Raw genomic sequence first — 288,358 nt, 5'->3', positions numbered from 1 at the left:
TATTCCGCCCAAATGTATACGCAAAGAAAGAAGGCGTGGCTTCATTTGTAGTATTTGGGTATGTTTACACGACAACTATATGCTTAAAACAAAGTTTTTCGTTTGAGTTTTCCGCGTACAGACTACACCAGTGTCAAAACGATCCCCATTCACTCGGATCGGCAAAAACAACTAAAAACGCTGTATTCTGCTGCCAGGCCATTAGATGGTGATGAAACACTATAGACTGAACACGTAATACGCATGTGCATGACGTCATCATCTTCAGAGATTTGGGTTTTTGTTGTTTACACGGAGACATTAAAATCACTTTTTCTGTGCCAGCGCTTTGGATGTACAGTATGTGCAGCACAGAAAAGCGTGCTGGACTTCTTGCGCTTGAATGTTTAAAGTCATATTACAATGCACACAAAGGAATCGATAAGAGGAATCGAAATTTTAATTATAACAAGTATCCGATTCCAGAACTGGAATCGATTTTCCATGGATGGATGGATGGATGGACCGATGCTGAAGTCCAGGCACTTCTCAACCTTTATGTTAATGAAGACGGAGAATGGGAATGCTCTGACATTCTCAGTGCCGTCAAAATCCTGCACAACAACCAGAGCGACTGGTTGTAAGTGACAGCTTATGTCACCTCATAGTTCTTACTGGTAGTGTGAACGCAACCAGGAAAATGGACCTAGGGAAAACATCTAGCCCTGAGAAAGGGAACGAGACGCTGCATTGTCAGTCGACACTATGGAAACGCATCCATCACCTTAAAAATATCTGAAGGAAGACACACAGGCATACGGAAGTATGGCAACGCGTCAGCTTCTCGTTCCTGTAGCGGCTGGACACACAATTATTCGTTATATTTAATGAATAATCCAACAACACCCCTCGCAACAAATCTAGGTGACAAGGTGTGAACAACCTCCCCAAAAGGCAGAACAGACCCCTGGTTACCAAGGCAACAAAGATAAACCAGCAAAGATAAGGTGGTTTACAACCCAAAGAATGTGGAGGAAGTGTTCGCTCTCAACGGCATTCCCTATTGAAACAGACACATACATTTCCACATAACATTGTGTGTATTATTACTGTTTAGTAAATTGTCTTTAGTATTGAATACTGTTTACGCATGCACTGTAAAAAATGATTCCGCATTTTAGTTGTTTCAATGTAATTTTGTAAGTTGATACAACTTGTGGTTTCTGAATTTGTTAATTCAACTTAACATGTTAAGTTTTCACTGTCTCAACTAGTCTGCAAGTTGACATAACTAGAGTATTTGCCGCCTCAACTTAAAAACATATGCTGAACCAGTAAGGTTAGTTCTCATTTTTTATCGCGAGATGAGATCACGTGAAGCGCGAAACAAACAGGTCTCTCGCCTTGACTCCTTCATCGGCCATTGCTGGAGAGTTTATCGGCAGATGATTTAATTCTTCCACTATCATCAAATATGGTAAGTAAATATTCGTTAATATGATGTAATAACTTGTAAAATGACATATGAAGTAATCATCCATGTATTGTTCAATATCAACGTTTCTAGATCACATTGGACCGTTGCTAATCCAGTTTTACCAGTTTAACGTTACATAGGCTAATATATATATATATATATATATATATATATATATATATATATATATATATTATGTGAGAGAGACTGATATATGGATGAATGCTAAAATAGCCTAGAGAGCGGGAAATGCATGTCGTGAAAAATAACGCATTTCTACCATGTTTGTTCACTCTCATGTTCAAGTTATTTGCGCCAAAATCAGCAAGTCTAATCACCATTCAGGCAAAGCAGCGTCGACGCGTGAGTACGACAACAACGAGCTGACAAATAATGTAACGTTAATTTAATGTAAAACTGTGTGAGTGGTGCGGCAGGATTATCAGAATCCTCCGGTGTTCGAGATGGACGCTCCATAACTGAAAAGTTGTTGTACAACTGTCTAGTTTTACTTATTAAATGTCGAACTTAAAAGACTGTGGTCAGTTATGTTTAGTTTATTGTGGGAGATTATGTAACTATAGCAACCGCTTAACCATCGCAGTGTTTTCCCCAGAACTAGTGAAATGCTTAGCAGCTAATACTGTCCTAATAAGGTCTTAATAGTAATGTCAATAAATATATATCCACAAATTTGGTGATAAACTATTATTGATCTAGTCTTGATCTTGATTGTGTATGTGTACTCGGTTTATTAAATGTTAGTTGACTTAATTGTTCTTTTCTTTTGCCCTTGACCAATAAAGTGGAGCAGCAAGTTCTGTTTATTCAAGACAACCAATGAACGCATTGACAGAAGGCACTACACACTGCCATCATGTAAGTAACTGTCTGCTTCCCTGCATCTATAAAGACTGTGTGTGTTCATTTAGAACTGAGTTTGCTCTAAAAAATACATTTGTCCAGGGACCATACACAATCTGTCCGGCTCTGTGCTGCAGCTTTTACGTTGAACTGTGATCTTTATGCTTTCTCAGAGACCTGTGGCATTACAGGCAGACAGGAGAGTTAAAAAAGGATCCTCCAGTATCTGATATGGAAAAAGAGGTGGCCGGTTCTTTTTTTGTGAGAGACAGGTAAAGTCCTACACTGCTGAAAATGGTGTTTAGATGAATATGTAGATATATTATTTTGCAGTGTTGTTTAACATGCTGCTGTTATGTTTGTGTCATTTAATATTAGTTTAGATCAGTGCAGAATTCAACATGCTAATTTCACTGGACCTGAGCAAGTTCCTTTTATGAGGGTCTTGACTGGCATCTACCAAAACTGTTGTGTCTACCGTTCAAGCGCTTTGCTGACATTGCTGAAATGAGGACCATAATGGACAGCCTAGATAAAAATGTAAGTACATATATTTCTACTGTACTTTTTTCATAAACATTATGGGCACTTCCTTTCTTGCCATTTCTGTTGTCGTGCATATTTTTTATTAGTGCTGCAAAATATTGAAGAAAAAAGTAATATGTCATTTGTTAATGCGTATTTAAAATAAATTAAAATTAGTCACCTTCTAGTCAATCATTTTATAATGACATATTAAAGGTGGTATCAGCGATTTCAGGCCCAAACATAAATGATCACATTCATCTAATATTTCCTAACGATCCGCTAGCTGCCCGCCCCATAAGCATGCTGTCAAAAAAACGCGTCTCTCTAGGTAGCCTAGGCTCTGAGATCTGCACACAAAAACAGTTGGTATCAACATCACTCAAAACCAAAATAAATAGTGTTCCAACCAATCACCGACAGGGGTGGGTGTTGTGAGGTTTTGCGCTCGTGCACGGCTGCCTATGACGGCTGCACGCGAAAACCTCACAACACCCGCCCCTGTCGATGATTGGTTGGAACACTATTTATTTTGGATTTGAGTGATGTTGATACCAACTGTTTTTGTGTGCAGATCTCAGAGCCTAGGCTACCTAGAGAGACGCGTTTTTTTGACAGCATGCTTATGGGGCGGGCAGCTAGCGGATCGTTAGGAAATATTAGATGAATGTGATCATTTATGTTTGGGCCTGAAATTGCTGATACCACCTTTAAGTTTTATCTTTGATAATCAAAATTACATTTTGGAAGAAAAAAGTCCCCTGTGAAATCAATTTCTTTAGGCCTTAAAATATTGTAGCTTGATTGTAACATTTTATAATGCTTCATTTAGTGTACAGATGCAAAATGCCTCCGTTTATTCACAGTGTATAGTATTTGACCTAAGTCTCTCAGTTTAAAGGTTTTTTACAGGATAGTTAATTCAAAAATGAAAGTTCTCTCATCAATTACTCGCCCTCATATTGTTCCAAGCCTGTAAGACCTTTAATCTTCTTTGGAACACTAAATAAGACTTGGTGTACTCATGTTGTGTTTAAGTGGTTGAGCTTCAGTGTTGTATGTGTGAAAGCACATTTTGAAGTTTGTCATTTTTTAATACCGCACACAGATTCCGAAGAAGACATGATCGGGGCATGACTCTAGGAATCATTGCAGTGGTGGTAGATGTGATAGACCCAATTCCATGCAACTCTAGTGATGTGGCCCTTGTAATCGAGGAAGCAGTTGTTCTGCGAGGATTTGGTGACATACAAATGACATTGCTTTATGCTCTCAACATAAACTACCCCAGAAAACACCTCAGATACACTTTCGAGGTGATTCATGAACATTGGAGCTGATACCTGCAGTGCAAGAGTGCACTCTCTTAAAAATACATTGTTGAATTAAAGATGTTGTTGAGGTAAGGTATGTATTTCTACAAAGAGCCTGTGTTTTCATCTGTAATTTTTTGTTTACCCATGTTTTTACAAGTTCTCTGCATCAAGGGCCTGACATCATTTTCATTGTTTAACTTTGTTTAATTTTACTTGGCTAAAACATGTATTAAGATTTCATGTGGTTTAAAGTTATTTCACAGTTAAAGAGGTATTATTAATGTGAAAAATCTTAAAGTGTTAGTTTAACCTAAATTCAAATTATTTTGTTAGATGTTAGATCTCATGTTGCTCCAAACCTAAAAGACCTTTGTTTATCTTTGAAACATAAATTAAGATATTTTTAAAACATAAAATAAATGAAATCTTTGATCTTTCTGTCCCTTCTTTGACATCCTATTCAACTAATACTTTCAAGGTCCAGAAAAGACATCCTTAAAGTAATCCAAGTGACGTCAGTGGTTTATATATTTGTTTACATGCAGCAGTGTCAGCTTTCGCGTCGACACAAGAATCATGTGCTGCTATGTTCTTGTAAACATTTGATGGAGAAAACTATTTAATAAATAAAATGGAATGAAACACTGACAATGCTTCATAAAACGTAGGTTAAACCACTGGAGTCACTTGGATTACTTTAAGGATGTCTTTTCTGGACCTTGAAAGTGCTAGTTGCTTAGGCTGTCAAAGGAGGGACAGAAAGCTCACCGATTTTATTAAAAAGATCTTCATTTGTCTACCAACAATGGAAAGTATTAACAGGTATTAACAGGTGAGCAACTTTTTTTGTGTGAACTGAGACTTTAAGATTTTTCACATAAATATACCCCCTTGTGAAATAACTTTAAAACACATGAAATCTTAATATATGTTTTAGCCAAGTAAAATTTAAAAAAATTAAGCAATGAGAATGCATGTCAGCTCATCAATGCTGAAAACTTGTACAAACATGAAAAAAATCCCACATGAATACACTTTCTATGCATTTTTCAAATACATTTTTATCTTTAAACTTCATGCAATTGTGATATAATTGTATTCCTTTGAATATGTTAACAGTTTGTTCTTAACATTTATTGATTTGTAAGGAACAATAAAACCATTTGTATGGAAAAATCTGTTATTTATTTGGTTGAGTGTGCTATATTGCAAGTTGAGAAAATATGCTAAATTAAGTTCAATGAACATACACTTTAGTACAGATAACTTGAAAATGTAAGTTATCGTATTTCAACTAATATTTAGAAGTCCAGGTAACTTGAACATGTAAGTTATTGTATTTCAACTAATCTTTACAAGTCCAGGTAACTTGAAAATGTAAGTTATCGTATTTCAACTAATCTTTACAAGTCCAGGTAACTTGAAAATGTAAGTTATCGTATTTCAACTAATCTTTACAAATCCAGGTAACTTGAAAATGTAAGTTATTGTATTTCAACTAATCTTTACAAGTCCAGGTAACTTGAAATAAGTTGTTGGCTCAACTATTTTAACTATGTCAACTAAACTTTTTAAGTTGAACATACTTAGTAGATTAAGTCAATAAAACTTAACTGAGTCAAAGCAAAAAAATAACTAAAAAATGTAAGTTGAGTGAACAAATTTTTTTTTACAGTGTGCTTCATGCTTCACGTGTTCTTCAGAAACTTGTTTAGGCGAAGCGTTCAATAGTGTCGACTAACGATGCAGAGAAGTTCCACATGGAAAGGGAAATTTTGTTCTCAGGGGAATGCCCAGGTGTCTAGTTCCTATATTTTGATGTAATCTCAGTGCTTTTTATCAGGCATTGGGATGCCTTTCATTCCACCCTGGTAGAGTCGCTCCTGCGAACACCACATTGCTGCCTCCATATTATTATCTAACATATTAAAGGATAATTCCGGTATTTAGCACTTTGAGTCTCTTTTCTGGTTTGTTTTGGATGAACTAGAGTGATGGACACAGAAATTTTGACGATGGGTTCTGTCTCGACTCGTTTAGAATCGCCTTTGAACGTTAAGGGTTGTTTTAAGGACATGTTCGAGCATGCCCGTAGCCAGCCACTCTGAAGCGGTCAAAGGCGATTCTAAACAAGTCAAAAAGTCGAGACAGGACCCATCGTCAAAATTTCTGTGTCCACCACTCTAGTTCATCCAAAACAAACCAGAAAAGAGACTCAAAGTGCTAAATACCGGAATTATCCTTTAATATTGTGTGTTCTAATTAAGCTTTGATTTCATTAAAAAAAATTCTAAAATTAAAATATTGTGATAATATTGTGTCTAGAATGTAAGTAACTCAATATTACGTACTTAAACTCCAATCAGAAGATATTTAATGAAACGTGATATGGAGCAGGATTTTGGACCAATAAGATTGCACTGTGTGCCGTACTAACCAGCTTGTAAGACATAAGATCCATCAGTGCATTTGTGGCTCTGATTTGTACAACATATTGTCTTTATTTGCACTTTTATGCACTGCCGAGTGGAGCCTTTTGCAGTTGTACAGTGATTACATATATATTTCCATTCTTCTGTCTGACTTACATTTCAGTTGAAACCTCAGGCAGTCCTCTCTAAAGGAATAATTTGCTTTGGCAGCAGAGGAAACACTGGCCTATACATGGTGTACAGTAATGAATAAGTTAAGTTGAAGGGCTGGCTCTGACTCAGCCACAGATGGTGACCTCCTTCCCAGGCAAAAAAAGAAAGACTAATGGCTAAACATATTACCCATTAATAAGAGTCCTCAAAGACGTACAAGTCTCCCGCCTCTATTGTGTTTGAAACACTCTTCTCTCTTACAGATTGGCAGCCATTTTACTGGGCTGTTTACAATTCCAGAAGCCAAATGATGAATGATGCCATTTTTCCTATTATTGGTTTTTTGTATGACAGTATGAGAAACCAAAATAAATAAATAAACAAAAAAGGCTGTGGCAAAGCAGTGAGGCAGGTAATTGCTGCGAAACTAATTAGCTAACTACTCAAGGACAGCTTGGAATGGGAAAACAAGGAGGAGGTGCTGTGTCACCAAAAGTAATTGGATGGAAAATACTCGGGAAAGTGTTGTGTAAACAACTGAAGTGGGGAAGTTCAGAGAAGGACCTGGCAAGGTTGAAGATTAAACGAATTAATGAGTGTGAAGGGGCGCCATCAACAACCTGGGTGCTGTTCTCTCTTACAGCATGAGAATCGACGGAGGCAAGCCCCAATTACCGTTCCTCTCAAAGAGCTCATGCGGCCCTCTGTTTCAAAGATGAGTAGGGTAAGAATCTGTGTCAACCGAACAGAATGAAGAACAAAGATGTGTTGTGTGTCAGATCCTAAGAAGCCATTTGAAAATGCTCCCCATTTCTCCATGTACTGTATCCACAGGCCAATTATTCAGTCCTCAGGGTTTGAGTTTGGTTAAAACTTAAAAAAAAAAAAAAAAAAAAAAACGTTTAAGAACTGTTCTCTGAAAGGTTATTTTGGAAACCAAAAATGGTCCCAAATTGGCATCCCTACAAAAACTCCTTTTTGAAATCTTTATTTTTAAGAGTGTATAATGATCTTTGCTCATTTAAAATAGTTCCTGGCAACATTAAAGTAGTTCATTTTGTACAAATTTGTATTACAGAAGAAAATCTTAAATTGATTTAGGATTCTTATCCTATCTTACAAAATCTCATTTTATCTGTAGTTTGGAAATCTTAAACCCCTCCTAGAGTTCGGTAATCAACTCTCAGGTCTGTTACCAAGCAACCAACAACACGCAAACAGCTGCTGTGAAGTCAAATGGAAAAAAACTAGTGATTAAAATGGAGAAACAAAAGTGGTGCTTTTCATTAAGTGAACTTTTGATAACCTTGGTATAAAAGGCAAAGCCTAATCCTTTTATTTCATAGGACCAAATTATTTGTCAGAGTTTTGTCGTCAATGAGCAGGACATCATTTGGGTGTTCACATAGTCTTTCCATCATCAAACATCACTGTTCTTGATCTTGTATCATTAATAAATGTGACGTCATTCTCAGACAGGGCTATTATTATGTGATTTTTACAGTAATAATTAATTTCACAAATAATTTTGAAAGTAGGACACCATTAAAAAAAACTTTTTTAAAAGTTACGACAGTTTTTAGGATTTTTTTGTGGAGTTAGGGTGCTTCTGTAATACCCTTTTCCTATCCATAGTTAAAATGAGATTATGCACTTAAGAAATGTCATTTTGTAATAGCTTTTGTCCTAAATGAGGCCTAACTGAAATTGCCATGGTTACCAAACAGATAAGATAGGATTCTAAAGTTAGGATCTTTCTGTAATGTGCCAAATCTTTCATTTGAAAGCCACATTTCTAACATCCATCTTAAAAATATCTCTAAATTGTGACATGTGCTCTCAATGTAAAATGCAAAAAGGTTCATTCATGCTTACATGACCTCAAGGCTAGATTATTGTAATGCTTTACTGGGTGGTTGCCCTGCATGCTTAATAAACAAAACTCCTTGGTTGCATTGGCTGCATTGCAATTCTGCATTGGCTCCCTATTAAACATCGCATACATTTTAAAATCTTGCTGTCTACTTATAAAGCCTTGAATTGTTTAGCTCCTCTGCACTTGAGTGAACTCCTATCGCATTATAGTCCTTCATGTCCACTGCGATCATGGCCAGTTGATAATAGATCGGGCAGTAGATCATTTTCCTATATAGCACCCAAACTCTGGAACAGTCTCTTAGCATTGTTTAGGAGGCAGACATAATTTGTCAGTTTAAATATTGATTAAAGACCCATCTCTTTTACCTGGCAGACACATAACACACTATCACATTTCAATAATGCAAATCCCTTAAAGGATTGTTAGGCTACATAAATTAGGTCAACCAGAACCAGGAACACTTCCTATAACCAGATAGCATGTAATCAATGAAACAATGTTGACTCAAGTGTTGATGCGTCAACGCTAATGGCATTGAATTAACGTTACAAAGTGATGTTGCTTTAGTGTCACTCTTGCACCCTCAGTTAATGGTGAAGCAATGTTGAGATGTCAACCAAAAATCAACGGTAATAGTATTGATTCAACATTACAAAGTGATATTTTATCAGCATCACGTTTGCACACTCAGTTAATGTTGAAACTATGTTGAACAAAAAAATCAATGGTAATGCTATTGAATCAACATTACACTATGATTACATCACTATGATTTCATCACATACACATTACATCACCGATGCTGAATCAATATTGAAATTAACAAAAATAATAAATGGTAATATTGTTGAATCAACGTTACACTATGATGTTGAATCTACATCACTGCTGTTGAATCAACTCTGAAATTAACAAAAATAATCAATGGTAATATTGTTGGATCAACATCACTGCTGTTGAATTAACACTGAAATTAACAAAAATAATCCTTGATAATATGGTTTGATCAATGTTACAATGTGATGTTGATTCTAAATACATTTTGTTGAAACACTGAAAATACAACTGAAAAGGAATGTCAAACAATGTTGCCATCTGATGTACAATATTTCAACTACACTTCAATGGTGCGTCAACAAATTCCTGACCAGTTAAAAATTTGGCGAAAACCTTTACAAATTTAAATGACACCTTTCCAGCAGTTGAGTCAATTTATTGTATTCAATCAATGACAGACATATATTAAAAGATCATTCTTTAAAAAAGAAAAGGAGAGAAATAGGACAAAAGCATTTTAACCTTTAAAAATAAAATTGGCTTCAGAAGTCTGTCATAACTACAGGTGGTCCAACGGTTCAGGTTTTTAAAAATCTGTCTTACATCAGACTACTGCCTCATTTCCTTTGGGTTCTCTGAAATCTGAAAAAGAAAGCATGATGTTACTCAAGAGCGAGTCAATTCAGTTGTCATACATACATTCACATTCAAGAATGTTAATATACTAAACACAATATGATTCACTTTAAAAGAAAAAGTTGCTGAACACAAAATATTCTAACTATGATTATAGTATCGTTAAATTCTGTTTATTTAATTTATTTTTCTAAAATCTATTAATGCTTCAATATCAAAAGAAAGCACTATGGCAGGGGTGTCCGATTTTATCTCCAGCCCTAATTAAACACACCTGAGAAAGCTAATCAATGTCATTAGGATCAATGAAAACTTCCAGGCAGGTGTTGGAGCTAAACTCTTCATGAAGAGGAACAAACACCGCAGAGCTATAGCCATTAACTATATCTCAGTTCATTTTCTTTGAAAATACATAGCATTCAAGTAACAAGTTTATATTGTAGAATAAAAGAGCTTAGGTTTTTTCAATGAAAATTTCTTTAAAGGGATAGTTTGAAAATTTTGTCATCATTTACTCACGCTCAAGTTGTTCCAAGCCTGTATGAGTTTCTTTCTTCTGTTGAACACAAAATAAGATATTTTAAAGAATGTTGGTAACCAGAAGTTGACGATGGCCATTGATTTCCATAGTAGGAAATAAATACCATGGAAGTCAACTACCATCAACTGTTTGGTTACCAACATTCTTACAAACATTCTACCAGCAAGATGCATTTTTTTAAGAATGTAGAAAAATAGATGCTTTATTCAAACACTTTAATCTATCTCATTTAATTTATTTATTTTTTTAATCTATCTAATTACAGTGAGTAACAACAAAAATCAAACGCAAATAAGCACGCAAAACAAAGGAACAGAGAAAGAAGGTAGATGCACCATTGTTTGAAACCGTGCTAGAGAAGTCATGTAAGTATGTCAGGTGCTTTAACAAACAAGACTTCTGTTTTCTCTCTAATGAGGAAGCATTAGACTACTGAGAAGTGCACATGCAAAACCAAAATGGGCGTTTACATCAATTTCAAACTACAATAAATGTTTTTCAACCATTTTCAACAGACTTGCTAAAATCATGAAGGCCCACCCTTAAACCAAGCAGTGGATTAGAGCAAATCGGGTAAAGCGGTTGAAAATGCCCATTGTGGTTTGAAAACGCCCGACTGATTGAGAAACACCCACTAGTGTTCTGCAGAGATACATGACTGAATGATCTTGTGCTCATCAACAACAAATCACTGTTAGTTCAATGTCACTGTCTCCACCCATGTGTGCTGTTGGCTTTCATCAAAATTTCAATGCTGATCCCAACACACTTTAAACATTGAAATGTCAACCTCAACCAAAATGATGGTATCATGCTATCTGTGATAACATCCAATGTACTTGTTACATCGTAAGAGGAATGGCATCTACGCTAATATTAGTCTATCTCATTCTTATCCTGAGGTTACTGTAGTCAGCTAGATCCGGTCCATATCCAGAGCAGATGGTGGACCTGCATCCTGAGACAACCACAACACCCCTAAATGTCAGCAGAGACCATAACAACTATATAAGCCCTAGAGAAAGATCCCCTGTGAAGGCCTCGTCAACATGACAACCCTACATGTGTTGTACATGTAATGTGCAATATCTACATGTAAACCGGACAGAATGATTTGTTTTTGAGTCGGCCTGATTCGGTTCTTGAGTTCAACTGACTCTTCCAATCCAATTGCAGCAGTTAATCTAACTTAGATTTTGATCTTTGCACACAAAGTTTAGAAGACCTGGAATGTAACACAAAAAGTCATATGGACCTTTTTTTTTTTACTTTAAAGCTCCAGTAATCATTCATTGTAGCTACATCTACCGGTATACTATTCAAAACTTCTTCTTTTGTATTCTGCAGAAGAAAGGAAGTCTTATTGGTTAGGAACAACATAAGGGCGAGTAGCCTACATGATGACAGAATTTTCATCTTTGGCTGAACTAATCCTTTAAAAATGAAAGACTTTGATGATTTTGAGAAAAGCCTCAGGGTTTCTCTCAGAACACTCAGTTAAGCAGCCAACATGAAGGCTAAGAACGTTTTTATTTTATAAAAAAATTTAAGAAAAAGCTATCTTTTTATTTTAACCCCTATAGTTTATGTATTTCAATGTGTTCCCACCTGACCTCTTAAAAAGCTTGTTGGCAGGGACAAAATCCCAGTCACCTCTCTTTCCAGTTAAATGTTTTGACAGTTTTTTTTGTTTTTTTGTTTTTTTCATTGTCTTTGAGAAACCTTTATTGCATGATCACATCACATTTAGTTAAACTGATCCGAAGGGGCTGCTCTGTCTTTCCCCCTTTCATCTTGCTTCCCAGACCCTGACACTTTAATGTCAACATCCATTTCATAGCATCTTATCCTTAACATTGAATCAGGCTTTCACACTGGAAATCTTTACACTCAAACCACAATCATGGTCAAAACCAAGAGGAAGCAGTGTAGACAAGTACTTCAGTCATGGATACAGATGAGCAATCAATCTACAGTGAGGAAAATAAGTATTTGAACACCCTGCTATTTTGCAAGTTCTCCCACTTAGAAATCATGGAGGGGTCTGAAATTGTCATCGTAGGTGCATGTCCACTGTGAGAGACATAATCTAAAAAAAAAAATCCAGAAATCACAATGTATGATTTTTTAACTATTTATTTGTATGATACAGCTGCAAATAAGTATTTGAACACCTGAGAAAATCAATGTTAATATTTGGTAGCCTTTGTTTGCAATTACAGAGGTCAAACGTTTACTGTAGTTTTTCACCAGGTTTGCACACACTGCAGGAGGGATTTTGGCCCACTCCTCCACACAGATCTTCTCTAGATCAGTCAGGTTTCTGGGCTGTCGCTGAGAAACACGGAGTTTGAGCTCCCTCCAAAGATTCTCTATTGGGTTTAGGTCTGGAGACTGGCTAGGCCACGCCAGAACCTTGATATGCTTCTTACAGAGCCACTCCTTGGTTATCCTGGCTGTGTGCTTCGGGTCATTGTCATGTTGGAAGACCCAGCCTCGACCCATCTTCAATGCTCTAACTGAGGGAAGGAGGTTGTTCCCCAAAATCTCGCAATACATGGCCCCGGTCATCCTCTCCTTAATACAGTGCAGTCGCCCTGTCCCATGTGCAGAAAATCACCCCCAAAGCATGATGCTACCACCCCCATGCTTCACAGTAGGGATGGTGTTCTTGGGATGGTACTCATCATTCTTCTTCCTCCAAACACGTTTAGTGGAATTATGACCAAAAAGTTCTATTTTGGTCTCATCTGACCACATGACTTTCTCCCATGACTCCTCTGGATCATCCAAATGGTCATTGGCAAACTTAAGACGGGCCTTGACATGTGCTGGTTTAGGCAGGGGAACCTTCCGTGCCATGCATGATTTCAAACCATGACGTCTTATTGTATTACCAACAGTAACCTTGGAAACGGTGGTCCCAGCTCTTTTCAGGTCATTGACCAGCTCCTCCCGTGTAGTTCTGGGCTGATTTCTCACCTTTCTTAGGATCATTGAGACCCCACGAGGTGAGATCTTGCATGGAGCCCCAGTCCAAGGGAGATTGACAGTCATGTTTAGCTTCTTCCATTTTCTAATGATTGCTCCAACAGTGGACCTTTTTTCACCAAGCTGCTTGGCAATTTCCCCGTAGCCCTTTCCAGCCTTGTGGAGGTGTACAATTTTGTCTCTAGTGTCTTTGGATAGCTCTTTGGTCTTGGCCATGTTAGTAGTTGGATTCTTACTGATTGTATGGGGTGGACAGGTGTCTTTATGCAGCTAACGACCTCAAACAGGTGCATCTAATTTAGGATAATAAATGGAGTGGAGGTGGACATTTTAAAGGCAGACTAACAGGTCTTTGAGGGTCAGAATTCTAGCTGATAGACAGGTGTTCAAATACTTATTTGCAGCTGTATCATACAAATAAATAGTTAAAAAATCATATTGTGATTTCTGGATTTTTTTTTTTAGATTATGTCTCTCACAGTGGACATGCACCTACGATGACAATTTCAGACCCCTCCATGATTTCCAAGTGGGAGAACTTGCAAAATAGCAGGGTGTTCAAATACTTATTTTCCTCACTGTATATATATGTCACATAAGTAACATTTTACAATGCAGTTTACAAATATATATATATATATATATATATACACAGATACACTATTGTATGTATTGCTATATTTATGTGTTAATCCCAATTTGCATACTATCCATACTACTATGGATTAGGAAGGACAGCAATGTGATACTGTAATATGAATAAAAATGCATGCCACTACAAGTATTAAATAAAATATTCCAAAACTAAAATAGTTTTAAAAATGTCAGGGTATTTTATACATTCTTTTCAGGACTGAATGAATGTATGTTTACACATATAATAAATAATATAATTTTAATTATTTTAAACTGCAGGAGGATGCGGGCAAATTAAAAGTACTGTGCCATCAATTGTAGAAGCATGTACAATGATTATGATTACAATTATTACAGCAGTGATTATGTACTTTTGTAGGCCAACTCGTAAGTTAGCATCACCTTGGTTCCCATTCAGTCTTTCATGTTCGACGTTATGTCGGACTGACGTCATGGGGTCTTGCCTGGGAGCCCAATCACCTCCAAGTGGTAACAGAATGAGCCAGTGAACATTGCCCAGTGAGATTTGCATGCTGAGTCACACCTACAGAGTCACACCTAGTCACAGAGCCAAGCGGTTGCACAGCGATCGCTCTTTCCAATTCACCTCTACTGAAATTTCTAAAGAGTAAACAACAGCAATTTTAATCAATATTAGGAGAAAATTTAGAAAACAGCTATTTTATTGCTACTTTGCCTGCAGCTCGTCGTGGGATCTCTCTGCCGGTGTGAAGGCGCATTCCAGGGGTGTTTGCTTTCAGCTTGCTGGCGTGGGTCCCTCATGGGAAGCACCTTGAGTCTCATTTCGGCGCTCCGGATGACAATCGGATGACGATCGCGGCTTTTGTCCTATGGAGAGGATGCGGAAACTGAGCTGCCCCCCCCAGGGTGGTTGTTTACACTGAATCGGATTCAGAGTTGACGGCCATTTTTTCCTGAGCCGCAGCGGGAATCAGGCTCGAGTGGAACCCTCCACCGTGTCCTGAGAGCTTGCGGTTGGATGACTGGTTCCTGGGTGCACTCCGTGCGCTCTGTGTGACCATCTCACTGAGCTGTCGCCAAACATTGAGCCTGTGGTCGGAATGGAGACTCCATCCCCAGGCGGTCCAGCTGATTTGGATCCGATTCAGGAATACACAGGTAGGTGATCACTGGGAAAGCACGACGTGGTAATCAGGTTCCTGGGAGGCCCAGGAGGTTAAATCCTCCCAGACAGCGTCTTATCCCCTCCTGGGACCAATCTGTCATCCTTTCGGGTCTACAGAGAGCTCTATTCGAGCCCCTAGAGTCAGTTGAGCTTAAAATCCTGTCTTTAAAAACAGCGCTCCTGACCAACCTCGCTTCCTTCAAGAGGGTGGGGCACCTAGAGTTCGGGCCAGCCCCAGATACGTACCCAAAGGAGGTAGGGCAGCACGAAAGAGCGGTGACCGCCTGTGGCTGCGGTGCTGGAGCGATGGAACAACAGGTGGGACAGAGAGCTCGCTGCCATGCTCCTGGGTCGAGGTGGGGTGGCTGCTGTTCCATGAGGGGACCGGAGACCCGCTGCCATCCGCCATGATGGGGAGGAGCAGGCAGACAGAGGGAAGGGGGAGCTTGCTGTCGGGCCACCATAGCGGAGGAGCCATTGCCAGCTGCCAGGAGGCAGAGGAGTGTCGAGCCGTCCACTGAGGATGTCCAAAACCATTGCATGGCACCGCGAGTGAGAGCCTCTCAGCTGGTTAAGGACTGAGCGCCAGTGTGTCCGGGAACCGGACCAAGTTTTTCCGTGCTCAGCCAACTCAGATTCCATTTAGTCAGATAGATGATGGGGTCTAACTACAACCTAATACAGCCTTCCAACTCAAGTAGAACCAAAATCGGGGAGCATAGTAAGAGTGCTTTTTTCAGATATGGGCTTAACTTGACCTTGCTTCCAGGGCTATCTCCAGTAGGGTTGAATTAAGTCCCCATCCCCTGTAAGGGGTACGTTTAGTGTTTGTTTCAGATACAAGTTCAATTTAACCTTCATTGTAGGACTATCTGAATTAGGGTTGGATTATGCTGCGTGATATTGCAAACTGATATTTGTTATCATGTTAATTTCATTTATTATCATAATCATAAACACACTGATTTGTAGAACAAATAGTTTTACATTTTATTGCACTTTTTTATCCTTTTTATTTATTTACCTATAGGGACGAATAAATCGGAAGTCTCGCACATTCACAGAAAATGTATCTGTGATGCAAAACAAAGGAATATATTAGGGGTCCCAGGGTTGGCTGAGAGACTTGGTGGGGGGTCCTGCGGAAAAGGTTGACAACCACTGGGTTAATTGATTGTGTCATACTGTAGCTACAGTATATACAGCTGGGAAAATAAGTATTGAACACGTCATCATTTTTCTCAGTAAATATATTTCCAAAGGTGCTATTGACATGACATTTTCACCAGATGTTGGTAACAACCCAAGTAAGCCATACATACAAAGAAACAAACAAAAATAAGTTCAGAAATTAAGTTATGTGTAATAATGTGAAATGACACAGGGAAAAAGTATTGAACACATGAAGAAAGGGAGGTGCAAAAAGGCATGGAAAGCCAAGACAACTGCTGAAAACTTACAGTAATTAAAAAGCAATCCAGCCCCCTGTCAGTGGAAATTAATAACAGCTGGTTCAGTCCCAAATGATGGCCTACAAAAAGGTCTCATTGCCAAGGTGTCACACAAGACACATCTCATGATGGGTAAAAGCAAAGAGCTGTCTCAAGACCTTCGCAACCTAATTGTTCCAACACATAATGATGGCATTGGTTATAGGCGCCATTCTAAGCTTCTGAATGGTCCAGTGAGCACTGTTGGGGCCATAATACGGAAGTGGAAAGACAATCATTTCACCATAAATTTGCCTCGACCAGTGCTCCTCGCAAGATTTCTGATAGAGGAGTGAAAAGAATAATCAGAAGAGTTGTCCAAGAGCCAACACCAAGTTGTATGGTGTTTTTAGGGTAATGTGCACTGCCATTTCTCCTCCAAATATGGTGTGTATTATGGCATCCAAACAGTTCAATTTTGCTCTCATGTGACCACACTATATTCTCCCAGTATTTCACTGGCTTTTCCAAATGTTGTGCAGCAAACTTTAAATGAGCTTCAACATGCTTTTTTTTCAGTAATGGAGTCTTGCGTGGTGAGCGTGCATACAGGCCATGGTGGTGGAGTGCATTACTTACTGTTTTCTTTGAGACAACAGTACCTGCTATCTGCAGGTCTTTTTGAAGCTCTCCACAAGTGATCCTTGGCTCTTGGACAACTCTTCTGATTATTCTTTTCACTCCTCTATCAGAAATCTAGCGAGGAGCACTGGTCGAGGCAAATTTATGGTGAAATTATTGTTTTTCCACAGTTTTCAGCAGTTGTCTTGGCTTTCCATGCCTTTTTGCGCCTCCCTTTCTTCATGTGTTCAATACTTTTTCCCTGTGTCATTTCACATTATTACACATAACTTAATTGCTGAACTTATTTTTGTTTGTTTCTTTGTATGTATGGCTTACTTGGGTTGTTACCAACATCTGGTGAAAATTTCATGTCAATAGCACCTTTGGAAATATATTTACTGAGAAAAATGATGACGTGTTCAATACTTATTTTCCCCGCTGTATTAAATGCACTCTGACTTTTGAGGTTACTGAAATGCTCTTAGAAACATGGAAGCGTAATTATGCTTATGTAAAATAATATATAGTGATAAGATCCAAATCTTTTATTTTAACTTTAATTTGGAGATGGGGTCACCCTTATTTTTTTAGCATTTAGTGATTTTGTATTAGCACTAATTTCTAAGCACACACTGCTTCTCTCTTTGTGTATTAATGGATTAAAGCTAACAAGCCATTTATGGAAAAAAATATATATTTCAAATGCTTTTGAACTGCATATGGACATCCATTAATGTGATCTTTTACATATTTAGGTCACAGCTCAGACAAATAACAATGTCATCACTCTGAATGCCTAATGAATGAATGAGACCTAATGCATCAATGAATGCCATTATAACATACAACCGACTGTAGCCCTTCTCAAATTTTCCTGCCCTTTTTGTTCCACTAATGTCCTGTCACAGGATGTGTTGTGGCATCTGTGGCAGTTTGTCTTGGCAAGCCATCACTGTGCAGGTGGAGCAAAAGATTAAAGAGTCAGATGTTACACACTCAGAACACATGAGCTTCAAGGCCACAACAAGGACATAAATACTTTTCTAAACCTGTTCGTGAAACTACTTCAAATCTAGTTTTGGGTCTATATTATTTTCCCAGTGGGGAAATAAGTGATTAAAAACAGTATAGGTTTTCACACACATTCCAATTTATTCAACGTATTCTGCAAAACGTAACACAAAAATCTAACTATGTTCTTATTCAGGAGACACAAGTACAGAATATAATTAACTAAAGCCGTCACAATGTGAACTCCAATAACACATTTATCCATGTGTAAACATTATGTAACAGAACTGATGAAACACTAATCAGAATCTCAGGATAATACAAATAGGGGCAAAAACACAACACCAGGTATGTATTTGATACAGTGGCTAAATTAGACCACCCACCACCAACACATTTGCAGACACACATTTAATCAGTTGTTTTTTATTAATAAATGCAACAACAGCAGAAACATTAAAATAATAGTATTAACAACTGCAGCCAGATTTGACCTACAACATAATGTTATCCACTAACATGTACTAGTACTAGTTAAATATTGACCAAAATGTTTTATACAATTATAAACCTAATATTCCTGTCATAATACAGAAGGAGACAACACAGGTAAGTAGCGAAACACTGGTGTTTATTTGGCAGGAACCGGAAGCATGAGAAGGAAAGAGTCAAAACTGTAGTTAGATAGTTTGTGGATAACTTAGCTTGATGATAACTGGTATCTTCTTAATGTGTTTGAAGAAGCCAAGTGTAGACAAGTGTAGACACTTGGCTATAGTGTAGCCTATAGTGTAGACAAGTGTAGCCTATAGTGTAGACAAGACCAGACAACTGACGTGAGGATGGTGACTGCAGATATAGTGCAAGTGATGATTGGGTGCAGGTACTGTGTGTCAGTAATCGGGTGATTGTGATCGGATTGGCGGAGCTGGGTGATCTGGTGTTGACGGTGTGGCTGTTGGTGTGACTGATCCTGTGACAATTCCAGCCTTTAAACCATTTTTTAAAAACAGGATGAGTCAAAATGATTATAGGTATTTTATCAGCTCAATGAATAGTTCTAAGATACCTTATCCAAATTCTTTAGAAAGCACATCTGCTTATTTTACATTAACTAGTTAAAATGTACAAATGTACATCAGTGTATAAAAATGTGGTCTGAGTTTCACAAAGAAAAACTGCAGACAGACAGGCTGAATGAAAATGGAAATGGAACAGTAGAAATAGAGCGGTTTCCCCGGTAACCTCTGTAAACATAGCAGTGCTGTGCTGATAAACACTACGCATTACATGGAGGGAAGATGAAAAGAAAATGCCATCAAAACTTCTCAAGGCAGTCAGTTCCCTTCAGAGATACATTCATATAATCATTCATACTTTAATTCATATAATTTCCCTCAACTCTCTTGGTTTCAACATTTTTTCAAATAAAACGAAACCTACACTGCATGCTGTGTGAGACTGTTGCTTTGCTTAATACTGGACAGTATTTCTACCAGAAGGGCAGGTTAACGTTTGCATGGTATTTATTCCGTTAAGTATGAACAGATGGTAGTGAGCTACAATGATTTGTGTTTAGCAGTATAGAAAAGTTCTTTGGCTTAGGCCCCGTCCTTAGTCAGAATCCTGCATGCAGATTCGGTTAATCCTGCCTGAAGTCAGGGGTGGAGTCTACCTGCTATGGATGGACAGGGGACAACCTGGTGGTGGTGGAGAGGATGGAGGGGAACGTCAGCATCATCAACTGCGAACATGAAACAGAGAGTTCAGTGCTTATATACTCCAGTTGTCAAGCAGTGAGTGGCCAGACCTATTAGTATGAATGAATGATGTTGCATTAGAGTCTTACACTAACCCCTGGTTTCACAGACATGGCTTAAGCCTAGTCCCAGACTAAAATACATGTTTGAGCTGTCTTAACTGAAAGCAACTTGCACAGACACATTTTAAAATATGTCAGTGCAATTCTTTTGTCTCAAGATGCACACAGTAATGTATTTTTCTAGGGCACGTTTATAAAAGCTACTTGAATGCCCTAATTGATCTAAGAACTAATCCTGGCTTAATCTAAACCCTGTCTGTGAAACCAGGCCTAAAAGCTTTATTTACCGTGAGTTTTTCAAATCCTGGCAGTCATGATGATTAAAATATTTAACTGTAATACTAACCGCTGTAAATTGCATTGTGGTTTATTGTCAAACTGGTTACTGTTTCATCCCTAACCCTCAAACACCTTGGCAACCTCTCGTAAATCTTTAGCGACCCCTAGTTGGGGTCGCTACCACCAGGTTGGGAAACACTGTGTTAGACTCCATACCAACTAAACTACTGAAAGAGATGCTTCCAGAAGCCAGATATCCTCCTTTTAATATTATTAATTTATCATTGTCATTAGGATATGTACCAAAAACCTTTGAGCTGGCTGTTATTAAACCACTTAATAAAAAAAAACGCAACTTGATCTTAGAGAACTATAGACCGATCTCAAATCTCCCTTTTCTGTTAAAAATACTAGAAAATGCTAGCCTGGAAATCCAGACCTAAATTTGAAAGATTAAGGGTCTGGCATCGACTAATGAAAATCGGCCAGCTCGAGGGGCGGCACCAAGCATGCATTTGAAAATCTCACTGCACGCAATTGGATAACACTACGACCAATCACAACAAGCCCCATACGCTTAGCTACCAGCGGAGCTAACTGGTAGATTAGACTCTTGCCGTATACGGTCGGCAAAACAGCAAAAACGTCCTTCTTGCAAAGGAACGATTTGAGCGCCATCTTCTGTTCCTGTTTTAGATAAAAAGCCAAGTTTAACTCGTTCATTGTAGCGGCCAAAGCCGTTTCAAACAACTGGTGTTCATCCATAGCCATCTTGCAATGTTTACTAATGACTTCGACATCACAGCGCTGTCGTCATCTGTTTAGCTCGCCTCTGGCCCGCCTATATCAGATAACCCGATGTGATTGGTGCAGCTCGGATACAAGGGCATATTTAATGAGCATCATTACTCCACACCAGAGTAACTCGCTGAGCAAATTCAATTTGTGCTCTCACGAGAACTCTGGATTTCCAGGGTAAGAAAATGCAGTATCCTCACATAAAAGTTTGGTCATGAAATTTTTTATCATGCCACAATCTTTTATCAAGATCCTGCTACTTGTCTACAAATCATTAATAAATCTTGTTCCTACCTATTTGACAAACTTAATCCACCCCTACACTCCCACAAGAGGTCTAAGATGGGAGGGTAAATTCCTCCTCCAGATCCCTAGAACCTGCCTAAAGACCAGAGGAAGTAGAACTTTTAAAGTGGCTGGCCCCACTCTTAGGAATAACCTACCTAATCATATTAGAATGGCTTCCACTTTATCTAAGTTTAAATCCTGTCTTAAAACTCATCTTTTTTCTTGGCTTTATAGTTCTGTTTGGTTCTTATGGTGATTCTAACTGTATGTTTCTCATTTACTGTGTACCCTTATGCTTTTATTGTACAGCACTTTGGTCGGCCTGTGGCTGTTTTTAAATGTGCTTTAGAAATAAACCGAACTTGAAGTTGAACTTGGGTATATAAGGCGTCCAGCATGCAAGAGAACAAGAGATGCACTGCTTCGGCTCAGAAGAACAAAGCTGAAATGTACATTGTATGCTGGCCGCCTTATATACCTGTATGGGGTTTGGCCTTGCATGCAAAATTTGCATACCATTTTCATTGGCCATTTCTGATACTCTTAGAGGTGATTAGGGCTCCCAAAAGTGACCCCCAACCTGCCGGTTCAACACAATGTCAAACGTGACAGACAGAAAGGGAACTGTAAAATTACTGTATAAATGTAGCAAATTGCTACCTTATTCATTTTTGTATTAGGTTAGGTTTTGAACTTACAGTAAGTTTAACAATTTTGAAAATCGTATGTAATGGTGCAAATTGGTGATACATAGTGTTTTGGTAGTGTTTGTGTCTGAATGAGAAAATAATTAATGTTATTTGAAAGATGAAGTCATTGAATGTGTGAAGAGTTTAGAAAAAAATGACCTAATGATTATAAAAATAAAAAAAAAACTTTAGGAGACTCCTGCACTACTACAGTACATATACAACTTGGATGTTAGCCACAACAAAATAAATCCAATCATCCAGAGAGTTACATTCCAAGTATTTGATTTAGGTTGTAATAGGCTTGTCATTGAACAAGGTAAACAAACTCTATATTTTCTAGAAAGTGAGATCGATTATGCCATGAGAAGTTGTTGTGTTCATGGTATGCTACTCAGAATATAGATAACAGGAATTTGCATGTCTGTCCAGATGTTGGGAAAAGTTTATTTGATTTATAGACAATGGAGTTGTCAGCACGAGCCGTTTAAAAAAAAAAGCCGTTTATTTACTGCCGTGAGCAGATGCCGAGATTCTGGCAGTTTGAATAGTGATGATCAGACAAAGTTTTGCGCCGCAGCTCAATGTGAGCTATGGTATGGAAACTAGAGATGAGGACATACTTTATTTTATGCAAGTCTGAATAACATGGGAGTTCCTAATAAATAAAAAAAGGCATAAAATGGTAACATTACTTTTGAAAAATATGTTTCATGTACACTCACATGAGATAAAGACTAAAAGTATATATATAAAGTATAATAAAATTGTCATGTGCAGGCAGACTAAGAAATCCAGGAGAGACGGATATAAATGCAGGTTTACTAATAATATAAATGAAGGTAACAACCAAGTAACACAAGGAAACATGGAGATAAAACTGAAAACAACTACACACAACATGCATGGAAGGACAACAACCGACAATGAACATAGGAAACACTGGAGTAACAAGCTAGAAACTGTCAGGGTTCTGTCACTTCTGTCTAGTCTACAGTATTTCTTGGGTTTTGTGACAGAGCCCTGAAACTCCTGTTTTGTCTTGTCTGTGCCTTTTTTCATGTGCTTTCATGTCATGTTTTGTCTTGTGCTGTGTTGCATGCAGCTTGTGTTTATCACTGGCTGCGTGCTTTCATGTTGTCATGTTTTGTGTGAACACGTGGCTTATGAGTATTCTCATTAGCTGTGTGTTCATGTCTTGTTTTGTTGGGGCACATGGCTGGTGATTGTGTTTGCTGGCCATGTGCTCATGTGTTTGTTGCATTTGGTGTGAGCACATGGATTGTCATGTGTTTCCTTGTGCCATGTGCTCTCCTGTTGATTGTCTAACCCCGCCCATCTTGTTACCTGATTATGCCCCACCTGTCCTCCCTTGTTTGCTCCCTATTTATTCTGATTTGCCCCACCTGTCCTCCCTTGTTTGCTCCCTATTTATTCTCCCTGTGTTTTCAGTCCTTTGCTGGATTGTTGTTTAATGTTACCTGTTGAGTCAAAGTCAAAGTCAAAGTCAAAGTCAAAGTCAAAGTCAAAGTCAAAGTCAAAGTTTAATGTTACCTGTTAAGTCAAAGTCTAGTCTCTTGTTTTCCCCCTCGGGGTAGTTTTTGTTTTGTGTGTTTTTTCTTGTTTTTTCTTAAATAAAAGCCCATCAGCTCTGTACCTGAGTCCTCGCTCCTTTCACCACCCCCACACCTGACAGAAACACTAGAAACAGCCAGGAAATAAAACAAAAGTCCTGATAAGACATGGGGACCATATAATAATTTTTTTTTAAAAAAAGCTTTCTTATTCTACGTGGAGGCTGCCATTTAGAGATCACATGACCGGTCAAAAAATTATTTACAGCTTCATTTTAAGAAATTATCCAAAAGGCTTTAGCTCACATCATATGAGCCATGATTTTTAATTATTCTAATAACCTCTGATAATAAAGCTTGAAATTTGACCTATTTTGTCCATTTGAATTTCTAAAAATCGGATTTTTATTTCTTTTTCGTTTCTTTTTCATCTGAACATTTTAAGATGTAATTTTATAATTACATAATTTCACCTCTAAAAACTTAAGAACTGCCGCTTACAAAAACACATCTATAAAAAACAAATGTAAAAAAATAAATAAATATATATATATATATATATATATATATATATATATATATATATATATATATATATATAGGCCTATATATATGTCACATGTCTGGAATTTAACTACAAAATGAAAACCTAAAACTACAAAATACACCACAAAAACTATAGTCACTTCAATTTACATTTTTTGTCATTTTTCTAGCTCAATTGTTATTGCTAAAAAATAGTTGATTGTATTAGAGGTGTCGCTCCATGTAATCTAAATCCAAGAATGTGTAAGAGTGAATGGGATAAAGAGACTTTTAATGAAAACCAAGAACAAGAAAATCTACACACATTAACCATTAACAACACCGAACAGAGACCTGAGAAAACTGAGGGCTTCAATACACAAGGATGATAATCAACAGAGCAGGGAACAGGTGCAAAACGTATAAACCATGGTAACAAACGTTTTATTACCTGATGGGTCACAGTTATAGTGTTGTAAAAAATGCAAGCATTTACAGAGCTTTATTTTGAATTTCAATACTCATTTCAATACAATATGCATTTTGAAATAAACTTCTAAATGTCTGTTCAGTAGTCTCTATGTAACAGAAGACACAATTGAGTAATTGTGGTGCTACTAATTAGGTGATAAAAAGAAGTTGCAAATGTTGTATACACTCATCTTTGCACCAATAAAATGTGCATCACTTTATGTTTTACTACCAACCTCTATGTAATATTTAATGAATTAAAAATGACAGTAGAATGTTTTCCAGAACATCTCACGATTTCGGGGCACGTGAGTTCCTGAACATGATGCATCGAACATGAAAGGTAGTCAGTGGAGGGACAGTGATGTGTCAGAACTTATAAGTATTACAGTGACAGCTCTATATACAAGCAAAACATGAAGGCTTGTATCATAAATGTTTAAACACTCTTTTTTTATATTTCCTCTGCATAAATTCGCTGGCTCCAGCTGAACGGATCTGACTCGCAGTGTGAACGTAGCCTTAGAGATAGTTTGGGTTTAGTGTACAGTAAGGGCACAGAGCTTTGACTTGGGACAGTCTTTCGCACTTACTTCCTGTTTCGTGCAGGCACTCTCAAGTGGCCAAGACTGCAAGTAGGGGTATTTGGACAGGCCCTAAACAGAACATGACAATGAAACCATCAAACCAAACAAGAGAAGATCATGACAAGAGGGTGGGACATTCTCATTCTAGAGGGCATTTAATTGGACAAAAATGTGGGTATGTTCTGAATACAGAAATGTGTCATCAATATATTTTTTTCACAGAAGATAAAGACTGTAGAATTTAAAACCTTGAGAAAATATATGCTAAATGTAAAAAAAATTTAAAAAAATAACTTTTTTTAAAAGTGTTTACGCTGCCTTAAAAGTTTAAGTTTAGTCAGCTTGAAATTGTGAAGTTGTATTAAGTGACAACACATATAAACATTGATCAGTAAATGCACATAGAGCACTCAAATTTGGTAAATGGATGCTCATGCTTGCTTGCTTGACAAGAGATAACCAATCAGGTTAATTCTTGCATGTCACTCCAGGGCTGCATTTCCCAGAAGCATCATAAGCCTAAGTTGATCGTAGATACCATTGGTTGCAATTGTTCTACGATCAACTTAGGCTTACTATGCTTTTGGGAAACACAGCCCAGCACTTTGAGCTTCTGCAAGAGTCATTGAGGTTTGTTCTCGTGCATCAAACCCGAGGTTCTGTTTACCATATTTGAGTGCTTTGTGTATGTTCGCTGATCAATTGTTACAATGAGTCATAGTTTTAGATTCATTATCAACACTGTAAAAAATTTGTTTTAATTTTAACGGTAAAAAACTGTAAGAAAAAGTAACGGAAGAGACATGTTAATTGCTTAACAGTATGTACCGTTACTATATACAGTGAAAAACTGTAATAGCTCTCACAGGACATTTCATGTAATTTTACAGTAAAATACTGTTAAATGTACAGATTTTGGAAGTATACTGTAAAAAAAAAACTTACCGTTGCATTTACCGTACCTTACCGTAAAAAATAAACTAAAAGTTACAGTAAAAAACTGGCAGCTGTGGTTGCCAGTACTTTACCGTTAAAAATAGAGTAGAAATATTTTAGTTTTTATGGCACTGAACTAAAGTTTAAGGTAAAAAACTGGCAGCTGGTTGCAAGTGCTTTACCGTAAAAAAAGTACGGTAGTAATAGTTTAGGTTTTATGGCATTGAACTTCAGTTTATGGTTAAAAAAAAAGAAAGAAAAAAGAAAACTGCCTGCTGTGGTTGTAATTTAAAAATATTGTATTACAAACCAATTTGTCATTAAAGTTATAATTGAGAATTACCAGAGGTTAATGAAAATCAGAAAGAAAATGTGATCAGGTGTTGCTGGCTATTTATTGAGAATGACATAGTCATCACGTAGTGGCCTGATTCACTGATCTCATAAAGAGTCTTATCTTTCATTGTGAGGAATGTTTAATACTAATATATTTCACGTTTTTGAGTATAATAGCTCTGTGACCCTACCGCATGCGAGCCAGCAGTGACAAACAGGTAATCTGATTAACTTTAAATTGTGAAATAAAGTCTATCTGGTCAGTAATAAGTGAGGCTGGTAATACTCTTTGTGGAGTTGTTTAATCCTCTGATGAGATAGATCTTGAGAGATTTAAGGGTTTTTTTTTTTTTTCTTTCTTTTTTTTTTCTTCAGTTGATCTAAGGCTGTGTCTGAAGTCAGTTGTAATTATTGTGTTTCTGCTCATCTCTTCTCTTTTTCTGTTCTTGTTGTTTCTCTAAATTGACATTCCCAGAATTCCCTGCGTGACACTTCACATTTGATGTTATTTCATTTAAATAAGTATGTTTCTTCTTAGTTTTTGTATCAGTTATGTACATTTGGGGTTTATTTTACATCATATATTGTTTAATGAATGTGTATAGCATTATTTGGAGCCATGTGTGTCACCATGATGGAGTTTTGTATTTGTGTGTATGACACTGTGCACCTTCTTTATATTAATATGTGCCTCAATTTGTGGAAAACTAATAGTGGAAAACTTTTAATCATCATGTGGTTTTCTTTTTTACCACCTGTGTTATTATGGTGGTTATTGATTTATTACAAAGGTATAAAGCAGATTTTAATACTTAAGTGAAATTGAATGATAACATTTATCGGTTAATGAAATATAAGGGTTTTCCCGTAAAAACTAAAAGGTTACTACTGTATTTTTTATGGTAAAGTACTGGGAAACGCAGCCGATGTTTTTTTACCACACATTTAAATCCTGCTGATGTTTTTTTTTTTGCCGTAAATTAAATTATTACTTTTGTCCAAAGTAAGGTTGCTACCATTTATTTTACGGTAAAATACTGGCAACCAAGCTGACATTTTTTTGCCGTAAATTTCACAGGTTTTTTTTACATTGTGTTTTTTTTTTTTTTGCCCGTAAATTTAAGTCCCGTAAAAAACATAAAAGGTTGCCACCATATTTTTATGGTAAAATACTGGCAACCACAGCTGCCGTTTTTTTACTGTAAATTTCACAGTTTTTTTTTTAACAGTGAAGGATTTTTAGTTTGCTTCTCTTTGTTTTCCTGTTTCCGTTGTTCTATGTTCCCTTTTGTCATAAGTTGCCATGGTTATTCATTATATGATTAATTAAATCACACCTGTTTGCATTTGAGTTTGTTATCTTGTGTTTATAAGCCCTTCAGTTCGTTTAGTTCTTTGTCTGGTGTTGGATGTTTTTTTAGTACACACTGTTGCGTTGTATACTCTCATTGGATTACTGCTGTTGTTTTGTTATATTAAAGAAAAAGAGATCGAGCTACATCTTCTTCTTTGTCATCCTTTGAGGACCTACCCACGGCAATGTTTATATGTGAATAAAAGCTTAACTTAAATCTGTTCATCAAATACAGTGATCTGTTCTCTTCAGAAGACTTGGATTAAACTTATTGATTTAAATGGATTTATTTTACTATTTCTTTATGAACGTTTTGAACTATTAGAGTTTTGGGTGAATAGACTTTCAATGGAGGCATTGGATTGTATTAAAAATATCTTCATATGTGTTTCAAAGATAAATTAAAGTCTTATGGTTTCCTAATGGCAGGAGAGTGAGTAAATTATGACAGAACTTTTTTTTTTTTTTTATTGGGGGAGGAGGGGTTGGGGGTAGACATGATAGACATCAAGATTGGGCGACTAATTATATCGCTCTCTGTCTGAAGGTGATGGAGAGAGGGAGGTGGCCCTGATTAAGATAGACCAATCTGTAATTCCCCAGGATGTTAATGAGGCCACTGGGCTGGTGATGAATGCTGAGGCTAAGACCAATGATGAGCTCTTGCCTTTATCTCCCGCCCTTGTCGCACAAAATACAGCATGATCCTTGCCTTCTCGGCCCTTCGTAGATCCTTCAAGGCCTTTGATTATTGATTGACTGTCGGCAGGAAACGCCAGGGCATCGAGAGGTCGTGCCCTTCTCATCTGCCACCACGCTGGCTCCATCAAGATAAGCTTCATTCTTCACCATTCACCTCCCATTGTGGGGCCTGCAGTCGAGCGATCGTACCCTCCCACCCTCTGGATAACCTTGCGGGCCGGCTGTTATTCTTGATGTCACGGCACTGGAAAAAGGTGATATTTCAATTCGATTGAGTGGTTTTAATGAGAATGTGTTGGGAGAAACTGGGTGGATCAATTTGTTTTGTCTTTGGTTCGCCCTGTTTCTTTTACTGAATGAGGCACGTAAATGGACAGCACAACAGAAGCATTAGGTGAATAAATTATAGATTATGATGAAAAGGGAAGAAAAATAGTTGTAAGAAAATATGAGGTTGAACATTTTATGGCACGCAGGAATAAATATTTGAGCAAATCAGAAAACATTAATGTCACATGGAACACTATTTAAACTTTTACATTCATTACCTACTCATAAATGATCCAGAATGAAGGTTTGTAGTGGTACAAATTTATGTTACTTGACATTTATGGCCCTCTAAATAAGATCTTTATGACTAACTATTTGCTGGGTTTATGGTATATACAAAGCTTGTAGCTATAATCAACATGCTGCCACATGCGTTCATGTGGAGCAAGGCTATTTAACTAGTTTATTGTGTGTTATATTTTAGCTTTCAGTTCAGCTTAAGTTTGTATGTTTTGAAAATGACTATTTTGTTCATTTAACATAATACCACAAATTATTCAGTCTGCTCATGATGACATTTGATCCTCACATGCTTTATTTTGTAATAAGGACCGACTGAAATTTATAGCATTACTCCATTTTTTTCACAAAAGTTTGATGTCAGTAAGATTTTTTTTAAAGAAATTAATACTTTTATTTACCAAGGATGCATTAAATTGATCAAAAGTGACACAAAATAAAATTGTTATGAAAAAATGTTTCAAATAAATGCTTTTCTTTTTGACTTTCTATTCATCAAAAAATCCTAAAAAACAAGGTTTCCACAAAAATATTAAGCAGAGAAACGGTTGATAAATAATAAGAAATGTTTCTTGAGCAGCAAATCAGCAATTTCTGAAGGATCGTGTGAAAATGTTTTTGTTAAAATTATCGTATCTTACTTCTGGAGAGGTAGAACATAGATACAGTTGGAAACAGATTTCCCAAATGAGCAGTCAGTTATGCAGACTGTCCTTCATTGTGTTTTTTAGACTTACGGTAGAACATGTCGGCTCTCCCAATTTCAGATTAATCTCTGCACAGGTTTGCGGCAGAAGGAGCACTCTCATGATACAATCTTTCATACAGTCTCCTAAGGCACTGGTGCTTCTCTGTGCCGCCTGCAGCCAAGGAACATGATCATAGGAAGGGGCCGCTGTCAATTTCCTGTTTTATGGCTTCAACAACGCAACCTACACATCTCCAGCGACATCTGAGATGAGCTTAACCAACCCATGCAGAAAAATGTCAGCCGCCTCCCTGTCTCAAACAGATTTCCAACCCCTCTCGTTCCTCAGAACACCCCACTCCTGCTTATTTACACACTAATGGCAGGTTGGCGGAGTGAAGAAAGAACACCTACAGTCAGTGGTGTGACCCGGTGAAATGCAATAGCAGAGTGTAATATCCTCCCAGTGTGCCATTCACCCAAATGGAGCTTGATGCGGGTCGCAGTATCCACAGGAAGGTTCTCAGTGAGTAGTAATGCTGGGCCAGATTAATAGCATCCTGGAGGAGCAATAAAAAGATGCTGACTGAACGCCATCACATCTCTGAGTCGGCGTTCATTCAGGACTCCTGAGGAAGTCAAGTGTGATTCGACACCCCCCACCAAAGCCAATGGAACTGACTGCATTGTGACTTACAGTAATTTAGTAAAATTGCATCCCAATAATTGGCAGGCTACAACAATTTAACTATGGCTATGTCTACATTCATCTAGATTCATAAAAAAATGGTGTTTTCATTTCAAAATGATTTCCATGTTTTCACGCATTTTCCAAAAGTTACTAGTTCACACTGAAACGTGTGAAAATGCTTAAATCATGCATGCGTTAAACACGATAAAAGCTCCCTGAGATGATACATGGAGACCATACATAATGAATGTCTCATGCTATTCTTCTGACATGATCAGCAAAATATCCCACTACTTACTGATGCATCCAGGACACACTCAATCGCCATTCCATGTATGCTATAAAAATGCAATTACCCTCATTTTTTTAGGCAAAATTGAGATACTCGTAACTGCAAGTGAAAATGTTCAGTCATCTTTGCAGGAATGTAATGGAAAGATTGTACAAAGTAACATTTATCTTTAGCAACACTGTGAATGTAAATAGCACATAAGGCACATGCTGGTATAACCATTGTTTTATATGGGCACAATATGAGTCACATGACTAAACATGCCTCGTCATTTTCAAATACTACTGTTTTCACATTCCACACTACAACATGAAAACTAGGTTTTCAGATTCATCCACAGATGTATCCAGCTCTTTAAATAAAGTTATAAGTATGTCCAACTTTATCCGCACACAGTATATAGTAAACATTAACACCATGAAACAATGTGTATTGTTAAAAAGTGCTACACATGAAATTGACTTGACTTTACTTGGCAAAAGATTTGTACTCAAAAGAATTGTGTGTCTTTGTTTAGTCAGGAAACAGGCCTGATAAGAGCCAAACACCATAATTCTACTGCAGGCACATGGTCATATTTCACTCCAGACACACACCATGGAATTTCCTCTTCTCTTTATTGACTCGGTTATTTGTCATTCTCTTTGCAAAGGTGCCTGGCAATATTTCAGCAGACGTGTTGTTACTTTTTTTAATAAAAATTCTAGGTGCGAGGACACAGAGGCACATGAATACATATAAAGCAGGACTTGATGTTCTTTGATCCGCTGATAATTTTACTTGGGCTTGAAAAGAGCTCATAAAGCGTAAAAATATTCTTAGCAGGCCCTAACGGTGCGTTAACACTCCTAAAATTGAGAAAAAACACGGCCATATAACAAAGACGAAAGCTCTTACAACAGCAACAAACCCTCAATATGCTTTAATGTGCTTGAGTTAAGACCGAAATGCAAAACGTTTTTCATTTCGGTGTGAAGAAAATGCTGCCTCTACGAATTCTGGAGCCATTCTTCACTCTGCCTTATCATTTTGATGCCCGCCATCTGTTCCTCTTTCCCTTCACATCTCTCACCATGTTTGTTCCACCAGAGCACCATAAGGCGAGAGAGGTAGGGAGCAGGTGAGACTGTGGAGGATACGTGGAAATAATGAGAGCTTAGGTGAAGAGGTGGAAATTTGCTTGTGTGGGATGCTTCGCTCCACAACCTTTTTATTATTGGTATGTTGTGTTTGGATTACTTACAGCGCTTTGTCAGACATGAGCGTTCGTCTGGTTATACATATAATTTGAGCAAAGGATTAATATTTAGCACTTATTTCTACATACATAAATTCTTCTGTAATTCTTGCATTATTTTAGTCCAACATCTTAAAGGAGCTGGAAGCGATGCTTTCTGTTTTGCTAATTCAACCACATGTGCTCTTTCCAAAACACTAATAGGGCAATAATGTCAGCAATCCTGAACTGCAAGTAAAAACTTTGGTTTTAAACTGTAATCATATACTTAAAGGGTTAGTTCACCCAAAAAAAATTAAAAAAAAATGTATCCCATAATTTACACCACCTCAAGTCGAGTTCTGGTGGAAGAGTGACCTCTGACCCGACATACATGTTTTAAATTCATATTTTAAAAAACTGTGATACATTTTCAGCAATTTTTTTGCAGTGAATTTCTGGCGAACAGAATAGTATAGAGAAGTATACATTTTAAACTGGCATGAAGAATTTGATAATATTTTCTAAATATATAAGTATATATAGTTAATTCAATACATAGTTAATTCAGTGATGCCGTCTTTCTCCCATGGTTAAACTAAACATCAATATTTTCAGCCTCAGAGCGGGAACATTAATTATGTGTAGGAAACTACAGTAGTGTTTCATTCGGTTCAGCTCCTCCAGCTGACTCGTATTCTTCACAACAGCTATAATCTAATGAGACTGGCTTGTTACACTTTTCTAACTAGATCTCGCTGTTTCCTGCTAGTGGCTAGATTTTGATGTTGATCATATAAGATGTAATGCGGCTATCCTGTTGTTCATAATTGTCACCTTGTTTGTTTGTTTTTCTCACTTTCATCCTTTTTTATGGATATGTTTATGCACTAGACTTTTTTATAGTGAAGGAAAGCAAATATTGTCATGTCTAACAATCATATGGTGATTTTTTCGCATGCTAATAATCTGCCTTAATAAGGTTAAATCAAAGAAGTGAAATATGACAAGACATAATTTCATTGTAGCAACTACAGGCAGAGAAAAAAGCTTTTTTTTTTTTTTTTTTCGATAGTCCACTTTAGACATTCTACTAACTACTGTATAAGTAACTTTGCAACTACATCTCAACTAACTCTCATTAAACGTACAGTATGTAATTTTTTCGCCGCTAGGGGTCGCTAACCTCTTTACAATAACAAAGGCGTAGTTTGATGACGCAACATTTGCTAAGAATTATGGATCTTGTCGTCAATGTCAAGCCGACCGATCTAATAATGTTTATGGATGACTGAATACATTGATGTTTTTATCATGACTGTGATATGAAGCAGTTCGGGATTGCTAAGAGACAGCTATCAGCTCCACACGCGGCACGAGTCCCGCGGATATAAAAGGAATATGGACATTTCATTCTACCGAACTACACCCAAGTGCAGAATTACAACTCACAGGTCAGTTTATTAGACAAATTAAACTTGTGAGGTAACGCAGCGCTGATTCACTTGGTCTAACATTACACTAGCACACTAAACTGCATTTGAATGTGTTGAAATGTATGTGTTAGTTTGTCTGTATGAGACTAGCAGTAAGCTAGATCAACATTAGAATAACATACAGATCATTTCTAACATTTTATCATTGTTGAACTATATAACATTGATTAGTTTTATGTAAATGTGCTCACCTGTTTAATAAAGTACATGTAGGAGCGGTCGAAGTCTCGGACGTGGAGCTCTCGTTTATATACTGTCTATGGGAGCTCTCGGCATCTTGAAAACACCGCGCTGATATTGATTCTCGTTTTAGTTCTCCTTTTTTATCCAAAATCTGCTTGCCATGGTCCATAATGTTTGAACGAAACAACAACAGCGTGCAAATAGACATTGCAAACTACACAGTTGGTTCATAGCTCTGGTTGCCATGGCAGCACGAGCGGAAACCAGGGACAACGCGGATATGACGCCATTGACGGCGACAAAACGGAAATAAAGAAAAGGGACGTGTCTTCGAATTAAATTACAAATTTCTCCTGGTTTGAAAGTTGTTGGAAACAGTCGGGATAATGTAAGTACGCAACTAAAAAAAATACATAACATAGATATAGTGATTTTTGCTATTATTAAAGCAAAAAAGTTACATATTGTGCCTTTAAAGTATTAGTATTACTAATACTCTAATGAGAGTTTGACATGTATTTGCAAAGTTACTTATAGTTAGTAGAATGTCTAAAGTGGACTATCGAAATAAAGTGTTACCAAAAAAAATAACTCACTTCTGTGTTTTGCTTCATTCAAACACAAGTTAACATCTAAAGTTTGCAGAGGCTTTGGCGGAATCCTCCAAACACAGTAACTTTTTAATGGCGCAGGATAAAAGTCTCCAATTCAGCGTTTCTCTAGTGAAACTGCCCTGGATGAACAATCCTTAAAAACATTATTTTAAAAGTCTTTATCTATAAAATTCTGATGAAATCTGTGATCGAGACTGAAATAAACTTTCCCCGTCATTTCCTCTCCAAAAATGAAACTCCATGACCCTTGTGAACTCATCCAGACAGAAGAAAAGCTCTCCCAGCCCCTGGGATTCACATTCCCCCCACTTGTTTTATCCATAAGCAGTAGGTTAATTTAATTACTTTTTGATAGAGAGCAGTCAATTTCACAGTCAGGCACCTAGCAGAACCTAAAAATTGTGGCCCCATAGGTATGATGTATGAGGCAATAACCTATAATGTAATGAAGTCACCTTCAGAGCAGGACCTCTGTCAGTGAAGTAATAATGAATTATAACAAGCATAATAGTATTTGGGTTTGACATGGCAGGCGCTGGGTAAAATGAAATAAAAAAAAGAGTGAGTTACACTCTCTGGAAACCGAAAGTTCACCGGCAAATCCATCAGGTTGGCACTTTCATTGTGGATCACACAGAAAGACATATGCTAGGGCAATGGATCAGTCGTGATCCTCAAGGTGGTGTTATTTGAATGTATAGAACCATTAGCATAATACGTTTAAGGGTTTCTTGCATTATCTCTCTTCACCCAGGTGCCAAACAGGGCCTTTTATAGAAGCATACATACATACATACTGTAATTTAACTACAATATCTTTTGAAGAACTTCTTTATTATTGTATTATATTATTTCACATTAGATATAATTGGGCTTTTAGCAAACAAGTGATGTATATTTTGGAGATACAAGCTGTATTTTAGTCCTACTTTATTCTACTATTGATGTATAGATTTACCTTTCTGTTGGCTGTTTGTTTAAGCTTGAGATATTGAGCTTAAATTATACAATACACTCAAAGCTCTTGTGAGAGAAAAAGAGGAACCTCTTGTCCAGATGATGTTAGAGGTGTATCTATTTGATATTCATTGGCATGCTGGTGGCCAAATTACCCTCACCCATCACTAATTAGACTCTGCATGTCTCAACAACCATATGTTAAATATTTCTGGTGTCTCCAGGCTTCTATGTCTCTCCCTCCCTTTCTTCCTGTCACAAAATTGTGGTGTCCATATCATATTTTATTCCACCTTGATCTGCTCTTGGCCTTGGCATCACCATCCAATCATTTGTGTGTAAATTATGAATGGCGGGAGGGGCTTTGTAGGTTCCAGTTCCACCCACACCTGGTGTGGTGCAAAGAAGCAATTCCGTGAATTTTCTGAGAACAAATGGCTTACTGATAAAAACCAATCATTAGCGCATTTCTTTTTCCTGTTTACAACATGACAGCAACTGCAAGTTAAACAAAAATGAGTGATATGTCTTGGTAAAATGGGCTGAATAAATTCAGACAGTTCTCTAATCTATTCAAACTAATAAAAGAAAGTAGCAAACAGCATCTAAATAGGCATATTTTGACATTTCTTCTTTCATTATACATCTGCCGACTAATCTAATAACAATTCTGCAAATATTTGTGTCAGCTAATGTCTCTCACTTTTCTGCTAATAAATAATGCAATGTATTTACATGTTTTGAAGGCAATTAGTTTGCAGAACTAGAAAGGCCTTCATTCAAAAACAGCACAGCGGTAATTATTGTGCTCCGACTCCAAATCAAGAAACACTTTTCCTTCTGAATGGAATAACAAAATGGAAAGCATATAGATGTGACGGTCATATAACAAAGCGGGGAGAGTGTTGTTTTGAGCTGAGAGGGCGTCAGATGAAGGACCAGTGGCTGCTTGAGCTGATAATGAGTCTCTCAGCTGTCTGAGTGGACCCTTGTTGGGTTCACAGAGACTTATTACAATGTCACCTCACTCTCATCTGTATGGAGGACAGGTTAGGACATCAGTGTAGCCAGTTAAAAAACAATATTCAGTGCCTCTGAGTGGAAAGTACAATGGTTTTCATTTAAATGTTAAACAAATATTGGCTATCAGATATGATAAATAGCTTCGAAATAAAATAATTGGCCTGTTGATGACACCCAGAATCGCATGCTCCCTCCTATTTACATTTATGCACTGCATTTGGCAGACACTTTTATCTAAAATTACTTGCTTTCATTTACAGTGTGTTGATGAAATGATTTGATACCGCTACTGTCACACGGTGTGGCTGTAGTAATTGCTCGAAGATGAAGAATTATTTAAATAACACAGTTTTTATTAATCATTCCACAAGGAACACACAGGAGTAATAAACAGAGACACTGGTGTTGGGAAAAGTTACTTAAAAGAAATGCATTACAATATTGCATAATTCCCTAAAAAAGTAACTAATTGCATTACTTAGTTACTTTTAATGAAAAGTAATGTTTTACATTACTTTGAGTTAATCGGTTATTGGCTAGGTTTTATGTGGTTGTGTCTCTCAGTGTTGGGGATAATGCATTACAAGTAACGGGAGTTACGTAATCAGATTACTTTTTTCAGGTAATGAGTAAAGTAAATGTTTTACATTACTTTTGCATTACTATTTCTCCCTTGGGCTGGACTTTCTCATTTGCTTTATAACAACAAATATGTATATTTTTTGGCAAATTTAAAGGTCTTTTCACACCAAAAGTATTATGAATAAGCCTCAGGCTGCAGTAAATGCAAATGCACGTCTGCACAGTAGAGGGCGCAGCTAAAACAAACCTTTCAGTTGTGCTGCCATTCTGGATTGTAGAACGAGAGGGTGCAAAAGTAAAGCATTAAAAAGTAAAACATTACTTTACTCGTTACCTGAAAAAAGTAATCTGATTACGTAACTCACGTTACTTGTAATGCATTATCCCCAACACTGAGAGACACAACCACATAAAACCTAGCCGATAACCGATTAACTCAAAGTAAGTGCAAACTAAGGGCTATAAATGCAGGGAACAAACAAAGGAAAATAAACAAGACGCAGGTGCAAATAATAAGTAACCACGGTAACAAACAAGGACATACAGTAATCAGAAACCAAGGAAACAAAAACTAAACAGAGATGGCAAACAGTAGCTGACAACAAAGGGCGGGGTTCTTGGTGGTTGGATGTGGTCGAGCTGACGGAGGACGAAACCCTTGGGAAACCAGCGGAGGAAGACAGAGGGAAGAGCCAGAGTGGAGCCTTGGTGAACAGTGCAGACAGAACCTGGGGACCGACTGAGGCGGAGGCCAGCGAGGTGAACTTGGTGACTTTTATGGCACACACAAACATACACACACACTTACAGGTATACACAAACACACCAATGAATTGGTGTGACTGTAATAGAAAAAATATGTCAAATAAAATCAATAATTCAACCACAATGCAGTAAAAAAGTGGACAGCAAGGAAGGGGTTACACTCTAAAACATCAATAGTGCAAAACAGACCCACCCACTCACACACAAACACACACACACACACACACACACACACACACACAATTATACACACAAATGAACTGGTAGGGCAATTACTATACAGCATAAATGAGTCAGAAGACTGAAATAAGAGGTTGAAATGAGATCAGATCCAGATGGATTAAGCTGTGATAAAGCATTCCTGTTTATTTTTTTCATTTTTTTTTTTTATTGAATTTGAATGTGTAACAAAATGCTTTCTCTGTATTCAGGTTTGACTGTAGTAATAATAATGCAAAAATGTGTACACTTAAAAAAAAAAAATAAATAAATAAATAAATTTGTATAAACCTTGACAAAAAGTATTATTTGAGAATTTCTTTTTTAAAAAAAAACATAAATCCACAACTTAAAAGTAAGTAATTTTGTCCAAAAACTACTACAGAGTTCACAAGCCTCTCCATATAGAGCTATACAGGCATCTAGTGGTAACACCATGAAATTACATGTTTTATTTTATTTTCTCTCAACAGATGGCGCTAATCTGACTTAAAAAATTGGATTTAAAAGGCCTAGTCTCTATATTAATCTGAAATACTGCATTTATTGAAATTTATTGATTTTTTTATTATTATTATTTTCAGTGGCAAAAATTAACCATAATTATTGCATAAATATTAGTAAGTACCATCAAATCCTCTCAAAATAAAAAATAAAAAATATTATTGAACAAAAATATATTACATTGGTTTTACTGGGGGGGGAGGAAGTTTCATTTTCAGGTGTCCGGTCACTTTTGACCGCTAAGATAACAAGTGTGACTCCCAAATGAGGAGCACCAGAGGGTTAAAAATACCAGTCCCTTTATATTTCATTTTTGTTGTTCTGAATACCGTTAAATTTAAAGGATTTGTTGTAAAGTGAGGGGAAATAAAATAGCGAGGTTAATGGTTGTTTTTTAAGTAAGATATATTTCTCTTTCATGAGATTACTTCCTCTTCTTGGCCTGGTTACGTTTCTCCATGTCATATAATCTATGGGCAAGGCTTCTAAAATATGGGGGGTGATATTTAAATGATGATTGTTTTTTAGCCCCCACATTTATCAACATACGATCATTCGTGGGATTGGCAGCATACGAATGTTTCATGAATCACACATGAACCCTGTCGTAAGATGATTTCATGCGCTCGGATCTGCGCTTGTTTCTCTGTTAGATCAGTGTTCTTCAACCCTGCTCCTGAAGGACCCCCAACACTGCACGTTTTCTTTGTCTCCCTAATCAAACACACCTGATTCAATTCATCAGCTCATTATCACATGTGATAATGAGCTGATGAGTTGAATCAGGTGTGTTTGATTAGGGAGACAAAGAAAACATGCAGTGTTGGGTGTACTCCAGGAGCAGGGTTGAAGAACACTGTGTTAGATTGATAAATGAGGCCCCAAGTGTGTGCCTGTTAGTTACCATAGCAACCAATTATGTCTACCTGTCCTTTGTTAATTCTCTCATTTAGTCTGTGGCTGTGTCGGAAATCGCCCCCATATACCTTCATTCACTATTCCCTACATTAGTCCACTAATATAGTTTACTTGAAGGAGTGAATGAAAATAAGAGAGCGAATTCGGACACTGAGTGTGCCGGAAGGGCTGCAGCTTTTGCATAGTTTTTTGAAGTTTTTTTTTTTTTACTTAACAAACTGGCGGCTCCAGTAGTAAGATGAAAATATTTATCTTGAACTCTGTCATGGAAAATACGTATGAACCTTAAAGGTGCTGTATGTGTGTGAAGGGGTTGTAATCTCACATTAAAATGATCCACTTTGTGGGTTTTGCTATTACCTCGGAAAGCAAGTATTCTTTTTTTTATGTGAAGGTGCCAGGTCGGATTTACCGCAAAATCCAGTGACGTGACCTGCACTCGCGCTCCCGAGCCTCTCGCCTTGTCTAGCCTACTGACTTTGCACTCAACAGCGACGACACTGCAAACTTATGACATGGACTTATGACTTATGCAACTTATGACATGTCTGATAACACTAACGGCGCTGATCCACTTGTCCGACACGACTGTCGCATGGTGTCGCGACGCCTCCCCACATTGGTACGTTGATGGGCGTTTACTGCTATGGGCGTGGTTTTGACCGAGCGGGAAATGTAGCGTATTAAAACAGAGGACCTGCGAGAGACTTCCCTCCGTCTCCATATGCTCTACTTCTATTGGATAGACGCGCTGCGTTTAACGGAATTCATTTGCATAAAGATGGGTATCGGCCAGCTTTTTGACGCGCAGCATTTTTTCAAATGCCTTCCCGGAATGCTTTGCGGGCGCGTCAAAGTCGCTTGAGGTCACCCATAGGAATATAGTGGAGCGCGGCGCGACAGAAGTGTCGCACGGACAAGTGGATCAGCGCCGTAAGAAACGACCTGCTCCCAGCACAACACAGACTCCAACACAAACTCCACATATTGATAAAAAACAAAAAAGTTTTTTCTGCTGAAACTCGTAAGGCCAGACGTGAATCGGATGAACTTCGGGTGAAAAAACACGGCTCAACATCTGCAGGGCATTTGAATCATGGAGAAACCTTATCTACAAACCTAGAATGTACATTTCCTGAAGAAAATGTGAAGTGGTGCTTGCAGTGGCAAAATTCGGCATGGTTGATAGGGTTCCATACTTATCATGGTACGAGCATGGAGCATTAGTTCAACGTCAAGCTGATAAAAGTAGCCTATTATTGTAACGTTGCAGTGGGAGTTTACCTTAGTTTCCAGCATGCTGTGTGATGCTTTCTCCGGTGTGTTGCGTCTCAGTCTGGAAGGTACCCTACCCACACAGTGCTCGCTCATAAATTCGAGCACACGCAAGAGCACGCGCTTGAAAAATTATTGGTTGCAATCTGAAACATCACCGCTAGAGGTCGCTGAAAACTACATACAGCACCTTTAATTAAACAATTTAATAAGCAATTAAAAAGGAATTTATACCTGTATGATATTACGCTGTGGCCACATTGGACCAGCGGTTTGGAAAATGGATGGATGATTCAGCTGTAGACGCCATCTTCTGGCCAGATAAAGAAATTCATATGGCGCACGACTCTCACATTGCATTATGTGTATTCTCCAGCCGTTGAGCGTTTATTGATTGTACACTCGTAATTGCGGTGCATTGTGGGACTGAATGAGTGCACTCGATAATGTCCACTATGGTTTCGGACACCACTACAAATAGCTGTCCCCTCCAAAAGTGCCCTATTTAGGGGTATGGGACAATTTTGGACACAGCCTGTGTGTATATACTCCCTGTTCAGTTCAGCTCATTGTACGCTCTTACATCTATGTTAATGGTTAGTGGTTGTTTCTCTCCTGCTTTTTAAATTCTCCTGTTATCCTGAGTGTTTGTTATTTTCATCCATTGATAATTAAAGTTGACTGCTGCATCTGCCTCAACTAATCCTTGCTGCAACCATACGTGACATTAACACAGCACTGGAAAATTTCTAATCTTAATGAATATTGTGAAGTTTTCCTGGGTTTGGTAATTTAAAACCTAAACTAACCTTGCCATGTTCTTAAAAAACTGTCAAAATATTACATATTTTTAAGAAATGTTCAGACTTGGGGGTTTACAAAGATCCTTTCTTTAATATAATTCATGTTTTATGATAACAATATAAAAAAAATGAAATTTCAGCCTTTTAATTTACTGCAGCCTCAGTCATTACCACCTTGACTTTTTTTTTTTTTAAGCTCTATTAAAATTTAGAATTTTCTAACCTTTTCATCGTATAAGAGGTGTACTCAAGTTGTTGTCTATATGCATTTTACTTCATAGAGGTCTGGTTAAAAAAAGTGTTCTTGAATCTGTTTGTACATGTAAATATGTGTATAGGAAAGATAGAAGAACTAGTACATTCTTTCTGTAGGCCTGATGTGTGAGATTTAGGGTTTTACTTCTCCCCCAAAAGTAAAACCCTAAATCTCACACATTATATTTAATCTACTGTATATGGGACCCATCCCACCCTCCAGTTGCACTGAACGTCATCATTAAACTCCTGGGATCTACTATCTCTCTCACCCCTGCGGTTCCTGTGGGCTTAAACCAATTAGCGAATCCTCTTTATCTCAAATGACCAATAAATCAGTCGGCCGGTGGACTGTGAATTGGCCGCACACCCAAATCTATAGAGCATGTACGAAGGACCCCAGAGCTCATGATTAATACCAACCGAGCAGCCTCCATAATGGCACAGAATATATGAATAGGATGCGTATGTATATATTCCATTTATATGAGCCCATGCTTCATAAATCACCAGTAATATGTGGTAATTTGTGGCCAGGAGGACGCAAATAATACAGAACCATTCAATGGTATTGATGTTTTTGTGCAGCTGATTGCATTGTCTACATGCCATATGAAATCTGGTTGTTTTTCATCAGCACAAAAGCTTGTAATTCACGGTTCCATTTTATGTTTGAGTGGCATGCAAAACTTCAAGGGGTATTAGCGAAAGCCCCCACATCTTTCATTTTACAACTCAATTAAACGAGACGAGAACTGCGGCGGTGTATGTGATTAACTTTTTAATCTGGCCACAAACTATGAGATGCATTTTTGGAGAGCAAATTAAAGTGACAAGAATTTGCCCCGAGTAATTCCTGTTGATAATCTACAAAGTGAGTGCAACCCAATCAGACAGTTTAACAATGGTTCATTTTTCTCATAAAAGGGAGATAAATCAAGCTTTGATGACTGAAAATGATCATGAATGTGCTATTTGCAGCTGCAAAAAAACCCGGCTCAGATATACTGTCGCATATTCTGAGGATATCTCGTCATACGCCAAAGATAGAATTATTTTATGTCACTGTCCAGATGTCAGGTCTCTAAAACTTAACAAACCATTTCTTTCCAGAGAAAAGAGGGTGTTGGGCACTTCTCAGAATTGCTGCCATTGATGAAACTTCATAAATGCTTGAATACAGCTTTTAGATCTTTTCTGTCTACTCTGAATGCATCCAGCCTTGCCACACAGGGTCAAACACTTTTACAAGCAGCTGGAGGGAAGGACGTTACTGAGTGGCACTTTTCTTGAGGAGTTATTGGGTTATCGCCTAGATGTTTCTTCTACATTCATGCCAACAATAAGCCATTAGCTGCCACTCTGCAAAGAGAGACACTTTGATTTTATTGAAATGTTTTGGAGTATGACAGCTGACCTCTTGGTATTGAATCAAGTGGACATTGTTTGAAAGCACTGAAAGTCCTTACTTTCCTTCATTGAAAGTTTATTCTAGGACTATTAAACATTTAAAAGTGATGTACAACTGGTGTCATAATAAAAGCATAAAACCTGGCATGGTGATCAGAATCTTATTTCACCTGAAAAGAGGTTTACGGTATTTAGAAAAAAATGACTTGATGTCAAACAGATTTGTATAGCACTTTTCACAATACACATTGTTTCAAAGCTGCTTTTCAGAAAATTGTGATGTTAATGTTTATATCTGCATGCCTTCTAGTCACATTCAACAGATTAGAGCTGTTATTATAGTGTTACTGATGTATATACTGATTTCAGGTGCAAGCTGATTGTGGTTTATTATGATATTGTTAGTTATTAATAGCAATCGTGTTTAATTTGAACAGGAAGTCCATTTGTGCATGCATATTATTTTGCCACTGGTGACAATTATGTACACAAAAGAATATTCTTATCAATAGATGCATGAAATGAACAAAATTTTTGAGATAATGCCTAACCACAAGACTGTATGAATTTAAGACTGTATGATGTTCTAATCATGCTCATCCAACTTTATAATTTACAAATGATTATAGTCGCATTCCATATTTGTTTCTTCCCAAGAACATTTCCCTCTAATTGTCTTATGCAATTACCCATAACTTCAGGGTGAGAAATATCATTTTTTTAATTGTATTGTTTTCTCTGGGGAAACTAGTTGAGCATGATGTTTTATATAATTACAAGATTCAAGCCAAAAACCTCTTATGAAATATACTCTTCAGGGCTGCACGATATATCGGAATTATCGAAATATCACAAATGTAGGCTATATTGCGATATGCATAGCAAAGGCTTGTGATAACTGTATGATTTTAATACTTCAAAAGATTACAAAAAGTCCTTAGGTCGCCGCAGACAGCAGAGACTAGACTGGGCACAATGACTGTTACATACGTGTGACATGCTTAATGTTATTACTAGCAGGCTTAAATGCAATAATCGAAGTACTCATACGCACAGAAAGCCGCCTCTCGGACAGCATGTGATCCCGAATTCAGTTATCTTCCGCAGATTATATGGCCAAATGCACACAAAAATGATGTCAAAATGACTGTCTTGGTGAGTATTCACATAAACACAGTCAGTTATGTCTTAAGTGGAGTAAAACGTTGAGAAAGGAAGTGTGCGTGTTGGGTCCGTGCAGCTCTTTAAGTGACGGCGGCCTAATAAACCTGCTTCCGTCTGTGTGCTTAATGTCATCAAACAACAAAAGACAAAGAGAAAATCACTCACTGCTCTTGACTGAATAACTTTTGTAGCTTTAATAAGAATCAGAATATATTTAATTCATACATGAGTTGTATACTAATATATTTTGGAGTTTGCATCACTTAACCAGCTCCATATGTTCAGTTTTAGTGATGTATAAGCTTGTTCAGTAGCTCAGCTGGTACAGAATTGTACTTATGAAGCGGAGAGCTCGGGTACGAATCCCGTGAATGACAAATCACAATAAAAGAGCTCAAAGACAAGAGTTCAAAAACAAGTTAAAATGCCATGGTTACAATTGTGTTATTATGTTGCATTTGCTTTTGTTAACACTATCGGGTAGGTTTAGGGTTTAGTGTATGTGTACGATATTTTAAAACATGATGGAGCATTAATCTTCTAGCGCCACTCACCTAACATTTCAATTCAGAACTGTGGTGATACGTACAAACACCAACATAGTAAAACGTTGCCATATTCACATTCATCTGTTCAAAAGTAAACATGCTTTTAGTGCCACTCACTTTGAAACTGTCGCGAAACATGCATTACATAAAAAGTAAGTGTAATTTTAACATCAGTGTAAACCAGGAGGGGTTTAGGGTTTCAGGTTATTATTATCTTAAGGTTATTTAACAACAGAAATTGAAGTCAAATGTAAAAATAAAACACTGCTTAGTCTTCACTGTACATGTACTATGGTAAAAAGTGTTTTGAGGTCATAACATAATTGAGTAAGGAGATGTGAAAATAAGTCTTTATTAATCTAAAATCTGCACCTGTAATAATAATAATAATAGATTTTATTAATAACGCACATTTCATTCCGAAGAATCTCAAAGTGTTACACAGGAGAACGACAGTAACTACAAAATAATAAAAACAATCAGCACATAAAAGCCTTTCTGAATAAAAAGTCTTCAGTTCTGCTTTGAAAGTGTCCAGGCTCTGTACTGCTCTCAGCTCACTCAGGAGGTGGTTCCAAAGCTGCAGTGCAGCTGAACAAAAAGCTCGGTCCCCCATGGTATGAAGCCTGGTGGTGGGGACCTGAAGAAGCAAGTGGCCTGATGATCTGAGGGTGCGGGGGGAGGATTTCAAAGGTGATACATTTTTGTGTGAGCAGAAGGATTTTGTAGTCAATCCGGAATGAAACAGGGAGCCAGTGCAGTGAGTGAAGAATGGGAGTTATGTGATCATATTTTTGGACTCTCATAAGGACTCTGGCAGCGCTATTCTGGATGTATTGTAGCTTCTGGATATTTCTGCCAGAAATCCAAATGAAGAGTCCGTTGCAGTAGTCCAGCCTGGTGGAAATAAAGGCATGAACAAGTTTCTCTGCATCTGGAAGAGTTAGAAGTGGACGGAGTTTTGAGATGTTTCGAAGATGGTGGAAGGAGGTTTTGAAAATGTGTTTAATGTGGTCATTGAAGGTCAGCTGCGGGTCAATCCGAACCCCCAGGTTTACGACTGAGGAGGATAAAGTGATGACCTGGCCGTCAAAGATGAACTGAGATATGGGAGAGGAGTGGATCTGATGAGGGGTGCCAACAAGTAGTGCCTCAGTTTTACTAGAGTTCAGCTGGAGGAAGTTGCTTTTCATCCATGCCTTTATCTCCTCAAGACATGTGATGAGTCGTGACAGGGCTATGGAGGGGCTTGGGGCAGTTTTGATATGAAGTTGCATGTCGTCAGCATAACAATGGAAGGATAGTCCATGTCTGCTGATGATAGAACCGAGGTGAAGCATGTAAAGAACGAATAAGATTGGACCGAGAACCGACCCCTGCGGAACACCACATGTAACAGGGAGCAGCCTGGACTCACATTATCATCATAATCATACAGTATTGTGTGTGAAAACGATTAAAAAGTGCTTGCTGTTTTACTGCCTCAAGTGTTCATTTCTGTTAGAAACTGTAGTGATGTATTGATATGTTTTTTGCGTTTTGTAAAAATGTTGCCACAGGTACGTTTGGCACAATGAGCCTGTGTTGAGTAAAACACTGCTGTTCACTTTCAGAAGTTGTAGGGATGCTTTCCTTTAACAAAAAGAATGTGAAACATGTATGTTGGTTATATCATTTTCAGTTTTTAAATATGTTTTAGATTTTTTATATAATTTAATTATATTAAATTGAAAATGTACATTTTTGATATAATTAACATTTATTTTATACACTTAAAGCATTATCGTACCGCATAGCGAATATCGCATTATTTAACGAGTTATCGCATATCGCATTTTTCTTCAGTAACGTGCAGCCGAACACTTATCAGGAGGTTAGTGAGTCATTATTATATGCTTTACATCCATCTTCTCAGAAAAAAAATCCCTGAAATGAATCCTGGATTACCACTGAAATGATGAAATTTCCTTCTTATTTTAATATCTCTAGTATCTCTAATATTTAGTATCTCTAGACAAAATCCTAATGGATAGGGATCCAAAAATAAAATGCCTGTTTATTTTAGTCTATTTTATTTCATTTACAAAGCTATTCAACACCCACATCTCCTATCCACTTAAAACACAATAACACTTACTGTAACCTCAGGTTGTAGTGACTGGAACCAAATTGCCCAACTATACTTAAATTCCCATGCAAAAAAAGCAAAAAAATGAGCACCAGTTTTTGGATTTATAAAGTATGATATGTTCAAGCCAATGAGCATATATAGGAATTACAAATATACTGTATATATATATATATATATTAATTTAATTTTAATTTGTTTTTATTTCACCCAAAATCACTTCATAAATTCATGACATAATAATTTAAAACCATTCACAAAAAGGCTTTGTTCCAAAACCTAGTGAGCTGCTGCTTTGTCCTCCATCTTGTCTAATTGCAGTCCATTATGGGATAGCTCTCAACAAAATTGGTAGTACTGCCGTCAAATGAAAAGTTTGAGACTAAAAGCAAATGATTGCTAACTGAAGCAGTGAAGCAGAAGATACTTTCAGAAAACATGCAGCATTGCAAAAAAGTTTTGTCATTCTTTTGGTTTTTAGGCACATTTATTCAATCTTATGTGTTACATTATTAAAGCTAATGCATAAGAATTGGGATCTCAGTAAATGAATGTGACACTGTTTGTGTAAACATGTCGTGCCTGTAATATTTAGCTGTATTTTTAGCCCTCTGTACGTCCTCTAAGGGGACCATGGAGGTCGTGCTGACAGGGTCCCCTGTACCGCCTGGTCCATCTGGGACGTCTGAACAGCCATCTCCGCCATGGCCGCCTGAAGGGTCATCTCCGCCATGGCCGGAAATTATGTATAAACCTTAAGTAAGCAATTTAATAATCAATTAAAAATGAATGTATACCTGAATGATGTTATGCTGTAACCACATTGGACCAGTTTAAAAAATGCATGGATGGATGATTCAGCTGTGGCCGCTATATTCTTCCAGTGAGACGCTGGAATTAGGTCGGCGTGTGACTTTCACAGTGCATTATGGGTATTGAGCATACATCAAAGACTATAGATATAGGACTATGGCGTACATCAGTTGTACACTCATTATTGCGGTGCATTGTGGGATTGAATGAGTGCACTCGATAACGTCCACTGTGCTTTCAAACACCACAACAAATGGCTGTCCCCTTAAATAGTGCTCTATTTAATGGTATGGTAATGGATAAAGCGTGCGGTGGGTTTGGTGGGGGGTAACTGAGAATGAATGGGGGAAAGTCACATGAGAGGAGGCAATGCCTCCATCGCGCTATGATTGGTTATGGTTTGATATGACTGGTTAGAGTGATAAATCCTGCCTCTTGTTTCTGTGTGCGCTCGCGAATCAGTCCGAATGAAAAAATGATGATGCTAATGGGAAGACTAATTAAAAAGTAAGTAAACAACTCACCCACTTAGATATCACCCCTTTATCACATCAAAATCAAACTTTAATTGGCCTAAAAACAGGATGACTGTGGGGTTTTTTTTAGTGAACAGTCAGCTTGGTAAAAAAAAAGGTACACCTTTGTGTCTGTGACCAGTGTTTACCAAACTTGATGAAAATAAATTGACTATTAAAAAGAACAGCTGTCAGTTCACAAATAAAATAGGCCAGGCCTATTGTCACAAATATGTTCTGCTAGTTTCATTTTCATGGACTTTTAGTTTGTAGTCATTATTTCCTGTTGTCTTTGTTTAAGTTTCCCGCCAATCTTTAGTTTCCATGGACACTAATTATCATCACAGTTCTTTGTCATTATCTCATTATCACTGTGTAGTTAAGTTCCTCATTGTTCACTCTTTATTTGTCGGTTGTTGTTTGTGTTTGGCACACACTGTTACGCTTTCATGGATTATCAGAGTTTCTTTTATTATTAAAGTCATTCGTATTGGAAACTTTCGACTCATCTTCATCTTTGGACTCCTTAATCTGTGACACCTATATTTTTGCTTGTTACTGACTTTATTTATTCGTTTAGAAAAAATGTAAAAATGTATAAAAAGATTTATACTTGTTTTAATAAATAGAACATTAATTACATTGTTAAAGGGGTGGTATAATGCCCTTTTCACAGGATGTAAAATAAATCTCTGATGTCCCCAGAGCGTGTATGTGAAGTTTTAGCTCAAAATACCCAACAGATATTTTTATATAGCATGTTAAAGTTGTCACTTTTTGAGGGTGAGCAAAAACGCACCGTTTTTATGTCTGTCCCTTTAAATGCAAATGAGCTGCTGCTCCCAGCACACTTGTGTCCTTTTACCTCACACAGACATGCACTGAACATGTCAAAAACTTTTAGCCTTTTATGTTCAAACCGAAGTCAGAAAGATGGAGAGACTCAAGAAGAAGTGACAACATGTAGACAACATTCCTGAATGGTTAGTTGATGAATTTATGTAGCTTATGTGTAGTTATCTTCTAGTCATTGATTATCATATTCTGTCTTGATAATCTATAAATCGTGTTTCAGGGGCGGGGTTTATGTAAATTTTAGGGTTGGTGATGTCACTAACCCGGGAGGAAGCTCATGTAGTCTACCAGCCGTTTGTTGTAGTCCTTAAAAAGCAATTTCTTTAAAAGAAAATATCTCCCTTTGCTTTGAACTTTGAGCGTCGTAATTTTGCAGATGTTGTTTATGCTCAAACAGCAACATTACACACTAACTAAAGTTAGAAAAGTGAAATCATAATCAATCACCCCTTTAATGTAAAATACAAAATAGAATTGTATTTGCTTTTTTATTTTTTATTATTTTTTGCTGTTATTTAAAGTAATGTTTATTTAACCAGGAAAATGTGACAACATTAAGTGTAACTGGGACAATACATTTGATTTTTAAAAAACAAAACTGTGAGGACCTTGCCTCCTCATTTCAGAACACAACTGCACGCCACTGGTGGAAATACAGCCAGGCAGCAGCATGTAGCATGACTCCTCACCTAGAACCAAGGCTGTTTTCTGCTCCAGCACAACCGTTGCCTGCTATTGTCATTATGAATAATGTCGCATTGATCTCAGTGGGCTCTTGAAGTGCGCTCCACGCATTAATGAAATTCGCAGCTCCATGTCAGGATCCAATACAAACAGCTCGGTGATGAAAGTCGTGGTATCACTCAAAGCAAATTCTCTTTGGTTTTCAACATGCGTCTACGTTTAAAACATCAGCACCAGAGTGTAAAGGCATGGAGAACCGTGCCAAGACAATCGCTTTACAAATTTATTTTTGATAACTTGCAGGATCAGACAAATATTACCATTGCAATCATGAAAAACAACATAATTTACTTTGAAACCTCTGTAGATCTTCACAACAGTGTGGACCTCTGTGAAGGTGTTTTTTCAATTTTTAGCATATTTTTATGTCCCAGGGGGTTGATTTTAAAAGGAACCGCTTTTTATCTTGTCATTTGATTAGACCATCATTTAGCTTTGCTACTTTTCAGTAACTTTTTTTGTTACATATGATATGTGAAGAAAAAGAAAAATCCAACCTGGTCTCATTAGAAACTATTTTTACGATTTGGTACATTTATTGGTAAATTCCTATGAATTTGTATGATTTGATTCATTCAAAAACATACATGCATACATAAAATAAAAAACGTAAGCATGAATTTTATCATATTAATATTTGTGAGATTTACTTAGCCGAAATAGTTTTGAGGTTAATTAATCTAATTTTGTGTCTCTGGAAAATACATTTTATTATGATGAATATTTTTTTGTGTCTTTTGTTAATGAGGGATTTGTGGACACGTTTTTGGATTTGTGGAGTAAAAGTTAGTAATCACGTATTGGGTTATGACTGTAAATGAAAGCTTTAGCGCAAGTTCTGCCAGGAAGACTCAATCAGCGCGTCATGTATTACCTCACTTCTAACCAATCATATTCTAACACTCGCAGTATAAAAGATTGGTACTTACATTTGTCTGAGTTCGCAGATGCTGACGCTGCCAATTACCTCCATCCTCCCCACCACCACCAGGATGGTCCCTTCCTTTACCTCCAGGGGGTCGGCTGCGCCCCTGCCTTCGTCTTCAGGCAGGATATGCAGCTTTTCCTCTACCCTCGCATTGCGCGCTAAGGATGGGGCCTATGCCAAAGAACTTTATAAATGTATGCTTGCTGGGCTGTTAATAAATATACGCTTGTTATATCAGTTTATCTCCCGAGTCTTTCTGGTAGAACCCTTGTTGCCTGAGAAGGGAACGAGACACTGCGTTGATGACGACACTATGGGGAACGAAATACCCACTATGCCACAGCGAAACCTGCCTGTCCCAGTGTGAAGCTGTCTCATGCACATCTAGGTGTGCTGGGTGTAGAGGGGAGGTCTAGACTATAAAATCTCATGAATGTGAGCGGAGTGGCCCAGGCAGCCACATCACATACCTCATGAATAGGTGCCCCTGAAAGGAGGGCTCTAGAGGACGCCATGCCTCTGGTAGAGTGAGCCCTCATGAAAAAAGGTGAAGGCAAATTGCGCACCTGATGCCAGGGAAATAGCCTGAACAATCCAGTTACTGATGGTCTGTTTGGATGCGGGAAGCCCCTTCTTGGGCGACCCGAAACACACCAGCAACTGGTCAGCCTTCTTCCACTGAGAAGACCTCTGAACATACTGTACATGTTCAGTGCTCTGACAGGGCAGAGTAAATGAAGTCTCCCATCTTCTGCCATCACATGAGGTGGGGGATGAAATGCCTGCAGAACCGTCAACCTCGCCATATTAGACGGCACCTTAGGGACATAGCCCGGTCTAGGATGCAAGATCAAAACTCCAGGCACTGCAGAGATATGGAGAGCGCCTGGATATCTCCTACTCTCTAAAGAGAGGTGATGGCAAGGAGAAAGACCACCTTAAGCGATAGGTTCTTGGCCTCAGCCGACTCCAGAGGTTCGAAGGGTGCCTCAACCAGCCCTTCAAGAACCACTGCCAGGTCCCATGTGGGAACTCTGGTCCGAGTTGCAGGTCTCATCCTCCAGTCTTCCAGGAGGCCCATCACTCAGAGGAGAGTGGAAAGCCGCAATGGCAGCCACGTACACCTCGAGTGTGGAAGCAGAGAAGCAGTCTTGGAGGAACTCCAGCACCGAAGCCACCGGACAGTTAACTGGGTCTATGCCGTGCTCTCTACACCAGTGTTCACCAGTCTCGGTCCTGGAGGGCCGCTGTCCTGCAGAGTTTAGCTCCAACCCCAATTAAAAACACCTGAACCAGCTAATCAAGGTCTCACTAGGCATACTAGAAACTTTCAAACAGGTGTGTTGGAGCTGGTTGGAGCTAAACTCTGCAGGGACAGCGGCCCTCCAGGACCGAGATTGGTGAACCCTGCTCTACACCAAGTGGTGAAAAGCTTCCACTTTAGGCCGTACAGCTTCCTAGTGGACGGAGCCTCGGACACGCCTGCACCATGGCATCCAAACCCAGAGGGGCTGAATGCGTGAGAGAAAACCACAGTGGACAGTGTGTCGTCTCTCGAGACGCAAACAGATCCACTTCCACTGGGCCGAACCTCTCGCATATCGACTCCACCACCTCTGGGTGAAGCCCTCAGAGGTCTCATATGAGTTAGGACCTCTTTCCCTTTGCCTTCGCGTGAAGGCTGTGATCGGTGCTGCAGGAAACGCTCAGCATCACAACCTCCACGAGCTCCTCATACACGGGTGCAGTTTGAAATGGCACGTGTGTTTCGTTTAGATCCCCGCCACGATGCTGAGCACGTCTACATCTGAGTCAGATAGCTGCAGCACCGGGCTCTCAACCGGAGCAGAAGAAGCCGGGGGCGGGCTTCCGCACGGGGAGTGAAGGGATCTGAGCTATCAGATGAGGACAGAGAAAGTGCCGAAGCAGTCTCAATCCCCTCTGCGAGCCCCACGATCTGAGCCGAATCGCAGGACCCGAACCGCGGGGAGCGCGAGCCTGGCCGGCTTCATCAAAAGGGAACTTTGAATTTAAGTCATTAATTATTTTGAAGTAATAAAAACTCAAACTTTTGAGTTAGAGTGCCAGAATTGGCACAGAAGGCCACAAGTGGCATGTTATTATTTTTTAAATCTAATACTTGTTGTTATTAATGGGGTTATTAATAGAATGAGAAGTACATTTCAGACATCTTCACTTTCATCAAAACCAAAAGGTTAATTGAGTGAAATCATTTTGATTTCACTGCGTACATCTAATTCATGTCAAATCTTCTACTAAAATATGGGCAATTAAATATGTAAATATTTATATGCCTGTACATAAGTCATAGAATAATTTTCACTTTCACATAAATCCCTGTTACTAAGATTCTGATTTGTCATTGGTTATTTAATCATTCAACTAAATTGTGAAAAATGTAATTAAATAGAATACCTGATTTAGTATTTTACATTAATGACACTTTAAAAAAAATATAAATATAAATAAGAATTATATCAAAATTAATTTATACATTCTATAAAAGTTTATCAAGGGTTGGGGGGCTCTATTACCCCTATTTTCATATTTTACATTTTGTGTTATAACAACTATCAGCAAATGTTTATATTTATTTCCTGTAATAACACATTAGCTGATGCATTATCATCCTGCACATGCTAAATTTATATCTAAATATGTTACAGTTTAAAAGTAAATCCACATTCTTCTTAAGGGGGGCATCTTGCCCTAACCCCACCCTTATAAACCTAACTATCAGTGATGGTGAGCAGAGTATACAAAAACGTACAAATAAACATGAATTTTATGAAATAATTACGAATTTCCAAGGGATTGTGTTGGAAAAAATCAAGGTAAATATCACTTGACAGCAGAATTTTTTTGTGTGTTATTTCCAATCTAATTTGTATAAAATTATAGAGAGAGATATTGACTCAAGTGCAGGAGTTTATTCATTAAACAGATAAAAAACTAACAGATTCGATGCACTTAACATACAGATCCACTCTTGAGTCTGTGAAAATCATAAATTCAGATAATTATAGACAGATAAACATAAATAAGGTTTCTGGGGGGTATTCCAGAAAGCCGGTTCGGTATGTAGGCGGATAACCTCAACTTTCGGTTCCAAAAACAGAGGTAACTTTCAGGGTATGTAAGTTACTCTCTGAACATAACCTGCTCCAGGGTTAGTTTCCTTCAGAGGTGTTCACCGCATGTGTGACCTATTGATGAGACTCCAGTGGGCGTGACAGATTGCGCACAATATTATATATATAGTTATATCAATTTTAATTGTCACACCTACAAATTTATTTCTATAATGAAAAAACATGATTTATCTTACCTTTAAAGTGTTAGTTCACCCAAAAATGAAATTTCTTTCATTAATTACTCACCCTCATGCTGTTCCAAACCCGTAAGATCTTCATTCATCTTCAGAACACAAATTAATATATTTTTTTATGAAATCCGAGAGGTTTCTGAACCAGCCATACGCAGCAACGACATTGCAATTTCAAGGCCAAGAAAGACATTGTTAAAATAGTCCATGTGACTACAGTGGTTCATCCTTAATGTTATGAAGATACGAATACTTTTTGTGTGTAAAAAACTAACAAAAATAACAACTTTATTCAACAATTTCTTCTCTTCGGTGTCATTCTCCTGCGCTGTTGATGTAGTGTACTCAGTGCAGAGCTTCTGGGTTCTATGCCAGAACGCCGGTTCATTATTGGCCCACGCTGTTCACATGAGAACCATGACATATGCATGTGATGCTGATGCAGACCCATCACCTAAACTTCATATTTCAAGCTGCTGCGGATTCTGTCTCCTCTTCCTGGCGGTGGAGGGGGTGAAGAAGTGAGCGGACAGCTTATCTGTTTCCATCATATAAGAGATGTAATACTCACCAGAACACTGCAGGGGACGGTAATCCAGGCACCGTCCGCTGAAGAGTGTACCTCAAAGGTGAACTATAGGTGGCTTCTCGAAGCATAGCTGCGAAAGAGGAGAAAGATTCTGAAGCAATTGGCGCCCAGCGCTGGCTATGTAGAAGCTAGGCCCGCCCACCGCCAGAACGCTCGGACGCCATTAGCTATTGCAAGTGCAATAGCTTGATTCTATCAGGCTTCAGGAATTTTGGAGAAAGGAGATTCCCCAAAGCGTAAGCAATTACAGTATGCAATGTCTCGTTCCCTCCTCTCAGGGAACTACGGTTAAGTTGAGTAACCCAAGACTTTTTCACTTTGTGTAATTTTTGAAGCCAACTTTGGAGGTCCCATCCACTTGCACTGAATAAACTCACTGAGATGGATTATTTTTCCAAAAATCTCAATTTGTGTTCCACAGAAGAAATTAAGTCATATACATCTGGGACGGCATGTGGGAGTAAATGATAAGAGAACTTTAATTTTTGGGTGGAGTATCCCTTTAAGAAAGTAAATAGGGTTAATTTTGATTTCATGTTGACTTTCACATGGGTCACCTTAAACTCTGGGCCCACCTAAACCTCTAAGCCTACCTACGCCCATGTACACTGAGTGTTTTCTCACCTATCACTGAAGGGCTTTCTTTCACACTACCATCTGTAACATGACATGCTGGAGAGAAGCTCTCCACTGCCATCCTTCCCAGGGGGACTGTCTCATTTGCTTGATGCTGCTGCCGCTGAGGTTCTCTGATAATAAAGGACAATGTCACAGCCCACACAGCTCCACTACCCCCCAACCCCAAACACACACACACACACACTTAAACTCCTTCTTCGCAGCCGGACCCGCCACTCAAATTAATCAGCCTGAAACGGCATCATCCCCGGCAACTCTGTCACCACACGAGTCGAGAGAGATGTTCCAGACGCTTCTCTGCTGCCCGTCCGGCTCGAGTCATCATTAGTCCCAGCAGCCACAGCTGCAGCCGAGAGCTCCACCTGCCAATTAGGGACACCTGTCCAAACACCACTGCCAGTCACTCACTGCTCACAGTGCGAACACACCCCCGCAGTTCACATTGAGCTGGGGCACTTTGACATTCTCTGCCGTTTTGGTCTGAGATTTTGCAGAGGAGGACAAAGTAATGGCTGAATAAATAAACGACTGTAAAGTGACAGATAAAACAGTTATTTATGAGTAATATGCATTCAGAGGTTTTTAAAATGCCTTGCATAAAGGTCATTAAATATCATGTTGCACTTTGTCATATGTTTACACCGTGGTTCCATCTGTAAATCATGTTCTGTACCAATAGGTGTGTCATGTAGATGACACTGAGCTGTAATAGTTGAGTTTTTGGTAAATCCTGTGACACCTGACTCTGTTACAGTGTTTTCATGAATGCTTGGAGCAGAGGCAATTGTGACCGACCATAAAATCACCATGAAATCAAAATGGACAATTCTTGTAAAAAAAATGTTGTGTCGACCTTTGGGGTCCAACTCTCTAACCATTAGGCCACAACTGCCCCCAACATGAAGTGGAGGAACAACAAAGTTGAGTATTCAGGTAGGATACCTGACCCTTATCTTAACCTTGTGCACATTTTTAGAATTTATGCGCATCTTGGCGTTTCCATCCAGCAAAATTCACTTAAAAATAAGTGGATGGCAATATAGCAAGTGACTGAGTGTGACAGGAATACATCACACATGAACACTCACACAAACATACACAGCAGTTGTTTTCGTGCAAAATTTTAAGTCCTAAAATAAATATAATATAACGTTTTTTTTTTGTCACTTTAAATTGTTCACTTTATTCAAAAGTGATTATTCTTTGTTCTTCAATTTTTTTGTCACTTTAAATAGTTCACTTTATTCAAAAGTGATTATTCTTTGTTCTTCAATTAAGTTCTTGCATAAATTATTTCAATCTTATTTATCAAATTACCTCTCATTGTTACATCTCTGCCCAACTAGCGTTGCAACTCACCCCAGGAGTGGGATAGGTTGAAACAACAGAACTCTTTGTATTTAAAATTAACACACATAATCTGTGATTGTGTCGTAGGCCTACATGTCCAAGTGAGTTTTATTTGTAGTAGACAAAGGTGGTGTCAGTAACAGTAGGAGACAACACAGAGAATTCAAACTAGTAAGTATATTCATTAGTAGGTTTCATCAGCTCAGTCTGGCCGTTGGTCTAAGGGTGATAACCGTATGATAGGCTAAGAAAGAAGGACTGCCAGACTCGATATGAATTGGGGTCCGCGGTCCAATACAATATCTTCGGGAAGGCCGAAATGACAGAACACATGATGGAATAATAGTTCTGCTGTCACCATGGCTGTTGGAAGACCTTTTAGAGGGATTAATTTATAGGCCTTGGAGAATCTGTCTACCACGACGAGGATGCAGGTGTGGGAAGGTCAGTCATAAAATCGACTCCTATATGGGACCATGGTCTGTGAGGAATGAGTAGTGGAACCAGTTTGCCTTCCGGGAGTTTGTGTTTGGAGATGGCACGGACTGAGCAACCCTTCACATATCGGGAGACATCTTGGGTCATGGTGGGCAACTAGTAGCGATTGTGGAGGAGTGAGAGGGTTCGCTGGCTGCCTGGGTGTCCAGATCCCGGAGATGTATGTGATGAGTCCATGAGGGACAGTCGTAGGGTGGATGGTACATAGATATGCCCCTCAGGACCTCCCGGGGGTCAGGTTCAGGATGATTCAGTTGGGAGAGAGCATCGGCTTTGCAGTTCTTGTGTCCAGGTTGATAAGTGACAATAAAATTAAACTGGGTGAAAAAGAGGGCCCAACGGGCCTGACGTGTGTTCAGTCTTTTGACATCGAGAAGGTAATCGAGGTTACGGTGATCTGTGATTACCTCAAACTGGTGGTTGGGTCCCTCCAGCCAATGTCTCCATTCCTCCAAAGCCATCTTTATTGCCAGCAGCTCCCGGTTGCCGATGTCGTAGTTGCGCTCTGCCAAGGACAGCTTTTTGGAGTAGAAGGCGCATGGATGGAGTCTCACCCTGCCGCTGAGACAGTACAGCTCCTACCCCGGTCGTGGACTCGTCAAACTCAACGACGAAGGGAAGTTCCGGGTTAGGATGTACCATGGATAGGAGCCATACAGAAGACCTCTTTCAGCCGTTGGAAGGCGTGGATGGACTGCTGGTTCCAGGACAGAGACTTGGGCTGGTCTTTGAGTAGAGTCGTGAGTGGTGAGCTGATGAGACTGAAGTTGTGGATCAATAGAAGTTAGCTAACCCAAGAAAGTGTTGAAGTTCTTTCACGGAAGAGGGTTGGGCCAGTTCTGGATGGTTTCCACCTTCCTCTGGTCCATCTGAATACCTTGATGATCGATGACATATCCTAGGAAATGGATGGTGCTTCGGTGGAACTCGTATTTCTCAAGTTTCAGGGAGATATGTTGTTCCTAAAGCCTCTGGAGGACCTGCGTCATGTGGAGTATATCGTCGATGTAAATGATGACGAACCGCTGAAGGAACTCCCGGAAGATCTAATTCATATACCCCTGGAATACGGAGGGTGAGTTGGAGAGTCCATAAGGCAACACAAGGTATTCATAGTGAATAGTTCACCTGTGACAGGTGGCTACCATGTATCAAAGTTTGAGAGATCTAGCACAGACAACCTTACTGATGCTCAAACAAAAATTGTTACTACCATCCTGTCTCCCCATAAATATTTTTCTTCATACAGCGTTTTTTCTTTCTTTTTTTTTCTGTGTTCTGATATTTTACTGAGTTACAATTAAGTACATGATTCATTGAACAGTTCATGATTCATACTGAATCAACTGAAGCCGTTTCACTATTCCATGTAGCCTACCGATTCATTGAAAATAACTGACTCAAAAGAGAGATTCATTGGTTAAGCGGACAATTCTGTCTTTCAATTGTTCTGATTCTAAACAACCGAAAATAATGGACACACAACTTGTGAGCTGAAATATTGACAGGAAAATTATAAACCTGTTGCATTTGGCAACATTACCCTTCTATGTAATCTATAAAATACTACTAATAAAAAACAACAAACAAACCATTCAAATCATTCTGTGTTTCTATTTAATTTTACATAAGTTTACATATTATGTCATTAAACTCTAAAAATTATTTATTTTTTGCTAGTGCCAGGTCCAACAAGTGATGTGAACACATCAGGTAGTTTCAAACTCAGAACATTGTGTATATAAACGTAATCTATAGAAGATTATGAGAGAGTCATTGAACAGAGTGTTCAATTTATTCTTGGTTATCCTCAAAGCTCAAGGCTGTCATGACCTGTTTCTCTGTTTATCTCTCTAAACAGGGGCTACAAACCTGCCATTAGAAGGTGATTGAGTGAGACCCCCAGCCTCCCACCCATCACCTTGTGTATTCATGCTGTGGTGTGCAGAGGTCACCATCCTAACCTGAAATCATCTTTATGGCCTCCTGCACGCTGTGGCTGTCAATAAAGTGCACTCTGAGTCCACTGTATTGGGACACTTTCATGCTCTGTGAATTTAACCCCTAAAATGGCTCTTGGTGACCACTAGTGTAATGGATAACTTGTATAGCGTTATAAACTAAATCCTGGTTAGATATGCTTTTAATAGGTCAGAAGCTTTCCTGTGATGCAAAGTATATATTATAGACAGGCACTCAAATCTAGAATCTTTTCTGCAGATTTTTCCCTTTTATTTACATCATTGTCAAATTTATAATTGGTCCAAAACCCTATTTTCAGAAAATGTTCTTTTTAAATTGTTTCAAGTTATTGAATGGAAGAAAATTCAATATGAATTGGATTGTCCAGTGTTACATATGAGAGAAGTATTGCTTCAGCTTGCTTGGCTGTAAAGCTGACGAAAATAAAAATGTACAGTTTGTCATGCTACACCATTGTTTTTTGAACAAAGTGTATTGTTAAAAGCTACACTATTGTGAAAGCAGCTGAGCTACTGGCATGCTAGCATCACTACTTTTAGTCATATAAGGAAGGCTAAAATTCCCAGTGCATGACATCAGAGACATTTTTGAGCCATGACTTATTACTGATATAATTCACAGGACAGTGATTTGACTCTATATAGTGTGTAATGCAAAATACATTTTCAAATAAAACATTAATTTTATATTTAAATGTTTGTTTGTTTGTTTGTTGTTAGTTTTACCTGGCCATTTTATAATCATAACTATTTAAAAAAAATTATAGCCTATAGAACTTAAATGTAATTTGACCTAAATCTTTAATTTTAGTTCAATTTAAGTATGTTTATGAAAGAAGTCTCTTATGCTCACCCAGGCTGCATTTATTTGATCAGAAATACAGTAAGAACAGTATATTGGGAAATTAATATATTTTAAAATGTAATTTATTAATTTGATGGCAAAGCTGAATTTACAGCAGTTATTATTCTAGTCTTCAGTGTCACATGATCCTTCAGAAATCATTCCTTTATGCTGATTGGTAGATGTATGTTTAGTTTGTTTGAGTTTAGTTTCAAAATATTTAAAAGATTTAGTTTTGGCGTTTTTGACAGTAGCTAGATAGGAAGTGAGGTGGGAGACAGGATCGGGAAGGGTCCACGAGCCGGGACTCGAACTCGGGTCGCCCAAAGCACAACGGCGCTACATGTCGGCACACTTGCCCACGAGGCTATCGGCGCCAACTTTAGTTTAGCTTTGAGGTGCGGCTTGTAGTCGGGGAGGAGCTGAAAACAGAGACGTGACAGAGATGTTTGCCTACTTAATCACAGATGTAAATGCAATATTTTTGTCAAATACACAGATGATTCAGAGACCTTTTATATTCAGTAGTTTATGTACTGCTTAATACAGCATCTGTTTGTACAAGAATAAAGTTCAACATGAGCCTATACAATTTAAAAACCATAGAAGTGGGGTTTTATTTTGATAAACATGACAGAATATAACATCACGATCACATGAAAAGAAATACTGATTTGTGGGCATTAGTGGGATTGAAGGTGTGAGAATAAACATGAAACACGTGATCGTTGTCATGTGGTGAATCCGGCCAATCGTGGAACAGCTGTGTCGTCATCAGCAAGCAAGCAAGCAAGCAACTTTATTTATATAGCACATTTTTTTTAAACAACAGACGTTGCCCCAAAGTGCTTTACAAAATAATAACATGAAAGTCATACAACAAAACAAACGTACTTTATTCAAAAGCTAAAGAAAATAAATACGTTTTTAAATAAGACTTAAAAGTTGTAATCGATGGAGCTGACCTCACACTGAATGGGAGACTATTCCAGAGTTTGGGACCTACCACGGAAAAAGCACGATCTCCTTTTGATTTTAAATTACAACGAGGTACCTTTAAAAGTCATTGATCGGAGGACCTGAGAACTCTAAAAGGAGAGTAAGGAACTATAAGATCACTGATGTACTGGGGGGCAAGGCCTGACAATGCCTTGTAAACAAACAAGAGAATTTTAAAATCAATCCTAAATTTGACCGGAAGCCAATGTAGGGATTGCAGTAACATAGTAATATGTTCTCTCTTTCGCACCCCCGTTAAAAGCCTTGCCGCTGCATTCTGCACTAACTGTAGGCGGACAAGCAGAATCTGGGGGAGACCGATATATAAAGAATTGCAGTAATCAAGTTTAGATGTAATAAAAGAATGAACTACAATTTCTAAATCCTTACTGGATAAAAAATGCTTTACTTTAGCAATTGATCTCAGGTTAAAAAAGCTTCCTTTGACAACGGCACCAATCTGTTTCTTAAAGTTAAGCGATGAGTCCATGATTACCCCTAAACTCTTTACATGATTCTCAGTCTTTAGGGATAAAGAACCCAAATGATCAGGAAAGCTAGATGAGACGGGAGAGCCTACAATCAAAACCTCAGTTTTACTCTCATTTAATTGGAGAAAGCTGCTAGATAGCCAGAGTTTAATGTCACTGTAACATTCTTGTGCTTTGTCCAACAAACAGGTTTTATCTAGCCTCACAGGAAAGTAGAATTGGAGATCGTCTGCATAGCAATGATATGAAATACTATACTTTCGAAAAACACTGCTTAAAGGAGGCATGTAGAGTGAAAACAGCAACGGTCCCAAAATCGACCCCTAAGGGACACCACAAACTAAAGGGGCCAATGTGGAAGAGAAGTCTCCCAGATTCACAGCAACTGTCCTGCCTTTTAAATACGAAGCAAACCACTGAAGAGCTATACCCTGCACACCAACCCAACACTCCAGACGATTGAGAAGAATTTCATGATCTATTGTATCAAAGGCAGCGCTCAGATCCAATAAAACCAGAACAACATGTGATCCAGAGTCCAACGATAATAATATATCATTAGTGACCCTGAGCAGTGCCGATTCTGTACTATGACAGTTCCTAAAACCTGACTGGAATGTATCTAAAATATTCTAAGTATTCAGATATGAATATAGCTGTGAATAGACCACTTTCTCTAAAATTTTCGAAATAAAAGGCAATTTAGAAATTGGCCTATAGTTGTGATATACTGTATGATCCAAGTTAGGTTTTTTTAACAAGGGATGAAGAATTGCATGTTTAAAACTATTAGGTACCACTCCGTTCATTAGAGAACTGTTAATTATAGCTGTTAGGCTAGAACTCAAAGTAGGAAAAACATCTTTAAAAAGATGAGTAGGTAGAACATCCAGTCTGCAGCTACCTCCGTTCATTTTAGAGACAATATCTGCCAGCTGCGCTGATGAAACTGGTTCAAAGTTAGAAAAAATATTAGACAGCGCAGGATTAATTAATGAACAGGAATGTACAGGTACTATTTCACTTCTGATCTTCTCAATTTTTTGAGTAAAAAACAATAAAAAATCTTCACAAGTCTCTTGTGTGGCATCTCTCATAGCATTCCTTGAGGGATTTAAAATAGAATCAATTGTGTCAAATAGTACTTTTGGCTGATTTGCATTATCTGAAATTACCTTAGAGTAAAATTTCATTTTTTCCTCCTTTCTGATAGTTAGCCAAAGAATTTTTCAATATCTCAGAGGAAACTTGAAGTTTATCTCTCTTCCACTTCCGTTCAGCTTTTCTACATTCTTGTCTAAGAGTGCGAGTTACAGTACATTATTTAGCCAAGGTTGAGAGGTTCCCTTGTGTTTTTTTAGTTTAAGAGGGGCAACACAATCTAAAACAGAAGTACATGACTTCGTAAAAACCTCAACCTGCACTTCAATGTCCTCTCCAAAGGCTTTGTCTGTAACATGCGATAAATACAATTCTGAAAAAGGTTTGCAGTTGTAGAATTAATGGACCTAGCATAATGTAAAGGCTGAGAAGAGATTGGATGGATATAAGAACAAACAGCATCAAATACCACTGAATAATGGTCAGAAATGCCCACATCTGAAACTTCCAGGTTTGAAACAGAAATACCAAATGATAACACAAGATCTAATGTATGACCTTTCTTATGAGTAGGACCAGTAACATGTTGTGTGAAATTAAAAGATTCAATAAGAGAAAGAAATTCATTAACCAATGGCTTTGATGGGCAGCATAAATTAATATTAAAATCCCCAAGGACCAGAAGTTTATCACAGCTAGACACCAAACCAGAGAGAAAATCAGAAAATTGCTGGATGAAATCCTTATTCAGTTTGGGAGGTCTATATACCAAAGCACAGAAAAAAGAATCCACAGTATCAATCTTCAATAACTGTACCTCGAAACTCGGATATGTTTGTGTGGATAGTAGTCTGCATTTAAAAGTGTCTCGGAAAACAGTGGCAAGCCCACCTCCTCGTCCTGAGGTCCGTGGAGAGTTCAAAAAGTCATAGCCTGGTGGTGTCAGCTCACCCAGAGCCATCTGATCGCCAGGATTCAACCAGGTCTCAGTAATAAACAGAAAGTCCAGCGAACGTGACATTATAAAATCATTCAAAACAAAAGCCTTGTTTGATACTGTCACGGTGTGGGTTTTGTGTTTTGTTATTGTCTGTCATGTGTTCCCCTGTCTTTTCATGTTTAGCTATCTCCCGTTATGTTGATTAGTCTTCCCAGGTGTTTCTGTTTAGCCACGCCCCCTTGTTATCTTGTTTAGCTTGTCTGTCTGTGTATTTAAGCCCTGTGTTTAGTTCAGTCTTTGTCAGTTCTTGTATATGGTTGTACCATGTTGGTTGTACCATGTTGGTTGTACCATGTTGGTTGTACCATGTTGGTTGTACCATGTTGGTTGTACCATGTTGGTTGTACCATGTTGGTTGTACCATGTTGGTTGTACCATGTTGGTTGTACCATGTTGGTTGTACCATGTTGGTTGTACCATGTTGGTTGTACCATGTTGGTTGTACCATGTTGGTTGTTCTGTTCCCTGAGTCTCAGTCCTGAGTTTGTGCTTGTATATGTGAAGTTTTGAGTTTATTTAATAAAAGACTACTGCACGTGGATCCTGCTTCCTCCTCTGCTTCAACCAATACGTAACAGAAGAACTGACCCCACAATGGATCCAGCAGTATGCCTCATTCGACTCCGTCAAGGTAACCGACCACTCAAGGACCACACCCGAGATTTTCTAGACCTTTCACAACTCATTGACTTTCCAGATTACGCCCTCATTGATTTTAAATATTACCAGTCAAAACTGGTTAGTGATGGTCCTCGAGCCTCGCTAGCAGGATTTATTAACTTTGCCCTTCTTTGGAGTGGTTCGTCAGTTACTGTGGGCTTTACGAATGAGGAGCCACGCAAGCTCACAGTATTAACTGAAACCGAGCCTGAAACTGAGAGCGTCATGCCCACGTTAATATTGGCAACTCCAGTGCTCACACCGCTCGCCAGTGCATTCACGCCAGAGCCTGAGCTTCACGTCAGTCCTGCCGAGCCTCAGCCTCTTCACGTCAGCCCTGCAGTGCCTGAGCTACTTCATGTCACGTCTGCCAATCCAGAGAGTGTTCACGTCACGTCTGCCGATCCAGAGACTGTTCACGTCACGTCTGCCGATCCGTGACGATCCAGAGACTGTTCACGTCACGTCTGCCGATCCAGAGACTGTTCACGTCACGTCTGCCGATCCAGAGACTGTTCACGTCACGCCCCGCCGAGCCAGTGTTTCCGGACAAGATGGCCGCCGCCACCGAGACAATGTCTCCGGACAAGATGGCCGTCGCCGAGCCAGTGTCTCTGGACAAGATGGCCACCGCCGAGCCAGAGTCTGTGATGGTCCCGCCCAGCTCAAAGCCCTCTTCGGCGCTGGTCCTGCCCAGCTCAAAGCCCTCTTCGCCGCTGGTCCTGCCCAGCTCAAAGCCCTCTTCGCCGCTGGTCCTGCCCAGCTCAAAGCCCTCTTCGCCGCTGGTCCTGCCCAGCTCAAAGCCCTCTTCGCCACTGGTCTTGTCCAGCCCAGAGCCTCCTTCGCCGCTGGTCCCGTCCAGCACAGAGACTTTTCCGCCGCTGGTTCTGCCCAGTCCTGAGCCTGTCTCCATCCCAGAACCTCAGCCCTCACCAGAGGTAGCCGCCGGCATGCCAGAACCTCAGCCTTCACCAGAGATGGCTGCCGACGTGCTTGTTCTTGAGCCGGTGTCTGTTCCTGAGCCGGTGCCTGCTCCAGCCTATGTCTCCGTAGCTGTCCCCAAGAAAATTTTGGGAGGGGGCAGTAGGTCCCGCGATTGGACCATGGAGGCCGTGCCGCCATGGTCGCCTCTTCAGCCAGCTCCGCCCTGGCCGCCCGAAGGGTCGTCTCCGCCCTGGCCGCCCGAAGGGTCGTCTCCTCCTGCACTGCCTGCTCCGCCCTGGCCGCCTGCAAAGCCTGGTCCGCCCTGGACGCCTGCAAAGCCTGGTCCGCCCTGGTCGCCTGCACAGCCTGATCCGCCCTGGTCGCCTGCACAGCTGATCCGCCCTGGTCGCCTGCACAGCCTGATCTGCCCTGGTCTTCCATCCTGCCGCAGTCTCCAGGTCCTCTGCCGCCCCACGGGCCTGGCCCTCCATCCCGCCCCCAGGTCCGCCTCCGCTCCACCACCCTCCTGAACTATTGTTTATTGTTTTGATGGGCGTCAGGAGCCGCCCATAGAGGGGGGGCTATGTCACGGTGTGGGTTTTGTGTTTTGTTATTGTTTGTCATGTGTTCCCCTGTCTTTTCATGTTTAGCTGTCTCCCGTTATGTTGATTAGTCTTCCCAGGTGTTTCTGTTTAGCCACGCCCCCTTGTTATCTTGTTTAGCTTGTCTGTCTGTGTATTTAAGCCCTGTGTTTAGTTCAGTCTTTGTCAGTTCTTGTATATGGTTGGTTGTTCTGTTCCCTGAGTCTCAGTCCTGAGTTTGTGCTTGTATATGTGAAGTTTTGAGTTTATTTAATAAAAGACTACTGCACGTGGATCCTGCTTCCTCCTCTGCTTCAACCAATACGTAACAGATACAGAATGTGCATTTAAGAGACCCATTTTTATGGAGGTGATTTCTGTCTTTTCCAACGAGACACTGGGAGTATATTTTAACACGCTAAGACTGTTTACATTAACTCCCCATTTTTCGTCATTTTGACCATTCAGTTGATGGCGGTGAGAAGACCAAATGACTGGAATATGACTGTCAGAGGAAGCCATCTGAAAACTGCTATAACAGCGGCGTGATCCACGATGCACATACCGTGGTCGGCGCGTAATTCCCAGGGCAGCACATCGATTATAAACTCCGGCTGGCAAGCGGGGCGAGAATTTTAAACGTAGCAAGTCGGATGATTAATAAAGCCATATCGAATGATACGATTGAAATTGACGATGATTAGCAGGGAGAGTCAAACAAACCAAGAAAGTTAACAGGGATAGCATTATCAGCTTCTGCTTATAATCCAGAGTTAGAAGACGCTCAATCCTACCATGGATGGATGAACAAAAGACAGGAATCAGGTGGTATCACCCTTGTGCGCGTCCTTCACCGCAGATCTTGACAAGAACGGTAGAAAAAACAGTTGCATAGTTTCCAAACCATGAACCGAAGACAGGGACCGAGTGATATCGGCCTGTTGCACGTCGATCGTTTGCAGAAAAACAGCAGAGCAAACAGAAGCGTAGTCTCCAAACCTGTGAGGACAGTCCTTTTCCCAACTCCTTCTAAATCCTTTTAAATCCTTTAAAATCGCTTAAAGTTCGTTTAAAAACTTTTAAAAAATCAGAGCTCGTGCAGCTGCTCTGGAGAAGCTGCTCTCGCAGTACTTTGATGCCATACATCACAGTGACGTGGCGTCGGCGTTGCCTCAAGTCGGACAAAATTTCTTACCGGCATGCATTGCTTTAAGTCAGACGTAGATCAGTTTGCGCAGCGCTGCATGAAGTTGAACAAGCCTTTGGTTTTCCCTGTCTGCCTGCCCGCCTGTGTCATTGTTAGTTTCCATGGTCACTGATTATGTTACACACCTGTTTCAGTTTCTATTGATTTAGCCTATACCCCAGAGAAAAAGTTGTGATTCTCAAATATCTCTCATTTTAGTATCAACAGTGTTTCAGATGTGTCTCCTAAAATTCCTTAGGAGAAATAAGAGTAGACAGAACTAATACATGAGAAATATGAGAGAAAAGGAGTTAAAACTGAGAAAACATAGAACATCTCTTTATTGTCTTGCTGCAATCTCTTTCAAGACTCCATTATTGGAATATTTTATTGCTGAGAGGTTGAGCTTTTTAAGCTCAGGAGATTTCTCTTTTTAGTATCAACGGTGTCTCAGATGCAAAATAACTTCACTCTTATATAGGCTTAAACTCTAAAGAAAAACAAATATGAGCACAGTGTGTGATGTTGTTGAGCTCTTTATTATTCAGAGAAGACAAATGTGAGAGATCCAGAGTCTCTAGCTAAGGAGAAAAATCTGAGCACCGTGTGTGATGTTTTTAAAATCTCTTCTAAAACTCTAAAGGAGACAAATGTGAGAGTGTTAGAGTTTTTGTCTCAGGAGACAAGTGTGAGAAGCAGGAGACTTAAGCAAAAGTCTCCATTTGATGTTAAAATAACCTTATTTCTGTCTAGGAGAAACGTTTGAGATGTGAAAGAGATCTCATTTTTTATTAGTATTTCTTCTGGGATTCCCTGTGTATAGGCCTAAGCCTTTAAGCCTCATTCAGACTATCAGTCCAAATCTGATTTTTGGCCATATCCGATTTCTACACATTGTCATGTTGTAACATGTTGCTGTTGTTTTTTGCACGTGCCTACCAGCACCACGTTATTGCCATAGAAACCAATGCAGATATTCAGGAAAATGAATATTAAATGCTGTCTCTGGTGGTTACAGCACTGGGATTTTGGAAAAATATAATTTCTTGAAAATTCAGCAGTAACCTTTTCAAATGAAATGATAAGGGTGTGACTGAGCACCATTTCCTATAAATGACCTGTCACTACAAATGGCCAGAGTCCATCTTGGGTTTCTTTGGGGATTGCCATACAAAACTGAACTTGAATCAATCATGACAGTGGTTCTAAATGAAACTTGTTATATCTACTCAAATACTTCATGAAGGATGAACTTCATTGAATCAAGTTATTTGGACACATGCAAGTTTAGTTGAGATTACTCTATTCAGTTTAGTTCATCCTACAGTATGTTTCCATCAAACTCTTTTAAATACCTGATAGAACATTAACAAGTCTCCCCATTTTGTCATCTTACTAAAAATAAAATAGTACTTTATTTCAACATTTACTCTCCCTATCCAGCCCTGTGCAAAGTATGATGGGAAGAAACCCAGTTTCATATTTGATAGAGATAATAAATGTTATTTTAACGTGAAAACATTGAGTTTTGAGTACAAAGAGTAAAGGTCCTTGCACACTGAGTCTGAAATTCTCATCCCAATATAATGGACCCAATATTTCCTCTTTCTTTTTCTCTTTTTAAAAAGAGAGAGGACAACAAATTCATCCTCACTGCTTGAAGACTCCATTTTGTATTGTCGAATTTTTAGGATGACGAATACAAAAAAACTCATAAGAACATTTCAGACTCAGTGTTCAAGGACCTAAACTGTTTCAAGTCAGCTTACCATGATGCAATCATGTTTGAATAAGAAAACTGATACAATGGTGTTAAAATCAAAATTAATTATTTCTATAAAGTGAACAGTATTTGAATGAGTATTGTCTGAATCTCTAATATATCCTTGATTTTGTGTGTTTTAATGAGGAATGACATCGATTGAACTTACTATAGAGTATATTTTCTCATCTTATTTTCTGTTGATTGTGTGATACTCCTCATCGTCTTTTTAATAACACAGCAAATCAGCACAGTATGTCTGCACAGACTGTAAGAACAAAGGTTTTTTTTTCTATTTGACCAAATTCTCAAAGAGAAATCTCCTCTACTTTTCTTTTCTCTTTGTCTATAAGACATCCCTCAGCTGAATAATATCTCAACAGTTATGACAGCGAGGGTCATCTCATGTCAGTACGCTCTGAGAGGCCTTTTTGTTTTCATTTCAAACAGACGAACAGCTCAAATTAGTGTATTTCATCTTGCTGGAGTTTGAAGCCTTTGATGAATATCTAAGCGGTGTCTGGAGCCACAGGGCTTTTGACCAACCAACAGCTCCATTGATATCCATCTTGCTGCCAGTAGCTGTACAGGGATAGAAAGAGAAGCACTCTGCCATGGAGAGCTGGAAAATGGCAGTCACTTATCCCCTCACTTCATTATTCAACACGGTACGAGTTAAGTCTAGTGAGACATGAGACATGAACCTCACAGGTGAGGTGCCTTTGTCCTGTTAAAGTACTTCAGAAGAACCGTGAGCTGGCGAGTAATTACAACTGAAATGGATGTATTTAACCCAGAAGTGAATAATCCGTGCTGCTGAGAACGCAAGGAAAATTTGAATGCTCTTGACTCTTTGTACTTGGCTCTCCCAGGGACTGTTTTGCTTCCTGAGATCATGTCCGTCATTGCCCGGGGCAGCTGTGGCATCTGCAACCGCCGGAATGTCTTTTTCACAGGCAATGAAACTTTGGCCCTCTCCCGAAAGATATCGGAAGTGAAAGAGTTCAAAGACGAGCCTTTGTGTTCTTATACTTTTCTTCCACCAGAAGTCACAGCCAAATCTCCCACTGAAAAAACGAAAAGCGTGATTATGCAATTTCATCAGTTGCCTGCAGTTCCAAATCATTGAATTTCTGATGATCTCTTCCTGGAATAAGTAATTCCTACTTTACTCCTTGCTGGGTAGTCAGCGGAGTACTCCATCAAGGTCTTCTCTCTGTCTCTCTTATTACACTTCTGTACCAAATCACGGAGGATTCCGTGTAGGTCACTAGGGTCTCCACATTACAGTCGGTGTAATTGAAATTACTGTGATGAGAACCGTATGCCTGGTGCAGAACTTCACTCATGCCTGACCACACCTTTTCTTCAGAAAAGGTAAGAAAAGACACTATTAAGAGCGTTCAGGCCAATGTCAAGTGTATTTCACATGTTCACTTGAGTATTGAATACTCACAAGTTGGTCTACAAATGAAAACACTGCTGTTTTCAAACACGGCGAGTGCTAACCTCTAACATCTCAAGTTACTTATATCGCTATTTTCTAAGCATTGAAGATTTATGTTTCATAACATAAACAAGTCTTCTTGCCATAGAGATAAATCACTCTAAAAAAAAATTATCCACTTGAGTGTTGTCCTTAATACACAAAAAGAAAGTCAGATTCATAAATAGAAGATTATAGACCTGGAAATAAAATATAAAACAAAATAAAATATTGTCTGGAACAGGTTTGTGCTTCATTCCAATTTGAGAACGGCATTTAAATTCCAATTCAATTCCTGAATTTGAATTGAGGTAGAAAATGGGATGGATGGATGGATGGATGGATGGATGGATGGATGGATGGATGGATGGATGGATGGAGCTGGTTCACCATAGTAGCCACTAGTTAAACAGTCTGGCAGGGACACCAGCATCCAAAAGCCAACATATGCTGTGTTTTTTTTTTATCAGAGTCAATATTCATGGTCCAGCTGTCAATGATTCTGTTGGATCTCAGTAAGCCGAGCTGTAACTCCCTGTGATAGCTGTTAGAGGGTGGTTTCATTTGATGATAGTGTCATCCAACACTCATAATGCAGGGAACATGTCAAAATTATAGAGCGTAACGAATAAGTGACCGAGACTGAGAATTTTCCTCCTAATGGGGTTGCCTAAAATGTGATCCAGATGCACATGCACATTAATTTTTGAAGGGCAATAAAAGGAGGATTCTTGATGGTACTCTCAGGCAAGGAGAGAACATTATTAGTCTCAGTTCCTGCAGATGTAAAGAGAGTTTGTTCCTTATTTATCTCCTGTCGGCTGCAACTGGATCTCCAGCAAGTTGACTTCTTGAGATAATACATTTCCAACATTCGTAATGCCACCTTAAGTGCCTCTAGAGGAGTACAGTAAATTCATAGGCTGCATACCTCGATCTCAGGCAATTACATTACCCACTGATTTATGAAAAAACAGTCACAAATGGGACAGTAACCTTGAGCCTGTGAAATGCAAAGTGAATTGAGTTTTCGTGGAATTCAAGTCCCCGCAAGAGAAACTTCTGGGCGGGCAAACTTTTAAGAGTATGGAATACTTATCAATACACCCCACGTAACTGATGGCATAGTCAGTCTGCACAGAAGTAAAGGCTGGTATACACTGCACAACTTTTAAAACAGGAACAGATTTTAAAACACTAGGCAGTCATACACTTGCTGACTTTGTAAATGGTTAGAAAGTAAAAACTGGGCATCATGCACAAAACGACTGAGGATCATACACCACCAGACTTTCAAGCGGTTCCAAAAAAACAAACTCATGCAGAACCTTGCGCCTCATTGCTAGGAGACGCATGACAAATGAAAACAATGTGTGTTCTAAAATCAGCTTAAATATCAGACACATTTGTTTTCGTTCAAATGGACAGATTCATAATTTGAAGCTTAAAAATTGGTTTCACTTTATTTTGATGGTCCCTTTAACATTCTGTTGACTACTAACTCTCATTAGAGTGTAAGTAGAGTATTAGTAAACTGGTAGGGTTAGGGTTTGAACTAGTTGACGTACTTGGATTGCAAAGTTACTTATAGTCAGTAGAATGTTTGTTGGCGGACCATCACAATAAAGAGTTTGCAGATATTAAGCAGACAGTCTACTAATACTCTAATGACAGTTAGTGAACATTTAGTTGCAAAGTTACTTATAGCCAACATAATGTTCAAAAGGGACCATCAAAATAAAGGGTTACCAAAAAATTTAGTCTGAGTCCATCAAAATCCCTATGTCATTTTCTGTCAACTGCAGACTGGCTCTGACTTTCGGCAACTGACGTCAACTTCTCCAGACTGCAAATCGGGGCAAAAGTCATGGCTTATTTTTGTCCATTAGTTTATATTTAAAATATTAAGTTCAGTTACAAAACTACAAAACTTTTAAGCTCAATGAAATATGCTATATACTCTGCGTGCAGCATTATAAAATAACTTGCGGGTGGTAGGTTTTGCATACCGACTGTTATGTCCCTGATGATCTGTTAGACAACAGCAACCTTGTTTCTAAATTGTATTGTCTCTTCATTAAATTCTTTCACCTCTTGAACACAAACCTGCTGGTGGCATTCATAGGCCACTTCCATTGTCGATATTTAATCAGCTATATGACTTCTTGTGATCAGCACACTTGCCTTACGGCTCTGGGGATCTGAAATGGAGGAACAACAAATGCATCTGATGGACACTTTGCATGATTTGCTTGTCAGTTGCATGAATTTGCCACAAGCTGGCGGGCCCCCAATAACAGATTAAAGCAAGGCCTGTTATTGTCCGAGGCCTAAACAGCTAGTGACAGCTTATTATCTCAAGAGGCTGAAAAGAACCGTCCAAGTTACAGCCGCTGGACTTGTCACCACGGCGTGTCAATATTCTGACAAATCGGCCGTGCTGCTTTCATCGTAAACATTATCTTTAGCTCTTGCACACATTTGTGCATGGCGGGGCAAGGGGCCGGCAAATCTTGGACTAGCTAGTTCTGTGCTGTTTCTATTACAAAAGGTAATGAGGAGAGGCTGGAGGTGAGAGTTCTCATCCACCCGCAGTAATTCCCGGGAGCGTGTTGTGCTGCATTTGGAATCTCACAGTGGATGACTGCACACCTCCTGTATTCGGCAGCTGTTAAGTCCTTGCTCTTTTTCAGCAAGTGCTGGGAGAGTATACTGCAAAAACTCATCAGGACAAACAAACCCGAATGCATGCGGCATTATAATGAATATTACAACATTAAGGTGCAGGTGAACCATTTAGCCTTTGAGAAACTCAGTCCAGACTTTTGTGAAGGGGATGGGAAGGGGAGAAGTCGTTTTAGCTAGTCACTTTGGCATCAGGATCCCTGTTGAGTGACAAAACACTTAAATTCTCTGCTAGAGTATACACTAAAATGCTGTTGCCATTAGACAAGGGCAAGATCAATCTGGGGGTGTCAAAATGGGCCTTTTGAGGTAAAGTGCTATTCTGAAATGCTTGACACCGCTCAATTTGGCAGCTATAAGGTAAGGTCTTGTTTTTATGAGACTAAAGATTGCTGACTCCATAAAGATCAGTACCAGAGAGTCTCGGTTTCCAGAATCTATTTCCTCACGCTACATACAACACATAGAGTGTGGCGCATGATGTGATGCTTCTAGGGACACGACTGATGCATTTGTTCCTATTCAGAATCTTCTGTTCCAAGCAAATCTCATTTATGCTGGCAAAAGCATTTCTCTAGGTTTCCGTTCCTGCTGTTGTTGAAAAATTTGCCCAGTTGTGACAAGAAATCGTTAGAGTATATCAGCCAAATCCTGCACAGACAACAAAATGCAGCCTTACTTTACTGTAGCGTTTACGCGACGTGGCGGGGAGGGAAGACAGACACAGGGGGATTATGGACACGTGATTTTAACAAGCTTTTATATGACAAAACACAATGCATATAAAAGGAACTGAAAGGGAGTAAGGAGTCAGGCAGGGGGTTGTGTAAGTCACTGCTTCAATGGGATAGTTCACCCAGATATGAAAATTCTGTCATCATTTACTCACCCAAATATCATTCCAAAGCCGTACATTGACCAAAAAAAAAAAAAAAAAAAACTTTATGATGTCATACAGGGCCATACTTGAAAATAAAACTTTCCGAAACTTTTACGAACCCTGAAAGGAATAGTTCACTTAAAAATGAAAATTCTGTCATTATTTACTCACCCTCAAGTTGTTCCAAACCTGTATGAATTTCTTCCTTCTGCTTAACACAAAAGAAGATATTTTGAAGAATGTCGGTAACCAAACAGTTGATGGACCCCATTGATAAAATGCTATGGAAGTCATTTGGGTCCATCAACTGTTTGGTTACTGACATTGATTGTTCATCAAATTAGATGACCATGCACAAAAACAAAGAGAGCAATACAATGAAACAGCATATGGAAATGAAAGAAAATGTAGTGAGTGCAAACATTACATATTTCTGTAAGGAAACAACAATTGAATCGACATTAAATCTTTGGTTTGCTAATCTGCTTCGGGTTCTAACACAGCTGCACTTGGAGAGCAGCATAATTCAATGTCCTAAGATATAAGATCATACATCGCCACTTTGACACAAAGCAATTAATATCTTGGAATGTCCTGCAATGGATGATGACAAAGAAGGACAAAGACAGTTGGCAAATATCCTGTTATAGTCACAGAGATTAGCATATGTGCACAAGTAAATTGCAGTCCACCCATAGAGCCGAGCTGTTTGTGATGAACTTGATAAATGACCATTAGCACATACACAGGGGTCAAGTGTGCGGGGGTCACAGATTAATTCTCACCGACAGGATAAAAGGGGATGCAACCGTCTGGCTAAATAATTGTTGTTTTTCTTACTGTATATACTTGATTTGCAGGGTCACTGAATGTAAGCTAAAGGCTACATTCATGATTAACTCATTCACTTTAGTCATGCGGAAAGTGTCCTTTGACCTACCCTCTGTATTGATTTATGAAAATATATAGGGGCGGTTACACTGAGTGCTTATAATTAATTAGCATGTCATCCTCATATCTATGCAGTGAAATATGAGAGGGCTTAAAGAGTTTATTCAAAAATGAAACATTCTTAAAAATATCTTGATTTTTGTGTTAAAGAAGAAATAAAGTAATACAGGTTTGGAACAACTAATACTTTTTTGGGTAGCAACCCTGCTGAAAACAAACAAACAAACAGCTAAAACCAGCCTAAGCTGGGGTGCATATATGGTGCTTTTCACGGCACTCAAAGCGCTTTATGTAGAAGGGGGGAATCTCCTCAACCACCACCAATACTGCAGCATCCACCTGGATGATGCAACGGCAGCCATATTGCGCCAGAACACCCACCACACACCAGCAACGCAATATGGCTGCCGTTACATCAATGGGAAAATTGAGCCAGGATGCCGGGCTTTTTCGAAGGACATCCTAGGACTTTTAATGACCACAGAGAGTCAGGACCTCAGTTTAATGTCTCATCCGATCTTTTTTGACAGTATATTGTCCCCATCACTATACTGGGGCGTTAGGACCAACACAGGCCCCAGGATGAGCAGCACCCCCTACTGGCATCACTAACACCTCTTCCAGCAGAAACCTAGATTTCCCAGGAGGTCTCCCATCCAGGTATACTGACCAGGCTCAACCCTGCTTAGCTTCAGTGAGAAATCAGTCTTGGGCTACAGGGTGATAACGTGCGACCATAGTCGGCTGGTCATAACTGATGTTCAGCATGGTTTCCATGGTTTCTACCAAATGACCATATGACACAATGACACAGACCATGTCACTGGTTAAAACTGGTTAAGTTTTAAAATTTTAAATTTTAAAACTTAAACATTGTTGAAAACATTTGGGATAGTGTAAGTATAGAAGTCAACAAAATATATAACAATGTTCTAGTGGTTTTTGGATATCTGGTACTGTAGCACTTTATTTTACAGTCCTGTTCCCCATGTATATACTATGTACATATTGTAGTTATTACAATACCTGAGAATTAACTAGGGACTAACCTTGAACCTACCCCTAAGCCTACCCTTAACCCATGTAGTTACCTAATTATATTTAACCAGTGCTTTCTTAGGTGAGTACACTGTAAGTACACATAAGTGCACATACTGTAAAATAAAGTGCAACCGGATATTTTAATGCCAAAAAAAAAAAAAAAAATCGCACATATTGTACCTTTTACCCAAGGGCACAATGATCGAAGTCCAACAGACTAGCTGGGCGAAATCTCTGAGATGATATCTCTATATCACGCTTGTAAACATTTACGACTAGGCCTCAGCATTTTGAAAAAGTGCTCATCATAAATGTCCTCGTTGTATATAACCGATGGTGTCTCCCGTGTGTTTGTGCACCCTGCCCCATATGTCATTTTGATCAAAGGGAGAGTGTGTGTCAGAGAGGGGAGCTGGATCAATCTGAGTGTTTCACTCAGGGCTTTCTTCAACCCTGAGCTCTGTAATCACCTGCTTTAATGATGCCCAAGAGTCGCCATCATGCAGCCTTGACTCCGTCCTGGCACTTGGCAAGTCAGCAGCTGTGTCCTTACTGCTCCATGAGCAATCATGTCCATGAAATTCTCACCTTGTGTTGCTCGTTCCTGCATAGGGAATAGAAGTTTTATATGCAAGAATACTCAATTAAAGGTATGCTTAAAGGGATAGTTCACACAAAAATTAAAATTCTGTCATTAATTACTCACCTTCATGATGTTCCAAACCTGTAAGACTTTCGTTAATTTTTGAAGCACAAATGAAGATCTTTTTGATGAAATCTGAGAGATTTCTGTCCCTCCATTGACAGCTTCGCAACTAACACTTTGACACTTCAAAACATTCATAAAGAGATTGTAAAACTAATCCATATGAATTGAGAGGTTTAGTTTAAATATTCCGAAGAGACTCAATCTCTTTATATGATTAACAGATTGAATTTAGGCTTTTATTCACATATAAACATTGATCTGTGAACATGAACAGAAGCTCAACCTAACCTGCTTGATGCTTGAGAACCTCATTGGTTCTTGCAGAAGCTCAAACGTGCTGCGTAACACAAGAATGAACCTCATTGGTTCTTGCAGAAGCTCAAACGTGCTGCGTAACACAAGAGAATGAACCTCATTGGTTCTTGCTGAAGCTCAAACGTGCTGCGTAACACAAGAGAATGAACCTCATTGGTTCTTGCTGAAGCTCAAACGTGCTGCGTAACACAAGAGAATGAACCTCATTGGTTCTTGCTGAAGCTCAAACGTGCTGCGTAACACAAGAGAATGAACCTCATTGGTTCTTGCTGAAGCTCAGATGTGCTGCGTAACACAAGAGAATGAACCTCATTGGTTCTTGCTGAAGCTCAGATGTGCTGCGTAACACAAGAGAATGAACCTCATTGGTTCTTGCATGTCAAGCACATGCTTGAGCTTCTGTTTATCACTGAGTTGATGAAAGTTTATATGTGAATAAAAGTCTACATTAACCACAAACTATCCCTTTAAGTAAACTTTTAAAAGTGCACTGTAAAAATGTCAAATTAAATGTTTTACTGTAAAGCATTTTAAATCAAATTTAGTTGTTTTAATAATATTTTGTTGTGATTTAAGGAAGTACACAAATTTTGATGTGTTGAACTTAACCCATGTAAAGTACTTGATTTTAATTTTACTGCTGTGTGTTATTTGAGAAATGACAGAAGTAATTATAGAACAGTAGAAGTAATTATGAAATTACATATAAAGATGTAATTCCAAAATAACTTCTATTTAGTCCTACTTAAACTTCAAAAGTTCAACTTGCATCTTAATTGCATTTCATGTAAATTTAAACCAGAATACATGAAAATGTGGGGGAAAAAAACATGCAATTAAGTGTCTGAAAACATTACATTCAGTTTGTACTTAGTTAGCATGAAACGGAAGTTGCAATAGTATTTTCGTCCCTATGTGACGTATATATCCAAGTGAAACAGCTTCTCGAACAAGAAAAAACGTAGGCCCGGGACTTGATTTTGAATGGTGTGCTATTGCTGCGATCTCATGTGAGTGACAGATTGCCCCACCTTCACGCCGAAAAAACATGCAGGTGGGAGGGGAAGTTATTTTGATTAAAGATTATGAGGGCACATGTATAAAAAAAAGAATGATGTGCACGGATACAAAGTCTTAACTTGGAAACACGCAGGAGAATACAGTAATCAAACTCCTAAAATACTACCACACAAACATAAACGAGACTGAACAATGAACAGAGGAAACTAAGGGATTAAATACACAGAGACTGATTAACAGAACTAAGAACAGGTGCGTATTATAATCAGTGACCGTGGAAACTAACTAGCAAACAGAACTCAGGCAAACCAGAACATGGCAAAGTATAAAAAAACAAAATAGAAATAGAAAGTAAGAGCAATATTCCATTAAAAAAAAAATAGGATTGTCAATTTTGATTTCTTGTTGACTTTAAGTATTTGATATTTGTATTGTTTAAAGTAGCCTATATTATTCCCATGAGAAGTACTCTTTTTAAAAGTATGCTAAAGTGTACTTTTTCACAAGGGTATAGCTGTCAGCGCAAAGTTTGTTCCAAAAGACAGGCACATTATGTTGCCTTCTAAAATATCTTATGTTGGTCAAATCTCATGTATTCTCCTTGGAGAATGCAATCCCAGAATGCATTGTGCACAGTAAAAAAAATTGTTCAAGATGACAGCCAGGCAAGAGACATGTTGATTATACATTTATTTAATTTAATATACAAAAGAAACATGTTAATTAAAACCAATTCATGTATTTATTTGCTTGCAGTATAACATTGCTAGCTTAGCAACATGTTACCTTCAAACTCTTCAAAAAATTAATTGAAATCAATTGTGAGTTGAGTCTCCCATGCAAGTGTTACTTGTGTGGCAGATAAATTAGGGCCTATTCATAGGTGTCTATTCAGTAATGAACACCTTAGAATACTAATAAGATTAGAAGGTGGCTGTGGTCTAGATAACAAGGCAGCTCACTTGGTTTTGGAACCGAGATATAATGTAATGTAATTTAAAGACAAGAAAATGAGAATCTGAATGAGAATAGGATTTTATTGGCAAGTAAAATTGCTCTTACAAATAATCTGACTTGTCAGTCACTGACATGGGACATGGCATTTAATAAGAAATGGTCTGCAGTCTTCATATGCTTAAATACAAGTGAAATAAAATTCCATTAGAATCTTCTCAGAACTTGATAACTTAAAAACAAATTATCTGGAAGATATATTGATTTCATACCATAGCGTATCATTCATAACCAAGTGTTGTTCAGTTTTAGGAAGACTGCGTTTTAAAAAAAAACATAACTTTAAAAAAAAAAAAAGAAGAGGAGGAAGAAGAAAAAAGCAATAAATTAATTTATCCTATTGGGGCTAAGAGCAATTAGCATCAGTTCCTTGTGATCCCATTGCCACCTCTCTTGCCAAGCTGTGAGAAATTTTCAAAGCGATTATGATTTTAGTCATTGTGAAGGAACACCTGTAGAGAGCAACCCCCTCGGGACAGTGAGAAATGTCAGCACTGAAATTAATTAAGTAAAAGCTTTTTTCCAATTATTCATGACCAGTCTGCAGTGAATCCGTTTGCTTAAGTGATGATGGTATCGTCGCAATAGGGTGAGAATCTTAAGGCTCTCGAGACGGCACACTCAAATGACTCGAGGCCATCATCTTTTGTTTTTGCCATCAGTTTTTTCATTGTTGTTGTAAAACTAAGCCTGTGTTGATTTAAAGAAAACTTGATAACTGAAACGTTGAAGCTTCGAACCCCACAAGAAGTTCAATTAAATAGTGAATTGCTTAAAGTATCTGTGGACAAAACTGTCTGTTAACTATTATGTGTGTAGTAGCCTACGTTATATGACAATATTGTATATGATCTTGCATATTAAACATCCCTAACATATTTTGTAATCTACAAGAAAAATATATAAAAACAGTTTATATATATATATATATATATATATATATATATATAAAAAAAAGTGTCCATAAAAATAATTTCATGTACAGTAGTCAACATTTAAAGTGGATCAAAACCTTTCAAAGTTATACATGAATTTTGAACAATACCCGATCTTGTCTTAGGACAACTTTGATTCACTTTGAATGTTTATGCTTATTGCAATTATGCATTGTTAGCTTAGCAACATGTTAATGTAAAACTAGACAAGAAACATATCTGCTAACTAAACATAGCTTTAAAGTTTGCATATTAAACTTAAATTCGAACTTTAACATAACATCATCTAACATCGTCTAAAACTTTTAAAGTGTCACTTCAGCTAAGAGATCAAACTTACAAACTTACATTATCAATAATGAATCTTTTAAATAGCCTTTTTGTGTTCTGCAAATAGCTTGAGGTAATTATTGTACAATAGCCCTAAAATACCTCCAGCCGAGGAACATTATAACTCACAGAAGAACGTAATAGAGGATCAAAATGGCTCCCGGGCTAAAGCACTAACCGCTTTAAAAACTTCCATGGCTTACAATACATTCTCAAATCAATATTTCATTAACGGGATAGAGGCGAAATGTTAATATAAAAACTTTTGCAGCACTTACACTGAAAGTTTAGCTGAAATGAAACACTGAGGGTGATGAAATGTTCATACTTTGTTTCGCCGCAAGTTCAATACTGCGATACACAGGACAGTAAGACGCACTGAGGTGACAAAAAACAGTTACATTATCAAATAAGCCTTTTGTTAAAAATGTAGTAAATGGAAGAAATTGGGACATTTGAGCCATTCCACATAGAAGTAATGCTAAAACTGTAATGTCCTCAGCAGTAAAAACATGGTCTTTAAAAAGTAATGAAATGAAAAAACAACTGATTTAAGACAAGAGAGTGACAAGATAAATATATTGGTTAATGAAACAAAATCAACTTTATTTAAAACCTAAAAATCTGAAACTGACAGCCTATTTTGCCAACTAAACAGCCAGTCTTCTATTCACCTGTTTCAACGTGACATTGCAGTGACATTTATTAAAACATATATGTTATTAGTGTTATTAGTGTATTAAATAAAATAAAATAAAAAAATAATAGGCTTTCTTACTTGCTAATGGATGTTGTTGAGAGAATTTAATCGAATTCCAACAGCGACACCTAGAGACTGGCATGAGGAGGAAGCGTCTCACAGTCAGATCGTTGCTCTGCATGTTTTATTCCTCTAATTAGAGTTTGAGAGAGAGTACGGAGTTTTCAAATTTAACAAATGAAAAACGACAATAGAATCAGGAACCCTGAAATGCAGTAATAACACTTTGTTCATACTGGTTATTACCTGAATAAATTGCTTTTCCTCTCATACACATTTTTAAGCTTGTAAACTAGTGACTAAACTGATTGCAATTTTATCTTTGCGTCTGATGCAAATTATTCATTTGCATAACTTGGAATGTAACAAAACAAACGCTAACAGTTACCATAACGAGATAGTTATGTCTCGTTACATAAGAGACATAATTATGACATTATGGTACATGTTTGGAACAACATGATAAGAGTATATGATGAAATCATTTTCATTTTTAAGTTAACTATTTCTTTAACGTATAGGTTTAAATGATTTGATGGTTTAAACTCTCTCTCTCTCTCTCTCTCTCTCTCTCTCTCTCTCTCTCTCTCTCTCTCTCTCTCTCTCTCTCTCAAAAGTTTGGTGGATGGTCTAAGCAGGAACACTTAGGTGGAAAAAAAGTGAAACAGTGGTGTGGCTTTTACTTTTGGCCTCAAGGGCAAAATATCCCATAGTGTCTTGTGGTTTGGGCCAAGTGGTTTCTGCCACAGATTTTATTAGTAAGCCGAAATCATTTGTTACCCCCACAGGCTGATAAATGAAGTTCTCTAGGCACTCCCTGAAAACAGAGGACAGCTCAAAGTGTTTTTTCCTCAGCAAAGTGTTTCTTTTTTCCTGTGTCAACCTTAAATCTGTACATTACAAAGAATTTAGTTTTTTTTTTCTAAAGAAGTTAAGGAGGAATATTATTTTTTTAAACACCCAGTAGGCTTTAGTTTACTTGCTGTTGCTAGTCAGGCAGTTGGCCTGCAGCAACAGCGGACATGCTAGTTCTAGAGAGGTTTTCATTGGACAAAATATCTGTATATGTAAGGTAAGTCATCAATATTTTTTGATTTGTTAGTTTATAGATGACCTGAAAGCTAACATAAATGGACTGAAAGCCACTGGAATGCCTCGGATGCACATTTCACATTGAACCATATGCTATATGTATTAGGTGCTTAGGTGAAATGCTATATGCACATAGCAACTAAATTGCTTAAATATTGGTTTTGGGTCTAAAAAAATGGCTCAGCTGAGTGCCATTTGCTCATCTTTGCGCATGTCTTATTTATCATCATTTCTCTGTCTTGACATTTAAATTTCATGTTTCATGTTAGGCGAGTCTCCAAAACCAATGACGAAATCCCTGCAAACCAACTGTATTTTAGTGTAAGAAACACTGAGCCTATGATATTTAGTTTTACAAGAAAGCTGTTAACAGATTAATCATTTTTTATAGACTTACATAAATTAACTCGAGGTCAACACAACATTAATCTGCACCTGATTATTATGTTTTCTACATTTTCCCCTCTTTCATTCGTGTTTATGTGCTATGTGAGTGCCCATGCTAAACCTGTAGCTATGATGCTACTCTGAGTGGTAGTTAGCGCACAAAATGCATTTGCTATTTGGTTACTTATACAGATATTTTACGGTATGACTTGTGTCTGTCCTGTAGTGTAAGATTATTGGATTTATTTATGTTTAATACACACCATAAAAATTGTGTTTCGGGAACACTTAGAAAGTAATAGCACTCGTAAATAGCCACATAATACAGTGCAGCAGTCAGCTTCCAGAAGTAAAAAACCCCATTGATTTTCTACAAAGGGGAATAGAGTGCAAAATAGACCTATTAGTGATGCAAACATACTAGTCAATTATTATTTGAAACAACACACATCAAAGTTGCACACTCAGGTTAAATATAGGATACAAAATGCATTATGTGTTTTGAAGGGGTTTCCAACTACACTCAGAGAAATGTGAAGATAACCAGTATTGGTAGTGCTACGTGTTGAGCAGTCGAAGTGAAGGTGTAGACCAGGGCTCTAACTTGAAATTGAGGGCACTTGTCTGCTGAAATTGGGGCCAGGAGATAGCATTTCATTTGAGCCCACACCAGATGCCTCAGGAGCAGAGCTGTCTAACAAGAGCTACATGGAACTATGGGGACATTAGTGACAACACTGAGCGCCTCAGCACTGAAATCTTGCTCTTACACTGATCCAGGTTTGGGTTCCTCTAGTGATGGTTGGGGTTTTAATGTATTAATGTCAAGCCTGATACCAGACCAGTGTAAAAGGGCATGGTATGCCTACAGCATCAAACCTCAAAGTTCCAGTGGTGGAAATTTAACAACATTTGCAGTAAACAGTATACAGCCAGGATACAGCGCGACTAGTCTCAGCCTCAGACGTCACACCCACAGACCGTTGTGAAAATGTGCCGTGTTGGAGGTCCTCCAGGACCAGGATTGGAATGGGAAATGCTTCGGGAGTTTCGGAGTCGGGAAATGCTTCGGGAGTTTCGGAATTCGGAGTCGAATTCTTTAACGATCAGTCTGGAAACAAAGCCAAACCCCCTCATGGAAGAAGGAAACTTAGGGGTGGTTTAAACTAAAAACTTAAAACTTTTTATGCTGTTTGGCCAATCATTTACACGACAACGACAATTTGGGGGCCTGAAAATGCAAAAATTTTGAAAATCGGATTTCAAAGTGCACGTTTTTGAAAACAATATCTTTATTGTCTCTGTGTAACTGCAAAAACACGAATTTGTGAATATTTTCTTTTCCTTTAATCCTCTCTTGTCAGGCTTATGCTACTCTAAGCAATGCCTGAACTTTGTATTTTGAGTACTTCTTGTTATTTTTACCTCTTCATGATGACTCGCTTGCTGTATTCCTCATTTGTAAGTTGCTTTGGACAAAGGCGTCTGCTAAATGACTAAATGTAAATGTATAACGAACAGTGAACTTTAAAGACGAAGCAGAGTAGGATCCAATTGCCTTTTACACAAGGCAACAACAAACAACCAACAAGGAAACTATAAAATGTAGTTTTCAAACACTTACATGTTACTTACAATTAAATGAAAAAGTATAAAAGTTTAAACTTATATTAAATGCAATTGAATTTAAGAGTGCTTTTTTGACCTACTTTAATGGGACTTAACTACATGTAATTTCATAATTACTTCTATTGTCTTTGAAAAATACAGGACTTGCTACTGCCAAATGCCAATACATACACGTCACGCTGCTGTGAGCAAGTAATTGTGCTGCTGCTGTACAATATAGCATGCATGAATTACTCGTAGCAGATCTATACTGGAGCTGGGGAAGGTGGAGGGTTTCTGAAAGAGTGCTGCAAATGCTGACCAGTATTTGAAGGTTGAGCAGCGAGCTCATTGGCTACTGATACAGCAGGAACCAATCAGCTGTGCCCTATAGAGAACGATGTGATTGCAAGCAGATTAAGTTAAGGTTCTATCAGTCTGCGCTATACTTAGAGTTTCATGACAGAACTTTGTATTTCTATTGAAACTTGCATGTCATGTATTCAAATATATTTGTAATTGCAATTTAGTATAAGTAAAATATATTAACTTTAAATATAATATCAAATAACACTGCCGTTAAAATTATAATCAAGTACTTTAGCAACACATTAGAAGCCTGAAAAAAGAAGATTAAAACATGAATTAAAATGTACTTTAAAGTTAAACTTTTAGTTTGACATTATTGCAAAGTGCACTTTTCAAAAAAAGTGTACTTAAGTGTGAATATTACCTGCAAGTATAGTTTTTTGAACATTTACATTTAAGCATTTGGCAGATGCTTTCATCCAAAGCGACTAAAACATTTTATCAGTTCTTTCTTTCCATGGGAAGCAAACCCATGACTTGGCATCGCTAGTGCCATGGTTTACTGTTTGAGATAAAGAGGAAGATACTGTATTTTAACAGTATATTTTAAATACTTGTACACTATGTGCATATTCAATCCAAGGCACATTTCTTTTTCACAAGGGATACTTTTCAAACAGTTCATATTTTGTTAGTTAATCTGGTGGGATGTCAAACATTAAGGCCTTGCTGGTTTTGGAAGGGTGGAACACTCTTTTACGATCAGATTCAAGGTTTACAAGGTCTCGGCTGATAGATGAGGGAAATGCACAAAGCAACACTATTCCCTCAAATTATAAGCCATTAAGGAGCTACTTCAATTTCACCCTCCTAATTTAATGAGGGGGACTAATGACACTGCATAATAGGATAGAGGACCGTGCCTATTTCAGATAGAACAACCAGAGCTGGAAGGGTTTCAGGTAATTTGGCATTGAATATTTTTGGGTGAGTAAAATCCATTTTCTACAAATAAAAAATTCATTGCATTCCTCCGTGCACATGAAACAGTTTTATAAATTCAAATAATTTATAGGCCTACCTGATATACAGCCGAATCCAAGCATCAGTGATTCATTTCTAGTTTTACCTTCTTTTCTGAATTAGTACAAAAGTTTCTTCACAATCCAAGTTTAATTGAAACATATGAATTACAAAATGTCTTAGTAGGCCTATTTGGTTTATTGTTTTTGCTGAAATAACAGCAGCACTTAAGCTGCTCTTGAAGCTTGTGTAAAACATGATAGTCATGTTCACCAGCATGATTTGAGAATGCTCTAGAAAACATCTGCCAAGACTTGCCTAATAATAAATATAATAAAGATAGAATTAGTCCATATGATGGTTTGCATTTTATATGTTCAAATCTAACCACTTCATAGCTGTGTATGGTCTACATTGTGACAAATTGATTGTTATTTGACAAAATTGAAACCATTCATTTGAATGGGAATCTCCAAGTGCAGGTGTGTGTGTGTTTATTTGTGTGTGTTTCTGGGGATGTTATAGTCTCATGCCTTCATTTGTGTGTTTCTGCTCTGGACTGTGCCAGGTCTTGTTTTATTAATGAAAAAAAACAAAAAAAACATTGCCCCATTTCCCATTCATTTCAATGACAGGTCAAATTGACCCACGGAGACATGGGATTAGGGAGTTTTTGTTCTTCAACCACAAAAACACCTTGACTGTAATTTTTTTGTGCATGTTCCCCAATTTCAGGTGGATGAAAATGAAGCAAGGTCTTGTACCATCTAATTGAGCACTCATTTGAGAAAGAAAAAAATCTATTTAAAGCCATTTTGGGTCAAAATGACCCAGACATTTTTTTCCTTGAGAAAATTTGCCATGTTCTGTTCCTGATTTATCTGCAAATTAATCGATATTGAATCGAATCACAAGCTTGTGAATCACAATCGAATCGTTACTTCAACCCCAACATATTCATACTGTATATATATATATATATAATATAATATAATATGTGTATATATATATATACATACATACATATACACACACATATACATACATATGTATATACACACACACACACACACACACATGTGTATATATATATATATATATATACTGTATATACATACACACACATATATATACATATACATTATATATATATATATACACACACAAACACACACATATACATATATACATTATATATATATATATATATATATATATATTCATACACATTGAACAACAAGCTTAAACAAAAGCTGTGCTTGGCATGATTTCTTTATTCTTCAATTATTATTTACATGAACACAATAACCAAAAAAAGATCAATGTTAATTTTACACTACAGTGAGTGAATAATTGTTCGGTTCCTCAGTTGCTGCACATACTCCTTGGCCTGGTCGAATCCGGTCTTCTGCTCGACGTTGGGCGGCGCCCCCTCAACAAGCTTTACGAAGTAGTGGCAGTGCACTTTATCCATGATGCCGAACATGCCACGTCCATGATAACGAATGCGCTTCAGGTATTTTCCTTTGCCAGAGAACGACTCGGCTGTAGAAGTCAATATAATTCAACTGTTAGAATGACTGGTTTACTTTGAAATCCAACAGCCATGTTTACAAATATATGACTCAAAATATATTACAAAAGTCAGAAGCATACATAACGGATAAAACATAAAACATTGGAATTAAACTAAAATAATAATGCCTTTTCATGCAAAATATGGATTTATTTTGTCTTTATCCAACAAAATATTGGTAACACTTTACAATAAGGGTTTATTTTATTACATTAGTTAATGAACATGAACATTACTTCTACAGCATTTACGTAACTTAGTTAACGTAAATCTCAACATTTACTAAATTATATTGAAGGTCCAAAGCTGTATCTGTTATCATTAGTTAATGCACTGAGAACTGACTGAGAACATTAATAACGATTAATAAATGCTTATATTTCGCACTTAGTTCATGTTAGTTAATGCATTAACTAATGTTAACAGAGACCTTATTGTAAAGTGTTACCAAAATATTTTGCAAGAAAAAACACCCATTATTTTTTCTCAAATTTGTTTTTTCAACAAAATGATTTTCACCAATTGTTTTTTCTCTTTTGATTGAGTCACATATTTTTTCTCAAAACTTTGAGTTTCATTAGAGCATAAAACTGGTTAGCTTGAAACCATTTTTATGCAAGCACGTCAAAGCACTTCATTTCTTCTTCTTTCTTTTTTTTGCCAGCGTGTCAAGGCGTTCACTTGTGAGTTATTTTATTGGTTTAATGAAAAGTTTAAGATCAATGGATTGTATCGCTGATGAATGACAGATGCTTATGAAAGCAGGGTAATGTTTACAGAATATTTAAGATAAACTTGTACATTTAAAAGTATACAAAAAAAATTCAAAAAGGATGCACAAAAAAGACAAAAATAACTCCATAGGAAAAAATAAAGTGCTAATAGCTTTGATGTTAATGTTTGGCATGTTTGTGACTTACCAATATATAGATTTGATTTGTATTCCACATTGTGATTCTTGACCGCCATCTCCTGAGCTTCCAGAAGAACCTTTAACACAAACATTTAAAACCTTATGGCTTCTAAAACAGATTTTGAAGTGTGACATTGTATGATCACATTGTTTTTGCAGCAAAAACATATTTTAATCGATATTATTTGAGCAGTTTCAAGTCATATCACTGTATTTTTACCTCTTTGATTATTTTAGCTCCCTTCTTGTCGTTGAACTCGAGCTGAGTTAATGCCTGGTCAATGGTCATACCTCTGAGCTGTAAAACACATTCATCACTAAAATAATGCAACAAACTCTATATCATCATCATTACTCCATATGCCATATTATGTAATTATCAACATTAGGAGTATAACGGTTCTCGGTTAATAAAATAAATAAATTAATAAAAATAAAATAAAACACTTGCATCGCGGTTCATCTCAAATCTGACGACGCATCTATAATTTGGTTTGTTGAAAATAACGACGCGTAAAACAGACAGAGAGAGTTCAACTTTGTTCAATGCGTGTGCCGTATGCTTGAACACGACCAGTCATTTACGCCGTCGTCACCCGGGTGTTGATAGCGCGAGCGCAGGTGAGACCTGAACAGCACATGTTGTCATCTGGGTGTAAACTAAACTCATTTAATTTAAGCCTTGCCAATTTAAACAGCCGTCTCAGAGAACATGCAAATATTGAGTTCTCTTTCAAGTCTTGCGCTTGAACGGACAAATTCACAAGAAAATTGTCAACATGCCTGTCTTGGCAAGTATCCTAGCAAACGTAGTAGGTTATGTCTTAAGTGAACGTAAACAGTCGAGAAAGACAAAGCATGTGTACAGCATCAAAGTATTGGATCAGTGCATTATGTCTTAAAGTGACGGCAGCCTAAATATTCCTGTAAATTAAACAACAAAAGACAAGGAAATCACTTACTGCTCTTGACTGATTAGCTTTTGTATCTTTATTAATTATTGATTGATCTTTATTTAATTTATACAGTGAAGATTAAATGCTGTTATTTTACATTTGATAACTTTATTCATTTTCTGCACCAGAAAAACCTGAAAAGCAGTGCTTATTTTATTTGTATCTTTGCTCTATTGTATTTATTTGTGCTGTTGCTTGTAGTTTGATTATTTGTTCTTATTTTCTTTTCTTTTATTTGACAGTAGTCCTATTTTCCGTGAACATAGCACATACCGATCACTCACCAATTTAGCCAAGTACCACATCTTGTCTTTGCTGTATTTAATCTGACGTCTGCAGTGATGGATCTCCTATTTCTCACACACACACACACACACACACACACACACACACACACACACAAAACACAAGTCAAACCCAGCATAATTTAATGAACTTCATTCATTCACATATTTTAGAAGGGAATTAAATGTATTACTAACAGCTGGTCTGCGTTGTTCATCTTTCTTTTGTGGTGGATATACAATCAGATTTCTCCTTTCCCAGTGTTTGCTGTTTAACTCTGGGCTTGTGTGAAGGCATGATACTTGTGATAATGTAGAGGAAGATCCAAGCAACCTGATGAAAAGAGCAAGACAGACCGAAAAACATTAGAGAATGCATAGGCTGTGTCTCAAAACCTAGCGATCTATTTTGATGCCCAGAAATACTATTTATCTAGATAACTATTTGAGACACATTCGGTGTCCTTTCCTTTGCACAGCAACTGCATGGGATTTTCTTACCTAGAGCGAATATGTCCACAAGCACGACCAATGGAGGCTAAACCTGTCGATAATGTTCATATAATTCCCAGTTAAACCAAAAGCAAATGAAATGCCAATATAAATATAAACACAACGTAAGTATATTTGATTTGACTTACCAGACCATGTCACTGCGGAGGCCGCCATATTGATTGTTAGAGATGTCCGATTCATGAGGGAATCGTCCTTTTGATTCGGATCTTTTAGATGAGTCGGTTGAATACAGTCAGTCAAAAAATAATATTTTAAGTGAATTTTTGTATTTTTTGAGTTATCAAGCTTACTCAAATAAGTACTGAGTAATATTAATTAACCACATGTACCTACTTACTATAGAGGGTTTGGTTTAGGGTTATAGTTACTTGTAATATGCATCACTTACTGTTATTATGCTATACAAGTAGTAAAAGTGTTACCTTTTTAATAAGGTAAGTTAGGTTCTTAATGATTTTGCATTTTATGAGCCAACTGAACAACAACTGAACATTAAATTACAACATACACCAAATGTAATAAAAAAAATAAAACGTCAGTATGTACCTACATGCTAGTTTTACTGGGACGTTTTAGATTAGGTACTAGGATGTCACGGACTGACTCGTGTAATAGAATCACTAAAATGGTGTTTCGAACCGGTTCTTTGAAACGAACTATCCGAAAGAACCGATTCTCGGAAATTATAGGTGAATACGTTACGACGCTTTGCTTTACGGCAAGTGTCACTGCAAAAGTTATACTTTTTATTATTAATGGAAGGATTGTTTCCTACTAAAATATTCAAATGACAAATAAGGCCCACTAAAATATTTTCCAGCCAACATGTTTATTGAATGTTGGTCTTAAAAAAAGATTTGACTGTGTCTGTGGTCCCTTCTCGCGTTCCGTATAATTTTTTACAACACACGCTGTCGTTATCCGGCAGCTGGTGTGTTTTCGGCAGCATGAGTACATGTGAGAAGTGAATTCACTGTCTGTCACCATCCGTAGATTTGTTTTCTGATCTTGATGCAGCGATCACTTGCTCTTTATAATGCACCAAAGACATCTGCCAGCCTCTCCAAACTGGTACTGTTCCCGCTGCAGTGACATAAATGGAAAGGGAGTGCTGGGTTTTGGAGCAAAGAATAACATCTATCTGCTAAATGTGACCGCAGCTTCTCCAGCAGTCACAGGTAAGAGCCGGTGCTTTCATTCAGTGCTTTGCGTTTGCAAAATCACATCGATCTGATCAGATCAGTCCTTCTTTCTGCAGGTGAACTCAGTGGACACACGGAACGAGTTTCTGGTTTTGCATTTTGCTCCTATGATGGACAAGAACACATTTGTGCCAGCACTTCAGACGATAAGACAGTCAAAATCTGGGATTCTGAGCAGAAAATTCTGCTGAAAGAACATAATGTCCACCAAGTGAGTGAATATTTTTATTTTATGGAGTTGTGACTGACTCACAAGTTGTTCTAGATTGTTCTAGATTGCAGCTCTCTGTCTGCACTTTTCACTTTTACCAGATATCCCAAAAGTATAACGATTTTTAATTGCCTTGCCTACATTTACACTGTCGCCACATCCAACTAAATAACTCAATAAAAACATGTTATTTTTTATCAGTATATATCTAATGTGTAAATATAAATGTAAATAATTATTATACATATATAAATATAGAGTAACTATAATGTAATATTTATTTATATTTTTCATTAAACACTTTTTCTTTACAAAAGTTTGAAATTTTAGATTTTTTTTTTTTATAGATTTAGATTTTTAATTTTCAGTAATATCAAGAAATTTTACATTTATAACGTAACTCCATGACAACCACAATATCAATATCAAAACTACTTTTGCTGAAATATTTTCTACCCATTTTAAGACTATCACAAGTATTTTTAACAACTGTATGTCAGTCAGCTAGAAAATTTCACACTGGTGACATTTAAATAAGCAGACCTTTTGGGCTTTATTTTTGTTAAAAATTTAGATTTCTAATTTGCAGCAATACTATAGTATATCTATAATGTACTCCATGAAAACCATAAAATCATAACTACTGTTGCTACATATTTAAATAAGCAAAATATGTGTGGTGGAGTTAAATTTCTGTGACCTATATATATATATAAAATGACTATATATATTTTTTTATATTTTTATATTATTATAATATATATATTTTAAATAAACACAATATTCCATAAAAATAAGAATTGTCAATTCTGATTTCATGGTGACAAAATACTAACTTTTTAAAACACATGTTCACAGGGCCTAAAATTAACACTTGGCAAGCGCTAAATTCGAGTAAAAATCAGAATTGGCGAGTATATGAAATGCCAAGTTGTCTGGTAATATATTTTTATGAATACTTGCAATGTTGTGAGAACATGAACAAACGCGAACGACGCTCGGTACAGTTGGCGGGCCACTGCTGCATCATCACGAAAGTTTAAGTCTTGCCAATTGAAATACTCAAGCGCAAACAGACGCGAAAGGGAACTCAATTAGTTACTCTCTGTGTGGGAAATTTTCTGTATTGCCAACATCTTCGCGCCCATAAATCCACGTCTCGGACAGCGCGCGGATACTGAATTGAACTTTCTTTCACGTCTTCTTGCGCTTGAAAATGCCCGTATTGGTGAGTATCCTCGTGAACAGTCAGTTATGTCTTAAGTGAACATAAACAGTTGAGAAAGAAAACGCATGTGTATCAGTATTACGTTCATGCATTAGCTTTTAAAGTGACAGCAGCCTATATTTATAGACTACCTGTTAATCAAAAGACACAGACAAATCACTCACTGCCCTTGACTGAATAACTATTGTAACTTTAATAAGGATTAATCTATGTTTAATTTATACAGTGAAGACTGTGTTGTTTTACATTTGATTACTTTATTACATTTCTGTAACTGCAAAAATGGTGAATTTTAACTGGTATCTAACATTTTGGTGTCATAACTACCCGTTTTTGCAAAAACAGTGTCATAAAAAGTAGTTATGCCGGACATTATCTTAAGTCACCGGCCATTGGCAGGTGTGGCAAAAAGTTAGTTTTAGCCCCTGCATGTACATGATCAACAAATGTAAATGGTGTGTTTGTGTTTGAACAGAGCACCATCACTGCGGTCCACTGGTCTCCAGTGCAGAAACTTCTGCTGGTCACAGGAGATGAGAAGGGCATCGTGGTGTGCTATTGGCTCAGCAGTAATGACACCCAGAGCTTCTTCCCTGAACCTCGAACAATCTTCTGCGTGTCCTGCTCTCCACATGAAGAAAACTACATCGCAGTGGGGTAGAGGCTTGTTATATTATTATTTAATTGTGATCCTAGAGAGACCCTGACTCTTAAGTGATGCTTGCTAATTGTATATGCTTCCTCCTAAAGGTATAAGGATGGAATGATAGTAGTAATAGACATCAGTAAGAAAGGGGAGGTGATTCATCGACTGAGGGGGCATGATGATGAGATTCATGCGTTGGCATGGTGCCCTCGTCCCAGAGAAGAGCCTCTATACGGACGGTCAGAAGAAAACGCAGGTAAGCAACTTCAAGATCCGTCTTGCCTCAGTCAGTAAGTTATTACTATTAAAGGTAGGGTTGGTAATTTCAGAGCCGCTAGCAATAGCAACCAAATGCAATGATTGGATGAACATTTTTTGGTCCTGAGACTTCCACAGAAGATATATGTAATTAAATATAATACATAAAAAAAGATAACTTAACATCATGTGATGTAAATTTTTTTAATTTTAATGTCTTTTATATAAATGAATAAAGGGTTTCTCAAATGGAGGGAACTGCATGGGGTTTGTGATTTGATGAAAAGCTGGTTAATTCAATCGAATGTAACATTAAAGGGACTGTGTGTAGGAATTTCTCCCATCTAGTGGTGAAATTGTATTTTGCATTCAAACGAATAATGCTCTACAGCACCTCACTTTTTCAAATGCGCGTTGCATCTACGGTAGCCGTTATGTACCAAAAAGCTATGACAGGATGTCTTATAATAACACTTGGAGTTTTTCTTCGGGTGAACAGGTTTGTTATTTAAAACAAACTGAAACTTGAAACAACGAAAAAAAAGAATGCTACAGTATGAATTACTGACTGTGAAAACATTAACTATGGTAATTAGTAGTAATGCCTTCTTTACTCGTTATATTTTTTGAAGTACGTGCATTGTTAGATATCATCATCATCATCAGCGCCTTCTCTAACGTTACTTTACTCAATAGCTGCTATTCATCAAAGAGCCTGTTTAGCTTTTAACTATAAATGTTCTTCTGTCTATATAATAAAGTACACAACCAAGCAATGAAAAAAAAGCTTGTAATTAAGACCGTAACATTGACTTACCTGTCGAGAAGAAAGCAGGCAACTTCAGCGTCTCTTTTGAAAGCTTTCTCCTGCATTAGCTATCCCGACGTTAACCCTTGTTTTTGTAATCTCCGGTCACGTTTCCTTTTACGGTCTATTTTGGACTTTTTCGACGACGAGGACTCCTTATCCTGTGACTCAGCATATGTATGAATGAACGGTGTATAATAACCGTACAGTGCATCCTTTTAAACTTGCCGCGGCAGTGACAAGCGCCTCTCTCTGCTCTGCTCCTCCGCTTCTGCTGGCTTCAGTCACGTGACGCTGGTTCTGAACGAAAACGCGTTGTGGAAATGCGTTGGCCTAGTACTTTTTGTCCCTCTCTGCTATTATAGTTTTTCAAGATGGCGGAACTACATGGAAGCCTCCGTAGACCTACCCGTCCCATGTATATAAAGATAACAAATTCTTCGTTTACGAGGATTAGTCTGATCATTGGCATAGGTATTTGTACACCATTGAGGGCATATTTATTAATAAAAATATTGATTTTAGATAATAAAATACCTAAAAAGCTACACATAGTCCCTTTAAAATAAACAAATGCGGCTGTGCAATTAATCAAAATAAAACCCAAGTGGTGATAAAATTGCAATGACAAAAACAGACAACAAAATTATTAAAACATCAAAACAGAAAAGATGAAAATAAAAATGTATTCAAAATATTAAAAACTAAAATAGTATCTCAATGAATCTAAAATATCACCTTGTTCATTTACATGAATTACATGAGCTTATAATGGCGTGTTTTCAGAGCTAATCTGTTCACAGTAAATGCTGCCTCTCATAAATTACATTTCTACTTTGCGCTGTGAGTTTAATATGTATTTGGGAACAAAATGTGCACTAGGTTCACATAAGTTCCAACATTTTTGTGGACATACTTGGCAGGTTTGGTTAAATTAAAATGAACTCTGCCATCCAAACCCTGTTGCGCACCAAACAGTTCATATTTTATTCAAAGCGCACTTAAGTTTCTTTGGAAGCGGACCGAGACCTATCTTATCAGCGGTCTCAGTCCGCTTCCAAATTAACTCTGGTGCGGTTCTGAACGCAACACTGACAAAAACTTGTAAACAAACCAAAAATGGGACATGTCACAAGATGCCACCCTAAAAAGGATAGAATGCTCAAGCATACCTCAAGCATATCGTCACAGTTGCGATGTTGCCCATCACAGTTCGGTACAGGCGTCAGAAACGCTGCCAGATTTTTGTGTGTGTGTGTGTGTGTGTGACGGAGGGATTTCTGCCACTGTTTTGACTCCTTTACACATTTTATAATCAATTCACGAGTTCTCAGCTGGCCGAAATACCATCATATGCAGGCTACACACAAACAACGAGCGCATTTATCCATTGTTTTGGTAAGTTCCGTCGCGAAATATGCGTAATAAAATCCGACCAATCAGGTTGTGAACATATACCTATGCCTTTAGGTTTGGTATCTTTAGGTTCGCTGTTAAAATGCAAATGTGAACGCCAAACAGACCAGGGCTAAATGTTTTTTGTTTCGGTCCGGACCAAACGAACCAAGCAAATCGAACTACAAGTGCGAACACACACAGTTTACATGATTTCCTCAATATTCCCAGTAAAAGCTTGAGAATTTGACACGTTCAAACCGTTTATATGTTTGAAAATGAAGAATTTAAGACATACATACAGTATTTCTGTTGTAACTAGTGTCAGTTGGTTCCTGTAAAGAGTGAACCCAAATATGAACCATGTGACCTGACATTTGAGAACCATGAACATGCGAATGTGTCATTAAATTATTGAAAGATTAACTTAAAATACTATATTATTTAAATTAAATATTTGATGTCTAAGGAGTTTGGCTGTCAAAAAAGTTTTGGACAAAAATAGATTGGACAAAAAAAAACTAGTGACATGTCCTTGACTCTTTCCGTAGATGGAAGCAATTTGGCGACAGAAGGAGCAGAAGTGGGGTGTTACCTGGCGTCGGGTAGTCGAGATCAGACTGTGCGGATATGGAGCACAGCCAGAGGCAAAGGTGACAAAGAAAGATTCATAACCCAAAGATTGCACAGACTGGTTTATTGTAGCTTTCAGGTGCAGTGTCACTGAGGTCACCGTGTGTCTCTTTTCAGGTGTAATGACGCTGAAACTTCCCTTCCTGAAGAGACGAGGAGTGGGAGTTGATCCAGCGTTGAAGGAAAGACTTTGGCTGACGGTCCACTGGCCTAAAGGGAGACCTTCACAGATTGTGTCCAGCTGTTTTGGGTATGTTGTGTTTGGTTATTGTGTGTTGGAGGATGTTTTGTAGTAAACGAACATGAGTCGACTCACTGCGGGTGTTGTCGTGCAGCGGTGAGATCGTAATGTGGGATCTCGTGAAGTCAGGCAAGCAGAAGTGGAGTCTGTTGGGCAGTTCCCCAGATGGAGAGAATCACAGCCGGATCGTCTTCAACATGAGCTCGTTTCGCTCAGGGGACAGAGAGCTTCTGCTCAGCACCTCAATGGACCGAGAGGTGAGATCTTCCTCCATTAGTATGTGCTTGTAAACCATTTTCAGCAAACTCGGCTGACACAAAACAGAATAAATAACCTTTATTTCTAAAACTGAGGTATGATATGACCATGGAATTTAAATGTGATAATCTTTCAATATCATGGTATATGAGTATCATCAGTGTATTGTGACACCACCACAATACTTTTTGTTAGTAACATTCTCCAAAAATGTGTGAGAAGTAAATATATATAATGCATAATTATTTGGGTTGCACATTATTTTACAGTATGTTCACATATGTGTACTTGCAGTGTACTTACCTAAGAAAGAACTGGTTAATATAAGGTAACTACAGGGGTTATCATTCAGAGGTTAGTGAGAAGTTTAGGGTTATTTTCAGGGTTAGTATCTAGTTATTACCCAGTTATTGTAATTACTATAATAAGTACATAGTATGTACATGGGGAACAGGACTGTAAAATAAAGTGCTACCATTATTTGTCTATTTGTTAAACAAATTGCTATTACAATAATAAGGTGGAGTAAGTTGTGAGTGAATCTAGGGTATTTTCACTCCAAATTCAGAAATAAATGCTAAACTAGAATGTATATTTCCTGAAGAAAATGTGAAGTGGTGCTTGCAGTGGCAAAATTCGGCACAGTTGCTAGGGTGTTTTTAGTGGGTTGCTAAGGTGTTCTGGGTGGTTGCTAGGTGGTTGCTAAGGTGTTCTGGGTGGTTGCTAGGTGGTTGCTAGGGTGTTCTGGGTAGTTGCTATGCTTTTGCTAGGTGGTTGTTTGGGTATTTTGGATGGTTGCTAGGGTGTTCTGGGGGTTGCTATGGTGTTGCTAGATGGTTGCTAGGGCATGTTGGGTGGTTGCTATGGGGTTGCTAGGCGGTTATTAGGGTGTTCTGGGTAGTTGCTAGGCTAGGTGGTTGCTATGGTATTTTGGATGGTTGCTAGGGCATTGCTAGGCGGTTGCTAGGGTGTTCTGGGTGGTTGCTAGGTGGTTGCTAGAGTATTTTGGGTGATTGCTATGGTGTTGCTAGGCGGTTGCTAGGGTGTTCTGGGTGGTAAAAAATATTCAATTATATTTTGCATGCAGAAAACGTATTCGTTGTACAATTGAGATACATTTAGCTTAAAATAAAGAAACAAAAAAGTTTATATACATATTTCAGTCATGAAACACTTCAGAGCAACTGAATGGTTCCCCTAAAGCCAGCTGCATGGCCAATCAGTCTAACATAAAATATTTATTTCCAACACGAGCTGGCTCAACTCCATGAGAATTTTCCTATCCCCCTACTTCCCCAGCACCACCTGCCTAGTTCTGCCAAGGGGTTCTCCCTACTTTCCTTGCAGCAGCTTGTATCCTATTCCCTATATTTATGTGCATGTTTCTGCAATAGCCTTCACTCTTCACTAGTCTGCCTAGGACAAAGCCTGTGTACATTCCAATCTTATTAATGGTAAAAATGATGTTTAATTCTATTCTGAGATTTGTGATGATTTATATGTATCTATTTATTCTGTATGGATGTCTCATTTCAGATTAAGTGTTGGGACCTGGCGTCTCTGGAGTGCTGTTGGACTCTGCCCACTCTGGGTGGGTTTGTGTACTGCCTCAGCTTCTCTCCGGTGGGCACCGGCTGTCTGGCTCTAGGGGTCGGAGACAGCATGATTCGGGTCTGGAACACCATGTCTATTCAGAACCAATATGACATCAAGACATTCTGGCAAGGGATCAAATCTAAAGTCACAGCTGTGAGTCAGATGGGTTTAATTCACAGTTATATTTCCCACAGTGCCATTCAGTTAGTTTAAAATCAAGCCCACTTTTTTTGCTCACTTCTCTTACAGTTGGCATGGCATCCACTAAAAGAGGGCTCTCTGGCGTTTGGTACCGATGATGGTAAAGTGGGCATATATGAAGTTTACTCTAACAAGTAAGAGCAACAGCCGTGCATTTTTGAACTGTATTTATGCATATGAAATATGAAACCTTGCGATTCCTTAGGTTCGTTTTGATGCAAGATTCAATCATAGAAAAAAACAACTTTTACAGTTATGGCAGCGTAATTCAATTAAACTTTCAAATACATTTAAAAAAAATGGAAAATTACACATTACACATTTCACTTCATTATTTGTTTTCACGCACAGACCTCCTCAAATCTCAAGCACTTACCACCGCAGAACCATCTACTCTCTTTCATGGGGTCCTCCTGTGCCGCCCATGTCTTTCGGTAAGTCAATTCATTAAACACACCCGCATGACCCAGTAAACATTGAACTTGAAATGGCGTCAAGAACAATCCATCAGCAATAAGTGATGCCCAGTTCCTCTTTAACGCGCTCTGTAATTGAGCGAGGGTGAACAAAATGCTTGCTTTCCCTCCGTGGAGTTTGTTGGGTAATCAAGGAATGAAAACATAATTTCACCCCGCTGCTGACAAATGACACGTTCATCACCGTATCCATCTCCGATGCTCGAGGGGCTGGAGATAATTGCTTTTGTTTGTTTAGAGGGGTTTGTTGAAGGGATGAGCAATAGTGATGGTGATGTTCCCGCTAATAATTGTGTACGTGTGCGTGGCTCAGGGGGATCAGGAGACAAGCCGTCCTACAGCTTATACAGCTGTGCCGGAGAGGGGGTCATCTTCCAGCACGACCCCTGGAAACTCTCAGGGGAGGCCAGTAACATTGACAAACTCATCCGAGACACTAACAGCATCAAAGTAAGATGAGAAATCGCCCGTTCATATTTGTCTTTATTAAATTTGTTCATATTGAAAAAGTTATTCTGTTCTTCAGCACAAGATCCCCCCACACACAGACCTTAGCTGGAAGCCGGATGGCAGCGTTTTGGCCATTGGAAATGAAGATGGGTAATAATGTTAATCATTTTCTCTTTGAAGTTACCTTAATTGGTAATGCTTTACATTAAGTTTTAATTTGTTAACATTAGTAATGAATTAATATTAATTGTATTAATCTGTTAATCATTTATTAATTACTATACTATTTGTTCTTTATGTATTTTTGTTTTATTCATAATACATTGATGTTAATTTATAAAACATGAAATCTTTCAAATATAGTACTATATAGTATCATTTAAAAATATGGGGTCATATTTCTTTTTGAAAGAAATTAATACTATTAAGCAGGAATGTGTTAAATTGGTCAGTAAATTAGTGACAGTAAATACATTTATACAAAAGATTTAGATTTCAAATAAATGTTCTTTTGAGCTTTCTATTCATCAATGAATCCTGAAAGAAATTATCACTTTTCAAAAAAAAAAAAGCTAAGTATCACAACTGACATTCAAAATTTGTTAATAATAAGAAATGTTTCTTGAGCAGCAAATTAGCATGTTAGAATGATATCTGAAGGATCATGTGACACTGAAGACTGGGGTAATGATGCTGAAAATTCAGCTTTTTAAAATATATTAAAATTGAAAAGTTATTTTAAATTGTGATAATATTTCGCAATGTATTTTTATTCATTTATTCAATTTGCAGAAGCTTTTATTCAAAGCGATTTACAAATGAGGAATACAGCAAGCGATTCATTGTGAAAAGGCAAACAAACACAAGTGCTCAAAAAAGGACGTTTCAGACATTGCTTAGAGTTGCATGAGCTAGAATAGGGAGTGAAATCATAGAATTGTTTTTAATACATTTTTTATTTAAATTTTATATGTCTTTATGAAACATAAAAAAATCTTACCAACCCCAAACTTTTGAACGATAGCGTCTACAAATTGTATTTACTTTTAAGCTAGAATAATCAATGCTGTAATGGTATTGTTTATTTTTTTAGTTCATTATATCATTAACTAATGTTAACAAATTGAACCTACTTCTAAAGTGTTGTTTTGGTTCATTTTCAAATGAGGAGACAGAGAAAATTGTACATTCAGTAGGAAATGATGTAGGACGGGGCTTGAGTGTATCCATCTGGATTTAATTGGGTCATGAGGCTGAGATATTTCTTGTTAAGATCATTTTTCTCATTCCACATGGATTTAGTTACAACATCAGAAAACATCAGAGAAATGTAAGATTAAAAATGACACATAAATTGTGCACAATAAGACCAGAATCTATTTTGATTTAATTTAGTCTTTAAATATTAAATATATCATATGCAACAATATTTTAGAGTATTATGCATCAAATAAAGCTCATTATCGGAGGTTATATTAAGTGTCTCACTCCGTAAGGGTTTTTTTTGTAGGTCTATAGAGGTGTTGAAGGCTCCCATGCTGAAGATCTTGTGCACAGTGCAGCAGCATCATAAGATCATAAATTCACTTTGCTGGCACCATGAACACTCTCAGAAGGAGCTGCAGTATCTGCTGGCGTCTGGCTCCAGTAATGCCACAGTCTACGTCCATGACCTCAGGAACGCCATTGGTGAGAATCGGCTGTTGGATTTTTCTTGTTAGCTATTCTATGCATACAAAATAAAAAAATGTACATACTGTGCACAGTATACATAATATGTACTACTGGCAGTGTTGGGCAAAGTTACTTTTAAAAGTAATGCGTTACTATAATACCCTACTCCCTAAAAAGTGACTAGTTGCATTACTTTTTATGGAAGGAAATGTGTTACCTTACTTTTTTGTAATGTTTACTGACCGGGTCTGGGCTTGCTTGTTTGTATTTTAATTAAATTGAGAACTAGTTAATTTTTTTTATTTTTGGAAAATGTAAAGATCCTTTCACACCAAAAGTGAAATGAAAAATGCTCAGGCTGAAGAGATTTCACACCTGTATAGTAGAGGGAGTTCAACAGTTTCGTGCCTCTTTGGGATGGTACCACAAGGCACCGTTCACTTGCAGAACGCAAGGTTTAGGGGTGCAGAGCAAACATCTGTAGGCAAACATCAGTACCTTGAATGGTGTGGGTGGCAATTGGCAACCAGTGCAATTTTATGAGGAGAGGTGTGACGTGTGTTGGCTTGTTAAAGACCACTCTATCTGCAGCATTCTGGATCAGTTGCAGAGGTTTGACAGTTGATGCTGGATGGCCTGCCAAGAGAGCATTACAATACAAGAGCTTGGACAGAGAGTTTTGTAGCATGCTCTGATAGGAAGGGCCTGATCTTCCTAATGTTGCATAAGGCAAATATGCAGGACTGGGCAGTTCTGAATGTGGTCTGTGAAGTATAACTGATCATCAATCACAACTTCAAGGTTCCTGGCTGACCTTGATGGAGTTATGGTTGACGAACCCAGCTGAATGGAGAATTTGTAGTGTAGTGTTGGGTTGGCCGGGACCACAATCAGCTCTGTCTTTGCAAGATTGAGTTGAAGGTGGTTGTCCTTCATCCAGCCAGGAATGTCTGTCAGGCAGGCTGAGATGCGAGCAGCTACTGTTGGATCCTCTGGCTGTAATGACAGGTAGAGTTGTGTGTCATCAGCATAGCAGTGATAGGAATAAACATTTTTCTGAATGACAGATCCTTGCAATGACATGTAGATGGAGAAGTGAAGTGGTCCAAGCACTGAGCCCTGAGGCACCCCTGTAGCTAGATGTTTCAACTTAGACTCTCCTTGACACCCTGGAGGACATAACTGAGCGGTAAGACTTGAACCACTGGAGTGCAGTTCCTGAGATGCCCTTCATCATGAGGGTTGACAGGAGGATCTGGTGGTTAACTGTGTCAAAAGCAGCAGACAGATCCAGCAAGATGAGTACTGAGGATTTGGAAGCTGCTCTTGCCAATCTCAGAGCTTGGGAGAAAAAAATCGATTCACCTAGCTATCTTGATTTTTTTTATTTTTTTATTCTAAAATCGATTTTTTTTTATTCCAGAATCGATATTAATTCAAATTCAATTGCTTTATTTTTTGTCCTTGCTTGTAGATGAGGTTGACAGAAGTTAGCCACTTTCGTTCCAACAGAGGATGAATTGTGTCGTTATCTATGAGTGTTGAGTGACGTAATATCCCAAGTGGACGCATGGAAGAGATATGAGACTGAAAGCACTGAAAAGCCCTCGCGCTACTCATATGCTGAGAGAGATAAGACAATAGAGCTGCACGATTCATCTTTAAAAGACTGTGATCTTGATTCAAACACCCACGCGATCTTTCAATTCTGTCTATTAAACTTTGACAAAATCATATCGCAACATTCAAAGCTGTGTTGGCGCTGCCGCTGACCCGGAGAGAGTTGTCATGAAACAGCTTCACAAACAGTCTTTTCAACCCACTTTATATTTCTAATTTGTTTAAGATAAAATTATATTACATATTAATAAATGGTATTTAAAAAAAGTTTGATTTACAATTGTCATGTTTGTGAGTTGAGCTGCTGACCATGAAATCAGACTCGTGATTTTATGACATTAATTACTGCTTTATTTATTCATATACAGAAGTAACATATTACTTGTGTATTTTACTTTTCTTTTTGTCAGCCTTCAGAACGGCCTTCATTTGACAAGCTGGAGAGATTTTCAAGATCCATTTGAATCGAAACTTTATTATACATTATTAAATTATATATAAACTACTTTTTATTAACAAGTGCCATGTTTTTTTTTGTACTTCATTATTTAGGCTATTCAGATCAATACTTGCAATATTCAGAAACAGATAGAGGTTTGTATTATTTTTCTGTTTAGTTTATTGGCCTATTAGACTGTAGATTGAAAAGAAGGCTTGGTAATAGGCCTATAATTTAAAAAATGGGAGAAACAACGACCTATTCTGAATTTAAACACTGTACTAAATTGCGTTACTATCAGTTATAATGGTAACCATTTTAAAGAACTAAACCTTTTTCCGCAAAAAAATCCTTAAATGGAAACCTGGCTAGTGTTGCTTTCAATTAGAATTATAACTTAAATTTCTACTGTAAAGTAGCTCTCCGGTGTGTTCATGTTTGACCTCGATGGATTGAACAGAAGAAATTAACCAGAGAGAAGATTTCCTTGTAAAAGAAGGCAATGCCTTAGAGCCACACTCACCTATTATGTAATCGCCACTGACCAATGGTAGTTCAAAGGTGTTTTTGGAAAGTTCGCTTTGGCAAGCTTCAGAAACAACTCCAAATGAACTTTGTTTTGGCCTGATTTTGCTCGAAATGACGTCACACTAGTTCGTTCTTCGATTTAGCTTGAAGTATATCAGGGCTTTGAATTTGCTTGTTTTTCTTATTAAGGTTTTTCACTTACAGAAACCCCATCAGAGAATCCAGTGCTGGTGACTGAACCTTTCAGAACTCTCTCTGGTCACACTAACAAAATCACCGGCCTAGCCTGGAGTCCCCATCACGATGGGCGTCTGGTGACGGCATGTTATGACGGAACCTCTCAGGCAAGTTACACTTTTATTTATTATTTTGAAAAAATTTCAGAAGGTTTAAAAACAGTTTATGTCGCAGTAATATAATCGAATTCAAGGTTATTTTATCTGGAATTTTTATGAAAATATGGTTTATATTAAAGGGGTCATGATATTGTTTTGTTGTTTTGTATTTTGTATATGTTCCTTGAGGTTCACTTATATAAAAATATTAATTTTAACCTTTATTCTGAACCTCGTCAGTAAATGGCCACTGTTATGATTGGCTAACATCATTGCATAGGAAACCGTATAAACACCCACTCACTATTGCACATGAGTAAGTGTTTTGAAAACATTATCGATATAAACATGTCATTTATAGACAAAGAATTCTAAAATCATTTACTTTGCTAACTCTCCATTACACTGTGCTTCGTTTACAAAACAAAATGCTCCGAACAAACATATAACCCTTCAACGCAATCCGGGACGCCATTAAACATCCACTTGTTTCTGATGCTGGGATCCTTCTGAAGTCTGTACAGAGCCACAAACAAGCCATTTAAATTCAAAGCAAACGCTATTTCACTCTTCAATTTTGTCGACAGACTCAAGCGTGTGGAGTGTCAGAAATTGAATGCGAATCTGTATTGTATACTATATCCAGTGTAAACTGCGTCAGTGATTTATAATGTGTTCACATCCGGTATTAAATAAGTGTTTTGTTTATAATGAAGAGGATGTTTAAAGCTATGAAACTTGCAGAATGTACAAAGACCTCTTATATGTCAAAGGTTTCTTATGTAATGACCCCTTTAAATAGTCATGGTTTTTGGATAATCCATTGTCTAGAAAAAATACAAATTTAATTTTATTACTGTGTAAAAACTCATTGTTCACAGGTGTGGGATGTGCTGAAAGAGCAGCCGGTGTGTAACTACAGGGGTCACTCAGGCCGACTGATGTGCGTCCAGTGGTCCGCTGTTCACCCAGATCTGATCTGGACTGGTGGAGATGACTTCACCCTCCAGGAATGGGCCATATCCAAGCAGGAACACGTCACACCTCCCAAGAGTATGTATATCGTTATATTCAACTAGTGATGCACCGAAACGTCGCCAAACAAACATATTCAACGGAAACAAATTTTTGGTTTGGTCTGAAACCATTGTCATTGTCACCAAGTCATTTACTGAAACGTTGGTTTAATTAACACTACTTTAATGGCACATTGTGACTGTCAGTGTCTATTTTGTGCACAAAACATGGTTAAGCTACAACAGGTAAACATGTCAGCTGTGTCTGAGTTGACCATATCGATTTCTCGTTTTAATCTTTATTTTGATGAACCAACATCTTTTAGTCTATGCTGTTTTCAGTTGACGCAAGAACAAAACTTCACTAAACTTTATTTATAGCGCGCATACCATCCAATAATTATGAAAGCTTGTTTCTGCCACAGAATAAAACATTTTAAAAGATAATTGCGACTTTTCATCTCACAATTGCGAGTTTACATCTCACAATTCTGACTTTATAACACGCAATTGCGATTTTATATTAGGGATGGGCATTTCATGCAAAAATAATATTCAAAGATTGCTGGGTATTATTAGATTCGAAAATCGCGCCCCTCCCCCACATGCACGCACGCATGTATAGGCCACACACCAGAGCATGTGAGTGGAGCGAAGCTGAGCGGTGTGATGCCTAAATATAACTTCAAAACAAGTTTCATATTTATGTTTAAATAATATAAAGTTATTTTTTAATTTCATCTATGTCGATTATTTGAAAAGTGAAAAGCATGAGTAAGATAGGATCATAAGATGCGCAGTATATCGGGAGACATATGGAGTGGGTCAGACATGACTTTGACCACTTCGTTAAGTTCTGTTTTGTCGAAAGCCTTTTTTTAAAGTGAATGTCGTTTTGTATAAATTGTACCTTAATTTTAATCAATGTTTCATCAACCAATTGCCTGGATTTAATAAATAATATAATAATATAGCAGACAATATAATCAGGACATGGAGGCGCCGGCGCGATCACTTGCATTGTTCGTGAACTGGAGCTCGTCTCATAGATGAACCGAAACTCAGTGTATACTTTCCTCACAGACCTGAGAAATATATCTATAGAAAGCTTGAAATGTCTACTTTTAAAACTTTGGACTGCTCTCTGCTTATGTAAGCTAATCCGTATGAAGTGTGCATTTCTGTGTTCACTGTGAAGATCGTGAGTCAGCATCGTCAACTTTATCTTTGCAGCCGACACTGACACAGAAAACATTAGTTTATTAATAAACAATTAAATGTCTCATGCACAATCATTCATTTTGCCGGTTCTTTGTGGTGCGGAATAGGCAATATATTACGAAAATGCTCATTATGGTTTAGTATTCTCTCCCATATATATTTCAGTAATTAAATTAATATAAATATGCGATTAGACTATTGCACGGGCAGCCCTTTCACATATTTTCGAACCAGCATGTCACATAGGACTTTCTGGGTTGAGCGAGCGGCGCTGATCAGAATGAACGAGCGGAGCGGAATCTTCATAAAGGCGCTCTCCGCTCTGGAGGAAATATTACCACTCCGCTCACATGCTCTGGTGTGAGAAAATGTGTAGGCATATCTTATTCTGTCGTCTGAGAGTTGATTGACAGCTTTTAAATGCGTTATTGACAGCGTCACCCTCTGGTTACTTGAACGCGTCACCACCGCATCAGCACCGAAAACATGGGGATTTTTTAAAAGACAATAATCACACAACCTATTCGATATTCTATAATAAAATCAACTATTCGAATATTCGAAAATCGTGACTCATCCCTATTTTATATCACGCAATTCTGAGATAAAAAGTCGCAATTACCTTTTTTATTCTGTGGCGGAAACAAGCTAAATAATTGCAGTAAGCTTTGTTACTTTTGAAATGAAAGTCTGAGCTTTCAAATTCTGTCAGGTTTAATCACAAAATTCAAACCATAAATGTAATTTTGTCACTCTTTAATGTGGCATCGCTGTAGTGCCTAAGTTCAAGCATGTGAACCAATCATTTCTTCCACTTTACTACTAGACCATGACATGAACATGAATAAACGTCAAAATACGCATACTTTGATGTTTTCATCAACAGGTAAAAAACGTGTTGAGATAGAGAAAAAGAGAGGACCTCAGAAAAAGCCCAAGAAGAAAAAGAAGGCGCCAGGAAAAGGAGGGATGAAGGCGGAAGAAAGTGAATTAGCTTTAGGTGAAGAAATGAAAGGGACAGCAGGCAGCGGAGCAGAAGAGGGCCAGTCTGACAATGACGAAGAGGAAGAGAAGGAGAACACAGACGCTCCTTCCGTCACGGGTAACGGCCCGTCTTTCTCTCTTTCATCTCTCGCTGTCTCTTCCGCTTCCTCTCGCTTTTGTGATTCCAGCGCCGTCTTTGAAATGTCACTCCGGCTGTCTGGGTGTTGTGTGATGAATAACCTTTATCATTGGGGTCACAGGCTGGTCCAGAGAGAGCAGTGTGGACACGCGTGGCACTGAGAGGGTTCAGAATGGAGAAAAGTTCATCCATGCAGTTAGAAGGGAGGTCAAAGAGGAGAAGAAAAGAGAGAAATCAGGTCGGTCTCTGCCTTAATGTGTGCAGTCAATATTTTCTTCTTTCCCACTTGGATGTCTTTAACTACTGTGTACTTGCGTCAAAAAACAATTGTTGGGTACAATGTACTCATAGTTTAGCTGTTATTGATGTGGGATAAAGATTCTTTTTGAACGTATCATGCAAAAAAAAAAACATTATTAGTTACAAAATGCTCCAAAATGAATGACCTCTCATTCCATAATAATTGCGGCTGGATGCTCTATTGCTTGGCAACTGTAATAGCAATTATTATTAACAGTAAAAAGTTGATTTTTCTCATATGACTTAGTATTATTTATTATTATTAATTAACAAGTTAATCAATTAATACATTTAAATGAATAAATAATGAAATAACTTGGGTCTTTAAAAACCTATGGTGTTTGTTTGTCGTCATCGACATCAAACCTGCTTTGAGAAAACAGAAACATTGTAAAAGCTCTTACGTTATATCATTTGTTGTTCATTTTAGATCTGTCTTTAAAAAAGAGAAAGCCTCGCTCCATTCTCCCGCTCAGTACTTCTATGGATCACCGACCCAAAGAGGAACTTCAGCAAGACTGTCTGACGCTCGCTGCTGTGAGACACTCGCATGGTAAGTCAGGAGCTTAAAAACATGTAGAAACATTAAAGGCTCATTCACAACAAGAACGATAACGGTCAAGATACCTACACGGCTCCAGACTGCGACCAAATGGTCAAATTTGGGACCTTTTTTCTCGCTGGTGTGACTAAATTTTGTTAGAGTTTGCACTGGTGCGACCACCACGATGCCCAACTAATAAAAGCTGCCATTTCTGTTGCATATGAGAAACATCAAATAGCAAACGAAAGCATAAAGAAACCGTGCTTCATGTTTGAGCTGCGCAGCGTGGAGAGTTTATCAGCTTTTCGTAGTTTATACTAGACAGCGCATCGCGAGCTCACAACAGTTTTACTCGTGGACCGATCTCAATCACATGACACCGTTACTACACAGCGCTGGGTGATCCAGTGAGAAAGTGTTTGGATTCACAGCAGTATTAATAACATTACTGCAAGATCTAAAGAGAAACATTCAAATTCAGTGCAGAATTCTCTGTTATTAACCATATCAGGTCAAATAGTGCTGACCTGGAAACCAGGAGAAACATTGTACCATAAACTTATGAGTTATGAAAGGCTTTTCAGTCCACAAATGTAGTAACGCTAACTGTAACCATGGTATATTGTGGCAGAAATAGTCGAATGTTTTTACTGTATTCATTCAGGGTTCGTACAACCTTTTAAGAGTGAAATTCAAGCACTTTTCAAGGACTTTCAAGTGCTTCACACTTTTTCCAGCACTTCAAGGCTCTAAATATTATCCAATTTAAGTGTTCATTTTTATTTTTAGTCATCACATTAAAAATATCTATAAAAAATCAGTTTTTTACATGTTACTTCTGTTAATAAAAGTTAATTTGATCAGCATCTCAACTCAAGCTCAGTGCTTTACTGTCAAATGTGCATTTCTGAGAAATAGACATGTAATATTATTAGTTACTGCACTTGTGTATGTAAAACAGTAGTCATTTTATGATTAATTACCTTTATGATTGAAAATCTCACCGCACTACCAAATCAGGTGCTGGTGCCACCATCTGTAGAACTTAGTGGCACCGGTGCTACTGCTCTTAAATGTTAGTCAGGGGCCCTGAACTATAACTATATTAGCATCCACACCAGCGGATGAAATTGTTCTGTTTATTATAAGCGCGCTGCACTTGTGTCATTTGCCACTTTAAATGCTCCAGCTCTCAAAGCAGGATGGATTCTGATTTCTTTCTGGCTGTTAATGTTGTTAAAAAAATCATTCTGGAAGCGATTCCAATGATATTGTTCCTCTTTGCTGTTATTGTTATAGTTGTGGTGTGGACTCTGCTATTCTTTTATATTTAGAATGATGTTTATATATATTTATATTTGTCATTTCAGTATCATTATAATTATCGTCCTTGGTGTGAGCGGGCCTTAAGAAACTAGGTCTGCTAAATCAATAATTAAAAAATAAATCTCTGAAATGTTTACTATGGTATAATGATGCAGTTGTCCTGCTGAGATGCTTTCTGTCGCAGAAAAGGCAGATGAAATGGAACAAGAGTAATTGGATGATATATGTGAACTTTCTGAAACATCATTAACAAAAATTGTAAATGTTGTTTTGGTCATGTACCAAAGTAATACCATGGGATTCTATTATTTACTTTGGACTTTCATGTTCTGTTAAAAAAATGTGTGGTCTGTATGAAAAGCATTAAGTCTTTCTTACCCCAAACATTTGAATGGTAGAATGGTAGGTTTATGAATATGGAAATTACATTTATGGTATCAGATGGTATTATCGCTGCAGTACAAGCTTTTCTTCTCATGTAGATCAATGAGGAATTTAAAGATTTAAACTTCTGCAATGACAAAATGAGAGTAAATATGTGGTCATCAATAGCGCATTTCCTTTCCCTTCTGCTCCTCAGGGCAAAGCGGAGCTTGTGTTCCAGGATCTGGAGATCATATTCAGCTCGGCCTGTTCACGGACAGGGATGCCCTCTACAGGATGTTTCAGGAGGAAGGTGAGTCGGGCCCAGTGCGGTGTCAATATCTGCTCGGATGCTGAAGATCTGAGGTGAATCGGGCATCACTGATTTGGAAGCAGTGTTAAGTTCATTGTGGTGTTTTGAACAGAGGAGAGCCACATGGAGGCTGGTCATTATGACTCAATGGTGTATCTGAGGCTGTGGAAAGGAGACGTGATTGGAGCAATAAATGTTGCTGTGGAGAAAGGAGAGCTGACTGACCACCTCCTCAGTTTAGCTCCAATGGGTGAGACGTTTTCTGGTATTATGACTGCTGAACACATTTTTAGTTCAAAATTGTATAATTTAATTATACTAGTATTATGATTATTTTTGTATATTATTGTTTTACTTCAAAATACTTACTAATACTTACTAAGAAAAATATAAATGTTATGAAATTATTTTATAATTATTTTTTTTAATTATTTTTTTAATATATTTATATAAATGGGTTTTTTTTTTTTTTTTTTTTTAACGTCATGCAGAAAATGTTGTGGGGTAAAAAAATTCAAGGTGGTGTTACTGTCCAGAGATTGTAAAAAAAGAAAAAAGTTCTGAAGGAACATTTTCTTGGAAAAATGCTTAAAGTCCCCCTGTGGTGAAAGTCAAGCTTTTACTGTTGATGATATGTCTATGTGGTGTTTTTAATATGCCAACACCAATAAGCCAAAGACAGTCTCAAAAACGTGGTTTGAAATCGCTGGTGTTCCTGATGTCACAAACTACCTTGTAACCAATCAGGTCAACCTGTGATCATCAACTAGTGGATCTCTGAGCTAGTGCGAGTGAGTGGATGCGGGCCTAATTTGCATATTCATAGAACTGTGTATACTAAATGAGTAGGTGTAGTTACATCCAAGCTATTTTAAGGCATGAAGAAATGTTTCTTTCAAGGAAAAAACGCTTAAATATGTCATTTTGGTGATCAAATATGAGTTTTAGGGGATACAATTATTTAATCTTTTATAATTTCATATTGGCCAGTCAGTGTGGTGTATTGTCTTGCATGTGACAGGAAAATCATAGAAAAACAAGTTTTGTGTAGGTTTTTAAATGTCTAGTAGAAAAACCCCAAAAAGATTTCTCCTTTTCTCCTGGACATCTTTATTTGTCATTGACCCTCTCTCTCAGCGGGCTACCAGGTGTGGGCCAGGACTGTAGAGGCGTATGTGAAGCAGCTCTGCCACCAAGAGCAGTTCCTCAAAGCAGCGTCACATCTCGTCTCCATCCATAAACTCTATGAGGCCATCAACCTTCTGAAGGGCCACCAGTTCTACCGGTTAGAAACATCACAATAAGCGGTTGTTTGTCATGTTAATGGTGTTTGGCCTGAGTTGAAGGTTCACGTTTGTTTTTGCAATAAATCTTCAGCGAGGCCATCGCTTTAGCCAGAGCCAGACTCCAGCCAGAGGACCCTGTGCTGAAGGATCTGTACATGAGCTGGGCTGCAGTGCTGGAGAAGGATGGCCATTATGCTACTGCAGCAAAATGGTGAGTGAAAACACATTAGCATATATATAGTGTATATGTATACTGTGACCTCTTACATGTCAAAAGATCAAGGAAAATTTGATTTCTCAATTCATGATCCCTTTAAATGGTCTGGGGGTTTTTTTTATAGGGCGAAATGAATTATGCATGCAAAATGTTGGGCTGCTTAATATTACATTTTTGGTAATAAAGTTAATGATTTAAAATGTACTTTCTACAATTAAAGGGATAGTTCACCCAAAAATGAAAATTCTGTCAACCCTTACTCATGTCATTCCAAACCTGTATGCATTTCTTTCTTCTAACCACAAAAGAAGATATTTTGACTAATGTTATAACTAATGCCGAGTTCACACTGCACGATTTTCAAAGTAGTCGGGTCACTGTTCTTTTCACACCGCACGACTATCTGGGGTAGCATTCAGTTCACACTGTGTTCACACTGCACGATGGATCGGCGACTGGAGGTTTCACACTGCATGACTTTACAAAAGAAAGAATATAAATAAACAGTTTATGCTGGAGGAAATGGTTGGGGAGACGAGGGGAGCAAGGATCGTGTGTTCTGCAAAGAGAGTTGGGGGTAAATAAATCATTTTGCAATGTACTGCTGGTCAAGCTAATGTTTGTGCTTTGTTTCTGTTTGATATAATTGTAAATGTATCTATTAAAATACTGATATTCTGGTCTATAACTCCTCCCCGAACTTCTCGCTGTCCTGTATCTTGCTCTCTCATTGGCTGTAGGTCATCGCCGTTGTAGTTTTCAGTCAGAACACATTCACACCGCAGGATTTAGATTCTCTCAGATCGCGTCTTTGATTATTCACACTGCGTGATTCTCACTCGCTTTGAACGAGCACCGATTTGCCTTTGATTTCGGGGATTTGTCGGCGATCTCACAAAACTTGGCGGCGAGCGAAAATCGGGCCTCGGCATTAACAGGTTCAGTTCCCATTGACTTCCACTGTATGCACAAAAAAATCCAATGGAAGTCAATGAGAACCGAAACTGTTTAGTTACTAACATTCTTCAAAATATATTCTTTTGTGTTCAGCAGAAGAAAGAAATACATACAGTTTGGAACGATATGAGGGTGAGAAAATGATGACAGAACATTTATTTTTGGCTGAACTATCCCTTTAACTGGATCTCAGTCAACATGTATATACCATATCATAATATTGTATGTATAATATTGTGGTATTGCTATATACAGTCAATGGGGTAATATAATTGAAACTGACTAAAGATTATTTTTTTTATTTTTTTTGACTGACCAAAGTATTTTCTTCCTTCACCTGCCAGTTACCTCGCCGCAGACTCGAGCTTTGATGCAGCTAAAGTCATTGCCAAGAAAGGGGATGTGATGTCGCTGAAGACAGCGGCTAATCTGGCGTGGGTATCAGGAGAAAGTGAGCTCGCACATTCTCTCTCTCTGAGGTGCGCCAAAGACTTGATGCTTTCCCAGGACTGGGCCACAGCACAGGAAGTCCTGAGGACGCAAGACTCGCTTTTGGTTTGTTTCCAGCTGTTGGTTTTTAGATATACATGTATATTCAATAAATTAGTAAGCTAAACTGGCACTGATATAAATTCTTTTACGGTTTTATAAGGGAAGAAAAATATATTTTCAAGTGTTGTCTTTTAGTGGATTTTGTAGATCACCAATAAACTTTTTTTTTTTTAGGCAAGAACAATATAAAAGACAATAAAATATCTAATATATGATGAATTATTAATATTATTATTACTATGAATATTGTGTTGTCTAACCAACAATTAGCCATTATTAAATCTACTTTATTCTAAGGTTGCCTTTTGCTCCCTATAGCATATTCATTGTAAGTATAGAAACATTATCAGTGTTCAGTGTACCGAAAGCATCTTTCTCTCCTCTTCTTCACAGGGTCACAGACTGATGTTCTGTGTTAATGAGATCCTCACTCAAAGACTGGCAGATACAGATGTGGTCACCTGGACCGCGGCTTCTTCGCACACCTGGTCTAAGCCCTGTGAGGAGAACGTTCTCTCCGCGGTGCACAGAGTGTGGCAGAGCGAGTTTGGAGTGGCGGCTGTTGACCTGGTCAAAGTGAAAACACTTCATCAACAGCTGAGAGCCGTCGAGAATCCTCCTGCCACCACTAGTGTTCCCATGAAGCAAGTATGTGTGAAATTAAGATGCCAACGGATCTACTTGACACTGTTGACAGATGAATAATATAATATAATATAATATAATATAATATAATATAATATAATATATTTAATGAAATACATAGACAAAATGGATGATAATATTGAGCTGAGCAACATCTGTATATAATACAGATGTGCCATATCATACCTGCAATATGGCTCTATATAAGCACTGCTGTGATTTATGGCTCTATATAAGCACGGCTGTGATTTATGGCTCTATATAAGCACGGCTGGGATTTATGGCTTTATATAAGCACTGTGATTTATGGCTCTATATAAGCACTGCTGTTATTTATGGCTCTATATAAGCACTGCTGTTATTTATGGCTCTATATAAGCACTGCTGTTATTTATGGCTCTATATAAGCACTGCTGTGATTTATGGCTTTATATAAGCACTGCTGTGATTTATGGCTCTATATAAGCACTGCTGTTATACAAGCACTGCTGTGATTTATGGCTTTATATAAGCACTGTGATTTATGGCTCTATATAAGCACTGCTGTGATTTATGGCTCTATATAAGCACTGTGATTTATGGCTCTATATAAGCACTGCTGTGATTTATGGCTCTATATAAGCACTGCTGTGATTTATGGCTCTATATAAGCACTGCTGGGATGTATGGCTCTATATAAGCACTGCTGTGATTTATGGCTTTATATAAGCAATGCTGTGATTTATGGCTCTATATAAGCACTGCTGTGATTTATGGCTCTATATAAGCATGGCTGTTATTTATGGCTCTATATAAGCATGGCTGTTATTTATGGCTCTATATAAGCACTGCTGTGATTTATGGCTCTATATAAGCACTGCTGGGATGTATGGCTCTATATAAGCACTGCTGTGATTTATGGCTTTATATAAGCAATGCTGTGATTTATGGCTCTATATAAGCAATGCTGTGATTTATGGCTCTATATAAGCAATGCTGTGATTTATGGCTCTATATAAGCATGGCTGTTATTTATGGCTCTATAAAAGCACTGCTGTGATTTATGGCTCTATATAAGCATGGCTGTTATTTATGGCTCTATATAAGCACTGCTGTTATTTATGGCTTTATATAAGCACTGCTGTGATTTATGGCTTTATATAAGCACTGCTGGGATTTGTGGATCTAAGCACTGCTGGGATTTATGGCTCTATATAAGCACTGCTGTGATTTATGGCTCTATATAAGCACGGCTGTGATTTATGGCTCTATATAAGCACGGCTGTGATTTATGGCTCTATATAAGCACGGCTGTGATTTATGGCTCTATATAAGCACTGCTGTGATTTATGGCTCTATATAAGCATGGCTGTTATTTATGGCTCTATATAAGCACTGCTGTGATTTATGGCTTTATATAAGCACTGCTGGGATTTGTGGATCTATATAAGCACTGCTGGGATTTATGGCTCTATATAAGCACTGCTGGGATTTATGGCTCTATATAAGCACGGCTGTGATTTATGGCTCTATATAAGCACTGCTGGGATTTATGGATCTATATAAACACTGCTGGGATCTATGGCTCTATATAAGCACTGCTTAATCTTTGAATCACGATGCAGTAATAGACCATAATCCAATATAGTCTATTGACATTTCTCTGACATCATTCATCACATACGCGCTTCTCGCACTAGTGTAAAATTGTGGAGGGAGGCGAAACACAAAAGCGAGTAATAAAAAACTGCACCCACTATTTTAACATTTACAGTATGTGAGCTTGAGCGTGCGCATGAGTGTGTGTGCACGCGTGCTCTTTTATGAGAAGTTTGTTTGCTGTCATCGTCAAATTTACAAATCTTCCGCTCATTTTGTTATTCCTCAGCTCTTATCTCACATTTCATTGGACGTGACACTGTGTGCTTTGAGTCAGCTGTTGTGCGATTGGCCGTCTACTCTAGAGGAGCTACTGCAAGCTCTGAGTCGAGGCTCAGAGGCGGGACACTTCACGCTGATGGCGGAGATGTGCCAGCTGCTTTTACCACAAGGTGAGGTACACGACCCACATGTACACTGAACACCAAAATATAATCAATCCAAGTGAACTTTTAAGTCGGCATGAACCGGAATTCGTGATCGTTTTTTTTTTCCCTATCATGACTACACTTCCCTATCCCTAACCTTACACTTCTATTGAAAGTAACCTAAATTGAACAGAAAATATATTAATATTGAATATCAGTATATTATTCTTAATTAAGTTCTATACAACAGTATCAGATTTAACAGGTTTATTTTTTAACCAATTATCCAAATAATGTATAGTCCTACGGTGGCCGAAATTTTGGTACATCCCTAATTCAAATCTTTCATGTCCTTTTTGTTGCAGGTTTGGAGTCGGTGGCACTTTACAAACAGAAACTAAACCCAAGTGATGAGAGGAGCTTGATGATTTGTCAAAGCGTGGAGGCTTTTGTCTGTTATCAGCTCATGTATCAGAAATGGTGGAACTGCAGTGATGAGACTTCAGCTTTGACCAATAACACCATCAGCAACGGTCACCGTTTAACGGAGAACAACCACAACGAAGATGAAGCAGACTGTAACGGAGAAGCTCAATCTGAAGGCGCTTTCTCTGAGGGCTTCTGGAACGTTCTTCTCTCTGAACCTCATGCCAATCTTCAGGCCACCCAGAGAGCCATAGCAGAGATTCAGAAGAGAGTGACGAGCCTGATTCAGCAGCACAGCCAGTGTAAAGAGACTTCTCAATCTGAAACTTCAGAGGAACACGCTAGTGGAAACAGGTATTTCTGATGCTGTATCTTTGATTCAGGTGCTTCAAAGAAACGTCTAACAGCTCTTTTTTTGTCTCTCTTTAGCAGTGAATCGCTCTCTACACTGACTGCCCAGGTTGCTGAACACCATAAAGTGCTCACTGCCATTCCTGAGCAGCTCAGAGTAAGTTACTCAGTTTTCTTAAAGGGACAGTTCACCCAAAAAATGAAAGTTCTATCATCATTTACTCAAAATCAAGTCGTTCTAAACCTGTATGAGTTTCTTTCTTCTGCTGAACACAAAAGAAGATATTTTGAAGAATATAGGTAACCAGACAGTTGATGGACCCCATTGACTTCCATAGTATGGGAAAAATGCTATGGAAGTCAATGGGGAGCATGAACTGTCTGGTAACTGACATTCCTTTGTGTTCAACAGAAGAAAGAAAATCATACAGGTTTGGAACGACTTGATTTAGAGTAAATGATGACAGAACTTTTATTTTTGGGTGAACTGTCCCTTTAACCCCGTAATGCCTGACATATAAAATGATAGTCAGAAAAAGTTTGCATATGTGTTTTTTGTTGAGTATCAAATTTGATACAGCAGGCTTTTATGGCTCATTAAGTATGATATAGGAGAAAATGGAGATCATACGAGTAGAAAAACAACACCTCAAATTTATTAAACGGAGCAAAAATATGCAATTTGGAGCAGTTGCTGATATACAGTAGTCAAATCAAATTATTCAAATAATTTTGAATACCTGGTCTTGTCTTAGGACAACTTTGATGGACTTTTTTTGATCCACTTCAAATGTTGACTACTGTATGTCCAAAAAGTAAGAAAGATGAAATTCTGATAGCTTGAAATGTAAATCTGATGCACAAAAATAAACATTCCTCAAATGCCTTATGTATTATATATGATACTCACATATGATGAATAATCAAGTAAACCTAAGTTGCTGCAGTGTAACTGTTCATCTTGAAATATTACTAACAATATAAAACAATATTCTTACTTTTACTTTATAAAAATCGGTAAGGATTTCACAACAAAATACTAAAAGACCTTCTACTTGAATTATAAACTATGAATCAGATGATAGAAGGTATGTAGTAAATTGCGTACAAGTTTTTTTCAGAAATGTTTTAAACATTTTGACAATTTGGAGGCCTTAGAAATTTGTGTCTCAAATATGATTGAGGCTAAGTTTCCTATTGTTCAGAGTTTGGCTGTTTAGCTTAAATTATGGGGGCAAAAAGGATCTTTCTCTATTGACAGCCATTCAAGAGCAGCCTTGTATTCTGAGCAAATTGATTTCATTTCGTGATCGATTTTTTTCTTTTTTCTCTCTTATTTTAGAAATACCCATTTCCGGATGTCATGGAATGTTGCATCGTCTTTCTGCACATGGAAAAACAGTTTACTCTGTTTCCACAGCACATCTGTGCCGAAGCCACGACTTTGTTGCGCAAATACGGAACTACAGAATCGCTCTGTAAAGCCTGGCAGAGACTGACACTGTCCAAATAGCACTATGCAGTTACTTTTGTTTGATATGTAAAATGCAATTAGTTGTTTGATATGTAAAATTCACTTGACTTATGTCTGTAATAAAACAAATTCTCCCAGTTTACTTTTTTTATTGAAGCAATCGATTCTATTTGACCAAACGACCCCCGTTGACTTAAAATGTTTATTTGAAGCACCCCCTAATATTTTAAATTAATATTTCAATAATTTAAAACATTTGCATGTTCACAGATCTTTGATGTCAGTTGTCACATGACATGCTTTTTTATTTTAAAATTCTTTTGACACTTTTGTGATGCATTGATTTATATAAAAAAGATATATATTTTAATCAATATTAAGTCAAGTTTAAAAAGTGTAAATGTTAAATCATAACGAAACAAGTAGCAACAAACGAAAAAGGAAAAAATAGTAGTTTGGGACTTGGTTTTATCCTTCAGTTGTTGATTGGCTGGAGGCAGATCTGAATGCGAGCTTGTAAGAAAGGGGCGGGGTTTAATTAGACTAAGTGATTGAAGTTTAGCAAACATGATACATCATCATAGAGAAGTCTGATGCTCAAAAAAAAAAAAAAACATGCATGGATGAATCATAAAAAAAAAAGCATGTAGGGCTATTTTATCAATAATCGCCTTAAGAATATCACAATATCTGATTATATTGTCTACCTGATAGCAACGTTAACATAGGAATAAAGAAATAATATACATTTTAGGCAAATTTACAAAAGGATAAATGATGTTTGATAGGGAACACATCTCCAAAGCATTTAAATATAGTCGCATTACAGAGACACAAGTTGCCATTTAAGGCAAATAAAACACAGATTAGGCTAATTAAAGTTACAAAAGTTATTCTGTCAAGTTCAGTGAGTGATTTTCTTAGGTTAACATTAATGCTGGCAGCAGGTATAGCTGTCAATGTACGGATACAATAGGCCTATACTGTTTTTCTTTCTCAAATGTTTACATTTACAAAACTATTTACGAGGATATTTTGACATAATTGTATTTGTCTGTGCACTATATGAGGCGCAGCACTATATGAGGCGCAGCACAGAAAACAGCTCGCATGCAGAACTCTTTGGCGCTTGAATATCAAGATTTGGAATTGATTTTCTATTCCCAATCCTACTAACGAACTAGCGAACCTGCTTACGGTCCTGTGGGATTGTGGGAAAACACCCACCAAAAATAAGCCTTCCAACTTTAAAGGAATGTTTCACCCAAAAATGATCTGGTTATTTACTTACCTCAAGACCATGCATGTGACTTTCTTTTCTCACCCGAAGAGAAATTAAGGTTTCGAAATTAATGTTTTCATGTAATGTAAGTGAATGGTGCCGAACAGACAATTTTTGACGGTCCACAATTTAATATTTATACGGCTTCAAAGGGCTCCACCCGACGAATAAAGGTCTTTAACGCAACCATCAGTCATTTTCAAAAAAAAATTAACTAGTAATTTATTTATTTATAATAAAGTATATGAATAATGCTGTGCTAATTGATGATCGTAAACGTGCTTCGCAGAGCTGGACCAAAGGTGAGCGTTTGTAGAATACATATTTTTTTTTAAAATGACTGATCGTTTTGCTAGAGAACACCCTTATTTGTCAGCTGGGGTAGTGAAGACCCCTTTGAAGCTGCCGAAATAAGGATTTTGGACTGTCAAAAACGGTCTACGTTGGGCACCATTCACCGGCGTTAAATGGACAAAAAATCCTCCAATGTTTTCCTCTAAAATCTTAATTTCTCTTCAGCTGAAGAAAGAAATCTTAATTTAAAATTTTGGGTTAATTATTCCTTTACAAGGCTGTAAACAAAGGGTCAGTTTTCAGTACACATGCCTTGTAATTGGACATGACACCACTGTGGCGATAGAAAACATTTTAATACACAACTGCCTCGAACAACAGATACAATAAAAACACGTACCACAAACAGTCGAGATCGTGTGACGAACAAATTTAAAACGGTTACATAGGACCAGTGGACTCGTGTTCTCAAAGATTGCCCCAAACCTCAATCTAAAATGTATTTATTACAAGAAAAATGCTTAAAGATAGCAATTTCTTTTGAAAGTTTTGATTTTAATATACATACATGCTGGCTTATTTTAAAAACACAACCCCAAAGTCACGTGTTCCAACGTTGAGAAGGCATTTCCTCTTATCTCAGTGATGATTAAATCTCGAGCCTTTCCAGAAAATATCAAAACATTTCTAAAAAGGACTGAGCATATTAAAATGCCTGGAGTCTCGTAAGCAGTAAGATACACAAGCGCTGGTCCCATGCTTAAAACGATGGTGTTTTTAATACTGTAAAACAAAAGATAAAATTTTCAAAAAAGCAGCCGATGGGAAGAACAGGAGCACATCTAGAGTCCTGGAACGTCGTGGTGTGATGGACTACAGAGCAGAACAGAATCGGAGATTAGCTTGTTTGCATTTCCCAAAGTCCCTTTAGAATGCATGAATCATTTGAAATCATCTTTGTAAAGAACAATGCTGGGATTAAAACAAGTGCGTCATCCACTTGAGTTTAGTCAGTGCTTGTTGTTGGCTTCCTCCTGCGAGGAATTGGAGATTCCGTTCTGACTTTGAGTGGAACCGGATCCCAGGCCATAGAGTCGCCCACAGTACTTGGCATCGTCGATGTTGTCTTCAAAAAACAGCTGAGGAAATAAAACACCACAGCAGAATTAATGATCGGCTAAGATTCCCAGCATCCTCTATGGTCTCGTTTAGAAAATATGAACCTCTTTCATGCGGAAGAAAGCCATTCCAGTGAGCAGCGAGTCTGAGCCGGCCTGATGCTGCCTGCCGATCCTTTTTAGCTCCAGCTGGTCCGCAACCTCCTGAAGTCCACCCTAAACGGAGCAAAACTCACTGATCATCTTTACCAATGACAATCGCAACACGGGTTACAGCGCTTGACATACCTTAAGGTTTTTGCAGCTCTTCATAAGATATTTGACGTCGTAAATGGCCGGGAAGAAAAGGTTTAAGATCTGAAAGAACTCGTGTTCCTCTTCTGGCAGCCGGGTGTCTGTGAGGAGCTTCACCAGGTATCCGAAATCATAGCCACTAATGAGGACAGAGAGAACATAAAAAACCTTTAGATGTCACTAGGGACCAGATTTACCAAACAGGGCAAATTAGCGTGAGAACGAATTCCCCAAAAAGCACAGATGTCTACTGATCTGCTGATGAGCAAATTAAAGAACACAGACGCAGCCGGATCGTTTCCATAATGAGCGACGCAATCTAACAAGAGCAGCGCAAATTAGCGTCTGGTTTAAGACATGCTTAAATAATGGCGAAAATACCAGTAAATTGACTATCGTAAATCACCTTGCGTGATTCATTTAAATACTCTCCTCCCATAAATGTTGCGTCTGAAAGGGAAACTCCTATAAACGCATATGCAATATGGTCAGCTGCAAAAATAACCCTTTATGTGTCTTTAGTATCCGGACAGTAGTTTAACGCCAAAAGAGGGTTTGCGCTGGAAAGCTGTTAGTAAATCTGTCCCTAGATGTGCCATTCAACAAGTCATGTTTTTTTAATCATCTGAAACGCGCTGTGACGTATTCCAAAGCAATTTGTACAATGCAATTAATGTCAAGTGTGCAAATTTGCTGAATGAGCAGTTTATTTTACAGCACATTTTCAACACGCCGGTAGTTTTGGTTTAAATTAATTAATTTAGACTTGGTGTTTTTAATACACAGGGTTCCCACAACTTGGTTAACTTCAAATTCAAGGACCTTTCAAGGACTTTCCAGGTCCAATACCCTCAAATTCAAGGACTTAATGTGGGGACACGTTTGCTGTTGTTGAGGTACCATTATAGTAGTTTTGTGCTCTTGATTGTCATGGCAACGTACAACACAAAGTACCTCACGCGGAAAACACTAAACGTAACGCGTAAATGAGCGTAACTAATGTAAATCAAGCAAGCTAGTATGCATAGGCCACAAAGTATTGGTGAAATAACACATTAGCGGACCGGAGGGAATAATATGGAATTTTTTCCAGAAAACTTCTTGCACAAAATAAATTCAAGCACTTTCAAGGACCTGTATGTATGTATGTTTATTTTCAAAAACTTTCCAGGGCCTTGAATTTTTGTTTTCAGATTCACAAACTTTCAAGGATTTCAAGGACCCGTGGGAACCCTGAATACAAGTTTATGATGAATATCACTCTAATTTGTTTTGCACTTGTATTTCTGTTCTGAATACCATTAAATTTCAAGGATTTGTTTTGGTGTGAGGGAAAGTAAAATACATGTTTGTTTTATTTACTGGTTTATTACATTATTTCTGTATGTAATAAAAAAAAGTGTCACTTGTACACCGATGTGACTGTTTTTTTCTCTCAGTAATGCAATATTGACATGGTTCGTATTATTTTTCGTCAGTCTTCTGATCTCACTGACTCTCCTACTACAAGTGTGCTCATCTTAATATTTTCAAAAATATTTTTAAATAATTTACCTTAAAGTTTTTACATAAATATTATGAATTATTCATTCATTCATCTTTCGTCCTTTGAACGCAATCTAACCTGCTGCCATCTGTCATTGGTGTTGGTCACTTTAAGACCAAATGCACAGATCTAATAAACTGATACGCATCCAGCCCATTTACATTCACTGAAGACATAAACAACTGTTTATGAAAACCTTGTGTGTATTTGACAGTTTAAGCGCAATAAGACAACACAACTCGCGCTCCCGTCACAGGCTTTTAGTGTGCACGTGCTACGGCTGTTCAGCTTATGTCAGAACAACGTGCGAAGAAACAGTTTAACTCTTGACACATAAGAGGTCATTGTGCTAAAACAATGTCCTGTAAGTTTTAGAACTCAAAACTTCCTCGGTTAGTACAAAAACAGCTTTTATTGCTCAAAAAACGACTCAATTTTAATTATTAATAATTTTAATAATTCCCGCAGGTCTCGCGCTTATATACGGGAAATTCCCTCAAACGTTTATTTTTGCTTCAGCATTTATGGGGTTAATGCGTTGGATTATCGGAAGAAAGCACTTAGATCAAAACCATAACAAAAGCAGCATTCTCTAAACCATTCACTGAAATCCTGAATACAAGCTTCAGTGAGCGACATCTTCTGTTTTGTCATCAGTAAGACAAGTTTCATTTTATTTAAAACACTAAAACACTTTTAAATGACAATGTAGGCTATATGTTTTTCACTTTATTGAATAGGATGAACTATGAATAGCCTTCAAGAACGACAGTATTACAAACAATGGCACATTCATTCATAATTACACAAATCACCGCAAGTCATTTTTCAATTATAACTGTGGTAACTCAGTACTTAAGCTTTATAAGTCTTGGTTGTGGCAAATAAAATTTATGTAAAATGCATAAATGTTACACACTATTAGCAAATGTTTCAACTATGTAACAAGAGCTTTTTCAACATCAAACACGTGTAATTGTACTGAGAAAATTATTTCTAATATGCAAAACTGTTACCCAATCATAGCAGTGGGCGTTTACTTCCAAGTCTTGAATGTCTCAAAATCAGGATAGAAAATAGCTTATTCTAAATTAGGATGTTTTTTGACATAAAAATCTTGATAACATAAGTGGAGTAGGGCTGCAACTAACGATTATTTTGATAATCGGCTAATCTGTCGATTATTTTCCCGATTAATCGGATGAAAACAAAGATTATTATACATTAAAATTTATTTTAATCCATTATTTTAAACAATATTATTCCACATCCTGCACAATGCTGTCCTCCAAACAAAAATGCCAGTGGTGAAAATGTGCCTATATAAGCTATGCTGACATTATAAGCAAAAAAGGTTAAAATATAAACATTGCATTCCAAACCTAAAAACAACATTGCTTACTATTTACAATCAGATATTAAAGCGACTAAATGAAAAATGACACTAAACAAAAACAAAATGTTAACTTCTATGAGGCATGAAGAACACACACATTCACTCGTCTGAACAGTTATATTACATTAATGTGCTATTTGAAAAAAGGTGCCTTTGCTGTTACTGCTCTCATAAATATGATTACTTGTGTTACATGCAGAATTTTAAACCTACACTTAATTTCTAACAAAAAAAAAAATTAGAATTTATTCTGTTTGACGCGACTAATCGATAATCAAATTCGTTGACGATTATTTTCATTACCTATAACAATCAATTTTATCAATTAGTTGTTGCAGCCCTGAGCGGACCCCAGAGAACATTATAAAAAAAGAAAAAAAAAGAAATGCAGTTCATTACCCCTTTAACTTTTGTGATGGCAAAGAACGTCAATGTCACGTGTGTTGCTAAACATGTGATGTGAATGTTGGACAGTACGTTGGGACGGCGGCGCCAGAACTGCAACTGAGAGAATGTGTGCTGTAGCACGATAGCTACAATGTTGACAATGGACTTTTTTGCACCTCAAATTTGACCCAAAAAAGCAGTGAAGCATTTTTGTTAAGAAATAATACAGGTGAAACTCAAAAAATTTGAATATCGTGCAAAAGTTATAATTTTGATGATTATGGCTTACAGCTTATGAAAACGCCAAATTCAAAATCTCAGAAAATGTGAATATTACATGAAATCAATTTAAAAAAAAAAGATTTTAAATACAGAAATGTCAGCCCTCTGAAAAGTATAAATCATGCATATGTGTATATAGTTTATATACTATATCGTTTATATAATATATACTATTACTAAATATATTAGTTTCACCTTTTAATTTGAATTACTGAAATACATGAACTTTTGCACGATATTCAAATTTTTCGAGTTTCACCTGTAATTGTCATTATATGTTTAATAAATCGATAGATTGGAGTCCGGCAGAGATTGATGGATTTCTCTATTACCTGTGAAAGGAGAGCCACTTGACATTTTCACACAGCACCAGGCCTGACGTCATCAGGAGCTCTGCGAAGTAGAGTGTGTCGATGCCCTCCTCCTCGTGCTTCTTAAACTGCAGCCCAGAGTTCTGGAGGAGATCTATGGAGTCCTGGGAGTACATGTCCTCTCTGCAAAACACAGGACCAAACATTACTGGCTCAGGCTAAATCTGTAAAACACTCTGGCCTTGTTTACACCTGGTATTAAGATGTGTTTTGGTCGTTCTTATCACAACCAGACGAGGGAGACACGTTCCTGTTCACACCTGGTGTTTTAATCTGTCTCTTGTCCACTTTCAACCGTTTCTGTCCTGATTTCTTCAAGGGGAGGGTTTATGAGTGGGAAATTTGTGTTTTTTCAGATCTTTTGATCAAATAAGCTTGCGCAATTTATATGTGAACACAAACATACGGAGAGCAGCAGCTTTCATTTCTGTTCTGACAGCCGCAAGACCAGCCGAACACTGAGTGTGTGTTAGAAATCAGGAGTGGTGAGAGAACATTGAGCTTGGTATGTTTTTCGTCTTCAAACCAAGGTTGGGTCTCCATCCGACAAAGTTTAAATCCCATCTGGCTAGAGCGCTTCCCATTATGTTTACGCATTAGGTCAACATGCAGAGAGGAGGTCTTTTGAGGCTGTGTGAACACATTCGACGACATGAGCGTTTACACTACGAAAGCAATCCAGTCGAATTTGTTTTCGACTCCCTCTGGAAGTGTCCGAAAGTGGACAAGCTCAAAGTTTTAGACCAGTATTTAGCATCGTCCACTTGTGATCTGATCGACCAAAATGCATCTTAATACCAGGTGTAAACAAGGCCTCTGACACAAATATCAACATAAGAGATGAGAAGGGTTAAGCAAGTAATGCTGGACACCTACGTCAGATTGAACTTGAAGTTGAACTGCCACGTTGTGGTTCCAGGCGGGTAGTCTCCCTCTTCATTCATAAACGTCAAACCCAGCTGGATGATTTTTAAAAGGTCCACGTTGCACCTCAGGAGCTGGTACTGATAGTCAACCGTACTGCGAAACTCTCCAATGGGACGAACCACAACACCAGGGAACTCTGTGTCCTGAGGATCCAAAGCACAAATATGGTAAAGCTGAATTTCCAGCATCATTACTCCAGTCTTCAGTGTCACATGATCCTTCAGAAATCATTCTAATATGCTGATGTGATGCTCAAGAAACATTTCCGTTTTTGCTGCTATATATTTTATCTAGGATGCATTAAATTAATCAAACGTTTTAAATCAAAGCATTTATAATATTACAAAAGATTTCTATTGCAAATACATGCTGTTCTTTTGAACTTTTTTTCATCAAAGAATCCTGAAAAAATATTTTTTTTATCATGGTTTCCACAAAAATATTAAGCAACAAACGGTTTTCAAATCTGAAAATAAGAACTATTATTAATAATTGAGCACCAGTAATAATAATTGAGCATCAAATCATCATATTAGAATGATTTCTGAAGGATCGTGTGACTGAAGACTGGAGCAATGATGCTGAAAACTCAGCTTTGCATCACAGGAATAAATCACATTTAAATAGTTATTTTAAATTGTAATAATATCTTACAATATTACTGTTTTTTATATTTTTGATTGATACATAAATGTAACATTGGTGAGCAGAAGAAACCAAGAATCTTACCAACTCCAAGCTGTTAAATAGTAGTGTATAATATTAACAAAAATGTGCTATTTGACCGGTAACGTTGTCTCAATTATCATTTTAAAGTTATTATAGGACATTTTCCCACATCATTAGTAGAATAGCAACACAGGCACACAGGCGCGCGCGCGCACACACACACACACACACACACACACCATGGCGATGTAGTTGTAGTTTTGAATGATCTGTCGGATCTTCCTCATCTCCTCCTCCACATTGCTGGCCCAGACCTCACAGATAATTTGACTGGTATCTGCAAGTGCGGCTGGCATGATGATGATGATGATGAAGGCCGAGGAACTGATCGAGTATCCCAGCGATCCTGAAGCTCTCACACGCAAAAGAAACTCTGCCAGGAAGAGCAATTGAGTTATCATGGCATTAATTATGATGATTCATCACTCATGAGCAAGGAAATATTTAAAAAAGTACATGAATATTAATGAAAGACTGATGAATATTAATAAGTGTTTGTTAACTCAATCAAATGACTAGCAACTAGAATCTTCAATTTGAATCTTATCAGGGAATGTATAGTTAATTGACTTTCAAAGTTGACATAAGACTGAAGTAAGTTAGGTGAATATTAAATGAAATGTATTAGTGAATATTAATCTCATGCACAACGTTTCCAGACCCAAACAAACTACTAGCAAACTCGGTTATCATTTATTCAAAATGTAAGGCTCGTCATAGGCGTGGAAATACTAAAATAACCATATAACAATATATTAATTAAATGTTCACTAACATTAACGTTTTAAGTCTAATCTAGATAACTTAACTCTAACCATTCACAGGGCTAGTATGTAATAGCAATTTTTTTATTAAATAATTTGATTATACATCTTATTTGTTCATTAAAGAAGTAAAAAAAAAAATAACCATGATTTTGGTGCAAGGGTTTGATATTAGCTTAAAACGCTAGCTTCTGTTAGTCTGCTGCCGCCAAACACGCTGACAAACAACATCTCCATTCCAGCCAGAGTATGAGACGCTACTAAACAAATACCATACGGAGTAACACAACGTTTCAGACGACTATTTACCTGGCAGGTTGTTAGGTGTTCTTCCGTAGATGTAGAAGCCGCTGTGCAGCTAGCAGTAGCAGCGACTCTAAACACACAGCGCGCTGCTTCCGGTCCAGCGGGATTGTGGGAAAATACCCGCCAAAACTATAGCCTTTCAGTCGTTGGCAGTAGAAAAAAAAACAGTCACAAAATTATTTATATTAAATATTTTGTATATCCTAAATACACAGACGCACGATAGATATAAAGTTTTGATTTTTTTTTTTTTTTTACATAATAATAGTAATATATTGTATTCTTTACATTTACATAGTTAAAATGTTTTAAAGCGACAGTTCACCCAAAAACGAAAATTCGATCAATTACTCGCGCTCAAGTTGTTTCAAGCCTGTATGAGTTTCTTTCTTCTGTTGACCACAAAATATATTTTAAAGAATGACGGTAACCAGACATTTCATGGCATTGACTTCCATGGTATTTGTCTGGTTACCAACATTCTTTAATATCTTCTTTTGTAGCCTGGTTAAAACCAGACCATTCTCAGCAGTAACAGAGTTATGGTCTGGCAAAGCTCCATAGACAAATCATTTCCAAAGGGGCGTCACCAACAGACGTCGCTCAAATGCCTCTGGGCGCAGTTGGATAGACCTAAAACCAATCAGAGCGATCGTCATCGTGTAAAGCCATATGCTGCGTCCCAAAGTTACACTACGCCATAAAAGTATGTACTCTTTTTGTGAAGAAAAGGTATTTACTTTTGAATGTGTAGCAAAAAAGTAGGCAAGCTTTGGGACATACTACTTCGTCATCTTTATCGGACGGATCTGTCGCGTGCATCCTGTCACTTAAACTGCCCTGTCAATCATCGTGTCACAGTTAAAATCCTCTATTAAATCTAATTTAATTTCCTACCGTTTCGGAGAGAAATGTAGAAGCACGTTCATCTGCCAGTGGGTCTTTTATGGAGACTGTCCTCATGTGTTTGCAATTTGAATATAATAATGCATTTAAAAGTTGAACGACGTCGCTCAAATGCCTCTGGGCGCAATTGGATAGACCTAAAACCAATCAGAGTGATCGTCATTGTGTAAGCCCGCCTCAACGTTTCTGATTGGTGCCGCGATTTCGACGGCATGGAAATGGGCTTGAATGAGCTCTTTGCCAGACCACTTCTCGAGCAAATCTGAATTTGCCGGAAGTTGTCTGGGTTTTCCCAGGCTGCTACTTTTGTGTTCAACAGAAGAAATTGGGTTGGAGTAAATTATGACAGATTTTTCATTTTTGGGTGAACTGTCCCTTTAAATTAAACTTGGATATAATGCAAGAGGTTGTGTGAGTGTTTGTCATTCATCTATGAGCAAGTTGGACCAACTATTATGCTTATATATATATATATATATATATAGACCATTCTTGAGAATCAGTGTCATTTGTGTCCTGTGTTTTTATAGCATAAATTGAATCATTTGCTGAAAATGCCCCATATGTAGTCTTCTTTCTGATATTTTATTGTTAGTAACTGCACATAATAGTTGGAATGAGAAGAAAACTGATTGGCCTCGATCTCAATACAGATAAATCTTTTAGGAATGTGAGAGTAAAAACACAAACACACACAAAACATTATAAAGATTAGAAGAAAGGAACTTTTTATATTTGTTGTGAAACTACAAAACATACTCTTGTGCTGGTGATATATTTACAATTCTGGTTGACAGTACAGTGTCGATGATAAAATTCACAGCTTTCAAAAGTCTCACAAGAAAAAGAAAGACAGCACACCCAAATCACAAAAGTGCAATAAATACAAGCTGTACTTCTCCAACCATCGCTGTGATCAGATCAGGTTTTTTTTCATCATTAATACAAGAAAAAAAAAAAAAAAAAAAATTAAATGCACTGGAGTTTTCAGAATAAAAGTCCTACTGTGTACAATAAACAAATGAATCATTCATGACTACCAGCATACTGACAGCGTTTTTTTTTTGTTTTGATTATTTTAAGCAAGTATTACATGATTTAGGCATGATTGGACCAAGTGTCCAAATAAAAAAGCCAAATATTATGTCCTTATGAACCTCAGATTTGATAGTCGAAGAGCACCTAATCAATCAAGACAATTCTCTCTCCAACACATACTGTGAACGGTAAGCATACTGTACGACCAGTGAAAACATAAGACAATTTCTCTTGTTCGACTACTCTCAGAATCAGCTCAGCTGTAGTGTTTCCAGGTAAACAGTACACATTTAAAGGGGATATACTGTTTCCCTCACATTCAAATAACCATAAATTGGTAAAAACTGTAAATCTGAAAAACTCTGGTAAAAATAATGATAAAAAAGTACCTTGATTAAAAATGCCAATGTGAGAAATATACATCACGCAGCAGCAGCGTATTAAACTGAGCTGGGATGTATACGTTTGGCAGTGTACTGTCTTAAATGGGTCAAAATAATAACATTAAAAGAGCTGAAACACAGACAAAGGAATGGTTGTGCTCTAATAAACTAGGTTTAACTACAGGATCTACGAGAAAACGAGCTGCACAAGACAAAACAACCGAGTACAATGGCTTTAAGGTGAAAGCTATATGACGCTTCTACTTGAATTGGAAATGTGGCTAAAAGCTTTTGGGCCAGCACTTCAGTTGGGTTTGTCTGGTGTCAAAATAAATATGGGAACTCCATCTCCTAAACCAATTTTAGGTGAAATCACAATGGAGAGGAAATTACGGTTTCAGAATGAGTGCTACAAGTAAATACAAGTTCAGTTCTGTCTGTACGCCGCTGGGTGGAGCAAGAGACTAGGCCACATGCGCATGAGCATTGCAGATGAAGGATGGCTTCTGGATCATCCGTAACAGATTCCACACTAGTTTCGGACATTGTGGTATCATTTTGCCGCATATCAAAGCCTATACGTGTTATGAATGCTACTACAATTCAAACGACATTATTAGTTGATGATCTGGGGTTGAGCAAATGACAGTACATTCAATGTTTCCTTGAGAAACAAAGGCATAATGAAGCACAGGAAGATCTGCATGGAAAAACATGAGGAGTTCCAGGAGGGAAATGCAAGACAAAAATGTCGAGGGCACAACTGTAAGATTGATTTCACGTAACATTTTAAATGTGAGCAAAATCAATGGAATTGGGCTGGTAATGCCATCCATAACTGGTTAAATTGAGACAAAATTATGTAAAAATACTGTAAATCAGTATCAAATAAGGGGTCACAAGAATTGGGGCTTTTTGTTTTTAAAGTGCTACATTAATTCAGACTAACATCTTGGCCTGTGATGCAAAGCTATCGTTACGTTGAAAAGGGATTTTTATGACATGGCAGTAACATTCACAGTCACATACTATCATGATACTGTAGATGAAGAGTTTAGTGAAAATCAATATTAGATGAGCAAATAGCTCATTTACATAACGCAAATCACCAGTGACTCCCTCCGTGTGAGTAAATGTTACACACAAACTGTGCAGTGGCGTGCGATACATTATTAAGTGTTTACAGGGAGAGCTGGGAATTATCAACTGTGTGCCTTCACAGCTTTCAGTGCCCTAGATGTGTTCCAGTTTCTTTACCTCGGTAAAGATACGGTTCCAGATTTCGATCGTTTTCTTCATAAACGTGCGAATCTCACGAAATTGTCCAGGTCATATTTTTGGAGATAATAATAATAATAAATAAAAATAAATAAAATAAGAGATTACAGAAATTTGTAATTTTATTTTTGGATTTTGATTGGATTTTCATGACAATTCTCCCCAAATCTAATGTACTGTAATGCAAAAAAAATAATAATTATATTTTATAATATTATATAAAATATTATTTTTAATATAATTATAGGCCTATATAACAATAAAATACATTTCATTCTTTTCTTTTACATTACAGTCATAAGAATTTGGGGGGAATCTGTCATCAAATTAATCTCACACTGCAAGGAATTTGAATGGTTTTAGGTAAATCTTATGCAAAATATAATTCCTTATTTTTTTCTATCATTTATGGTGTGAAATATGAAACATTTTTGTGAGATTCAACACACTAAAGGCTCCTTACTGGTATGTAGCAATAAAAATAATTTTATTTTTGGATTTTGACTGAATTTTCATGGCAATTCTCCACAAATCTAGTGTACTGTAAAGAAAAGAAAAAGAAAAAAGTATATATATATATATATATATATATATATATATATATATATATATATATAATAAATTACATTATTTTCCTTCACATTATAGTCATAAGAATTTGGAGGAAAATACACTTAACTGTCAACAAATTAATACTAGATTGCAAGTAATTTTAATGGTTTTGATTCAATTTTAATGGTTATGTAAATCTTATGCAAAATAGAATTCCTTTTTTTTTTTTCTCCTTTGTTTATAGTGTGTCAATAAAAATATATTTGGTGTATCAATAAAAATATATCAAGGTTTGACATAAATGAAATGATGCTACCGCTTTAGTTTTGAAGCTTATTAGTCACACACACAGCTAACGTGTTGAAAAACGCGAGGGGTATTTTTAGATTAGAAGAGGTCCGAACCAGTAGAAATGATATACTATTACAACAGGCAACTGTAGAAACTAACATGGGAAATTGATAAAACCGAAAAAGTCGCTTGAAAGTTTCCAAAGATGTAACAAGAGCTGGGAAACAGGGTTTCACTTCAATGGGATAGTATGATCTTTGCGTTCACACAATGTGCTTATTTGCTTTATTCTCTATATCAATGCCTTTTTCTATTAAAGTGCATGAACTATCTGATATTCTACCTGAGAGTCTGTGGAACTAAGTGCAGTTTCTACATCATTTTACGAACATTTGCACTAAACGTGTCTTTGTTTGCATGTGCAATTAACAAAACGAACACAGAGCTGTTAGCAATCGATTTAGTCTAGTAACCGGTCTAGTTAACTCGTCATGCTTTAGTTTCATGCTTCCTAACATCTGTAACCATTTACACAATTGCAAAAATCTTGAGACTGTCGAACATAAATGTGGACAAATGTGCTTGTTTCTAAAGGGACGTGACTGGAATAGCAGGATTTATGCCCATTCATTTTGTCATAAAGTTTGAGTCCTGAACCCTTGTGCTATGAACAGAAGTAGTACCGTAAGTATCTGTATTCACATCTTCAAGAGTTACAGTAAGCAGTCCTGCCCAATAGCAGAGCAGCATGTTTCACACTCGTTTCAAAGACGCACTGTTGTGTTTGAAAGACCACTCAAATACCTAGAACAGATACTGACATACTCTTATTAGTAACAGAACATGGTGAAATTTTAAAAATAAATCTATCTATTAAAAAAAAACAAAAAAAACAAAAAAAAAACACGGATCTATACAATTTCAGTTTTGAGAGTTACAACCCAGTGTTTTAAAATGACATTTTTCCTACCCAACATACATATTCCTGTCACACCATTCTTCATTATTCATAATACTGCCAGATGTCAGTTTTGTCTCCATGGAAACAAAAGCAGTCGAGAAGAATATCTTCTACACGTCGTCGGCTGGTAGGTCAGGAACGTTTATCTTCGCTCTGGTGAAGAAGGCCATCTTTTCTCTAAGAGAGGTTACAGCAGACAATAAGCAGAGCTTGAAACAGGATGGTGTCAGATATGAAACAATAGAAGAGTTATTACTTGGCATTAGCTCCGTTCCAAATGCCTATGAAAGCATTTTAAAGATGCGCTCCAAATGTGTTCCAAGACACCTAATTTTGGCAAATTTTAAGGTAGCATTGCATATACCCTTCAAATGGAAGGCATTTCCATAATGCATTGCAATGAAGTTGGTGAAGTAAATCATAAATAATCGAAAAATGGTTCAACGTCTTTGAAAACTACGATCTCTTTGTGAACATTTTGAAGCGTCAAAATGGTAGTTGGACTGTCAATGGAGGGACAGAAATCTCTCAGATCTAATTTGTGTTTCGAAGATGAACGAAAGTGTTACGGGTTTGGAACGACATGAGGGTTTTTGAGGGCATTTTCATATGAACTAACCCTTCATCACAGTCTGTAAAAATCGTTCATTAGCAACTTCAGACTATTGGAATCAACTGCGAGTTGAAGATCAGGTGAAGAGGGCTATTTGAGTGTCACATGGAGTTGCTCCAGATCAGTCTATTATGGGCTTTCATTTCAGTTTAACATGCTGACTTAGAAGGTAGTTGCCTATGTAGGCAGTTAGACAACAAGGCAGCCCCCAATGACCTAAGATAATGTTTAGGATCAGTTCAGAAACAGTGGTTTGGATGCATACAGAGAAGTTCTGCACACGCAGTGGGTTAAAACATCACTGTATTCGTTCTGTACACGTGCATAACGAACCAAAACACCCCTATTAGCAACAGATGCCCACCTAAAGGACTGGACTCCAGGGACCTCCTTGAGGCTCTGTCCACGGATCTTGTGCACATCCTTGGCCGCCGCTCGCATCATCTTCTCTACCCTCTGTTCCTGTAGCTGCTCTTCCTGGGTCTGAGGAGAGAATGGCGAATCAAAATCAGAAGCTGGACCGGATGACGTGCCGTTTGTGGATTTGTTGGTTCTGGAAATCTACTGGGACTGACCTGTCTCTCTGCACGTTTGAGCAGCAGACGAAAGCGCTCGTCCTCCTGTACCCATGCGGGGAGGACGTGCTGGCCCTGCAGACGGGCGCTCTCCAACTGCTGCTTTAGCTCCCGCAGCACATGCAGTTCCTCGTTCAGTCGGCTTTGCCGTGTGCGGGTCACCTGCAAGTCTAGCTCCAGATCCAGAGAGGTGCGCAGAAGCCCGTCCAGACCTTTGACCTGCATCGGTGGCTATGAGTGCGAGAGAACAGAGAGGTGAAAACTCATTCAATAGCTCTGTTGTGTCATCAAGGGCCAGTTCCTTTAGGTGTCAGCAATTAAGACTTTACTTTTCTGATTCAAATTAGAACAGTCTACCTTTTTATGTAACTGACTTTAAAAAGTTAGGATCAGTCTTGGAAAAAAATGGGATGACTAACTTTTAAGACTACTCTATGCAACCAATCACAAGTCAAAAATCACTGGTCCATACACAGCATTTAACATACTTTGAAATGTCTAGTAAAATATATATGTAGATAAACATTGTTTGTTGTTGTTAGGACCCAAACATCTGTGAGCACTAATGCAAATTCTTCTTCAAAATCATAGTTTTTCTCAATCGCTTTGGCTCAATTCACAAGTTTTTTCTCTTGAGTTCAGATCTCTGATCAGTCAGAGTTTTCATGTTCACATCAGATTTGAATTCCTTATTGATTTAAGCGATAACTAAATGAACATGGTTTGTTGATCAAAACTGATGAGTTGATTCTCAGTGAAATTGTCAAACTCCCCAACTAAATGTTCTTTCCTCGTGTGAGCCTTCACATGCAAAATGATCTATTCAATTATTAAAATCTGCCAGACATGCATGTATACTCCATAAATATCTATGACATTGAATGTTTGTGACGTCTACTAAATTGGCAAATGGCCTGCCATTGTAATGAAGTAGGAATCAAAATCTTACCAATCAAACAATCAAGTTTGGAGGAGACATAATAGAGTGTTCATTTTTTGTGTGTACTACAGTATTGACTTTTCCCAGTAAATTTTGACCTACTGTAGAAATCTGTATCTAAAAAGCTCAGTGTGAGACACGAGAGCATTCAGCTAGACAAAACTGATATTGTATAGACAGAAAGCAATAAATGCCAACAAAAAAAGCATAACTTTTTGTATTTTTTGTAAATAACAAATATTTCCATGAGTGACTGCATGGTTTGAAAAACATCTAAACATTCTGACCAGTGTGGCTCACATGATGAAAAAAAATGTCATTGGCCAATTTACTGACACCAGTGTTAATTTCGTTGACGAATAATTTTCGTCATTATTTTCGTCAACGGCATTTATTCACAGACGAAACCGAGACGATAACTAAATAAAAACTAGTTTTGAATGACAAAAACTATGGCGAAAATCTATTGACATTTTCGTCAATGAATAAAAACTAGACGAAAATGTTAGATAGTGACGATTTGGAAAGCGATCCAGTCTGATGTCCTGCATTTGTGGTAGATGCGCACATTTGTACTGTGACGTGCTGATCTACCCAGCGACACACGAGTTGGCATGCGCTGCATGTCTCATAAAACGTTAAAACATGTAAACGTCTGGGAGAATGAGTAGAGCAGACATGTAGATCTGAATAAGAGTGACGACGCAAAAAAGAGCTCTATTCGGTACGGTTTTCTGTGCGCACACACCCGACCCGATGCAGCCATTCACATAGACACCTATACAGCGCGCGAGTACGGAATTGAGCTCTCTTTCGTGTCTGAATGGACAAATACACACAACATTATGTCTAAATGTCAGTTTTGGAGAGTATTCACGTAAATTATGTCGGTTATGTCTTAAACAGTTGTGAGTGTATCGCATGTGCATCAGTGCAATTGTATCCGCATGTCATTGGACATGATTCGATGTCTTAAAGTGACAGTGAGTAATAAACCTGATGTGTCCTGTGTCCTTAATATTGATCAAGCAACAAAAGAAAAAGAGAAAAGCATTCATTGCTCATTAATAGCTTTAATAAGGATTAATTATATTTAATTCATACAAATAAGTATGTCTGCTTGAAAGAATAGAGAATGATGTATGCAAGTAGTTATAAAGAATGCATATATCATTCATTGAAAAGAAGACTGTGTTCTACTTTAGGAAAAGTGGTTTTATTTAATTTTAAGATATTTTTTTAAGTTACAGTAGTTAAATCTGTATCTGTATTGCATGTTCAAACTTTAAAATCATTCATATTAGCAGGTTAATATATGTTTTCTCCGGGAGTATATGGGTTTGGGAATTTTAGAGAAATTCTAAATTAATGCATTTCAATTTAAACCCATTATATTTTAGTCGACTAAATCTACTGTAGATTTAGTCGACTAAAATCTTATTGTATTTCGTCGACTAAAACTAGACTAAAACTAAAACAATTCAGATGACTAAAATATGACTAAAACTAAATGGCATTTTAGTCAAAAGACTATGACTAAAACTAAAACTAAATCAAAATTTGCTGTCAAAATGAACACTGACTGACACAATAACTGGGTTTAGAAGCATGAACTGTTGAATGTTTTGAGTGAGTTACTGCATTTTGCAGACATCCAATAGAGTGATATGATGTTCCATTATGATAATTGCACATTAAAAACAAAACAGCAGACAATACACACATATATATGTAGGGCTTGACATTAACTTTTTCACTCATCAGCCACGGTGGCTAGTGGTTTTCCAAAGTTACTACTAGTCGTGCTTTTGTCATCGATACCATGGGGGAAAACTGCCATATAGATATTTTTAATATTATCTCATAATTTGGCAGCAGGTACATTAGGCTGCTGTCACTTTAAGACCTGACTAACACTACATTGCACATAGTTTATTATTTCAGATTAAAAGACTACAGTAGAAAAATGTACATATTATATATAAAATTCAAATTATATGTAATATATAAAATATACAATTATGTATAATTATTTTTATTTTTTTATTGAAGAGTCTGTGGAACTAAATGCAGTTTCTACTTAATTCGTCATGCTTTAGTTTCATGCTTGCTAACACCATTTACCTCACATTTTTAAGATGGGATGTGTGATATTTTATATTACTGCTTTAAAGGGAGGTGGTACTTTATCCCCTTTTATGGGTTAAAAGCCTGTACTATAAATCACTGAAGCGCTCTGTACAGTCCTCATTAGGCAAATAAATTCAAAGTTACACTCTCACTATGACACTGCTTTGAAAGACTCAATATAATGTGTTCTCCTAAGGCACAGTGAGAGCAAGCCTGACCTTTCTAGAGTATTTAAGACCCTCTGGAGGGGCTCAGCAAACCCATTTCCTCACTCTGAGACTGTACTTCATTAACACTGACCTCAGGTCAGCACAGAAATGTCAGTATTAAATATTAAACTGCTGCTAATAATCTTAAACTCCCCTTTCTAAGGAAAGTGTTTAGCTTTAGGGTTAGTGAAATGCATGCAATTTCCTAAGAAAAATCCAATGGGATCCCTTAATGGAATTTAATTCTATTTCTGATGTTCTGTTGAGATTAACTGCACGATTTATATGTTTGGGGCCCAATTTGAGTTGGTTGAAGTGTGTTTATCAATTTGAATTTTTGGATTTAATGGGATTATTATTTCATTAGGACAATTCTCATAGGATTAGCAGAAGAAATGAAGCATCAACCTGAATGTAAAGCGGGTTTTTTTTAGCTATTAAAGGACCATGGGGTCTCTGAACTGGTTTTAAATCATAAGAATCGTACGTTTTTTACCCAAACGCGTGGATGTAAATGTGAAATATTTTCATCTGTTACCTTCTTCATTCGAACACTGCGTCTCTCAGAAGCGTTCCGGACGAATGGAGATTTCTTAGAAAGGGTGGAGCTGTCACTGTCGCTGCGGTTGATCTGGTGATTTGATGAATGTGGGCATAGGTTAAAATTTTTTTAAAATATTGAGCTCTAATAATAATTTCAATATCTAAATACATTTGTGTGTGACTCTATGTTCTCACCCTGCAGATATACTGGCTCTGAGGTCCAGGTGAAAATGTCTTGGACCGGATGATGGTGTTTCCTCGCATGAAAGGGTTTTGCTGATGAACATCGTGTCGTCGCTCCTTGGGCCGAACTACATTAGCAGAATGGGGGAGTCCGTCCACACTTGTCTCCTTATTCACCTTATGAGGCAAAGAGAGGATGTCAGCAAGTTTCATTGGAAAGGTACAACAAAAACGTCTATAAAAGCTTTTATAGAGAAAGTTTTTGCTGTGTAAATGAATCATGGCGGTCACCTTTTCCGTTATGACTGCTGTTGGTCCAAGTTTAACCGGCTCTTCCTCCTGTTCCCACTGGCATTCATCGGGGTAGAACTCCTCACCCTCCTCAACATCACTACCTTCTCCATCCACAAACACGTCACCATCTAATGCCTCTGTGGGCCTATAAGATCACAAATATGCCATTTGACACCAGGGTTATTATGGCTCAGACATTATCATTTTTATTTAATCTAATCTAATACAATTTTCCTTTTAGTTTTGTTTTAGGTTGTTTTAATGTGCATAAATAGCTTTTATTTTGCTTAATTACAAGCAAAGAATTACAAAAATACAACATATTCTGCAAACGCCCCTTTTGTGCGCCATGCCTTGCCCTATCTCAAACATCAAAAACACAGGTCTTAGGGGAGCTTGTGAAGGCATGTCTCAACAGGTACATAAGGAATACTTTTAGCTGTGTTGCTATGTTTCATGAGTAGGCGAACACTCTCTCTAGAGCGAACGCGAGCATCTCGCTTATAATAAACCCATCCGGTGTATATCTGCACCGGCCGCATTTTGGACATGTTGCGCCACAAATATTTGAGACTGCATACACTTGACACATCAAAATGAAAAAAATATAAAGAGGAACAATTGTCTTTCTGAACGTGCACATGATGATGTCGTATTGAAACGTCCATTGTAGTGCGTTGCATCGCAATGCCCCATTCGCGTTGACGTGTTCATGACCCGGTTGTTTAATCTTTAAAGGTTCGAAATTTGGCTTGCACTCCAGTACCCAAAGCTGGATGATTTTCCTGTGTAACGTGTCAGTCATGGTCCCACACGCCGGCTAAACAAACACTCTCTGGCCGCGCCTGCTACAGTAGCCACGCCCCAAACTCTCCCTATTGGTTGAGCTGGAAAGAGATTGACAGATCTGAGCAGACCGCTCAATCTTTTCTCAATGTTTCCTTTGGGAGAGATAAACCCATGAATGTCATACTAATAACAGACAAAGAACAATAAACTGGGTTAAGAGGATGTATTACATAATAAAACATGTTTTTAAGTAACATAAAAAAATCTTACATACTTCACCTTTAAGTAATTCCATTTTATCTTCGGAAAATGACTACTTTTAGTTTTGCTTTCCTTTAGTTTCAGTGTTTCTTTTAGTTTCCATCTCTTTTAATACCCACAAATTGCTTATTATTGTTTGCTATGTACTTTATCTATATATTCATCTGCATTATACTTACAACAACACAATTAGTTCAAAGTTCAAGTTTAATTTGTCCAATTAAAGTAATTTCTCTGTAAATGAATGTAGTTTTCTTAAGATGTGGTCACATTAGCAAAACTTCACAGACAAAGAAGGTCCATTATCCGACCGTTATTAATATTTTGACACATGAAGAAATGCTTACTCACTTCCAAACTTAGCAGTTTTATATTAGTCAACATGGTGGATTTAAAGTTGAACAAACTTGAATGCGATGCGAAATCCATGAAAATATTTTATGCACGGGGCTAATTTGCATATTCGTATACTAAATGAGGCAAGATTGTAGAGTTACATTCAAGCTTAATTTTAAGTCATGAAGAATTTTTGTCAAGGAAAAAACGTTTAAATATGCAATTTTGGTGTTCAAAGATGAGTTTTAAAGGACAAAATTATTGACTACAGGGGGACTTTAACACAAATATTAAGCGTTTTTGGGCTGCTTGTTTGAGCTTGATGTCTGTCAACACAAGTCAAGAAGAGTAAAGACATACAGAAGAGAGTAATGTCTCTGATGTGCATTTAAATACGTCATTAACAACTAGTTGTTCAGTTCCGTTCCGTACACACTGCGTAGAATTTTGCTAAAACATGAATTTTTCGGGAGTTAATTCATTAAGAAAAAGCTAATTGTAAACTGTTTTTGTGTTCAGAACAGAATTAAGCAATAAAAGGTGAACCGACAAATTCATTTAGCTGTAGTATGTACGTGGCCATAGTCTGTCTATTTTAAAATCTTTTTTACGTTAGCGGAAAAAAATATTTGGTAGTTTCCACTGTTGTAATTTCACTTTTGTAATCAGACCATCAGTACTGAAAGTCACAGTGCTCCAAATTAAATAGAAAGTTATTGTTGTGTTTTAAGAAATGCAACTGAGTTAAACCGTAATGATCCTAAAAGAGCAACATTTTACTTTACTTATCTAGTCTGTAACCTTTCAGAAGCGAGTGAGTGAGGGTGGAAAATGCTCTCGAAAAATGCTGCCATGCCACATTCCTGTCCTTGTTTTTAATTTCCATGACAGGTGGTTGTTGTTGAATCATCGTCTAAAACAAACAGGCTTTGTAAAGTGCAGTTTTGGTTATGATCATGAGACTGCCCTTCAGCCAATCCAAAAGAGGCAAGGTGAGCTAATTTCGATACACGTGTGTACCGAAAGAGTCCAGAAAATGGCATGAGAGAGGAATGCCGCTCAGTATTGCTCATGCACTGCCCTTGGATCAGTTGTTCATCCTGTTTATGTACTAATGTAATTTTGGCGGAGCAGATCAAACACCAGGGAAAGCGAGTCATCGTGTGATTAATTCCCACGAGATAGCAGAAAGGAGGTCAGTCAATAGGAAAATAGGGGTTGGAAAAGAAAGAGAAGGAATATGAGATTCAAACAGCTTGCTAATTGCTTGTGTTGATCTTGGGTGGGATCCTGGATATGATGTGAAACCCAGACTCACACTGACACATTGTTAAGTTGACAGCTGTGCTGAAATGAATTAAAGCTTATTATATTGGTGCTTCGTCACAAGTAGTGGCAGGTAACGTACCAGTCCTCCACAGGAACGTTCTCCAGGTGTGCAGTGGCGGTCTCTGAGGTGCTGGGAGCTGAAGCCTAAAAATAAATAAAAGGATAAAGATTATTATTATATATGTAAAAACATCCTTGATTTAGGCATTTCTGCAATTTTTTACTTTAAATTTGTTGTCTTATACCTGCTGGTAACAGATGCATGCTAATTGTATCTAATACTTTCTAAATGTAATACTTTGGCCAATTATTGGCAAAATGCAATAAGGCACTTTTTTATGAATAGAGTATAATTTTGTGTCCTGTTACTGTTTTAGATGCACATGCTTTTGTTGGAAGAAATGGATAAACTATTATTTAACATAAAATTAACCTAGAATGCAAGGTAGATATTTTTAAATATATAAAAAATTCCTTGTAAAATGGTGATTTTGGTCTGTCCCAACTTAGAGGTTTTGATCTTCTACACTGCATTCAACAATTCATCAACACAAACTACATAATAATTTTCACTATGTCAATATTATAATATCACCTTCTCACATTTGCACATTTTTTTTTTTTTTTTCATATTTGATCTATTTAATGTTGATATCTATTGAAGTTTATTGCTAGAAAGTAACAAAAATCATCTCACAAGATAAAAGAGCTTCAGGCCTTATTTTGTTCCTTATTCGTGGAAAGTACCAGTAAAATCTAGATATAATAACCGTAATAACAGAAGTGAAGCAACTAACTAATTCTATGTAATTTGATTATCAACATTATTAGAAAGCAGGACTTTTTAGGCAAGAAAGAATCCATTTCTTTATTTGAATGACGCAAGAAATGGATATAAAATTTATAAATACTCCATGTTCCTTGATGAGCTTAGCAGTTTGGCAAGACCGTTTCCAAGAAATGTTAGTAAAGCATTTAGCTGTGGTGAGGTAAAATGAGTTAAGCATTGTGTGTGTGTGTGTGTGTGTGTGTGTTTTACCAGCTCCTGCTGAGCGGAGACCTCTGTTTCCTTGTGCTTTCTATCCATTTCTGGCATGTACGTGCAGTTAAGGAGGTTGTACCACTTGGTGCACCACTCCTCTGAATATTCTTCATCAGCCAAACTGATCTGAGCACCAGCCTTTCAAGACAAAAAAATACACTTTAGACACTTTATTGATGTTCAGCCCTCACGCTGTTTGCTCAATCTCAGATCAGACACTCACTAGACAGTCTTCTCGGCCAGATTTGCTGGTGGTACAGACATCAATGCGTAGGGTCTTCTGTCTGAGAGCAGTGGAGGACATCTGCAGGCTAAACGCTTCCTTGAGCTCTAAGGGTTCCTGCGGAAGAGCGCCGTGGGTGCGGAACAAACAGCGAACGGGCTCGGAGCACGGCAGCACCACCACACGGACATATCTGCAATAGATTAAACCCAACAGAAGTTAAAATCTAATCAGAGATGGGGCCCTATTTTAAGGATCTAAGCGCATAGTCTAAAGCGCACGGCGCAAGTACACTTAGGGCGTGTCCGAATCCACTTTTGCTAGTTTGACAACGGGAAAAAGATTGGTCTAAAAGGGTTGTCCCTTTTCTCTTAATGAGCAATGGGTGTGTTTTGGGCGTAACGTGCAATAAACCAATCAGAGTGTAATTTCCCATTCCCTTTAAAAGCTAGTTGCGCTCGAGCTATGGCGGATTCGCTATTTACATGCTGGAATTTGAAAGCAGAAAGACTCCAGAGAGCAAACGGATCTGCTCGTGCGCAACGTTAAAGAGCGCAAGCAGACCATCTACGGGACAAGCCGGATTGCACCATATCTTTATGTACACAATATTAATCTTTTACATTGTAATCCTTTTATTTGCAATGTTCGGCATGTTTGTGTGCTGCTGTGCGTCCCTGTGTGTGTGTGTGTACGTGTTGTAGACCCCCCTATAGGCTCACATTACTAACGCGTTCTTTAAATAACAAAAAATCAATAAATACTGCGCCATTGACTTTAGACCAGGTTTGTGTTGCTCAATGGCACAGTCTATTTCAGTTGCCTCAAAATAGCAACGCGCCAACAATGCGGCTGAACACACATTGTTTTCAGACCAGCACGCCCATGGGCGCACAAATAGTCGCAAATGCATTTGCTATTTAAACAACGTGGCGCAGGACGTGAAAATGATAACTGCGTCGGGCTGAAACTAGCAAAAAACATTTGCGTCACGCTTGGCGCCACATTGCACCGGATGGGCATGTACATGCCAAAATAAAACAAGAATTGGCCAATCATAGATCAGTGGTTCTCAACTGGTGGGTTTCAATTAAAAAAATGGTTTTGGGTTGAAGCATCAAATGATTAAATAAAATGTCCATTCAAGAAGTCGCGTTCCAAAATGATTCTCAATGCATCTCAATTTCAAAAGCAAAAATGCAGGGGGTGTTATGGTGGCCTGCTGCTACATTTTGTGTAAATATGCATAAAAGCCATAATAAAAATGCCTGTTCTGACTTTCAAGCACTGTCAGGTTTAATTATTTTTGTGGATTGATCCACAATCATTTGAGAAAGAATCACAAAGTATCTGTGAATCGATTCCTCCACTTCATATTACCATTTTACAACTATTGGACGGGTTAATTCCATTTGTAAAAACCTGCACATTTCCCTTGCCGAGGTGCTTCATCAAAATTACATCCTGCTGATTAAAATTAATGTCTCTCCATCAACTTTAAATGAAGCTGGCTGAGAGAGCGCAATCCTTACATGTTCTGGTTGGCTGGCAGGGAGAGCGCGCTATAGTTGGACAGCTGCATTACGAACACTGTGAACCTCTTCTCTTTCGCTTCATACTTCAGGCCGAGTTGGATCTGAGCGCTGCTCGCCGAGCTCACGTCATCATAACCCAGCAGCTGCTCGACAGGAAGCCCAGGCCTGGGGGAATGAACGGCACCGTTTTACTATCCAAATCAGGGTCTGTGAAAAAACATCACTGATAATAAATCTCTAGTGGCCTACCTTTTCTCTGAGGGCTCGTACACCCCACTGTCGCCTGCAACCGATTCGTCAGACACTGCCGACGTTACTCCCGCCTTCTTCGGTCCAGGCGCGGACACCCTCATTTGCGTAACAGAATCTTCAAGCACAGAAAAAGGGCGAGTAGAAATGTGAGAATGTGTCACTCTGGAAAGGTTTTAGTTTCCTGAGCTCGAGTGAGTTCACCTGCTGGGCGAGTTGGGAGTGAGCTGAAAATCTACCCTAACGTACTAGACGTTCAGAGGGTTTCTCTAGTTTCAGGTGGAATTCTGGGTTGCCAGTGAACAAATGAAGTGTGTCCATGATGAAGGAAAATGAAAATCTTGCAGTTCTTTTAAGACATGTATTCTTTGTTTTCATGTTGGTTTCAGAAAAAAAATTATACCATTTTCAAGAAAAGTATCAATTTGCAACTAACCATTATTTTAATATGGATTAACCTAGCAATTCCCCCCCAATTAGTCGATTCATCTAACAATGACTTTTAACAAGTAATTTCTGATTTGTCGATTGATCCTTTAGTTATTATCTTACCAATAAATAATAACCAGAACCATTAATCTTTCAATGTTATATTCAAACATAAATAATCAATTAATTAATAATCTTTTTCCAGATTAGCAGATAGATCTAACGATTATTTGATAAATTAGCTGTTGTCGGTATTTGTTTACAGGTGTGAGCCTTAAAATGTTTTGTTCATTCAGCAGTTTAAAATAGCTGCCTGAATACATATTTGTATGAATGAACAGCTGAAATAACAACCGTATTTAAAGTCCGGTAAACAATGACGGTGTCAAATATGGCGATGTCCGTAACACAGAGAAGACGAATTTTTATTAATAGTGCCTATTACATGTTCATATCTCATAATTTACTCATCCTCAAGCCATAGGTGTATTTGACTTTCTTCTTTCAGCCAAACACAATTGGGAGTTAAGTTAAAAACTATCCTGGCTTTTCCAAGTTTTATAATGGGAGTGAATAATAACTCAGATTTTGAAGCCCAAAAAAGCACATCAATCTAGGGCTGTGCAATTAATTGAATTTCGATCCTAACGATCACCAAAATAGTACAATCGAGTAAAAATGATTATTTTGCCATGTTCTGTTGTCATATTAGTGGAGCGGCTAAGTGCTTATGTTTGGCAGAATCGTTCAGTTTATGATACAAGCGTGAAAATTGGCATGAGCAGTCTCCATGGGTCACTTGACAAGAAAATTGTCCGAGCCACTTGAAATTTCAAGATGGCGGCCATTTTTCAATTTTCAATTTTTCATTTTTCTGATGTCTAGTGACCATCAGAGATTGCTCATGCCAATTTTCATGCTTGTATCACCAAATAAACCACTATATCAATTAACTGCTCCACTAAGGTGTCAGCCATCTTGAAAAATTAAAAATCTTGAAATTTCAAGTGGCTCGGACAATTTTCTTGTCAAGTGACCCATGGAGACTGCTCATGCCAATTTTCACGCTTGTATCATAAACTGAACGATTATATCACTTAGCCGCTCCACTATATTGTGTTCTGCACATCCGCCCCTTCCGAAGCCATAAACTCTCTCAGCTTGAATGTTTAAACTGATAAGACTTAAAAAGAAGTGAAAATTATCAACTTTAGTTACGATGCAATGCTGGTCCGATTGTGCAAGTGACAATTCCGTCATGTCCCGACTCCTAAACGCGAGAGTGTAGTTTCGACGCTTGCCTTGTCCAACCCATTTTGTGAAATTGCGTCTTGGAGAAAGTTTTAAAATGATTGATTTGATTTTATAATCTGTGTGGATTAATTTAGGCTACTCATACAATCTACTTGCTAAAGTGAATCAATGTTTGCGGGGGAATTTTCCGCATTATAAGTGGTATCCCTGCGGGAATTAATAAAATACTTATTGAAGTATTATCTGTTATATTATTTATTTTAATAGTTCAAAAAGTACAATAAATGTTCAAATTTTGATTTTTTTAAAATTGTTGCAAGGTGTCTTTTTAATAAATGCAACACGTTCCCCAAAGTCATGTGAAATAATCATGTTATATAATCGTGATTTCAATACTGACCAAAATAATCGTGATTATGATTTTATCCATAATCGAGCAGCCCTACATCAATCCATCATAAAAGTAATCCATACGGCTCCAGGGGGTTAATAAAAGCCTTCTGAAGCGAAGCGATGCATTTTTATACGAAAAATATCCATATTTATAACTTTATAAACTATAATCACTGGTTTCAGTAACGGCCGAAGAGTGACCTCTGACCCGACGCATGACATACTGACGAACGCGGAAGCGCAGAGGATCGAGCAAAACAAAACACCGCTCAAGAATTAGAAGTCTAAAACGAACATTTTTCAAAAGAAATGTCTGAGGAGCACGAGTTTGTTGCTCAGCCCTATTAGTTTGAACCGCGACAGGCGTCAAAGCTTACGCTACTCCTACATCCTGCGTCATGCGTCGGGTCAGAGGTCACTCTTCCACCGGAACTAGACTCACGTACGGCCTCTACCGGAAACCAGCGATTACAGTTGATAAAATTATAAATATGGATATTTTTCTTTCAAAAATGTATCGCTCCGCTTCACATTTTCCAACCTGAACGAACCTTGCCTTTTCATAAAAAGGTCAAATGATCGAATATTTTAAGAATTATATACCTTGACACACAGTCATGAGGATCTGCAGGGTGTTGTTCGCACCACGTGACTTTGATTTGCTAGATCACGTCACATGATTTTGATAAGCAATAAAACATTTTGAGCAATGTACCTTTCGAAGACTCTACTGCGGCCATAATGCTGTCTTGTTTGTTGTCGCGGTAAGCCAGCTGCCCCTGCTGCTGGTCCTCTTCAAGCCGGAGCTCCATCAGCCTGGTTTGCAGATCTAAATCCAACTGTGAGGCCGGGCCAGAAAAGGCCTCTCCTGACAGGAAGGAAGCATCAGTAACAAGGGGCGAGCAAGGAGGAGAGAGGGAAGACAGCGAGGAACGCGGGGACAGGGAGCTCATGGAGTGAGGGGTCTCCGAAAGCCTCAGCACTTGTGTTCTCTGGGCCACCCCCGGCCCACCGCCCACCTGCCCGGAGGAGGATGAGACCTCATTCTCATGGATTGTGGTGATTGAACTGGAAGGCCTGTAACCAGAGGCGCTTCCCTCCTGCAAAATAGAGTCCAGTTTGTTCTGGAAGTCAGGGTCGCCCAGTTCGGGCTGCTCCAGGTAGATGTCGGTGAAGCTGAGAGAGGAAGTGGAGCCCATGCTGGAGGTGGCCAGGGATCCTCGGCTGGAAGTCAGCGATCCACGGCTGCTGCCTGAGGAACATGACAGCGTGCTGGCAGACAGACTGGAGTTTTGACGTCAAAGGAAAGAGACAGAAGGAGAAGGAAAGTTAATCGGAAAGCAGCCCAATATCGTCTCACTCAACTCTATTTCAAATCTTGACATCAAATGCATTCTGCTTTAAAGCAAACATGCTAATTAAGGCGTAGCAGGCTCACTAGTGAAACACACAAGGGACTGTTCCTTCATGCAACATGCCTTTGATGTGCCTCAACTAGACGCCGAGGATGAATTAGGCATTAGTCATGATAAAAAGTAAGAGCAAAGCTATTGTTAAAGTTAACAAGAGTGCTTGGTTGCATAGTTTTATAACTTCAAAAGTCTGATTCTTCTGATATTCTGAGCATTCTTATTGCAAAGTCATTACATCATAGTATTGCAAAGTCATTACATCATATACAGTGACGAAAAGTTCTTATGATATGCAGCTTCCTCTTACTGCTAATATCCAAAACTGCCTAATAAATGAGTGTTACATATATATAAATGGTCTAGGGATGCACAATATATCAGTATCATATTCGTTGAAGGTCAATTTATTGTATTTTTACATTAAGATTTTCTTTGTGGAATAGTTAATGCTCACTAAAAAAGATATTTCAACCAAAAAAAAAAATTCTGTCATTATCAACCTTGCATGCTCATTAGTCAAACTGAATTGATTTTAATTCCTAAGTTTGAGCTTGTTTATCATATTTGATGTGATCCATGTATGTGCGGAGATTAAAATGGCCTAAATTAAAAGCCAGCTTCATCATATAAAGCAACTTGATATGTATGGATTATTTTTACAATGTGTTTTAGAACTTTTTGAAGCTTGAAAAATTGACTTCTGATGGATAGACAAAAATGACTTGTTTGTAAATAATAATAATAATAATAATAATAATAATATAAATAAGTATTTGATGAGAATATGAACAATTTCTTCATTTGTGTTCCAAAGATGAACAAAAGTCTCTGGGTTAAGGAAGACATGAAAGTAAGTACATTTATTTCATTTTTGGTTGAACTCACCCTTTAAAGTTATCCTTTAAAATAACTAATGTCATAACACTGTTAAATGTTTGACATATCTTAAAATAAATATAGATTTTTCATATAGTACATTATAATATTATAAATATTATACATAGAATTATAATTTCACTTGTAGTACTTTTTTTAGTATATAGTATAGACTTTTAAAGGTCCCGTATTATGCCCCTTTTCACAAGATGTAAAATAAGTCTCTGATGTCCCCAGAGTGTGTATGTGAAGTTTCAGCTCAAAATACCCAACAGATCATTTTTTACAGCATGTTTAAATTGTCATTTTTTGGGGCTCAGAAAAACGCGCTGTTTTAGTGTGTTCCCTTTAAATGCAAATAAGCTGCTGCTGGACGACCCAGGGGGCGGAGCTTCATGAGCTCGCGCTCAGTCTCTCAGGGCAATTTCATCTCACGGAATGATGATAATATCAGAAACTCTCAGTAACAGTGTTCATTTCGAGTCGGACAATAATGCCTACAGAGTCAGAGTGCTGTATAGAGATGGAACAGGTATAGTTTAGTAGTTTAATTACGGTTATTATAACGTATTTGTCATCTGCTTGTATGTATCCATTATTTATTAATAGCCTACAAGTCTGCTCTTTCGGACCAGGTCCGAATGATGATCAAACATATACTGATGAGTTTAATAAAGTTTATTGTACATCACACAAAAGATGAAGCGTCAGTTTTACTTCAAAAAATCACCGTAAGAGCTGAGTAAACACAGTAAGTTATAAGAAGTGCGCAAGTACATAAACGAATTTCGGTAGAGTTGAGGGAGCATTCCTGTGGGCGGAGGTTAGTCAAAAAACTGTTCTAGTGACGTCATTAAAGAAGGAAGTAGAGGGATGTAGTCCAAACGGGCCGTTCGATGTAGGCGACTTCTGTTAAATAAAATATCTCGCTTGGCATTGAACTTTGAGCTTTATCATTTTACAGATATTATTTATACTCTAACAATAACATTACACACTAACTAAAGTTTGAAACATGGGATCACGAAGAACGGGACCTTTAATACTTTTTCAATTTAATGTTAATAACCAACATTTATGGGTTATTGGCAGTAACAGTAATGTGACTATAATTATCAGTTTATCAGTATTGGCCAGAATTGATTAACATTGGTGAATCCCAATTAGGCAACAGGGAGAAAAAGTAAATATTATATGATGTCCATATTATGAGTGTTATTTGCATTGTCCATTTTAAGTAAATGTGAGGGTTGGACGATACCTTTTCAGCTGGGTGTGCAGGGAAGACGCAAACCTCACTGTCTCCTCCAGCTCCTTCACTAGTTTGTTTCTCCTATAGTGCAGCCTCAACCTGAGCAAAGCAACACAGAGAACTTGGTGACTCAGTACTATAGTGTGTGTATATACACAGTGTATATATATATATATATATATATATATATATATATATATATATATATAAATATATATAATTTAGAAAATAAGAAGAAATGTAAGAAAATTTGAAATCAACCCCATTAATTTTCTTAATGTATATATAGTCTTTCTGTGGTTCTTTTGATAAAATGATGTTGGTCTGTTATTCAACAGCAGCGCATGAAGAAAGCATCTATTGTGTTCAACCTAGATCCAGCGTTTGTGCAGCTCAGGTTACAGGAAGAGTGCAGACGCCAAGCTAAACGAGGATACAGTATCTAGAGTAGAGAACAAGGACCCTGTTCAAATAACTGAGAGAACGAGTGAGAATAAGACCAACAGAAAGAGAGAATGAAAGATAGTGAGTGAATCAAGCAAAAATCAGCAGGTATCAATATTCTATTTCCGTCATTCAAAAAGGGAAACCGAAACTAGGTCTGCAGATATACAAACCATAAACAAAGCAGCGCTTGCTTATCATTTTGAACATTAATCACACTGATCACTTTCTTCATTGCAGTTGTCTTATGTTATTATGAAAGTATTTGTGCATTCGAATGCTCAGCTAAGATGACGTAAAATTATAACAGCCTTCTGTCTGTACCGTTTTGACTTCTTAAAGTCTTAGTACCAGGCGTAAACAGGGCCTAAGAGTGCAAGACTTGCTACAAACCACAAGCAGTAAACTAATAGACTTTTATGAACCATTTGCAATTGGCATTTTCAATTTCTGCCATTTTAGGCCTTGATTTACAAAACCAAATTGCGCCATTATAATGAATGGGACATGCGTTAAATGGACAAAGTGACTGCTGTGCTGCTCGTTTTGCTTAACTCCAAATATCTTTGCGAGTGCGGCCTCTGTACATCAAGCCTTCAGTCGACATTTTTAAGTCTAAAAGAGGCTTTCAGAGTTGGTTTTGTGTGTTTCCACAATAATGACGCCTTTATCATTCACGCTAGAATAGATTTTTGAGTTGAACTGCTCTAACATGCTGTCAGGGAAAGGGAAAAACAATGGGTCAGATGTGCATTCCTGCAGTATATTAAGTGGATTGTGTAGCCTAGTGATTAAAGAACTAAAGTTCAGGACAAAAAGATTTTAGTTTCGAATTCTGCAAAGGGCGATCCTCATTCCCACACTTTCTGACCAATCATTTCCATGATTTTTCAAGGAATTTTCCATGACGGTTACAATCACTTGCAATGGCTGGATAAGGATTTTATTTATTTATTTATAACCGAAAAAAAATGGGTCATAAAGAGAAAAAATTATCGATTTTTTTCAATAGAAAATAGAGAATCAATTTCCAGGACTTTCTAGATAGTAGGAAGGCCTTCATTCCTGCATGAACTTAACACGTTCCCATTCTATGGTGCCGTTGTGTAACCAAAGAAATACACCACTGGAACCAAATACACGGAGCTCTACTGGCCCAGTTAACCATCTCACCTCTCGGTCAGTGCTTTGCTCTGGTTGTCCCGTGCAGCTTGCAGGTCCTTCTCGAGTCGTTTCTTTTCGGATTCGATCTTCTCTGCCTCGCTGGGCGCGCGCTTGCGCGGCGTTACATACTGCAGTTCCTTTAGCAGCTCTTCCTTCTCGTTGATGAGGATTAAGCGATCTCTCTCCGGGTCCAGCAGGCCCGGCCATGCCTCGCTATCCAGCTTAGCGATCTGGACCTCAATATTTGCAATCCTGAGCAGCAAAGTGAATAAGGCAGTGTAAAGAAAGTTAAACATGCAACTATTGAGAGAGATCAATACAGTGACAGGTTGATTTCAAAATCCATTTACAGCCTGATTAATAGACGAAATTTTGTTTCAAATTTTGAGAAAAAATTTATTCAGTGTGCATTTCATTTGCTATACAGTGGGGCCAAAAGTCTGAAACCACTACTAATATTACAATAAAAAAAATAAAAAAATACACACACATACACTCTCAAATGAAAAAAAAAAAACATATAAATACTGTATATACATTTGGATATATATATATTTAAAAAAATCTGTATTTGGAATGCCCTTTGGTTAATTGACGTGTCTCAGAAATTACATTTTTCATATATTTTCTTTTTTTATGTCATTATTATTTCTTTGTTTTACAATTTTCTTAAACGTATAGTTTATTTCCAGATTTAAATTACATTTTGAGTGGTATCAAACATTTGGGTAAATATATATACATATATACACTGCCGTTCAAAAGTTTGGGGTCTTTTTCAAAGTTTTTAAAACAAGTCTCTTCTTCTCATCAAGGCTGCATTTATTTGATCAAAATACAGTAAAAACAGTCATATTGCGAAATATTATTACAATTTAAAATAACTGTTTTCTGTAAAATGTAATTTATTCCTGTGATACAAAGCTGAATTTTCACCATCATTACTCCAGTCTTCAGTGTCAGATTGTAAAAATATTTTGCTTTTTTGTAATTTTTGTATTTTTAATCAAATAAATACAGCCTTGGTGAGCATAAGAGACTTCTTTTAAAAGCACTTAAAAAATCGTACCAATCCAAAACTTTACATACATACATATACATACACAAACACACACATACATACATAGTAATTTAAATATTGGCATAACTGATTAAAAAAAAACTAGCTACAAACTAATAATTTAGAAGAAAAACAGTTACCTTCTTTTCGCCTCCTCATATTTCAGGCTCAGTCGTACCTTCTCAGCCAGTTTATTTGAGCTTGATACAAACTAATTAAAAAAGAATCACAATTTAAAAAAAAAAAATACTTCTCTGCTAATATAAAAGACATTTTATTCTACAAATGACTTGCACATTGTGAAACCACTAAGACACCAAAGTGATTCATCATTCACAAGCATGTAAAACCCAGCACTGAAGGCCACCATCTCACCTCAGCAGGGATGTCCGTTTGAGACTCTGCGTCCGAGTAGACACGGGGCAGAGAGAGGTTTGAGTTGGCCAGGGACGGATTGCTGGCCCACAGGTCAGACTGAGAGCCATAATCTAACTGGAAATCATCCTTCAGCACAGCCAGTTTCTAAAAGAAAAACACAATAACCAGATGTGAGCGTGTGAATTTTGTCCTTTTGAGCAACATTGTGAGGTCAGAAAATCTTTGACCTCTATTTACCGTTCTCTCACAGATATTCATTGCAGACAGAACATTTAGATTTAGATTTACATTTCTGAGATGACAACTGCCGACAGGGGCTTAAGCAGAATTGGAGTTACCTGTGTGATTGTTAAGTGACGAGTAAAGAGAGGCAGTGAGTCTACAGGGAGGAGAGTTTATTTGCAAGAAAGAAACACAAAGCTATGAGTGAGCATGTTACGGGCGAACACACACGCATGACGGAAGAGGTCTGCCAGCTGCAGTGGGGGGAATGCATTATTTAGCATTGCCCGCCTCTCCATATGCTTGTCGAACAGTGTGAGGAATAGCTGGAATTCTATAAATAAAAAATGACAAAACAAGAGGGAATAATACTCAAGGAAAAAGGGGTCACCTTGGGAAAAGCTGTTTAAACCCTTCATATTCTACTGTGACATTTGGGAAAAACGCACTCTACCATTCAAAAGTTTGGGGTTAGATAGTATCATTTTTAAGAAATTAATATCTTCATTGTTCCCAATAACTCTATTTCAAATAAATGCTGTTCTTTTGAACTTTCTAATCATCAAAGAATCCTGAAAAAAAAAAAAAAAAACTATCATGCTTTCCACAAAAATATCAAAAAGGACAACTGTTTTCAATATTTATCATAATAAGAAATGTTTCTTGAGCAGAAAATCAGCTTATTAGAATGATTTCTGAAGAATCATGTGACACTGAAGACTGGAGTAAAGATGCTGAAAATTATATATATATATTGAATAATTAAGATGTTTTTAATGTTATATATGCTAAATGAAAATGAAAAAAAAAATATATATATGCTAAATAGAAACATTTTTAGTAGTGGTCTCAGACTTTTGGGCCCCATTGTCTACGAATAAATAGTTTAATAATAGCAAATGAAATGTACACTGAAATAAATTGTATTTACTTAAAATTTCTATTTTCTATAATAAACTATTTATTATCTACTGAACAGGCTTTAAAATGATTTACAATATAAAAATATAAAACAGTTCATTTAAATTGTATTAATGTTTCATATTTATGCAGCCTTGGTGAGACTTCATGTAAAAACATTTTTAAAATCCAACGCCAAACTTTAGTGTGAACTTTTCAATTAAAAAGATGTTTAGAAGAAATTTCAACATCTACAGTACAGGTCAAAAGTTTGGAAACATTACTATTTTTAATGTTTTTGAAATAAGTTTCTTCTGCTCATCAAGCCTGCATTTATTTGATCAAAAATACCGAAATTTTTTTTTATTATTGTGATATATTATTACAATTTAAAATAATTGGTTTTCAATTTATTATACTTTAAATTATCATTTATTTCTGTATTGCAAAGCTGAATTTTCAGGATCATTACTCCAGTCTATCACATGATCCTTTAGAAATCATTATAATATGATGATTCATTATCAAAGTTGGAAACAGTTCTGCTGCTTAATATTTTTACTTTGATGAATAAAAAGTAAAGAAAATAAAAATAAAAAAAAGAAGCAAATTTTTTAAAAATAGAAATCTTTTGTAACAACAATATACACTACTGGTCAGTAATTTGGGGTCAGTAATTTCTTTTCTTTCTTTTTTTGAAATAAATCAATACTTTTATTCAGCAAGGATGTGTTAAATTGATAAAACGTGATAGTAAAGAAGATTTATATTATTAGAAAATATTTTTTTTATTTTGAATAAATGCAGTTCTTTTTAACCTTTTATTCATCAAATATATTAGGCAGCAGAACTGTTTCCAACACTCATAATAAATCAGAATATTAGAATGATTTCTAAAGGATCATGTGATAGACTGGATGTCACATGTGACACTTAAGACTGGAGTAATGATGCTGAAAATTCAGCTTTGCATCACAGGAATAAATTATTTCTTAAAGTATATTCAAATAGAAAACTATTATTTTAAGTTGTAATAATATTTCACAATATTACTGTTTTTTTCTGTATTTTTGATAAAATAAACGCAGCCTTGATAAGCATTAGAGACTTCTTTCAAAAATATTTAAAAAATTAATGTTTCCAAACTTTTGACCTGTACTGTATGCTGTAAAAAAAAGAAGATAAAATTAGGGTCTATGGACCAAAGGGTGATGTACAAAATAGGAAGTCTATAATAAGTTTTTAAAAGGGGGGATTTTAATTTGCCAATGGGAGGCAAAACACATTGTCTTCACTGGCTTCTTTAAATTTGTGTTGCTACAATTAACAAGTCCAAATGTATAAACAACACGGGGGAAACTGGATGAAATTTAAGCCTCCAGTTAAACAAGATTTGTACATTACGGTAAGTGGGTGCAAACCAAATACATAACCAAATATTTTCTTTAGGCCTACATTCAAGAGCAGTAGGTTCACAAAACATTATGCAAACAAGGAAACTTCACACTCCGCAATGCTAGTGCAAACACTCAGCGTGAAAACACACAGGCCCTAACATTCACCAATATCACATTACATGAATTAACATTATAACCAAATAATCCACTCACTCATTTTTTCTCTGAACCCCATAACGTTACGTGTATTTTGTGTTGAGTTGCATTCTATCCTCTTTTAATGTGTTTTTTTTTTTTTAGTTATATAGACAAGCTGACCTTCTATACTCTATTTAAATAACATTTAGCTAATTATTATGAATAGTTTTTAGGAACTCGTAGACTACATGGAAATTTTTTACTTTTTAAAAGAAATTTACAAATCACAGGACCAATAAAATGAACTAGAAGGCAAAAAAAAGCCTTTAAAAGTGGTCAATAAATTATGTATTACACAATTATACATTCACATATATCTAAATTCTTGACATATTATGTACATGTTTTGATGATCTGACGTACATTTTTGTAAAACTTAATTTTAAATTGAGATTTTTTTTTAAATGTATTTATTTTTATCATTTTATGAAGTGGACTGTTATGATTGCCATGTGAAAACAAAAACAAAAACGCAGTGACAAGTTACCTTAGATAAGATAGTAAGGTAGTACATATGTATACAACATTTAAAAGTTTGGAGTCGGTATGATTTTTTCTATTTGAAGTATCTTATACTCACCAAGGCTGCAATTATTTGATAAAAAAAATAGTAAAAACAGTAATATTATAAAATAGGATTACAATTTAAAATAACCATTTTATATTTTAATACATTTTAAAATGTCATTTACTCCTGTGATGGTAAAGCAAAATTTTATAAGTCACATAATCCGTGATACTTTTTTAATACCGTGATATTTTGATACCAGGAATATTTGATGAATGGAAAGTTCATACTTCAAATATTCAAGTTCAAAGTTCATAAAAGTTGTTTTTGTAACAATATAAAAGTATTTAAGATCACTTTTGATCACTTTAAGATCACTTTTGCCATTGAAAGTAATTATTTTGTGAAAAGCGTGAAAAAGTGGCATGGTTCACAAAGTTTGAGTGTCCTGCTTCTATATGCCAATACGCAATATATAATATGCCTATATGCAATACTGTATTTTGTCAAATATTTACATACATTTTTTGTGGGAGTACGAGACAAATAATGGCTGTAAAATAATTTGTTTGAGATTGTCATCTTCAGTGAAAAGCCCCACCACACTTAGCCACTCCTATCTGCTCAAACACATTAGCTTATTATGACAATAAGATAGGCAATCATTTTGCAGCGAGTAGAGCACTTCACTGCAGTTTTTATTTGAATAGATTGGTTCGCCTACTTCTCTAGTGTGTACTTAGCCATTATGAATTATCGTTGGCTTGACTATTTGTATATGTACACCTGGAACTGAGACAAAATAGTTCTCCGCAATGTCCTAATGATGAAAGAATGAAGAAATGTGTTCCCAGAACACTCTCAACGATTTGTCCTTTCGTGAACTGGGCGACGTTTAAAAGCTTCTTTCAGGGTGTCATTGATCAGGGAATGTACTGAGAACTCAAAGAGATTTGTACCCGCATGAGCTCCTGTTTCTCCTTCTCCCCAGAGCTGATGGCATCTTTAATGGTCTTCACCTCCTTCAGGATGGCCTGGGCTTCATGCAGTTTGTAGCCATGCGAGGCACTGGACACTTTGTGATCAATTCTGGTGAAAGACAAAGAAAAAACATTCAATTAGAAATTATTTTAAATCATCCAAATTATTTTTAATGACTTAGTTGAATCATCACACTCGGAATCTCTGAAGAACTGTGAAAGAATCAAATGTATCAGTGAAAAAATTTTTTGGAATCGGCAAAGGCCAGCAAGATTTGTGGAAAAGTCTAATTGCAATTTTTCTGATTAAAAAAAATTTGATTGCGATTTAAAATGCTATTTGTCAAAGGTTTGCTGTGCTTGTTTGAAAGGTTGCAAATTTTTGCCAAAAATGTTGTGATTATATATCAATAATAATAATACAACTGTAGAATAAAATGATTATTCTTATTATTATTAATAATATTATTATTACTACTACTACTAAATAGAAACATTACACAAAATAATAAATATTAATATTGTAATATTCCACTGTAAAATTAAAAGAATCGAGTACTTAAGAAAATATAAGAAGAATTATAATATTTATGGCTGTCTTAATTTCTTTATTTTCAAATGTTAAACCATCAAGCCTATACTTTGGTGGAAAACCACAGGATATTAGTATTTCTCATTACAAGTTTTGGAAGATGGTTGGCATTTGTTGTGTTCCCAAATGAATGTTATGGCATGAGTTCTTGTAGACCGCACTAACGGCGAAATACTCATATACGCCTCTGTTGAATGTTTTGCTTGTGATTTCCTGGAATGTCAAGCTCCAGCAGAGCCAAGAATACGGAGGTGAGGGGGTGGGTGGATGGTTCTGTTTAGCAGAAGAGGGCATGTAAAGCAAGTCATCGGTAAGTCATGTGCGGACCTGAGTAACAGGTTAGTCCACATTCCTTTGGGCAAGAGAGCTAGAGGGAAGCAGTCAACAGGAATCAAGCACAGCATCTCTACGCCCTTTTACATACAAAAACAGCCCAATCCAAAGCTTTATGTCAATGTCTTCCTAAAACAGCCCTGAGGGAAAAATATCTTAAAGGGGAATCTTAAAAGTCTCTTTTTAAGGTCTACTACAATAGGTTTGCATGCTTGAATGTTCAAAAAACACATTATTTTTCACATATTTTACATTATTTTAGCACCTCTCTTCCCAGTCTGTCTGTAACACTCAGTTTAGTTCCAGTCTCACTGAAGCCCCTCCTTCTGAAAAGTGCAATGTGCTCTGATTGGTTGACTGGTTGCAATTATAAACGAGGCCTTTTTTTTGCATACGCTTTGGGTGGGAATTATTTAAATGAGGAATATTGTGACGTATTCATTCTCGGAATAAAACAAAAGTTGAAAATGTAAACACGGATAATAGGACTCCTTTAAATTGTAACTCTCGTCAAATTGCAACCTAGGCTATTTTTGTTAATCTACCCGAGTCAAACATTCGTGTAAAAGCATAATTAGAATGGAAACGCCACTTTTAAGATTGACCGTATTTTCGTTTTCGGTCAAAATGCCGTTTGAATGGGAGTGCATGGGGCACTTCTATGACAGCATCAAAATCGCTATTTTTAAAACACTAAGGAGGCTCGACACAACATGAAACTGTGCTTGAAGTATCACCAGGGGCCAGAGGTGGAAGTAACGAATTACAACTACTCACGTTACTGTAATTAAGTAGTTTTTTTGGGTACTTGTACTTTTTTGAGTATATTTTTAAATCTGTAATTTTACTTGTACTCAAGTACATATTAAACCAAGTAATCTACTTCGCTACTTGTAAAATCACATTTCGTTACTGAGTACAATTTGAATTGATATTCAAATCTTTGACCGGTATTTCGGTAGCCAATAAAAATATTCGATCGTAAACGGACCAATAAAACCCCTGATATTTGGACTGAATTAAACCCCCTGCGACTGCAGTCGCAGTCGCAGGGGGTTTTGAAGAGCTGATCATAAGTGAAGGAGGCGAGGATCTCAGAGTGATTAATGGCTGGACTTAAAGTTTGGAGAAACAACAATCTACATAGTAGTATTGTCAAAATATCTATATTTTGATACATATCAATACTGAAATATCTGTCAATACTCATTTTGGCCTATACACCGATACGATACCAGCTGCGCGTTCTCATTCTCTCATCTCAACGACAGCGAGTTTGACACACCCGCCTCCTCTCAGCGCGGGATTGCAGGTAGGCCTATTACGCATAATTTTATTAATACCTGCAAGTTTCTATGGCATATTTTAATGGCAAATGTCACGAGTGCAATATTGTAACGCGAGGGCACATTCATGTAATCGCAGAAAACTGGACGCGAGCTCTCAAATATATGAATGAACTGGACTCGGATATTGAGTGTGCGCTCTCGGACTGTGTCATATCATGTGCAATCGCGAATCTCTCCAAGTGGTTCTCACTGCAGACTCAAATGACGTCCAGCTCCAATCTCTCCATGCTCTTGAATTAAACGTTGTCAAAAGTTATGAAAAATCTAGTCTTTTTTGCAAATTAAATTCAGTTTGAAATCAAGCTTCCTTGTGCTGTGTGTGAGCTATTGCAACAGTTAACGTTACCCTATTGTAAAGACAAATACACTGAGTAAATATTTAAGTTAGATTATTCTAATGGTTATTGATCAATGTTTAAATATGTAAACAAAAGCCCAAATTAAAATCTCACAGTATAAAGTGGACGTGTCTCTTCAGAAGACTTGAATTAAACTTTCCATTCAAATAGATTACAGTTACAATGAGTGTTGTGCTTTTCGAAGCTTTAAAATAATGATTGCCTTGACAAAATGGATGGACAAAAATGTAGATATTAAAATATTTATTATGTGGTAGTTTTCCCGATGGTATTAAAAATTATAGGCTAGGCCTACTGAATACTGACATATTTCAAGGTGTCATATTGAAGTTAGAAATTCCAGTATCATGACCACTAATTAATGTCCTTCGACAATAAGGTAAAAACGTGTTAAAAGTAGCTATTTTCTACATAAATCTATGATTTGGTTGAATATTTATTGGTAATACATTAACTATCGCCAGCTAAAAAGTAACTAGTAACTAGTACTCTGAGTAGTTTTTGAGAAGAGTAATTTGTACTTTTACTTAAGTACTTTTTTGACACCAGTACTTTTACTTGTAATTGAGTATTATTTCAGCAATGTAACGGTACTTGTACTTGAGTAAAAATTTTCAGTACTCTTTCCACCTCTGCCAGGGGCTCTACACATGAACTCGAGCATTGACAACATTGTTTGTGTACACAAAGTTTACTAAAAAAAAAGGTTTTGTACGACTCACTTTATCAGTTAGTGTTTCCGGTGGCTGGAATTTTGTCAGTCAAAAGTAGTCGATTTCCGAATGCAACATAATGAACTGAGCTTTCCATCTTTACTCTCCTCATGTTACGTTGCATTCGGAGATCGACTTCTTTTGACTGCCAAAATTCCAGCCACCGGAAACAATAACTGAGTCGCTGTTTCGTCTATCAACACGAAATCTAGAACTTTTTGCTGCCATGGTCTGAAGATGATATGACTCGAATTTGGTGAAGATCAAAGCAACGGTCTAGGAGCAGTTTGAAAAAGTAGATTTTCAAAGAAAAAATAAAATGGCGAAGAGGAAGTTCGACTGACTATGGAAAAATGTGTATCTATGTTGTCCGCACTGACCCAATTAATCTATCTAGTTTCATTACAATAGGCAAAATGAATCAAAAGCCATTTTTTATATCTCCTGACCACTAGGTGGCACTGCGCCAAAACTGTGCAGATTCCCTCAGGTCATGGTTGTCATAATACACACCAAGTTTGGAGATATAGCCTCACATCCATTTTGGCATGCTCTTTGTTGAATTCGTTCAAGCATTATTCGTGAACGGTTTGACGAATGAACTTGAATTCCGTAACTTTTTGTCGGTATGGTCTGAAGATGATGTTTAAATTTTCATGAAAATCAGAGCAACGGAAGAGTTTGAAAAAGTTTTTTTTTTTTTTTTTATTCTAAATGACTAAATGACTTTATATGGTGCAATCAAATCGGCTTGAGTCAAGGAATTAGAGGGGAAACTAATTTTGTATTACAATAGGTGCCTACGCACCTTCGGTGCTTGGCTCGTAATTAATAGTGATCTTCAACCCCAATTTCAATTCTTAAAACCTCAAGACAGTGTATCAGTAGATATACTCTAGATAGTGTTTTACTTCAAGGCAAGGTTTGTCTTTCAATTGAGATGTCCTCGAGGACTGCACACAAAAATAAACATACAACGCAAACAGTGTAGCCCGTTTCACAAACTCACAAATTTGCATGAACCGGTTTGTTTTAGTGAATCAAAAGCACACAACGAAATCAGTCTAATGTGAATCACGAACAAATGACTCCTGTGTACTGTGAATCAAAACATACGGCATGTGGTCCGATTCCCAAAATGAATGACGGAAACGGAATTTTAACAAAATCGTTCATGATTTTATGATGTTGTTTTTTTAGCAGTTTAATTTAGAGTTTGATTATTTTCTTATATATTAATTTAATTACATTTAAGTCATCCTGTTGCCACCTTGGAAGTTTGCTAAGCCCCCCAGGTTGAGAACCACTGGTCTACTACACTGCACAATACAGTTTACAGCATTAGCTGATAGGCCTATTTCTTTTATATTTAATCAAATAGACATTCTAACTTAAATATATTCAAATGAATCAAAATTTAATTTAATTGAAACAGGAAAACCTGTATTAATACCCAGCTCTTTCAATCCATCAGTTAGGAATCACTGCACTAGTCAAGTAGTTGTTCAGAGAAAATCGGGTGGATTTTGAAAATAACAATATGAAATATGAATAGCTTCACACTGACTGTTTGAGGTGCATGATGTTTTGAAGAACAATAAAACTATCATATCAACTTTTACAACAACAGAGAAGACAAAAAGTGAGCTCACTCCATCACAATAAAGTGCCAATGCACTCATAAAATGGCAAGAGATAAGATGATACATTTTTGTCTTGAACAAAGACGAGGTGTTTTCAGACTGGACTGCTTTTAAACAAGAAAGCGATCAGTTGTTGGAACGTGATCGTGCAATGAGGTTAGGTTACACTTACTCTTTCAACGTCTCAAAGCCTTGCTCCTTATAAAGCAGTTCTTGCCTCATAAAGGCCAAATCTCTCTTCAGCTTATTTACCTGAACAAAAGACAGCAACAGAGAGAAAGTGAGCAGGGGAATCAATGAGACACTTGTGTAATTACAAGACGTCTTACATTTGGCTTTAAATATAATCTCACTGCCTGTCATCACATCTAAAATCCATGATGTACGGAGTGCTGCAAATATTACACCCAATTCATGTCTTGCATAAACAAGATAACATTCACAGCAAAAAAAAAATCAAAGGCTCCATGTTAAGTGGAAGAGCTTCTTACCCGGCTTTTTGCTGTAACAATCTCCGCTTTGAGGATTTCAGGGTCATATTTACTGCTTGATGAGGATCTGGAATTTACTGTAGGAAAGATAAGAGTTCAAAGGCTTTATCTTATCTGGAAAACCACTCGACACGGCTCTGGAATTCCATAGCAATTTATTATATTGCTAAAGACTGTCATAAATCTGCATCCATTTTGTATATTTAAAAATAAAAAATTTGCTTGCAAAAGATGTTTGAAGAGTTGCATTGCAGGTTCGGCTGCACAAATATGTTGAAGTGAATTTCAAGATTGTAACCTCATCAACTAAGCATGCAGCTCTTGCTGTCTCACGGTTTTAATTATGACAGTTTACTGATTCTTGACACGTGGGAAAAAACAAGTCCCTCAACTAGAATGATCTCAATCTTAACTCTTGATTTTGTCTTTATACTTATCAAAATTATGGCAATATTTCCTAAAACCACCTGTCCTCAGACTATAACTTAGTACTTCATTTAGATTAATACATTTTAGGGATGCACGATATATATTCATTTTTAATGTTATCGTTATCGGCCCGATTTGAAAATTTGCCAGATAAATAATGGATTATTTCCTTCAGCTTCAGATGCGCACTGTTTGCCATGCTGGTTTTGAATTGCTTGAAATATGATTGGAATCACTTCAAAAAAGGAAAATACAGTCAAGTGCAACATGTGCAGCGCAAATCTATCATATCGGCTACATAACATCATAATGAGAACATTATAATTGTGTGCTTGGGACATGGCTTTGATGAGACTTTTGTTTTCGTCATCAGGTTCTCAAAAATTATATAAAAATTTGGATTTAGATTTATCGGCCAATATATCGGCTTTCAAATATAAAGAATTATCGGTATCGGGCAAAATTTTCATATCGGTGCATCGTTAAGATAAAGAAAATTGTCTTTTACATAGGGCTGTCAACATTAACACATGCGGCGATTAATTCAAAATCCTTAACGAAATAAAATAATTTAACGGAAATAAATTAGTGAAGCATTACGTAATTTATGTCTCGCAGTTAGATGATCTCGGAAGTCGGGAGTTTATCACACTGAGCATCTACAGTGGTGCAAGCACCCGTAACCCTGGTGTGCAGAAATTTCGATTCTAACCTTTTACCCGATTTCGCTTCACTGTTTGCGATCAGATCTGCTAAACTCAGGGAAAATTTTCCCAATGATACACAAATTCATTCAGTCCAAAAAAGCACTATTTTAAAGAAAACCAGGCTGATTACATCAGAGATGGCAGAGAGAACAGTGACTCGTGACCAGTTTTCAGTGTGTTTCGCTTTAAAACACGAGCTCTGTCATATTCTGTGATTGTTTCTGAAGAGCGCAAGACAAAGCAAACCAGTGTCTCGCTAGTAAAGTTTTGATGGATGAGGATTGCAATCAAGGAAAAGACAATTACGGTGACATACAGGAGTTGTAGAGTAAGCACGCATGAGTCCGTCATATTGATGCGCAAACAAATCGTGTATGTGCGCTCGTGACGCAATGATCACACATTGTATTTATTCACACACACATTTCAGCACATTCACGTTGTTTCCACACACATTCAGGATAATGTTTTGATTTGTCGTGTGTATGTTGCTGTAATTCTGAATAAATATGTTTACTGTAGTAGATTGGCTATATCCTTTTTTTTTTTGGGGGGGGGGGGGGGGGGGCATCTCAATGTATTCCTGTTTGGTATTCGCAATTCCTGGTTGGTTCGCAACTTGACAATATAAACAAGCTCTTTGCTGTTGTACCATACACATACCATACACTGTGAACTGTGAATTTTCCTGTAATGTTGTTTGTGCTTTGGTGTGCATACATTTATGAATTATTTAGTTGTTTGGAGTCTCCAAGTGTCCTAGACACTTACATTTACCTTGAAAAAAAGCTTGAAGAAAATCCAGTTTTGTGAGAATCACCCTTCCATCTGCTGGTTTACATTTTACTGGATATAGACAGTCCCATCCTTTTAAATAACCTCTATTGACAGCCCTACTTTAAAAAAAAAAAACACTACTATGTACGAAGCCCCTAAAGGGACATGCTGATGGAAAAATGTTTGCGTTTGCTCCCTAAAGTTCAGCGTTCCCCCAAGAAACACCACAAAAACATTCAAATAAGTCTGATGGTGATTAAAATAAAACAGACAGACCTGAAAGTCAGTATGAAACTGTCCTGAAGATGTCAATATTTACATTTTATGTTTATATCTGGCATTGTTGACCTTTAGTGAGTGACGAATTTCATGAGGTAGTGAAAGGAGAATAATTCTAAACATGTTGCGGTTGTACAGATTAATCAAAAACTTGTGTCAAGAATCACTGTCAAGTGGCTCATAAGAACAGTCTTTGACAGACAGACACGTGTATAGAGGCACAAGTCTTACGGCTGATCTGTGAGGACGCCTTGTCCCTCCAAGCATCATTTAGCTGCCGATATTCCTGCTGGGCCAGGTGAAGTCGCTGTTCTTTGACCTGGTAGATCTCCTTTTGGGCGCTCAATGCATCCTGAACCACGCTCAGATAATCCCGCAGCATGAGCTCCTGCTCCCGCTGCCACTGAGCCCGTGGATCCTCCAACTGGGTGCTCTCTGAGGGAAGCAGAGAGAAGATAGAAATATCTTGAACATTAATGAAAAAATTTTTTTTATTTTGTTGTTGTTCTGGAAAGAAGTCTCTTCTTCTCATCAAGGCTGCATTTATTTGATCAAAAACGCCGTAAAAAACATTCATATTGTGAAATATTATTACAATTCAAAAATAACTTTGTTCTATTTTAATATACAGTGTGTGCAGAATTATTAGGCACGTTGATTTTCTGATCATATTTTATTTCCAGGAACATTTTGCCAATTCCAAACCATATTAATCTTAATAACTACTATTAATTTTGTATTTAATCATATATAAGTGATATATAATTGTTCATGAAGGCTGGAAATGAAAAATGTCTTATTTTCAGGTGTGCAGAATTATTAGGCAAGTTTTCTTTTACAGATAAAATAAGCCAAAAAAGAGATTTAACTCAGACTGAAAAGTCAAAAATTATTACATCCCCATGAGAAGAATGCAATACTAATGCAATACTAGAGATTGCAGTTAAGGCATGACCATTGGACAGTGAAATCCTCATTGGGTCAGCAGGGTCAGACAAAAACAGGTGGAGAAGAAAGAACACATGTTAACTGCAAAAGAATGAAGAATTAAGGTGAAGAATTAAGTGTGAAACCATCAGGAACCCTTTAGTCGTCAGCGCCACCATTTTCCAGAGCTGCAACCAACCTGGAGTCTCCAGAAGAGCAAGGTGTCAGGATCTCAGAGACTTGGGTTAGGTAAAGAATCCTAAAAAATGACCCCCCTCTTAATAAGAATCACAAGCTGAAGTGTTGTGAAATACATGAAGACTGTTTTTTTATAGGCTTTATAGACAGACAGATTGAGAGTGACTCTTGAAGGACCAGCACCACATCCTCTTCTACCACTGTTTGAAGAATTCATCTTCCAGAATATGTTTTAATAAGTTTTGTGAGTTAATTTTTAGTCCATCTCTGCAAAACGGACTTCAGGGTAGGAGATGGACTAAAAATTAACTCACAAAACTTATTAAAACATATTCTGGAAGATGAATTCTTCAAATAGTGGTAGAAGAGGATGTGGTGCTGGTCCTTCAAGAGTCACTCTCAATCTGTCTGTCTATAAAGCCTATAAAAAAACAGTCTTCATGTATTTCACAACACTTCAGCTTGTGATTCTTATTAAGAGGGGGGCATTTTTTAGGATTCTTTGCCTAACCTAAGTCTCTGAGATCCTGACACCTTGCTCTTCTGGAGACTCCAGGTAGGTTGCAGCTCTGGAAAATGGTGGCGCTGACGACTAAAGGGTTCCTGATGGTTTCACACTTAATTCTTCACCTTAATTCTTAATTCTTTTGCAGTTAACATGTGTCTTTTCTTCTCCACCTGTTTTTGTCTGACCCTGCTGACCCAATGAGGATTTCACTGTCCAATGGTCATGCCTTAACTGCAATCTCTAGTATTGCATTAGTATTGCATTCTTCTCATGGGGATTTAATAATTTTTGACTTTTCAGCCTTAGTTAAATCTCTTTTTTGGCTTATTTTATCTGAAAAAGAAAACTTGCCTAATAATTCTGCACACCTTAAAATAAGGCATTTTTCATTTACAGCCTTCATGAACAATTATATATCACTTATAAATGATTAAATACAAAATTAATAGTAGTTATTAAGATTAATATGGTTTGGAATTGGCAAAATGTTCCTGGGAATAAAATATGATCAGAAAATCAACGTGCCTAATAATTCTGCACGGCCTGTACTTTAAAATGGAATTTATTCCTTTGATGGCAAAGCTGAATTTTCAGCATCATTACTCCCTTCTTCAGTGTCACATGATCCTTCAGAAATCATTCTAATATGCTGATTTGCTTCTCATGAAACATTTCTTCTTATTTTGAAAACAGTTTTTGCTGCTTAAAAATGTTTTGCTATCTTTGTTAATACTGGTTAATACTTTTATTCAGCAGGGATGCGTTGAATTTATCAAAAGTGACAGTAAAGACAATTATACTGTTCTATTCTATTTGATGAACTTTCTATTCATCAAAGAATAATGAAAAAAAAAATGTACCATGGTTTCCACAAAAGCAAAAACTGTTCATCGGTGCAAAAAAAAATGTGTTAATTGAAGTAAAGCTAAAATAAAAAATAAATATTGGATGAAAAACCTTTTTAAAAAAAAGCTTTAATTGAGGTAATCAATTAAATGACAAAAGCACATCAAATTACTAAACCTTCAAATAAAAACTGAAAATATAAAATAAAAATATTCATCAAATTAATTTAAATAATACTAAAACCACATTTTTATTTATTACAAATATTTCTAAAACATTAACGAGAAAAAAATAACGAGTAGGTGTGTCCAAATGTTTCAGTTGAAGTTGTACTGCGCATTGGCGACAAATTATCTGCACAGAAATTTGTTTAATAAATGAGGCCCACTGAATCAAGAGTTTCAACCCTCAAAGCCATGTTTTCATTCACGTCCAATCGAATATGCCATTTCATCTGTCTAAAACCCACAACATCACGCAACAGACACTCTTTACTCCCATGTATGCATAAGGTGGGCTGCAACTTGTTCAACTTACTGGTATTGTGGTCGACATAATAGGCTCCAACGTGGGGGTCGTGGGCCTCCTCCCATCCCACAGGCAGCTCATCTCCAATACAGTCAGCAAAAGTCAGAGGCTTAGTCTGCCTGCAAAATCAAACAGGGAATCCATCTGTCAGTCAACAGCCAATCAGAGAGAAGACAGCGGGATGTTGGACCTCCACCCTTCATGCTTATTTTCCATGGGATGTCACTTACTGAGAGTTTGAGCGTGGCGCGAGCATGTGTGTGTGTGTGTGGGGTGGGGGGGAGGGGGGCATCAGAGGAATGTCGGGCTATTCACCTCCAGTGTGCTGGTCGAGCACAATAGCCGGAAACCTAAGCCGGGCATTCCACAGGCCCTGCTGACCCATCGCCTGGAGGTTTCTGAGGCAACACGCTGTGGCTCTCCAAGCCCAGTGCTTTGGATCACCGCAGAGCAACGGGGACACTCACTTGGCCGAAAAGAGCGACGCTAAAACTTTTATTAGCAGGCGCACGCTAATGCTAACAGAGTAGTCTGGCTGAACTTCAGTGGAGAGTAATGCTGGCACTCGCTAGCTAGACTAATCAATTAAAAAGAAAGAGCTTGTTGCGGTTTTAGAGTAAATTCGAAGAGCCTAGGGTAGGAGGTTTATCACTAACCTGATATAAGAATGCTAACCAAAGGCATTAGGTAACAATGATAAATTATTTTTATTATATAATTTATTTATATATATTTTTTCCCAAAGAGGATCTATTTAAAAAAAAAATTAAAGCTTACCAAACCAAAATGTTTGAACGGTAGCAGTGTGTACAGAAACAGACACAATAATACCGCCGGTCATAATATGGAATAATCGAGATTTTTTGAAAGAGGTCTCTTATGCTCACCAAGCCTGCATGCATTTATATATTATATTGTGAAATAGTACTACAATTTAAAAGAACTGTTTTCTATTATACTTTAAAATGTTATTCATTCCTTTGACTGGCAAGGCTAAATTAATCTAGTCTTCAGTGTCACATGATCCTTCAGAAATCATTCTAATACGCTGATTTGATGCTGAAGAAACATTCCTTACTATTATCAACGTGGACATTCTTTTGCAAACCACCTGATTAAAGCCTGAACAATGGGTCAACCAAATGTGGTTTAATCATTTATCATAAATGTAGCTTTTGTAATATTCTGTAAACAAAAAAAAGACTTATTTCTAAACCTATTGTGTGGACAAAATTAGTTTTTTTCCCAACCACTGCAAAAGATTTAAGTTTGTGTTCAGGGCAGTCATTGTTTTCATGCATTAAAGGAATGTCATATTTCCCCATTTCAAATACTTCCACTTTCAGGCTTTGAGAGGAGTGTTTTCTAAAGCCGTTACGTCCAGCAGCAGGGTTACGCAATACGTTCAGCTCTCTGCTCCTCAGATTATCAGGAACATTCCACATTAAATCTGATTTGTGCAGCATATTAAAAGGATTAAACCATTTCCACAAAAAAAAAAAAAAAAAAAAATCACATTAAGCTACACGCAATGTATAAATTTAGTGCATAAGAAACTAAATATCAAACCAAATGGCATCTGCAAGCAAATGGTGCACAACATTTTCTCACAACTTTAAAGATGGATGGATGGATGGATGGATGGATGGATGGATGGATGGATGGATGGATGGATGGATGGATGGATGGATGGATGGATGGATGGATGGATGGATGGATGGATGGATGGATGGATGGATGGATGGATGGATGGATGGATGGATGGATGGATGGATGGATAGATAGATAGATAGATAGATAGATAGATAGATAGAATCTTGCCTTGGAACTAGCCATTTTCTATTTCATATATAGGCAAGCAGGGTTTTGTTCAAATCTTCTTACAGTCGTCTGCAGTAAATGAGCGCACGCTGTTGTCTTCCCCTGTCGATTCAAGACTTTCAAAGAGGGTGAAACTGAACTAGCTCCTTTTTCATGTTATGAATAATGAAACTGTGCTGAGAGACCCCCACCGGCCTGTTCTAAATTTAACTCAGAGAAAAGAAACTTCTGCAACGTAACAAAGACCACGGCTGCAGTGAGAAACGCTCATCTTTTTCTCACCCCATTCTTCTCCAATCTCCAGACTCATGTATGGCTCACCTGAATGCCATCAAACTCTAGGCTTTAACCCTGCATATCTGAGATCTTCAAAGACACAAGATCTAAGGAAACTCAAAAGCCCAAAATCCCAAAGCATGCTGTTGAGATTTCCACATTAGAACGATTAGGAATGAGCAGAATGAATATGGCGCAATTGACCTGCTTCTGTGATATAAAACAACGAGAACTGCAGAAAGGCTTCAGAAAGGTTCTCTCTTGAAGCTCTAGTGAACCTATGAAGTCAAAGACCCAGAACCCATGGTCTAATGCGAAATGACAAAGCCCACAGCCGAGTGCAAACACAGGACATAGCTCAACGATGAGTCAGACACTTTCATTCAGCGCACTCCAAAAATTCCCCGAGTCATTTATGAGGCTCCAACTAGCAGCGCGCCGCGCTCAAGGTCCGACAATAAAAGTGCGCTGCTACACCCCGACGACGGTCTCCTATCAGAGAGAGCCAGATAACATTCCATTTACCTGAGCGCATGTTTTCAGCATGTCACGCTGAGGAAAAACAAAACAGTTACGCCCAGTGTGGGACATGTGGGCAGTCCGCAGGAATGCTTTCTCCGCAATTATGCGGTTGGACCTACATCGAGTTTCCAAAGAAAACTAATTATGAGACATTTGATTCTAGTTTAGCATCAGCAGTGGATCCAAAAGTCTGAGAGCACTACTGAACATCCTCGAACTTAGCATTTGTCCTATTTAATCTATTAAATCTATTTTTGTTGCAAATTATATCATCAGCAACAATTTGAGTGTTAAAATGTACATGAAATTCATAAAGTCTAAGACCCTGTTTACACCTGGTATTAAAATGCTTTTTGGTCGATCGGATCACAAGTGGAAGTCAATAAATGCAGGTGTCTGAAACGTTTTGAGCTTGTTCACTTTTAACCACTTCCAGAGGGAGTTGAAAACGCATTCGACCGGATTGCTTTCACAGTGCAAACGCTCATGTGGTCGAAACAGCCACAAAAGACCGTCTTCTCTCCGCTACTGACCTGATGCGAAAACATTATGGGAAGCGCTCGAGCCAGACGGGATTTAAACTGTCGGATGGAGACCCAAGTTTGATTTGAAGACGAAAAATGTACCAAGCACAATGTTCTCTCACCATTCCTGATTTCTAACACACACTCGCTGCGATCGACGAAAACACATCTTAACACCAGGTGTAAACAGGGCCTTAGTATTTGGTTTGCCCTCCTTTCGCTTTGATAACAGTAGCACTTGAGCTTACACAAAGTGCAAAACCTGATGATCCATGTTATCTGACCTTTGGCCAATAATACAAATTTGACTGCATTTGATTAATGACCAAGAAATGTAAAATCTGATATATGTATAATAATATATATATATATGCCTTTATTTCTAGTAACATATTATTAAGGCATACTCATATATCCGTTCTTCTAATATATTGTTTTCAAGTTTTTCTAAACTTTGTTTATTTCCAGGCTCAAGTTAAAAAAAAATCTATATGATCTCACATTTTTGTTCGGAGCCTGTAAGTGGACATGTAAAAAAATGCCCACCCTATATTATTTCCAACACAAAAGTTTTTAAATATAATTATTTCACATTTATCCCTTTACAGGCTTCATACTTTTGTACTCCATTGTATCATTTTGCTTTGTTGCTTTTCTGACCTTACTTATTGTATTGTATTGTTATTATTATTATAAAAGCATAAAAATAATACATTTTGCTATACTATTATTAGTACACAGATGTAATAAACAGGAAAGTGTAGAGGTGAGAGACCGAAGTGGGATCAGGGTTCAGGACGTGTCCCGGGTCACACTCAAACACAGCAATAACAATCAGTGATTAGATTTCAATTACTCAGTGTTTCCCCTAGGTTTACAGGTTTGGGGGGGGGGGTTGGGGGGGGGGTTGGTTGGGGAAAATTGACACAGACACTATCATCTATCTATCTATCTATCTATCTATCTATCTATCTATCTCTCATTAATTGGTTGTCTGGGAGGGTAATGCTTTGTAAAAGTTAACATAAAACACAAACGTAAAAAAAAAAAGTTAACATAAGATATCTCTTTAAAAAAATAAAAAAAACATATTTAAATATTTTTAAAATTGACTTTTGCAAATAACCTTTGTTAAATTTATAGAAGTATTTGTTAATATTAATGGACCAGAGCTTAAATAGTTTTATTTTTTAACTAACAACTAAAAAAAGATTTATAAATACTAACAAATATATTGCTCATTCATTGTTCGTTAATGTTAGTTAATACATTTATATGACAAACAAATTTTAAATGGGCTTTTTTTGTGAGAAGTTTTTATTTCTATGATGCATTTATTGGAGAGAATAATCCTGTCAGACGCAGCACTGCTGTGAACGCGCGTTCACGTTTAAACACAATTTAAACAATGTATTATTCAATGCATTACATATATATATATATATATATATATATATATATATATATATATATATATATATATAAAGTTGCTCAAGCAAGTGGTAAAATATTTAACCATGTATTTATATTAAAATCTTTTGCATTTAAATTTTAATACAATAAATCTTGCATGTCACAAAGAACTTGTTTTTCCACCTCCACGAATGTCATTATGTCGCCTTGTTGAGGTAAATTGTAGTTTTCCTTGCTTTACCCCGGTCTTAAAGTGAAAAAAGTAGTACTTAATTAAATAAATTTATGGTGAGATTACTACATTTTATTTAATTAATCGCACTTATAGTGAAATTACTACATTTTCAGGTCAATCTGTGTTCATTTTGACCACGAAACATGCGCTGTCACTTTAATTCAGCGTTTGCAGCACAGCAGAAATCATAGACAGTATATAAACGGCAAAAGTAGACTCGGTGCGGAAACGATCGCTGCACTGCTGTATACGCACCGCAACTGGAACGGATCGATCATCGACGGACTGCATCCGCGTGCAGTGTGAAAGCTCTGTAAACATGGGTACGGAAAAAAATACTCACCGCACACGCACTGCAAACTAAATATGTGTGAAACGGGCGTAGACTTGGAGCAGGAGAGCTACTCCGGCTGCTACTCGCAGTAGAGCGAGTGTTGCCATCTTCAGTTCAGCGACATATTTCCCGCCGCGCGCTCTCTGTCCGCTAGTGCTCATCTGTATTTGACGCAAGTGTTTGTTTGTGTGTGAGTGTGCGCGCTTGCGCACTCATTGGGATAATTGTAAACGCGCAAACACAGACAGAAAAGACATGCCATCGTGGAAATAAGATAAATAACATATTACTTAAGGGCTATTTAGTTTTTTTAAATAAAATAACAAATCGTAATCTGGCGCTATAAAGAAAATCAAATCAAATTTACTTGACTTCAAGGGGGGCGGGGGGAGCCGTTAGGAGGGCGGGGCGCCCCCCTTATATAATGGTAGGGGAAACACTGTTACTGATACTTCAATTTGTACTTATGAATCCCTGTAATCTTGAATATTTGGATCCATTCTCAAGCAGAAAAAAAAGATGACATACAGCGGCCAGCTGTGAATAGAAGCACTGAAAATTAGGAACCAATTTAATATGTAAACAAACGACATAATCTCAGTTTGGCAAAACACAAAACTGATTTAGCCAGCAAGTACTAAAAAAAAGCAATAAAAAAATAGTGATGTGATGTAACTACAACCAAAAAGCCAAACAGCAACTACATGAAGATCATTACTAATACCAACATACTAATACATGAATGCATGTAAATTACTCAACCAAAACCTCAGATTTATTTTAACACTCTCAAGCAGCACATTATTATTATTATTATTATTATTGTTATTTAATGACTGGAGGGCAGGCAACACCTCAGCGGCTCGGTGCGTTTGCCTCAAGAACGCTGTCAAATGGGAGCTCATTACCAAGAACATCAGAACTCCCCTGTCAACTAACTGTTGCTCAGCAGTGGAGACGCAGCCGTCTGAGAGATGGGGGGAGGTGGGTCTGCTGACAGTTTTGGGTCAGGATTTGAAATATTTGTCATTTTTAATCAGCGCCTTTGATGCACCACACTGTGCAATAACAGACCAGCCGACCAGGCATGAGCGCGGAAACGTCTGCTGTGCCTCAGCTTTTGTTTCCGTGCAGTTGCTCAACTCAGTGCGGACTCATTTAAATTGGAATTAGAGTGAGGTCAGAAATTCTGTCATCATTTATTGATTTATCTTAAATATGTCTTATTATTTTTATACATAAAAATTTCACAAACATACACAACCGGTCAAAAGTTTAGAATAATTAAGATTTTAATTTATGTTTTTGAAAGAAGTGTCTTATGTTCACCAAGGCTGCATTTATTTTATCAAAATAAAAAAAAAGTTATTAAGTGAAATATAATTAGCCTATACGAAATATATGTGAGAAATCGTTTTGAATATATTTTAAAATGTAATTTATTCCTGTGACAGGCCAAGCTGAATTTTCAGCATCATTACTCCAGTCTTCAGTCTTCATGATGATGAAAACAGTTTTTTATGGAAAAGTGATGCACTACAATTCAAAAGTTGGGGTAAATATATATATATATTTTTTAATAGTAATACTTTAATTTAGCAGGGGTAAAAGTGACAATAAAGGCATTTATAACATTAAAATATTATTTCAAATGAATGCTGTTCATTGAACTTTTTTTAATTTTCAATGAACCCCCCCCCCCCCCCCCCCTTACAAAAACATGAAAACTGTTTTCAACACTGATAATAATCAGAAATATTTCTTGAGCATAATATAATGATTTCTGAAGGATCATGTGACACTGAAGACTGGAGTAATTATACTGAAAATTCAGCCTTAATCACAGAAATAAATTAGAAAAGTATTAAATAAATATTAGTAAATATTAAAATAAAAAGTTATTTTAAAATATTTTTAAACTATATATTATATTATTTTTAAATTGTATTTTATATTATATTTAATATTTTACAATATCATGGTGTATATGTATATATATATATATATATATATATATATATATATATATGTATATGTATGTGTGTGTGTGTGTGTGTGTGTGTATTTCTGTGTGTGTATTTATTCTGCAAAACACAAATGAAGATATTTTTACAAATATTTGTTTTTGTCCATACGAATGTCAATGGTGTCTAAAGTAGCATTGCATACTTTCAATGCATGTATGAAAAAAAAAAGTTTTTTTACCACACACAGAGAAATATCATCAAATGTATAACTTTTTTTCAAAATATCTTCATTTGTATCCCAGAAGAAAGTCATTCTGGTTTGGAATGACATGAGGGTGAGTAAAAGATGACAGAATTTGTTTTATTTTTGGGTGAACTATTCCAAACCTTTGACAAAAACGTAGCTCTTATACCAAGCAAACAAGTGTGGAATGCATCAAAAACTATTTGACCGCTCTTGTTAAAGTTTGCACAGCTCGGGTGCACTTTGATCCCGTCCTGCACCTTGACTCGCAGTGAAAGGGATTTGAGGGAATCAGCTGTGGGGCTTCGCTCATGCTAAGGAATGTGTCCCAGGTACTTGTTGACAACTTTCTGCCATCTTGGTTTCCTGGCTACAGGCAAACCAGTTGCACCACACAAAGATGAAAAATATGCGGTCTGTTTGCTATCATCTTTCCATTTCTGTGCACGCTGTAAATAACTGAAAATCCAAAGGAGGGAAGGAAAAAACACCCCAGTGCACATACCAAACCTCGAATATAATCTTAAGCATTCCTGCACAGATTTTGTGTTAAAGTCCAGGGAGACTTAAGTGGTAAAGCTGGCACTGATCATGGGTTCCAGGATGAATTTAACAAAGCAGTGGTTCAACACTGAAATGCTTGGACGTGTGCATTATTGCGAATTGGGGATTTCAAGAAGAACACATTCAGTGAACTACAGCTGTACACATGAGTAATGGACTCAGCACGCATCTGTATACTGAGTAGTAAGCAAGTATGCATTCCCAGAACGTGCAGTGCTCAACACATACCTATCCCTTGGGTCAATCCAACTGGTGGCTTGATTTATATGGTCTATATAATAGACCTTCCCGTCAAAATCTCGGGCCTCTTCCCAACCCTCTGGCAATGGTAACTCCTTCCTTGGCATGACCAACTAGTCTCCATGTAATTTTCTCTGTAAGTCTTCTAAGTTGATTTGAAAGCAAACCATGTGTTGCTTTGCGTGGACTAGTCCAAAAAAGTTAAACCCCACGCATAAGGAAAGTGCCATTAATTAACCACTGGCAGATGTATTCCATAATATGATAGGTGCTCCTATATCCCAGCTCAGTTCGTGCAGGCTATACTGAGCATTGTTTCCACGAGCCAACGCTGTTAAATGAATGGACGAGGGTGTGATGCTGTGAATCGCGTAACTTTGCCGCAGGAGTTGCACTTAACGTTATATGTTCAGAAACTCCTCGTTTCTTGTGCATTCTCGGTCGAGTACGCACTACATCAAACAGTCAATCATCTTTTCTCGCGGAGATTGATGGATGGTTAACTTGCGCGAGACGTCAAAAAACTTTCAACGGTCGTGCGCGAGAGTTTTCCTCCGAGAAAAAGAAGTCAAAAGTCAAATTTAAAGTCCACACAATTCCCTCCGAGCAGAAAATATAGCTAATTTCCCAGTATTATCCACATATGAGCGAGTCTATGGTGGGTTTTTTTCTTTTCGCTCAGTGTCTGCCCACCATGTTTTAGCGACAACTGTGCTAGCCTGTTAGCCCAAAAGCTCGTTGTATAGGCAACGCAAACAGTTAGTTACTCCACACAAACGTATTCCGTATCTTCGTGTTTTGCCGATGCATTCCTATCACCTCCGGTGCATTTCGGCAATTTCTTTGGAAAAGTAGCGCGTTTCTTTCTCATTTGTTTCCAAATGTTGTGTTTTCCTTTAAGTGGCTGTGTGCGGCTCTCCCCCGTAGTCAAGCTCGGTCGCTATGCTGCGGTCGGAATGGATTACGTCATACAGGTGATGGCCGTAGTCCTTCTAGTAGCAGAGCACTTTTTCTTTTTCTTTTTAGTATTTTTTTCTTCTTCTTCATATCATTACACGGTTTAGAGCATAAGAAACAAATGGTTAAAAAAAGAAAGAAAAAATATAGCCTATTTTATGTTATGCTATGTCATCTGTAGCGGACACCAGGACTCAGCTGTTTAAAAAAATAAAAAGACATGAAATGGGATTTTGTTTTCATTCACCAATTAGTCTTTAGGTTTCAGATTTTTTTTTAACCAAACTTTGTATAAAGATGATTCTCAACTATGTTATGAAAGATATAACGGAATTAATTGATATACCATTTTACTTTAAGTAATATGTGGGTATAATGGCCATAAATGTGTAGTGCCATTCAATACAATGCATCTATACTCTGTATCTAATCTGCATATTATTGTGTTCTTGGGGCAACGTGTAATGAAGAAATAAATCTAATAATGGGAGAAATAATTGGCAACATTTTCATAAAGATGTCTAATATTTCATAAGAATATTATTGATATATAATTGATTTATCTATTCCCTTGTGTCTCCCAAAATGCCTGATGGGTTCTGGTGTCCTCTACAGTGGACTTGTATGAAATCAATGCCATGTTTTGTAACAGAAATTAAACTGTTTGGTTTCCAACATTCTTCAAAATATCTTCTTCAGCAGAAGAAAGAAACTCATACAGGTTTGGAACACATTGAGGGTGCGTAAATTATATCACAATTTTCATTTTAGGGTGAACAATCCTTTTAAGTTAATAGCCTCTTTTGGAGACATTTATCACTTATCATTTATGTCCTGGAATTAAGGATCTGATCAATCTTCAAGTGGATTTTTCATGTGGACAATGAGTGGGATGATTATCAGAGTTGGGGGTGTTGCATTACAAGTAACACAAGTTACGTAATCAGATTACTTTTTTCAAGTAGTTAGTAAAGTAATGCATTACTTTTACATTTAAAAAATGTAAAAAAAGTTATTTTTTAAAATAAGTAACGTGAGTTACTGTGTTTTCCCTTTTATTGACTGACAGCTGAGAGAAATCAGGAGAAAGTGCAGAGGTGTTGTGTGAACATTATTGTAGTTCTAGACTAAATTTACTCATCTCAATTGCACAAAAACAGATTCAGTATTCCTCAAAATGAAAAAAAAAAACTGTGAAATCCAAACTCAGAATATTATGCAAACCTGCAATAAATAAATATGTTGACTTGCACAAATATACTTCATCTCATCCAGAATGGCAGCACAGCTGAAAGATTTGTGTTAGCGGCGCCCTCTACTGTACAGGCGTGCATTCGCATTTCTATCAGCCTGAGGCTTATTCATGTCACTTTTGGTGTGAAAGAGCCTTTGCATTGGCCAAAAATAGAACTGTTGTTGTTGTTGTTGTTTGTTATTAAAACAAACAAGCAAGCCCAGCCCAGATGAGAAAAAGTAACAAAAGTAATGTAACGCATTACTTTACATAAAAGGTAACAAAGTAATGCAATCAGTAATGCATACATTTTAAAAGTAAATTTACCCAACACTGATGATAATGATGGGTGACTGTAATAACATTTGATAATTTTCATGGGGGTTAGATAAGCCCTGGACTAGTTGACACAAGTAAGCTAGCAGTCAGTTAACTTCAAATGTATATGTATATGCATATATATATGTATGTATGAAATAAAAAAAGAATTGTGTTGTTTTTGAATTATTCAATTCACTTAATAAAGCTACTTACAAACCATGATGTAAATTTCTTCAAATGTTGTAATTAATTAATTAATTCAAATATTAATAAAATAAATAAAAACATGAAATATAATTTATTTTTGACTCAAAACTTTCTGTAAAATGATTGTTGGGAATCTAATTCTACACATGCATACCAAACTAATAGAAAATATGACTTTTTAAAGTTCTTAAAAAATACAAAGCATACATTTTCCCTTATTTTGACACTATTATAAAAAAAAGATAAAGAAAGATTGTCTTGAAACAGAAAAGTTCACTTAACTAAATAATCAATGCAAAACAAAGGAACCAAAGTTAATCCAGAAGAGTGCATGTGAATCTCTACCAATAATAATTCAAGTCAACATAATATTGTCAACACCAGTTCCCCAAATTTCAACTAAACAACGCCCTCCAACGGCAAGTAGGAGATAATGCATTACCTATTAGGTCAGTTTAAACTAATTTTCTTTTCTTTTTTTCTTTTTTTTCTGTCTCTTGGTTAGTTTTGTAATTTGTTTTTGAACCAAAAATATGTTTCAATATACACCATAGTTTAAGTGACACACACACACACACACACACACAGAGACACACCACATTCCAACATAATTTATGGACAGCAGATCTGTTAAGTTGAACTGTATATTTTTTTAATTAGGCTACTTATAAAACATGTAACCACCCCACATTCTGAATACCAAGAAGTGAAGGTTCTCCGCCCCTCAACTGTCACCCGCTGGAGTGACACTGGGCGCGTGCTTTTCAAAACAATCCAGGGCGGATCACGTGCTGCACTGGAGAGCAAAATCAGCAGCTCGCGCTCTGCTCGGTCACACTCACACACACTTCTCTTCAGATTCAGGTGCGCTCATGGTTATACTGCGTCATATCTCCGTGGCGTTCAGCGCCGCGATGGCTGCGGTCGGGACCGCGCTGTTTATCGCACTCAATGTCTTTTATAAAAGACGGGTATGGACACCAGAGTCAAACTACTGCACGTTTCGAGAGGTTAGTATGAAACGAAAGAGATAGTTCCTCTTTTTATGATGCCGCTTGTCGCGCGTAACTGATAGGTGGAGACAATCATCAAGGGAACTTCTAATTGAACTGAACACACTACGTAGCGACTGTGTATGTCTGTGTGATTTTTGGATTCTGTGTGCATTTGGATTCTATTTTGAGAAGTCACAGTATCTAGATGATATAAAAGTAATTCTGTTCATTTGTATTTATTTGCAATGCTTTTTAATACGTATCTCTAAAAGTGCAATGCCAATACCCAGCTGCACCCGAGAACAAAACAACCGTTTCAAACGAATTATTGCTTATAATCAAAACATTACTGTGTTTAGATGAGCATATATAGCCTACACAGTTCCCAAGTTCATGAACAACTTGAAAATATCACAATTTACGTATCGTGATATGAAATTATGTATGGAAAAAAAAGTCATGGAAATGAATAAATATGGAAATTTCTATATTAAATAATAATATTCAGTAATGCTCAGGTCTATGATATTTCAGTCAGTTGCTAGATATTGATCTTGGGACAGTAAATCTTGCTTGCAGGTGATTTTGAGTTGGTTAATTTCAATGAATGAGTCAAACCAGTAAACAAAATGATTTATGATGAAAAGATCATGAAAGTTCATGATAGTGGGTAAAGTATATGGATTATTCATCATGAATATATAGTGCCACAAAAACAGTATGACAATGTAGAGTGCTTCTTGAAGATGAAAGTCAAAATTACATTGTTATTATTGTTAAAAACAATAAATCAGGCATAAACCTGTTTTTTTTCTCTGCAACAGCAACAGAATAGCCACAGTAACGGGGTCGGTCGGTCTGTCTGTTATTACACAACTAATACCCTAATTAATAATGGCAAAGGCTTTGACTATTTGCAGAAATTGCAAAATTAATCCCTGCTTTATGTGCGAAAATCCCAGGGAAAACAGACTCTAAATCCAGTCCTGCTGTATTGCTCATTTCCCTGCCTTCTCTTCCATGAATGTGTGTATGTTTAGGAGGAGGAGGAGGAGGAGGGGCGCAGCGAGAAGCAGGTGCTTGTTCTTGGGTTGGACGGCGCTGGTAAGAGCAGTATTCTGCAGGGTCTGAGTGGAGCGGGCCACAGGACGAGCTGCCGAAAGCCCACGCGTGGCTTCAACTTCATCAGCCTACACACACCTGCGTGCCAGCTGGACTTCCTGGAAAGTACGAATTGGTGCCAGATCACCCTTTCCTCATATTCACCTGCATACCTTTGTGAAAAACAAGTACACTTTAGCATCCTTTAGAGAGTACTTAATATGGAAATAATCTGTGTTCAAACTAGTGCTGTCAAATCGATTAATCTTGTAATGTGTGTGCATGTAGATTTTATATATATATAAATATATAATATACACTCACCTAAAGGATTATTAGGAACACCATACTAATACTGTGTTTGACCCCCTTTCGCCTTCAGAACTGCCTTAATTCTACGTGGCATTGATTCAACAAGGTGCTGAAAGCATTCTTTAGAAATGTTGGCCCATATTGATAGGATAGCATCTTGCAGTTGATGGAGATTTGTGGGATGCACATCCAGGGCACGAAGCTCCCGTTCCACCACATCCCAAAGATGCTCTATTGGGTTGAGATCTGGTGACTGTGGGGGCCATTTTAGTACAGTGAACTCATTGTCATGTTCAAGAAACCAATTTGAAATGATTCGAGCTTTGTGACATGGTGCATTATCCTGCTGGAAGTAGCCATCAGAGGATGGGTACATGGTGGTCATAAAGGGATGGACATGGTCAGAAACAATGCTCAGGTAGGCCGTGGCATTTAAACAATGCCCAATTGGCACTAAGGGGCCTAAAGTGTGCCAAGAAAACATCCCCCACACCATTACACCACCACCACCAGCCTGCACAGTGGTAGCAAGGCATGATGGATCCATGTTCTCATTCTGTTTACGCCAAATTCTGACTCTACCATCTGAATGTCTCAACAGAAATCGAGACTCATCAGACCAGGCAACATTTTTCCAGTCTTCAACTGTCCAATTTTGGTGAGCTCGTGCAAATTGTAGCCTCTTTTTCCTATTTGTAGTGGAGATGAGTGGTACCCGGTGGGGTCTTCTGCTGTTGTAGCCCATCCGCCTCAAGGTTGTGCGTGTTGTGGCTTCACAAATGCTTTGCTGCATACCTCGGTTGTAACGAGTGGTTATTTCAGTCAAAGTTGCTCTTCTATCAGCTTGAATCAGTCGGCCCATTCTCCTCTGACCTCTAGCATCAACAAGGCATTTTCGCCCACAGGACTGCCGCATATTGGATGTTTTTCCCTTTTCACACCATTCTTTGTAAACCCTAGAAATGGTTGTGTGTGAAAATCCCAGTAACTGAGCAGATTGTGAAATACTCAGACCGGCCCGTCTGGCACCAACAACCATGCCACTCTCAAAATTGTTTAAATCACCTTTCTTTCCCATTCTGACATTCAGTTTGGAGTTCAGGAGATTGTCTTGACCAGGACCACACCCCTAAATGCATTGAAGCAACTGCCATGTGATTGGTTGATTAGATAATTGCATTAATGAGAAATTGAACAGGTGTTCGTAATAATCCTTTAGGTGAGTGTATAAATATAAATAAATATACATGCACACACATTTATTATGCAAACAATAACTTTTATCTTAGATGCGATTAATCGATTAATCTCGTATTAATCGTAATATTATTACATAATATGTGTGTGTGTGTGTATATATATATATATATATATATATATATATATATATATATATATATATAATGTGTGTGTATATATATATATATATATATATATATATATATATATATATAATGTGTGTGTATATATACGTATATATATATATATATATATATATATATATATATAAACAGTATACAATGTATAATGTGTGTGTATATATATATATATATATATATATATATATATATATATATATATATATATATATATATATATATATATATATATTAATCGCGGTTAATCGATTTGACAGCACTAGTTTGAACTGAATGTAATGTTTTCAAGACACTAACATTTATATTGCAATTACAATTATGTATTGATTATGTTATATTGCCAAAATTATGTTTAGCGTCCCATACACTGACATCCATATAAACATTCAACACGCTATCTAGATATTTTGGACAAATACAGGCTATTTTTACTATATATTAAGCATGCAATACGTTTAAAATGATTGTTCATAGGCCTATATGTAAATATGCACTACTTGCAGCAATCGTTCTCCCCTCCACCATGTTTAAAGTTTATGTCACTCCCAACTCGGAAACTTGGGTATCAAAATTATTTCCAAGTTTCCCAGTGCCAGCGGTATATACGACTTCATGTCCAATTTTTAACAAGGAAACTCAATACGATACTACCGAGTTTCCTGGTTACGAACTACGATAATTCCGATAGCACACAAAGGCAGCATTAATATCAAGTACATTGCATTAGTTTTGACATGTTAGTCAACACATCAAAATTAGCATACTTCTTTAAAGCTCAGCAAAATAATATTAAAATTATTATAAAGTGCACTTTTTAAAAGTGTACTTAAATGTCAAGAAACGCAGTCTTCAAGTTTTTTTATAACATTTATAGTATATTTGCATGTACAGTTTTTGAAGTACACTGCAAGTACACATTCAATACAATTAAGCACACTTCTTTTTCAGAAGAGTATGTTCATTTTACTTATGTGGGATACTTAAGTTCTTGCTCTCAAAGTGATAATGGCCTTACCAGCCATTTCATATTTCCATAAAGCCTGTTCATCTGTGTTTCTGGCAGTAATAACACATCACAGTTAATTCAATCACCTTGTCCCATCAGTTGGAGGTGGTGAAGACTTGCGAATGTACTGGGTGGATTACCTAAGGAAAACACACATCTTAGTGTACGTGGTGGACTCCTCTGATCGAGGCCGGCTCCCTGAGGCCAAAGACGAGCTCCATCGGTTGCTGGAAGCAGACGCTGATCTTCCAGTGGTGGTCTTGGGAAACAAGCAGGTGACCAAAAGCCTCAGTTCATAGTTGAACTTTAACCCTGTTTAGTGTCGGAAAGGCTTCATATTGATTTCTACAGTGTTTTTTCCCCCTCTATTTAAAGGGATAGCTCACCCTATTTTGAAGAAATAGTTTTTGCCCATACAATAAAACGGGTCCAAAGCAGCACTGGACCAAAGTGTTTTTTTTGTTTTCCGCAAAAGTAAGGCATACCGGTTTGGATATTCCCTTTTGGGTGAACTATACCTTTAATAGAGTAGTAGGCTCCCTGGTTTTTGTGAATCTTGACTAAAAATGCTTTTTATACACTCATTCAGGATAAGCCCGATGCTGTTAGCATCCCGGAGCTGCGCGAGGCTCTTTCCCTGAGCTCTGTGGCGGATCAGAGGAAGCTCTTCCTGCTGGAAGCTCAGTTGGAATCTGACGGATTAAGCAGAACCTGCGGCCTCCAAAAGTTCCAGGACCTGCTTCTGACATTGGTGTGACTGGTTGGCACTGCGGTGCCACAAAAGACTGGCAAAGGGATCTTTTGTCATTCCATGTATATGGGTTTCGTCCTCGAATCATGTGAGAAGTAAGGAACGTTTCCGTCAGGATAATGCTACTTAAGGAGTTGAACAAAATGAGCACTGTGCTAATGTGGCGTTATTGCTGCTAGTTACAGCGCACAACATCTTACTCTTCATGAATATGATTATATGCAGTATTACAAAGAGTGTATTATATATTATGTTTTGTCTCTGCATGTGGAGTCATATTTCCAATAACAAACTTATATATTGCTGACACGTTCTCCTGCTTGCAACTGTAAGTATTTAGCTTGGAAATGCTATATATACATACAGTACCGGTCAAAACTAAGTTTGGAAACATTGCTATTTTTTATGTTTTTGAAAGAAGTCTCCTATGCTCATCAAGCATAGCATTTATTTGATCAAAAATACTGAAAAAACAGTAATATTGTGAAATATTATTTGAATTTAAAATAATATTTTTCTATTTTAATATACTTTAAAATGTAATTTATTCCTGTTATCAAAGCTGATTTGATGCTTAGTTATTATTAATGTTGGAAATGATTGGATATCACTGCAATAATTATCCAATCATTGACTTTTAAATATTTGCCTTTGGAAATCCAAACAGCGACTTTTTTGTTTTTGTTTGGCCGGGCAGTGTATATATGAATATATGTGTATATATGTATATAAATATATGTGTGTGTGTACATATATGTATATATATTTATATATGTGTATATTATTTATTTATTTTATTGATATGAGAATTTAGGGCATGTCTGTAATTATCATGATGATAATAATGACACAATGGAAAAGCATTCAATATTTATTTTCTTTATGAGAAAAATTATCTCCTTTTTTTTCTGAAATAGGGACATTCCGTGAGTGAATGAACTAATCCTTGAATGCTTTTTGCCTCCAGCATGTCAGATTGTGCTGTTGATAGTGGATGCCTCAGATAATTCTCTTTTTATAACTGCTCAGGCTTCCAACTGAGATGTTGTGTTGAATTTGCACAGCTGTTCAAAAATAAGGCCTGTGAAATCAATACAGTCTGGTTATGCAAGTGGTTTGAATTAGCATCAACAAGAACTAGTGGTATGAAAGAAGAACTATATGAAAAGTCTCTTGAAATACATCTTATTTAATTGCAAATTACAGTACACTGGCTACAGATACTCCTATCCTGGAGATACATGGACAAATGAAATATGAATGTAATAAATGTCAGTTTTGTAATGCAAATGCAGTGCATTTACAGTCTTGTGAGGATTTCGCAACGCTGAACAGTTGCTGTCAAGATTTTTTATTTTAACTCATTCACAACCATGCTATGCAGCAGCATGTGACATAAGATGAAGTGATGAAGCAACAACAGTGTCTACAGGAGCACTACAGCACTGAAAACATGTACAAACCTCTGTAATTATTCTGTATTAAAGGTATGTTTCAAATTTAACACTCAACGTCCTTAAAAATAGACCTTAAAAAATATCGTGTGATTATATTTGTAAAACCTTTTTTATTTACTATTTATCCTAATGTTGGTGTAATTTTGCGGTCACATTTAACATTTTTCGGTGAAACTTTGCAGGCAAAATCCAGAAATTTCAATAGAAATCTGCGTGATTGGGGTATTTTGCACAAGAACGAAACATTTCCCCACGCAGATTTCACATTTCCTGGTTCCAGGTTCATTTTCAGGATGCTAATTGACTACAAAGCATTGCACCAAAAGTCGCATTATTGGTAAGTATTATTCAAGTCACTTTTTATTTAGTCAATGTATTTTGATCCACCGTTTACCATTTGATCAAACTATCATAGTTGGTTAAATGAAGCTCATCAGGCGCCACCTACAGGCCTATTATGTGAAGTGTATGCGGACAACAACGCGCGAAATGGTGACGTGAAATGACTTTAAAGGAACACTCCACCATTTTTTGAAATAGGGCTTATTCATCGTCTTTCCTACATTTAGATAGGTGGGCAAACGCATTTTTGTCTCATCGTTTTCATTTTAGTTTGGAAGCGCCACCGCTAGCTTAGCTTAGCATAATGAATGGAATCCTTTGTTGCCAGCTAGCATGTCGTGAGTAAAAGTGATAAAAACCAATAAAAAACTAATTACTTCTTGTGGCCTGCGTATTCACAATGAGTACAAATAGCCATGCAGATTAAGACTAGGCGATTTCCTAGGCAGATATTGACTTGGGACTATATTGGGGTGAAACACAGGCGAAGCACTGCTACTTGGCCGCAGAGATATCACACTCACCACCAGTTTGTGTTGACTCTCATCCTCACGTCCTCAGGCTGTTGAGCGATCGCAACCTCCTCCTCCTGTCGTTCTATTTCCAAAGCATGCAGCTCATCTTCTGAAAACTCTGGTTCATAGAGGTATGGTTCTGGCTCTTGACTGTCTGAGAAGTCACCCTCCTCGTCTCTCACAAAATCCGCCATGTTCATCGCCATTACTATGTCTACTGTAGGAAAAATAGCCAGCTACTATTCACGCTGGTATGTTGACGGAAGTTGGGGGATTTCAGGTGTTGCGTGATATCTCTGCGCCCAAGTAGTAGTGCTTCGCCTGTGCTTCACCCCAATGTAGTCCCATGTCAATATCTGCCTAGGAAATCGCCTAGTCTTAATCTGCATGGCTATTTGTACTCCTTGTGAATACGCAGGCCACAAGAAGTAATTCGTTTTTTTAATTTTTTTATCACTTTTACTCACGACATGCTAGCTGGCAACAAAGGATTCTATTCATTATGCTAAGCTAAGCTAGCGGCGGCGCTGCCAAACTAAAACAATGCACTGAGACAAAAATGCGTTTGCCCACCTATCTAAATGTAGGAAAGACGGTGAATAAGCCCTATTTCAAAAAACGGTGGAGTGTTCCTTTAACATTTTTGATAATTATGCAGCAATAGTATAATAGTACAGTAGCCTACTACTGGTTAAAAATTTACACATTACTATTTTTTTAAAATTCAAATAAGTTTCTTATGCGCATCAAGCCTGCATTTATTTGATCAAAAATACAGAAAAATATTATTACAATTTAAAATAATGGTTTTCTATTTTTGCATACTGTAAAAATACCATTTATTTCTGTGATGTAAAGCTGGATTTTCAACAGCCATAACTCCAGTCTTCAGTGTCGCATGATTTTTCAGAAATCATTCTAATATGCTGATTTATTGTCAATGTTAGAAACAGGGGTTTTTTTTAACCTGTGATACTTTTTTCAGGATTCACTGATGAATAAAAAGTTAAAAAGAACAGTATTTAATTAAAATAGAAATTATTTTATAAGTCTTTACTGTCACTTTTGATCAATTTAACACATCCTTGCTGAATAAAAATACCCTATTAATTTCTTTAAAAAAAAAAAAATTTACTGACCCCAAACTTTTGAACGGTAGTGTATATTGGTACAAAATATTTTTATTTTAAATAATTTGTTCTTTTTTTTAAAAACTCTGATAAAAAAAAGGTTATAAGTATATGATAATAGAAAACCATTTTTTCAAATTATTGTAATGTTCCACAATATTGCTATTTTTTACTATATTTTCATTCAAATAATTGCACCCTTGGTGAGCATAAGACTTTTAAAAGACATTAAAAATACTATCCCCAAACTTTTGAACGGTAGTATATGAACACAATAAACCTCTTTAAAAAACACCTCTACATTATTTCGATATGGCTGAACATATCCCAGATTTTTTCTTCATGTCGCACTGTATCAGATTGTTGTTTTCAATCCTATGTATTAATTTTATTTGCCAAAACACACTAGACATATCCATTAAAAAGTCAGAATTAATCCATTGTAATTTATGAGTTTATATATGAAATGTCTGCATTTCACTCAACATCATACAATTACAAATGCAAAGCTTATATACATCTACAAATACTCAATTTGCTCACTAGATTCATTTAAACACTTAAAAGTTAACATGTTCTTGAAGATGCCATAGTAGAAAGGGAACTGTTGGAAATCCTCTCATCCTGAAGACTCCCTGGGTTAGAGGTCTTCAACACTGCTTCCACTATCCTGCAGCGTTTAGCTCCAGCTTTAAACAAGCACACCCTGAACCAGCTAATAAAGCTCTTCAGGATCCCTTTAAAAAAACAAAAAAGTTCACATGCAGGTTGGATATAAACTTGGTGGACAGTGTGTCTCCAGGAGCAAGGATTGAAGACTTGATTAGCAGTTTGAGACCCCAGTTCTTCACCCTGACATCACGTAGACTTCTGAGATTGCAGAGACGCAATGAACGCGGCATATTCCTCAGGATGACACCGTTTGAATAACTCCACTTTCCGTTTGATCTGCTTCGGCGTGTCCTGGTAGTAATTCTTCTCGTCCTTTGCCATTGCCTGAAATGTCAATAAAGCATAATCAGTTACGTGAACTCTATCTAAAGAGTGTTATTTGTGTACAGTACGGCTCTCTCTGACCTTGTAATCCTCGTTGTGTTCCTTCACCATGTGTTGAACATATTCAATCATGTCGGTGGAGCACGTGGTTTTGTCTTTCCCACGGAGACTGGCCTCTGCCTCCATTTCTGCAGGCAAAACACCAAATCATATTGGCAGTGCATGAAAATATTATAACAGATTTCATAAGCACTGGTTTCAAAACGTACCTTTAATGACATAGGGTTTCAACACAACTGCCTCCATTGGTTCACTTTTTGTGTCCTGAAACATCAGATTAAAGCAATTGGTTGTCCCGATCAGGCAGTGTTTGTAGAAACACACTGTAACGGTGATTCAAGCTTGATACTTGCCTTTTTAGGTTTAATAGGAAGCATGCCCTTGGTCCCAGGTGACAGTCCCATGTCTTGTAGATTTTGCTTCACTGTTTTGTGTTCATCCCAAGCTTTACGGATCTGAGGACTTGTTAGATAACCCGTTTCATGACAAACTTCATAATTGCATAACATTGTAGAGTAAAAGTCAACAACAGATTTTATCACTCTCGTGAAAATACACTTGAGCATACTTTTAAAGAGACTAACCCTTGGGCATCCTTAAGGACATTTTTGTCATGTTCCTGGTTTTTTTTTTTTATTGGAATTTTACTTTCACCCTGCTTTAATAAATCTATTTTACACTAGGTACACAAAATAGTTGCACTCAGAACCTTAAGGGCCAAAATGTCCCCATTGAAACCCATTAATACTGCAAGTTTCAATCCCAGGGCCATTTAACTATAGAAGCATGCATTCTTTGATAATAGGCTTTCATTCTGTTGGCAAGGATTCACAATTAAAATGTGTACTATTTTTATTTATTTATTTTTTTTTTTTTTTACCAGATGGCTCCTATAAAGCAAACACTCGCTTTCATGTTTTCTGCTTCAGTGTATTATGGTCAATTGGATAAATTATTAAGCAATAATTGTGTGGGTTTGTTGGGGGTCAGAGAGTGGTTTGTATATGTACTAAACAAAATTGTGTGTGTGTGTCATTTTTGAGAGAGAGAAATTACTAATGTACTGCAAATCACAAATCCCATCTTTGCTGGCATTAAAGTGGTTCTGCACCCAAACTTAATCTTACTGAAAACTAATTTTTTGAGATATCAACCTCAAATTTGGTTTAGATTTATGGCTTTGATTTTCTAACAGTTTAACATGTTATTAACTATATAATTTATATAAAATACAACAATAATATGCCAAGGGTCTCCTTTAAAATGAGACCAAACTTAAGTCTGTGCTCCAACGTTTACATTTTTTATGACCATTTTTTTGACAGAGATTTTTGTCCTCTAAGGAACTCTGAGTAACTGTTTTAAATTGACGCACAAAGGGTTAAAAAATAAAATACTTTATTGTAGCAAAATGAATGCAATGTTTTCGGACACTTAATCTCAAGTTAATTGAAATTAAATTAAAATGTATTGTAGATTACATTTAAATTAAGTGCAACGAAACTGCTTTTTTGACACTTAAGTACATGTAATTGCTTATGTAATATGTTTTATTTTAATTTGAAACTTTTGTGTCATGCATTTAAATATATTTGTTAATTATCCTTTTGTAATGATGAAGTTGCAATTTAGCACATAAAATATAATAAGATTAAATGCAAAATAGAATAACAGACTACAATTAAAATTATACTCTAATACTTTACAAGTGCTTTAATATGTTAGTCAACGCATCAAAATAAGTGTACTTCTTTAAAGCAAGACAAAATATTATGAAAACATGATCATTTAAACAAGTACACTTTTTAAAAGTGTATTTTAAGTACACTTAAGTGGAATTTTATTTAGTTCATACTGTATATTATCTGCAGTTACAGTTGTTTAAAAAAAATATACTTTAAATATTTGAAGTACACTATAAATGCACATTCAATTACACGTCTCAAGATGCACACCAGTAATGTTTTTTTTATTTTTACGGCATGTTTATAAAAGCTATTTAAATGCCCTAAATGTAACTAAGGCCTAATCTTAACCCTATATGTAAAACCAGGCCAATAACTTAAAAAAAAACAAAAAAAACATTGTTAGCAAGAAAGCCCTTTCTAGATGGCATTTAAGCATGTCCCTATACTTACCATTCAATGTGCGGTTTCTCCTTTCTTCTTAGCTTCCTTTTCAGGTTCTTCTTGTTTTTATTGTAATCAAACGTGTTACGTTTACTATGTTTCTTGAGTTTACCCATAATTATAAATTAAAACACCAGTCAACAACTGTCTTTACTCTGCGACACGCGTGTTTGAGGAACGCGGAAGTAACGACTTCTTCTCCAAAGGCATTCACGTCGACATGGTTCCATATCGCCACCTGCCGTCAAAGGTGGAGAGACGAGCTTTGCCTTGTAGTGATTGTGAAATATCATGTTATCATTTTTTTCAATGTTATCGCGAATAGAGAAGACTTCAGGTTTCATTCATGCTACGCAGTTCGTGATAGCGCGTTTTGATATAATTTAAAAACATATACTTCACCCATAAGCGGAAATCGCGGGAGGTCAGGTAATTAATTGTCTTTGTCACGTCTTGTGTTCTTGAATGTAACGCAATCTGCTTTAGAGAAGGTGCACTTTAGAGTGAAAGAAAAATATTAATGCGTATATCTGTGTAATGTGATTAAAATGGTTGTTCTTAACATTTTACTGCAGTGGGGATGTTACTATGATTGTGAGCGAACATAAACTGAAGTTTAATCTGAACGCACTGTTTGGAATCTGACACCAACACTTTTTACAGATATTTTGGTAACACTACAATAAGGTTTCATTCGTTAATATAAGTTTAACTACATTAGTTAAGGTGGACTAAGAATGCACAATACTTAAGCATTTATTAATCTTAGTTCATTTTCATTTTGACATTTACTAATACATTATTAATGTGAAGAGGGGAGAAAACAAGAAAGCTAAACTCTTAGTGCAGCCAACCTTAAGGATATAAGAACACTTTACAAGATATCTAGTTTAATCAAAAAGCATGTGTAATTTATTGAAATCATGAAACTTTTCATGAAATTTAACCATGAAACAACAATTTATTAACAGTTTAACAATGTTTAAAAAAACGTAATGTTTTTTTCTTCAAATTCCATTTTAGTTTTACCCAGTTTCTGTTTTATTTTGTCTATATGGTTTAATCAAAAACATATCTAATTAATTGAATTCATAAAAACAAAGTAATAATAGGGCCCTATGAATTATTTTTTTTTTTTTTAAAGAAATTCTGTATTGTGCATTTTAATTTTTCTGGTAATCAAATGAAGGAATAAAACATTCATTTATCTTTTGTTCAAATGAAAATTAAACAAGCCCTTTAATTGTTTGGCAAACAAGTGCTACACAACAGAGGGACTCTAACAAGTTCCAAAGAGGCGGTGGAGCAGTCTGTTGAGGAGGCATTCAGTGACCCTACAAGAGACAATGCCCTGGAAGGAAATCATGGGCTTATTAACATCGACCCACCTACTACATCCCTCAGCACAGAGTGTCCATCATGGAGAGAGGTTCAAGAGATAGTCAAGCACGCAATATCATCTTCTGCTCCAGGTCCCAGCGGTATACCGTACAGAGTAAACAAAAAATGCCCTAAGCTCCTCTGAAGGCTATGGAAGCTTATGCGGGTAATTTGGTCCAAGGAAACCATTCCAACAAGCTGGAGAAGGGCAGAAGGGTGCTTTGTGCCCAAAGAACAGGGATCCACACAGATCAGCCAGTTCCGAACTATCTCCCTACGTAGTGTGGAGGGAAAGATTTTCTTTGCTGTGCTTGCGAAGAGAATGCGTGCTTACATGACCCAGAATGGATATATTAACACCTCTATCCAGAAGAGTGGTGTTGAAGGGTTCTCCAGGTGCTTGGAGCATACAAGGGTCCTCAGCCAACTCTTCCAAGAAGCAAAGGAGAAGAAAGGCAACCTAACAGTTGTCTGGATTGACTTTGCAAATGGGTCTATTTCCCATACCTTGATCCAAGTTGCTTTGGACTATTACCACATCTCACATAACATCCAGGGCATGATCACCATCTGAGAGACATCAAGTTGGTTCCAGTCCGCCAAGTTTATAACAAAGTGGCAGCCAGTGGGAAAGGGGATAGTGACAGGATGCACAATCTCTCCCATCGTGTTCATCATGGGAATGAACCTGATCATCTCTGCAGCGAGTACAAAGTCAAGAGGGCCGAAGACCGCAGCAGGATGTCAACAGCCAGCAATCAGGGCATTCATGGATGACCTTACCGTGATAACACCAACTCACGTGCAGGCAAGATGGGTCCTGGCAGAACTGGATCGCATGGCCACTTGGGCAAAGATGATCTTCAAGCCCAAGAAATCAAGGAGCCTGGTGATCCAAAAGGGCAAAACAACTGGACGGTTCAAGCTACTTGTTCAAGGGGAAGTGATCCCGAACATCCAGGGGAACCCAATTTAGATGCCTTGGAAAGTGGTTTGATGATTCCCTGTCAGACAGGAACAGCATCTCCAGCACCGGAAAACAAGTTGAAGAATGGCTGAAAAAGATTGACAAGTCTGGCCTGCCTGGGAAAAACAAGTGCTGGATCTACCAACATGGCCTGCTCCCGAGACTCATGTGGCTTCTCACAGTATATGAGGTGCTTCTATCAACTGTTGAAGAAATGGAGAGGAAGTTCAACAGGCACCTTAGAAGATGGTTGGGAATACCCCCGAGCTTTACATCCTTGGGGCTTTACATAAGGTCGGGCCAGCCCCAGCTTCCCCTGTCATCAGTGGTGGAGGAGTTTAAAGTCGCCAAATGCAGACTGTCCCTGACATATAGCAGGAGTCAGAACAAGATCTGGCCGTAAGTGGGCCGCCAGCACGGCAATTAACCAGGCAGAATGTTTTCTCATAACCAAAGAAATCATCGGAAGCCCTTGCACTGGAAGACAGGGTCTAGGAACAGCACATTTCCAGCAGTGGTCAAAGTCCACCCCTAGGGAGAAGAGAACCATGATCCAAGATGAAGTCTGAAATCTTGAGGAAGAAAGGAGAAGAGCAAAATCCATCGGGCTCGCAACCCAAGGTGCCTGGACGAGGTGGAACCTCCCCAAGAGAACAATCACATGGAGTGAACTGTGGCGGCTGGAGTCCTTCCGTATATCCTTTCTACTCCGAGCAGTGTATGACACCTTACCAACCCCAGTCAATTTGCACAGGTGGGGGATGAGGGAGGACCCACTTTGCAGGTTGTGTGGTGGGAAAGGAACAATGGTGCACATTCTGTCAGGGTGTAAGATTGCATTGACACAGGGGAGATACAGGTGGCGCCATGACAAGGTGTTGGCAGTGCTCGCAGACATCCTGGAGCAAGAACGGAGGAAGAAACAACCAGCCAAAGTAAGACCACTGCTGAGCACCATCACCTTTGTGAAAGAGGGCCAAAGACCTGTCGTCCACAGCCAAGCCAGGCAGAATCTCCTGCAGTCAGCCCAGGGATTGGAAATGGAGGTTGATCTTGGGAAGAAACTCCACTTCCCCGAGCCGGTATTGTCCACAACTCTAAGGCCCGACATTATCATGTGGTCTCCAGGGGGAAAGAAGATCATTCTGGTGGAGTTGACGGTGCCGGGGGAGGAGGGCTGTGAGGAAGCTGCAGAGAGGAAAAAAGCCAAATACCAGCAACTTGTCCAAGACTGCCGAGACAAGAGGTGGACAACATGGCTGATGACGGTGGAAGTCGGATGTTGAGGATTTCCAGCTCAATCTTTGTGGAATCTATTGACAAAGGTTGGATTGAGAGGCCACTTGAGGAAAGCAGCTGTTTGTAGGCTGGGAGAAGCATCAGAGAGAGCCTCCTGTTGGCTCTGGCACAAGAGAGAAGGCACAAGCTGGAAGCTTCAGTCACTGCTGAACCGCCAACTGGAGGGTGTTGTGGTTAAGGGTCGAAACACCCAGTGAAGGTTGGGGACCACCTGATGACCTCTCTCCCAGGCCAAGGCTTCATCCATTAGAAATGGGTGTATGGTATAGCATCGCAGATGTATTATACAACAAATATAGTTAGTTAATCTAATATAATATCACATGAAGTTTTCTTCAGTGCAGTTTTTCTCCAGATATTAGCATGATAAATGTGATAAAATGATTTTATAAAAGTTTAATAGACAAGAAGTTAATATTAAGTGATAATAGTTGAAAACTAAGCCACGACACTGTAATTGCGTCTCTGAGAAACACACCGAGGTGTTTCCTTACTGAACAAATCAGTTGAATCTCAACGACTCACTCATTAACAGTGACTTGCTGCCTCCTACTGTCGGTTTTAATTTCACATTTAAAGTATCTTTTCATGTTTTAAATCATTTCAAATATAAATATTCAACATTTTATTTTTAAAAAATCTAAATATTATTTATGTCTGTGTAAAAGCACTTAAATGCCACTTCAAATGCAGCTTCTGTGTTTCCTCTCCATTGCAAATATTTTGATACAGCCCTTTTGTGTCTTATTATAATTTAATTTGATTACATTTATGAAATTTACACAAAATATGACGCATGCATATAATTAGGTTTAAAAATAAATTTATAAAAGGTAAAAGGTCTGTCCCAGATGAAACCTAAAATACTATGTGAAGGACACAAGGTAATTTAATAATTATTATGATACCGCGTGGTGAACCTAACCTAACATATTTAAACAACTATAATTGCTTTGTGTTGTTGGCCAGAGAAAATGACAGAGAAAAGAAAAACGGACATAAGATCATTTTTCAGTGCACCAAAACACCAAGTAAGTACAAAATTAAGGCAATACATCATTATAAGAATGGGTGCTTATGGTAATACTAACGTCACGGTGTCACAGGCAAAGGATAGTACTGAGGGACAGGGAGACCAGGGACAGTCAGGTTTAGAATCTCAGGTAAGTGTGTTGAGCTTTTGTTAATGTTTTTTGGAGGTGTGCCTGTTTAGCAGATGAGCACCACTGGCTCGACAATTTACAGTATGATCAGCCAATTTAACAAGTGTTATGAAAAAAAAAGTCTTTATTTAGAAGTCTTGCTATTGTGTTGGATGAGGTAGTTATTAGGATAATGCAACACATCTTCTGTTCCAGGAGTCAGACTGTCCCGAGACAGTGAGAGTAGAGGAAGGGTCAGAACCATGGAGAGAGCCAGAGAAAGCAGCACAAGGAGACAATATTGCCAGCACCAGCACAGGGGACATGAGCACAGTCTATAGTTCAGATCTCAGTGACTGCACAAAGCCATACCAACCACATCCCCAGTGTATCGAGAAACAAATACTTCCAAACAAGTCATTGGCATTTCAAGAGAAATGTTACCAAGACTTTCCATGGCTACATTACAGTCCATCAGAAAAAGGGGTCTTGTGTTTTTACTGCAGCAAAGGTGTTTCAAATCAGTACTCTTTAGGTCATAGACCTGATGCTGCTTTCATTAGTACAGGCTTTAGAAATTGGAAAAAAGCCATTTAAAAATGTACAGCACACCAGACCTCCCAAGCCCACCGACATTATGTGACTATGAGTGCACATCAGTCAAACCCAATCAGTGCCCAGTTATCCAGTGCATGGTGTAAACAGCAGGAGGTGGTAAGACATTGCTTGAAGAGAATTGTTAGCTCTGTACGGCATGTGGCAAGGCAGGGACAATCTTTAAGAGGCCATACTGATGAATGTGGGAATCTGTATCAGCTCCTCTGAAACTTAGGGCCGAAGAGGATGATCCCATTTTATTGAAATGGTTAACAGATCCCACCATTGCACTAGCCCTAAATCACAGAATGAAATCCTGAAAATTATGGCCAATACAATAATCCGAGGCATTGCAAGTGAGATTAGGTCTCCAGCCCTTGTTCAGTTTTCTGTAGTAGCTGATGGTGCCCAGGATATTTCTGGTGTTGAGCAGGAAAGTGTCTGTCTGTGCCAATAGCGTCTGGCTGCAGATTTGCACTTGCACTCTCAGACTTGCACGCTCAGACACCAGCGATTTTTTTTTTCTTTTTATTGTAAATGTCAATTTACATTTAAAGGAGCCGTATGTAAGATTGTGGCCAAAACTGGTACTGCAATCACTTTCAAATTACTGTAGAGTGGTGTATCCCCTCCCCCTCCCCCCTGACTCGAGGTTGCCAGATAGGCTGCAGGATCCAGCACGAACGTTTGTAGCTGCAGCTGTGGTAACTAGAGCTGAGCTGGCAACCCGGATGCCAAAACACTACTGACTTCATGATTGGTAGATAGTTGGAGGGTGGGGCATCAGGCCAAAACACAACATGACAACATCAACATCAGTTGAGGGCTGCAACTTCACTTTTTAAATGACAATATGCTGGCCGGACTACTGTTGTCAGTGATATAAGTATTTGAAATGAACATAATTTCTTAATGTCTAGTGACATATCAGGGCCATTTTATGATTAATTGAAATACATTTCTTACATACAGCTCCTTTAACAAACATGTACAAATAGACAATATACAAATGGTACAATATAAAGGAAACCCTTTATACCCCTTCCATATTTAAAAACAAAATATAAAAGACACATTAGCACATTATGCACTTTCCTTTGCTGCAGTTTTATTTATTTTTTTATTTTTATTGAATACAACAAAATGTCATAAAACAGTTATTATACAATGAAAATACAGGCGTGGAAGGCTCAACACAAGTAAAAAAGAAAAAAAACAGGTTAAACTTAAAACAGGTTATACAATACTAACAGATTATAAAATTGTATTGCACTTCGATTTTTCATTTTAGAGAGGGCATCTGAGAAGTATTTTAATTTGTTTCTGAATATAATAAACATCTACATTTATGTATAGTATTTTGCCAATAATATAATGTTATTAATCAAATCAAATAACCTACAACAATCATTGGTTATCCCATACAATATATTTTGTAAGGTGAAGGTGAAACCGTCAGCCACCACATCTTTTTCTATCAGCCAGTCCTGTAATGTTCTCCAAAAGGATTTAGAGAAGTTACATGAAAAAAATATATGTTCTGTATCTTTCAGAGAGACATTTACAGAGATGACAAGGCACATTTTCAAAATTAAATTTTAAATTCAGAAATTTATTGGAAGGATATATGGCATTTAGAATCTTAAAGTGTGTCTCTTTTGCTTTGGGGGGAAGAGGAAATCTTAAATAAGCGGTTCTAAAATATTTTACAGTATCTTTATCAAATGTATGGCCTAATTTATTTCTTAAAATTTGACATGGGTAGCAAGATTGGATAATAACTTGTCTTATGTATTTGTTAGTGCAAACTAGTTTATTTTCAAATTCAATATCACCAACATATAGCGACGGAAGGATTGCCTTTTTATACCAGAAGGTATTGCATTAATAACTGTAAAAAAAACAGTTTTGGATGACAGGCAAATCTGTGTTTTAGAGTGAAGGCATTGTAATCCAAGATGTTCCTTTGTTGCAATTTGACAGTTTAGTTTCATGACATCAACTATGTGTTCAAGAAACATTTACATGTCATTAATTTCGGTAAAGATGAAGCAGAAGGGTTCCAGAGCATCGATTATTCTGTCCTCTGGAAACTCAGCCTTCTCTAATCTGTCCATGGCTTATACTTATATACTTATATACATTAAGTATATATTTATATATACTTATAGAAACGATTTTTGAACAACATTGGGAGCTGTTCTCAATCCGACACGAGCCACACTATGCGTCAATTGCAAGTGACGTCACTTGCAGAGGAAGTGCTGGTGTCTGAGCGTGCAAGGGCAAGTCTGCAGCCAGACCCTTCTCGTCTGCGCTATGTTCGAGCATGACCTTGTTCCACATGAGGAATTTATTGGATTATACAGTTTGTCAGAGACAACAGACCAGGGCATTGCCAAGATGGTAACTGATGTGGTGTTGAGGCTCAATCTGCCCATGTCTGCTTTACGTGGGTTACGATGGCGCCTCAACCATGGCAGGAAAGTACAGCGGTGCACAGGCAATAGTGAAGGAACAGCAGCCATTAGCCCTCTATGTGCATTGTGGTGCACACTGTGTCAGTCTAATCACTCAGGCTGGCTGCTCAGCCTCACCAATGATCCGGGACTGCCTTTCTTGGGTCCACCAGTCAGGCATCCTTTTTAGCCAGTCAGGAAAATTTAAGAGAATGTTTGAAAACATAGTTACCTCTGAAAATGTACCCATTACCACAGTGAAACCCCTATGTCCAACCAGGTGGACTGTGCGCAATTCTGCTATATTAGCTGTGCTAGGGCAGTATGAGCGGGTACTTGGCAGCCTAGAGGAGATGGCAAAAAGTGTATCTAGGACAGCTTCAGCTGCCACTTCAGCAAAGGTAAGACTGTGTTGGGCCTCACACTTGCTTCTGCTGTTGTTGGAGAGCTTGAATGCCTAAACATTTCACTGCAGAAGAAGACCCAGACTGTCTCTGGTATGCAGGCTGCAGGAGAAATGGCAAGAGCTATCTTGAACTGTATGAGAAAGCTACAGCATTGGTTAACTCCACTGAATCAGTTGACTCTATTGAGACAGCAAATTCAAGGCGCTTTGCTGGCAAAGCAGTGTATCATTACAGGGCAGAGTTCTTTAAAGTATTGGATTGTGTGGAGGTTCAGTTTGGTGACCGTTTCAATCAAGACAGTCTAAAGACTCTGCAAAACTTAGAGAGTGTCATTTTGACCGGGGTGTTAACTGATTCAATGGTTGAGTACCCTGAGTTGCATAGAGGTTCTCTCTCAGTACAGTTGCCCCTCTTTCGCCAGAAATACCCCTGTAGCAGCAGTGGAGAGGCATCAGAGGTCCTAAGGGGAATGCTGTGGAGGTTCGCGGGTTGTTTGACCAAGTTGAGGTCCTGGTCAGAATTTTGTTGGTGGTGTCAGTGTCCTCATGTGAAGCTGAGAGGAGCTTCAGTGCATTACGGAGACTGAAGACGTGGCTAAGGGCTACAATGGGCCAAGACAGACTCAACAGTCTGTTAGTCTGCAATGTGCACAAAGACAGGCTGGACAGCCTTAACACAAACAAGATATGCCAAGAGTTTGTGGGGCCCAGTGATACCAGGAAAAATACGTTTGGTACTTTTGTTTTGTGCCTGTCCTGTCATGCAAGTTAGATTTAAATTACAGCTACATATAGAGCAGTGGCTATAACCTAATAACCTAATAATTTTATTTGTTACAAAATAATTTTATGTATTTTATATGGGGACACATTTCTCAATATTGACGTTTTTCCATTACTTTTAAAGTTAAGTTGAAAACTTTTATTTTTTTCCTCTCTTTCTCGTCTATACTGATCTCACTATACAGTTGTGTGAGGGTGTATTTCTAAAAGAGTGTAGTCATGCCTTTATTTGCTAGGCATGGTAAATGTTTTTATATATGTATATTTTAATTATAACTGTGAAGCAACAACGTTGCTATTAAATATGCTATATAAATAAATAAATGAACCATTGAACCAGAAAGAAACTTTGAGAAGAAGGATAATGGAATGGTCTCCATGCTACACTAATAATAGTAGTAAGGCTTTCCTCTCTGCACATTTCCTTGCAAGTACAATTTTGCCTGTATTATTGGTGTCCCCTTTCAAAAAATTCTCTTGAGAAATGTTATGTTTATTGTGTATATATATATATATATATATATATATATATATATATATATATATGTGTGTGTGTGTGTGTGTGTGTGTGTATGTATGTATGTATGTATGTATGTATATATATATATATATATATATATATATATATATATATAAAGGCTTTTAAATAATTAGGTATAAGTTATAACCGTTTTACCTCTAGATGGAGATATAAACTAAGCTTTGCAAAACGCACAAGTAACGAGTGCATTTCATCTGCAGTTCAAGTAAATATATGAAAAAAGTTCAGATGTCTGAAAAAGAAAATCTGTTGATGTCATCAAAGAAAAGACATGACAGATATTGATAAATAGACAGCGATCAGCTTATATATTCAGCAATATGGTTATAATAATAATAATAATAATAAAAGATCGTATAATAATAAGCAGATATATATGGGGATACGGAAACATATAGTATCTTACAAAAGACAAGCACGAACATGCAAAAGTTTGAAAAAGAACGAAACCTACTATGGCGAAGATTTGGTCATGAATATTAAACAGATCACGTGGTCGATGTTTTTATAGACTTTTTACTAAAGCAAATGTACAAACATTTTTAGGACAACAATAATGATCATTAAAACATATATATAAACTCTTACTGACCCCAAACTTTTGAACGGTAGTAATAATGTTACAAAAGCTTTCTATTTAAAATAAATGCTGTTCTTTTGAACTTTCTATTCATCAAATAATCCTGAATAAAACATTTTTTGTACACAACTGTTTTCAACATTGATAATAATAATAAATGTTTCTTGAGCGTTACATCATCATATTAGAATGATTTCTGAAGGATCATGTGACTGAGTAATGATGCTGAAAATTCAGCTTTGATCACAGGAATAAATTAAATTTTAAAACAATTTGTAATTTTTTTTTTTTTTTTTGCTGTATTTTGGATCAAATAAATGAAGCCTTGGTGGGCAGAAGAGGCAAATCTTTAATAGAGAATATTAGAGAGAATATTATGAATATTCAAGAGTTAAGCTTAGAGTATTATTTATCTAAGCCTTCAAATATTGCCTAGTCTAACATCATTTGTTATTATACTAATACTGTACACCTGATTGAAAATATGTCAGTTCTTCGTTTTATATGCTAAATCAATCAGAAAATCAATTATTTTAATGTCGTCTTCTTCTTCTTCTTTTTCTTTTGTTTTCCACAGGACCGTTCAAGCAGGACGCTCCGGGATGGTTACCAAGCAACGTCAGCATGTCTCATTAATATTCATGAGCTCAGCCTTTGCCATAGTAGGCTATACGATCGACGCAAGTCCGAAGCTTCTGGGCGGGGAATCAGAGGAGCGAAACGGCAGAGCTGAGCGTAATTCAGGGTTAATAATATTCCGCCGTGGGGGGGAGCGGGGGAGGACACACATACACATACACACACACACACATACATACACTGCCAACCCGGCGACGAGGTTGGGCCTGCGGTGCCTGCCTGCAACCCAGGAAACATGGAGCTCGAGAATATCGTGGCCAACACTGTTCTGTTGAAGGCGAGAGAAGGTAAGACATGACAGCCCGCCTGATCATTGTCACTTTTGACAGCTGTGTTTCTCAAACGCCGTGCTATCTGGCTCAAAACGATGGGGGATTCCCCCAAAGGAAGTTAGGCCAAAAAAGACAAGAGCAATGCAAAGAATGCATGCGTTATGATGCTTATTCATTTACGAATCAACCCGAGAGTTACACATTGATCACGGTGTGTTGCTCGCCGCCTGCTTTGTGTTGTGTTCCTAACCTTGAGCAAAAAAAGATGGACCTGTCAATCAAAAAAAAACATCTCCGTTTCTGTAATTGGGTTTTATTTTACGACATTTCTAGTGACCAGTGAGTTTCCGCATAAAGGAGAAGCGATAAACACTGTGTTGTCTGAAGTGTTATATATTGACAACAGTCATTAGTCTGTGTGCTCGAGATAAGCGCCTGAATTAACTGAACCTCTGAATTAACAGACCCTCTGATTTTTGAAAGTGTTTTCCAAAATAGTGATCTGTCTACCTACTTGATAGTCAAAAATGGTGTCTAGTAGGCACTTTAAGTTGTTTATCATTTTTTCTGCAGGTGTATTTCTCAAACATGAGGGAATCCTGCTGTATTTTCTCTCGTCCGTGTTGCGCTGCACACTTGGGCTACTATCGTTATACATTTGTTACGAAAACGAACAATGGCAGCCACAAGGTCTCTAAAAGATCGCTGTGATTGTAGTTCATTTTATTCATTATGAAATAATACATACAATCAGTGTAAGAAGCATATGGTGATTTTTGTAGTTTTACATTCATTACAAAATACACACAAAAAAGTTTGTAGTTAGGCCCATACTAAATATACCAGGCAATGTATTACAAATGACAGTTGTTATTTAGGACATTTTAAAATGTTGAAAGCTGTCTTATTCCATAGATGGTTTCAGTTTTGTCACTGCTGTATGATTGCTTAATGTGTTGTTTCCTCCTTTTTTAAGTTGATATTTAGCACTAGCTTATCTAAGTAGGCAGAGCTCTATATTTATGGTGTACTACATTCATTTTTATTTTATTTTGGGGAACTTGCTTGTTTATCTTATCAAAATTGGCTTTGCAGTATTGTAATATTGTAGTATTTATTATTAATTATTTATCTGCGCACATCATTGATTAAAAATAATAATAATGTGCCCCCGTAATCCTTAATCAAATTAACTTTCCCTCCCTCTTGAAGCGACATCTTGTCTCTTCTCTGATGACACCATTACTGGTCAACCTGTCACTCACATGAGATCAACCAATAACAAACCAAAACCTTTCAATCAATTCTTGTTTCACTTGGATATACATCACAATTGGGAAGAAAAGAATATCGCAACTTCTGTTTCATGGCAATTTTAAAGTTTAAAGGGTTAGTTCAACCAAAAATGAAAGTTATGTCATAATTTACTCACCCTCATGTTGTTTCAAATCCGTAAGTCTTTCATTCATTTTCGAAACACAAATGAAGAAATCTGAAAGCTTTTAGTCCCTCCATTTACAGTCTACGCATCTACCACTTTTACGCATCAAAAAGAGATTGTAAAACTAATCCAAATGAATTGAGCGGTTTAGTCCAAATTTCCTGAAGAGAACCAGTTGCTTTATATGATGAACAGATTGAATTTAGGCTTTTATTCACATATGAGCCTTGATCAGTGAACATAAACAGAAGATCAAGCGAACCTGCTTGATGCGTGAGAACAAACCTCATTGGTTCTTTCTGAAGCTCAAACATGCTGCGTAACACATGAGAATGAACCTCATTGGTTCTTGCTGAAGCTCAAACGTAAAGCGAAACACGAGAATGAACCTCATTGGTTCTTGCTGAAGCTCAAACATAAAGTGAAACACGAGAATGATCCTCACTGGTTCTCTCACGTCAGGTGAACATACTTGAGCTTCTGTTTACCACAATTGATGTGTGAATTGTGGTAAACAGAGTTATATGTGAATAAAAGCCTAAATTCAATTTGTTTGTCATATAAAGTGATTGTGTCTCTTTAGAAAATTTGGACTAAACCACTCGTATTCAATTCATATGGAATAGTTTAACGATCTCTTTATGAACTTTTGGAAGCGTTAAATTGGTAGTTGCGTACTGTAGCTGTCAATGGAGGGACAATAAGCGAAAGTCCTACGGGTTTGGAACGACATGAGGGTTAGTAATTAATGACAGAATTTACATTTTGGAGTAAACTATCCCTTAAAGGAATTTGACGGTTAAGTTTTGCTCAGTCTCCAAATGCTGTTAATTATTGCAGAAAATCATTTTGACTTCAACCTCAGTCTGTAAAAACTAGCGATGACAGAAATGCACTTGCAGTGGAATTTCTTGTACATTTTGCGCAGCAGACTTCCATTGAAAGTGCTGTCACAATTATCCGTTGGATGGTGAAAAATCAAGTCATTCCAATAGAAAAATATGCAATTCACATGAGGGCAAAAAAAATTCCTCCTCGCAGTCGAAGTTTTTGCATGTTCAATTTGGTCACGCAAATTCTCTGTGCTGACCAACATAAAGCTGCATGGTTTGATGACATTGACAATGTAGAAATTTAGCTACTCTGACCTCACCTTAAATGCACCCTAAACACATATTTAACTTCTTGTTTACTCCCTTACTCTACTAGAGCTGCACGATTCTGGATAAATTAAGAATCAACTTTTTTTTTTCTTTTTTCAAACAGATCACGATTCTTCTATAATTCTGAATAGACAACTAAACAAAATAACATGTAATAATGCTACAATCTATTTAAAATGTTGAATTAATCTGATTAATCTAAAAAAAATTTGGTTTGAATGAATGATTCAATGATTCACTTATAGGGCTGCACGATTAATCTGAATTAAATTGAATTCGATTGTGCAAAGGCTGCGAAATTTTATGCGCTGCTTGAAACACATCTCTGTGATCAGTAGTAAATGCTGCTCCTGAAGGCCAGAGGGTGCTCTCGCGAAGAAACTCCAAATATGCATCACTGAAGTACAATAATGCATCATTCCAGGAAATCCCTATGGGCATCCAAGGGGGTAATCCAGCACCCGGAAAGCGTTCCTTCCCAGGGGGCCTCCATTGGTTAGCAAGCCATCACCTGCTGTTAGCAATCCATTGACTCCCATTCATTTTGGCGTCACTTTGACAGCGAATAACTTTACATCTGAGGCGTTTAAAGACTCTGTTTATCCATTGTTTATTTCTAAAGAAACACGACAATGTATAAAAGGCTCCAGTACCTTGTATCTTACACTATGGCCCCGTAGAAGCCGTTTTTGTAAAAATAGGCTAACGATTGTGTCATAACCACGCGACTCTCTGTCGCACAGTAAATTACCGTATAGACAGGAGGAGAATCTAGCAGGCAATCGGGGGACGTGGAGGCATAAAGTCCGATAAAGTCAAGGGAGAAGCCCATAGAGAGTCATAAAGTTGCTCCTGCTCCTAGCTCATGGACAGCTCCTACTCACGCTCTCTGTCTCTGCAAGATTCGGAAGGGAATGATTCAGATTTCTCTGATGGGATTGGGAAAGCTCCACGAGCCAGGACTCGAACTCTGGTCGCCCGAAGCACAACGGCGCTACATGTTGGCACACTTGCCCACGAGGCTGTCGGTGCGGGTGCTGACGATAAAATATATTTATAATGCAGTGCTGGTAAATGACATAGCCTTTATAACTGTATAGAATATTATGAAATAATCCTCCTGTTCAAAGGAGCTGTTTTATTGGTTGGCGCATAGCCAATGAAATGGGACTTCTATTGTACGTGAATGTCATAAAACCCTACATGTGATGACATGTGACATATGATGACACCATACTACTTAAGCACAGCCTACTATGTACTAAAAAGTACCGACCTACTTGATTTTATATATTCTTATGTATGTTATTTTCTACTTGTTGTGAGGTGTATGCATGTACAAATCTTTGTATATTTTTTTGTTGCATAAAAAAAAAGATCTGAAACGCTAACATGGCTTAATGCATTAGACTGATATTAAAAGAAATAAATGATATTATCAAACTCAGTAAACATACTAATAATACTATGTACAGAAACGCAGATCAGCACAGAATATGAACACAACGCATTTAATTAAGGTATTAAAAGACCAAACTTAGGAAACACCATGCCTACTAATAAAGCATATAGAAAAGCAAATGAGCACAGAATATGAACGCAGCGCCTTTAATTGTACGTTAAGCATTTCCATATAAAACCAAGAAAATGCTTAATGAGGATTAATGGACGAACAGTTATAAAAATAAAAAACACACAATTTGTTATACATTATTAATAAAACACAGGCAGCAAGTTTATTTGCACTAAACACAAATTTGCTTTCTTTCCTCATATTCTGGGCACATCGGCTTTTCTGTAAATAGTAGGCTGTGCTTAATTAGTATGGTGTTTACTGAGTTTGATAATATAATTTATTACTTTTAATATCAGTCTAATGCATTAAGCCATGTTAGCGTTTCAGAACGTCCACGAGGAGGCGGGTTTCATGACATCATCACATACAATAGAAGTCCCATTTAATTGGCTATGCACCAACCAATAAAATGGCTCCTTTGAATTGCAACCAACAGATTGAAGCTCAAAAAAGTGCATCCATCCATCATAAACGAACTCTAGACGGCTCCAGGGCGGTAATAAAGGCCTGTCAAAAAACCTGTTTAAATGCCCGTCTCGGCAAGTATTCTCTCGTTTATGTCATAAGTGAACAGTTGAGAAGGAAACCGAATGTTTGTCAGTTTTTTTGATCCGTGCATTCGGTCTTAAAGTGACAGCACACACCTAATATTCCTACTGTTGTCTGTGTCATTAATATTGATAAAACTACAAAATACAGCTTTAACAAAGATGAAACTATATTTAATTTCTACAATGAACAAATAGTGTTATTTTACATTTAGGCTAAATTATTAATTTCTGTACCTGAATACTACTGTCAGACTTTGTTACTTTGTTATTTAGTATTCATCTCTGCTTGTAATTTGTGTATTTGTTCTTATTTTATTACTGACTGTTCACTTGTTTTAAATAATGTATGAACTTTATCAGTTAGCCTAGTTTTTGATGTAGTATCGACGAACTTCAAGTGAATAAATGAAAAGCAAAGTGCCCCCCCCCATATATATATATATATATATATGTATGTATATGGTTTTTTTTATTTAATTTTTTTTATGCTGATCCGAAAAATTATCCGATCTGCCACTAGTTAATTGCGATTAATCGTGCAGCCCTACTCACTCATAAAGATTTCACTTGTTTCATTTCTAGATGAATCAGCATTTTTGAACAAATCTCTTGAATAAATTATTCAATGACATAGGCTAAATTTTTTTTAACAGCCACTTGTCTTGTGGCGTAACGATGGAATCGATACAATCGCTATTTGATCGTTATTCGCTACCGTAGACATCAGTGTTTACTTTTGTCCCAGTTCTTCTGTGATGATCTGAATTGTTCTAACACAGAAACAATGATACTGTGTGTTTGAAAAGACTGAAGCTGTTTCGTACCTACATATGAAAACTGCTCTCTGAATCAGCGGCAGCGCCAACACAGATCTGAATGTTCCGGTGTGATTTTGTCAAATGTTTAATAGAAGTTTTAACAATGGAGGTGTTTCATTTCAATGCTGGGAACCAACAGGGTTTATAGGGCTCATTCCACTTTTTCTCAGTAGAGCCGTTAAACAGAACGCACAACAAGGAAGAGTGTTTTATATACTGTGTTCTATACTTTGTTGGTGATTTATATCGTGAATAGTGTGGTGAAAGCTGGGCCTTTTTGGTAAGTGCTGGAGGCAAGTTTTGCACACAGTGAATGAAACCGTTTCACCTCTGCACTGCTGCTGCATAAACAGTATATTTCACAAGCCATTTGCATCTTGGCAACTTCCCACAACGATAATGACAGAGGTTTGCTACTGTATCTGTACCATTGTAATCTCCACTGCAAACCATTTGTTTGAATTGCAAATAGCACGCTGTGACGTTAAAGACATTTATGTTACAAAATAAATGCTGTTCTACTGAACTCTCTATTCATTAAAGAATCCTGGGAAAAATGTGACACTGTTTCCACAAAAATATTAAGCAGAACAACTGTCTTCTCCATTGATTATAATAAGAAATGTTTTTTGAGCAGCAAATCAGCATATTATAATTATTTCTGACCATTACGAAATGATTGCAGCTTTGCAATTACATTTTAAATTGTAATATGTTTCACAATATTGCTGTTTTTCCTGTATTTCTGATCAAATACATTTTTGAACATTATATAATTTTTTGGTAACACTTTACAATAAGGTTCATTAGTTAACATTAGTTAACTACCTTAGTTAACATGAACTAAGAGTGAACAAAACTTCTTCAGCATTTATTAATCTTAGTTAATATTAATTTCAACATTTAGGCTACTAATACATTATTAAAATCAAAGGTTGCATTTGTTAACATTAATGCATCGTGAACTAACATGAACAAACAATGAACAGCCGTAATTTTATTAACTAATATTAACAAAGATTAAGACATTCTGTAACAAATGTATTGCTCATTGTTAGTCAATACATTAACTAATGTTAACAAATTAACCTTATTGTAAAGTGTTACCAATTTTTTTTTTTTTTACATTTTATGTCTGTGTAAGAACCACTGTCTGCAAACCAGCTTTCATTATCATCACCACAATCATTTTAGCAAAAAGTTTATATTTGTCATCATGGCACATCTCTACTAGCACAGTTCAGTGGCAGTTTTATGGTCAAAAATGTAATTTGATGATTTTTACATCATGATCATTTGTTTGAACTGCCTTTAGCACACTGCCTGACTTTGCGTATTATTGTCGAGTTATATCTTTGAGGTAAGTTGAGGTGCAAAGTCTGGGCTTTCACAGCAGGTTTTGATTATGTAAGATAATGAGGTTTCTCAACTGGGCTCATCTGTGAGTCTCTTCTGTGAGAAAGTCTTTGCTGTGACGTACAGTCGTGTTTTGAACTCTTATCAGATCGCAGTCACAAGCTTCTCCCGTACATTTGTAATCATTTTATCTTCTGCCCTCCCGTCCTATCCCATTAGCGTTGAATCTATTCTTCAAATTCGCTCATAACCTAGCAACGATGCAAACACCTGGCCGTAGCTTTCACGAGAGTCCTCTCCATTCCCGACGAGCGTGTCCCACGCGCAGCATCGCTTCCTGACCTTTCTCTGCGCTGTCTGTTGACAAGCTCGCCGGGCCCAGCACCTGGGCCAGTCATTCTAACTGGGGAGCCCGAGCTGCCCTGATGACGTCAGCTAGGACAAGTGCGGGCCAGCAGGACATTCTCACGGCATTGGCGTGATTCTTTTCCTGAAATCAATCCAGGGACGTATTAGATGCGAGCTGAATGTAAAGATGTACGACAGGGACTAAATCTTACGCCTGTTCATGTTAGACCAGAATTTCTCAAATTGAATTTGATAATAATTTTTCTTTTTTACGTGTTCAACTTTCTTTCGTGTGTAATGTTGCTGTTTGAGCATGAAAAATGTCTTCAAGGTTACAAAGCACACAAGTCAATCCAAAGCAAGCAAGTTATTCTCTATACCTAACAGTAAGCACTGTTTCTGAACTCCCTGAAATGCTTCCATTGTAGTCTTGAGTTTTTTCATGCGAACGTACACGCCACAATGTTCCTCATTTAAATAATTCCCGCCTAAGGCTTATGCAAAAAAGGGGGGTTGAGTTGTGTTAGTAGTATGTTGTCGCCATGTCCAAAGAGACGCTGTTTTTTCTAAAGGTGGTTTAGGGTTGATCAGCTTGTTCTTCTTGATTGTCATTATCGGACTCTGACTCAATCTTAGAACGGCAAAACTGACGCAATAGTTAGCGTAGTTACAGTATTAACTATAGATACTCGATGGTTATGTATGCCGTTACATTTCCGACACACGCTCTAAGCGATAGACCAATCACAACACACTGGGGGCCGGCTGACCAATCAGAGCTGTGCTTTTCGGAAGGCAGGTTTTAAAGTAATCAAAGCTAAAAAAGATAGGGCTGGGCAAAAAAATTAATCGATTAATTGCTTTTAAAAATGTGGTCGATTTCAGCGTAAAAGACGTTCCGGACAGTTGAAGGAACTGTCACTGTCCCGATCGGACCAGTGCTGCATGGTCACGAAAGTTTAGCACTTGCGTTTTCAAGCTTTGCCTATTAAGGCATTCACGCGAAAGATAACTCGCAACGCGCTGTGTGAGAAGTTTTGTGTGCGCACAGCTGCGCATCTCAAATAATAAAATGAATTCTCTTTCACGTCTCCCTACACTTAAACGGACAAATTCACACAGATTTATCTCAAAATGCCTGCCTTTTTGAGTATCCAAGTAAACATTGTCGGTTATGGCTTAAAGGGATACTCCACTTTTTTTGGAAATAGGCTCATTTTACAACTCCTCCAGAGTTAAACAGTTGAGTTTTACCGTTTTTGAATCCATTCAGCCGATCTCCGGGTCTGGCGGTACCACTTTTAGCATAGCTTAGCATAAATCATTGAATCGGACAGGACCATTAGCATCTCTCTCAAAAAAATGACCAAAGAGTTTAGATATTTTTCCTCTGGGGGAGTTGTAAAATGAGCCTATTTCCAAAAAAAGTGGAGTATCCCTTTAAGTAAACAGTAGAGAAAGAATGCATGTGTATCGTTATGTTGTATCCATGCATTAGTCTTAAAGTGACAGCAGACTGATGTTCCTGCTGTCTGTTTTTAATGTTAATCAAACTACAAAAGACAAAGAAATCACTCCCTGCTCTTCACTGAATAATGTTTTTATAACTTCAATTAGGATTAACTTCTATTTAATTTGTACAGTGATTTATATTTGACTACTTAATTCAATTTCTGTACCTGAGAACTACAGTTAGACCTACCTAAAAAAAAATTAAAATCACTGATTATTTCATTTGTGTCTTTGTTCTACTATTATATTTATTTATTTGCGTTATTGCTTGTAGTTAAATTATTTGTTCTTTTTTTATTATTGACTGTTAACTTCTATTTAATAATCTTTGAAATGTATATTAGCTAGTAGTTTTAGCTGTTGTATCGAAATTGGAATCGAGAATTGTTAAATTTCACTGGTATCTAAAAATTTCGGTGTCAACTTTACTTTTTACAATACAAGGTTACATGGGTCAAAAACAATAACTATTTTATTCAATTATTACTTTTTTCTGGGCTGGGGCCAGTGAAAAATCATTGAATCGAATCGAATTTAGATCTTGTGAATCGGAATCTCAATCGAATTGGGACACTTGTATCGATACCCAGTCCTAAAAACAGAGCGTTCAGAGAGTGGGCAAATTCTCTCTCCTACTCTCTCCGAAGGGCAGAGCCCTTGATGTGGGGACTTTGGAGGGAGCAGGACACTTGTGTTGCCCTGAACAACTTGAATGATTCTGTTAACATTAACTCCAACTCTCCCGCCATATCTTCATTTAAAAATGAATTGCGAGGACTTGTCTCCCTGGGTCACATGACCATAATGATTAAATTACTTCCCTGAAGTGACCATCGCCCTTCAAGAAGGGATTCAGTTGTTCACTATAAATGGCCCCTTTCTGAATCGTTTGGAATTCGCCAAGAGGGTGAAAACGGGTGTTGCAACAATGCTAATGATAATAAAAGCAATGTGTTTGAACATTAAATGATGTACACATATTCTAGTAGACCCTATAAACACAATTATGAACCTGTAAATGAGCATATGATGAACATCATGATGGCAAATTAACTGTAAAATGCAATGTAGGCCTAACACATTGTGATTCAAATGAAGTAACAATCACATTAGCATGCTTTGTGGAGCAGTTTAGATTTGACCATGTATATTACTGTACATAATTATACTTTAAATATAAAAATGTATATATTAGATTTATTTTGAAAGAAATTAATATTTTATTCAGCAGGATTGCATTACATTGATCAAAAGTGACAGTGAAGACATTTATAATGTTACAAAAGATTCCTATTTCAAATAAATGCTGTTTTTTTAACTTTCTATTCATTAAAGAATTCTGAAAAAAAATGTATAACAGTTTCCACAAATATATTAAGCAGCAAAAACTGTTTTCAAAATAAGAAGAAATGTTTCATGAGCAGCAAATCAGCATATTAGAATGATTTCTGAAGGATCATGTGACACTGAAGACTGGAGTAATGATGGTGAAAATGCAGCTTTTCCATCAAATAAATAAATTACATTTTAAAATGTATTATTTTAATACATTTTAAAATGTAATTTATTTATTTGATGGAAAAGCTGAATTTTCACCATCATTACTTCGATTCAATGATTTCAATGATTCAATGATTCATCATTCGATTCAATGATTTCAATGAAAACAGTTTTTGAAATTGTAATATGTCACAATATTACTGATTTTCCTGTAATTTTGATCAAATTTGTGTTTTTGTGAACATATGAGACTTCTTTCAAAAACATTAAAAGTCTACCCAACTTTTGAATGGTAGTGTGTATGTGCAAAAAAATAAATCAATTATATATATATATATATATATATATATATATATATATATATATAAAATTTATATATACCGGTATATATAAATTTTAGAATAAAGGATCTCTGTCTGCAAAACTGCTGTCATTGTCGTCACGGAAAACATTTTAGCAATTTATTCCTGTTTCTATTTTAGATATGATTGGTCATAATTTTTTGATTTTTACATCATGATCACTGAGTAGGTTTATTACCGTAAGTGTATTTACCAGAATAGTCTGTAAGCATTTTAGAAATTTCTTTTTATTTCCAGTTCAAATCTATCTGGTGTATTAGCCAGCACAAGTCTACTCTTAAAAGAGAGAAATGTTGTTACCATCACACAGGATCAACCATCCATACCATCACGCATTATACCAGAATCCACTTGATAAATCTGAGAAATGTTTTAACATCCATGAAACAGTTTGAAGAAGTCTTATTTTTCAAGCTTTCAAAAGTGTCTTAATTGAAGAATTACCCATATATGGCCTATTATTATTCTTCACATAATAGGATAATATATACGTATTCATATCCCATTCAGTCTTCTAAAGCCCACCTGTGTTAAGATAGTAATCTAATAGCATTTTAGAGCCTGTATGCAGTTCCTGCCTCTAATCTGATCTTTGCTTGATTCCTTTGCAGGAGGGGGTGGGAACAGAAAAGGCAAGAGCAAGAAATGGAAACAGATGCTTCAGTTCCCTCATATAAGCCTGTGTGAGGAGTTACGCCAGACTATAGGTACACAGCTCACGTTTATATCAAATATGTCATAAGTGTTGATATGCAAGTCACATTCATGTCATATGAACAAACTGTTCACTCATATAGAAAGTTTTTTTTTTTTATTCTCAAATTCTCTGTCATTTTATTGTGGCTGTTTTGTGGTGTCTTAAAGCTATCTGAAATGTGATTATGGCAATATGCAAGGGAAATACCAATCTTAAATTGAAGAGTGAAAAAATACATGGATTTATATTGATGGAATGTCTTAGTATAGCAGAAGTCTTAATTATCATTCTTAAATTTGGGGACAGAAAAACAGGAATCAGCATATGGCCTAATGTGATTATTAACCTTCAAAAAAATCATGATTCCATTAATTAGATGTGAGCGTTGCACGTTCAAATTCAAAATATGGCGTTGCTGCGGTTTCAGAGCATTTCTCAATTATTGAGTACCTCACATTTATGCCAAGTGATTGCTTATGTTATGAGGAATGTTTATGAATTACGACAGTGCTGTCTATCTGTCATAACTTTATGCTGTCTATACTGTAAAATATTGTGAATGGTTATGAGTGCACATTTTATCTCCCTCATCTTTTTGAATGAGCAGCTGAAAGTAAAGCATAGACATTTCAAAATAAAAATCCCAGGTGTATTTTGGGTTTGTTTATAATGAAAAGTTCCTCATTATGGCAAAAATAAATAAATACATAAATAATCTTTTGGTTATTATTAGTATTTTGGTCACATAATTATTGCCTAATATACAAATTCTGTATTATTTTGTCTGAAATGAAATTATTAAAAATAAATCATCATAAATGCTACAACTTAGGCATCACAATATTGTATGAAAAAAGGGAACCAGTGTTATTATTAAAATGGTTTAGTTATTAAAAATCAGTGCGTTAGCATGCACCCTCATATTGCGATTTATAATGGAATTTTGGCAATATTGCGATTAAACTATCTCATGTAAACGCAATATTTCGATCAAACTAATGCGATTTAAGCTCATAATCGTAGTAACCATATTCGCATTCAACTATGTGGCGTGCACCGTTTTTAATCGCAATAAACAGTTATAACCTTTCCTTTCCACAATTATACTTTTTTGTTTGAAAACGCATCTTTTTCTCTCCGTTTTGGCCTTCCGTCCACAATGAGATGGCGTTTTTATTAATGAAAACAAAGCTTTTTGAAAACGCTCTCCAAAGTGGATAAATTTGAAAATGCCGTTTTCACGTTGTAGGATACGTTTACACAACAACGAATGCTTGAAAAGGAGACGTTTTTCCTTTGAGTTTTCCGCGTGCAGGCGATACCATTGTCAAAACGATCCCCATTCACACGGATCTGTGAAAAGAACTAAAAACGCTGTAATCTGCTGCCAGGCAATTAGATGGCGATGAAACTCTATAGACTGAACACGTAATACGCATGAGCATGACGTCATCGTCTTCAGAGATTCGCGTTTTTGTTGTTTACATAGAGACCGTTTTCAAAAACATGCACTTTGAAACCCGTTTTCAGCTACCCGAAACGCTGTTGTCGTGCAAATGAACGGCCAAAAAAGTTTTACGTTTTTAGTTGAAAACGGTGTCGTGTAAACAGCCCCTGAGACGGCGTTTTTATTTGAAAACGGCGTTTTCGCGTTGTAGTGTGGACTGTGAAACCAGAGGTACTTGAAAACAATGACGCATGTTTAGTCATGTGATGCATATTGTTCCAATAGATATTCATGTTTATACCGGTATTGCGCCAGTTGCTAAAATATGCTACTTTGCACACTCTTCATATCACAGTCCTGCAAAGTTGACAGAAAATGTACTCGCATTTGTGTTTTAGACCAAACAGATGGTGACCTGGATGCATCTTTTAAATTAGATATTTTGCTAAATAAAATGATCCTGCCAGAAGAATTGCGTGATAACTTTATTATTTATTTTTCCTTCTGTATGATCTCAGTGAGCTTTTGTGAGGGTTTACGCATGCGCAGTAAGGGTGAATTCTGACGTTTCAGTGTGAATAAGAAAGTTTTGGAAAATGCCTGAAAACTATAGTCATGAACGAAGAGCGTTGTTAAATGAAAGAGAGAGGTGTTTATTTGTTACACTGATAATTTACCTGTGAAAATGCAAATTATGTCTCAATTTAAAATTTTAAGTACAAGTTATTTAGGTGCAAGTCTTGATATTTGTGTGTTGGAACAGGAAGCGTTTCGCTCATTGTTTCTTGCATTCAAGCATAGGCGGAGCTTGTGTAAGACTGGGCAAGGTTTAGCTCTCCTCTGTCCACGGACTTAAGACCTGTGTGGAATCTTCTCACTCAATTTACCACTCGCTGCTGCTTCTCATTGCTTTTAGAGGAAAACTGCCCATAACTGCTGGTCTAGGATCAGTTTTTATCGTAATCGCAGAATATTGGCGAAACAGATTTTGGCGTTAGCGTCAAAGGTTTCTATTTACAACGTGTTTCGCAGCGTTGAGCAATGTTGCCAATCACAAACATAGATGATTTCTTGAACATAATTAGACATGTTTCAATTAGAATCCACTCACCACTCAAAGTTCTGCGCACTCGCGAATCCTCTCATTATAAGTTAACTTATTACAAACAAAGTGTAGAAATTATATCCTCTAAATTAGAGATTTATTGCGCTTCAGTCAGCTTCATTGTTCATAACGGAACTTTGTGAGATCGTGATGAATTGAGGTGACAGCTTTTTTTGGTGATTATAAAGGGAGCGCTCTGTGCGCTTTCTAGGCTTATAATCCATTCAGAATTGAAATACAACTTTTTTTTACTGCATTGAGGCAATGGTTATTTTTTAGGTGTGTAACGATACCCTCATGTCACGATTCGATACATATCACGATACTGAACTCACAATTTCTTTTATTTATTTATTTTGGGCGAACTTTACAATACATTTTGTCACTATCCACGATACATATTGCATTTTTGCATTGCAATATATTGTGACACGATACATTGTTACACCCCTATTATTTATTATTCGAATTGGCTGCCATGCTAAATCTCGAACGTAGCTGCTTTAATGACAAATAATTTATCGGGAGCGTTCATGCTGGGATGTGTAGGTTGTTGCTAGATGACAGTAACTTGAAACCATTTCCTGACATACTATTTAAAATGTGTTTTTAAGGAGGAAGCGCATCTAACCTTACCCTGGAGTTGGTTTACCCTCCGCCTATGCAAACAAGGTGTCGCACATGTGCAGAGACTAGCGCATGCATAGATTCACACACACACACACACAAACACATTCACATATTTTTTATGTCTGTTTGGGTCCTTCTGAGGTTAATACATTAGTCCAGCTGTTTTGCAGTCTTTGTAAAGGTTATGCATATGCAATATTGTATAAAATTGTATTATGTAAACCGGGATGTTGAGAATGTAGGTTGGCCACAGAGTTTCATGTCTGCGTCAGTTGACAGGCTAAGTGTGTGGCTGTTGTTGAGGAGAGGAAACTGTGGCTAGGCCAGAAAGAGGAAGTTAACTGTCATTTTTTTGACGTTAGTCACTTAATTCTTGTCAGGATGAGAAAAAAATCTGTCAATTGTGCAGTTAATGTCTTTGATTTTGCACCGGGAATGTACAATTCAATACATTTTGCAGATGCGTTGTGAATCGATTTGATTTGATTTGATTTGATTTTACATTTTTTTTTACAGTATGTCTGCCGCCATGTGACCAACTTTTGCTGAATCAGTTTCCTTTAGAAGTCGGATAGATGTTCTTACCAAATCTACTGTTGCAATGTGTGTATCTGCATGCTCTCCGCCACTGCACCTCCCAACTCAGTTCATTTTAAAAGGAAATATACTATACAACAGGGTTCAAAAACTTTCATGAGTGTTAAAGTCCCCCTGTAGTCAATAATTGTATCCCTTAAAACTCATCTTTGACCACCAAAATGCCGTATTTAAATGTTATTTTACTGTGAAAAAAAGTATTCATGCCTTAAAATAGCTGTAAATGTAACGCCTGTTTCACACGTGTGCAGTGCGTGTTGCGGTATTTTCAATATTTCCGTTGTCAGCGTCTTTTATAAAATATTATAACAAAGTTTCAGCATTGCGATTCTTTTTGTACACAGTAGTTATAGGTCTACACTCTTTCACGTGTTCATGTTTAAACTCAATACACTTAAAAAAATGTATTATTCAATGCATTACTTCTATATAGATTTATATATTAAGTTGCTCAAGCAAGTGGCAAAACATTTAAACATGTAGGCCTAATTATGTTAACATCGCAAGCATTTTAAATTAAAACATACAATTGACAAAAACAGCTCTCTCATACCTTTTCTTTTGCATTTAAATCTTTTTTACAAGAAATATTGTGGATCACAAAAACTTGTTTTTCCACCTCCACGAAGAGACGAGTACATCCATTATGTCGCGTTGTTGAGGTAGTGTGTAGTTTTTCTTGCTGTAATTACCCCGGGCTTAAAGTTAAAGGGGTGGTTGATTTATGATTTCACTTTTTTAACTTTAAGTAGTGTGTAATGTTGCTTTTTGAGCATAAACAACATCTGCAAAGTCACGACGCTCAAAGTTCAAAGACAAGGGAGATATTTTCTTTTAAAGAAATTGCTTTTTAAGGACTAACAAACGGTTGGTAGACTACACAGCATTCCTCCCGGGTTAGTGACATCATGAACCCTAAATTTACATAAACCCCACCCCTGAGAACACGATTTATAGATGATCATGACAGAAAATGCTAATCACTGACTAGAAGATAACTGCACAAAAGCTACAAATTCATCAACTAACCATTCAGAAATGTTGTCTACATGTTGTCTCTTCTTCTTGAGTCTCTCCATCTTTCTGACTTCGGTTTGAACATAAAAGGCTAAAAGTTTTAGAAATTTTCAGTGCATGTCTGTGTGAGATAAAAAGACACAAGCTATTGAAGCTCCGCCCCCTGTGCTGGGAGCAGCAGCTCATTTGCATTTAAAGGGACAGACACAAAAACAGTGCGTTTTTGCTCGCCCTCGAAAAGTGACAACTTTAACATGCTATATAAAAATATCCGTGGGGTGTTTTGAGCTAAAACTTCACATACACACTCTGGGGACATCAGAGACTTATTTTACATCTTGTGAAAAGGGTATTATACCACCCCTTTAAAAAGAAAATGACTGTGAAAAATAGTTTTTGGGAGGAGTAAAATTTACATGCGGTTTCAACAACCAGCTGCATTTACACTTGTCCAGTTTCGTCTGGAATGCGGCCCAGACCACCTCCTGAAGTGGTTTGAGCAATCGGATTCAAATCCGTCTCGAATGCATTTCGGAGAGCATTTACTCCTGGTCTTTTCACGATCGGATAGCTATCCGATCACAGAAAACGCATGAAGTGGCCAGGTGTAAACAGACCCTTAGAGAGCAGGATGGCCAATATAAAGCTATATATACTATGAATAATTTATATTTATTTGAACTAATATTTAATAAGTTAGAAATAAATATGAAATATATTTAAAATAAATCTTTAAAATAAACATGCTTTAGATGGCAATTGATTCTGCAATCGTATTACAGTATTTTTCACAAATAAAGTAATTGTTTTAAAATATATGAATTATAAAAAAGAAGTAAGCATGGTAACAGGGCACTCAGTAATATGGTAAGTTTGTGCACACTGGTAATCATATTTTTTTCAAATAAAAACAAGGTAACACTAATTTTACATAGAGCACACAGTGAAAATGGCATGAATATGACATAGTGGGGAACTGGATATAGCACAGCACATTTTGACGGTAAATGAGAAAGTATTATAGGATATTGTTTGCCTGTTACTAATAATATAAAAGCAAAGCAAATGCTTATTTATTTTTTCGCAACATTTTTCCGCATACCGTTTACTTTCTTTAACAGTTCAATCTAATAATAACATATTAGATATAACTGTTAAACAGAGACCGTAAAGATTAAACTAATGAAGACGGATAATGTGAGCGCTGTGTGTCAGGCGCATTCTCAAGCATTTTCAGCGCCACCCGTCAAAATAAAAGTCTTGCTTCTATCACATCGGCCAATCAGAAAAACTTATCGGCCGATGCGTGATATATCGGTCGACCACTATTTTTATGTATTGCTCTCTACAACGTCGCACACATAAGGGTAATTAATATGATTAACCTTTTGCTTGACTTTATCAAACAGCTAATAATGTGTTGCTAATGTTACACAAACCATGTTCCCGTTTCTTTTCTCAGAATCAGAATCAGTATCCTTCTAAAAATCAGCATTCTTAGCATCAACATGCTTTTAACAACTCAGAACATCAGTGGAGAAAGGTTCATCATAACATCATAATATACATCATAAACATAATTCACCCGCTATATTGCTAAAAGTACCAGATTTTTCATATCAACGGAAAAATATACCGGGATAACCTGGCTTCTCTTAAGACTCCCCTGCTTCGCAGCATAGTTAATGATGTTATGCTAAAGCCCACCCCCCTCGTGACATGATTGGTTACAAGGTAGTTTGTGACCTAAGAAACACCGGTGATTTCAAACTGGGTTTTTGAGACTTACTACACAACTCATTGCTAATGGGGTGCAGAAACTACAAGACATTTGCTCAAGAGGCAGTCCCGACCAACAGCAAAAAGTTTTCCCACATAAATTCACGCAAGAATTACGACATAAAAAGCATTGATACGGGTGACTTAAGATGAAGTAATAGCACTTCTTTAGAATAATGTTTTCTTGCAGAAAGTTGTGGAAGAAACTTGAGGTGTTACACAATCACTCTTAACTTCCTGACAGTTACTGATTTGATCTTGAGTGTGTGCAATGCCAGGGAAACATGCCAGTTCCTTCTGTTCTCACAACAACAACGTCTTGTATCTAAATAACATAAATAAAAATGCTCAGAAAGGAAGATTTTCACATTTTATTTTGAAAATGTAAATGTCACATGGCTGTGCAAAAGAGTGTGACGATTCAAGGATGTTGTGTGTGATTTATAGTAAGGCTGGCTGAATTTGATCATTATTATTATTATTTAGTATATTCTGACTGATACCTATGAGCTAATGAAGTTATGGTCAGTATCATTTAAATGGCTAATATTATATTAAAAATCTGTACTATTTTTTCAATCAATTGTTTTAAATGCTACAATTTAGGCATGAGGCATCATAGCATTATAATGAAAGTATGAAAAATGCAGAGCAGTATTATTATTAAACAGATTTACTAGTGTTATAATTAAAATGATTACTGTTTTTAAAGATTAAAGGAATAGCCTAGTTTACTTAAAAAATTAACTTTTCCATCAACTGTTTGGTTACAAAATATATTCTTTTGTGTTCAGCATAAGAAAGAAATTCATACAGGTTCGAAACAACTTTAGGGTGAGGAAATGATGATCGAATTTTCATTTTTAAGTGAACTATTCCTTTAAGTAAATGTTAGATGACATCAAAGGCATGCACAATTGAATATTCAATGCTGACCAATACCGATAAAAAAAAAAAAAATCTGATAAAGGCCTATTGCCAATTATGATACTTGTATATCATGCTTACCTTGTTTCCATTTGACATGCTATATGATACGTGTTATTTTTTTATTTTTTTTGGCCATGATTTCTGGTTGCTATTGGTGGTTTCCAAAAGGCCCAGGTCAAAAGAGTTCAGTATTCTGGCCCCTACGTATGGCTCAGTTTTCTGATCCAATGGAATTTAAGGGCATAATATCATGCATCTGTTCATTTAAAAAAAAAAAAATACAGTATAAGCACATTTCTTCTCAACAAGCTATAATTCGAGTTATATATCATTCATGTTTGTAGCACAAACAGTGTGGGATGAGTTACGTGTTGAATTTACTACTTAGGGTTAAGAGTTTGTTCGCATCCTAAGCCTGTGTGTAAGCAAAGCTGCAGTAAACAGCACTGTGTTACTGTACAGTAGACTTACACAGACACATAATTGAGGAGTGGGGTTTGGGGAGGGGGTGGATGGATTAAAAGTACCTATTAGTTTAAATCCAATCATATAATTTCCTCTGAGTTGGAGCCTAATTTATCCTAATGTCACCAGATTCTGCAAATGAGATGTGGTTTAGATGGGAATCAGCTGTGAGCCGCCCAGAAGTCTGCTCTGGGAAAACATTGAAGAAAAGCTTTCTCTGTTTCCCATTAGCCTGTTATATTAGCATGGTACCTACCATAACCAGAGTTCTTCGGTGAAACATAGTCCCATGAATATTAATCAACTTGAGTTGGGCAGGAAGTGAAACACTTGACGTGTGTGTGTGTGTGTGTGTGTGTGTGTGTGTGTGTGTGTGTGTGTGTGTGTGTGTGTGTGTGTGTGTACTGTGCCCATCATGCATCTCATGCCTGTGTCTTTCTCACTTACTTCCTGTTTCCTTTGTTATAATCACTGTCTCAAACCATTCCCCGAAACAGCTTCAGGTTTCTTTAGTTAGCTAATGCAGGGCTCTACGCTAACTTTTTTCCCAAGGAGTACATGTGCTCCTAAATGAAAAAATTTAGGAGCACACAAAGAAATATAGGAGCACAGTGAAAAAAGTTGATTAAACTGCTCAATTCATATGGATTAGTTTTATGATCTTTTTATGAACGTTTTTCGAAGCATCAAAGTGGTAGTTGTGTAGGCTGTCAATGGAGGGAAAGAAATCTCTCAATTTCATCAAAAAGTTCTTCATTTGTGTTCTGAAGATGAGTGAAAGTCTTACGGGTTTGGAACGACATGATGGAGAGTAATAAATGACAGATTTTCTATTTTGGGTGAACTAACGTTACCTGTTTAATAATTATGCAATTATTATTTTAACCTACTTCAAAATATATAAAAAGAATGAACACCTCAATAAAGGATAAAGTGCTAAAAACAAAACAAATGCCTGCTTGCTTTTTCCCTTTGCAGTACTTGCAGTAGCCTATATTAAGTTACATCAAAAATGAGTTTTTGTCGTCTTCCTGTCCTCAGTGTGGACTGTTTTGGTCGTAACTTCAGTTTATGCACTTGGTCTTTTGGTGGGACATAATTAAAATAAAATTTGGTGGGTTGCTAATAAAATTTTGATACTCATTTGCAAGTAGGCCTATTGATAGTGTGCAGGAGTTCATTATTTTTTTTTTTTTTTGCACTTGGTCTTTTGAGATAATGACTATAGGCTTCATACTGTGTTGCGTATCTAGCTCACTAAGTGTTTACTTCACTTTTTTTATGGTGTAGCGGCCTGTTTACACCTGGTCACTGCATACGTTTTTACTGATCAAAACGATTCCATTTACACCTAAAGTTAGTCACATTGTGTGTTTTCGCAAAACTAAATCGGATCTTCTATTCCCGCGTTATATGCAGATTTAATGTAGGCCTAGTTCACGTCACCAAAAGCAACAGATATGACCAGCATTTTATTGATCATCATAAGCTCATTTCAAAATCAGCGAAAGGAGAGAGCGACAGCAGCACTGGTAACCGTTAGCCTAATATCATTTCGTTTCTTTACTATTAATGAATATGATTGTGTGATGAGCGTCTACGACTTAGGCTACTTTCACTTTAATTTGCGGCAGTTTTCGCGTTAGCTTGATGAATGGATCGCTCATCTGTCGTGATGCGTGTTGCAGTATCATCATATCTGGCTATAACATGACATATAGCCAATAACACGCTCTCACACGTTTATTTTTAGCACTGTTGGGAGGACTCTCTCACTTAAAATCCAGCAGTTCCCGCACATTCCCACACTATTTCAGTGATTGGCTCAATGGTTGCGAATCGTCGCTCCCATTTGAATAAAGTTAAGCGCGTCATCAAATGTCCACATCACGCAGTTGCGACCCCCTCCTCTTGCTTGCTTTCCATGTGAAATCAATGCTTCGCTTCATCGCGCTGTTGTCTTCAGTGTATTGAGAACAGCCCGTCACTCGCGCACTGTGCTCGTAAATTATTTTTCAAGTTCGCACATAACTATTTTTAGGCGCAAATGCGAGTGAATTACTCGCACTGTAGAGCCCTGTAATGGAGTTCTAATCTAATCTAAAAACCTTATTATTATTTTTACTATGACCACTGCCATTACACTTTTGTGAATAATCCCATCTTTCATGTCTCACATTTGGTGCCTTTTAAGTGTAAAGAGAATCATGCTGGCTTCGCCTTAGGTGTCTGAAGAAGGAACTTGAGTGCAAAACCACAAACGAAGGACCAAACAATATAAACATTGAAACGAATGGTTAAAAAAGACATAAAAGACAGCTTTGGGCATCTCTGATTATTTTCAACCTTCCATGCCTGGGGTGTTCCCATCCCAATTAATGTGCTCCATTCAATAATACCTCTCTTCATCATTTTACATTGTGAACACGTCATGTCTTGTCACATTGCTTCTAGGGAGGCTTAAGATCAGTGCTTTCGATTTTTCTCCACTTTGTCAGCAGTATTATATCAAAATGTTCCTTACGGACAAGTCTGTCCCTAAATAATGAAGCATTCTCTTACAGGTTTTATGTTTGATGATGTGCCTCACAGTGAATTGTGCAAAAGAACATTATGTACATTTCATAACTGTCAAAACATCCTAATAAACCAAATACCATGAGTTACTTTTATTAGCATGAAGAACCAGTCATTAAGAGTTTCAATGACAAATCAGAATTTCAGCCATTTGCTTTCTTCAGTTTTTTTAAAGAAGAAAAAAAAAGGTTGTGCTGGTAATCTTTCATCAAAATATTAAGAGCTTGCGCTGACTCTGAAATGACTCTTTATTGTATGTTAACAAACGGCCAGATGGCAACTTCACTATTCTTTTAGACTACTAGTATAAAAGGGATGTTAACCTTTATAAGGACCTTTTTTTTAACCTTATTAAATGCATGTCATATTTTATGTCAAATTTATACATGTAATCTATTCGTCCAATTAGAAACAACACATAGGGCTGCTATGAATTAAATTAAATCATCATCTTTATTTAAGTTATCATTATTGACTAAAAGCATTTTTGCACTGAAGTGACATTTAGATGTATTGATTGTCACAGACTGTTTAATGCAGCTCAGAGGTGGCATAAATGCATTTACCTTGTAATGACAATTACATAAATAATACAATGAGATTTGTTTTAAAAATACAATTCTGTATATTGAAATACCAAATTTTTTTTTTTTTAAGTGGCAGCAATTCCCTGTATTAATGAGTGAGTCATTGAATCATTCATTCAAAAGATTTGTTCAATACGGCTAATTTATTCTGAAATGAACCAAGTGACTGTCTTTACAAATGGGTAATTGAATCATTCTCTCAAATGTGTGTTTAATGTTTCATATAATTTAAAAACGTATTGTCTTTTCAAATCTTCTATTGCGTGTCATGTATATTGAGTTTTATTTTTCGCACTTCAGAAATGTGAAGTAATTTCTGGTAAGGGAGCATAGTGAGCATCGATGCTCCCTGTTTTTTGTGGTGCATTGTGGGATTTTTCTGGGATCAAATGTTACAGAGCACTGAAAGGATTTTACGATTGAGACAGCCTTTAAAATGATCGACTCTCTGATCAGTGCCTACTGAAGTAGGGAGCTGATTGAGACGGCTAAGTTAGAAGGCTGTTTGTCTAAAGGTATGCTATGCTAACAGGCTAATCGGTTAACCGTGAACAAAGTCCTTTTAAGATTCACTCGGCGACCATCTTTGAAACGCCTCTCGGGCATGCAAGTGCAGCTCCTATCTCTTTGAATGGGGAAACATAAAATTCTCCAAAACTGTTCACCAAGCTCACGATTAAATTTCATATTTGAAATAATTTGAAATTATTCCGTCATATTGAGCGTTGCACTTTTCCCCATTCAAAACAATAGGAGTGTTGTTCTATAGTCTTTGCCGTAAACTAAGTGGGCTAATCAGCTAATGGTTAGCAGGCTAGCTATCTAGAAGGATGCTAATCTAGCAGGCTAATCTGTTAGTGTTATGCTACTGATACTATTAGTGTTGCTTACTGATATAATAAACCATAGATCTGCGAATGTTTAAACTAATCATTTTAGCTTCCGTTATTTGGTATAATGTGACCACTTAAAAGACATTTATTGTCATATTTACATTTTCAAATGCTCTCAATGACCTTGATCTTTATTGTTCATATGATTCAATTCCTGGGATGAAATTTTCTTCCTCTCCACAATCAACTGCAAACTGGTAATCAGGTCTGGCTCCATTCAACGCTCATTTTCATGATCCATTCCTCCAAGGATTAAAAACAAGTACTTTTTGTTTGTTTGTTTCACATGGAAATATATCATTATGGAAGTAAAATGGGTTGACTATAATTGTTGTATACTTCTGAAATGTTTTAAAGGGCAATCACGACAAGATATAAACATGGATAAATAATGCAGGACCATTTTTCACATCTTTGCGCAAGACAATGTTTCCAAGCTTGTTCAGTCTTGTCTAATTGTTGTGTTTTGAATTCATTTCCTGAAAAAGGTAATTCGGGAAAGCCTTGGGAATTTTTCGCCCTGTTGTGTGACATCACCTTGTGGAATTGAGAAAACATGTCTGCATTGACTTTTGTCAAAGGTCATGTTTGAATTGTTTGTACGAGAATGTGTCTATTTTATTGCCATCGATTCATAAGCTTAGAAATGTCTACATGGCACTTCAGGCCAGACAACAGCAGATGTTCAGCCGTTTTTCTCCGTTTTAAAGCACAGCCGCTTGGCCTGGCACCTCAGGAAGCTCTCAGCTTCCATGTTTAAAATGCAAGGAACCAAAAAACAACCTCCACAGCAAATGACAACATGCCCAGTAGCACATTATAATCCACCCGTTTACAATTTTAGATTAGATTTTTGACAAAAATTAACCAACTCAACATACATCCATGCCAAGGCGCTCTATATATATATATATATATATATATATATATACACACACACATATACATACATATACATGTATTAGTGATGTCAATCGATTAAAACAAATTTCAATAATTAATCGCAAATCTTTCTGTAATTAATCGCGATTTAGCACGTCTAACATTTTTTTATATATATATATTTATATATATTGTAATAATTTGACATTTAATCTACAAATTAATGCAGAAACAACATAAAGAAGACAGTAGCCTATATTTTAAATATTTGTTTCATTTTTGTGAAAGGCCAGTATCACTGATACCAATACTGCTACTGATGTCCCTATATGGAAAATATTTATTTCTCAATTTTAGCCATTAATTATAGGCATTCATTCAGCATTACAGTATAATTGAATGCTGTCATTAATTTAAGTGAATTTATAACAGTCTTCACACAAACTCATTATAATAAACGTCACATTTACCTGTGCCCCTCAATTTTTCAATTGTCCTAGTCAGGCCGTTTCAGATTTTTACTTGACCTGTCAAAATGCACAAAGAGTTATTGTTTTCATATTGTTTTTGACCCATGTAACCTTGTAAACAGTGCTTTAAGATTTTCAGATAGGTCTAACAAGTAGGAAATAGCCTATACAGACATTGAATAAATTTATCAAACACTTCACAGTCTTCACTGCATAAATGATAAATTAAATATAGATTAATCATTATTAATGCTACAAAAGTTATTCGGTCAAGAGCATTGAGTGATTTTTCTCTTTTTTTTTTGTACTTTGACTATTTTTAATGACAGACATCAGCAGGTTTTATACGCTGCTGTCACTTTAAGACCTGCCGCACGTGACACGGATGTGACACGCATCCCATTTTCTCTTTACGTTCATTTAAGACTTCATTTAACTAATTTAAATGCTAATTTAGCTAATTTAATGCTAATACTAATTTAGTGCTTGCTAATTTTGTGTGTTTTTGTCCGCGCAAGCACTGTCTGAAGCGGGTTTCTATGCGCACGAGTGTGTGTGTCACACAGACAGGGAGTTCACAGATGCGCACCAGTACTGCACTGCGTTCTCTTTTGTGTCTTACCATGCTTGAATGGTATAAAAGCATTTGCATCAATAAGAGTGTGATCATAATGCATAATGTTAGCCAAAGGATGACGGGAAAAAAAAGAATGCTCCTTTAATTGCGTTGAATTTTTTTTTTTTATGCGTTAAACTAAAAAAAGTATTGCCTGTTAACGTGTTAATTTTGACATTACTAATATATACAGTATACACAACACATACATGCATACATACATACATGCATACATACATACATACATACATACATACATACATACACATTTACACACACACACACACACACTGTATATTGTGTGTATATATCCATGGGGCCATGGTTTCCATGTCAGGCTCCAGTGGGCTTCTGTCTATATGGCTTTTGTGAGCCACCACTGCAACTGTAAATGAGCCTTCAATTTAGGTTTATGATGTTGACTATATTTCCTTGGCTGTATATTTGATTTTATCACCAAATTGCCCCACTAGCTAAACAATGACAAATTAAAGTCTAATATCACCAAATGCTCTTGGAGATTTTAGCATGACGTTAACCTTGCAATTTAAAAGTGTAATTGATGATATTGCTCCTGTGAAAGTCAGGAAGAAGAGTGGGAGACATAAAGCACCTTGGAGAAACTCAACAGAATTGCAGAAAAGCAGAGCACATGTGGCGGAAGACAAAACTTGTAGTCCATTATAACATTTACAAAGACAGCATCCATGCTTTCAATATGGATCTAGGCAAAGCTAGACAGACTTTCTTCTCGAATATTATAAACAGCAACTTAAACAGCACTCTTTTTGCTACTGTAGAGAGACTGACACCCCCCCACCCCCCGCCCCAAATGAATTTCCTTCCTTCTTCTCTGAGAAAATCAATAATATCAGAAAGGTGATCAGCATATCTTGAGTTGTGCTGAGATCAGACCACAACCCGAGAAAGTAGTCACTATGTCTGATTTCAAAGAAATTGATGGCAAAATTTTGAAAGAAACCGTACAGCACCTTAAAGGGACACCAGGCAAGCCTGAGTGTTTTTTCTCTACGAAGCTCCCCCTAGTGTCTGGTAGTAAATGCTTTCAAACACTGTTGTAAAAACGAACTGTTGTCCCTCCCCCCTCGCCACGAGCAACCCAGCTGATCAGCTGTCAACCCAGCTGAGCAGAGGAACCGGCTATTTCAAAACCAGTTATGTCTACCGAGGCAAGTAAAGCAATATTTTCTTTCCAACTGATGAAAATATATATATCAGAGGCTAATATTTGTCTAAAGTTATATTAGCAAGGTCTATAAGTTCATCTGGTAGAATGACGGTTTACCTTTGCTTGTCTAAGAAAACATCAGAACGTTTTTTCTAGCTCAATCATGATATGTGCAACATGTTTATTGCCTATTATCAGACGCGTTGACTTAGTGACATAAATAAAAGTGTAAGTTACACAAATAAAACCAACAGAGGAACGGCCAAACAACTATAGAAATCAAACGTGTTTGCTAATGACAATGCTAACATCAAAGTTATAGTATCTAGCGTACTAGTAAGCCCGTAACAGACAGCGATCATAATAAAAACCTTTACAGACAATAGCAAACATCATGAGGTCACAATTACTTGAAATTTAAATTCAAAGATACTTGCAAGTGCAACAGCAAGAAGGCCAAGCCAGCATCCGTTTTGCAGGCTTCTGTTTCTCTCTGTTCTCCCCATTCTGAAAAAGCCGGTCCGATATTTACTCGAGTCTGACTTCTTGCTCGGTCAGTCTCCCGTTTCCTCTTTCGTTGGTCCTCCGACAAAGATTTCCTAGCTTTCTGCTTCTTTTTTACAGGCTCAGCCATAACTCAATCTATCGTTGCCCTTTGCTTATAGCTAGCCGGTGCTTGAATGGGGGCGTGTACATGTGCAGTGCCGTCAAGCAATTCGTTACATCGCGAGACCTGATATCACGTGATACTTCCTGACGGCGACCCGCCGGCCCAAAGTTGCAAGTGAGTTTTTTCCGCTCTCGGGCACCAGGGGGGTGCGAAACCACCACCATTCAACCCGAAATAAGTAATATAACCATTCCACTGACGCCGAAGCTGTTCAGTTAGCACCTTTAAAACATCAACCTGCGCTCTTGATGCACTTCCCACATCTTTTTTCAAAAGTGTGTTAAACTGTTTAGAAGCAGATCTTCTAGAAGTGGTAAACTCTTCACTTCTCTCTGGGACTTTTCCAAACTCTCTGAAAACTGCAGTTGTCAAGCCTCTCCTGAAAAAGAGCAATCTGGATAAGACCATAATAAGCAACTATAGACCGATCTCAAATATTCCTTTCATAGGCAAGATCATTGAAAAAGTTGTCTTCAATCAGCTGAAAACATTCTTAAGCTCGAATGGATACTTTGACAATTTTCAATCTGGTTTCCGACCGCACCACAGCACAGAGACAGCGCTCATAAAGATAATAAAAGATATTCGCTTAAATACTGATACAGGGAAATTATCAGTGCTGGTACTACTCGACCTCAGTGCTGCATTTGACACTGTCGATCACAACATACTTCTTGACAGGCTGGAAAACTGGGTGGGGCTTTCTGGGATAGTCCTAAAATGGTTCAGGGCATACTTAGATGGGAGAGGTTATTATGTGAGTAAAGGTGACCATAAGTCTGAGTGGACATCCATGACATGCGGAGTCCCTCAAGGCTCAATTCTTGCACCACTCCTGTTCAACCTGTATATGCTCCCACTGAGCCAAATAATGAGAAAGAACCAAATTGCTTACCACAGCTATGCAGACGACACACAGATCTACTTAGCCCTATCGCCTAACGATTACAGCCCCATTGACTCCCTGTGCCAATGCATCGATGAAGTCAACAGTTGGATGTGCCAACACTTTCTTCAGTTAAACAAAGACAAAACTGAAGTCATTGCGTTTGGAAACAAAGATGAAGTTGAAGGTGAACGCATACCTTCACTCTAGGGGTCAAACAACTAAAAATCAAGTCAGGAATCTCGGTGTGATTCTGGAGTCAGACCTTAGTTTCAATAGTCATGTCAAAGCAATAACTAAATCAGCATACTATCATCTGAAAAATATTGCAAGAATTAGATGCTTTGTTTCCAGACAAGACTTAGAGAAACTTGTGCATGCTTTCATCACCAGCAGGGTGGATTATTGTAATGGACTCCTCACTGGCCTTCCCAAAAAGACCATAAGACAGTTGCAGCTCATACAGAACGCTGAGCAGAACCAGAAAATATGAACATATCACACCAGTCCTCAGGTCTTTACACTGGCTCCCAGTTACATTTTAGGATTGATTTTAAAGTATTATTACTGGTATATAAATCATTCAATGGCCTAGGACCTCAATATATTGCAGATATGCACACTGAATATAAACCCAACAGATCACTCAGATCATTAGGATCATATCAGCTAGAAATACCAAGGGTTCACTCTAAGCATGGCGAGTCCACTTTTAGCTATCATGCCAGCCGTAGCTGGAACCAGCTTCCAGAAGAGATCAGATGTGCTCCTACAGTAGTCACATTCAAATCCAGACTCAAAACACATCTGTTTAGCTGTGCATTTACTGAATGAGCACTGTGCCACTGTTCGTCCGACTGTTTGTACTGTATTTTATTCTACTTTTTTATTCAACTGTTTTAATTATTCTTATTTCTTTTGATTATTTTATGTAAAGCACTTTGAATTACCATTGTGTATGAAATGTTCTATATAAATAAACTTTCCTTGCCTTGTTGAACCAGCAAACAAACTCCACCCTGAAGTCAGCATGAAATCAAATTGTTTTTACTGATTTTGACTCATGTAAACTTGTATTTTAATAAGTAAGGTTGTTATCATGCCACCATGTTACCATACCACAGCAAAAACTACTAGCCTAACATATGCAACATTTAACCAAATGTAGTTCAAGACAAGTTAAATAAAATAAGAACAAACAAACAGATTACATGCAATAGCACAAATAAGTACAATAGAACGTAGATGCAAATGAAATAAACAGTGGTAAAGATTTTTCAGGTAGGTCTAAGTCTAACAGTAGTATTCAGGTATGAAATGCTACAGAAATTGAATTTATCAAATGAAAAATAACACTGCATAGTATTTGCTGTATAAATTAAATACAAAATAATCTTACAAAAGTTATTCAGCTACTTTCATTTTAAAGCTACAAAATAGTGATGCACCGAAATGAAAATTCTGGGCCGAAACCGAAACCGAAAATTTAGGATGCTCTTGGCCGAAAACCGAAACTGAAGCCGAAAATGGCTTCTTTTAAAAACGTATATATACTGCTTGAATTTAATGGATCTGAAATGAAAAATCACAATATAATAATCAAATTTTATTAACAGTTACATAACAAAACATAAAATATTTTTAACAATAAATATAAATAATAATACCAAATAATATTATTCTTCAAGTTTTATGTTCCATCAAATCAAATAGTTTTTTAAAAGTTGTGCAAAAAAAATCCACAATTTTGGAGATTTTTGCAGAACAAATGTTACATATTGCAACTTTGGTGTCCTCTCGTATAGGGCTGTCACTTTTGTGAAAAATAAATCCTGTTCGATTTTTGAGACATAGGTTAAGTGTTCATTGAATCGTTAGTAAATTGCCTATATTTGGCGTTGATCCGTTTTCAACGCCAAATATAGGCAAATCCACGGACAACTAAACAGGCATTAGGACGACCGTAAAGAGGGCGCACAAGTCAGCAATGTGGACTGCCATAACATCAATGAAAAGCATTACTGAAGGCTACATATTATGCACTATATTATGCAGAAATAGGCTATGTGTGTGTGTGTGTGTGTGTGTGTGTGTCAGAACCTGCAGTTGCTGTGTGACGCGCGTTCGCTGCGAGTGTATACTGTAGTGACGAGCTGGACGCGCTCCGAGAGAAGGCCGTTAAAATCGATTCCCTATTTTCGTTTTCGAAACTTGTGTTGGTTGGTCCGATGCAGGGAGTGCTTTTTTGTTTGACATGAAAATTAGACAGCATCATGAATATTAGTTTCTTGCTCCAAAACAGTCGTAATTTAGCCTTACATCACAATGTTTGGTTTCAGTAACATGCAGTGACGAATTGTGTACTAATACACTAACTTGGATCAATTTCAATTCTATTTTTACTTTAAATAGAAGCTCACTGTGATTATCTCCCATCTCCTAACTCATTTAACCATTCACTAACAGGTCACTAAACCCCTCTTAAAATTAACAATGTGACAGAGCGAGACCCTGTTACAAAGGCCAATCTCTCCATCTTTTCTGATGACTAAGTACACTCAAAGGAAGCCTTGTGACCGTATGAATGAAACTATGTTACTGCTCATTTAATCATTTCCATAAAATGGGCATAGCGGGTCAAACCTGGTTTGTTTTTAAGGTTCTTAATAGTGTTGTATAATTGAAGTACACCCCATATAGGGGAGGAGAGGAAGATAAAGCGGTCCCATTTCATAATCAATTATTAACAACATACAATCACTCACAGTCTACTGGCTACAACTGAGACAGTTTGAAACTCATCACAAAAGCTTAAAGTAGTCAATCAGAAACCCACTGATGCAAACCACTGAACAAAATTGTACACCACACATTCTACTTTTACATGCAACCAAATCCATTTGTAATCGGATTGACGACTCAAAAGCCTTCATGTAAACGCCTTAATCGATCCAATTGAGCTCGATCTGAATGAAATTCTGGCTGTGAAGGGGTGGGTTATTCCTTTTCTGATCTATTCGATAGGGCATGTAAACACTTGATCGGATTGAAAACCGAAACTGGAAAGTACTGCGCACGTGCAATGACTTAGAAATGGCATAATGACATATGACGTACGGAACGAGCTGTTGTAGTTGTTGAATGAAGTGTCATGAATGACTGTCGTGTCATTCTAAAATTCCCCTCAATATTAAGATAAATATTAAGTCTTAAGAAAAGTAGCAGTAGTGTAAGTGTAAGAGAATAGTATGTGCAAACAGCGGGGAAACTCTGTATATTCCTGCAGTGTGCGCATGTCAAAAAACTTAATTGTGATCAGAAGCTTGTGACATAAATGCACACATCAACCTGATCACTTAATTTAGCGTTCACGTAAACACTACTCCGGATTCGGAAACAAAAGTTGTGCATGTAAACATAGCCAGTCTGTGATAAATTGTTTTTTTATGACACTAAACTGTATGACGTAATCAAATACAGTGGCTCCAAAAAGGATTTGAACACTTACACCACAATTACAATGCCACAATATAACAAAATATCAAAATGCAATTATTTTCAAGAAATAGAGCTCAAATATACTTTTTAATCGGTAAATTTAGGCTTTTTAAAATATGAAGCAATAGATTAATTGTTAAAAAATGACCTCAAGACCAATTAGTTGAAAATAATTGAAGAGTATCTCATTAAAAGTGACTTTTTGATAAAAGCTGTAGCATAATTTGTTTGCAGATGCCACTTGGTTTGATATTTTGTATCTAATGCAGTGAAATTCTGATATTTTTAAGTGTGGCTTAAGAGTCCAAATACTTTTTGGGGCCAATGTTTATAATATTTCTATTTGGATAAACATTAAAAGAATAACTAACAATGATGGCCAGATGTTTAATGAACCAAAAGTATTGGTTGGGTGATTTAAAACATATTTATTTGAACGTGTAGTACATAACATGCTTTGATTAAAAATATAAAAGTTTCATAAAATGATTAACCTTTCAGCCTCAACCTCACATAAATCATTTTTATGAAAAGGATGTCAAAATTATAAATAATGTGCATTTTATCTGTTCCATAAACAATTCTAAATAGGCTTCCTTATTATCCAAATTTTTTGAATGCATATTAGCTTAGTTTCCATCTAACAGTTAAAATGTACATTAAAAAATCTAATTTTCACATTGATCTGAATGGCTCTGATTTGAACAAAAACAGCAGACAGGCTGAATAAAAATGTAAATCCTCTCTCTGACAGTAGGTGGCGCTTATGGAACAGCAGAAATATACCGTTTCCCCGGTAACCTTTGTAAACAAAACTTATAAACACTAGTTAATTGGGCATTACACGGAGGGAAGATGAAAAGCAAATGCCATCCCCCTTTGAGATACATTCATATAATTCATTCATTCATAAATTCTTGCAGATATTTTCTCCAAGCGCTCTGCCTTCCGTCATGTTTTCGAATGCGTTCGAACAGCCACAAAATTAAATGTGTAAACAGGAACGTGTCTCCCTCGTCTACTTGTGATCAGAATGACCAAAACGCATCTTAATACCAGGTGTAAACAGGTCCGAAATGTCTCCTTTTGTTCTACACAAAATAATAATAAATGAAATAAACATATGAGTTTCCTAATGAGGGGTTTGTAAATGAGAATCAACAGCATCTCCACAGAGTATGGTGGTGGCCATTTCAAATTTTCAGCAGTAAATCTGAAGACAAATATTTATCTAAAGAGATCTCATCTGCTCTAATTAAAACAAGCGTGTATCAAGAGCAATAATGCTGATTGTAATCTGCACTCTGCAGTAAAGCTTGGTGCTTTGTGCCAGAAGCATTATGAAGGAGCTGTAAGCTCTCCATGTATTTATGCGGCATTGCTATCAATACCAGCCTCCTACACACTGCTTCTATGTTGCTGCTGGTCCACACACTCCCATTTTCCTCTGTGTAAATCCTGCTGTCTCTTTGCATATACCTGAGCAGCAAATGCAAATCTCAGCCACTGGCCATTCCCACTCTGTTCACTTCGATGCATTCTGTTATCATAATCACACTCATTTCGACCACTGCATCGGGTGTGTGGCCAAAGACGTGGTCTAGAGCAGCTGTTTCAGTCGAAACCTTGTGGTTTGAAATCTGCCTCACCTTACGTTACCGTAAGGCTAAATTATAGGCACGTTAGGCCAGGGTTCACCAATCTCGGTCCTGGAGGGCCGCTGTCCTGCAGAGTTTAGCTCCAACCCCAATTAAACACACCTGAACCAGCTAATCAAGGTCTCACTAGGCATACTAGAAACTTTCAAACAGGTGTGTTGGAGCTGGTTGGAGCTAAACTCTGCAGGGACAGTGGCCCTCCAGGACCGAGATTGGTGAACCCTGCGTTAGGCTATACTTGCTTTGTCTCAAATTGAGAGAGCTCTATATCAATTTGGGCAATTTTGTTTGTTTGTTTGTGTTTTTTTTTTTTTTTTTTGGATTTTGAGTGAATATTGTGTAAAATAATTATTTTAATTTCAGAAATTCCTTACACAGAACAAACTACATAAATTAAATTGTCTTACATAATTATCTACATTATGTTGACCATTGGCCACCCTGATCTCTAGAGAGTTCTTAACTGGTGGTCCATAAAATAAATAGAAATTTTAAATGAAAACATGAAATGAAATTAACGAAAACAAAATGATTTTTTTAAATAAAATGATTTTTTTTTATTCAAATAAAATTAATTTGAATTAAAAATAAAATAAATGTTACATTAAATAAAATGAAATTTTAATATCAAAATGAAACAAATTTTTACAATGAATTAAAATGAAAATAAAATTTAATTCAAATTAAATTACATTCAGGGCTCCAGACTAACTTTTGAGATTACCATAAAGGTAATTAATCATAAAATGACTATTGTTTTACATTAATAAGTGCAGTTACTAATAATATTACATGGCTATTTCTTGGAAATGCACATTTGACAGTAAAGCACTGAGCTTAAGCTGAACAATAAGCAATAACATGTAAAAAACAAATTTTTATAGAGAACATTTTAAATAGGTTAAATTTATATTTATATTTTATCACATTAAAAATAACATTTAATGTTACATTTTGAAATAATTTCCATGTAAATACCCATGAAACTGTGTTGACTGTTTGTTACTGTTTGTCTTTGTTCTGAAAAGTTATATAAAAATTAGGGCTGGGTAAAAAATATCGATTTCTCGATTTTAATCGATTCTCATTTTTACGAAACGATATAGATTCTTAAATCCCAAGAATCGATTAGTCATCCTGTTTTCAGTTGATGAATGAATGGAACATTGTAGCGCGCATCCCATTCCCATCCAATAAATCGCAATAATCTTCGTGCTTTGTTATTATTGATATGAAACAAAGTCTCAGATTTCAAATTACGTCCATTTTCTTACGAAATTCAAAAACATAATTACCGTTTTGGCGCTGTGGCGTGAGATCGCTCTGGCTCAGCTCAAGAGAAGCCGCAGTGCGGAGATAGAATACAATTTATCGAAGTCCGTATCATGTCACATGGAATCGCTCAATCACTGTTTCAACCGTGGAAAGACGTTCGTAAACAATGTCATGTAACGTCACATTTACCTCAGAAAAACCATATCCAGTGACCATAAACTCAGCTAGAAAAATTTACTCTAGAGAGGAGCATTTTGTTAAATATATGCACAATATTACATATTCATTATAATTTTTAATGTTCTTCAATATTTAATGCATGTTTGAATAAATCTGGAGTTTTCTTTATGACAGCCACCATTTAAATTTGTATATAATTTCATATAACTTTATTATTATACAAATAAATAAAAGTGTATTTTAAGTGTTTGTATACAAATCAGTTAATTTTTACCTTCAATATTATAGTAGGCTAATGAAGTCTATAGGCTACAACTGACTCCCATAGTTTACAATAATAGTTAAGAGATATATTTTCCTTGAGAAAATTTGCAATGTATTGTACCTGATATCCAAAATAATCAATATTGAATCGAATCGAATCGTGATCGAAATCGAATCGAATTGCAAGCTTTGTGAATCGAAATCGAATTGTGAAATTTGTGTCAATACCCAGCCCTAATAAAAATAAAGTAAAAAAAACAAACATTTGAAGTGCTTGAATTTCACTCTAAATAGGTTGTACGGACCCTGAAATTACTATTTCTGCCACAATACCATGATTACAGTTAGCGTTACTACATTTGTGGACTGAAAAGCCTTTCATAACTCATAAGTTTATGGTACAATGTTTCTCCTGGTTTCCAGGTCAGCACTATTTGACCTGATATGGTTAATAACAGAGAATTCTGCACTGAATTTGAATGTTTCTCTTTAGATCTTGCAGTAATGTTATTAATACTGCTGTGAATCCAAACACTTTCTCACTGGATCACCCAGCGCTGTGTAGTAACGGTGTCATGTGATTGAGATTGGTCCACGAGTAAAACTGTTGTGAGCTTGCGATGCGCTGTCTAGTATAAACTACGAAAAGCTGATAAACTGTCCGCGCTGAAGAAGCATGAAGCACGGTTTCTTTATGCTTTCGTTTGCCGTTTGATGTTTCTCATATGCAACAGAAATGGCAGCTCTTATCAGTCGGGCATCGTGGTGGTCGCACCACAGTGCAAACTCTAACAAAACTTTGTCACGCTAGCAAGAAAAAAAGTCAAGATCGCAGTTTGGACATTTTCAATTCAATTAAAATTAAATAATAAACAAGTATGCAAATAATGGTACAGGCACTTTGAGTCTTAATGCTCAGCACTCAATGATTTCTCAAATCCCAATCATTTTTGTACACTGTTGGGTTTATACAGTTCATGAAAATATTAAAACATTTCAATTTTTGATTTTTATCTTTACTTTGTTTACGCTAAACATTGGTACTGTGTCAGGTCACCACTTGATTTTCAGAGTAAAACCTGTGTGTCAAGCAAAACATGCTGTTCTAGATATCCGTATCGGCCATTGCAAAACCCGGTCGACCACTACTCTGGATGCAAGTACTGTGTATTTTCTCTGAATATGGCTTTAACGCAACAGCTTTACCAATCCTGGGGTGTGCCTTTGATATTTTGAAGATGTTGTCGATGTTATTATCCGTTTTGTTGTGGTCAACTAATGGTTTCGTCTCTTCAGTTTCCTTTCCAAAGCAAAAAGAAGAGAGGAAAGTGCTATTGATTTTTATTGTATTCATTGATTGTCCCAAATGATATTTACTCATATTTTCTCTCTCTCTCTCTCTCTCTCTCTCTCTCTCTCTCTCTCTCTGTGAGTGTTTGTGCTTAACCCCACCTTTTCAAAGCCCTTAGTCACTGTGTTTCGTGTTGGTCTCTTTTCACAGAGAAAGACTACAACAGCCTTTGTGAGAGGCAACCAATCGGCTGCTTTCTATTCCGTCAGTTCTGTGATACCAGGCCGGAGTTGAGGCGCTGTGTCAAATTCTTGGATGCTGTGGTGAGAAGCAGACCGCTAATTATTCTTCACTTCAAAGACGAAACCGTTTCTTCCCCTTTCATTTGCAAACTAAACTGACTTACGTACAGTGAAATGTACAGTTCTGGAGCAACTACAGGAATAACTTTTGTCCCTATCCTTCCCTTACCCTGAACTATTATATACTGTGAGGTCAGTGTGGTGTTTAGGTACATCTTTGTAGGATTTTAAATCTTGCTGTGATTGCCATTGCTAAAAGCTACACACCACAGCAATACAATAACGACACAGAGGAACAATATCATTGGAATCACTTTCAGATCTATGTTTTTCCAGATAATCGAAGATAAAAACATGAGTAATTTGCACTAAAAATAGACCTGCCCGAAAATTCACAACATCTTTGTAAACTTCAGATTTGATGGTTAGAATTTTGTATGTTAATGAATTCCAATAATTCGTGAATTCGGCGCACGTTCACGCTTGTTTACAATTAGCATAATTTCTGGCCATGAATTACAACTACATAATTTTCTTGTACAGTAATGTTGTGGGATATTTGGACTCCCTTCCCAGGTTTGGGTTCAGTATATTGCAACAAAATGCAAAAGAGACTAATTGGCCATATGCCTAAAAAAATTATTCAATACATATTACAAACTAATGCTAACAAACAAGACTTTATTGTAAAGTGTTACTGAAATGATGAACTTTAAAAAATGAGAGACCAATGAAATATTAATACCTGATTAAGTTTTAGTTAGTGTATGCTTTTCCCTGTGAGCGTTTTGTTTTTGCATAGTAAAATAAAAACTGTAGCTGTATTTTCCCTGTATCTTGCCATTAATTATAGTCATTCAACATTACAATATAATTGACCGCTATCAATTTCAACATTTATTAGTCTTTAAATATAACAACTTTTAAATTAAGTGAACTTAAATCAGTCTTCACATAAACCCATTATAATAAATATCAATCCTGTACATTGAGTGCTTTTCTCTTTTTCTTTTGTTCTTTGATTAACATTAATGAGAGACATCAGCAGGTTTTTTTAGGCTGCTGTCACTTTAAGACCTGACGCACATGACGCGGATCCCATTTTCTCACAAATCTTTACGTTCATTTAAAACTTCATTTAACTCGTTTAATACCATGCTTGCGAGGATACTCAACAAAATGGGCATTATGGTATAATTTTGTGGGGGGGTTTTCATGCAAGTGCTGTCTGAAGCGGTTTTCTGTGTGCACTAGTCGTGTGTGTCGTTGTGATTGAATGGTGTAAACGCATTTGCATGAATAAGACCGTGGTCATATAATGTTACACTAGCCAAAGGATGACGGGGAAAAAATGGATTGCTGCTTTAATTTCATTAAATATTTTTAACGCGTTAAACCGAAAAAAATTATTGCATGCGTTAACGTTAATTTTGACAGCCCTACCGGACTTTTAATATAGTTACAGCATGTGCATACAATAAACAGAACGTTATCGACCATTGGTGTGAACGCTAATATAATATTGTTATAGTTCTCGTTATGGGTGTGAATGAGGCTGATGTTAGAGTTGTTAGTTTAACACCAGACTTTTGCTTTGTCTGGACAGTAGTCTACTTGTCCTGCCAACATTTTCAACTGGCCAAAACACAAACAAATTATAACCTCTACAATTTTTTATATTACAATTGTATATCTATATATTTATGATTAAAAATACCTTTTAAATAAATTTAAAATAAATGTAATTTAAATATAATTTATTATACATTTTTCACACCTTTTTCACCAAATATTTAGTTTTCTATAACAAGAAATGTTTTTGTAATATCTGTACATTTTTATTATTATAATATAATAAATTCATAAATACTTTTAAGAAATAATGTCATACGAGGCAAAACTGATTGTGATTTTCAAAACATTGTAATTGTATTATTTATTATTAATAACTATTATTGCAATTTTGTCTAACTATGTTAGACAGTGGCAGTTAATAAATTTACCAAGCTGTCAAAATTTAAAAAGTTGACAAGAATTTACAACCAAATTTCACAGAAAACCAAATGTTAAAGTTTGCATAGCATTAAAAGCATTTACATAGTCAACAAATGTACCGTATAGTGCTGGCCCAATAAAGAAAGTAAAAATTTCCTTCAAGTGTACTCTTACACTGACCATCGTCTTTGTTGAGTTACTGCTTATGTGTAGCTTTTCAGTTCCATCAGTTATGAGCTTCCTTTTCTGTTAGCATGCTGTAGACAGTAAATAGCATGGTAGCACATCAGAATTTTGAAACGGAGCCCATGTCTTTTGAATCAAAGTGATTGTACATTAATTTAACTACTAATACAGTTCATAAAAACAACGCCTGCCTCTTTTCCACCACCCCTCTCCTGAACAGGAATGCAGGGGTCACATTTGCACCACTGCCTCTAACCCGAGTGAATGCCCACCAGCAAGTTTAGCCTGAATTTCTTTTCCACGCCCATAACTTAGATGTTATAGTAGGAGCAAGCAGACTTGCGACTTAAGATTTAAGATCCGTTATTATAAAGCTTGACGCACTGGGCTTGGAGATAAAATCACATTGAAACAGAGAGTACCAGACCTTCCACTAAGCATTTAAAACTACTGATTTGAGATCAGTTCTGCCTTCCAAAATCCTGAGTTATAGGGCAGATCTTCGCTTCGTAAATATTTTGCTGTGACATGCTGTTTCAGATATGGAATGCAGACTATTACTAAGCTTCAACATAAACATCAGAACATGCATATGGTCTTGCGTGTACATACGCACGCCCACATGAAAAACTTGCTAGTGTTTGCTCCACTTTTAAAGACCTTGATACTACATGTTCAGTAGAGAAACTGTTATTTTGTAAATAAACATGAATCTAAAACCAGATTGTACACATTTTCTGAAGCAAATGTGAGTGTTGCATGTTCGTGCAAAACTCGCTGCCAGGGTGTTTGTGGGTGTTTGACAGCGCATTGGTATGGTTGCTACAGTGGTTGCTTGCTCGTCCAAAACAAAAAATGGTCCCCTTCTTCAATATTTGCATGTTTCTCCGAGACTGAGGCCTCAGTAAGTTGCATGTAGGAAATTATCAAGACAAGTAAATGATTGGGATGCATTTTAGTAAAGTGGTAAGGCCTTCAGTGTTAAAGATCAGAAAGTAAAGCTTTGTAAAATGTCCCCTCATATACAGAAGATTACGCTGCAATGTAATCTTTGTGATATAGTATTTGTCATGATGATTTTGGATAAAACCTTCAGAAATAACTGTATTTTACAGCTTTTCTTAGGTTTACAAATTTAAAATGTACAATATTGGCTCTTTTTTTTTTTTTTTGCTTTTTTTGGGGGTTGTCTTTGTTTGTTTTGTTTTGTTTTTGTTGTTGTTGTTTTTTGGGGGGGGGGGTTGTTTTGTGTTGTATTTTGTCTTGGTTTTATTTTTTGTTTGGGGGTTTTGTGTTGTGTTTTGTCTGGTTTTATTGTGTTTTTGTTTTGTCTGGGTTTTTTTGTTTTGTCTGGTTTTATTGTGTTTTTTGTTTTGTCTGGGTTTTTTGTTTTGTGTTGTTGTCTTTGATTTTATTGTTTTTTTTGTTTTGTTTGGGGTTTTTGTTTTGTGTTGTGTTTCAGCTTGGGTTTTGTTTTGTTTGGGTTTTATTTAGTTTGTTGCTTTGTTTGTTTTGTTTTGTTTTTTGTTTAGTTTTGTCTTGGGTCTTGTTTTATGCTTTGTTTTGTTTTCAAATCCATGCCTCTGTAAATTAAAAAGTGAAACGGAACTGAAATTGAATCTGTATTGAGTGATGATAATGCAAAATCATAATTGTATAAATAATGAAGAATGTAGATATCAAAAAATATTACATGTTATATGCTAGTTACTTGTTATATGTTATATGCTAATGTTTCTCCATAATTTCAGGTGGAGTATGAAGTAACGCCAGATGAGAAGAGGAAGGAATGTGGACAGGAACTCCTAGACACGTACCTCAACCCAAAGGTATCGAGAAGAGTAGCACAGGGAACACCTAAATCAGTCTCTTATATTAGTGTGTGCTCATATTCATTTAATGTATGCCGTTTATCATGATTTCAATGTGTGTGTTTTTTTCAGTTGATTTTATTGACAAGTTTTGCAGTGAATTTTCCCTTTGTTTATTGTATAATTCATGAGCATGCATGCGTTTATTAGTGCTAAAGGATAGTTTCACACACTGATTGTTCCATTTGCAGTCAGAGGATTACATCCCTGAGGTAACAGAGGAGATGGTGACTAAGTGTGCAGAACGCTTGCAACAGGAGGCATGTAAAGAGCTCTTCATGGAGTGTACCAAGTGAGTCTTTTAGACAGGAAACACTTATTATCCCATTAGATAGCACTGGTAGATGCAACTACACTGACACTGTCTGACAAACACAAGGCATCTGAGCAACACATTTCTGAGTGAAATGAAATTCTGCGCATTTTCATGCAAATTAATTAAAGTGCATCTTGGCAGATTTTCAACCTGTTTTGTATTGTTACAATGTCGGAAGTATATGTAAATGAACAATGTTTACTCGTTCTCTGTTACCTGGACCTGGAAATTCATGTTTATTTGTCATCAAAAGTCCACCGGATTACGTGCTTTGCTTTATCCGGCAGACTTTTGAAAGCTCCAGGGCTTTTACGAAAACTAAAGATTACTTTAGACAGCTGGATCGACAGAGGGTTATTAACAGAACAGTTATTTTAAGAAAATTGTTGTGTACTATGTCTACTCTTTAAACAGCATTATGGTAAAAAATTACCCTGGAATTCCGGAGTTCTCGCGAGAGCACAAGTTGAATTTGCTCAGCGAGTTTACTCTGGCATCGAGTAATGATCCTCATTAAATATGCCCTTGTATCCGAGCTGCACCAATCACATCGGGTTATCTGATATAGGCGGGCCAGAGGCGGGCTAAACAGATGACGACAGCGCTGTGACGTCGAAGTCATTAGTAAACATTGCAAGATGGCTATGGATGAACACCAGTTGTATGAAACGGCTTTGGCCGCTACAATGAACGAGTTAAACTTGGCTTTTTATCTAAAAGAGGAACAAAAGACGGCGCTCGAAACGTTCCTTTGCAAGAAGGGCGTTTTTGCTGTTTTGCCGACCGTATACGGCAAGAGTCTAATCTACCAGTTAGCTCTGCTGGTAGCTAAGCATATGGGGCTTGTTGTGATTGGTCGTAGTGTTATCCAATTGCGTGCAGTGAGATTTTCAAATGCATGCTTGGTGCCGCCCCTCGAGCTGGCCGATTTTCATTAGTCGATGCCAGACCATTAATCTTTTAGATTTAGGTCTGGATTTCCAGGCTAGTAAAAAGTGGCAACATCTTTCTTACCTGTACGCAACAACGTTTTGCTTCAGGGTTTTGGCTGAACTGGAACTGACAGATCAGCTGTTTCTTTTAGTTTTTCCCCACCGTGTCCATGGTCATCCAGTTTGAAATGTTGACTACAACATTAGTTTTAGTCTAAACATTGGTTTTTCCGATTTTCCACCACGGCCTTCTCTCTGTATTTACGATTCTTTGCAGCCTTCGTCCACTTCCGACAACTCGCTGGATCCTTCACTGGAAACCTAAAATAACCCTCTCCTGCTAAATGTTTACTCTTTGAATTCTTGCACGCTGGAACAATACAAGTTGACAGCATTATATTGCTTAAGAAGTATTTCCTACTAAAGCAAGGGAGTATTTGACTCTGGTAAGCGTATTCATAGCACGCCCAGTGCATTATGGGTGTTGAAGTTTTCCTACCTATTTGGTAAAAGTGAAGACAAGCCTTTTTTCTCTGTGTTCTCTAGTCAGATAGCACTGATTTAAAAAAGAAAAACACCTTTCTGCTGCATAGGCAGCAAAGTTTTATTGAAAGTCCATTTTGCCAGCGGTAAAGTGCCCCTTTAATGAAATCAGGATGCGTGAGTGAGAGCGTGTTTTTTCACTGTGCAGTCTAGTAACTCTTTCTCCCAATGTTCTCTTGTAGACTGATCCATGACTACCTGAGCGTGGCCCCCTTCGCAGACTACCTCGATAGTATGTACTACAGTCGCTTCTTACAGTGGAAATGGCTTGAGAGGTATAAACAGCACCTCCGCACGTTTTGAACTTTTCGGTTTTGTTTATAATGTGTGAGCTCAGTAATTTTCTGTAGTTCTGATGTTAAATGTGAGAAATTATATATAGCAATATAAGACGTTTTTCTTCACCGCCAAGTAGAGTCTAATTATTCCATTGGGTGCCATGATTTATTTATGAAGCTAAGCTTATACAAACCAGATGTGAACTCTGAACTTGCTATTTATTTACTTTTAGTCATAAAAATGTCCTCTGACTGAAAGTCTAAGCCAGGCCTGGACAGTTCCCATCAAGACATTTTACAGAGAAGAATATGATATGCCAGAACAAATACTTTCACTGTCATGTACACTTTAAGAGGCCTGGTACACTAGCCAGCTATTGAATACCAAAAAAAAACTTAATTAGATTAAAGCCATGCGTTTTAACATTGTCTCTTGAGATATAAGCTTCTTGTAAAGGCAACAGGACTGTAAAAGTATGTTATAATTAAATAAGACTGGGTCATGTTCATTCTTCTGAAATGTAACTTTTGTTTATTATTCTCTTCCTTTCCTTGACAGACAGCCAGTCACAAAAAACACATTCCGTCAGTATAGGGTTTTGGGAAAGGGAGGCTTTGGTGAGGTGAGTCTGAAATTTTACTCTGTTTATTGCAGAAACGTATCAGGGTGTTATTAATTATTATCTGGAATGCCACTAAATCAAATGCTATCTGTCCATTCCAAGGTTCATAAGGCTAATATCCTATTTTTGTAACACTATCAGACATTCTGCCAGTCAATGTTGGCAGATATAGAGAAAGCAAGTCTCCAATTCTGATTTCCCTACCAGATATGTAATCAAATTGAGTCTTTTTATTGCCCTCCGCTGCCCTGTGGAAGCTTCTTTTGGAACGTCAGTCATATTTGACGGAATGAAAAAATAACTATTTTTTGCATTGTGACATTAGTTTTATTTATTGAAATATTTTTCATCATGGTAGTAAATGTTGTATTGACTTAATTATTTTTTTTAAATATGGTACTTTTTTATACTTATTATAGTATTGGAAAGAATTATCATTGAAAATATTGAGAATTGCTACAAAAACTTTAAGAAAGTTAACATTTTAAGGGAAAAATTTGCTTAAATACCCTGTAAAAGCCTTACATATGAAATAATAGCAGAAAAATGTTTATTGAACCTTTAGACAAAATATGAAAAAAAAAAAATGTAAAAAAAGTTTAAAGCTACACTGTGTAATTTTTGTAAGTTGATTCTTAGCAAAAAACACTTTGTTCTTTCAAAATGATATGTGCTCATTAATGTATAATTACTTCTACTAACTAATCAAGTATTCTCGTAAGCGTAGAATCTGCCATTTAGAATACATACGAGCGAGTCGCTCGAATGGCGGAAGCCATGTTGCGCCTCCATCTTGAAAATACATTAACCAAAGAGGGACATACCTGGAAATTCAAGCTTCGCCTTTCGCGTTTTTACACTCAGTGGCACCGTGACGAATGCGAGGGGGAGATTACTCACGACTGCCGGCAGATTTGAAATAATACGGCCACCGTAGGAGTTAAAAAGCCCTCGGAATGGGAGGGGCTAGAAAGTAATATTCAGTTGGTAGTCATAAACAATTTCACCGCTAGATGGGAGAAAATCCTACACAGTGTAGCTTTAAATATGTAATTTTTGTTGAGTATCATATTTGATACCTTAGGCTTTTATGGCTCATATAGTATGATATAGGATAATTTGGAGCTCATACTCAAGTGGGGAAAAAAAAAACACCTCAATTTTATTCAGAGGCCCAAACTGAGCAAAAATATGCAATTTGGAGCAATTGCTGCTATTTATATGGGTAAAAAGTTGGTCTTTATAACAATATAGCAGACTACTTAAAATGCATATAAATATCAGTTGTCACTCTATATCTTTTTTTTTTAAAGATGATATTTAAATGCTTATTTTCATGATCAAAGCTCTGTAGTTTTAATTGTTCCTCAGAAGCCTGATGTATCATATTTTAACATGATTCTTCTAAAAATGATGTATAATCATCAGGTAAACCGAAGTTGCTTCAGTCTAATAAGTGTTAATCTTGAAATATTACTAACGATGGAAAAGTTGTTCTTCTGTTTACTTTGCAAAAATCCATTAAAATTTCTCAGCAAAAAGACACGTGTACCACGACCTGAAGGGGGTGTTTTTAGAATTATACTAAAACCTTGCTAAAAACAGTTTTTTCAGCAAAGTTTTGATCATGTTGATCATTTAGAGGCCTCATAAATTTGCATATCAAACAGAATACAGTACATTCATTTGAGATTCACCCTCTTAATGCAAACCAAAATCAATTACCAAACTGATCAATGATCACTTTAATGTAACATCTACCCCTCTATCCCCCAAAATAGCATGACGTATCTCTCTGTATACTGGTTAGAACAAACTGGCTTATTGTGTTGCTTTTAAACCTCATCATTAACGTAATGCGCATAAAAGAGAGTTACTAATAAATGGGCCTCTAACTTCTCCCACTGTGTTTTTTTTTTTTTTTTTTACCCCCAAGGTCTGTGCGTGCCAGGTGCGGGCCACAGGGAAGATGTACGCCTGCAAAAAGCTGGAGAAGAAACGCATTAAAAAGAGGAAAGGAGAGTCCATGGCCCTGAACGAGAAGCAGATTCTGGAGAAAGTCAACAGTCGGTTTGTTGTAAGCATCTGTAGTGCTTGTTTTGCCAATTTTAATTTTAATTTTTTTTTGTAAATTTGGAGTGCTGTCAGTACAGAGAACAACGACAAAAATCGGTGTTGCCTACACCGTGTTATCCTCTTTTTAAAATTTGCACCCTGTTGACTTCAGTGGGGCAAGTTTTAAACCTGCTTTTAGCCTCTTAACATCCTTGATGTGTCATTACAAGTGCCCAGCCATTGTGAGTGATTCCTTCAGAGTGAACACGGTGAATCTGACTGCAGTAGATGTGAAAGATATGAATAAAAATGATGTTAATTCAGCCAGCGCACATACCTGTATTTACATCCTGTTTTCGGTCGAAGTCCACAGTAGTCGATTGTCGAGTTCACGCAGTTAGTTAAGTTACCTATGATCACGCGCGTGAACTCGACAATCGACTACTGTGGACTTCGACCGAAAACAGGATGTAAATACAGGTATGTGCGCTGGCTGAATTAACATCATTTTTATTCATATCTTTCACATCTACTGCAGTCAGATTCACCGTGTTCACTCTGAAGGAATCACTCACAATGGCTGTGCACTTGTAATGACACATCAAGGATGTTAAGAGGCTAAAAGCAGGTTTAAAACTTGCCCCATTTAAGTCAACAGGGTGCAAATTTTAAAAAGAGGATAACACGGTGTAGGCAACACCGATTTTTGTCGTTGTTCTCTGTACTGACAGCACTCCAAATTTACAAAAAAATGAGCTCAATGTTAAAATTGACCGGAGTTCTCCTTTAAATGTGTCACATTCTTCCACCTCCTCTGTTAAACATGTTTTCCACACACAAAAAAAAGTCGCTGTAGTTTTCTAATTTCTGTTTTTGGGCTGATAAGCTCACAGATGTCCTGCTTTCATGCAAGATCACGTCTGAGTTATCATTCTGAATCTTGAGATCTGTTGTCAAAAAATTGTAGTTGCACTATTTTCTCTATTTAATGTTTACATTCAGAATCCTACATTTTATTAAACAACAGAAACTGGAAAAATAATTGTTTTGATGCTGATTCTCAGCGGCCCCTAGTTTAATGAAATGATAACTGTGTTTGGTGTTTGTGTATCCAAAGGCCTGACCTCGAGCACGCTATTTTGAGCTGTTTTGTTTGGCTATTATTCTCAGGATTTTCTCATAATTTCTTCCTATGTTTTTAGATACTTTCCCACGCAGGCTGCATCAAACATGGGAATTGTGTTTTGTAAATGAAACGATGTACCTTTCTGTTTTCCCGTGGAGGTGAGTCTGGCGTACGCGTACGAGACGAAAGACGCCCTGTGTTTGGTGCTCACGCTGATGAATGGAGGGGACCTGAAGTTTCACATCTACCACATGGGAGACGCGGGTTTTGATGAGAAGAGAGCCGTGTTTTATGCTGCTGAGATCTGCTGCGGGTTAGAGGACCTCCATCGGGAGAGGATAGTGTACAGGTGACAAGATTCAGGCTGAATTTTGGATTACAAGGGACTGTTTGCAAATAATCTGTATTTTGATTGACTTGCTTTCTTTGTTCATCTTCTATCAGGGATTTGAAGCCAGAAAATATACTATTGGACGATCACGGTAAGTTGGCGACTGATGTTTTCTTTGTGATTGCTCAGCAAATTCAGCTGTTTGTGTTACGGTAATTAGTTTGACAATGGTAAAACAAATTTCTCGAAGAAAAGGAATGCCACATGAATCACATTCTGAACTGTAGTACTTATGTTTGTCACAAGAGGGAGTACTTTGTATAATATTGTTTTTGTGCCATAAAATCTTTTTTATCAAATGAATTACATGACATGCTGCAGGGGTCCCAAACTTATGGAAAACCTGGAAATATCAGGGAATCAAAAAAAAAAAAAAAAAAATTTCCAGCCCTAAAAAATAAATAGATCTATTATATTATATACATTCTATATATTTTGATTAATCGTGATTAATTGCATCTAGCATAAAAGTTTTTGTTTACATAATATACAGTATGTGTGTATGTGTATATATGTGTGTGTGTGACTGTGTATATATACGAATATATATATATAATATATATATATATATAATATATATATATATATATATATATATATATATATATATACAGTGAGGAAAATAAGTATTTGAACACCCTGCTATTTTGCAAGTACTCCCACTTAGAAATCATGGAGGGGTCTGAAATTGTCATCGTAGGTGCATGTCCACTGTGAGAGACATAAAAAAAAAATCCAGAAATCACAATGTATGATTTTTTAACTATTTATTTGTATGATACAGCTGCAAATAAGTATTTGAACACCTGTCTATCAGCTAGAATTCTGACCCTCAAAGACCTGTTAGTCTGCCTTTAAAATGTCCACCTCCACTCCATTTACCGTATTTTCCGGACTATAAGTCGCACTTTTTTTCATAGTTTGGCTGGTCCTGCGACTTATAATCAGGTGCGACTTATATATCAAAATTAATTTAGACTGAGATGAACCAAGAGAAAATATTACCGTCTACAGCCGTGAGAGGGCGCTCTAGTTGGCGGAGTTGTTCAGAAGCGACACGGATGAAGAAAATTCAATGGATTCAGTGATGTGGAATGAGATTGCGGGGGCTTAGTGAACTTGTTTACTGGTAACTTGCTTGTTGGACTCGCTGACTTATGTTAATTTAGCCTATTCAGCCTCCCAGGTATATGTTTTTTATGCTATTGTGTAGCTGAATTACTGTTAATGTGTTGCGTTAACATACCGGACACCTACTCAGCCTGTTGTTCTGTGTGCTACTGTGTAGTTGAATAACTTGCCTTTCCAGATTAAATGTCTGTTCTTGGTCTTGGATTTTGTGAAAAAAAAATTCTAAATAAATGCGACTTATAGTCCAGTGCGACTTATATATGTTTTTTTCCTCTTCATGACGCATTTTTTGACTGATGCGACTTATACTCCGGAGCGACTTATAGTCCGAAAAATACGGTATTATCCTAAATTAGATGCACCTGTTTGAGGTCGTTAGCTGCATAAAGACACCTGTCCACCCCATACAATCAGTAAGAATCCAACTACTAACATGGCCAAGACCAAAGAGCTGTCCAAAGACACTAGAGACAAAATTGTACACCTCCACAAGGCTGGAAAGGGCTACGGGGAAATTGCCAAGCAGCTTGGTGAAAAAAGGTCCACTGTTGGAGCAATCATTAGAAAATGGAAGAAGCTAAACATGACTGTCAATCTCCCTCGGACTGGGGCTCCATGCAAGATCTCACCTCGTGGGGTCTCAATGATCCTAAGAAAGGTGAGAAATCAGCCCAGAACTACACGGGAGGAGCTGGTCAATGACCTGAAAAGAGCTGGGACCACCGTTTCCAAGGTTACTGTTGGTAATACACTAAGACGTCATGGTTTGAAATCATGCATGGCACGGCAGGTGCTTAAACCAGCACATGTCAAGGCCCGTCTTAAGTTTGCCAATGACCATTTGGATGATCCAGAGGAGTCATGGGAGAAAGTCATGTGGTCAGATGAGACCAAAATAGAACTTTTTGGTCATAATTCCACTAAACGTGTTTGGAGGAAGAAGAATGATGAGTACCATCCCAAGAACACCATCCCTACTGTGAAGCATGGGGGTGGTAGCATCATGCTTTGGGGGTGTTTTTCTGCACATGGGACAGGGCGACTGCACTGTATTAAGGAGAGGATGACCGGGGCCATGTATTGCGAGATTTTGGGGAACAACCTCCTTCCCTCAGTTATAGCATTGAAGATGGGTCGAGGCTGGGTCTTCCAACATGACAATGACCCGAAGCACACAGCCAGGATAACCAAGGAGTGGCTCTGTAAGAAGCATATCAAGGTTCTGGTATGCTTCTTACAGATTATATATAATATATATAAATATAAAAATATATATACACACATATATTATGTAAACAAAAACGTTTATGTTAGATGCGGTTAATCTATTCGACAGCTCTAATGATATAAAATGAGCCAAAACACTATGACCACCTGCCTAATATTGTGTTGGTCCTCCGCGTGCTGATAAAACAGCGCTGAACACACTCGAGGCACCGACTCTGCAAGAGCCCTGAAGGTGTCCTGTGGTATCTGGCCTTCAAGTCCTGTAGGTTTCGAGGTGGAGCCACCAAGGTTCAAACTTGTTTGTCCAGCACATTCAGATCATCAGCTCAATTGAATTGAGATCTGGGGAATTTGGAGAGGGGCAACACCTGGTTCCTCAAACCATTCCTGAACAATGTGTGCAGTGTGGCAGGTGCTTTATCCTGCTGAAAGAACCACTTCCACCAGGGAACACCATTGTCCTGAAGTGGTGTACATGGTCTGCAACAATGTTTATGTAAGGTGGCATGTGTCAAATTGATGTCCACATGATTGGTAGGACCTAGTGTTTCCCAGCAGAATATTTGCTCAGAGCATCTCACTCCCTCAGCCGGCTTGTCGTCGTCCCACAGTGCATCCTGGTGCCTTTACTTCCCCAGGTAAACTGTGCAAACAACATGACAGCCATCGGCTCAGATCCACAGCAAAGGCCACAAGAACCAGACAGGTCCTCCGCACAGACCCTATGACCAGCTTTTCGGCTCCATACCGAATCGATCTTCAAGCAAAAGGAACTGGATGAATATTTGAATGTTACGATCCCAATCTGAATTTTGACTTGTGATGCAAGGCTGAATCATAATGACACTGTTTTTGTTTGTTGGCCAGAGGAGAACTCTGCCTGGTTTCTTCCAAGGGTTTTTTTTCTCCATTCTGTCACTCACACACACACACACTCCAGATCTGATGAAGGACCTGCACCTGGACACGAGAAAAACGATGTCCTGAAATGTCAACTAGTGTCTCCCCTGTGAAGGCCTCCTTCCCTTTACCTCTGTACTGATCGTTGTCAAAATAGTTCCGGTTCACGTGGCTACGCGGAAGCGATAAATAATTCTGTATAAGGCCAGACAAGTAATTTGTTGAGGTCAATTTGTAAAGAAAGACTACACGCCTGCGCACATATTCAAACGCGCATACCTATAGACTAAACACGTAATAGGCATGTGCACGCCGTCAGCATTTTCACAGGTTTGCGTTTTTAAAGCTTGCGCAGAAATAATATAAAAAATAAAAAAAAAGGCTTTTTTTTCTTTAAGGCTTGCACCTTGGAACCTATTTCAAGGTTTGCGTTCTCGAGCCACCAGGCACTGTTGTTGTGCGAATGAGATGGCCAGAGCGCGTTAAGGGTTTTCTGTTAGAACGGTGTTGTGTTAGAGCTAAGTTAATAACTAATGATCTTTGCAACGGAAGTGAATCAATCAAAACTAACTTTAGTTGGACAATAACTTTATTCTAGAGTTGCTGTAAAGCCAAAACAATCTCTGTTACTTAAATTTCCTATTATCACTGTAAAAAGCTGCTTTGAAACAGTCTATATTGTTAAAAGCGCTATATAAATGAAGGTGACTTGAGTTGACCTGATGGAGTTTGGGTTACTAGCCACTGTCGCCTCTGGCCTTCTTAGTTGGGGGACACTAAATATTCAACAATATTATTGATCTGACTGTACTGATGCTGCTGTACGAGATCTGAACAGAGCTGGACGATGACATAATTTTTTTGCAGAACTGCTTTATAGATGACATGAACTAATTTAATAATTGATGATCTTCAGCTGAACAACAGCCGAAATTGCATAATTCACCTGTTTTCACTGTAAAGCTGCTTTAAAACTATCTGTATTGTATAAAGCGCTATATAAATAAAGGTGAATTGAAACAGACACGGCCATGTGACGTAAAAGGACTCAGTGGACCACCGACCTTCTTCCACTGCTCCAAGGTCCAGTTCTGATGTTCGCGTGCCCTTTCGATGGTGGACAGAGGTCATCATAGACACTCTGATTGGTCTGAGTGCGATGATCTGTGTGTTGTGACACATTCTTCCCATAACCATCATTAAAATTTTGTGTGACTCATAGATAGTCTGTTGGCTGGATAGCCTTCGTTGCCCTCGTGAATCGATGAGCCTTGGCCGCCCGACACCCTGTGGTCAGTTTGTGGTTTGTCCCTCCTCAGACCACTGTTGGTAAAGTCTCACCACTGCTGACCGGGAGCGACCCACAAGCCTTGTCGTTTCAGAGATATTGCCATAACAATTCGGTCCTTGTCAAAGTCGCTCAAGTCGTTTATTCCTGCCCTTTTCTCCTGCATCCAACACATTGATTACGAGAACTGATTGTTGGACGACCATCTAATCTACCCAGACTAGGAGATGATCAATGATATTCACTTCACCTGTGATTGGTCATAATGTGTTGGCTCATCAGCGTATATTGTAATAACTATCTCACAATATTACTATTTTTAATGTCTTTTTGATCAAATAAATGCAGTCTTGGTGAACATTAGGCGTCTTTCAAAAACATAAATCGTACCGACCCCAAACTTTTGAACAGTAGTGTATATTGTTGTACGTATAAAAAAAAAAAGAAGAGATTTTGTAATATATAACATAATATAATGCAATATAATATAGCTTTTAAAGTGTTTGTGAGTTTATATTTTGTGAGATCATAATAATACTAAAGTAATTTATCAGGTTGTCACAAACCACTAGAAATATCCATGGAAAAGTCAATAAAAACTCAGAAGTTAATTGATCAAAATGTGAGAACCCTTACATTATTTGAAATCCCTCAAATGAAGAGAAATGAAGTATTAAATTGCACAAAAAATAACAATTAAATAGCATAAAAAGTTTGCTTTGTTTCCATATAACTTGTAATAAGTTATTAGTATTGAAAAATGAAAGGACTAATATAACAAAGCTGTGATGTTTCTTCTCAGGTCATATACGTATATCAGACCTGGGCCTGGCTGTGCATGTACCAGAGGGTCAGACAATCAAAGGCCGGGTGGGAACTGTGGGATACATGGGTATGTCTTTGCCTTTATTAACCTCCTAAACAATATCAGCAGCAGAAGCAATCCATGTAACCTGCGCTGGGTCTGTCTCCCATCAGCCCCTGAGGTGGTGAAGAACGAGCGTTACACTTTCAGTCCAGACTGGTGGGCTCTCGGCTGTCTCCTCTACGAGATGATCGAGGGTCAATCTCCCTTTCAGCAGCGCAAGAAAAAAATCAAGCGAGAGGAAGTGGAGCGGCTAGTCAAAGAGGTGGAGGAGGAATATTCCAGCAAGTTCTCAGAGGATGCCAAATCACTCTGTAAAATGGTTAGTATCCAGTTAAATATTAATTATCCAATCCAGGGATGCCCCGATACCACTCTTTCCAGAATGAGTCCTATGTCGATACTGTCAATTTTGGTACTCACCGATACCAATTACCGATACCTGTATTTTCATTGCATTTGTCATTTTTAAAAATATTGGGAAACCAAAAGAATATGAATCATTATGTACAGTACCGATATCTGTACTTCCCTAATCCAATCCAATCCAATTATTAATTATAATTAATGTTATATAAATTTAGTAATCAGAATAATACACTGTGGGAAAAAAGTTGCTGCCTTAAATTTTTAAGTACAATCAACTTGAATATTTAAGTAATTTCAACTGACTTTAAAAATGTCTTTAAAATGACTTTAAAAAGTTAAAGCAATGCAAAGCATGTGTTGTCATAACGTATTTTTACAGTGTAGCAATTAAACGCATCAATATTTCTGAGAATATCCACATATTAAAGATGCTCTGTCAAGTTTACCTTCACCCAAAAATTAAAATTCTGTCAACATTTACTCACCCTCATGTCTTTCCAAACCTGTAAGGCTTTCGTTCCTCTGTTGAACAAAAAAATAAGATATTTTGAAGAATGTCGGTAACCATATAGTTTTAGTTCCCATTGACTTACATTGTACATTTTGTCCATACAGTGGAAGTTAATTGGGAACCGAAACTGTTTGGTTGGTTTTATAACAACATGAGGGCGAGACTTATCCCTTTAAAGAAAGATCATATATAATTGATACTTGATGTTGTTGTAAGAAGCTTAAATGTATATTTTTTTATATCGGAATTGTATATTAATTAATTAATTAAATTTGTTTTGCCAACATAATAGCCTATGATGTTGATATGGCATTAAAATAAATACATTTTGAACTACCGGTACTTAACAGTTGTCAGAAAAGTGGGCATGTCAATGAAGAATATATATATATATATATATATATATATATATATATATATATATAATAATTTTTTTTTTTTTTGGGTTTAGCTGCTAGTCAAAGACCCTTGTGAGAGGCTTGGCTGTCAGGGGGGCGGAGCCTCAGAGGTGAAGGCCTACCCTATTTTCCGTTCCATCAACTTCAAGCGGCTTGCAGCAGGCATGCTCGAAGCGCCCTTTATTCCAGATGTAAGTATTTTCTGAGTCTGCCACTTTTTTTAAACTGTTATTGGCAATATCAGTCATAACAACTATTGTTATTACCATTACTCTTTCACTGTTTAAATGAATAGTTCACCCAAAACTGAAAAATCCACCATTTTTTGTTTTTAAATAATTATCCTCATGTTGTTCCAAATCCATTTCAATTTCTTTTTGGCTTGGAACTCAAAAGGAGACAGTTTGAGTCATGTACCAGTCGCTCTTTTCCTTGCATTCGCAGTGAATGGGAACTGGAGCTTTCAAGCTTCAAAAAGGACACAAAAGCACCATGAAAGTATCATAAAAGTAGTCCATATTACTTTTATTTTATTTTATTATTCATACATCAGCTTTGGGGAAAGAAAAGAACACAATTTTAATCACATCAGTGTGTCTTGCGAATGATTTGTTCATAAAATCAGACATGGCTTCTTCAATGAGACAACGTAGCATGATATGTTTCTCTGTTTCAGCCTCAGGCCATCTACTGTAAGGACGTGTTGGACATCGAGCAGTTCTCCACAGTGAAGGGGGTGGAGCTGGAACCCAAAGACGACTCCTTTTACTGCAAAGTATCCACTGGAAGTATTCCCATCCCCTGGCAAAATGAGGTCAGGTCACTACCCAGAATAACCTCAATAAATGCTTTACTCTGAACCCTGATTGCTATTTTATGACCAGCATGCAATAAAAAGGAAATTAACGTTGACTTTGATAATGTGTACAAACAGACTGCAATCAACACAAATTGGGGATATTTTCTCTTGAGAATAAACAGGACGTGCACTCGATGTTGCCATTATGAAACTGACTTCATGAAATAAATAGGGACGTGGAAAAGTTATGTTATTACAGCTTTCATCCTATAACCTTTTTTAATTGTTTCATATTTTTTTTTATGTAGAATCAATATCAAGACTTAGAATGCAAGTTAGAAATATTTCTTAATTAACTATAGAAATTAAATTACTATTTTATGAATAAAGGTAACAATGTAATTTTAGTTTGGAGGATCTGTGTTATTTTAGTATTTATTATTTATATACTATTGGTATTTGTTCATATTTTGAATTAGTTTTTATGTTTTAGTTGTGCTAAATTTTACAAATATTTCTAAATAGTTTTGGTAACAATTTACAATAAGGTTATATTTGTTGGCATTCATTAACTAAATGATCTTAAAGGAATAATTCACTTAAAAATGAAAATTCTGTCATCATTTACTCACCCTCAAGTTGTTTCAAACCTGTATGAATTTCTTTCTTCTGCTGAACACAAAGGAAGATATTTTGAAGAATGTCGGTAACCAGACAGTTGATGGAAGCTATTGACCTCCAAAGTAGGATAAAAAATACTATGGAAGTCAATGGGGTCCATCAACCGTTTGGTTACCGACATTCTTCAAAATATCTTCTTTTGTGTTCAACAGAAGAAAGAAATTCATACAGGTTTAGAACAACTTGACAGAATTTAAATTTTTAAGTGAACTATTCCTTTAATTCCTTTATTCCTGTAATGCCCGTAATTACGTAATTTCAATATGTAAAAATCGTTCACGTCCTCATAGAGTTCCATATTACAACTTTTTTTTTTATTCAGCATTTACTAATACATTATTAAAATCAAAAGTTGTCTCTGTTTATATTATTTAGTGATATAAGCTAACATGAACTAAAAATTAACTTGCATGTATTGCTTAGTTGATGCATTAATGTTAACTAATGGGACCTTATAGTAAAGTGTTACCACAGTTTTAATGAATTTTTCTTTCCATTTTAGTTTTATTTCACTTCAACTTCACCTTATTTCAGTTAGTTTCCAAGGCATTATTTCAATTTTAATTTTTCATAATATATTTTAACTTAGTATTATTTATATAATATCATAGTTTTTTTATTTACAGTTTGAATTGGGTTTAATATTTATTTTAGTTTATTTCTTGTAATGTTGTTTTGCTTTTGTCATTTTTTTTGTTTTTTACAAACATTCCTACATTTTAATTGAAAAAATATTTGTTAATTTAATAGTTTTAATTTTATTTCAACATGACAACAACACTGGACAAAATAAAATAATAAAAATGTAGTAATAAAAATTCTAATTTAACATGTTTTGTACTCAGTTCATGAAACTAACATCCACTGCTAGAAAAAAAAGTGTAGTTGGACTGTTGTCTCAAACCTTTGCAGTTACACTGAGAGGTTAGTCTGATGCATGAGGCACACAAAATGTCACACAAAGAGTCGTCATCCAATTGATTGAATTCTACATGATTTCTGTAGGGTCATCGACTTCTGAAGGTCTGGCTACACAAGACTACTGAGATATAGAACTAGTGACAACAAGCCCCAGTTTATATTGGTTTGACTTTAATTCTATGTGTCGTCATTTCATTGATCCATTCAGATGATAGAGACGGAGTGCTTTAAAGAACTCAACATCTTGAACTTGGATGGCACTGTGCCCCCTGACCTGGACTGGAGAGGTCAACCCTCGCCCCCACCCAAACAGGGCTTACTGCAGAGACTCTTCGGCCGGCAGGTGAGATTTCATCACATTCTTCTATTATTTAAATGCATTGCTTTTGCTCCAAGACATTATTGTTTGTTCCATTAGTGAATGAGGTTCTCAGCCAATCCTGTGTTATGTTTGATAGTGAAATCGTATACGGGTTTGCTGGCGATTCTTGTTATGTAATAAAATATCAGTGTGCAGGTTTTCTTCCCCCTCTCCCTGCTGTATAATTAGTTAAGTATAAAATGATTCATGTAATATAGACAGATTACAAATGTATAACTTTTTAGAGCCTGTTACCTTTGTTCTCAGTTTTATTTGGCTCTCTTGTCACTCTTTAATCGAAATGCAAACTAAATGTAAAGGCATGTTAAAATATTTTGGCACACAATTTAGTGTTTTAGACAAAACGTATGCTTGTTGCTGTGAAATTAGAGATGCACCGATTGCAATGTTCTTGGCCGATTCCACTTTCCGATTTTTTTGTAAGTATAATCTTACAAAAGATACTGATTTTTGCCAATTCCGATTTTCTTTCTAAGAACTATAATTGACAGCATATACAAACAAAAAATGTATTTTTTTCATAAAAATCCACAAGTAAAAAGTCAGTAATAAAATAAGACCAAATAAACAAATTGTAAACAACAGCATAATTAATTGCAATAGAATAAAGAAAGATATGAAATAAATACTGCTTTAAGTTTTTCAGGTTGGTCTAACAGTAGGTTACTATTTAGAGAAGAAATACTACAGAAATTAAAGTAATCGAATGTAAAATAACACTGGATAGTCTTCAATGTAAAAATTAAAGTTACAAAAGTTACTCAGTCAAGAGCAGAGAGTGATTTTCTTTGTCTTTTGTTCTTTGATTAACATGACAGACAGCAGCAGGAATATTAGACTACTGTCACTTTAAGAGCTTATGCACGGATCCAACTTGCGTTCTTTCTCAGCTATTCCAAAACTGATTGTGTTTAACCGAATACTCACCAAGACAGGCATTTTGACATAACTGTGTGTGTATTTGACCGTTTAAGCGCAGTAAGCCACACATTTTGGTACTTGCGACACACAAGCAGTTTGAGAGGCGGCTTTATTTGCGCGCCACTAATTTAGATCAGTGGTACACGCGCTTTTGGTGCGAAACCTGTGGAAATTAGTCAAATTATGTGCAATACAAGCACTATTTAACCGGTGCGAGTGTGTGTCAATTCGCCGTTGGAGAAAAGAGAGCGTGAACACGCAGCTGACGTTATTGGCCGAGAAGGCGGAAAATCAGCTGATTTCGGTCCCTGGCCGGTCGAACGGTGCATCTCTATGTGAAATGGTAGAAACATTGGGAAATGGGTGGATTTTTTTTTTCAAAACCATTATTTACTACTTGTTAATACTAGACTGTGGCAGGTAACATTGAGGAAGGAACATTTTTATTCTTGAGAGCATTTGATTGGACAAGATTTGTATACACCCCTGAGTGCAAGATGAGTCATACATTTTGGGGGGGCTGTTTTCCAGGAAGAAAATGTCTGCTTCTCAACTTTTATTAGCACACAGATGACCTCCGAGTTAGTTATATTTGATAAGGTTTTGAATGCTGATAAATCCCAGTGTTTGACTGTGCATGTGTCTATGCTGCCCCCGCAGGACTGCTGTGGAAACTGCAGCGACAGTGAGGAGGAGCCCACGCGGCTGTGAAGGCACGGCCTGCCCAGGGCTCCTCCCCTACACCACTGAGGATCTCATTTGTTTACAGTTTTTGCACATTTGTATTTTTAAGATAGCTCTATATAAACATTGGAATGTATATTTTCACTATATAGCCATGCAGTGTATCTTATTTAAAGTCATCGAAATGAAAAGGACAGAAAAAAGGGTCCCAATTATTGTCCTTTATCATGTGTGAAGTATGGCAAGGACAGATCGTTCAACACTGCTCAAGTCTCAAACCCGGTTGAGCCCAACCGATCCTGTACATTTCGTAGGTATGTCTCGCAGCCTCTTTGCGCTTTTCTTTTCTTTTTCTGTTCTTGTACGATTTCACACATGTACAGTATGCACTCTGAATATTTGTTTTAGACGTGGGGAGCAATTTGCTTTTGCAGATATTTTTATATTTATATTTTGAATTTTATTTTCTTATGGTAATCTCGACAATCAAATGGCACCATTTGTATAAAACAGTGATAAGTGTGCATTAATGGATTAAAAAAAAGAAAAGAAGCAAAAACAGGAAAGGACTATAAAACAGAGGGAAATTTTAAGATCATAAATTCGCTACCAGAAGTCTCAAATATGTTATCCAAGGTTACTTAGCTAGAGATACCTAGTAAACCAAATAGGCATGACTAAAGTGCATATGCGTACAATAACAACTGCAAACGGTTGTACCATGTTGTAAATACGCGACACTCATCTGTAAAGTCTTCAGTGCGTCTTCCTGCTAATTCTTCTCTGGATAATAGGGAAGAACATCCTGATTATAGTCCATAATGAGTCAAACCACGAGGCATTATTTTCCATTTCACAACGTGACTGGTAATAACATGACATTGTAATTTGTCAAATTCCAGCTCTGAAGACCGAACGACTTTAATACTCAAACGATTCTCAGCAAATGATCATTGCTTAACAGTTCATCATGCTAATAGACATGTTATTTAATGTTTTTATAAGTAGATTTGCGCAATTGTATGGGCTGCATACAATTTTAATTGCTGCTTTTTTACATGTAGGTCAAAGCAAAATTAATTTGCCAAAAAGAAATGTTTTGTTCTGTGTTGCGTATATCCCCTGCGATCTCAATAAGCTCTTTATGTTTTCAGTTGCTCGGAAATATGATGTCTTGGGAACTTTGTTGTAAATTTGATCTCTTGATGCACTTAAGACCAAACAACTTCTTAAATTGTTGTCCTCCATCTTCATTGAAGGTGCCTTTTTGAAGTTTTAAGGTACTCTTGTCATTAGGGCTGTTTATTCAAATATCTCCATTATATTTTTGAGTTGGCTTAGCATTTCGTGCACACACTTTCTCTTTTCTTCGCTGTTGTTTTACCTCGAATATTACTGTGCCCTGTGGATGTTCAAACTTTTTCTAAACCTTGTGAATTCTTATTTTGGACATCGTAGAGTCTCGCAAAAGGCTTTGGGACTTTATATTGAAGCCTAGCTGAACGCGTAACATCAGTGACCTGCCAACTCAAGGGTCTGTAAAACGTAACATACTCTCGAGGAAGTCTTCAAACGCACCGCCAGCGAATGACATGGCGGATCCTTGAAAGTCGACACATTTCTCATCCACCTGCAGTTTACTTTAATTCTCTTGGATAAACTCAAATACATTCCAGTCTCTACTGTACTGTACAGTTGTAAAATTTACTCAGTTTGTTTTGTTGTTGTTTATTTAGCAATAATGGATTTGATAAGTATAACTATTATGTAAATGTGTATAAAATGACATTTCAAGTCTAGAGCGAGACAAAACTTAGTTTGACTCAATGTTTTCCTGAGCCAGGCTTTTAACACTGTGAAGTGATCATTTCTGTCACAGTTGTATTTTTTTTTTCTTTTTGTTTGCGAATTTATAACTGTATGTATGTATGTGTGCTTAAATGCTGTATGTCTGAGTGTATGTGTGCTTTAACCTGCACTGTATGTGCCCATATTCTTTATCATAACCACTAGTGGATGCCATTTTCTGCCCTAAATGAGTGAAACGTTACAATTTAGGGAAGCTTTCAGTGTTTTTCTTTTCCAAGAGGAAAGGTGGAGAACTTCAGCCTTACTGATAATAATATTGTCAATTTATTAGTAATACCAATCCTTTCAATATCATAGATTTCATGTTTACCTCAAGGCAGAGCGAATCTCAAAATTTCATAAACAACAAGAATGAGAAAAGACATGCCAGTGGCTTTGGAGGTCAGTGTCGAAATGGAAACCAGCCACATATGTCAGTGTTATTAATCCCCATTATATGAACTCTGTCATATTAGTGTTTTTGTTGTTGTTTTGAAGAGTATAAACACATACATCTTGTAAGCCTCAAAGTGTACGGTGCCATTTTAAGCATCGTTTTCCATTAGCAAACAACATGCCATTGAGGGCTATAGAATCAAATTTGACTTTTTAGTAACTGTATAATGTGCTTATTTGAGTAAAGTATGGTATATACAGTAACTGGAGGATTTGGCTATTGTAAGTTTAATGTTTTTTTTTTTTTATCTCTCACTATTGAATTTTTGTCTAGTTTTGCTGATAGTGACTCAATTTTAAAACAGATTTTAATATATCTGTAGTATTTTAAAGCGGCACCTTTTCTTTTCTTTTGCCTAATGTGTATGTAGAAGTCCATTGCCCTTTCATTTAAAGGGATAGTTCACCCAAAAATGAAAAAAATGAATTACTCGCGCTCATGTCGTTCCAAACCCATTAGACTTGTGTTTGTTTTTGAAGCACAAATGAAGATATTTTAAATGAAATCTGAGAGATTTCTGTCCCTTCATTAACAGTCCAAGCAACTACACTTTGACTCTTCAAAAAGTTCATAAAGAGATCGTAAAACGAATCCATATGAATTGAGCGGTTTAGTCCAAATTTTCCGAAGCGACACGATCACTTTATATGATGAACAGATTTAATGTTGGCTTTTATTCAGATACTATAAACATTGATCAGCAAACATAAACAGAAGCTCGGCCGTACTTGCTTGATGCGTAAGATCAAACCTCATTGGTTCTTGAGAAAGCTCAAACGTGCTGCGTAACACGAGAATGAACCTCATTGGTTCTTGAGAAAGCTCAAACGTGCTGCGTAACACGAGAATGAACCTCATTGGTTCTTGCACGTCAAGCGAACATGCTTGAGCTTCTGTTTATCACAACTGATGTGTGAGTTGATGAATGTTTTTATGTAAATAAAAGTCTAAATTCAATCTGTCTAGCGTATAAAGTGATCGTGTCTCTTCAGAAAATTGGAACAAAACCACTCAATTCACATGAATTAGTTTTACAATCTCTTTATGAACTTTTTGAAGCATCAAAGTGGTAGTTGGACTGTTCATGAAGGGACAGAAATTTCTCGGATTTCATTTAATAATCTTAATTTCATTAAATGAGCGAAAGCCTTACGGGCTTGAAACGACAGGGTGAGTAAATGATAAGATAATTTACGTTTTTGGATGAACTATCCCTTTAAGGCCAGAAGAATGTGTTTGGTTGTCTTGTACCTGTTTATCCCTGTTCTTGACGCCTTATTTTTATGTGATACAAAAAAAAAAGGTTCCTGGATTGCACATTGAAAACTAATTTTTTGCTGAACTCAATAGTTAATTCTCACTCAGGTTACTGCCATTGTTATGTATGTTTTTATTTGCTTAATATATACGGCCTTACTGATAAAATAATGTCAAGTTACTGGTTTATGTTTTAAAGTTGCATAAAAGACATGCCATTGGGAATGTTTATAGACTTTTCTGTAAAGTTTTTTTTTTTTTTTTTTTTGATGGTGATGATGACGACAATGAAGGAATTTGTTCTTTCTTGTCGAAGCACTGATGCTCATTTTCTCTGTTTAGTTTCTGCTGTCCGTCTCTGGCCTGTGAAGCCTGTACATTACGCATGGCCTCTCATGCAGGTCTTCTGTGTAACAAACTGAATTTTGTTCCCTGTTTTCATTTTTATCTGCATTAGTATTCAACTTCAATAAATTTTTATTTGGTTAAATGTTGTGTAGCTCTTAAACTCACTTCATATTTGAATTTATTCTATCTAAAATCTATCAAAATTGACAATTCTTGTTTTTTTATGGAGTATTGCAGTATTTGTTATTTGTGCACATCATTATTTTTAAATTCATGCGCCCTCGTTATCTTTAATCAGAATAACTTCTCCCTTTTGCAGCGGCGTCTCTTCTCTGATGATGTGTTTGGCGTGAGGGCGGGACAACCTGTCACTCACATGAGATCGACCAATAGCAAACCACAACCATCCAATCAATTCCCCATGGACAAAATCAAGTCCCACCCATACATTTTTCCTCTTTACCAAGAAGAAATTTTACTCAGTTCCATGCTGATTTTGAGACCTTTTCTGTCTGAGTGACTGCACCTTTGCAATCAGATTTATGAAGTTTTGTGGGCAAAAATGTCAAACCAATTAGCTTTATGTGGTCCACACTGCGAATTTGTATAAAGAACATATCTGCGTAAGGGAATTATTGCCCTCACGTTTTTTTGCCTCCTGCAGATTACTGTTGAAATTTCTAGATTTCGAATACAAATTTCATGTAGTTAAGGTAAATGTTAAAACGTTTTAACGTAAAGCGTAAAACGTTAAAATGTAAAATGTTAAAACATTAAAAAAGGTAAAAACATTCAACTTAAACAATAGCCAATAGTGTTTGGTTTACCTCACAGACTGCAAGTCGTACTTGACAGCACCATGGAAGCGAATCTGAGTGCTGATGATACGTTGGATTCAGTAGTAGAGGTGTGAATAAATTCTAGACATTTCATTCTTAACCAACATACAGTTGGAAAACGGAAAAAAACTTGAGCGTTTGAGCAACCGAACACAAATCTCCAACCCATGTTGCTCCGTGACGTGTCAATGGTCACTTTGGCCTGGTGGTATTTATAGCATAGGGGGCGGAGCTTTAGATTCTAGAGCGCATTGATTGGACAGAAGATGTGATGAGAAGCTGAAGTCCGTGATGATGTCATAAAAATCTGTGATCCATTTTAGCGGAAGTGAGAGACTGTAAGTTTTGAATGCCTATTCCTCCTAATTGTGAATTTTGTCATTGTTTTGGAACACACCAGCTTATTCATAACCTTAAAGCCTAACATATTTATACTAAAAGCTAAAAAACATACATTTTGATTTCAGGGGGTCTTTAATGTTCCTGACAACCTGTAGTCTCATTTAGACACTTGTTAGCAACCACATTTTTCAAGTAAATGCTCTTCAAAATATCTCCTTTTGTGTTTCACAGAATACAAGTTTTGAACCACAAGGGTTAAAATGATGACAATTTTTTAGATTTTTGAAGAACTATCCTTTTTAACAGAAATTGACAGTAAGAAACAGCTCAGACTGACAAATCAGACTCTTTAATGAGCCGCAACTGTACACTAATCCAGTGTCTAGATGCCACTAAATTTTTGATAGCCTTCTTTTTTTACGTCAGATGGGCAGATAAACAGCAGATGGGCTTCATCTGATCGCTCAATACCTTGTTATCCAATCCTAAAGAAAGGTAATGTCACTTATGCATCACGCTAGTTTCAGTTCAACCTTGTTACATAGCTCAAATTGTGAGTGGCATTTTCTGTTAGCACATCTCCTGTGCAAACCATCCATGATGTTCCCTTACACCTCGCTCTCCTCTCCACTCCTTCCCTCTGTTGCTGGGCAACGATCTTTAAGAGTGATTTAAAATAAATAAATAATGCTGCAAATAGACTCTTCTGGGTTTTTTAACATTTGGTGAAGAGCGAAACTGAACCCATCACACACCGTCTGTGAGGTGTAGACGTAGCATCTGGCTCAAGGGCCTTCAGTGAGAACATTGGGGGGTTGTTATTGAAGATGAGAGCATTGAAGAGCATTTCTGCTGTACCTGACCAAGGTTTCTGGAAGGACAACTATCGAAAAAGTATCTGCTGTGATAGTGTTCACACGTTTATGCTAATAACGTTTGGTCGTTTTTTTCTGCCAAATATCTTATGCTGCTTTGACCCCAAGAAGTTTTATTTTTATTTTTATTTTTTATTTCAATATCATCTTGATGATCAAAATAGCATTTCCAGTTATTCTTTTGCACAAGTAGTAGCTAAGCTAACATGCTAATTAGCTTGTATATGATAAATTCCGATGTTCCTCATTTGTAAGTTGGTTTAGATAAAAGCATCTGCCAAATGAATTGTCAAGTCAATTCACCTTTATTTATATAGTGCTTTATACAATACAGATCGTTTCAAAGCAGCTTCAAAGTAATAAACAAGTATATAACAAAATCAGTTATGCAAATTCTGCTATTGGGCCGTGCTAAAAAAAAAAACAGTGTTCCGGAAGTGTCATAGTTCAGCTTATGTTGCTGTAAATAACAAAGTTCATCAATTATGAAAGTAGTTAAATTAAGCAGCTCTACAGAAGGGAAGGTGTTGTTATTTAGCTCGAGTCAGTTCAATACTGATTCAATTCTGTTCAATAACATTGTCAGTTGCAAAATCATGAAACCAATTCGATTCAGCTTTGAAGTAGCTCTACAGAAGATAAAGGTGTCAACATCCAGCTCAGTTCAGGTAAGTATGTGAATGTAAATGCTAATCTTGCAGGCTAATTTGCTAGCATTGTGTTAAAGTAGTAGGCTAATCGTATAGCAGTATGTTAATATAGCAGGTAAATTTGTTAGCAGTAGGCTATGCTGGTTAATTAGATAGCTAGTCAGTTAACCAGTTAGCTTACAAGCTAATTGAAATAACAGAATGATAAGTGTTTAAGTTAGCCATTTATAGTTTTCGTTACATAATACGATTTGTTACATATATTTTAAACAACATTAATCATCATATTTACATAGAGGACATGATGTCAGGTTAACCTGATTACGTAAAATAATCTTTTATTGTTGTCAGCTTTCCCATAGAAAACCAAAATAGCAAAATTAATTTATTATCAGAATAATGTTAATTGAGCAGATCCTTCCCAAGAGTGATGTTGTGATTCTTATTATTAATAGTAATACACATCTTGGATTAATTAATTATGATAATTATAGTCCTCCACAAAACAAGCAATAAGAAAATGCCTGGTAATCTTGGCTTTTATTGGTGTTGTAAATCAGGATAGTCAGTAGTGTACATATTAAAATCTGAACATGGATCAAAACATTGTGTTCACTTTGAATGTGAGCACAATTATAAAGCATAAAAAGGCCAGACAAAACAAAAAGCACAACAAAAACTTTGTTGTGGCTTCATTAAACATGTACAAAGCTTATTCATCTACATAAATTTCAGAATTTAATAATAAAAAATAAATAAAAAAACAGATCATCATGACATCTGGATGAATGTATTTTGTATGGAGGAGTTTAATTAAACACTCATTTATACTCACTAGTAGGGAATTCTACATTGTATCGCAGATATCCAAAAGAGTATAGTATGTCACGTTATGATCAAGATGCAGAGAGGCATAGCGGATCTAATTGCAGCTTAACTTTATTAAATAACACAAACGATTGAAATCCAAAACGGAGATAAAATTAAACAGTGTGAAATTAAATGAAAATGTAAAATGAAACAACAAACAAGAAAACTGAGAACTGAAGGCATTATATACACAGAATAATTGAACTCAGCATGAAACAGTGTGAGCTAATCAATGAAACAATGAATCAAGGTGACAACAAAACAAAAACAGGAATAAAACACAGGAAATAATGATAACAAATTAAAAGTCCTTGAAATGAAACCAAAATAGACACCAACATAGTGTGACAATCCATCTGTAAGATGAAGCTTAAGAGAAAGTGGGTCATTCAACACAACAATGACCCTAAACACAATCTAAAATCTACAACTAAACGGCTGAAATAGAGGAAATCCTTTGTTTGGAAATACAAAGTCCTGCAGCAGACAACTCAAGTCTACCGGTATCGTTTTGGATGTAACCTTCGTTCCCTGATGGAGGGAACAGAGACGTTATTTCGACTGATAAATGGGGTCTCACTTGGAGGCCTCAAACAGTTTTTTAAAAAAGTTTTAGAAAAAAAAACAGCCAATGGAATTGGCAAGTGGAATTTGCATGCCATGCAACTCCCCGTACATACGGATATATACGATAGCAGCATGCATCCACTCATTGAGGTTTATGCTGAGGAGCCAAGACGATGGCCCCAGCCAATCAGCGGTGGTTCAGGGTTGTGGCAGGGGGGACATAAAGTCTTCGTTCCCTCCATCAGGGAGCTAGAGTTACTTCAGTTACCAAGACGTTCCCCATCCGTCAGTCACTACAACGTTATGTTGACTGACAAATGGGGGTCCCTATGGAAAGCACCAGAACCACTGAACTGTGTTACGAGTGATGGAGATGCAGATGCTGGCAAACTGTAGCGTGCCCTTTTAGCAACTGCTCCTATTGAGTTGTAACTAACCCAGTGCCCCACATAGGCCCAGAATGTTAGTCCTTCATGTCAACGGGATGGAAGGGACAGGGCTTACCATTGAGACGGTCGTAGCTGCTGTTCCTTTTAAGTTGTTATTTAGTACTTCAGTTGTAATTTCCATTTTTTTTCAGCCATGACCAGTATGGGGAAGCGTACCTAGTCCAATAGAGAGGGACGCTACGGAGGCCACGTCCTACATGTAGGGTTGGACATGTGGAAATACACATATGGACTGACCCGTGGGGGAGTGCTACATAAGGAATGACCTCTGCTTTAGGTCCTGCCTAGACAGGGATGGAACTACTACCGTTGCAGAGAAGAGCAAAATCTGCCCAAGGAAAGACATACTGTGGAAGAATACACACATGGGATTACCAAAGAGGAATCACAACACATGGGGCATCTATGTCAGTACTGGGGCTGACCGAGAGGGGATGCACTCGAGTACTAGGGCTGGCGTTGGACAGCTCCGCCACGTCTGACTGCTGAAGTATGCTTTGGAGAAAACTCAATCCAAGATTCACCTTTAGAGGGGAATGGTGCTGCAAGCAAGACACGGAGTCAGCCTTCCTGCACATTACCTGTTTGTACCCAGTGCACAGGAAGAAACCGGCTCCACCCAAAGATTGTAGAATATGGCAAAGGTAAAAGGTGTCGCCCAGCCCGCAGCTCTGCAAATTTCTGCCAAAGAGGCCAATGCACAGGAGGAGGCAACACTCCAAGTGGAGTGAGCCCTCACTCCGAGGGGGCACTGCTCGCTTTCAGATTGGTACTCCAAGGCGATGGTATCCACTATCCAGTGGGCCAACCTCTGCTTGGAGACAACCTTTCCCTTTCTGCTGACCTCAAAAGCAGACAAAGAGCTGCTCAGAGCTTCTAAAGCTCTGCATGCAGTCCATGCAAACACTCAGGGCGCGAACAGGACTCAGCATTAGCTGACTGAAAATGCCTGCAGATCCCCCACCCTCTTGATGGAAGTGAGCACAGTCAGGAGCGCTGTCTTTAGAGACAGGATCTGAAGCTCAACCGTTGGTGGTAGACCACTTAATTCCTCCACGTCTCACCCAGAAGCCATGCGTCGAGGTTCCAGAGGTCCGGATGTGGGTCCTATATGGTGCCCCGTCCCTGAGAAAGAAGGTCCTTGCTCAGGGGAATCCACCAGGGAGGAGCTGTCACAAGGAGCATCAGGTCTGAAAACCAGGTCCGGGTGGGCCAGTAAGGCGCAACTTCACGACCTGCTCCTCCTAGGCTCACTGGGGGAAACGCCTATTTGCGTAGGCCCAGGGCCAACTGTGTGGAAAAAAGCTTCCGTGCCGAGGGGGGCCTCAGTCAGGGAGTAAAAGAGCTGGCAGTGGGAGGCAAACAGGTCTACCTGTGCTTCCCCGAATCGACTCCAGATCAGTTGGACCACCTAGGGTTGGAGTCTCCATTCTTCCGGGATCATGAGCTGTCATTAGAGCATGTCGGCTGCACAATTGAGCTCACCCTGAATGTAAATGGCACAGAGCGACCTGAGCCGCTGCTGACTCCAGAAGAGATGGCAGAGAAGTTAAGACATTTGACGTGAGTTTTCAGCACCTTGGCGGTTGATATACACAACCGTCACAGTGTTGTCCATCCGGACCAACACACACTCGCCCTGATACAACAGTCGAAGCCAGCACAGGCCGAGCAGCAGTATTATCAACTGTAGGCAATTTATATGCTACAGTTGAGGTCCCATCCAGGAGCCCGAAGCTGTGTGCCCATTGCATACAGTGCCCCAACCTGTTCTGGAGGCATCTGTTGTCACAACAACATGCCTAGACACTTGTTCTAAGGGCACTCTGGCCCGTAGAAAGGCAAGGTCTGACCAAGGGCTGAAAGTTCAATATGCCAAGGAACCATACCCATCTCGGGACTCAGCTGTGTAGCCAGTGCTGTAGGGGTCTCTTATGCAGCCCCTTAGCAGGGCAAGGGGCCTCCGTACTTTGGTAAAGACATGGGGAGACGGGTGGGGAGGGGAGGACCTTGTACTGGTACACCCGACCCTCGAAGACTAACTGAAGAAATGGTCTGTGTTGAGGCATCCACTCATTCAGGTTTATACTGAGGAGCCAAGACGAGGGCCCCAGCCAATCAGTGGTGGTTCAGGGTTGTGGCAGGGGGGACATAAAGTCAAAGTCAAAGTACGTGGAAGTACATGTACTTCAGGTCGATTGCTTCAATCTTGGGGAAGAACGCACGTGAGAATGCGTTTCTGTGTTAAGATTTTAAATGAGAGTTTGTGAAGGGCCCAGTTCAAAACTCGCAGGTCCAAGATCGGCCGTAACCCACCACCTTTCTTGGGGAAACATCAGAGGGGGCTCTTGCCTTTACGATGAAGTCGAGTCGTGACCACAGTGTCAACATAATTATGCCCTCACAGTAAGGGCATGAACCACAAACGCTGTTTTAGCATATTCTGTTTATTTACTAGTGTGTTCTAATATGTAACTATGTCATGTTTGGTCTCATCTGACAGCTTATAAACTGAAATGAATGGTGGTGAACTTAATAGAGATATTAAAGTATCCTAATGTGCAATCTAGGTACTATTGGTTAAACATGCATTGAGGAGAATATGTTAATGTTCTTCTCCCCCTCTTCTCCCCCTCTTCTACCCATTTGCCTCATCTTTTGGTTTCCTGTCGGTCAGTTTCGGTGTTGGTATTCCACTCATGTTTAACAATGCTTTGCTCAGGGTATAAGAAGGAAAGGTAACTGTTGATGTGGGAGAAAGGCTTTAACCCCACCACTTCCGCACACCGGTGCGTAACCTCATACTACAAGAAAGGCTTTTACTGCCTCTTCTGCACAACAGTGCATTATTTGTTACAACTAAGTCTTCTATACAGTATGTTGTTCCATTCTACTGTCTGTATTTAAACGTAACTTAATAAATATATGTGCCTGCTTTAAAGGCTTTGAGAATCTTTCCTTTTATCACTGATTATGTTGAAAGCTAAAGTGATTATCACTTTCGTTATCTAAATGTTCAAGTTAAATCCTACGTTTTCCTATCATTTCTAAGAAAGACCTTTACCTATTCTTTAACCTCCTATTCTAAAGAATAAGAGGTTAAAGAATAACAAAAACTTTAATGGAGTCTGATTAATTATATTGAGTCAGATAAATATTTGAATTATACACGTCATCCTTTAACTGCCTTTTGTTCCGATTATTGGTTCAAAATAGCAGCGTAAGCTTCCAGCCCTACAAAATTAATACTTTTATTCTGAAATGATGCATGTAATGGATCAGAAGTGACAGTAAAAACATTTATAATGTTACAACAGACTTATATTTCAAATAAATGTTGTTCTTTTGAACTTTCTATTCATCAAGTAAATTCATGTTGCCATCACAGGAAACAAAAATCATTTTAAAATATATATTGAATATAGAAAGTAGTTATTTTAAATTGGAGTAATATTTCTTAATATTGATTTATTTTGATCGAGAATTAAGAGACCCAAACCTTTGAACTTTTGCTTTTGAACATTTTGGCCACTTTTTCAATTACTATATCACTGGTATGATATCTTTATTTACATACACTGAAAAAATAAATAAACCATGAAACAAAATCCTTTGTTTCTCAGCTTAGATGATAGGTCAAATTAATGAAGAACTAGAGAAATGTCAGACATTGTCACCTTTGTAAATTATAGACCAAAATAATCATGCATCTACTAATGGACAATGTTGAAGTTCTTTACAATCATTAACATTCATTAACAAAGTTTCACTCGACAAGTTAATAATGGGCTTGTTCCTAGGATAATGAATCCACTAAAACATTTTGTCTCCCAAGAAATCAAGGTTAAGCCAGCAGTCTAAATATTTACCAGTGTGAAGAAGGCACTCTTCCTGAAATATAATTTGCTTACTTTTCATTCTGATCTCAAGACTACGCTAATGCAAAAATTCTGAGGATATTGCCAAAGCTTAGAGAGAAAAACGCAAACAGACTTCTGTGACGACAAAGTTTTTGCTATAACTCATCGGACAATGACTCTCATTGTCTCAAGTGTCTGAGTCAATGTGTCACTGATTGTATCTGTATTGCTAGGCAGGCCAGATTGTGTCACACTCTTAGTCTGCTGGCATGTGATCCGTCATACAGAGCGTCTGTGGGTCAATTCCTGTCATTGAGGGCACACCACAGAGGCAGAAGGAGGTCAGCCAATCACAAAAAGAGTGACCTTTTGCCTCCATTGAGATCACTGTGTCATTTTTTCCCTGAGTCATTTACCCCATTCAGAATGAATGACATTGCCTTTCTTCTGAGGGATAATGCAGGAAATTGGCTTGGACTTGGCTGAAAGCCCTGGTGAGTAAATAATATGTGGCAAATGGTTCCTCTCCCAAGAAGACAGTATAAAATGGTTTTCCATTAAGCTTTTTTGTGTTAAAATATGTAATATGCAAATTAAGTCATTCCTGAATATGTATGTCTTCAACCATATAGAGTACCATATATACGAATTAGAACCCTGTTACACGACAAGGAAAACAAGAGTTTTCCGCGTACAGACGACACCATTGTCAAAACAATCCCCATTCACACGGATCCACGTAAACGACTAAAAACGCAGTATTCTGCTGCCAGATTAGATGGCGATGAAACACTATGTATTGAACACGTAATACGCATGTACATGACGTCATCGTCTTTAGAGTTTCACGTTTTTTTTGTTGTTTACATGGATACTTTTTTTAAAAGTTTGTGTTTTCAGGCACCGTTGTCGTGTAAATGAACAGCCAAAACACATAAAAAGTTTTACGTTTTTAGTTTAAAGCAGTGTCGTTTAAACAGCCCTTTAATGTTGGGCTACGTTTACACGTGGCCGGCTATTTTTATAAACGGACATGTCACCCTCTCCGTTTTCAAAAATAACATTGTGCACACCTGTCAAAAAAGTGTTCGTTTACACGAACCCGTGTATATATGCCGTCAAGAGCATGTCAAATCTGTAGGTGGCAGTGTTACGAGAAGCTCAAGCCCACGTTAGCCAATCAGAATCCTGAAAATAGCAACAACAACACTCATTCGTCTCTGCTCCTCGGCATAAAAGAGCAGCTGTATTTGCAAATGCAAACAGACGAAAAGGGTTTGTGCACCAACATAAATACGACTGCTACTCTGAATGCATCCACGATCACCATAGCTAAATGAAAATGTAAACATAGGTCGCACTTTTGACGCAGGTGCAAGTTCTGTCGCATACTGTGACGTCGGCTGCCTAAAACCATAGACAGTAAAAGAAATGGACACAACGACCCCATAGACTTCAACGGAGAAAAGTGAAGTCAATTAGAAGCACTCACTTCCTGATGGCTGATCATACTGCGCAGACTCAAACTGTCTGTCAAGTCTGTCTTCTAGTAGCTGTGCCAAGAGAAATCTGAATCATTCCCTTACGAATCTTGCAGAGACGGAGAGTGTGAGTAGGAGCTTTCCATGAGCTAGGAGCAGGAGCAACTTTATGATTCTCTATGGGCTTCTCCCTTGACTTTATCGGACTTTACGCCTCCACGTCCCCCCCGGTAATCCCTCTACTGTGCGACAGAGAGTCGCGTGGTTATGACACAATCGTTAGCCTATTTTTACAAAAACGGCTTCTACGGGGCCATAGTGTAAGATACAAGGTACTGGAGCCTTTTATACATTGTTGTGTTTCTTTAGAAATAAACAATGGACAAAAGGAGTCTTTAAACGCCTCAGATGTAAAGTTATTCGCTGTCAAAGTGACGCCAAAATGAATGGGAGTCAATGGAATTGCTAACAGCAGGTGATGGCTTGTTAGCCAATGGATGCCCCCATAGAAGGTACGCTTTCTGGGTGCTGGATTACCCCCTTGCCTAAAACTCAGTTTTTCTCAGTTTACATGCAAACAAAGTTTTCCAAGATCTCCACTCTGGCCGGAGTTTTTAGAAAGAATCGTTTTCAGAGGCAAATTCTCTGTTTGCGTGTAAACGAAGGGAAATGTCTCCGTTTTTCAAAATATCCATGTACGTGTAAACAGGGCCTAAGAGTGACCGGACAACAAACAAAGGAAAAGGAGTACTGACACAATTAAAGGTAATTAATGATACACCGCTGAAACAAATGAACGCATAATGACGTGACCATGGTAACTAAGGAGATGGCGGGAAAATCAAACAAAGGAAGACATGTGACTAATGAAAACAAACTGAATGTCCATTAAAACTAAAACAAACTGAACATAACTATGACACTGAAGAGACGATGAAGAACCAATTTTAATTTAGTTTAAACATTACTGTTTATTGATACATAATAGTTTGTCAATACATAGAGTGCATCAAATATGGTAAATTAAACCTCAAATGTGCTTTCTTGATGCATGACAATAATCCTCATTGGTTCTCATGCATCAAACATGCATGTTTGAGCTTCCATTAACCGTATTTGTTGCACTCAATTGGAATGGAATCTTTAACTTTGAAAATGTTTAGTGCTGCTACCTTATATAGTAGATGAAAAATGATAGGAATCCTAGAAATCTTTGGTAGATTTTTTTAGTGTAGACCAGGCAGTCTGCCAAGATCAAATACATTAACACTGCCATATTCATTTACATGGCAAAACTGCTGAGAGTTGTCATAATTGAAAAAGGGATAATGTCTATTGCAATGTTTAATATGAAAATAAACACATTTGGTTCTTTTGGATGTGTCTTTTATCTTTTATTTACTTGTAATCATGACTGTTGCACTATTACTGTCACATCTCTCATACTTTATAAGAACAACCATGTACCAACCACACCTGTGACTAATCAAACTCAAAAAAACGCTGGAGCCTCAAAAATCATTTTCAAATTCTTGCAGTAATGGAGTGATGTGCAGTGACTTTTGTAGTAAACTTCTCAGGGCACTTCCGGTTGAATGGAACACACCTAATGACTCACAGAAAATACTGCAGCTTTAACACAAGGGAAGCACCGAAGGACAGATAATGCTGGTAAGGAGAAGAAATGTATGGGACTGATTGTGAAGTTATGAAAATGAAGTGGAGAAATGTTCCCATGTTTCTGCTCTCAAAAGGAACTGAATGGCATCATAATAGATATCTCTGAACTGTCTTAAACAGAATGTGTATGAGATAGATAGATAGATAGATAGATAGATAGACAGACAGACAGACAGACAGACAGACAGACAGATAGACAGACAGATAGATAGATAGATAGATAGATAGATAGATAGATAGATAGATAGATAGATAGATAGATAGATAGATAGATAGATAGATAGATAGATAGATAGATAGATAGATAGATAGATAGATAGATAGTTCTACCAGAAAGACTCGGGAGAATTAATACTATAACAATAACAATAACATTTATTTAGGAGCTCAGCAAGCAATCAGGTTCTTTGGCGTAGGCCCCGTTCGTAAATCGCATTCAGAGGGTACTGAATCTGCGAGTCCCGCCTGAAGACGAAGGCGGGGTCGCCGCTCACCCCCCGGCGGAGTAAGGAAAGGGGCCATCTGGTGGTGGTGGGGTGGATGGAGGAAAAGACATCTGAAGTCTTCAGGATGGAAGGGATAGCCTGACTGATGGTGTTGAGGTTGATAGAGGGAGGACCCAGCTTGGTTGAGTAGAGGAGTTGGAGGAAAGATCCCATCTTGGTGGAGGCGGGGAGGATGGAGGTACTGGAGTGACAGCATCTGCGAACTCAGACATGTGTAAGCGCTGCCCTTTTAAGCTACAGTAAATGATATGATTGGATAGATGAGGAGGTAATTAATGACGCGAACGATTGAGTCTTCCTGGCAGAACTTGCGCTAGCTTCATATAGATGTGGGCATGAAATAGTGGTACTCATTAATTTCAATATAATGTGTCCATTCTTTCCTGGGAAATAAAAGGCAAAAGCAGACTCTCTGATGTGTTTTATTCATCCACACAGGGCCAGCAAGGAGAGAGAATGTTGTTCAGCATGAAAACAAAGAATGCTTCAAGGAGGTTTTGCCCAGGGCTTTTAAAAATGAACACAGGCATTGATGGTGTCTATAGTATGATGAGTGTGTGGAGAGACTACGTCTAAAATGAACACAAGCATTACTCTGAGGTAAATAACACACTGCCAATCAAATAGCATTTTTTTGTGCATGCTAATAATGGCTTATCCTATTGTCTGTCCTATCCTATTAACTTGTCTATGATGAAGAGTGGAAGCCCACGGCTACACGGTATGGTGAAGGCAGCACTGCATAATAATAATGGTAAGCAATATGGCAACCTCAGATATAGGCAACGACTTTATAGTCACTGTGAAGCTGGCGCAGTGTTCATGCAAGTTGTCATAGCAATGCTCTTTTCCCTTATGTCCAACACTGTAGCACAGATTAAAAGAGGAGGCAATACAAATCAGTTCCATTCTGTCATCCTGAAGAATAGCCAACTCTTAATAAATACGTTCCACAAGAGAAGGTCTGTCTTGTGCAAAATTCTTACAATATGTTCTATGGAAAATCTGTTCAAGTATTCTTGAGCATCTTCTATTCTATGGAAAAAATCTCCTGAGGATGTTCTATACAACTGTACATGTTCTGTTAAATGCACTATGTTCTTAAAAACAGTCAATGTTATTCAATGCTAAGTGCTCTTATGTTTCCTAAAGTGCCACTGTTGGGTTCTAGAAGTAAACATTTCATTCATTTCTGCATAGGGGAATTGATTTTTAACTTATAAGTCTGTAAAGAGAGATATAACATAAGCTATGAGGGATATATCAGCTACCGTGTATAGCTATACTTCTGTTGAAGTGATCAGTCCAAGGTAATGTTTTAAAGTCCCCCTGTAGTCAATAATTGTATCCCTTAAAACTCATAATGCACTGTGAATGACATTATATATTACTTCTAATAAAAGTTTGTAATATTGTTATTCACCTCTGAGCTGGTTGGTTTGGTCCATGGCTTATAACGTAAAATCCCAGTGTGAAAAATAGCCTTCTTATGGAACCAAGGCCACTGTTGCACTCTACACAAAATGTTCTTGAGCATGTTTTTTTTATTTTTATCAAAATGTTCTGGACCATGTTCTCTCCAATACAGAATGTCCTTGAGCATGTTTTGTTATGCAGTGTGTTCTAAGAACATTACTTGCAGTGGATTCTTAAGCATGTTTGTTATGAATTTTATTTAACAAAGTTCAGAAGCAACATGTTCACATAATCCAACCAATCATCACTATAGCCACCCCTATACTCGGCACTTGGTCCCGCATACATGTACATTCTTAATCGACTGATTCTTCGTGTCTTGAGTGAGTCTTCATTTGTGAGTGCACATCATTTTAATTGTATTTCTCAATGGTGCTTTTGATTTTTTTTTATGTGAAACTTTTTTGTATGTGTAAAATAATTGAGTGCATCTTTAATAGTCATATCAACGGACCTTTCCATCCAGTGAGAAGCATTTGTGAAACAAACCGAAGAGATTATTGTTATCATTACTGAAGTAGTGACGTTTAGACTTCATTTAACCAAACAATCACAACCATAAACATGACCGATACAGACACAACAAATAATCCCATCCAGACAAAACCGTGCCACTTCAGTCACTTTGTTCTACAAACAGTTAAAAAGGAGGAGCGAGCATGTCAGGTTGTTTAGAGAACCGTTATTCTCAATTTGATATAGAGAGTCCTCGTGAAAGCAGCAGCGCATCTCGCGCGGAGTGTCATTGTGGGTGTTTCATGACGCGCGCGTCAATTACAGGTGTCCATTAACAATCGCGCGCATCACGACCAAGGAATGAGGCGGAACACCAAACGCGTTCTGTTTATCCAGGTAAACATTAGTGAAGACACTAAAAAACACACGCATGTAACGACAAGTCTGCTATTAACATTATGTGCCGCTGACAACTACCGCAACTTTATATGGATTGAGTCACGTCCCGACCATTGAAACGGTGTCACGCGTCTGAAACATCGTGACTGGAAGACGCTTATCATGTAAGTACGAGCTTAAAGCAGCATATTTGTTTCTATTTGAAAATTACGAACACACATAGGTGGTTAAAGGTAGTATAATAAGTATACGCCTAATAAAAGCTGTCTAGTGATACAGGCGTTCACAAGTGAAGATTTTCAAGTCCTTGCATGTTGTAGTTTACTCTTTGTAATAAAATGTGGTGTTCATCTGTCATTACCAATTGCGCACATTTCTCCACAAATATCACCCACCCGAAAGGCTGCATATCATCACTGCTATATTAAACGAGTGTTTATTTATGGCTTTATTCATTTATTGTGATGACTGGGCATGGACATGTTATAGCTTACCAAACACTGAAAACTGTGTTGTAATTATAGAAAAAACAACACAGACCTTATTTTATTTGTAAAAACATTTCTTAGTTATGTGATAACAGATTTTTATTTTTTATTTTTATGAAACGTATGCAATAATATGCTTTATATCAATGACAATTTGTTAATAGGGGGCATCAGCAAAGTCATATTTCTTCCTAAGTTAAGTAAGAGGTGATGACAGCTTCCTTCTCATTCATATAATGAGAGCCAGTGTTCTCTGACCGTTCCTATAAACTGAATGACTATCAATGTATGTTAAACAAAACCGAATGTAACCACTTGATCAGAATTGGGGGAACCATTATTTATTGACCAATATTAGCCTGGAATTGTCCCCAGTGTAAAGCAGCTCTGGTAGTTCCACAGGTAATCTATAGGTCATGTCCTCCAAAAGATGACATTGCTGAATTCGTTTTTTAAGGCAGTGTGTTTAAGCAATCGGAAATGGATGACCATATTCAGATGGGAACATCAGATGCCATAAGTGATAATGACACAGGACAAATAATTATTCTGCTTCCTCAAGGTCAGCAAGATCTCGGATAGAGATTTGAATGTGTGTAGGAAATAAAGCTTTTACTAGATCATCTCAGAACTGGTTACATAAGTTGTCTCAATCTTAGTTATAAAATGGCATTTTTATTTGTCGGCAGTCGAGAGCTGTCATTAACAGCTGAAGGGGTGCCATGTTGAAAGCCATCATTAATGTTCAAAATACATTAGTGAATGAAAACTTACTCTGTTGACACCATTTCTTTACAATCTTTCTGTAAAACTATGTGTACTACCACTCTCTCAATGTATGAAATTGATACTTACCCCCTAAAGTCATTGTGTGAGTTGTGCTTGAACAGCTGAGGTTAATTAAGAAATGGGCCATTGTGTGTGAAATATTAAGGGTCTGTGTTTTGAAAATATGACAAGTTCATAACTTATGACGGTTGCCCCCTTCTATGTTCTTTCCCTTTGTTGAGCAGCGTGACTGCTGGTGTCCTCTGGAGATCTAAAGAGCCCTGATCTGCTCAGCTCAGATCACAACACAGGAGGAGACCCAGGCACTGTGAGACGTTAGCATTCCCTCATTGCACCAGCTGTCAGGAAAAGAGCATCTGCAGATTTTCATTTCTTCTTGGGAAAGGGCCCCTGGAGGACCTTCGGAACGTGCCCCTACAGTTTCTCTTTTGCAATATATCGGACATCTTGCGTCTTCGTGGAATGTGCTTCAAGTGAAATCAGGTCACTTTTTTTGACCTCCGGTCAGTGGGAAACCTTTCCGTCGGTTAACTTTGAGAAAATGAGCTCAGCAAACACTTGGATAGACTCCTAATGGTTTTAAACAACAGGATTCATAGACATATGATAGCTATGGTCTGTTCGTGTGCTTTGAGACTTGGTGCGTGAACTGTACGACTAAACCAGCAGGTCTCCTTAAGACTTTAAATCTTCCCACTGGATCCTGGAGGGCACAAACTTTATCAAGGTGATCATCATGGTGATGTCGCAGGGGACCTATACATTTTTGGCATGCTTTGCCGGCTTCTGGCTGATCTGGGCTCTCATTGTCATGCTTTGCTGCTTTTGCAGCTTCGCCCAGCGCAAGTTGAAGCAGCGGCGTGAAGAGAGACTGAGGGAACAGTGCCTGCGGGCGCTGGAGATGGAGCCTTTGGACTGCACCGGAGGAGGATACCCTCCTAGAGAACCCCCTCAGTTCTGCCTTCCACTTCAAATGATGTCTCCACAGCTGCCTGTTACACACACTCTCCCTCAAGCAAACTGGACTGTCTCTGAAGGTAGGATGTTCAAACAAGCTCAATCATCCAATGCAGTTTTGTCTGCAATCAGGGCTATGGGGACTATTTTGATTGAGGAGGCATGTAGACGCTTCTACATTCCTCCACCCACCCACATTGTTGGAAGAAAATCGTTTCTTTACAAAGGGCCATGACTTAAAAATCCCAATGAAATCAAAATTTGAGACTTTTAGACCAAGTCTTTTAACAACTCTTAACAGAATATTAGCAAAATAAAACTCAAAAAAGGACTAGACCTTTGAAATGACGAAATGTTTCGAAATGTCCTTCTCCAGCTATCTGGTTAGTTGCAAATACCACTTCATATAATTTAATGTGACCTTGGTCAATTTTCAAATCATTCTTTCACCCTTTCCTTCTAATGTTTAATATCTCTTAGTTATTAATATATGAGAATATATTATGTATTTTTATTGATTTTAACAAGTTTCGAGGTTACAGGTATGTTAAACACCTTTCACCTTTCTGACTCTTACCCCTCCTAGATGTTCTAAACTGCATCCACTAAACTCAGCACAGTCCTTTAGCCTGACTTGGTGCTCTGTCTCTTACTAATCAGACATTTCCTATAAAATTCCTATAGACTTCCACTTCAACACTAATGCTATATAAGCTAGACTTTGAAGCATTTAAAGTACACAATACCTTCACAACTTTCAAACCAAACAACTTTTTAAACTTCCCTGCTGAAAAACACAGCATTGCTGGTCACCTGCACAAGGCATGTTTTGCATGGGAAGCTGGAATGCTGGTGGCTACACCAGCTCCGTTTTCCTTGAAAACAGCATGATTATACTGGTCCACCTGCTAGACCAGTACTATATCATCATAAACCAGCCTGAACAGACATGAAATGATGAAAAATATTACGCTGGATTTTTCAGCAGGGTTGTCAAGACAGTGGCAGTAATTGTCTTGATGATCTTACCATTTCCAATTAGAAGTATCATCTTTCAAATAGCAATCTGCATAATCCAATAACCAAGCAGAGGACGCTACTCCTTTATTACCTTTTATTAACACATTAAGCATGTTGTGTTTTAACACTGTTTACCAATCAACAAAGATTGGCCATCTCCTAAGGGCTGTACAACTGAAAACCTTGACTCCTCACACAGTGTTGGCAGCACGAGCTGCATTCTTTCATGTATGACATGGTAACAGTGAGTCTTGTGGGGGTGTTGTGTAGGCAGACGAGTACAGCACTGAGCTAACAGCAGCTAGAGCCGGGATAATCATGTGCTTTGGCTGCCAGAGATGGTGGATCCCAAGCCATGGGCAAAGAATGTCCCTTTAAACCTGTGCCAAACACACAGGATGGATGACCACACATTGAAACAGGGCCTGAGTAATAAGTCAGCTCATAAAAGAGTAAGAGACGGAAAGAATTCTGCTCTTTAAAGGGACTTTGTATCACTTTACAACAAAAGACTCATGTCCCCTGTGACGCATTGAGCACCAAATGAGAAAATGGTCTTTGAATTTATTTATTTTTAAAAGATTTTATTCTTTATTTATTTCAGACTCAAAAAGGTCCATAAAAAAAACATGTAAAAGAGACAGACAAACAAATAAAAACTAAGGATTACTATAATCCATATAAACAATTTCGCCAGTGCCTCCAAAGCAGCGAGCTGTACCTAGTACTGCTCTGGTCAGGCCATATAAAAACAATTATAATTTCATTTTGCGAGTCCATGAGTCTCATCATAAATTTATAAACAACATTTCTTATTACAGCATTTAGTGTGGTCACATCATTCTGCACAAACAACTGGCTGGCACTGGTCCAGCGAGGGACTTTCAAAAGAATCCTAAGAGCATCATTGTATGCTACTTGTAGCTTGTGAAATACAGCTTTTGTGTAGCAACACCACAGGTGGGCAGTGTAGAGTGGTGTGCAGTAGGCTTTAAACAAGATTTTAATCAAGGAAACTTTCCCCAAAGATTGTATTTAATGAGAAGTATAAGTTTCAAGCTAGAGTCACCATCAAATGACTTCTCGGCCGTAACACTGTCCTTGAATAGCTTCACCAGGGTGTTGAGGGGTGGGGGTGTATAATCATTGACATGTGCCTGACCCCTTCATAACAGACCTCTTCTACAGTTTAATACTAAATTCTGCTAGATGAATTGAAGAAAAATACAGTTTTAGATGATGATGTGAGCAGACCTGAAACTATAGGGTGTCTGGAATTGACCTACCATATGAACTATTTAATGGTGCTTGCTAAGACAAACACAACTATTTCTTTAGTAAATACATAGACATGAATGTTATTTTAAATCTTTCAGCTAGCCTGGACTGGCCATATCTACTTGCGACCCTACATAGGACAAGCTGTTTGAAGAATAGATAGATGGATGGCCATATCTAGGTATCAATATGATTGAGACCTAAGGCTGGAATACAATACACAACTATTAAAATTGTATAATTTTTAATGAAATCTGAGAGCTTTCTGTCCCTCCATTGACAACTACGCAACTACCACTTTCAAGCCCCAGAAAGGTAGTAAAGACATCATAAAAGAAATCCATGTTACCCAAGTGGTTTAACCTCAATTTTATGAATTCTTTTTGCGCAAAAAAACCCCCAAAAACATAATTTACCACTTTATTTGGAAAATATTTATCTCCAACGAGCGTTCACAAGAGCACCACAATGCATGATGTTTTATTAACAAAGTTCAAGAGGAGCATGTTCAGATAATTAACATAATTAACACGAGTGGAGAGCATTCAGTTAATCAATCCAATTAACGATAAGAGGTATATATACAGCAGACTTACCTCTGTTCGTTGACAGTTTATCAGCATCCCTCCACCACCCCTTCTCCACACTTTTAGTTCTAACTATTCCTACCACGGGAGGAGTACTCTTGGAGCCCTCCCCCGGACAGCACGCCAAATACGCACCTTTACTCTATCTAATTATATGTAAGTGTGAGAGTGGACATTGTTACATGAACGTGGGTTGGGGATTCATATTTTGTAAATAAAGTGGTAAATTATGTTTTTTTGCACAAACAAAGCACTCACTCATAAAATTGAGGTTAATTTAGGTAAAACTGGAGTAACATGGATTACTTTGTCTTTACTAAGATGTCTTTACTACCTTTCTGGGGCTTGAAAGTGGCAGTTGCGTAGACTGTCAATGGAGGAACAGAAAGCTCTCAGATTTCATTATTTTCATTTGAGTTCCAAAGATGAATGAATATCTTACGGGTTTGGAACGACATGAACGTGAGTAATTAATGACATAATTTTTGGGTGAACTGACCCTTTAAAATATCAAATGTTTGATCTCCTCCATCTGTACGGATTCATAGTCTGAAGCAAAAAAGAAAAAAGAAAAAAATCACAGTCCATGTCCATCATACTACGTGATTTTCTGCAAAATCTTTTAACTTTAACATACAAAAATATGCCAACTGGCTCTGACTTGTGTCTAAACTGCAAATAGGGGCAAAAATCATGTAATGCCTTCCAGCTTTTAGACTTTTACAGCCACCCAGAACACCCTAGCATTCCCCTTGCAACCACTCCTTGGATGGGCAAGCACCACTGACATTGTCTTGAGAAAATGAAAAAAAATTGCTTTTATCAACAATTTGGGTTAAAAGTGCAGTTTAAGAAACACTGCCTCCATTTGCTGCAATCCTATATCAGAACACATGATAACTAATAAGTGCTGCCTCTTAGCACTGCTAGCCTCTATGACTTTTTCCAGTTAGCTTTCATCTTCCATTCTAGTAAAAGCACAAATGATAGGGGGAAAACACTGCCTTGTCAAACAGCAAACAGTCTTATCTCTGACCTCAATATGCTGGTTATAACTTCTTTTTACAAAAGAAAATCTATGGTAAATGATAAAAATGATAAAAAGAAATGATAAAAGGAAATGATAAAAGCTTCAGTTCTTTTACCCTCCCCTGATAAAATATACCAAGCCCTCATTTATGTTGTTTAATGTCATCTGATAACTTAGTGCAGAGTTGTTGTTTTTTTTTAATCTGATAAATCATGTGATTATGTATGTTTAATGATGTCTGGGCTGACTTCAGGTCCACAATATCTTGGGGTCATGAGACAACAGTGATTATAAGCAACTAAAACCTTGCATGTTTGGTGCAGCTTGCAGTGTTCTTTCTGTTCCTTGCTGAACCATTTGGCTTTTCTCAGCAGACACAGATGTCTTTGGAAAACCTCCATGCTACGAAGAGGCCGTATTGATGGAGGACCCACCGCCCCCTTACAGTGAAGTTCTGTCGGACCCCAGGGGAGGAACTTACACCAAACCAACAACCAGGTCCTCCAGGGAGCACCAAGAGTCTGAGACCAGCAAGATGGCCCCCGTGACCGTGTTTCCCGAACGTGGCTACTCGTCCCTCATACGCCTACCTTCGGCCAGACGCTGGGACTCGCTGGGGCACCTCCTGTCCACCATGGACCTCAACCACAACAACCTGCCAGTCGAGCCCCAGGCCTCTGCCATCACCACCATGCCTCGCGAGGGCCGGACTCACACAGACTTGGGCTTGCGGGGACTCCGCAGTCTGGATCAACACTATGGTTTGCCCACCGCCTTTCCCCTTTTGGGTCGAAGCACAGCGGTATGAGCCCACAAAAATAGACCTCACAATGCTGAGTCATATGTGGTCTGAAGAACTGCCAGAGGCGTTTCGATTGCTGTCTTTTGGGGGCAGAATCGGTTGAATCAGCTTTGTTCAGGGGTTAATTTGCAGATCCATCACACTCGTTTCTCTCTCTCGTCCTCTTTGCTCTCCGTGGCATCTTCGGCTGATGCAGAGCAGCAGCTATTATGTGAACGCTGTTGCCATGGCTCCCAGGAGCTGTCTGTAGCCCACCAACACCTCGCCCCTCACGTCCTCTCTCATCTGCGTCTCACTGATATAATACAAATGACGTTTCAAACCCTGACTTTGTGAAACAGGGTAAAACACAGAAGTGCGACATAGCGAAATGACAGCGGTTGCTCCGTATTGTAGCTACACAATGCTGCTCAGCTGTACAAAATGTTGTTTCATAAACTGGAAAACAATACCTGGCATCTCTTTCTGGATTCTGTGCCAGTTCCTTTCTCGGGAAGGAGTCTGAACTTTGGGGGTGGAAAAGCTTCAAAGTATTCTCAAATTGTTCCTCCAAAGTAAGTTGTTGCCTGAGGAGTTGCAATTTTTAGAAAGATGTCTGTTGTTTCCATTGGAGAAAGTTGTCTCTCACAGCTTTTAATACATTACCATGCGGGTACACTGAGAAACTGCCTTTAATGTCATGTCAGCAGTACTATTCTCTTTTTTACATATTCTGAATCTCTGTATGAATAATGATTTAAAAATATATATATATATTAAATCCATCCTCCTGAAGTGCTCCTCAGATTGATGATAGCACCTTGTTTGTAATGACCTGCGAATGGGATTTGTCAACATTTTCAAGCATCACCATGTTGGCCACGGTACTTCCTGCTGCTGTTGTTGTGCAGGCACATGTGGGATTTCCGGCATTTATTTAACAAACCGCATTCATTTTTGCTAGGCTGTTTGTATTCTTTCGTAATCAATGTGGTGATTGCTGCATTGTGAAAATGCTTGATTTCAATTTTTTTCCCTTTTACTGCCATCATTTCTCTTATGCATGTTTCCGTGCCCTTAAACTATTCTACCTCAAATCCATTTAATGGCTGTCTTTGTCAGTTTCCCAGCATATAACACTGCTTTCATGCATGTGCTGGATGCTTTCAAATGACATTTGATTAAAATAAGCTCTATTTTGGAAATGTGAGAAAGCAATTACAGTGTAAGTGGGCACACAGTGCTTTTACTACATCATAGTGATGTCTTTGCTTCAGCTTTTTTTTTTTTTAATTGCGCAGCCATTCCTAGAGCACCCGTAAATAACAAAAGCATAAAGGAAACGCACTTCCCACAACCCACATTATAAAGACTTGGTATATGAGGCATTGTTCCCTCCTTCATTATAACCTGTGCAGAACTTAAATAATGCAATTAAATAAAGAATATAATATTTATTACCTGTTATCCTTACAAAGATAAAACAATGCCCATGTCAAATGTTGGAAATCAAACGCTGCTTCTTGTTATATAAATGACAGAATGAAGGTGGGATCACAAATGGATTCTTTTGAAAAGGTTGAAGAGGAAAAATACTTTCTCAAAAAGTACACCATATTCTATTTTATAAATAAAAATAAGAATGTCCTGAAAAAATGACAACTAGAACTAACCTTAAATGGCCAAATATTGATCAATTCAGGGGAAATATCCATATTCTGCACAGACCAAAATACAAAACTGTACAAAGACAATCAATGAAATTTACTGCACCTTAATGTCATTTCAAAAACACCCTCTTACATCAAGTTACGGCATTCAACGTGACTACAGCCCCCAAATTAATCAGTGGGAAAGGTTTGATTATTCTTTTGGGAGAGTATTAAAATGACTGTATATGCTTTTCCCTCTCTGTTTTATATATTCAGTTACATCACAACCGAAGCTAAAGACGGAGATGTAAACTACCTTCTCTCTGCCAGCAATGTGTTGCTATGCGACCATAGCAGAGCCGTGTGAATCTGTTTGCATAGATGAAGTGAGCAGTACCGTCACTGCTCTGGTACACAGCCTTCTCACATCCACTATGATAAGTGGACTGTGGACTGCAAATTAGCATACAGTATACGAGACATATTATGTACCAAATGTACCCGTTTATGCCATTTTCAATGAAAGCCGTCATCAAGAGGCTCTGGTGCATCAATCCAAAGGGTTTATGTTGAGTAAATCTCTTTTGATCTGGCAAGAGTCTCAATTTAGGCCCAATTTTGTTCCTATTTCACACTAGATTTACACTCCAGATTTTCTATAGCGCATTTTCTTTCTTGTCACTTGAACTGTGAATGGCAAACTGTGAAAGTGTATCATGCAATGTTCATGTAGCGTGCAAAGTGTGCTTGCGTGTGCGGACACAATAATCAGAGCTGTACTAATTCACAGCTGCTATATATTTCAATGTTCACTTGAGGATTTTCGGTTCATATCTCAAAATATAGACGATACACAAACAGGGCCAGTGAATGCCTTACGTATTTGATTAAACCTTAAATTCATGAATGTTTCACCAATCATTATTACATATTCAGGTCTTAAGCAACCCAGATCTATATCTAACACAGATGGATCTCTAACTGTAGTAGTATAGAACTCTCTTGATATTAGAGTAACAATTACAGAAGAATAAAATAAAGCATATTGTGTTACCTTTTGGAGCTTGGAAAGGTTCAGTTAGAGCAGATGTTTTATACCATCATCACTGTCCTCGTCAGAGCTCTTTTCCTTACATTCACCATCTGGCTCATATTCGCGATCCCAACCATATTCGCAAAGCTATCATTTTCAACGTCTTCAAAATCAATATTTTGATCGCTCGCAGCTTCTTCACCAGATCCACCAGTGACACTAAAATTTGATTGCGTTCAGTACTTACTCTGAAGTAAATCGCTGAGCCATTTCAAGAGCTGCTGATGATACTTTCTATTCTTTTGTTTTCTGCCCTGCGTAACTATGAGTGAAATGTCACTTCATCATTGTGTATCAGACATTGCCACCTTGTGGAATAAAGGTTAATTGCACTTAATTCAGTCATCAAAGATTCAATTATTGTTGTGCAAAAAATATACATTTACACTGTTACACACCTCGG

At 37.3% G+C, this 288,358-nt stretch overlaps 8 protein-coding genes and 1 long non-coding RNA gene across 13 annotated transcripts; 5 read left to right on the top strand and 4 right to left on the bottom strand.

The window, feature by feature from the left end:
- Window positions 1–1,141: 1,141 nt before the first annotated feature.
- LOC311098147 lies at window positions 1,142–2,971 on the top strand. 3 transcript variants are annotated; one of them, XR_014609389.1, is made up of 4 exons: window positions 1,142–1,456; window positions 1,763–2,335; window positions 2,494–2,592; window positions 2,699–2,971. It is a non-coding gene; the product is annotated as an uncharacterized lncRNA (long non-coding RNA). The 3 variants fall into 3 exon arrangements; XR_014609390.1 differs by having other exon boundaries at window positions 1,142–1,819; window positions 2,263–2,335; XR_014609391.1 differs by having other exon boundaries at window positions 1,142–2,335.
- An 83,715-nt stretch (window positions 2,972–86,686) lies between these two features.
- On the bottom strand, window positions 86,687–89,882 carry mrpl22 (mitochondrial ribosomal protein L22). Its single transcript, XM_084137807.1, has 7 exons — window positions 89,803–89,882; window positions 89,663–89,705; window positions 89,360–89,495; window positions 89,162–89,227; window positions 88,142–88,219; window positions 87,929–87,998; window positions 86,687–86,977 (listed from the first exon to the last, which is right to left on the bottom strand). The coding sequence occupies exons 1-7, from the start codon at window positions 89,855–89,857 to the stop codon at window positions 86,769–86,771; spliced, it is 657 nt and encodes a 218-aa protein (XP_083993933.1). The 5' UTR covers window positions 89,858–89,882; the 3' UTR covers window positions 86,687–86,768.
- A 708-nt stretch (window positions 89,883–90,590) lies between these two features.
- On the top strand, window positions 90,591–118,595 carry gemin5 (gem (nuclear organelle) associated protein 5). Of its 2 annotated transcripts, none has more exons than XM_084136276.1 (28): window positions 90,591–90,855; window positions 90,936–91,090; window positions 92,794–92,975; window positions 93,069–93,220; window positions 95,977–96,078; window positions 96,176–96,308; window positions 96,394–96,556; window positions 98,094–98,306; window positions 98,403–98,488; window positions 98,706–98,788; window positions 99,144–99,280; window positions 99,357–99,430; window positions 100,791–100,969; window positions 103,746–103,885; window positions 104,758–104,929; window positions 107,000–107,215; window positions 107,358–107,474; window positions 107,967–108,089; window positions 109,987–110,082; window positions 110,195–110,332; window positions 111,220–111,367; window positions 111,460–111,579; window positions 112,887–113,097; window positions 113,488–113,742; window positions 115,607–115,769; window positions 116,111–116,525; window positions 116,601–116,679; window positions 117,865–118,595. In XM_084136276.1, exons 1-28 carry the CDS (start codon window positions 90,714–90,716, stop codon window positions 118,033–118,035), a joined length of 4,365 nt encoding a protein of 1,454 aa, XP_083992402.1. In that variant the 5' UTR covers window positions 90,591–90,713; the 3' UTR covers window positions 118,036–118,595. The 2 variants fall into 2 exon arrangements, with proteins under 2 accessions (XP_083992402.1, XP_083992403.1); XM_084136277.1 differs by having other exon boundaries at window positions 116,604–116,679; window positions 117,865–118,127.
- A 1,314-nt stretch (window positions 118,596–119,909) lies between these two features.
- Window positions 119,910–127,797, bottom strand: cnot8 (CCR4-NOT transcription complex, subunit 8). Its single transcript, XM_084136279.1, has 7 exons — window positions 127,696–127,797; window positions 126,802–126,995; window positions 125,843–126,036; window positions 124,928–125,089; window positions 120,979–121,123; window positions 120,796–120,906; window positions 119,910–120,711 (listed from the first exon to the last, which is right to left on the bottom strand). Exons 2-7 carry the CDS (start codon window positions 126,916–126,918, stop codon window positions 120,583–120,585), a joined length of 858 nt encoding a protein of 285 aa, XP_083992405.1. The 5' UTR covers window positions 126,919–126,995; window positions 127,696–127,797; the 3' UTR covers window positions 119,910–120,582.
- Window positions 127,798–132,078: 4,281 nt separating this feature from the next.
- On the bottom strand, window positions 132,079–176,996 carry wwc1 (WW and C2 domain containing 1). The gene is made up of 22 exons (XM_084136907.1): window positions 176,027–176,996; window positions 167,908–168,017; window positions 165,123–165,326; window positions 162,700–162,776; window positions 162,381–162,460; window positions 157,199–157,328; window positions 153,012–153,158; window positions 152,777–152,847; window positions 151,586–151,828; window positions 149,978–150,067; window positions 147,144–147,712; window positions 144,353–144,470; window positions 144,101–144,268; window positions 142,569–142,761; window positions 142,343–142,483; window positions 141,383–141,447; window positions 138,586–138,733; window positions 138,307–138,471; window positions 138,107–138,199; window positions 134,290–134,520; window positions 134,079–134,197; window positions 132,079–133,278 (listed from the first exon to the last, which is right to left on the bottom strand). Exons 1-22 carry the CDS (start codon window positions 176,143–176,145, stop codon window positions 133,212–133,214), a joined length of 3,348 nt encoding a protein of 1,115 aa, XP_083993033.1. The 5' UTR covers window positions 176,146–176,996; the 3' UTR covers window positions 132,079–133,211.
- Window positions 176,997–179,508: 2,512 nt separating this feature from the next.
- arl10 (ADP-ribosylation factor-like 10) lies at window positions 179,509–184,606 on the top strand. Its single transcript, XM_084137407.1, has 4 exons — window positions 179,509–179,767; window positions 180,793–180,979; window positions 183,650–183,825; window positions 184,140–184,606. Exons 1-4 carry the CDS (start codon window positions 179,630–179,632, stop codon window positions 184,305–184,307), a joined length of 669 nt encoding a protein of 222 aa, XP_083993533.1. The 5' UTR covers window positions 179,509–179,629; the 3' UTR covers window positions 184,308–184,606.
- Window positions 184,607–188,171: 3,565 nt separating this feature from the next.
- On the bottom strand, window positions 188,172–191,127 carry nop16 (NOP16 nucleolar protein homolog (yeast)). The gene is made up of 5 exons (XM_084137406.1): window positions 190,940–191,127; window positions 189,155–189,263; window positions 189,011–189,065; window positions 188,823–188,929; window positions 188,172–188,741 (listed from the first exon to the last, which is right to left on the bottom strand). Exons 1-5 carry the CDS (start codon window positions 191,044–191,046, stop codon window positions 188,604–188,606), a joined length of 516 nt encoding a protein of 171 aa, XP_083993532.1. The 5' UTR covers window positions 191,047–191,127; the 3' UTR covers window positions 188,172–188,603.
- A 113-nt stretch (window positions 191,128–191,240) lies between these two features.
- Window positions 191,241–263,972, top strand: grk6 (G protein-coupled receptor kinase 6). Its single transcript, XM_084136366.1, has 17 exons — window positions 191,241–191,359; window positions 201,662–202,010; window positions 213,234–213,329; window positions 238,436–238,548; window positions 242,460–242,537; window positions 242,771–242,871; window positions 244,553–244,645; window positions 245,208–245,271; window positions 247,208–247,348; window positions 248,611–248,801; window positions 248,897–248,934; window positions 254,192–254,281; window positions 254,368–254,576; window positions 255,586–255,723; window positions 256,209–256,346; window positions 258,142–258,276; window positions 259,897–263,972. Exons 2-17 carry the CDS (start codon window positions 201,959–201,961, stop codon window positions 259,945–259,947), a joined length of 1,728 nt encoding a protein of 575 aa, XP_083992492.1. The 5' UTR covers window positions 191,241–191,359; window positions 201,662–201,958; the 3' UTR covers window positions 259,948–263,972.
- A 16,185-nt stretch (window positions 263,973–280,157) lies between these two features.
- Window positions 280,158–286,014, top strand: prr7 (proline rich 7 (synaptic)). Of its 2 annotated transcripts, none has more exons than XM_084136364.1 (2): window positions 280,158–280,594; window positions 284,801–286,014. In XM_084136364.1, the coding sequence occupies exons 1-2, from the start codon at window positions 280,294–280,296 to the stop codon at window positions 285,235–285,237; spliced, it is 738 nt and encodes a 245-aa protein (XP_083992490.1). In that variant the 5' UTR covers window positions 280,158–280,293; the 3' UTR covers window positions 285,238–286,014. The 2 variants fall into 2 exon arrangements, with proteins under 2 accessions (XP_083992490.1, XP_083992491.1); XM_084136365.1 differs by having other exon boundaries at window positions 284,804–286,003.
- Window positions 286,015–288,358: the final 2,344 nt, after the last annotated feature.

The sequence above is a fragment of the Abramis brama genome (assembly GCF_963993115.1).
Source record: "Abramis brama genome assembly, chromosome: 15".
Lineage (NCBI taxonomy): Eukaryota > Metazoa > Chordata > Actinopteri > Cypriniformes > Leuciscidae > Abramis > Abramis brama.
The sequence above is the reverse complement of the archived record's forward strand: the minus strand, read 5'-3'. Positions and strand labels throughout refer to the sequence as shown.

Excerpts from the sequence above, each read along its gene's own strand:
- mrpl22 (XM_084137807.1), bottom strand. The coding sequence starts at position 89,857 with ATGAATCGGACATCTCTAACAATCAATATGGCGGCCTCCGCAGTGACA. Across the intron at positions 89,228-89,359 it reads ATGAACAACGCAGACCAGCT|GAGATCCATCACTGCAGACG; the intron begins GTTAGTAATACA and ends TGTGAGAAATAG. Across the intron at positions 86,978-87,928 it reads CAAATCAAATCTATATATTG|CCGAGTCGTTCTCTGGCAAA; the intron begins GTAAGTCACAAA and ends TGACTTCTACAG.
- gemin5 (XM_084136276.1), top strand. The coding sequence starts at position 90,714 with ATGCACCAAAGACATCTGCCAGCCTCTCCAAACTGGTACTGTTCCCGC. Across the intron at positions 99,431-100,790 it reads GCCATTGGAAATGAAGATGG|GTCTATAGAGGTGTTGAAGG; the intron begins GTAATAATGTTA and ends TTTTTTTTGTAG. Across the intron at positions 111,580-112,886 it reads TATGCTACTGCAGCAAAATG|TTACCTCGCCGCAGACTCGA; the intron begins GTGAGTGAAAAC and ends TTCACCTGCCAG.
- cnot8 (XM_084136279.1), bottom strand. The coding sequence starts at position 126,918 with ATGCCAGCCGCACTTGCAGATACCAGTCAAATTATCTGTGAGGTCTGG. Across the intron at positions 126,037-126,801 it reads ACTACAACTACATCGCCATG|GACACAGAGTTCCCTGGTGT; the intron begins GTGTGTGTGTGT and ends TTGGATCCTCAG. Across the intron at positions 120,907-120,978 it reads AGAGCTGCAAAAACCTTAAG|GGTGGACTTCAGGAGGTTGC; the intron begins GTATGTCAAGCG and ends TGCTCCGTTTAG.
- wwc1 (XM_084136907.1), bottom strand. The coding sequence starts at position 176,145 with ATGCCAAGGAAGGAGTTACCATTGCCAGAGGGTTGGGAAGAGGCCCGA. Across the intron at positions 157,329-162,380 it reads GGCTTTGAGACGTTGAAAGA|AATTGATCACAAAGTGTCCA; the intron begins GTAAGTGTAACC and ends GTCTTTCACCAG. Across the intron at positions 147,713-149,977 it reads CTGCACACCCAGCTGAAAAG|TCTGTCTGCCAGCACGCTGT; the intron begins GTATCGTCCAAC and ends TCAAAACTCCAG.
- arl10 (XM_084137407.1), top strand. The coding sequence starts at position 179,630 with ATGGTTATACTGCGTCATATCTCCGTGGCGTTCAGCGCCGCGATGGCT. Across the intron at positions 179,768-180,792 it reads ACTACTGCACGTTTCGAGAG|GAGGAGGAGGAGGAGGAGGG; the intron begins GTTAGTATGAAA and ends GTGTATGTTTAG. Across the intron at positions 183,826-184,139 it reads TGGTCTTGGGAAACAAGCAG|GATAAGCCCGATGCTGTTAG; the intron begins GTGACCAAAAGC and ends ACACTCATTCAG.
- nop16 (XM_084137406.1), bottom strand. The coding sequence starts at position 191,046 with ATGGGTAAACTCAAGAAACATAGTAAACGTAACACGTTTGATTACAAT. Across the intron at positions 188,930-189,010 it reads GAAACCCTATGTCATTAAAG|AAATGGAGGCAGAGGCCAGT; the intron begins GTACGTTTTGAA and ends TTTTGCCTGCAG. Across the intron at positions 188,742-188,822 it reads AACACAACGAGGATTACAAG|GCAATGGCAAAGGACGAGAA; the intron begins GTCAGAGAGAGC and ends TTGACATTTCAG.
- grk6 (XM_084136366.1), top strand. The coding sequence starts at position 201,959 with ATGGAGCTCGAGAATATCGTGGCCAACACTGTTCTGTTGAAGGCGAGA. Across the intron at positions 238,549-242,459 it reads TCAAATTCTTGGATGCTGTG|GTGGAGTATGAAGTAACGCC; the intron begins GTGAGAAGCAGA and ends CCATAATTTCAG. Across the intron at positions 256,347-258,141 it reads CCATCCCCTGGCAAAATGAG|ATGATAGAGACGGAGTGCTT; the intron begins GTCAGGTCACTA and ends TGATCCATTCAG.
- prr7 (XM_084136364.1), top strand. The coding sequence starts at position 280,294 with ATGGTGATGTCGCAGGGGACCTATACATTTTTGGCATGCTTTGCCGGC. Across the intron at positions 280,595-284,800 it reads AAACTGGACTGTCTCTGAAG|CAGACACAGATGTCTTTGGA; the intron begins GTAGGATGTTCA and ends GGCTTTTCTCAG.